Raw genomic sequence first — 253,415 nt, forward strand, 5'->3', positions numbered from 1 at the left:
GCAGCACACCAGGCTTCCCTGTCTATCACCAACTCCTGGAGCTTACTCAGACTCATGTCCATGGAGTCGGTGATGCCATCCAACTATCTCCTCCTCTGTCATGCCCTTCCCCTCCTGCTTTCAATCTTTTCCAGCATCAGGGTCTTTTCCAATGAGTCAGTTCTTCGCATCAGGTGGCCAAAGTATTGGAGTTTCAACTTCAGCATCAGTCCTTCCAATGAATATTCAAGACTGATTCCTTTAGGATGGACTGGTTGGATCTCCTTGCAGTCCCAGGGACTCTCAAGAGTCTTCTCCAACACCACGGTTCAAAAGCATCAGTTCCTCAGCACTCAGCTTTCTTTATAGTCCAACTCTCACATCCATACATGACCACTGGAAAAACCATAGCTTTGACTAGACAGACCTTTGTTGGCAAAGTAATGTCTCTGCTTTTTAATATGCTATCTAGGTTGGTCATAGCTTTTCTTTCAAGGAGCAAGCGTCTTTTAATTTCATGGCTGCAGTCACCACCTGCGGTGATTTTGGAGCCCAGAAAAATAGTCTCTCAGTGTTTCCATTGTTTCCCCACCTATTTGCCATGAAGTGATGGGAGTGGATGCCATGATCTTAGTTTTCTGAATGTTGAGCTTCAAGCCAGCTTTTTCATTCTCCTCTTTCACTTTCATCAAGAGGCTCATTAGTTCCTCTTCACTTTCTGCCATAAGGGTGGTATCATCTGCATATCTGAGGTTATTGATATTTCTCCCAGCAATCTTGATTCCAGCTTGTGCTCCATCCAGCCCGGCATTTTGCATGATGTACTCTGTATATAATTTAAATAAGCAGAGTGACAATAAACATTCCTGATGTACTCCTTTCCTGATTTGGAACCAGTCTGTTGTTCCATGTCCTGTTCTAACTGTTGCTTCCTGACCTGCATAAGATTTCCCTGGAGGCAGGTAAGGTGGTCTGGTATTCCCATCTCTTTAAGAATTTTCCACAGTTTGTTGTGATCCACACAGGCAGATATCTTCCATTAGTTGGGAGTTTTAGTTCTGCAAAAGAGTTCAAATATATTGTTATTGCTCCTCTCTTCCCTTTGCATCTCCTCCCTTCCCTGATTAGCAACTGTTTGAAGCTGCCCTTTGGAACTCAGGGAAGGTCCTGGAGACTGGAGGCTAATCCCTATGAACAAGAAATGGGGGGAGGGGAGCACAGTAAGGTTACCATGCCCAGAAGTCCCACAGGATCCTGTTTGGTTTAAAAACCTTTTCATTTTCAAATAAATGGAGGCCAGGGGAGCGGGAGTAATTTTCCTAACATCAGGCAGGCAGCTGAGAACAGAGTGGAGCTCAGAACTCAAGTTTCACAACTGTGCTTTCTAATGAATTGAGTCCACCCTGTTCAATTGTTGAATTTTATCTCAGGAAGCAGTACACCCTGTCAAGACGATATCCTTCAGTTTGCCGAAAGTCCTTGGCATTTTGCCCCAGGGAAACCAGCCCCGTGGAGACTGAAAGAGAAAATCTCAAGTACTGAATTTCTGGAGGACTTGACTTCCTTGCATTTCTGATTAGATGAACTGTGCTGCAGGCAAGATGGTTGTGCCACTGGCCAAAATCTTGGCCTTCTCTGCCCACTGAAGCCAAATACCAAAAATTACGGAGACAGAGTTTGGAGGAAATAGAAAGGTGGCTTTAATTCTCAGCCGGCAGAGAGAGGAACACAGTAGACTCATGCCTCAAGAACAGTGCCCCCTCTCCATGAGGAGTCTAGGAGCTTATATAACATGAGGGCTCCCAGTCAGGGGTCGGTGATGAGGGACAAAGGTGATAGGATCTTGATTTTTTCCTCTTGCATTGTTTCAAAGACAGTCATAAACTGGCGTCAGTAACCCAGTAATTGAGTCTGGCAGTTCCGTGGCTCTGCAGCCTTCTTTCTGATATGTAACTACAAGGGGAAGGGTGTTGTAATGGTAAACACCAGATACAGCATGTATTTAGCATAGAGTCAAAGGAAAATAGGTTCCAAGTGTAGCTTCGCAGTTAGGAGGCAGAAAAGCAACTTAGTTACAGACATGCAGAGTTAGGAGCAGTTAAAGTGAAAAAAAAATCTAGGAATGTTCAGGCCAGCTCACTGTTCTCTTTATCTTCTTTGTTCTCAGGGAAGGGAAAGAAAAAAACATATTCTCCTTTTTTTCCTTTTCACTGAAACAAAATTGAACTGAGTGGTGATAACTATTCATGGCAATAAAATGCCTCCATTATTTAAAAAAAGTTTTTGCGTTTTAAAAAGAAGATATGATCTTTAAAGCTGGACAGTTTGAACAGCAGGAAGAAAACAAACTAGTTATAGTCTTAACACTTAGAGTGTGCCACTATTAACATTTTTTGGAAACTTACTTCTGACTGTTTTGTATCTGTATTTTCTATAATACAGAATTATAATCATCAGAGTCTATGTAGGTTGTTTTTTCTCAACATCACATTGTAAATAGTCTTTATAAATATAGTTTTTATAAGTGCATATATTCCATTGTTTTAGTGGGCCAGCTTGGCATCCCCTTGTTATTGAACATGTGTTTATTTCTACTCTTTTCATTGCGTGAGAGAGAGACAGGGAGAGGAAAATGTCCTCTAAAGCAGGTATATGCTGGAAATACTGGAAACGGTATTGATGCCAGAAGCTTGACCTCCGGCAACAGTGCTAAATTAGATCTTATAGACAGAGTTTTGGGTGAAGTAGAAAAGAATAGCTTTGTTGCTTCACCAGGCAGAAAGGGGACACCGGGCTCATGCCCTGAAAAGCTGTATGTCCCCATCCAGGAGGATTTGGTGAGAAGTTTCATAGCAACGGTTCAAGGGCTGGAGTTGTTGATAAAGATCAAAATGTGTGCAAGGCATGCACTTCTCTAACCTGGTTTCAGGTGATTCCCTGATGAACTTTGAAATTATCAAGTTGTGATCTTCTCTCTGGAATATCTTCCATTTAGTTCAGTTCAGTTCAGTTGCTCAGTCATGTCCGACTCTTTGCGACCCCATGAATCACAGCACGCCAGGCCTCCCTGTCCATCACCAACTCCCGGAGTTCACTCAAACTCATGTCCATCGAGTCGGTGATGCCATCCAGCCATCTCATTCTCTGTCGTCCCCGTCTCCTCCCGCCCCCAATCCCTCCCAGCATCAGAGTCTTTTCCAGTGAGTCAACTCTTCGCATGAGGTGGCCAAAGTATTGAAGTTTCAGTTTTGGCATCAGTCCTTCCAATGAACACCCAGGATTGATCTCCTCTAGAATGGACTGGTTGGGTCTCCTTCCATTTAGTGGGAGTTTTAATTCTGCAGAAGAGCTCAAAGATACTATTACGTGTATCCTTTGAGGTGGAACCAGGACTCTGTCCTAAGGCTGCACTATTGTTTCTTGGTTATTGTTTATTGGTTTGTTGTTCAGTCGCTAAGTCATGTTTGACTCTTTTCAGCCCCATGGACTGCAGCACGCCGGGCCACCTTGTCCTTTACCATCTCCCTGAGTTTGCTCACACTCATGTCCATTGAATCAGCTATCCAACTGTCTCATCCTTTGTTGTCCCCTTTTCCTCTTGCCCTCAAGAGGGCATCAGGGTCTTTTCCAATGAGTTGGCTCTTCGAATCAGATGGCCAAAGTATTGGAGCTTCAGCTTCAGCATCAGTCCTTCCAATGAATATTCAGGACAGATTTCCTTTAGGATCTCCTTGCTGTCCAAGGGATGCTCAAGAGTCTTCTCTAGCACCACAGTTCGAAAGTGTCAATTTGGCTCATCAATAAGCAAGCATTATATGGCTCTCATCCTTCTTTTTGGTCCAACTCTCACATGCATACGTAACTATTGGAAAAACTATAACGTTGACTACATGGACCTATGTCAGCAAGTGTTGCCTCTGCTTTTTAATATGTTGTCTGGGTTTGTCATAGCTTTTCTTCCAAGGAGTAAGCATCTTTCAATTTCATGACTGCAGTCACTGTCCACAGTAATTTTGGAGCCCAGGAAAATGAAGATTGCCACTGTTTCCATTTTTTTCCCCATCTATTTGCATGAAGTGATGGGACCAGATGACATGACCTTAGTTTTTTGAATGTTGAGTTTTAAGCCAGCTTTTTCACACTTCTCTCTCACCTTCATCAAGAGGCTCTTTAATTCTTTTTTTGCTTTTTGCCATTAGGGTGGTGTCATCTGCATATCTGAAGTTATTGATATTTCTGCCAGCAATCTTGATTCCAATTTGAGCTTCATCCAACCTGGCATTTCTCATGATGGGCTCTGCATATAAGTTAAATAAGTTTCTTGGTTGCTCCTCCCTAGTCTCTGCATCCCCTCCCTCCCTTGCTCAGCATCTGTTTGAAAGGCTTTCTTGCCTAGGAACCCCACAGGGTCCTGTTTGGTTTCAGTTGTTGTAAGCATTTAGGTCAAAAGTTTGGTTTCAGTATTTCAAGGTTAATGCATACTGGTGTAGCCCTAGGCTGCTCTTCAGTTCAGTAGGTCACACTAGTGGTGAAGAACCTGCCTACCAGTACAGGAAACATCAGAGATGTGGTTTTGATCCCTGGGTCAGGAAAATTCCCTGGAGGAGGGTATGGCAACCCATTCTAGTATTCTTGCCTGGATAATCCCATGGACAGAGGAGCCTGGCGGGCTATAGTCCATGGTGTCGTGCAGAGTCGGACATGACTGAAGTGACTTGGCACGCACGCACACACAACTAGAAATAAGATTATCAGTATAGTTCCAACCTGACTACACTTAAAAAAATATTGAGAACCTAAAGGAGAAATTCTTAACATATCTATTTATACTTAATCTAAAGACTTTTAAAGTTGTTATTCTTTCTGCACATTCAGTTTGCCAGTTCCCTTCAGTTCAGTTCAGTTCAGTCGCTCAGTCGTGTACAACTCTCTGCAACCCCATGAATCACAGCACGCCAGGCCTCCCTGTCCATCACCAACTCCCGGAGTTCACTCAAACTCATGTCCACAGAGTCGGTGATGCCATCCAGCCATCTCATTCTCTGTCGTTCCCTTCTCCTCCTGACCCCAATCCCTCCCAGCATCAGAATCTTTTCCAGTGAGTCAACTCTTCGCATGAGGTGGCCAAAGTATTGGAATTTCAGCTTTAGCATCAGTCCTTCCAATGAACACCCAGGATTGATCTCCTTTAGAAATGGACTGGTTGGATCTCCTTGCAGTCCAAGGGACTCTCAAGAGTCTTCTCCAACACCATAGTTCAAAAGCATCAATTCTTCGGCGATCAGTTTTCTTCACAGTCCAACTCTCACGCCAGTTCCCTTAGAAGCTGATAAAAGCCTTCTGGTTCCATTCTGTCATACTGTGCTATGTAGCGGAGCTGCCTAGGAAACATGTTACAATTCAGATTCCTGGGCCCACCTGCAGAAAGTATGTTTCCAGGTTGGAGCAGGACCTGGGAATATGCATTCTTACCCAGCATCCCCAGTGCTTCTGATGCAGGTTGCACATCAACCTGCTCTGAAAAACACTGTGATCCCTGTTAATGGAGTAGCTTCCATCAGGTGGGTGGGGGTAGGCCCCATAGTCCAGTGCCTTTCGTCACAGAATGTTTCTCTGACATCTCAGCAATTAGCAATGAATCAATCAGGTTTTTTCCTCATATAATCACAGTTAAGTTGCAAACGAGGCAAAAATTACTGACTACTTCCTCTGGGGCAGGTATGAATTTCAAATTCTTTTCTTTAATTGTAGTTTATTAACAGGGGAGGATTAGATGCTTTATTTCGTGAAATTAACCATAATCTTCCTTCCATCAAACTCTCTTTAAGCAGTGATCATGCTTTGACCAGATCTCTCTTACAGTCGTGCGTAAAGTGAATGTCAGGTCACTCAGAGTCCCCAGATGATGTAACAAGGACAGAATTGTAGTTGAGAGCAGCAGAGCAGTGCAGGGCAGCGCATAGTTCAGAATAAATTTGTCCATCTTACTGGAGTCTTGGCAGTGAGGGGTGTGAAATTTAACCTCTCGGCCTTTCTTACTAACGTGCATGACAACTTTGGCTGAAAACAAGGACCAGTCAGAAAAATGGACTCACAATAAAGAGACAATCTCACTTAATAATAGGAAGAGTACTTGAGTAAATATTTTTCAAAAAAGATATGCAAATTGCCAATAGAACATAGAAAGATGCTCACCATCATTAGTCATCAGGGTAAAGGAGATCAAAGCCACAGGACGACACTATTTTATACCCACTTAAAAGGCTTCCATGGTCATCACCATCATCACCCATCACCAAGGAAATTGACAGGTATCGGTGAGGATGTGGAGAAATTGGAACCCGTTGCTGGTGGGGATTTTAGCTGGTATAACCATGATGAAAAATAGTTTGGCAGATCCTCAAAAGACTCAGTATAGAATTACCACATAATCTAGTAATTCTAATGTAAGTATATACCTCCAAAGAATTGAAAACAGAAACTGAAGCAGTTATTTGTTCATCAATGTTCATAGCAGCTTTACGATAGTCGAAAGAAGGAATAATCCAAGTGTCCACAACAGATGAATGGGTAAACAAAACATGATCTATACATCTAAATTAATGTTTTTCAGTTCTAAAAAGGACCGAAGTACTGAGACATGCTGCAGCGTGGATGCACCTCCAAAATATAATGCTAAGTGAGGGAAGCCAGTGATGAAAGCCCACATATTATACTATTTCATTTATATGAAATGTCCAGAATAATCAGATCTATAGAGACAGAAAGCAGGTTAGTATTGCTTAGGACTGATGGGTTTGTGGGCCTTGGAGGGGGATAGTTAAGGGTACAAGGTTTCTGTTTGTGGAGATGAAACATTTCAGAATCGACTGTGGTGATGTTTGCATGATTCTGTGAATCTACTAAAAACCATTGACTTGACTACTTGAAATGAGTGAATTGTATGGTGTGTGAATTGTATCTCAACGCAGCTGTTCAACTTATATTCCAGATTCAAAAGGACAAAAAAAAATTCACGATAATTATTGATGTGGAACTCTGTTTATAATTTTAGAAGAAGTAACAACAGAATACTTTAAGAAAACATAAAAAGCTATGTGTTAGTGCACAGCTTGTTATCTGAGAAACATACCAGCTGGTGTTACATTGTAATTTGCTTGTTAATATGATGACAATGACAAAAATTGAAAATATTTTATTTTGCATTTTGGTTAAAGATACATACTCAGGAGAAGTTTTTCTGATCTTTTCAATATACCTATGTGCCCATGAGTGCATACTTTATTGTGTGTATAATTTATGTATAACCCAACATGCACAAACATACATGCAAATTAGTTTGACTTGTATGTTTCAGTTGTCTGAAGCCATACATCTGTACAGATTGCTGGTCAGATCCTTTTTATTCCTTAATGGCCGCACTTGTTCTCTTCACTTGCATTGTGTAAATAACACCCTTGGCTATGTGAATTATCCTTCACAGACCATGTCGAATGCTCTGACCTCTGGTCCCAGGGATCCATGAAGACATGATTAACCAATGGGCCTTGCACAGAGTCTTCTAATGCATAGCATCTAATTCTCCCTGGTTCCAGCTTCTGTTTCCCTAATGTCTTCCACAATCTAGCCAATCCACTTGTTAATTCAACCAAGGAAATGGTGATAAAAATTTACATCCTGAAACTAAGAATGGAGTCTATTAGAATGGGGAAGAAAAAGCAAGGGGAAAATATGAGGAGGAAATCAATTTAAAAAAGACATCGCTGTACCACACCATGATGGCTTGGTTTAAAAAGTTCAGATGGTTTGTTAAAATGTTGTTGTTGTTGCTTAGTCATTAAGTCATACCTGACACTTTTGTAACCCCATGGGCTGTAACCCACCAGGCTCCTCTGTCCTTGGGATTTTTCAGGCAAGAATACTGGAGTGGATTGCCATTTCCTTCTCCAGGGGATCTTCCCAACCCAGGGATCAAACTTGTGTCTCCTGTTTGGCAGGCAGATTCTTTACCACTGGGAAGTCCATTTGTTAAAATAGTGTATCACATTGACTGACTTGCAAATATTGAAGAATCCTTACATCCCTGGGATGAATTCCACTTGATCATGCTGTCTGATCCTTTTAAAGTGCTATTGGATTCTGTTTGCTAGTATTCTGTTGAGGATTTTGTGTTCATGTTCATCAGTGATATTGGCCTGTAATTTTCTTTTTTTGTGATACCTTTGTCTGGTTTCAGTATCCGGGTGACAGTGGCCTCAAGGAATAAGCTTGGGAGTATTCCTTCCTCTGAAATTTTTTGGGAGAGTTTGAGAAGGATGTTAGTTCTTCTCTAAATATTGGATAGGATTTGCCTGTGAAGCCACCTGGTCCTGGACTTTTGTTTGTTGGGTGATTTTTAATTACAGCTTGAAATATCATATATCAATGCAGATACGTGGAATCTAGAAAAATGGTACAAAGGAACCTATTTGCAGGGCAGGAATGGAGACCCAGATGTAGAGCACGGACACGTGGACGGGGTGTGGGGGGTGAAGGGGATGAATCGGGAGATTGGCCTTGACACCTGTACACTGCCATGTGTGAAATAGCCAGCTGGTGGGAAGCTACTGTATGGTGCAGGGAGCTCAGCTTGGTGCTCTGTGATGACCTGGAGGGGTGGGCTGGGGGACCCAAGAACGAGGGGACATATGTATACATGTAGCTGATTCACTTTGTTGTACAGCAGAAACCAGCATAACTTTGTAAAGCAACTATAACCCAAAATTTTTAAAAAAGAGCACAATGCCCGTATCCCAACAGATCCAAGAGAGAATATGTACTGAGATTGAGACTATGTGTTGAGAACCTGTGCCTTCTGGCCTGAGGGGGTTGTGTGGTCATTCATGGGGTTGTTTATAGTAAGGATATTTATTGTTTTTAACAGTGTGACCTTGAGTATTAACGTATTCTTAAAACCTCTCCTCTTACAGTTTTTAACTTTTATCTGTGTTTTGGCTGTGCTGGGTCTTCACTGCTGCGCATGGGCTTTCCCTAGTTGCACTGTGCGGGCTGCTCACCAGAGGCTTCTCCTGTTGCGGGGCACAGGCTCCAGGGTGTGTGAGCCTCAGTAGCTGTGGCACAGCGGCATAGTTGCTGCAGCATATGGAATTCTTCTGGACTAGGGATCAAACCTATGTTCCCTGCATGGGCGAGTGGACTCTCATCTACTCTACCACCAGGGAAGCCCTCCTCTTATGATTTTTAAATAGACTTAAGATTTAAGAGCAGTTTTAGATTCGTAATAAAACTGAGCAGAAAGGACAGAGAGCCCCCATATGCCCTCTACCCCACATACAGCCTCCCCCACTACCAACATCCCTTCCCAGAGTGGCCCATTTGTTACAGTTGATGCATCTTATGGTGAACATCATCATCACCCAGGTCTGTAGTTTACATTAATGTTCATTCTTTTTGTTGTCCATTCTAAGAGTTTGGACAAATGTATAAGGACATGTATCCACCTTTACGGTATTATACAGAACAGTTTCCCTGCCCTAAAAATCCCCCCTGCTCCACCTGTTCAACCATCTTCCCTGCTAATTCCTCGCCAACAGGGATCGTTTTATTGTCTATGACTCCCCCACCCCCACCGCCTCCAGAATGTCCTGTATTTGGTATCCTTCAGTATGTAACGTCTTCAGTTCGCCTTCTCTCCCTTAGGAATATACATTTAAGTTCCCGCCACATCTTTTCATTACTTTGCAGTGCTGAGTAATATTCTATTCTCTGAATAAGCCAGAGTTTATCTATTCAGCAATTGCAGGGCATCTTGATTTGCTTCCAAGTCTTGGCAATTACGAATAAAACTGCTCTAAACATTCATGTCTAGGTTTTTGGGTGGACGTAAGTTTTCAGCTTCTTTGGGTAGATACCAAAGGAGCATGATTACTGGCTTGTATGTTAAGAGAACTCTTAGTTTGGTAAGCTTTGTAACTGTCTCCTCAAGTGGCTGTTCCAGTTTGCATTCCCACCAGCAGTGAGTGGGGCTTCCTGTTGCTCTACACCCTCGCCAGCCTTTGGTGTCATCAGTGTTCCAGGTCTTGGTCATTCTCGTAGATGTATAGTGGCATCTCATTGTTATATTAATTTCAGTTCCCCAATGATGTGTGATATTGAGTGTCTTCTTATGTCCTTACTTGCCATTTGTATATCTTATTTGAAGTGTATGTTTATTTCTTTTGTACTACTCCAAAAAAAAATTTTTTTTAATTGTTTAGTCTTAGGAGTTCTTGGTATATTTTGGAGAACAGACCTTCATCAGATGTGTCTGTTGCAAATATTTTCTCCCAGTATGTGGCTCATTTTCTCATTCTTCTGTTAGAGTCTTCCCCAGAGCACAAGTTTTTAATTTTAATGAATTCTAGCTTATCACTTCTTCCCGTACACATCATGCTTTGATGTCATATCTAAAAAGTCAATACCTATGCAAAGTCTTTAGGATTTCTTCTGTGTTATCTTCTGCTGCTGCTGCTAAGTCGCTTCAGTCGTGTTCGACTCTGTGCGACCCCAGAGACGGCAGCCCAGTAGGCTCCCCTGCCTGGGATTCTCCAGGCAAGAACACTGGAGTGGGTTGCCATTTCCTTCTCTGTGTTATCTTCTAGGAGTTGGTAATTCTGCATTCCACATTTAGGTCTCTGATCCATTTTAAGATAATTTTGGGGGAAAAGTGTAAGGCCTGTGTCTAGATTTCTTGCGTGTGAATTACTGGGCATTTATAAAAATTCACATGTTTTAAAGGAGTATTTCATTTCCCTTCCATGTGGGCCTTTTCAAAGTGACATCATTTAAAATATTTCTCAAACAGTTTTTAAACACAGAGAAATGATTTTCAGTCTTAGTCAGGGGCATGAATGTCTTGCTTATCATTTAGAAGCAGCGTGGGACTCAGCCAAGTACAGGTCTGTTCTCTTGTTGATCTGATTTGCTTTCCTTTTTCAACTTGGTTAGTAGCCAGGCCAGGCAGGGCATTTATCAGTGACAGCCAGTTTTGGGTAAACAATGAGTTGGGGAGAGGGTTACTGCTGATTTCAATTCAGTTGGCGGCAGTGGCAGCCATTGTTAGGGGCTAAGAGCATAGAAACAGGTCTCTGAAAGGGAAAACACGAAGCAGAAGCTACGGAGCAGGGCAGGAGGGGGCAGTGGTGATTCATGGCTTTATGGCTCCTTCTGAGTCATCCCAGAAGCAATTTCTCAAAGGGATGGTGATTGTTTGGGGGCATGGCACTGGGAAAGCTAAGCAGAGCCAAGTTCTGCAAAATAAACCGCAGTGAAGGTGGACCAGGCCGGGGTCCATTAGCTGAGGTGGTCAGGCTGGGGTGAGTGAGACCCCGACAGAAAGGAATACGGGGCTTGTGCCTCGGTGCGCGCTAGCGCTGGATGGATGAGGTGGTGAGCACAGGAAGCAATGCAGTTCAACCCTGTACTCTTCTCCGTGTCTGGGTTTCTCTCCTGGGTCATTTCTCGGGCTTGCCCCTCTCTTAAACCCCGCCTCCCACTCCGTCTCTCTCTCGGAGCCCTTCGCTGCTTGGACTGTGGGTTTCACTGGTGCCTCCACCCTCCACCAAACAAGATGACTGAGCGTCTGCTCTGAGTCCAGACACTGGGCCAGCACTGGGCCTTGGGGAAGATGGGAGCAGAGGTGCAGAAACAAGACAGTACAAGACAGTTGCTTTACAGAGAGTTGGGAAGGGAAGTGCATGGTCGTGTCAGTGCTGCCCTTTTGACATCAGGATAATTTCTTAGATTATGGTAAAAAACACACAACATTTGATTTACCGTCTTCATCAAGTTTAATTACAGCTCAGTGTGTTAAGTATATTCACATTGTGTGCAACAGATCTCTGAAACCTGCAACACTGCAGTACTACACTGATTAGATACTAATGGCCCCAACGTCAGAATGTTTTTTATATTTTTGTTCATTTTTATTGGAGTGTAGTTGATTCACGATGTTGTGTTACTTTCTGCTGTACAGCAAAGTGAATCACTTACACACATACATATAGTCATTCTTTTTTTAGATTTCTTTCTCCCGTGTAAGTCATCATGGAATATGGAGGAGAGTTCCCTGTGCTCTCCAGTAGGTCCTTGTTGCTCATCTATTTTATATACAGCAGTGTGTTGTTGTTTCAGTCCCTCAGTTATGTCTGACTCTTTGTGACCCCATGGACTGTAGCCCGCCAGGCTCCTCTGTCCATGGGGTTTCCCAGGCAAGAGTGGGTTGCCATTTTCTTCTCCAGGGCATCTTCCCAACTCAGGGATTGAGCCCACTTCTCCTGCTTGGCAGGTGGATTCTTTACCACTAAGCAACCTGGAAATCACAGTAGTCTATATAGAATACTGCTTAATATCTATGTTGGTGTCAGAAGACAAATTATTAAACTTTAATCTTTAAAAATGTGAAGCACATATATTTTTATGTTTGAGCATGTCCTGACTATCTCTGAAAAGCTGAGTAGTTGCCTTTGGGAGAGGATGGGGTGACTGGGGACAGGTAGTAAGGGAGACTTATTTTTCATGATATATCCTTCATACTTTTGGAATTTTGTGCTGTATGTGTATATCCTAGTAGAAAAAGTAGCTAAGAAAGCAAAAAAAAAAAAAAAAAAAAGTCATGTCATGTGTACCACCGACCCCCGACTCCATCCCTGAGCAAAAGCCAGGATCAAAGAGGGATGGAGAGACAGGGAAAGGGTGAGGGTTAAGGATGTCTACTAATATCTCTTGGTTATTGAAAATGAAATTGTTGTTGTTGTTTTAGTCTCTAAGTTGTATCCAACTCTTCTGTGACCCCATGTCCTATAGCCCATCAGACTCCTCTGCCCATGGGATCCTCCAAGCAAGAATACTGGAGTGGGTTGCCATTCCCTTCTCCAGGGGATCTTACTGATCCAGGGATGGAACCCATGTCTCTTGTGTCTCCTGAATTGATAGGTGGATTCTTTTACTGCTGAATCACCAGGGAAGGCCCCCAAAATGAAATATAATAAGGTTAAAAAAAAAAGAAGTGAAAACACCAGTGTGTTTATATTGCATTGACCAAATAGATCGTTCAGGTTTTCTGTAAGATGGTATGAAAACCTGAACGAACTTTTTGGCCAACCCAGGATTGCTATATGACTGTTTGGATCCTGCCACCTCAAAATGTCTTCCAAGCCGGAATGGCCTCATCACACAGGAGGCCAGAACATTGTACTTAGCACATACACTCCAAAAGGGAAGGTACTGTTGGCACTGCTTTGCAGTGGCATCAACAAGAGCAGCAGAGCCAAGAGACAGCTACGATGCCTCTCAGCTATGATGGCCTCAAAGGTGGGACAGAAGGAGGGCTCGGCCATTGTGTCTGGAAGGACGGGTCAGGAGGGCAGAGAGGATGGAGGTGGACCTAGGCAGACAGGAGAGGAGAAGTACCAGAGGTATTTGGCCAAGGGAAAGGCAGAAGTCTCGCTGACATGAGTATGGCAAAGAGTGATCTGGGAGCCGCTCTGGAGTGGGTATTTTTTGGTCAACACTCTGTAGACAGTGTGGCAGGGACAGGCCCATATGTCATCTTAATGCTCCACACACGTAGCTGTGTGTTCCTGGGCTGGCTGCTTAACCTCTCTGTGCCTCAAGTTTTCTCATCTGTAAAGTTAGAATAACAAAATGATTGCTGTGAGGATTAAATGAACAGATAGATGCCAAGAGATCTTAGAACAGAATCTGCCACATAGTAAGTGCTTAGTATGTGTTGGCTTTTGTTATTTTTAGGGCTATTCAGTTCAGTTCAATTCAGTCGCTCAGTCGTGTCCGACTCTTTGCGACCCCATGAATCACAGCACGCCAGGCCTCCCTGTCCATCACCAACTCCTATTATAGGAAGGTTAATCTGATCAGTCAGACTAAAGGAGAGAGAAAATGAAGGCAAGTAGATAGGTTAGGAGCAGAGGTAGTGTGACCTAAAAAATGATCAAGGTGGTGACAATTCAGATGCATGCTAGAGAAAAGCTGAAGAAAGAACTTAACAGTTGGCTCCATCTGCTCTGGGGGGTGGAGCAAAGTCCAAAATGACCTTGAACTTAGAATTTGGAGTTGGGAGGCTATTGGAACCATTAGCAGAAGTAGAAGTCAGGCAGGGCAGCTGTTTGGTGGGAATGGAGGGACTTAGGCTTAATTTTCGATGACTTAAGGTGTCAGCAGGCCATTACAGTGGAAATGTCAAGTATGCAATTGGAAACGGGTTACTGGAGCCCACAAAGAGGGGACTTGATGGTCACTAATGGATTCACAACGTGCCTTAGCTCAGAGCAGAGGCTATTGTTCTTCTAGAGAGGTGACAGGAGGGTGGTGGGGATGCTCACTTGTCTAACATAAAACGTTGTCTGAGTCCAAGGAAGGCTGGAAGAATCATTGTGATCCTGGAGAGAGAGAAAAAATACTGGGAAAAAGTTCCCCAGATTTATTAAGTAGGAGATTCTGTGTTGACATTTTATAGCATAGGAAACTTTTTTGTTAAAACATTTAAAGTAAAAGCTTCCTGACTTACAATATTAAATAGAACTTCCCTGGTGCCTCAGATGGTAAAGAATATACCTGCAATGCAGGAGCCTTGGGTTCGATCCCTGGGTTGGGAAGATCCCCTGGAGAAGGGAATGGCTACCCACTCAAGTGTTCTGGCCTGGAGAATCCCCATGGACAGAGGAGCCTGGTGGGCTACAGTCCATGGATAAATGCAAACTATAAAATAAGAAACAGCTTCAGTTATTTTTGTGTCTGGTGAGACAGATGCAGAAAGATTAAGAGAGAAACAACACATTGATGACAACACCCTGAGCTGAGACGGCTCAGTTTCTTTCTAATAATATCAGACAATTCCACAGCAGGAGAGTGACTGCCTGTCTGGCCTTTTCTCCAGCAAACATTTCCTGAGGCTACCCATGTGCAGGGCTCTGGGGACATGGAGGTGAAGGGAGTGTGCTGGGACTGGAGCCCCTTACAGCCTGGAGGGGCAAGGGTGAGCCCCCAGGTTCTGCTCACTTGCCTTCTGTACTCAGACGCGGTTGTAAAGACCTCAGGTCACTGCATCTGAGTAGATGGGGGAGTCAAGGACTCGTCACTGCATTTGCGCTCCGTGGGCCCGCCGCCCCCTCCTTTGTCCATTTGCTGCTGCACCCGGAGTTCTCAGATGTCTTCTTTCACCTTGTTCAACCCACTTCCAACTCTGGTCTTTCCACTGTGGAGGAAGATTGCCACCTGCCTCATCAGTCCACAAAGAATGCTGCAGCCACAAGCCGGCACTCTGGGGGGATTCAGGATGTAGAAAACAGGATACTTGCCCTGGATAAAGTGCACATCATAGGAATGATTGCAGTGAGCCCAGACTCGTGCATCTTCCTATACATAGAAAAGCGTTAAGTTCATTAACTTGAGATGTCTGCCTTTTCTTTAGTTAGCGGTAATCTTTCTATGTTCGACAGTGTGTTTTGTTGTTGTTGTTTGTTTGTTGTGAAAAAGCTCCTTTTTTCCTGGCTCTTCTCCTGCCTCTTTCACTTCCCTGGTGGGCCAGTGGTTAAGACTGCGCTTGCAATGCACAGCAGGTGGGCTTGATCCCTGGCTGTGGAACTGAGATCCCACATGTCATGTGGCATGGCCAGATTTTTAAAAGTACAAATAAAAAAGATAAAAGTAAGCCAAATAAAAAAGAAAAACATAAGCCAAAGAAAAAAGAAAAAAAAGGACAGAACAGTCCCTCTGAGCTATCTGAGAGGCTGTTTTCCTGGCTTAAGTCCTCAGCAAGTCTGCTGAATAAAGCAAAGTTCTCAATTTTTAGGTTGTGCATTTTTTTTCAGTTGATGCCATGTAGTGATAAAACATCCTAGGCTGCACTCCCCTTCCACCCTGTCCAGCCTCTAGAGTGCACTCTGCTCTATGACTTCTGTCCAGGCTCATGAGATTCCCTTGGCCTAGAGTTCTTTCTGTGTTCCTGCGCCCCAGCCACTTTTGCTCACCCTCATGGCCCTCCCTGCAGAAGGTTTTCCTTTCCTTGAATGCCTTCTCCCAGGCTTCTGTAGATTTTCTTAAGTATTTGTCAACTGAAAAAGAGATGTCCCACCTAAAAATTGAGAATCATGCATTACTGAGGACTTCCCAGGTGGCGCTAGTGGTAAAGACTCTGCCTGCCAATGCGGTAGCCACAGGAGACATGGGTTTGATCCTTGGGTTGAGAAGATCCCCTGGAGGAGGAAGTGGCAACACACTACAGTATTCTTTGCGACCCCATCAACTGTAGCCCACCAGGCTTCTCTGTCCCTGCGATTCTCCAGGCAAGAATACTGGAGTGGGTTGCCATTCCCTTCTCCAGGGGATCTTCCCGACCCAGGGGTTGAACCTGAGTCTCCTAGCATTGCAGATGGTCTCCTGCGTTGCAAGGAGATTCTTTGCCATCTGAGCAACCAGGGAAGGTCCAATACTTTGGCCACCTGATGTGAAGAGCCAACTCACTGGAAAAGACCCTGATGCTGGAAAAGACTGAGGACAGGAGAAGGGGACAACAGAGGGTGAGATGGTTGCATGACATCATCAACTCAATGGACATGAGTTTGAGCAAATTCTAGGAGATCGTGAAGGACAGGGAAGCCTGGAATGCTGCAGTCCATGGGGTCGCAAACAGTCAGACATGACTGAGTAAGTGAACCACAGAATCCTTGCCTGGGAAATCCCATAGACAGAGAAGCCTGGCAGGCTATAGTCCATGGAGTCACAAAGAGTCAGACATGACTGAGCAACTGAGCATGCATGAATTACTGAGGACCATAGCCCAGGAAGGCATACTCTCACATAGCTCTGAGGGACTGCTTTGAAGAGATAAGGGAGGAGTCAGGATATAGAGTAGTTCTGATTAAAAAGAAAAAATGGAGTGGGACATCAAACGATTACTGCTAATCACAAAAACCAGGTGTCTCAAGTTAATGATTTTTTATATTTGGGAAGATGCAAGTGTCTGGGCTGGTTGAAATCATTTCTTTGATATGCACTTTAACTATCTTGGGCTCCCCTGGTGACTCAGACAGTAAAGAATCTGCCTACAATGCAGGAGACCTGGGTTCAATCCCTGGATTCTTTCCTGGAGAATTCCACGAACAGAGGAACCTGGTGGGCTACAATTCATGGGGTTACAAAGAGTCGGACATGACTGAGTGACTAATGTTTTCACTTTCATACTTTAGCTCTCTAGGGCCAGTATCCTGTTTTTCTCCATTCTTAATTCCCCTCAGGGCACACTGTCGAGGTGGCTGCACTGGCTGCTGGCTTGATGGCTGGCATAATTTATTGTTTACCAGCAAGGCAGGCAACACTTTTTGCCTGGCATTCTTGAGTTATAGAGCACTGTCAAATTCCACACTTGGTGCTGAAATCTTGCTACTGAAGAAAAAAATGTCTCTTTTCTAGTTCAGTTCAGTTCAGTCGCTCAGTCGTGTCCGACTCTTTGCGACCCCATGAATCACAGCACGCCAGGCCTCCCTGTCCATCACCAATTCCCGGAATTCACTCAAACTCATGTCCATCAAGTCGGTGATGCCATGAGTGATCGGTGATGCACCCAGCCATCTCATTCTCTGTCATCCCCTTCTCCTCCCACCCCCAATCCTTCCCAGCATCAGAGTCTTTTCCAGTGAGACAACTCGTCGCATGAGGTGGCCAAAGTATTGCATTTTCAGCTTTAGCATCAGTCCTTCCAATGAACACCCAGGATTGATCTCCTTTAGAATGGACTGGTTGGATCTCCTTGCAGTCCAAGGGACTCTCAAGAGTCTTCTCCAACACCACAGTTCAAAAGCATCAATTCTTCGGCGATCAGCTTTCTTCACAGTCCAACTCTCACATCCATACATGACCACTTGAAAAACCATAGCCTTGACTAGATGGACCTTGGTTGGCAAAGTAATGTCTCTGCTTTTTAATATACTATCTAGGTTGGTCATAACTTTCCTTCCAAGGAGTAAGCGTCTTTTAATTTCATGGCTGCAATCAGCATCTTTTCTAAGGGGGAAACAAATGATTAAAACAAAAATGGTAGTTAAATATTCATTACTCAGTTTTTTCAATTTAAAATAGAGGTTGAGTGTTGCTCATGCTAATTGAATGCCCTGAGCGATGGAGCAGGGTAAGAAGAATGTTATTGCTATATATCCATATCTATAATATATATTTTTATTGTGAATTCTTTAAACAATTTTTTGGTTGGAATATAGTTGATTTACCATATTGAATAGTGTTCCTGTGATACAGTAGTTCCTTATTAGTTATTTATTTTATATATAGTAGTGTGTATATGTCAATTTCAGTCTTCCGATTTATCTGTCCTCCATGTATCCCCTGGTAACCACGTTTCTTTTCTACATCTGACTCTATTCTATTTTGTAAAGAAGTTCATTTGTACCATTATTTTTGGATTTCACATAGAAGCGATGTCACATGATATTTGTCTTTCTCTGTCTGACTTCACTTGTAACAGTCTGTAGATTCTCACTACTATCTTGAACGAGCCCAGTTGATGGGAGGTTCTTAGGGACTTTTATGATCTCTCTTAGGTTATGAGATGCCCTTCCTTTTCTTTGAGTCCTGAACACAGTCTCATTTCAACCATGAGAATGTCCTGTCCTGTATAGAAGCCTCACTTCAAGGGTGTGAGCTCTGCTGTCTCCCCGGCGTGGGAGGAAGCCGTGCTGCTCCAGTGGGGTGTTGGGCCTCCTCCCTACCCCATGCAGGATGAAGGGCTGGGACTGGAGACAAGTCCAGGTGGGGAGGCCTGTCCTAATCTGGCTTTGTGCTCTCTGGGCCGGCAGAGAGCGTGTCTTTTCTGGTGGGCCGCTTGATCCTTCTGCAGCCCTAGGGAGATGGGGGTGCTTTCAGCTTCTCCCGGCAGAGACCTAGTTGCCCCTCTAGGAAGCCCTTCTGGATCACAGCCATGGAACCTCATGCTGGCTTCCTCTCCACATGGCTCACCTCTGGCCCCTGGGAACACTTGTGCATCTGCGTACAGACAAATTCTGGGAGCATGTCCCTCCTCCCTCCCCCTCCCCCCATACCCCCTGATCCTCTCACTTTCCCTGGAGGGGCTGTCAGAAGCTTCTAGATTTCCCTGGAGGGTCAAACCATGCACATGCAGGCAGAGCACAGAGCAAGCTCACGGAGAGGACTGCTGAAATCAAATTCAGGTGCCTCCCTCTTTGAGGAAAGAGGAGAGGGGTGGGTGGGGGGGTGTCGCTCTACACAACCCTTTTCCAGAATCTTCTCCTCATCTCCCATCTGACTCACACTCCTGATCTGGGGAAGAGATTTCAGATCTGTGTCTAGCGCTCTGAGTTCTGGCACCTCACTTGGATCACTGCCTTCTCAGGAGCCCTGCCTGCTGGAGCTTCCATGTTTGCCTTTCATTATAGGGACCAGCTCAGCGGGCACTGTCAAGGAGCAGTTTCATTATTATTATTTTTGCCACCAGCACCTTCATATGATACCATCAGTCTCCCTCTCAGCCCCCCACGCCCCATGACATCTCAGACAGACCCGTGGTATTTCTGTTTTAGCTGTGAGAACACTCTCCTTTGCAGACATTTAAAAGTTAGTCTAGAACTTTCTTGGTGGCCAAGTAGTTAAGAATCTGCCTTGCAATGCAGGAGATGCTGGTTCCATCCCTGGCTGGGGAACTAAGATCCCTCATGCTCTGAAGAAACTAAGCCCGTGCGCTGCAAAAAACAAAAAGTTAGACTAAGTCAGCACTGCTGAGTTCCCGATGGGTCCCCTCCCCCAGGTGTGAGGAAAGGGCATGGAGTGTCTGGCATGGCTCCATTTTGCTCTGTCACACTGTCTTTGTCCTGCTATGGGCTCCTCAAAGAAGGGCAAAGGGCACAGAGGAAAAGCGTAAAAGCCTTATGTGACAGGAGGTGCCGTGATGAGGGCCCTGGGCGCCTCTTGACTCTAAATGCATGAAGTGTGTTTCTGGGTTCTGGAAAGACCTTTGCAAGTACCTCTGTGCCTACCCTGATTCCCGTCTGTCAAGATGGTCCCAGTGAGTCCCTACAGCTGGAGGGAGACCTCAGGGGCCCCTTCCCGAAGGGCCGCCATCCTGCTCATCACTTTTCCTGGAGACTTCTCAGCTGGGTCATGGAGGCCCCTGCCTCCCTCTTATCCTGCGAATTCCCTTCCAGTAATTCTCCTTTCCCCTTTCAGTCTTCTCTTTCTAGGCTGGGGGTGTCCAGCTAGATTGGTTCTGCTCTAGTTTACTGGGTTATTTGTTTACTGGCTACAGTTTACTGGTTCTTGCATATTAAAGCCTTACAGTCTGTTAAATCCCAGCTCTCTGTCCAAATAGTGGTCTTTGCCATTAGCATCCTCAGGTTGGGGACTTCAGCTCAGGCTCTGCAGGCAGGAAGAATATCATCATGTTATGTGTGAAGGATGTACTTACACGTAAGTCACTATACTTCTGTTTCTTGGTCCTTTTTTAAAAACTTTTTGGTTGCACTGGGTCTTTGTTGTGGTCTGCAGGCTTCTCTAGTTGAGGCACATGGGCTTAGTAGTCACGCAGCACATGGGATCTTAGTTCCCTGGCCAGGGATTGAACCCACGTCCCCTATATTGGAAGGTGGACTCTTAACTACTGGACCACCAGGGAAGTCTCTGTTGATCTTTTTCTTAAAGCTACTTCATTCATTTATATTAATCCCCTATAAGCTTTGAGATCAAAACCCCAGCTTTTTTTTTTTAACTTATTTTTTAAAAGGTTGATCTTGGGACTTGGGGTAACTAAGCTTGCACAGCCAGGAGCGACCCCACGTGGCACAACTAAGGCCCAACACAGCAAATAAATAAATTTTAATGTTTTAATTGGAGTATAGTTGCTGTACAATATTATGTAAGTTACAGGTGTACAATATAGTGATTCACAATTTTAAAGATTATACTCCATTTATAGCTATCATAAAAGAGAAAAAAGATTGTTCTTACTCTGAGATAAGTGACTTAGTCTCCCATTGCTTTGTGTTTTGTCAATTTTTCTGCATGTTTGGTGTTTTGTAGGAAAAGTTATCTGAAACTTGGAGATAGGAAGAGATTACTAGGTATTCTTTGGGCATCACAGGTGGCACAAGTGGTAAAGAACCCCCTAACAATGAAGGAGATGTTTGATCCCTGGGTCAGGTCAGGAAGATCCCCTGGAGGAGGGCATGGCATCAAAGGGATGCTAGGCCTGATTCTGTTGACTAGATATTTTACAAGGCCTTCAGGCAGAGGTTAAGTTAACTTGCAGATGGCTGTCAGGTAGAGATGGAAATTATTTCTGTCCAGAAGAATAGATAACCTCAAAAGTTAATGGCTCTGTTGGACATTTACCAGTTTTGTATTTAACCCATAATTAAATTAACTATATGTACATATCTGGCTTCTCAGTTGGTCTCTGATAGGTTTTAACATCTTCCTGTTTACCTCATTAATTAGTTAAAATTTTTGACATGTATTCTTTTTTTAACATATTCCATTTATAGTTATTATAAAATATTGGCTATATTCCCTGTGTTGTACATCTTTTCAGCTTCCTTATTTTATAAATGGTATAGTAGCTTGTACTTCTTAATCCCCTACCCATATTTGCCTCTCCCTGGTGGTAACCGCTAGCTTGTTCTCTGTATCTGTGAGTCTGTTTCTCTTTTGCTGCCTTCACTAGTTCCCTTTTTCATTCCATATGTAAGTGACACCATACAGTCTTTGACTTACTTCACTTAACGTAATGCCTTCCAAATCCGTTCATATTGTTGTTGTTGTTCAGTCACTCGGTTGTGTCTGACTCTTTGCGACCCCATGGACCGCAGCACGCCAGGCTTCCCTGTTCTTCACTATCTTCCGAAGTTTGCTCAAACTTATGTCCATTGAGTTGGTGATGCCATCCAACCATCTCATCCTCTGTTGCCCCCTTCTCCTCCTGCCCTCAAGCTTTCCCAGTATCAGAGTCTTTTCCAATGAGTTGGCTCATTGCATCAGGTGACCAAAGTATTGGAGCTCCGGCATCAGTCCTTCCAGTGAATATTCAGGACTGATTTCCTTTAGGATTGACTGGTTGGATTTCCTTGCAGTCCAAGGGACTCTCAAGAATCTTCTCCAACACCCAGTTCGAAAGCATCCATTCTTCAGCACTCAGCTTTCTTTATGGTCCAACACTCACATCCATACATGACTACTGGGAAACTGCAGCTTTGACTAGACAGACCTTTGTCGGCAGGTAATGTCTCTGCTTTTGCAAACACTGTCTAGGTTTGTTATAGCTTTTCTTCCAAGGAGTAAGTGTCTTTTAATTCCATGGCTGCAGTCACTGTCTGCAGTGATTTTGGATCCCAAGAAAATAAAGTCTTTCACTGTTCCCATTGTTACCCATCTATTTGCCATGAAGTGATGGGACCAGATGCCATAATCTTTGTTTTTTGAATGTTGAGTTTTAAGCCAACTTCTTCACTCTCCTCTTTCATCTTCATCAAGAGGCTCTTTAGTTCCTCTTCAGTTTCTGCCATTAGGGTGGTGTCATCTGCATATCTGAGGTTATTGATATTTCTCCCTGAAATCTTGACTCCAGCTTGAGTTTAATCCATCCTGGCATTTTGCATAATGTACTCTGCATATAAGTTAAATAACCAGGGTGACAATATACAGCCTCGATGTACTCCTTTCCAGTTTTGAACCAGTCCATTGTTCCATGTCTGGTTCTATCTGCTGCTTCTTGACCTGCACACAGGTTTCTCAGGAGGCAGGTAATGTGAGCCGATATTCCCATCACTTTCAGAATTTTCCACAGTTTGTTTTGATCCACACAGTCAAAGACTTTAGCATACTTAATGAAGCAGAAGTAGATGGTTTTCTGAAATTCCCTTGCTTTTTCTATGACCCTATGGATGTTGGCCATTTTATCTCTGGCTCCTCTGCTGTTTCTAAATCTAGCTTGTACATCTGGAAGTTCTTGGTTCATATACTGTTGAAGTCTAGTTTGAAGGATTTTGAGCATTCCTTTGCTAGTGTGTGAAATGAGTGCAACTGTGCGGTAGTTTGAAACATTTTTGGCATTGCCTTTCTTTGAAATTGGAACTTTTCTAGTCCTGTGGCCACTGCTGAGTTTTCCAAAGTTGCTGGCATATTGAGTGCAGCCCTTTCACAGCATCATATTTTAGGATTTGAAATAGCTCAGCTGGAATTCCATTACCTCTACTATCTTTGTTCGAAGTGATGCTTCCTAAGGCCCACTTGATTTCGCACTCCAGGATGTCTGGCTCTAGGTGAGTGATTATCTGGGTCATTATAGTTATCTGGGTCATTAAGATCTTTTTTGTACAGTTCTTCTTTGTATTCTTGACAATGCTTCTTAATATCTTCTGCTTCTGTTAGGTCCATACCATTTCTGTCCTTTATTGTGCCCATCTCTGCACGAAATGTTCCCTTGGTATCTCTAATTTTCTTGAAGAGATCTCTGTGTACCAAGTTACTTCAGTTGTGTCCAACTCCTCGTGACCCCATGGACTGTAGCCCACCAGGCTCCCCTGTCCATGGGATTCTCTAGGCAAGAATACTGGAGTGGGTTGCCATTTCCTTTTCCAGGGGATCTTCCCCACCCAGGAATGGGGACTGTGTCTCTTAAAATTTCCTGCATTGGCAGGTGGGTTCTTTACCACTAGCGCCACCTGGTTCCCATTCTATTGTTTTAGATAGATATTCTATCCCATATCTATTCTTTGCATTATTCACTTAAGAAGGCTTTCTCTCTCCTTGTTATTCTTTGGAACTCTGCATTCAGATGGATATATCTTATCTTTTCTCCTTTGCCTTTAGCATCTCTTCTTTCCTCAGCTATTTGTAAGACCTCCTCAGACAAACATTTTGCCTTTTTGCATTTCTTTTTCTTGGGGATGGTTTGATTACCGCCTCCTACACAGTGTCATGAACCTCTGTCCATAGTTCTTCAGGCACTCTGTCTATCAGATCTAATCCCTTGAATCTCTTTGTCACTTCCACTGTATAATCATAAGGGATTTGATTTAGGTCATACTTGAATGACCTAGTGGTTTTCCCTACTTTCTTCAATTCAAGTCTGAATTTTGCAACAAGGAGTTAATGATTTGAGCCACAACCAGTTTCCAGTCTTGTTTTTGGTGACTGTACAGAGCTTCTCCATCTTCGCCTGCAAAGAGTGTTACCAACCTGATTTCACTTTTGACCATCTGGTGACATCCATGTGTAGAGTCGTCTCTTGTTGGAAGAGGGCGTTTGCCATGACCAGTGCGTTCTCTTAGCAAAACTCTGTTAGCCTTTCGCCTGCTTCATTTTTTACTCCAAAGCCAAACTTGCCTGTTACTTCAGGTATCTCTTGACTTCCTACTTCTGCATTCCCGTCCACACATATTGTTCTAAGTGGCAAAATTTCATTCTTTCCATGACTGTGCAGTATTCCATTGTATATATGTATCACATCTTCTTTATCCATTCATCTGCTGATGGACACTTGGGTTGTTTCCATGTCTTAGTTTTGTAAATAGTTCTGCTATGAACATTGGGGTGCATGTATCTTTTCAAATTAGTGTTTTCCAGTATTTCTCAATATGTACCCAGAAGTGGAGTTGCTGGACCATATGGTAGAGTTTAGCTTTTTGAGGAAACTCCATACTGTTCTCCATAGTGGCTGCACCGACTTGCATTCCCACCAATGGTGCACGAGGCTTCCCTTCTCTCCACATATTTACCAGCCTTTGTTACCGCTAATCTTTTCATGATTGCTGCTCTAACAGGTGTGAGGTGATCATTGTTTTTTTGTTCTTGAGTATGTTTTAATGTACATGTTGGCCGTTGATATTCTTTAGAAAAGTGTCTAGGTCCTTTACCTATTTTCCAATTGGATTATTTGCCTTTTTTGTTTTGTTTTGATTTTGAGTTGTATGAATTCTTTATATATTTTGGATATTCCATCTTATCAGACACATTGTTTGCCAAGATTTTTCCCTTTCTATCCATTGTCTTTTCACTTTGATAATCATCTCTTTTGTTGTGCAGAGGCTTTTGTTTTGAATGGTCCACTTGTTCATTTTTATTTTGATGCTGGTTCTTTTGATGAGATTTCCAGAAAATTTACCAGGACTCCTGTCAAAGAGAGTTTACCTGTATTTTCTTCTAGGTGTTCCATGGCTTCTGGTCTTCATTTAGGTCTTTAATCTGGCTCGAGTTGATTTGGTGAGGTGTAAGTTTAGGGTCTAGTTTCATTCTTATGTTGCTGTTTGGTCACCCGGTCACGTCCGACTCTGCGACCCCATGGACTGCAGCACACCAGGATACTCTTATGTGAGTACCCAATTTTCCTAACAGCATTCATGGAAAAGACTGTCTTTTCTCCATTGAGTACTCTTGGCACCTTTGACAAATGTCAGATGATTGAATAAGTATGAGTGTATCTCTGGATTCTTGATTCTGTTCCATTTGTCCATGTGTCTGTTTTTTGTGTTCAGTCTGCTTTTGCTTTGATTATTGTAGCTTTACAATATAGCCTGAAATCAGGAAATGTGATGTCTTCCACTTTGTTCTTTCTCAGGATTGCTTTGGTTATTTGAGTTTGTGTGTGTGTGTGGTTTCACATAAATTTTAGGATTTTTTTCTACTTGTGTAAAAACTGCCATTGGAAAATTCATGAGTTGCATTGAATCTGTAGATGGTTTTGGGTAGTATGGATATTTTAGCAATAATTCTTCTGATCCATGAACACAGGATATCTTTCCATTTATTTATATCTGATTTCCTTCATCAATGCCTCACAGTTTTCATTACAGAGATCTATCACTTCCTTGGTTAAATTTATTCCTATTTTATTGTTTTGATGCTATTATAAATGAGATGGGTATGTCTTTTTCAGATAATTCACTGTTAGTGTATAGAAATGTTACTGATTTTTGTATATGAACTTTGTATCCTGCAACTTTACTGAATTCATTGGTTAGATCTAAGTTTTTTAAAATCTTTCAGTTCAGTTCAGTCGCTCAATCGTGTCCGACTCTTTGCAACTCCATGAATCACAGTATGCCAGGCCTCCCTGTCCATCACCAACTCCCGGAGTTCACTCAAACTCATGTCCATCGAGTCGGTGATGCCATCCAGCCATCTCATTCTGTCGTCCCCTTCTCCTCCTGCCCCCAATCCTTCCCAGCATCAGAGTCTTTTCCAGTGAGTCAACTTGTTGCATGAGGTGGCCAAAGTATTGGAGTTTCATCTTTAGCATCAGTCCTTCCAATGAATACCCAGGATTGATCTCCTTTAGAATGGACTGGTTGGATCTCTTTGCAGTCCAAGGGACTCTCAAGAGTCTTCTCCAGCACCACAGTACAAAAGCATCAATTCTTCGGCGATCAGCTTTCTTCACAGTCCAACTCTCACATCCATACATGACCACGGGAAAAACCATAGCCTTGACTAGAAGGACCTTTGTTGGCAAAGTAATGTCTCTGCTTTAGGATTTTCTGTATATGTAATCATGTCATCTGAAAATAGAGACAATTTTACTTCTTTCCTTCAAATTCCGATACTTTTTCTTTTTCTCGCCTAATTGCTCTGGTGGGGACTTCCAGTGCTATGTTGAATAGAAGTGGTAAGAATGGCATCCTTTTCTTGTGCCTGATCTCAGACAGAAAGCTTTCAACCTTTCACCACTGAATATAATGTTAGCTGTGGGCTTGTTATATATGACCTTTATTATGTTATGTTCCTTCTATACCTAATTTATTAAGAATTTTTTTATCATGAATGTATGATGGATTTTGTCAAATGCTTTTTCTGCACTTATAGAGATGATCATATGATTTTGTTTCCTTCATTCTATTAATATGATGTATCACATTGACTGATTTACATGTCTTAAACCATTCTTGAATTCCAGGGATAAATGCTACTTGATCATGGTAAATGTTCCTTTTAATGTGAGTTCAGTTTGCTAGTATCTTATTGAGACTTTTTAACATCTATATTCATCAGGGATATTGATCTGTAGTTTTCCAATAGTGTCCTTTTCTGGCTTTGGTATCAGGGCAATGCTGGACTTGTAAAATGAGTTTGAGAATGTCCTCTCCTCTGATTTTTGGAAGACTTTGAGAAAGACTGGAATTAATTTTTTAATGTTTGGTAAAATTTAGCAGTGAGGCTATTTGGTCTTGGACTTTTCATCTTTGAGTGGTTTTTGGTTACTGACTTAAGCTCCTTACTAGCAATTGGTCTGTTCAAATTTTCAGTTTCTTCCTGATTCAATCTTGGAAGTTTATAAGATTTTTTTTTTTTAGGTTGTCCAGCTTGTTGACATGTAGTTGTTCATAGTTGCATCTTTCATAAGCTATCAGTTGTAATATCTCCTTTATCAGGTTTGTTAATTTTATCTTTTCAAAGAACCAGGTCTTAGTTTTATTAATCTTTTCTTTTGTTTTCCTGCTATTTTATTTATGTTCTGATTTTTATTTTCCTTCCTTATGCTGACTTTGGGTTTTGGTTATTCTTTTTTTTTCCTCTAGGTCTTTGAGACATAGAGTTAGGTTGCTAATTTGAGATCTTGCTTATTTCTTAATGTAGGTGTTTATTGCTATGGCCTTCTTAGAACTGCTTTTGCTGCATCCTGTAAGTTTTGGTATGTCATGTCTCATTTTTGCTTGTCTTGAGACACTTTGAAATTTCCACTCTAATTTCTTCTTTAATTAATAGGTTTGGAAGAGTGTTTCAGTTCCAATATTCCTGAAATATTTCCCAGTTTTCCTCCTGTTATTAGTGTCTAGTTTCATACCATTGTTGCCAAAGAAGCCACTTGGGTATGACTTCAGTCTTCTTGAACTTGCTAAGACTTATTTTGTGAACTAACATTGGTTTATTTTAAAAAATGTTCCATGTGCACTGGGTATGAATATATATTCTGCTGTTGTCAGATAAAGTGTTCTGTATATGTTATGTCCTTTGGGTATGTCTACAGTGTTAGCAGCTTTTGTTGGATTCCCTGGTGGCTCAGATGGTAAAGAATCTACCTGCCAATGAGGGAGACCTGGGTTCTATCCCTGGGTTGGGAAGATCCCTTGTAGATGGCATGGCAACCCACTCCAGTATTCTTGCCTGGAAAACCCCAAGGACAGAGGAGCCTGGTGGGCTCGGACACAACTGAAGTGATTTACTTATTGGGTCTATCAGATCAGTTCAGTTTAGTCATTCAGTCGTGTTCGACTCTTTGTGACCCCATGGACCACAGCATGCCAGGCCTCCCTGTCCATCACCAACTCCTGGAGTCTACTCAAACTTATCTCCATTGAGTCAGTGATGCCATCTAAACATCTCATTCTCTGTCATCCCCTTCTCCTCCTGCCTTCAATCTTTCCCAGGATCAGGGTCTTTTCAAATGAGTCAGCTCTTCTCATCAGGTGGCCAAAGTACTGGAGTTTCAGCTTCAACATCAGTCCTTCCAATGGACACTCAGGACTGACTTCCTTTAGGATGGACTGGTTGGATCTCCTTGCAGTCCAAGGGACTCTCAAGAGTCTTCTCCAGCACCACATTTCAAAAGCATCAATTCTTTGGTGCTAAGGTTTCTTTATAGTCCAACTATCACATCCATACATGACCACTGGAAAAACCATAGCCTTGATGAGATGGACCTTTGTTGGTAAAGTAATGTCTCTGCTTTTTAATATACTGTCTAGGTTGGTCATAAGTTTCCTTCCAAGGAGCAAGCGTCTTTTAATTTCATGGCTGCAGTCACCATGTGCAGTGATTTTGGAGCCCCCAAAAGTAAAGTCAGCCACTGTTTCCTCATCTATGTGCCATGAAGTGATGGGAGCGGATGCCATGATCTTAGTTTTTTAAATGTTGAGCCTTAAGCTAGCTTTTTCACTCTCCTCTTTCACTTTCATCAAGAGGCTTTTTAGTTCTTCTTCACTTTCTGCCATAAGGGTGGTGTCATCTGCATATCTGAGGTTATTGATATTTCTCCTGGCAATCTTGATTCCAGCTTGTGCTTCTTCCAGCCCAGTGTTCCTCATGATGTACTCTGCATATAAGTTAAATAAGCAGGGTGACAATATACAACCTTGACGTACTCCTTTTCCTATTTGGAACCAGTCTGTTGTTCTATGTCCAGTTCTAACTGTTGCTTCCTGACCTGCATACAGGTTTCTCAAGAGGCAGGTCAGGTGGTCTGGTATTCCCATCTCTTTCAGAATGTTCCACAGTTTATTGTGACCCACACAATCAAAGGCTTTGGCATAGTCAATGAAGCAGAAATAGATGTTTTTCTGGAACTCTCTTGCTTTTTCGATGATCTAGCGGATGTTGGCAATTTGATCTCTGGTTCCTCTGCCTTTTCTAAAACCAACTTGAACATCTGGAATTTCATGCTTCACATATTGCTGAAGCCTGGCTTGGAGAATTTTGAGCATGACTTTACTAGCGTGTGAGATGAGTGCAATTGTGCGGTAGTTTGAGCATTCTTTGACATTGCCTTTCTTTGGGATTGGAATGAAAACTGACCTTTTCCAGTCCTGTGGCCATTGCTGATTTTTCCAAAGTTGCTGACATATTGAGTGCAGCCACTTTCACAGCATCATCTTTCAGGATTTGAAATAGCTCAACTGGAATTCCATCACCTCCGCTATCCTTGTTCATAGTGATTCTTCCTGAGGCCCATTTGACTTTGAATTCCTGGATATCTGGCTCTAGGTGAGTGATCACACCATCATGATTATCTGGGTCATGAAAGTCTTTTCTGTACAGTTCTTTTGTGTATTCTTGCCACCTCTTCTTTTTATTCTCTGCTTCTGTTAGGTCCATACCATTTCTGTCCTTTATCGAGCCCATCTTTGCATGAAATGTTCCCTTGGTATCTCTGATTTTCTTGAAGAGATCTCTAGTCTTTCCCATTCTGTTGTTTTCCTCTATTTCTTTGCATTGATAGCTTAGGAAGGCTTTCTTATCTCTCCTTGCTATTCTTTGGAACTCTGCATTCAGATGGGTATATCTTTCCTTTTCTCCTTTGCTTTTCATAGCTATTTGTAAGGCCTCTTCAGACAGCCATTTTGCTTTTATGCATTTCTTTTTCTTGGGGATGGTCTTGATCCCTGTCTCCTATACAATGTCACAAACCTCCATCCATAGTTCATCAGGCACTCTGTCTATCAGATCTAATCCCTTGAATCTATTTCTCACTTCCACTGTATAATTACTGTATAATTCCTAGGGAATTGATTTAGGTCATACCTGAATGGTCTAGTGGTTTTCCCTACTTTCTTCAATTTCAGTCTGAATTTGGCAATAAGGAGTTCATGATCTGAGCCACAGTCAGCTCCTGGTCTTGTTTTTGCTGACTGTATAGAGCTTCTCCATCTTTAGCTCTAAAGAATATAATCAATCTGATTTCGATATTGGCAAAGGGTGATGTCCATGTGTAGAATCTTCTCTTGTACTGTTGGAAGAGGGTGTTTGCTATGACCAGTGCATTCTCTTGTAAAAACTCTATTAGCCTTTGCCCTGCTTCATTCTGTACTCCAAGGCCAAATTTGCCTGTTACTCCATGTGTTTCATGACTCCCTACTTTTGCATTCCAGTCCCCTATAATGAAAAGGACATCTTTTTTGGGTGTTAGTTCTAAAAGGTCTTGTAAGTCATCATAGAACTGTTCAACTTCAGCTTCTTCAGCATTACTGGTTGGGGCATAGACTTGGATTTCCATGATATTGAATGGTTTGCCTTGGAAACGAACAGAGATCATTCTGTCGTTTTTGAGATTGCATCCAAGTACTGCATTTTGGACTCTTTTGTTGACTATGATGGCTACTCCATTTCTTCTAAGGATTTCTTGCCCATAGTAGTAGATATAATGGTCATCTGAGTTAAATTCACCCATTCCAGCCCACTTTAGTTCTATTGGGTTCATTTTAATGCTATTGGATCTATGGCATTATTCAAATCTGCTGTTTCCTTATTGACTCTGGATGAACTATCCAATGTTGAGAGTGGGTTATTATATTGCTGTTTATTTCTCCTTTTTACCTCTGTTAGGTTTTGCTTTATATATTTAGGTACTCCAGTGTTGGTTGCATAAATTTTTACAGTTGTTATCTTTGTCTCCTTTTGCCACTTTAGTTTAAAGTCTATTTTGTCTGATATATGTGTAGAGTCTTCTCTTGTATTGACTCTTCTCTTGATAGTTTTGTCTATCTCTGCTTTTTTTGGTTAGCATTTGCTTGAAATATCTTTTACATTGACTCTCAGTTTTGAAGGCTAAAGTGAATCTCTTGTAGGTAGAATATTGCTGGACCTTTTTTTTTTTTAATTCCATTCAATCATTCTGTCTTTTGATTGGAGAATTTAATTCCTTTATGTTTAAAATAATTATTAATAGTAAAGACTTACAATTTCCATTTTGTTAACTGTTTTCTGGCTGTTTGTAGATCCACTGTTCCTTCTTATCCTTTTGTCTTTCTGTTTTGAGGTCTTTTGGTATCAGTATGTTTTGACTTCTTTATCAAGTTCTTTTGCCTAATTACTACAGATTTTCCCCTTGTGATTACCATAGGGCTTACATAAAATAACTTAAAATTATAACACCATATTCTAAGCTGAAAAAAACTTCTGTAGCATTCCTAATGTTACACTCACTTCTCTTCCCTCTCACAATTTAGATTACTGATGTTACAGTTTATATATTTTTAAATATTGTGTAAACAATAACAGATTACTGCAGTTACTTTTTTTTAAAACTACATTTGTTTCTTTAACTTTTAAACAAGACTTGAAGTGAATTATGCACCACCACTATCATATTAGAAAATCTAACTTTGTGTATTTATCATTCCTAGCAAGTTTTATTATATCTTCTTGTATTTTTAGTATGTTAAATAGCATTCTTTTACTTTCATTTGGAGAACTCCTGTTAACATTTCTTGTCAGGGAGGTCAATGTCAGGTACGTCAATTTCAGTTGATGAACTCCCTCAGTTTTTGTTAGGAAAGACTTTGTATCTCCTCCTTTCCTTTTTTTTTTTTTTTATTTTTTTTCTAAAAAAGAATTTTATTAAAAAAGCACAAATGCAAAGAAATGAACAGAGGAAAATTTATGCGTTTTGCCAGGCATAGAATAGTTTGTTGACAGTTTTTTTCCCTTTCAATGATTTGAATATGTCATCCCATTCTCTCCTGGCCTGAAAAGCCTTATGGGGTTTTCTTTATATAAAACTTCTCTTTTCTCCTTTCACAATTTTTGTCTTTGACTTTCGACAATTACGTCTTGGCGTAGCCTTATTCATGTTCAGTGCATATGGGGTCTTCTAGGTATCATGCATTTGGATGTCCTCTTCTCTCCCCAGGTTAGGAAAGTTTTTAGTCATTATTGTTTTAAATATACTCTTTGTCCCTTTCTCGCTTTTTTTTCCCCCTCTGGAGTTTTCATAATGCATAGGGTTTCTTCACCATTTTTCATTCTTTTTTTTCTTTTAGTCCTCTGACTGGATAAATTAAAACGTCCTGTCTTCTAGGTCATAGATTCTTTCTTCTGCACAGTGAAGTCTTCTTTTGAAGTTCTCCATTGAGTTTTTCAATCCTGTTTTCTTCAGTCATTGTATATTTCAGTTCTAGGGTTTCTGTTCATTTTCTTTTGATGGTTTCTAGTTCTCTGTTGAACTTTCCATTTTGTTCATGCATTGTTCTCCTAATTTCATTTAGTTATCAGTGTGATCTGATAGCTCACTAAACTTCTTTGAGGATTATTCTGAATTCTTTGTCTGACAGTTCATTGAGCTCCATTTCTCTAGGGTCAGTTATTGTACCTGTATTGGTTTCCTTTGGTGGTGTCATGCTTGCTTGATTTTTTTGTAATCCTTGTTTCCTTATGTTGGTATTTGTCCATCTGAGTAAGTGGGCTCCTCTTCCAGACCTTACAAGTTCCCTTTGGCAGAGACAGTTCTTCACCAGTCAACTCAGTTTGGGTTTCTAGATATGTGTGCTGGTAATGTTCTCGGGTGGGTGAGACCTGCTAACAGGGTCTGTTTCTGAGTGAGACCACTGCCTGAGCTCTGAGATGGCAGAATGGAGTTGTGCCATTGTCTGAGAATTGGATGGAATTGCTGGCTTGGTTCCTTGCCCAGGGAAGTTTGATTTTCTGCTTAAGCAAGGTTGGAGGATGAGCTCTGTGATTGCTTCAGTTCTCTGCTCAAGTTTACTAGATGGTCAGGATTGGGTACACTACTCTGCTCTACTCAGCAGCAGATGGGGCTATGAATTAGCATCCCTGCTCAGGTGGGGCAGCGGGATGGGCCCTGAGACCTGAATGGCTTATTCTTTGGCAGACTTGAATCAGGTAAGACTGCTCTAAATTCCCTGGCCAGAAGGGACCTGGTTTTGCTCTGTAGATAGGAAAAACCGCTGGTGTGTTTTCTGCTCAAGTGCTTCTATAAGTCAGGTTGTTAGGTGAGCTATGCAGCTTCCCACGTGCTCTGGCTGGGTTCCCTGGTAGGGTGGGCTGAGGGCTTCCCAGGTGGCGCTAGTGGTAAAGAACCCAACTGCCAATGCAAGAGATGTAAAAGACGTGGGTTTGATCCCTCGGTCAGGAAGTTCCCCTGGAGGAGGGCATGGAAACCCACTCCAGTATTCTTGCCTGGAGAACCCATGAACAGGGGAGCCTGGCAGTCTACAGTACAAAGCGGATCACAAAGAGTCAGACATGACTGAAGCGACTTAGCATGCATGCATACAGGGAGGGCTGAGGTCTATATCTAACCGTGGGTGGGGCTACAAATTAGCTTCCTTTCCCAGGCAGAGTGGGAGACCCAGTTCCAAGGCCAACAAGGCTCTGCTCTGCAGACCATCAGCTCTGCCAGCCCAGTGTATTTTCTGCTTGAGGGCTGCTGGATCACACAGCTGCTGGGTGTTAACCTTCAGGCTTTCTGGTCAGAAGGGCCAGGAACTACACTCAGCATTGAGTAGGGCTATGGATTAGTTCTTCTGCTTGGGCAAAGAGAGGAATCCTCTAAGCCCAGCAAGCCATTCTGGTCATGGTCTTGCTCAAGCTGACCCACTCCCGGAGTTCCCTGGTCACTTGGTGCCACTGGCTTTGCTCTGCAGGTGATCAGCTCTGCCAGCCAGACCCTCCACTCTGCTTAAGTGTTGCTGGACTCTCTGGCTGCCTAGGTGTCTCTGATCAGGCTTTCTGAGGGGCTGGGAGCTCCACTCAGCAGTAGCCTGGGCCATGATTCAGCTCCCCTGCCTGGGCCAGAGCAGACCAGCCTCCAGGGCTGGCCAAGCTCTTTGTTTGAGAACCCAAATCAGGAAAGCCTGTGTCCTGCTGAGTTCCCTAATCAGACTGTGCCCACCTAGGCTCTGCAGATGAACAAAGCAGCTGCAGTGGTTGGAACTACTCCTTGGACACTGCAGGGAGGACTCACTCTGCCGGCCCCTCCCCACTTCTCATCACAATCAGATGCCCAGGGCTCAAGTCCTGCCGGTTCCCCTGCAGTCCCTGTGGGGCACAACCAGAGTGGGGGCTCCCAGAAGGGACCCACAGTGGGAGCTGGCTATGCACCCTAGGCTCTCTTTGCTGCTGGGGAGCTGAAGGCTCAGGGGCAACCTCTCCGCCTGACGCTGTACCAGCCTGGGGAGGGGGTGGTGTCGTCAGCGTGCAGCAGCTCCCCTTGGCACTTCTGATGTGGCCTGTCTGGGGTCTGGTACAGGGATTGCTTTGGTCTCACTCCTGTGTTCCAGGGTTCTCTCAGTGCTGACCTGCACATGAATACCTGTTAGTTGTTCTTCTTGAGGGAGGGCGGAGGCCTATAGGAATGGCCTGTGTCACCAGCTTGGTGGCGCCACCCTCCTCTGTTGTCTCTTCTCATAAGGACACACACACAGATACATGGGCTTCCCTGGTGACTCAGATGGTAAAGAACCCACCTGCAATGCAGGGTAACTGAGTTCAATCCCTGGGTTAGGAAGAGCCCTGGAGAACGGCATGGCAACCCACTCCAGTACTCTTGCCTGGAGAATCTCCGTGGACAGAGGAACCTGGCGGGCTGTGGGCCGTGGGGTCACAAAGAGTCAGACACGACTGAGCGATACTTTCACTTTCTTCACTTTTGCACACACACCTATATAATATATATTTAATATTTTAAAATAGTAATTATATAATGTATTAAACACATCTATCTCAATGAACATTTTCCAGTTCTGAGGATTTTTAAACATTTAATTCTTAAAATGTTTTGGCCATGTGGCACAGCATGTAGGATCTTAGTTCTCTGACCAGGAATTGAACCTGTGCCGTGTGCATTGGAAGCATGCAGTCTTAACCATTGGACCATCGAGGAAGTCCCTAAGGACACTAATATTGTTGAATCAAGGTTCCACCTTATGACCTCACTCATCTTTTATTACCACCCCCCCACCCCACCACAAAGGCCTGATCTCCAAATTCAGCCACATTGGAGGTTGGGACTTTAATATATAAATTTGGGGGGAACACGAACATTTAGCCCATTGGAGCAGGGCTTACTGACTTTGTGTGGCGTAGCCATCTGGGTTCCTTCTTGAGGAACGCTCTATGATTGTATTTTTAAGTCCTTCCTCTCAGGCTGGTTATTCTCTAGAAGGGCCTTTCTTTCTTTTGTAAAAAAATATTTATTTGTCTGCGCCGGGCTCAGTTGTGGCACACAGGATCTTTAGTTGCAGCATGCAAACTCTTAGTTGCAGCATATGATATCCAGTTTCCTGATCAGGGATCGAACCTGGATCCCCTGCATTGGGAGCATGGGATCTTAGCCACTGGACCACCAGTGATATTCCTGAAATTGCCTTTCAGCTTCTGGCCTGTCGGGGAGAGGTCTTGCCAACATTCTGAAACCAAGCTGGGGAAGATGGGGGCAGTCTCAGTGCTGTTTAGCATGCATCGGCTCGTTTCATCAGTCAGTTCACTCACTCAGTCATGTCCGATTCTGCGACCCCGTGGACTGCAGCTTGTCAGGCTTCCCTGGCCATCACCAATTCCTGGAGCCTACTCAAACTCATGTCCATCACATCGGTGATGCCATCCAACCAACTCATCCTCTGTCGTCCCCTTTTCCTCCTGCCTTCAATCTTTCCTAGCATCAGGGTCTTTCCCAATGGGTCGGTTCTTTGCATCAGGTGGCCAAAGTATTGTAGTTTCAGCTTCAGCATCAGTCCTTTCAATGAACATTCAGGACAGATTTCCTTTAGGATGGACTGGTTGGATTTGCTTGCAGTCCAAGGGACTTTCAAGAGTCTTCTCCAACACGACAGTTCAAGAGCATCAATTCTTTGGTGCTCAGTTTTCTTTATAGTCCAACTCTCACATCCATACATGACTACTGGAAAAACCATAGCTTTGACTAGATGGACTTTTGTTGGCAAAGTAATGTCTCTGCTTTTCTTTTTCTAGTCATCAGGTAGATGTAAATAATCCTGGCTGCTGTCCCAGCACCCCAAGCACACAGTGGTCTAAGACCCTAGATTCTTTACCACTGCACCAAACTTGGCATTCTTCATGATGGGACTTGTTCCCAACCACGTGTGCTGCCTCTGCTGGAGCAAGGTCAGGCACCAGGCAGGTTGCTCCTTCCCTGACTCCTGAAAGTTGGGCTACAGATGAAGGATGGAAAGGCTTGGGGGTGAAGGACCACAGGGAAGGACCCAGAAGACTGCAGTGGATGATCAATGCTTATAAAAAAAAAAAAGAGAGCATATCTTAGTACTGAGTCAAGGTATGTGTGCAGCCTCTACTCTTCATCAATGACTCTAGCTATTGTGACAGTGAGAATAGAAAAGAATATGAAAGACCCGATGAAATAAACTATGGTGTCCGCAGACAACAGGAATTTAGGTAGTCATTAAAAAGAATGAGATAGAGACTTCCCTGATGGTCCAGTGGTTAGGACTTCACCGAGATCCATGTGTACTGACACGGGAAGATGGTGGTGGGAGTTACATTTTGTGGAGTAGAGACAGTTACAAGGTGACACGCACTGTGCGACCATTTCATGTAAAGTTGACTGGTTGTGTGCGTTCATGTGCGATTGCGTGAAACAGCATTCATCACAGGGCTGACCGCTCTTGGTGAGATGTCAGGTTATCATGTGCCTTTCTGTTTCATTTCAACCTGTTACAGTGAGCATATACAATTCTGGGGACCAAAAAGCAGCGATTTTCATTTAAATGGAAAGGGCAGACTTCCTCTGGTCTGTGTTCTCGCTTGATGACATCATGACTTTCCACTTCCTGCACTTGGGAAAACCCAGTTGGTGAAAGAAACCGGTTACAGGTTGTCTGTAGTGAGGCTGAGATGATATGAAAGCAGGCTGGTTGCTCGATACTTGTTAGTGGTCTCTTTAAACATAGGCTGACTGGAAACATTTTCCCCCTAAAAAGGGAAACATGGGGTGGAGTGAGAAAGGCCGAGCCGGGGACTCAGGTTTGGATCCTAACTCTACTTAGTAACTGAACTCCGGGCTGTGGCACTGGGCTGCTCCGTGGGCGCCGTGCGTGTGGCCGTATACGCGATCTGTGGACATTCAGGGCTGGTGCTGATGGCACCGGGCAAGGTGGTGGCTCTGGGACTTCAGGCCCAGTGAGGCAGACACCAGCCTGTGTCCTCATTTATTAAAGGAGGGAGATGAGCACTGACCTTGAAGGCAGCATGAGCGTGACCTAGATAGCAAAGCGGCACATGGCGGGGCTCAGATGGTAGTGACTCCACTTGGAGTTTTCCAGGTGGACAGAAGGGTATTCTAGGCTTGTCGAGAAACAGGGAGGAGATAAAGCTGTACATTTGGACATAAAAAGTAGTTTTTTTCCCCTTGTTATAGGCTTATTGTTAGTCACTAAGTAAATAAGTGTTAGTCGCTCAGTTGTGCCCGACTCTTTGCGACCCCATGGACTGCAGCCCACCAGGCTCCTCTGTCCATGAGATTTTCCAGGCAAGGATACTGGAGTAGGTTGCCGTTTCCTTCTCCAGGGGAGCTTCCCGACCCTGTATTGGCAGATGGATTCTTTACCACTGAGCCACAAGGGGAAGCTCCCTGTTATACATATTAGGTTATTTGTCTATGTTAAAATCAGTTACTTTCAAAGGTCCATAAGCTTAGTTTTGGGGACAGCCATCACAGGATAAGACACAGAGGTACAGCTGGTACACATGACTGACGCACACAGGTGGAAGTGCTCCTCCTCCCTGGCCCCAAAGATGGCCAGACTCCTTCAGGGGCTCCCTAAGTGGACATGGCTACCTGAGCACACACAGGAGAGACCACAGTCCATGCTGATGCTGGACAGCTTTCCAGGAAGCCCCCAGAATTACAGTGATATGTGAAAATGCTTTTTGCTATTGCAGAGTCTCAGCTAGCTTCTTGTTCCTCAAAGCATGGAGCTGACAATTTGTAACCCTGGACTTATATGAATGAGAGAGAAGGACCAGTCAGAACATCCTCCAAGCCCAGTAATGCTATTCTTCTGACACTGGCCTATAGCAAAATTGAGAGATTCTAGCAAAAAAAAAAAAAAAAATCAAATCAGATTCTACTGCTAGCAGGTAAGAAACTCTCATGTTAGAACAGGCCAGATAGACTTCCCTGATGGTTTAGAACAGGCCAGATAGACTTCCCTGGTGGTTTAGAACTGGCCAGATAGACTTCCCTGGTGGTCCAGTGGCTAAGATTCTGTGCACCCAATACAGGGGATCCGAGTTTGACTGATCAGGGAACTACATTCCACATGTTGCAACTAAGAGTTCGCACACCACAACTAAAGATTTGGCATGCTGCAAATAAGATCTCAGACTTTATATTTTGGGGCTTCAAAATCACTGTGGATGCTGATTGCAGCCATGAAATTAAAAGACGCTTAACTCCTTGGAAGGAAAGTTATGACCAACCTAGATAGTATATTAAAAAGCAGAGACGTTACTTTGCCAACCAAGGTCCGTCTAGTCAAGGCTATGGTTTTTCCCGTGGTCAGGTATGGATGAGAGTTGGACTGTGAAGAAAGCTGATCACTGAAGAATGGATGCTTTTGAACTGTGGTGCTGGAAAAGACTCTTGAGAGTCCCTTGGAATGCAAGGAGATCCAACCAGTCCATCCTAAAGGAGATCAATCCTGGGTGTTCATTGGAAGGACTGATGCTAAAGCTGAAACTGCAATACTTTGGCCACCTCATGCGAAGAGTTGATTCACTGGAAAAGACTCTGATGCTGGGAGGGATTGGGGGCGGGAGGAGAAGGGGACGACAGAGAATGAGATGGCTGGATGGCATCACCGACTCTGTGGACATCAGTTTGAGTGAACTCCGGGAGCTGGTGATGGACAGGGAGGCCTGGCGTGCTGTGATTCATGGGGTCGCAGAGAGTCGGACACGACTGAGCGACTGAACTGAACTAAGACCTGGTACAGCCAAATGAGTAAGTAAATACAAAAACAAGGGGGCGGGCGCGGTGCAGGATGCTGCACTTGTTAGATCTTGGCCATAACAGCCGGTACTTGTAGTGTGTTTTATGTCCCACAGGCCTTGATTGAAGAAACAAACATGTGTGAGCTCATTTAATCTTGAGAGCTACTGCACAAGGGAGAAACTGTTCTCAGGTCCATTTTACAGACAGGAAACTTGCTGAGGGGCAGAGTTTTCTTGCTCAAGGTCACACACCCATTGAGAAGCCACTTCACTGGAGTGAGGACGGTTTATATAGAGAATGTCGTGGTTTATGCTGCTGCTGCTGCTGCTAAGTCGCTTCAGTCGTGTCTGACTCTGTGCGACCCCATAGACGGCAGCCCACCAGGCTCTGCCATCCCTGGGATTCTCCAGGCAAGAACACTGGAGTGCGTTGCCATTTCCTTCTCCAATGTGTGAAAGTGAAAAGTGAAAGTGAAGTCGCTCAGTCTTGTCCGACTAGTAGCGACCCCATGGACTGTAGCCCACCAGGCTCCTCTGTCCATGGGATTTTCTAGGCAAGAGTACTGGAGTGGCTTGCCATTGCCTTCTCCGTCGTGGTTTATGCAGCATCTATCAAATGTGACCATATCAGAACATTGCGTTCATTTTGATGGGTGGGCAGTTCTCGCATTACAAATGAGGGGAGGGCAGTTAAAAAATGGGAGGGGACTTGCTCACAGCTTCAGAGTTAATAGAGGAGCCCAGCTTTTCAGAACTTACATCTTGAGCTGTTTTATTAGTTAGGGGTCTAAGTTCTTTATGAACAAAACAGCTTTTTTTAATTTTTTTTGGGTTGAGCCTTGCAGGTTGCAGAATTTTAGTTCCCCAACCAGGGACTGAACCCAGGCCCATGGCAAGTGAAAGTGCTGACTCCTGAACACTGGGCCAACAGGGAATTCCCCAAATTTTGTTTTTAATTAGATGATAACCTTAAAAAATACCATAAAAACCTCTGGAAATGAAAAGTTGCAATTTGAAAGATGTCTTCATTGAACAGGTTTTGGTTTTTAAGTTGTACTTCTCACGATTCTTCTGGGTCAGTAGGAATTTATTCCTTTAAAAGGACTCCACATTCATTCCCAAGTCTGAGAAACAGCGAGTTCTACTAGGCTCTTTTACTTTGCAATAATGAATTTTTAAAATTTCATCTTTAATGCACATAGATTTCTGTTTTTGATAAGAGCTTGATTTAAAAAAATAAAAAACTCCCCAAGTGATTTAACAAAAACTCAAATCAAAAGCAGAGCTAGCTGACTGGGCTTGAGGTGGTTGCTAAGGAGTTGCTCAATACAGATCAGACACACAAACTGCAGTTTTATAGGCTTCATGCTGAGGCTGAAGGGATCACGCCTAGCTGATCTTCTTATGAGGCAGTCCGTTCGACCAAGACCACACATCTCTAGAATGGCCAGGCACCAGAGATGCCAAGAACCGTCTTTTGGAAGTCAGGGGAAGTCATTCTGCTTAAACGTGAGTTAACTTGAATTTCATGCTAACTTCAGCAGCTTATTTGTGACCTATCTGACATCTATTGTTGGTCTGCTTTAATTAGTAAAGCAAAGGACACACTGATTGGAAGTAAACAGTGTCCACATTGAAAATACTGATTAAGTGCCCCCCTTCCCATGATGCCCACGCCGGTCCTCCTTCAATGGTAAGACTCCTTTCCCAGGTGTCCAGGCCATACTGACTGGCTGTGCATGTGCTGATCTGTTAGTTCTAAAGACTGCACTGAAAACCATCCTTCTCTGAGTAGTTTCTCAGTTATCTGAGAGGCTTTCTCTTAGGCTAGTGTCCTCAGTTTGGCTCAAAACTGAGAAGTAGCTGAATTCCCTAAACAGCACTCGTGAAAAGCCTCTGCAGTTCCGCAGCGAGTCGACAAGGGAGCCGATGCCATTTGCCTGGTGGCATTTTAACAAGATGGCAAACAGCACCCAGGAGGAAATGGACAGTGCTGGAGACAAGAAACCTGAACCTGTAAACTCATGGCAAATGTCACTGTGTTTACAGGGAGAGGAGAGAAATAGCCTTATATGATTCTTCCTTGTGTGTTGAAGATTTTATTTTTCAAACCTTTAGAGGAATCAACTCCCTTTACTAAACCTTTTTGTAAAATGCCACCGAATCCCAGGGATGCAGGTTAAGCCATACTCTTAAGAACAGACCCTCTCCAGGCTGAGTCTCCTTAATAGCTTACCTGGAAGTCACAGAGAGGCAGTCCTAGAAGAGGACGCTTTGAAAAAGCCAAGCTTTCTCCTATTTTTAGATTTGGGCCTGTTTCCAGTTTTTTTTTTTAACTTTCATATGAGTTTAACTCTGACCTTTCTCCATTTAAAACTGAAAGAATTAAAATGCAGGGAAGAATGGCTGTGGATGTGTGTCTTGACTTAGGGACACACAAGCTCAGACATGTGTGCGGCAGACTGCTTGCTCAGGACAGACCAACGGGGACGCCAAACGCTTCTCTGGGCGAAAGTGCCACTCACGGTGTTTTGCAGTTGTCAAGTGTGTGGGAGGTACAGGCAATAAAAATCCTGAAATAAATGGATTCTGTAATGGTGCTTTGTAGATGGCAGCCTGTGAACCGAGAAAGGCTGGTTTCAAGCTTGAACCCTCACCTGTTCTCTCCCCATCAGTTATTTCAAACAGCAGCGCAGGAACCACAGTGACTGCCATTAAAATGAAAGCTCATTTTTTAAACTAGTGCTGGAATGCGTACGTATTATAGTAACAGGACAGAGATCAACGTCTGACAGTTTTCACATGATCCCAACATGACTCTTTGTCTATACTCTATATAAATAACCTACCCCTAAGTTTACTCCTTTAGTGACATAGCCAGTTTTAGTTCATGAATCGTGGTGTCCAAATGAGTTGATTAACTTGCTTTTTGTTTCTCTGTGTGAGTCATGGTTAGGTCACTTACAAGTCTCATGCAAAACTGAGAAACTAGATACAGGAGTTAAGCCTCAAAAACAGGTGACGTCTTGAGAACATGCAGGAGCGGGTGGTGTGTGTGTGGGGGTCTGAGTGTCCAGGCTCCATGGGCTTGGCCAGCAGAAGCCCAACCTAGCCCTAAGCAAGGTTTTCAGGCTCCAGGTCGAGGGGGAGCCTCCTGCCAGGGGCTCAGGGAGGTCCATTTGCTTTGCTCAGCTTCTGTGCTGAGTTTTCAAGACATCCTGGATCCGTTTCCTGCCAGGGAGGAGATGCCTCAAGGTGGACTGGTGTGGTGTTATTCTAGCGTCTTTACCATGTATGGACCTTGCAATCTGTAGCCAATCTTTCTGTAATAATTTCTGGTGCCGACCCCTGTGAAGAAGCAGAAAAAACAGAAGTCAGAGTCTCTATTAAGCTTAACTTTGCGTGTGTGCTAAGTCACTTCAGTCATGTCTGACTCTCTGTAACCCCATGGACCGTAGTCCACCAGGCTCCTCTGTCCACGGGATTCTCTGGGCAAGAATACTGGTATGGATTGCCATTTCCTTCTCCAATGATCTCTATGAGTGGTTAAGAGTATGGGCTTCTGATCAGTTAGTCATGGGTTTAAGGCCTAGACCTGTCGTTTTATGGGCTGTGGCTTTGGCCAATTATTTAATTTCCCTGAACCTACATTTTATCATCTGTAATAATGTACCTATGTCTTAAGAGTGGTGAATAGTAAATGAGATGGTCCTTGAGATGGGCTTAAGTCCAAGAGTCTGGAAAAAGTCGATTCTTCTGAAACACTGGCTGCTGTTATTATTTTAAAACTTCCAACGATCTGATATCTGATGGTTTTTCTAGCTTCATCTCTTGCTACTATTCTCCCTGGAAACATTATGCTTCAGCCTTGGTGAAGTTTTAAGTTCCCTGTATGTCTGGCTCTTTACCTAGCTTCCAGGCTTGGCCCATGCTGTGCCCTCTAGCAAACGAATTAAACCCTGGGAAGGAGTGTGGGATCCTCTGATCTGGAACTGGTTGGTCAGAGGCAGGCTGACAAACTAGACTTGTGATTCGCATCCAAAGTGTGGGCAGTCCTGGGGACTGAACATGTAACCTGAACATGTAACCTGTGGGGTCTGATGCCATCTCCAGGGAGCTAGTGTGAGAACTGAGTTAACTGTCATCCACCCAGCTGGTGCCCCAGAATCACACGACGTGCAGAAAACACTGCTTCTGGGGTCAGGAGCGCTGTGGTCTTACTCTGTGTGTGACATAAAGGAAGACACTGGCATTCTTCTTTTCAGTGCTTTGCCCACAGCTCTCACCACGGGGCACTGTGCTGCTGCCTGACCGCCCCCTGTGGTGGAAGCTCTACGTATCTTGTTCCTCACTTTGCATTCCTAGCGATCAACATTGTGTGTGAAATCAGGCCATTGCTAGCCCTCTCCAGTCTAACCTCATTCTTTAGCCCAAACATTTGCTATTTAGGAATAGCCTTCGCATTGTGTTTTGTTTCCCATCCTTTTTCCAAATCTTTCAAGTATTGTGAAAGCGGAACTGACGCTGATGTGATGGAGGTAACAGGATTGTCATGTAGTAAGAGGTCACTGAGAATTTCCCTTCTAATCCCAGGACTGCGGATATTTTGTCCTGTACAATTTCACCTCGTCTTTGTGTTCTAATCATTTCTGTTCAACACCGTGGTCTGGGGTAGAACCGGGGGAAGACAGAAACACGAACAATGGGTCAGGCTGCTCAGACCCACTGGGTCCAGGAAGACATCTCGTACCTCTCAGAGGGCAGGCGCGTGCGTGTGTGCTAAGTCACTTCAGTCATGTCCAACTCTTTGCGATCCCATGGATTCTGGTCCGCCAGACTCCCCTGTCCATGGGATTCTCCAGGCGAGAATACTGGAGTGGGTTGCCATGCTCTCCTCCAGGGGATCTTCCTGACCCAGGGATCGAACTCAAGTCTCTTATGTCTCCTACATTGGCAGTTGGGTTCTTTACCACTAGCGCCACCTGGGAAGTCCCCCTCAGAGGGTACAACCACTTTAGTGTTTGCATTATCTCCTAAGTTCTGTATCTGTAAGCAGGTCCTATGTCCCAGCAATCACATTCCCAGAGTGAAAAGAGAAACAAATGCTTACAGTCAACAAAAGACAGGATACTCATAACATCCCAAACAGGAAACAATCCAAATGTCGATCAAATATCGATCAGTAGTACAATGGATAAAGTACAGGATGTTCACACAATGGAATACTAAAACGGCAACAGGAAAGCAGAAACTAGAGCTACCTCCAACACCATGGATGAATCTCACAGACTTAATTTTGCAGAAAATAAACTAGATATATGAGTCCATCAGTGAAAAGTTCAGAAACAGGCAAAACTAATTTTATGGTGATAAAGGTCAGAATACTGGTTATATCTGGAAAACAATAAGGATTGACAGATGGAACAAGGGAGTGTTCTGGAATGCTGAAAACGGTGTATCTTGATCTGGTGAGAAGTTATTTAATACATGGGAACTTACACATAAATGACACAGTATACTGAAGACACTGTACTTGATTCATGCACATTATAGTTTGATTAAAAAAAATCCCATGAGGGTGTACATCCATTTAATAGATGTTCCATGAGTTTTGACAGCTCTATTTATATAAAGAATTCAACAAAGGAAAAAGGATGAGAGGCAGGTGGCTAAGAAACCATTTCCAGAGGGATCGGTATATCACAGATGTCTCTGAAGTCACTCAATGCAGAGCTTTCTGTTTCCAGAACCCTAGAAACACACAAACATGCTAGAAATGACTTTTGTCATCCTTTCTTCCACTTTAAAGTTTGCATTCAAACTGAACTTTGCTCTGTGACATGACAGTGTTTGGCAGAGGTGCCCTAAGATTAAAACAAGCTTTTCCTCACGTCAGCTGCAATGCACAGACTGTAGCATAAATTAAGGATTCTGATCAGAAAAGTGACATGACTGACTTACCTTTGAAAGAGATGGCTCTGAATGCTATTGCTATTTTGAGAACAGAAGGAAAGTTCAGGAGGGCAGGGTTTTTACCTGCAGAATTGCTAGTACCCGGAGCAATGCCTGCACGTATTTGTTCAGTAAGTAAGTAACCAAGGGCAGGGGGCTTCCCTGGTGGCTCAGATAGTAAAAGAATCTCCTGCAATGCAGGAGACCAGGGTTCAATCCTTGGGTTGGAAGGATCCCCTGGAGGAGGAAATGACAACACACTCCAGTATTCTTCCCTGGGAAATCCCATGGACAGAGGAGCGTGGGGGGCTACAGCCCATGGGGTCGCAGAGTTGGACACGACTGAGCGACTAAGCATAGCACACATACAACCAAGGGCAGAAACAGGGAGACCCGTTAAGAAGCTACTGCAACAATCCAGGTAAGAGATGGAGGCAGCTCAGAGCAGAATCACAGTGGTGAAGAGTGGCTGGATTCTTGAAATACTCAAAAGGGAGAGTTAGAAGACTCTGCTGATGGATGTGAAGAGAGAGGCCTAAGATGACTCTAAGGTTTTTGGCTGAATAAGGACAGATTTGGAGAAGGAATGAATTGCCAGTTCGTGAGACTGAAAGACGCTGGGAGAAGGCTTGGGGAGGACACCGGGAGCTTGGCTTCAGCCGTGCTGCAGGTGAAATGGCATTCAAGTGGGGAGGCTGAGTGGTATGTGATGATTCTGGAAGCCTTTCTTGCTCTTAGATGGTCTCTTTTCATGTATGTTCTTTTGGAAAGAAATTCATTTTCCTTTTTCCTTAACTGAAGTATAGTTGATTCATAATACTACTTGCACACGCGCAACAGTGACTCAAAATTCTTAAACCGCACCCCATTTAAAGTCACGATGAAACGCTGGCTATGCGCCCTGTGCTGTACAGTATGTCCTTGGGGCTCATTTACTTCACACATGGCACTTTGTGCCTCCGAGTCCCCTACCCCTATCTTGCCTCTCCCAGTGGTGACCACTAGTGAGTTCTCTGTATCTGTGGGTCTGTTGGAAAGAAACTTCTGGCTGGGGCAGGTGGCTCACGAGGGAGTTGGCTAAGGACGAAGCAGGTGGGTGGAGGCTGGCAGGGTGGGCAGCTGAAGACAGCTTAGGTTCTTTCTGACACTGCCGAATCATGAAGTAGACAGTCTTAAAGCTGCTCACCTAGGAAGCTGTTGTGAAAAATGTTTTCTGTTTGGGGTAAGCCCTTTTGTTTGCTGCTTTTGGGCACTATAATAATACATAAGATAAACTTATCATTTTAACCATTTTTAACTGTACAGTTTACTGGCATTAAGGAGCTTCACACTGTTGTTCAACCCACACCACCAGCCAGTCTACAGCAGTAAAACTGAAAGTCTATATCTATTAAACAATAGCTCCCTGATTTATACAATTATTGCTAGCTAATAAAAACATCCCCTAAAATTTTCGGAAATATAACTGGGTTTTTTTAGAAAACTGAAGTACAGTTAATTTGCAGTATTGTGTTAGTCTCAAGTATCCAGTGAAGTGACTCAGTTATATACACACAAACACGATGTTGAGCGCAGTTCCCTGTGTGGCACAGTAGGTCCTTGCTTGATATCTCTTTTATATACAGTCGTGTGTATCTGTTAATCCCATATTCCTACTTTATCCCTTCCCCGCTTAGTAACCACACATTTGTTTTCTCTGTGAGTCTATTTCTGTTTTGTAAATAAGTTCATCTGTATAATTTTTTAAAAATTTCACATATAAGCGGTATCTGTCTTTCTGATTTCACTTAGTATGATCATATATATAGGTCCATCCATGTTGCTGCAAATGGCAATATTTCATTCATGGCTAATATTCTATTGTATGTATGTGAGTGAATGTGTATTTGTACACACACACACACTCCCCATTCATTCATCTGTTAACAGACATTTAGGCTGCTTCTATGTCTTGGCTATTGTAAACAGTGCTACAGTGAATATTGGGCTACATGTATCTTTTCAAATTAGTTTTCTCTAGATATACACCCAAGAGCGGGACTGAAGGCTCATATGGTAACTCTATTTTTAGTTTTTTAAGAAACCCCCATACTGTTCTCCAAAGTGGCTGCACCAACTTACATTCCCTTTTCTGCACATCCTCTCCAGCATTCATTATTTGTAGAGTTTTTAATGACAGCTGTTCTGACTGGTGTGAGGTTGGCTTTTTATACTTCTAAATTTACAAAACAGATGTCATTTCCCATGGGCTTAAAACAATCTATTATGGAGAATTTCAAACAACAAAAGAAGAGGCAATAGTAGACTGAACCTCCAAATACCCAGCACCCAGCTTCAACAATGATCAACTCATCCATCAGACTTCTGTTGCTTCTAGCTTCCTACCTACATGAAGTCACAGTTCAGTTCAGTTCAGTCCAGTCGCTCAGTCGTGTCCGACTCTTTGCAACCCCATGAATCACAGCACGCCAGGCCTCCCTGTCCATCACCAACTCCCGGAGTTCACTCAAACTCATGTCCATCAAGTCAGTGATGCCATCCAGCCATCTCATTCTCTGTCGTCCCCTTCTCCTCCTGCCCCCAATCTTTCCCAGAATCAGAGTCTTTTCCAGTGAGTCAACTCTTCGCATGAGGTGGCCAAAGTATTGGAGTTTCAGCTTTAGCATCAGTCCCTCCAATGAACACCCAGGATTGATCTCCTTTAGAATGAACTGGTTGGATCTCCTTGCAGTCCAAGGGACTCTCAAGAGTTTTCTCCAACGCCACAGTTCAAAGCATCAATTCTTCAGCGATCAGCTTTCTTCACAGTCCAACTCTCACATCCATACATGACCACTGGAAAAACCATAGCCTTGACTAGACAGACCTTGGTTGGCAAAGTAATGTCTCTGCTTTTTAATATGCTATTTAGATTGGTCATAACTTTCCTTCCAAGGAGTAAGTGTCTTTTAATTTCATGGCTGTAATCAGCATCCGCAGTGATTTTAGAGCCCCCAAAAATAAAGTCTGACACTGTTTCCCCACCTATTTCCCATGAAGTGATGAGACCAGATGCCATAATCTTTGTTTTCTGAATGTTGAACTTGAAGCCAACTTTTTCAGTCTCCTCTTTCACTTTCATCAAGAGGCTTTTTAGTTCCTCTTCACTCTCTGCCATAAGGGTGGTGTCATCTGCATATCTGAGGTTATTGATATTTCTCCCGGCAATCTTGATTCCAGCTTGTGCCTCTTCCAGCCCAGCGTTCCTCATGATGTACTCTGCATATAAGTTAAACAAGCAGGGTGACAATGTACAGCCTTGATGTACTCCTTTTCCTATTTGGAAACAGTCTGTTGTTCCATGTCCAGTTCTAACTGTTGCTTCCTGACCTGCATACAGGTTTCTCAAGAGGCAGGTCAGGTGGTCTGGGATTCCCATCTCTTTCAGAATGTTCCACAGTTTATTGTGATCCACACAGTCAAAGGCTTTGGCATAGTCAATGAAGCAGAAATAGATGTTTTTCTGGAACTCTCTTGCTTTCTCCATGATCCAGCGGATGTTGGCAAGTTGATCTCTGGTGCCTCTGCCTTTTCTTAAACCTGCTTGTACATCTGGAAGCTCACGGTTCACATATTGCTGAAGCCTGGTTTGGAGAATTTTGAGCATGACTTTACCAGTGTGTGAGATGAGTGCAATTGTGCGGTAGTTTGAGCATTGTTTGGCATTGCCTTTCTTTGGGATTGGAATGAAGACTGACCTTTTCCAGTCCTGTGGCCACTGCTGAGTTTTCCAAATTTGCTGGCATATTGAGTGCAGCACTTTCACAGCATCATCTTTCAGGATTTGAAATAGCTCAATTGGAATTCCATCACCTCCACTAGCTTTGTTCGTAGTGATGCTTTCTAAGGCCCACTTGACTTCACATTCCAAGATGTCTGGCTCTAGGTCAATGATCACGCCATCATGATTATCTTGGTCGTGAAGATCTTTTTTATACAGTTCTTCTGTGTTTGTATTCTTGCCACCTCTTCTTAATATCTTTTGCTTCTGTTAGGTCCATACCATTTCTGTCCTTTATCGAGCCCATCTTTGCATGAAATGTTCCCTTGGAATCTCTAATTTTCTTGAAGAGTTCTCTTGTTTTTACTGTTCTGCTGTTTCCCTCTATTTCTTTGCATTGATCGCTGAGGAAGGCTTTCTTATCTCTCCTTGCTATTCTTTGGAACTCTGCATTCAAATGGGTATATCTTTCCTCCTTTGCTTTTCGTGTCTCTTCTTTTCACAGCTATTTGTAAGGCTTCCTCAGACAGCCATTTTGCTTTTTTGCATTTCTCTTCCATGGGGATGGTCTTGGTCCCTGTCTCTTGTACAATGTCACGAACCTCCGTCTATAGTTCATCAGGCACTCTATCAGATCTAGTCTCTTAAATCTATTTCTCACTTCCACTGTATAATCATAAGGGATTTGTTTTAGGTCATACCTGAATGGTCTAGTGATTTTCCCTACTTTCTTCAATTTAAGTCTGAAATTGGCAATAAGGAGTTCATAATCTGAGCCACAGTCAGCTCCTGGTCTTGTTTTTGCTAACCGTATAGAGCATCTCCATCTTTGGCTGCAAAGAATATAATCAATCTGATTTTGGTGTTGACCATCTGGTGATGTCCATGTGTAGAGTCTTCTCTTGTGTTGTTGGAAAAGGGTGTTTGCTATGACCAGCACATTCTCTTGGCAAAACTCTATTAGCCTTTGCCCTGCTTCATTCCGTGCTCCAAGGCCAAATTTGCTGTTACTCCAGGTGTTTCTTGACTTCCTACTTTTGCATTCCAGTCCCCTATAATGAAAAGGACATCTTTTTCATTGGGTGTTAGTTCTAAAAGGTCTTGTAGGTCTTCATAGAACTGTTCAACTCAGCTTCTTCAGCGTTACTGGTTGGGGCATAGGCTTGGATTACTGTAATATTGAATGGTTTTCCTTGGAAACGAACAAAAATCATTCTGTCGTTTTTAAGATTACATCCAAGTACTGCATTTTGGACTCTTTTGTTAACCATGATGGCTACTCCATTTCTTCTAAGGGATTCCTGCCCACAGTAGTAGATATAATGGTCATCTGAGTTAAATTCACCCATTCCAGTCCATTTTAGTTCATGAAGTCACAAGAGAGAGTTAATGTTTCCTTTTGATTCTGCTCAGCTCAGTCACTGGAAACAAGTTTAAATCTCCTCTTTAAAAGAAAGATGATGGTAATCTTTACCATCTTCTTTACCAGTTATAACCAGATTGAGGCTTCCCAGGTGGCACTAGTGGTAAAGAATGTGCCTTCCAATGCAGGAGATGTAAGAGACGCAGGTTCGATCCCTGAGTCGGGAAGATCGCCTGGAGGAGAGCAAGGCAATCCACTCCTGTATCCAGAATCCCATGGACAGAGGAGCCTGGCAGGCTATAGTCCACCAGACTGAAGATGTGCAGCTGGTCAGACAGCTTTACTTCCCCACGCTTGCCCAAGCCTACATCTGTCCACCATACATAGCTGTAGAGGTGAAAGAGAAGCTGCTCCTTACATGTGGCACAGGATTCAACAACCCCTGGACAACCACAAAGTTCCATGATCTGGCGCACTCCAAGTGTGCTGGTTAATGAACAGCTTTACTGAGGTACAACTCAGCACTCCTCAGTTGAGAGTCCCACTGAGGGACTCCCCTGGGGTCCAGTGGTTGAGAATCCATCTTCCAATGCAGGGGATGTGGGTTGGAGCCCTGCTCAGGGAACTAAGATCCCACATGCCATGGTGCAACTAAGCCTGCGTGCCATAACTAGAGAGAAGCCCTTGCTGTAACTGAGACCCAGTGCAACCAAAAAAAAGGTCCCACTGAGCATACAGACTCCCCAGTTCCCAACTTCTGCCCTAATACAGAAGATGGGGCCTGGAAACCATTACCAGCTCGAGGGAGGAGAGACGTTCAGGCTTTGCTTGCTATGTACCTTTTTGAAGGAAAGGCACATTTTCACAGAGAAGGCAATGGCAACCCACTCCAGTGTTCTTGCCTGGAAAATCCCACGGACAGAGGAGCCTGGTGGGCTGCTGTCTATGGGGTCGCACAGAGTCGGACACGACTGAAGCGGCTCAGCAGCAGCAGCAGCAGATTTTCAAGCCCCGACCCTTGTTTTCAGTAACAGCAGGAGCACTGAGATAGGAAGTCTACTTCCGGCCCACCAGGGGGGCGGCCGGTATTTTGGGGAGAGAGGTTTGACCTTTAGCCAGCCTGGATGCTCACCTCTTACTTAAACAAAAATATCCCCCATTTGTATCTCTCTGTGCCTCCTGTTTCTTGAAAGAAAGGTTTTCCTCTATTTCTACCCTCTGCAGAACAGGCTGGCAAAAGTATTAGCATTCTCAGCCAGCTTAGAAGGGAAAACGCACCATCACCAGGGTGGGTGGAGGCCACGCTCTGCCCCTTCTGCTCTCCTTGGCTAGCAAGGCTCCTCGTCACAGTAACTTTCCTCTTGCGAGACAGCCAAGAAAAAGCAATTACATCTCACAGCTGACGTCAGCCGAGCTCCTGGACTGACGTGGGCAGCTGTCTCACAGGCTTCTGCCCTTGAGGACAGACAGACAGGGCTGTCTCCAAAGAAAGCGAGCTCTCTACCCGATGGCCTGCGTGCGGCTCTGCCAGTCCCTGGGCTGGGGGGTGAGCAGGGCTGACCTCTGTGCAGCTGTCCTCAGGGTGCCTGGTTGACAGAGCCCACAGCTGGCGGCAGAGCCTCGAGGACAGCGGGGAGGGGGCAATCCACAAACTGGAGGCAATTCCTCCAGGTTTACTGGGAGCTGGGTGCTCTTGGGACTCGGCCTTGGAGCAATAAGCTCAGAGGCCACAATGCAGAAACAGCTTTCCCACCAAGTACTGACCTGACCACCCTCTGCTCCTCTCATCCCACCCACAGTCAGCAGTGTCCTTTACTTTGATTAAACCCTCAACCTGGGGCTGCATGGGCTTCCCAGGTTGGTGCAGTGGCAAATAATCCACTTGCAAATGCAGGAGACATAGGCTTGATCCCTGGGTTGGGAGGATCCCCTGGAGAAGGAAATGACACCAGATGCCTCCATCCTCCAGCCCCTCAAGGTGGACAAAAACGCCTCTGCTTTCTTATCACCTCTCCCTTTTTTTGAAAGATGTGTACCATCTTAGCTTAACACAGTTTTCTAAGTGTTGATGAAAGAGAGGAAATTACCCAAAATGTACAGGCCAACTGCCTCAGCCACTGGCCACAGAGCAGCTTAACTCTGAGCTGGTCAGTGCTGTTTAATAAAGGGGGAGGGAGGGAATCACACAACCTTAAAAAGATGAAATCAAAGACGAAAATGGAACAAACCTCACTGTTTACTCAAATTCTGTGCCATGTGTGCTTAGTCGTGTCTGACTCTCTATGGCCCCAGAGACTGTAGCCCACCAGGCTCCTCAGTCCATGGGATTCTCTAGGCAAGAATACTGGAGTAGGTTGCCATTCCCTTCTCCAGGGGATCTTCCCAACCCAGGGACTGAACCTGAGTCTCCTGCATTGGCAGGCAGATTCTTTACCACTAGCACTACCAGGTAAGCCCTTAAATTCTACTGATATGTATTAGAAAAAAAATGCATTCTGTTTTTACATAAATAGAGGAAGCAGGCAAAAGGAATCAACTAGTCAAGGTGATACCTGATTAGGTTGCGATACTCTGCTTCTCCACGTTACTACAGCCCTTTCTTTCTAAGGGGTAAACCCAATACCAGAGTGAAGCTTAGAAGATGAAAATAACATTTCCCTTTAAAAAGAGAAAATAAGTCAGAAGCAGGAAATGAGCCTCAACCCCGCCTGTCAGAATCACAATTAGTTACACAATCACAATTCTGACTAACTCCATCTCAAAATAAAAGCAGCAGCAACTTCAGAGCAGTGACTGGAGAGTCTAAAGCGAGAGGAGGGCCACTCTGTAGCCCTTACAGCCACACCAGGCACGCACGCTAGATGCCTGACACACACCAACGAGACTGAGATTACTATCCTGGGAGGCACGAGGGCTTCAGAAAGCGTCTTAACTCAAGGTCACACAACTGGGAAGTACAAGAACCATAATTCAGAGCCAGCTTGACTCCAGGGCGTGCAGTGTGTTCCAAAGGAGCCCTGGCGCCTGTGTTGTGGGTGATGCCGACCCTGCTTCCCTTGCTCTTGGCTGTGAATAACTCATCAGCCCTGAGAACAGCACATCCATTTTTATTCCAGCATAGAAAGCTGACTTGTCTCAATCACCTTACCCTCTCTGTGTCCGTTTATCGCTGTCCTCTGTTTGATAAGGTCACCATGTTTGTTTTATATAGTGGTTTATTTCCATTTCACTAAGAAGGGCTCAGTAAAAGAATAATCACATATAAAGGTTCTGGCAACATAGTTTTGTACTGCCTGCCTGTGTTAACAGATGTGGCTCTTACACATGTGAGAACTACTGGGAAGGGGTGTATTGTTTAAATAATTTGATAAATGTGGTCACCATTTTTTAAATGAAGAGAAATGTGATACAGAGGTTTGGGGGAAAAAAAGCAACAAAGATGGAACATTGATGGAAACTAGACCCTACAGGATGAGGAGACCAGGCAGGAGTGTGTGCTGAGTCGTTTCAGTCGTGTCCAACTCTTTGAGACCCCCATGGACTGTAGCCCACCAGGCTCCTCTGTCCACAGGATTCTCCAGGCAAGAATACTGGAGTGGGTTGCCATTCCCTTCTCCAGGGGATCTTCCCGACCTAGGGAATGAACCCTCATCTCTAACATTTTCTTGCATTGGCAGGTTGGGTTTTTTACCATGACCACCACCTGGGAATCCCTAGGAGTATTTAAACTTATAGAAAAGGTGACTTCAGGCTTATGGCAGACCAGATGGGTAGGACCAACTTTTTAGCTGCAGACAAAAAATGTACATAAAACTAAAAATGCTTCCACTAGAAAAATACCCAACAGCTACTGATGATCAGGCAGGAAGCAGGGGGAATATGTGAGCTCTGAGAAGGGAGGAGAGCCTCTTCTGCCTCAGTGGTGATGCCAACCCAGAAAGGGCAGCCGGATCCACAAGGGCCGGCTGGATGCAAGCAGAACGGGAGGAGGCACATGGCTGCCAGAGGACCAGCCGCAGCACCCGGTGTCTCTCTTCCCTCTGCGGAGGGCTGTCTCTGCGGAACAAGGAAGGTGAGCAGTGACCATCAGCGAGGTATTGAAGTATTCCTGAAGCAAATTCTCTCATAAAATGCTCAGCAAGTAATAAAACAGTGAGGTAGGTGCACATCAAGACAACACAACAAAAGAAAAGAGACTGCAGAGACTCTCCATCTGAAATGATCTGACACAGATTGTAGAAAAGTGCTTACTACATACGTGGAGACAGATGCTGGAGTTAAGAATGTTTAAAAACTACAAGAAACTATAAAACATGATGTAACAGAGTTGAAAAAGATACCAGAAATCAGAGAATTAAGAACTAAGGATGAGTTTAATGGCAGGTTAGACTTAATTAGTAAAGTGGAAGATCCCCTGGAGAATGAAATGGCAACCCACTCCAGTATTCTTGCCTAGAACATCCCATGGACAGAGGAGCCTGGTGGGCTACAGTCCATGAGGCTGCAAGAGTCTGACAAGACTTAACTCTGTACTGTTGTTGCTTAGTCACTAAGTCAGAAGAAACTTCAACAACAAAGCATGGAGAAATAGAGAAATGGGTGGGGGTACAGGACATGAGACACAGTGGATACAATGAGTAGGTCTAACATGTTTAGCTGGAGTCCCAGGATGTGGGGGGTGGGGGGACAATGGGATAGAATCAGAGAATGAAAATGACTTGGAACTTAAAAAGTCAACCACCAATGAAAGAAACTCAATGATACCTGAGCCATCCCAAGAAGATGAAATGCATATCTAGAATCATAGTAAAACTAGAGAAAATAAAGACAATCTAAAAATAAAGATACTTAAAAAAAAATCAGAAAAGCAGCCAGAGAAGATCCTCAAAGACAGACTTCTGACTGCAGAAGACAGTGGAAAGACAACTTCAAGGAACTGAAAGAAAATGCAAGCCCTGTGCTATACTCACTGAAACCTACTTCAAGAATAACCAGAATACAATATTTCATACAATTAAAATTAGAATAATTTGCTACCAGCAGAATTTTACTAAAACAAATTCTTCAGGTACAAAGAAAACAATATTGGCAAATTACCCAAATAAATACTCATCAGTAGTAAAACAAGTAAATTGTGATACATCTACATAATGGAATCCTATATATCAATGAAGGTGAATAAACTACCCTTAGATAGATGCAGCAAGGACTGAAGAACAAAGAAAGTGGTAAATACACTGCTGCTGCTGCTAAGTCACTTCAGTCGTGTCCGACTCTGTGTGACCCATAGACGGAAGCCCACCAGGCTAAATGAATATTGACTGTACCTAACAGTAATTATAACAGTAGTAATAACATCTTGTAGATTTTTTAAAAAATATATCTCATACACAGACACTTCAGAAAAAAGAACATCTGAATAGCACATAAGCTTATGAAAAGGTAGTCAACTTCATTAGTCATCAAGAATGTAAATTAAAACTATGAAGAAACACCATTATAAACACATCATATTGAACAACTGACACTCTAATATGAGTGAAAAATGTTAGCACTTTGGAAAACTACTTTGCAGACTCTTATAGTTGAACATATTTATTCCCTGAAATCCAACAATGCCATTCCTAGGTATATATTCCATACAGATGTGTGTTTATGGGTTACCCTAACTGGAAACTAACCAAATATCCAGCAAAAGTAAGACAGGTAAGTTGTGAGATATTTGTATAACGGAATCCTGCCTATCAATGAAAATGAATGAATATAGCCACATATCATGTGCACCAAAATAACCAGAACAAAAATGCACCAAAATGATCTTACTTATCTAAAATTAAAAACAAAACTATATATATAAATGATTCATAATTAGGGAGTAGAATATAAAGAAACATCAAAGAAAATAGGAAAAAAGAGGCTCCTGGGGGAAGAAGGAAAGCAAGGGGAGAGAGAGGGATTAAGATTGGGTGGGGTTAACAAGGGTATTGGATGTTGGTTCTGTTCTTGACCTAAATGAGGATTGGTTAAACAATTCATTTTTTAGCACTTAATGAACTTTGCTGTCTATTTATTACAGCTTACTGTCAACTTTTAAAAATGAAAAAGAGAGGTAAGATTAAGTTATTTGACCTACATGAATGCTTATTTAAATGGGGAAATAAATCAATCCTTCATGCATATGGAAATGGGGAAACTTGGGTTAGTAATTCCAACTGGACATAGAAAGAATATGAAATTTGTAATGTGACTTAATAAATGTCTGATCAATTACACAATTTCTTCCTCTATTGAGTACATACTGGGTTTTATCTCTTAGACTTCTTCAAGGCAAGAAAAACTCTGGCCTAATAATAACAGTAGGTGCCCAATATGCTACTGGAAAACAGTGGAAAAATAACTCCAGAAAGAATGAAGGGATGGAGCCAAAGCAAAAACAACACCCAGTTGTGGATGTGACTGGTGATGGAAGTACAGTCCAATGCCATAAAGAAAATATTGAATAGGAACCTGGAATGTTAGGTCCATGAATCAAGGTAAATTGGAAGTGGTCAAACAGGAGATGGCAAGAGTGAACATTGACATTTTTGGAACCAGTGAACTAAAATGGACTGGAATGGGTGTATTTAACTCAGATGACCATTATATCTACTACTGGGGCAAGAATCCCTCAGAAGAAATGGAGTAGACCTTAGAGCAAAATGAGTCCGAAATGAAGTACTTGGATGCAATCTCAAAAATGACAGAATGATCTCTGTTTGTTTCCAAGGCAATGATCTCTGTTTCCATTCAATACCACAGTAATCCAAGTCTATGCCCCAACCAAAAATGCTGAAGAAGCTGAAGTTGAACAGCTTATGAAGACCTACAAGACTTTCTAGAACTAACACCCAAAAAGATGTCCTTTTCATTATAGGGGACTGGAATGCAAAAGTAGGAAGTCAAGAGACACCTGGAATAACAGGCAAATTAGGCCTTGTAGTACAAAATGAAGTACACAAAGGCTAACAGAGTTTTGCCAAGAGAACGCACTGGTCATAGCAAACACCCTCTTCCAACAACACAAGAGAAGACTCTACAAATGGACATCACCAGATGGTCAATACCGAAATCAGACTGATTATATTCTTTGCAGCCAAAGATGGAGAAGCTCTATACAGTCAGCCAAAACAAGACCTTGAGCTGACTGTGGCTCAGATCATGAACTCCTTAGTGCCAAATTCAGACTTAAATTTAACAAAGTAAGGAAAACCACTATACCATTCAAGTATGACCTAAATCAAATCCCTTACGATTATACAGTGGAAGTGACAAATAGATTCAAAGAATTAGCTCTGGTAGACAGAGTGCCTGAAGAACTATGGACAGAGGTTCATGACAAGACCATCCCCAAGAAAAAGAAATGCAAAAAGGCAAAATGGTCGTCTGAGGAGGCCTTACAAATGGCTGAGAAAAGAAGAGAAGCAAAAGGCAAAGGAGAAAAGGAAAGATATACCCATTTGAATGCAGAGTTCCAAAAAATAGCAAGGAGAGATAAGACAGCCTTCCTCAGTGATCAATGCAAAGAAACAGAGGAAAACAATAGAATGGGAAAGACTAGAGATCTCTTCAAGAAAATCAGAGATACCAAGGGAACATTTCATGCAAAGATTGGCTCAATAAAGGACAGAAATGGTACGGACCTAACAGAAGCAGAAGATATTAAGAAGAGGTGGCAAGAATATATAGAACTGTACAAAAAATATCTTTATGACCCAGATAACCATAATAGTGTGATCACTCATCTAGAGCCAGACATCCTAGAATGTGAAGTCAAGTGGGCCTTAGGAAGCATCACTATGAACTAAGCTAGTGGAGGTGATGGAATTCCAGCTGAGCGATGCTGTGAAAGTGCTGCACTCAATATGCCAGCAACTTTGGAAAACTCAGCAGTGGCCACAGGACTGGAAAAGGTCAGTCTTCATTCCAATCCCAAAGAAAAGCAATGTCAAAGAATACTCAAACTACTGCACAATTGCACTCATCTCACATGTTAGCAAAGTAATGCTCAAAATTCTCCAAGCCAGGCTTCAATAGTACATGAACCGAGAACTTCCAGACGTTCAAGCTGGATTTAGAAAAGGCAGAGGAACCAGAGATGAAATTGCCAACATCCACTGGATCGCTGAAAAAACAAGAGAGCTCCAGAAAAACATCTGCTTTATTGACTATGCCAAAGCCTTTGACTGTGTGGATCACAACAAACTGGAAAATTCTGAAAGAGATGGGAATACCAGACCACCTGATCTGCCTCTTGAGAAATCTGTATGCAGATCAAGAAGCAATAGTTAGAACTGGACATGGAACAACAGACTGATTCCAAATCGGGAAAGGAGTATGTAAAGGCTGTATATTGTCACTCTGCTTATTTAATTCATATGCAGAGTACATCATGCGAAATGCTCAGCTGGATGAAGTTCAAGCTGGAATCAAGACTGCCAGGAGAAATATCAATAACCTCAGATATGCAGATGACACCACTCTTATGGCAGAACGCAAAATAAGACTAAAGAGCCTCTTGATGAAAGTGAAAGAGGAGAGTGAAAAAGTTGGGTTAAAGCTCAAGATTCAGAAAACGAAGATCTGGTCCCATCACTTCATGGCAAATAGATGGGGAAACAATGGAAACAGTGACAGACTTTATTTTGGGGGGCTCCAAAATCGCTGCAGATGGTGACTGCAGCCATGAAATTAAAAGACACTTGCTCCTTGGAAGAAAGACTATGACCAACCTGGATAGTATATTAAAGAGCAGAGACATTACTTTGCCAACAAAGGTCCATCTAGTCAAAGCTATGGTTTTTCCAGTAGTCATGTATGGATGTGAGAGTTGGACCATAAAGAAAGCTGAGTGCTGAAGAATTGATGTTTTTGAACTGTGGTGTTGGAGAAGACTCTTGAGAGTCCCTTGGACTAAACTGCAAGGAGATCAAACCAGTCCATCCTAAAGGAAATCAGCCCTGAATATTCATTGAAAGGACTGATGCTAAAGCCGAAACTCCAATATTTTGGCCACCTGATGCGAAGACCTGACTCATTGGAAAAGATCCTGATGCTGGGAAAGACTGAAGGCAGGAGAAGGGAACAACAATGAGATGGTTGGATGACATCACCGACTCGATGGATATGAGTTTGAGTAAGCTCCGGGAGTTGGTGATGGACAGGAAGGCCTGGCATGCTGCAGTCCATGGGGTCACAAAGAGTTGGAAATGACTGAGTGACTGAACTGAATAATGTAGACATTTTCATGTTTGAAGAAAGAAAATTAATTAGAAACCTGAAAGTTCTTTCCTGCTCTTTGACACTACTTTTGTCGTTTTACTACCTTGTCTTTTTACTACATGGGGCTGTGTTTCACAGCTAGTTTTGTGTTTTACTGAATTAAAATTGAGCCCAGATCATATTCCTAGAGCCATAGTTGAAAAAAGCGAGAAAATATGCTAAATCTATCCTTTGAAACTTAAATTTCTGAGTTTCTTAATTATATACAAAAGATTGAGATAATGATTCATGATCACTTAATTTGAAAAAAAAATCATTGAAATAAAAACAAATTAAAAAAACTTTTAATTGCTTTTGGGTTCAATTAATCAACCATTTATCGAGTGCTTGATACATGACTAGCGCCATTAATGCAAGAAAATGTATTTTTAGTTTCATTTATTTTCTACTGAAATGAGATTTTATTACATCTCATTGATCTCTTAGTAGGATGGTGGTATTTCACTCTTCAAGAATACACACTGATATCATAGTTGGGGAAAGGTTTTTCTTTTGAACCTTTTCTTTTTTGCTTGAAAACGTTTTTCTTTTGGCTGAAAAGGAGCCAATTAACTCAATGACCCTTCATCTTTCAAAGATAATTTTTTTTTCTGTTCTGTTAAAAAGAAACTCTTAGTAGGTTACCCACATATAATCTTAGCTCTTCGAAGTAGTTGGTTATTACAAGTCATTAACACAGCACATTTATTCTCCATCAGCGAGTATCTTGGAAGATATACATAGAGTATCCTAGGAGAGGAGATTCAATCGGTTACCGAGCAACCTAAACGTTCCCCTGTCTGTTTTGAAATGACTATACCAAGACAACAAAGTAAAAATGAACAAAGAATAAAACCAGGGAACTTATAAAGCAGGTGTAGAGACTGAATAGAAGCTACTGCGGTAACTTAAAATAGGGTGATGCTGGAGGGTTATCCCATAGATCTTGGGTTTACTCTTCACAGGGAGTCTGATGACTTCTCAGGAGGGCCTACAATCATCCAATTCAAAAGTCAGTGGCTCTGTTCCCACCAGCACAGAAAGTCTCCTAGGTCACAGATCCTTCCCACTACTTTGTTCATGCCCCAGATCATCAATGTGTTTCTGCAGAAGTTAAAGACTGCCATGTTAAAGACCAGGTAAGAAGTTAAAGACCAGGTAGGAAAAGGGTCCTTTCTATTTATAGTCTTTTTTAAAAAAGGTAGATTTTAAGAAGGAAAATGGTAGAGTAGAAAATTCTATAATTTAGTCCCTCTACTGAAATAACCAGTAGCTGGAAAAACACTTAAAGCCAACTATTTGGGGACACCAGAACCTGATAAGGTACTTACAGCAACCAGGGGAGTGCCTGGCGAAGGAAGCTGCTGAATTTGGTAGGAGGGCAGCAGAGAGAACCACCTACCACCCTCCAGTGGCCAGCTAGAGCCAGAGTGGACAATAACCATATCTATTTAAGATTTGAAGATCTTACAGTAGGTACTGGTACAAATCCACTACCCGTCTTTTTAAGGTCCAGACATTTTAAGGAAATCCCTATCAGGTGACAGGCCCACTGAAGAGATAATGAATCAGAAATTTCAGTGACCAGTGCAACAAAGAATACCAAATTTGCAAAAACAGTTTGGAAAAAAATACAAATGGATGACACAGCCCTCAAGGGCAATCCCTGAAGAAGGAGAGAATCTGACTTTTATTATTCTTGAGTTTGTGTGATTCTAAACAGAAAATTGCAAAGCATATCAAAGACTTCCCTTGTGGCTTAGCTGGTAAAGAATCTGCCTGCAATGCGGGAGACCTGGGTTCGATCCCTGGGTTGGAAAGATCCCCTGGAGAAGGGAAAGGCTACCCACTCCAGTATTGTGGCCTGGAGAAGTCCATGGGGTCCCAAAGAGTTGGACACGACTGAGCAACTTTCACTTTTTTCACTACCAAAGACAGGAAAGGAAGGCTCATTCACAAGAAAAAGAGAAGCTGACAGAAAGTATGTGTGAGGTATCTTAGACACTGAAATTACTAGGCAAAGTCGACTATTAATTACCTTCAAGGAGATAAGGGAACCACGGGCAAAGAACTAAAGGTGCACAGACAACTAAAGCAAAAGCCAACATGTGGAACTGCATCAAACTAAAAAGCCTCTGTGCTGCAGAAGAAATAACTGACAAAATGAAAAGGCAACATACAGAATGGAAGTATCTGCAAACCATACGTTGGACAAGGGGTTCTTATCCAAAATATATCAGAACTCATACAAGCCGAAAGCAGAAAACAACCTGATTTTAAAAATGGGCAGAAGAACTAAAGAAACATCCTTTTTTCCAAGGATGACGTCCAAAAGGTCAACAAGTAAATGAAAAGGTGTTCAACACCACCAAGCATCGTGGAAATGCGAGTCAAAGCCACATGACCACCATCAAGACGACGAAAGATAACATGTGCCGGTGAGGATACCAAGAAAAGAGGAGTGTTGTGTATACCACTATTGAAGAGGGAGTCGGTACAGCCATGACAGAAAACCACAAGGAGGCTCCTCCCACAGTTAGAATTACCAGATTATCCAGCAAACTCCACACTCGGGTATATACCCCAAAGAAATAAAAACAGGCTGCTGAAGAGATACAGGCACACCCATATTTATTGGTAGCATTATTCAAATAGCCAAGATATGGAAATGACCTAAGTGTCCGTCAATGGGTAAGGAGTTAAAAAAAAGAAAATCACACTCTGAAATATATTTCAGTCCTAGGAAAGGAGGAAAGCTACCTCTACACCATTTGCAACCACACAGATGAACCTTGAGGACATTATGCTAAGTGACGTAAGTCATGCTAAGTTGCTTAAGTCATGTCTGACTCTTTGCAACCCCATAGACTATGGTCTGCCAAGCTATAGTCACAAATTGATAAAAAAAAAAAAGCTCAGTTCATCAAGGTTTACAAATTATATATACACCTAACAACAGAGTCCCAAAGTATCTGAAGCACAAATGGACAGACCTGAAAGGAGACTCAGTTCTGCCATAAGAGTTGGAGTCTTTAGCACACACTTTCAATAATGGAAGACTTGAACAACACTTTAAACCAATGAGACCTAACAGAACACATCACCCAGCAACAGCAGAACAGACATTTTCCACAGTGGATATGGAACATTTTCCAAGTTAGATCATGTTATCAGACCATAAAACAAGTATTAATAAATTTTAAAAGACTGAAATCATACAAAGTATGGGGAAGAAAGTACAAAGGAAAAAAAAAGACTCAAATTGCTAAAATTAGAAGTGAAAGAGGAAACATTACTACTGACTTTATGGCACAAAAAAGAATTATGAGAGTATGAATAACAATATGTATGTACACCAACACACTGGATAACCTAGTGTGTTAACACCCAATATTAACACCAGTCCTTCCCAAACAAATCCGAAAAAAATGAAGGGGGACAATTCCTAACTCATTCTGTGAGGCTAACAAAACCATGATATCAAAGCTAGGCAAACCCTACAAAGAAAACTACAGACTACTATCTTTATGAATATCTATGGGAGAAAATATTTGTAAATCACAGATCATTTAAGAGTCTAGTAGCCAGCAAATATTAAAAATTCGTACAGCTCATCAACAAAAAGACAATGATCCTAATACAAAATGAGCAAAGGACTTGAATAGACTCTTTTTAAAAAAAGATACACACAAAGAAGCACACAAAAAGATGTTCAACATCAGTTTAGTCATTAAGGAAATGTAAGCCAAAGCCACAGGACAACGTCACTTCACGCTCATTAGGATGGTTATAAAAATAAAAGGAAGATAAGTACAGACAAGGATGTGGAGAAAATACAGCCCTTGTGCAACTGTTGATAGGAAAATCAAATGATATGCAGCAGCAGCAGGAAACAGCTGGGCGATTCTTCAGAAAGTTAAACAGAAGGACCAGTAGTCCAGCAACCTCACTTTTGGATACAGATGCAAAGGAACTGAAAGCAGAGACTCAAATAGATATTCATACATCAATGTGATAGCAACATCACTGACAACAGCCCAAAGATGGAGACAGCCCAAAAGTGCAAGTGTGTGTGTAGCATGGCTGAACCTTGAAGACATTATGCTAACTGTGTGTGTGTAGCATGGCTGAACCTTGAAGACATTATGCTGTGTGTGTGTGTGTGTGTGTGTGTGTGTGTGTAGCATGGCTGAACCTTGAAGACATTATGCTAAGTGAAATAAGCCAGACACGAAAGGACATATGTTGTGTGATTCCATTTCATAGAGACAGAAAGTAGATTAGAACTTACCAGGGGCTTGGGAGATGGGGGAATTGGAAATTGCTGCTTAATAAGTACAGTATTTCTGCCTGGAGTGATGAAAATGTTTTGAAAATAGGGGTGATGGTTGCCCAACACCATGAATGTAACTAATGCCACTAAACCCTATACTTTAAGATGGTTATAATGGTAAATCTTATGTTAGTATATACAATTTACAACTTTTCCAAATGCGGGGGGAGAGGAGACTTTAAGGTGCATTAACTATCTTCAGTTTTTTATGGGGAGGAAGGAATGTGGCTTAGGATCTGATCTCAAAGCAGGCACCCTTGGTCGGTCTTTTATATTCCATTACCTAGGAGGAAGACATAAAAGCTCAACATCATAGATCTTTAGACAGGCCAGTAGGGGGAAACAGAGGAATATTCTCAAGGAGAGATGGCAGACAAAGGTCAGGTGCAGGTGTGACCTGTGTGGCTGCCTGCCAGATTCTGCTTAGGACCGAGTTAGGTATAACTGTGATGCCTTGATGGCTGTATGAAAATCTTGAGATCAGGATTAGGACTAGAACCTTTGAATCCAGGTATGCCCAAAGAGTCCATTCTGGGGGAAGGCTAAATGAAGTTTCCTGTGGAAAGGGACTGGATGCCTATTAGTCACAAGTTAATAAAAATGTATTTGATCACTTAGTATCCAAAGATAGCCACTACCAGATCCTGTCTTTTTGAGAAGTGGAATATTTTTTCTTTTCCCTTTAAATCTAGGCTGGCCCAATGACTTCCTTAACCAACAGAATGGGGCAGAAGCCACATTGTGGCAGGTAAAGTGACCCTCAGGATTTCCCTGGTGGCTCAGTGGTAAAAATCTGCCTGCCAGTGGAGGAGACACAGGTTTGATCCCTGATCCGGGAAGATCCCACATGCTGCAACTACTGAAGCCTGCACGCTGAGAGCCCGTGCTCCACAGTAAGAGGAGCAACCACGATGAGAGGCCCGAACATGACGACCACAGAGTAGCCCCCAACTCACCGCCAGCAGAGAAAAGCCAGTGCAGCAACGAAGACCCAAAACAGCCAATAAATAAGTAAGTAAGTAGTAAAAAAATAAAATGACCCTCTTCTCTTTGAAGGTGGGGTGGACTCACTGGCTCTCTTCTGAGACCAGGGTATTAAGACTAGGGCTTTCATCTCAAAGGGGCTCTGTCTCGGTGATCACTCTGCTGGGGGATGCAGGTGGCCACGTGATGAGCAGCCTTAAAGAGATGGTCGCCCTAGGGAGGAACACTGGCCCTGGGACCAGCAGCCGGTGAGGAACTGAAGCCTGCCAAAGACCACACAGGGAACTTGGAAGTGGACCCTTCAACCTCAGTTGAATCTTTGAAATCACAGCCCTGGCTGACACCCTAACTTTATGAGATGCTCTGGGCCAGAGGCACCCAGCTAGATTCCTTCTAGATTCCTGACCTATGAAGACTGTGAAATAACTGTTGCTTTCAATTACTAACATCTGTGGTTTTTTAAAAAATTACACAGCCATAAATAATGCACATAAGATGTTCTACAACTTATAAGCCTCTTAGAGGCCAGCCTTCATGCCAGAAGCTCAAGCATGTGGAGAAGAACCAAGGTGCTCACGATGACAGTCTCAGTTGAGCACACTCGCTGCCTCCTAGAAGAGACTCCAGATGCGCCACCCCAGCAGCTGCCAACCATTTAAGGCACTGCGGCTGAGGCCCTTGACATCATGGAACAGAGACAAGCCATCTTCTCTCTGCCCTGCTGAATTTCTGACCCACAGGATCACTGAACAAATAAAATGGTTGTTTTAAGCCACTAAACTTTGGGGTGATGTGTTCCTCTGTAATAAATGACAACTACTAATTATTAGGATTTGCAGTAAGAGCTAACAGACCACATGGGGTGTAAATCTGGGGCTTCTGACTGGTGTACCAAACACCAGTGATTCCTTTCCCAAATGGACAAACTGAGAAAGCGGATGCTTCGGGAGGTAGTGAGGTGCATAAGCAAACATTATCCTGTGGCCACAAGCTAAAATCTAAATCCATCACCTAAAATCTAAGTCCATGGCCACCTCATGCGACAAGTTGACTCACTGGAAAAGAGTCTGATGCTGGAAGGGATTGGGGGTGGGAGGAGAAGGGGACGACAGAGAATGAGATGGCTGGATGGCATCACCGACTCGATGGACATGAGTTTGAGTGAACTCTGGGAGTTGGTGATGGACAGGGAGGCCTGGCGTGCTGTGATTCATGGGGTGGCAAAGAGTTGGACATGACTGAGCGACTGAACTGAACTGAATTGAATGACTTGGAAATGTGAGCCACTGGTTAGAGACAACAGTTTAAGCCAGGCTCGTGTGCCTTGACTTCGGGCTGTGCATTGACTGACACCCGACGGCCAGTGAAGGTTTACATGCTCAACGAAGACCAGCAGTGGGACAACCAGGGCACCAGGCATATCCTCCAGCTACGTGGAGTGGCCAAGGGGCATGTCCCTGCACGTCTGTCCTGACAAAACGTGGTCCACTGGAGAAGGGAATGGCAAACCACTTCAACATTCTTGCCTTGAGAACCCCATGAACAGTATGAAAAGGCAAAAAGATATGACACTGAAAGATCAGTGCCCCCTAGGTTGGTAGGTGTCCAATATGTTACTGGGGAAGAGCAGAGAGATAGCCTGAGAAAGAATGAAGAGGCTGAGGTAAAGTGGAAATGATGCCCAGTTCTGGATGTGTCTGCTGATGGAAGTAAACTCCGACGCTATAAAGAACAATATTGTGTAGGAATCTGGAATGACAGGTCTATGAATCAAGGTAAATTAGAATTTACATTGACATTTTAGGAATCAGTGAACTAAAATGGACGGGAATGGGAGAATTTAATTCAGATGACCATTATACCTACTTCCCTTAGAAGAAACGGAGTAGCCCTAATAAGCAATAAAACAATCCAAAATGGTTTGTTTCCAAGGCAAATCATTCAGTATCACAATAATCCAAGTCTACGCCCCAACCACTAATGCTGAAGAAGATGAATGATTCTATGAAGACCTACAAGACCTTCTAGAACTAATACTAAAGAAAGATGTCCTTTTCATCATAAGGGACTGGATGCAAAAGTAAGAAGTCAAGAGATACCTGGAATAATAGGCAAGTTTGGCCTGAGATACAAAATGAAGCAGGGCAAAGGCTAACTGAGTTTTGCCAAGAGAACGCACTGGTCATAGCAAACACCCTCTTCTAAGGACACAAGAGACAACTCTACACATGGACATCACCAGATGGTCAATACTGAAATCAGATGGGTTAGATTCTTTACAGTCGAAGATGGAGAAGCTCTATACAGTCAGCAAAAACAAGAGCTGACTGTGGCTCAGATAATCAGGACCTTATTGCAAAATTCAGGCTCAAATTGCAGAATGGAGGGAAAACCATGAGGCCATTCAGGTATGACCTAAATCCCTTATGATTTTACAATGGAGGTGACAAATAGATTCAAAGGATTAGCTCTGATAGACGAAGTGTCTGAAGAACTATAGACAGAGGTTCATAACATTGTATAGGAGGCGGTAACTGAAACCATTCCCGAGAAAGAAACACAAGAAGGCAAAGTGGTCATCTGAGGAGGCTTTACAAATAGCTGAGAAAAGAAGAGAAATGAAAGGCAAAGGAGAAAGGGAAAGATCTACTGAGTTGAATGCAGAGTTCCAGAGAATAGCAAGGAGGGATAAGAGAGCTTTCTAAAGTGAACAATGCAAAGAAACAGAGGAAAACAATAGAATGGGAAAGACTGGAGATCTTTTCAAGAAAATTGGAGAAACCAAGGGAACACTGCATGCAAAGATGGGCACAATAAAGGACAGAAATGGTATGAACCTAACAAAAGCAGAAGATATTAAGAAGAGATGGCAAGAATACACAGAAGAACTGTACAAAACAGGTCTTAATGACCCAGATAACCATGATGAAGTGGTCACTCACCTAGAGCCAGACAACCTGGAGTGTGGAGTCAAGTGGGCCTTAGAAAGCATTCCTACCAACAAAGCTAGTGGAGATGATGGAATTCCAGTTGAGCTAGTTCAAATCCTAAAATATGATGCTGTGAAAGTGCTGCACTTACTATGCCAGCAAATTTGGAAAACTCAGCAGTGGCCACAGGACTGGAAAAGGTCAGTTTTCATTCCAATCCCAAAGAAAGGCAATGCTGAAGAATGTTCAAATTACCATACAATTGCAATCATTTCATATGCTAGCAAGATTATGCTCAAAATCCTTCAAGCCAGGCTTCATCAGTACGTGATCTGAGAACTTCCAGATGTTCAACCTGGATTTAGAAAAGGCAGAGGAAACAGAGATCAAATTGCCAATATCGGCTGGATCATAGAAAAAAGCAAGGGAATTCCAAAACAAATCTACTTCGGCTTCATTGACTATGCTAAAGTCTTTGTGAATCGCAACAAACTGAGGAATATTCTTAAAGAGATGGGAATACCAGACCACCTGACCCACCTCCTGAGAAACCTGTACACAGGACAAGAAGCAGCAGAAAGTGAAAAGGAACTAAAGAGCCTCTCAATGAAGGTAAAAGAGGAGGGTGAAAAAGCTGGCTGAAAACTCAACATTCAAAAAATGAAGATCATGGCATCCAGTCCCATCACTTCATGGTAAACAGATGGGGGAAAAGTGGAAACAGTGCCAGATTTCATTTTTTTGGGCTCCAAAATCACTGTGGACGGTGACTGTAAGCACGAAATTAGAAGACGCTTCCTCCTTTGAAGAAAAGCTATGACAAACCTAGATAGTTTATTAAAAAGCAGAGACATCACTTTGCTAACAAAGGTCTGTATAATCAAAGCTATGGTTTTTCCAGTGGTCATGTATGGATGTCAGTGTTGGACCATAAAGAAGTCTGAGTGCCGAAGAATTGATGCTTTCGAACTGTGGCGCTGAAGAAGACTCTTAAGAGTCCACTGGACTGCAAAGAGATCAAACCAGTCAATCCCAAAGGAAATCAATGCTGAATATTCATTGGAAGGTCTGGTTCTAAAGCTGACGCTCCAATACTTTGGCCACCTGATGTGAAGAGCCAACTCATTGGAAAAGACCCTGATGCTGGGAAAGACTGAGGGCAGGATGAGAAGGGGACGACAGAGGGCAAGATGGCTGGATGGCATCCCTGACTCAATGGACATGAGTTTGAGCACGTCTCCTGGAGGACAGAGGAGCCCGGTGTGCTGCAGCCTGAGGGCGCGTGGAGCTGGACATGACTTACTGACTGGAAAACAACAGCAATGTCCTGTTGGAATCAGAAACGTCCTGGCTAAAAGGCTCCATAATATCACTATCTTGGCTGCCACTAAAAAAGGCAGCATCAGTATTTTCCAGCGTTATTTAGTTATCTGCTCACCCAACCGGCAAGAATTTGCCAAATCCCTGCCTCTAATTGATCTCAAAGAGAAAAGCTTTATCAAACTGAATGGGTTAGAGCAATGTCAAACACTCGGAGAAAAGAACAGTACTAATCACACAAATGTTAGAGTGATAAGGAGTTAACACTGTAACGAACTATAAGAGCCTTTGTGACAGACAGCAGATGGTGACCACTGCAGGTGAGACTTCCGAGGAAGGTGTCCTTCCTCAGATAAAAGCCTGTGTAGCAGGTAACAAAAAAGCAAAGCTTTAAAGCAAAGCTCCTAGACTGCTCAGGAATGTTCTTAGGAACCATACACTCTAACTCTGTCCCAAAGCAGAGTATACAACTATCATTCCCAATATCCATAAACAAAGAGGAATAAGAATGGGGAGGAAAAGTCTACAAACGTGCGTGTGTCAACTAAATTAGCAAGGTTATCTTGCCAGACTTTCAGGCACACGTTTTGGCGACACAAGATTCAACAGCATGGATCTGGGAGGCACAATAGCACCTGCTACAGCCTACTGCTCCCACGTTGGCATCTCTACTGGCATCACTGGATTCTGCCTAGGAGCTTGTTATCCCATTACACATGGATCAGAGTGCTCGCGTGCTAAGCTGCCTTAGTTGTGTCCGAATCTGTGAAACCCCATGGACTGCCAGGCTCCTCTGTCCATGGGATTCTCTAGGCTAGAATACTGGAGTGGGTTGCCATTCCCTTCTCCAGGGGATCTTCGTAACCCAGGGCTTGGACCAGGTCTCTTATATCTCCTTCATTGGGAGGCAGGTTCTTTACCTCCAGCACCACCTGGGAAGCGCCCCTGCCTATGAAACTTCATCCAAAATTCAGTTGGCTGCAAGATCCAAACAGTGGAAACTGACTACTGGCCTATTTGGGAATATTTGAAAAAACACTGATTAATATAGTCATGTGATGTCATGAGGGACGGGTCCAATGCACTGGATGTACAATATACTGTATAACTGGTACCTGATTCATCTATAGATGAATAAATGAATAAACATCAAGTCAAGGAATAGAGAGTCCTGAAGTGAGCTAGGCAGCAATGCCTCCACAGCCCAGCTGCGATACAGACACCACTGAGCAAGCATTTAGCTAATGTGGTATCAAGCAAGGGAGCATTCTGTGTCATCAATGCTAGTCTGGTTAATAATGATGCTGAAATTAATCAAGTTCTTGTAGTAAAGCAGTGTTTTATGTTGTACCTGTTGTTTCTGAAAAGAAAGGTATTGACCACCACAGCACAATCCCACTGGAATACGCACCAAAAAAGGATTATGTATTATCACTGTTAATGTTGCAAAATCAGTGAGAAAGAGGAATATATAGAACCCGAATGGTGTGCATTTCATTAAGGGAGTATTAGGAAATAATCTGGACTTCCCTGGTGGCTCAGGTGATAAAGAATCTGCCTGCAATGCAGAAGACCTGGTTTGATCCCTGGTTTGGAAAGATCCCCTGGAGAAGGAAATGGCTATCCATTCCAATAGTCTTGCCTGGAGAATTCCATGGGCAGAGAAGCCTGGTGGACCACAGTCCACGGGGTTGCAAAAAGTTGGACATGACTGATCAACTTACAGGGAATAATTTATGAAAAAACTGTAAAGGGATAAATTATTATGAAGTTAGAAAAGATGAAACAATCTTTTCCCTTCCTTCCTGAGAAGTCCTATATTAACACACGTGGCCCAAACTGGTTTGCATTTGGCAGGCTTCCTGTGTCCATTAGCAAATAGGTGAGCCAAAATGAGGAAAAGCTTTTCCAGGCATTTTACTAATGATTATGAATCCATTACCAGACAGATCTAGTTACAAATGTACCCTTTTTTTCAACTAGATGATAATGCAAAGCACAAAATTACCTATACCTCCAACTGAGGGAGATATGTGCAGCCTGGAACACTGGCCAATGAAACAAAATAAATGTTACTTTTTGCCCAAATATTATTTTGTTAGTGTTTCTGGGGCACAAGACCATTCATTTCAGTTCCAGGAAGCCATATCAGACACTGTAAGTCTCAGACACAGTGATGTTTTTCACTCGCTGGGATTGTAGACATGGCTTTAGAGTCATGTGACTCTGAGCTCCATGATCTAGAATAATCGTATCCCCACAGTAACTCAGTTTGCTCATCCTATATTTAAACTCGCCTCCCCTGCCCTCTTCTTTGCCTTTTAATAGGCTGAGACAAAATGGCTATTGATCTCTGACTTCAGTGATTTCTGTCATCAAACAAGCTGATATTTTCCTCATTTCTCATCATCATTGTTTGATCCGTCAGCCTGGTGCAATTCTTGGCCAATGGCCATGTTAATTTTCTACTTGAAAGAACACAAATAGGATACTGCTTATGACGAAGGTAGTTGGGGGGAGCTTGGGGAATAGCTGTCCGTCTTGATGCATAGCAATTAGCCTGGCAATATGATACAGGAACACGATTGGATCTGAAACCTAGCCAAAACTGCCTAAAGGAAAAAAAGGTCATTTTGTTGGGGGTATTACGTGGCTTTTTAAATAGTGGCTATTGACAATTATATTTGCCCTTTCAAAAAATGGTACGGGCAGTGTGACATCAGAGATCTCCAGTTTCCATGGTGATTACTGGTGATGGCATTTCAAATGTTATGGTTAGGTTCTACAGTATAAATCTCTGCACTTGACACTATAAGATAGGGAAGAGAAAAAAACTGCTCCATCATAACATTTTTAAAGGAGATAAAGCTGATCATCCAAGTAGATAAACATCATGGCTTTCAAGTAGATACGATTTGTTCATCTTAAACAAATGGGATGTTGATGGAAGCAACATGAGTAAGTTGATGAAAGATACTATAGCACTTGGACTTAATAGGGACTAATTAATTGCTTGGGTATTTAGCAGCAATTAACTATTATTTCCTGCCTGCATATTATTTCATAAGCTGATTGTTCTCATACTAGTGATTTACCCATTTTTATATGTAGAAAAAGATTACTTTTTCATGCTGAAGCAGCTAATCCTGAGTTGAGAAATAGTCTAAGTAGGGAAAAACCTGTCTTCCTCGGCATTTACGGACAAGCTGCAGGGTGAAGACTGAGTGAGCTGCTCTGGTCCACGTGAACATCCCTCAAAGGCAGGGCATCATCTCCTCCTTCCTCTATCTGCTCTCTCAGCCCTGAGCCCCTGCACACAGGAGACACTCCAGAAATGTAGCGATTCTGGTGTTAAGAAATTCATTATTGCTTTAACGTTTAGAGTTGATGGTTAATTTGAAAACATAGTTTACCAAGACAATTTTATATACTTAGAATGAATAAACTTAAAAGTCACTCTGATGTACTTCCCTGGTGGTCCAGGGGCTAAAACTCCACATTTCCAATGTAGGGGGCCCACGTTTGATACTTGGTCAGGGAACTAGATCTCACATTCCACGGTTACATACCCCAACTTAGAAAAAAAAAAAAAGATCCGACATGCCACAAGGAAGAACAAAGATCCTGTGTGCCACAACTGAGACTCAGCACAGCCAAATATTAAAAAAAAAAGATACTCTGAGACAGTGTTTCATTTGACGTTGATAAAAGGGTTTTCAATTTTCTCATGTAGCTATCAAGGTAATGTTTCATAAATCAGCTGTGAAATACACAACATGGACCTTTTATAAACAAAATATATTGAGACAACAAATAAGAAACAATTTGTGTTTTAATATGGAAAAATAGAATATATGGAGTCTTTCTGACTAGTGATTCAAATCAGATCTACTGTGCAGTTAGTCATATTGTCCAGAGGGAGAATTGAAGATTATAAATCCAAGTAACAGAAACAATCTGCTGGCAAGATAAAGGGAAATCATAATGAATCAGAATTTAATTAAAAGAATTCTACATAAATACATGCCTCTTACAGTCAGTGTAACCAGAATGATAAATGATCTGTCTCTCCCTTCTTCAAGCAGGCCAGAATATCTAGGCTACCGCTGTGAATGAGTTACACAAAAGCCTAGAGACCAGAAGAAGGACAGATTTACAAATCAAGGACAAGGTCAGGAAAAGGAAAACAAACAAGTCAGGAAACAGATCACAAAGTATCACCAGGTGGGACTGAAGTGGACAGGCATCCACTTCATTTCATAGATAGGCTTAACTGCCTACGGGAAACTTCATCATCATTTCTATTATCAAATGCCCAAACTGAATGAGACTAATTACTAATGAAAGAATCTACTTAATATGATATCAGTAAAAACACAATTGATCTTGTTGAGAACTAAAAGAGATGAAGCTACTTAAGGGGCAGAATTCTAGATTGTTAGAATGGCAAATGATAACCTAACACACTTATTTTTAGTAAAGAAATAAAGGTCCGTGGAGATTCGAGCAACATTATTCAAGATCATCACAAGGAGAGCTGCTGTCAATGAAGGAACAGAATCTTAACGCCCCTGCCCAAGTGTCTCTTCTTACACATCATGTCTAATGAAGCACTGTGAATAAACACAGCACAGAAGCACCAGCGCTATCGTAAGATTTTCATTCTCAGGATCGACTTATGGAGAATAACTGACTCTTTGCAAAAACTAATTAAAACACACACATGGCACTGTACTTAAATCAGGAAGACCAAAGTCAACTGAACAAATAAGGGAAGACAAACAAGCAACCAAGAAACACATTATGATTAAAAACCAACAAGAACACTTTAAATCTGCCCTCCTCGAAGTTCTGAATAATAGACACCTCAGGTGTCCGATTCAGAAACTCAAATAGAACACCAGTATGTTACTTAATTAGAGAAATACAATGCATCACACACAGAGTCCATGTTCTTAGTGTTTTCATCTGAAGGGGGATCAGATCTTGGGTCAAGCAGAAAGTCAAGGCCCTAGCTGGATTCTTCAGTACAGGGCACTGGTCAGGGCTCATAGATCAGAGACAGGAAGTACCACTTGCTCCCACAGCACTCACCTGAGTACCAAGAACACATTTCCAGGGCTGCTCCTGTAAAAACCTGCTGGCCAAGAGAAACCCCTGTACAGAAATCCAGTAGTCTACCTGTGACAGCTAATAATGGGAAAGGTTCTTCCCTGTTATTTTTTAGCAAGTCTCTTCTTGTTATTTTAAAAGTTCAACAAGTAGATGATCTGAAATTGAGCTATTATTTAGATTAGAATAATCACCTAGAAAGAGCACAGATGCTGATTTCCACTTAGTAAAACACTGTTCAAGAAACAGAAACTGAGGTAATTGAATGTGTTCCCTTCAGTTCTTACAGGTAAGTGAATGAGTCTCTGGGCAAATCAGACGCTCCCCTCTGCATATAACATTTCAAAAAAGAGATAGATAGCATGAAGACAAATTAACTAATGCAGAGACATGATAGAATACAGATGCCCTTCAGTTTTAAAATTCAACAGGTTCCTACAGATACCAGAAAGTCACACAACTGCATATCAGACTGTGGGAATGCAGGCGCTGCCAGGGTCACAGGGAATACCTTTACCTTAGTGATCTGAAACAGAATACTGCATTTGGAAGAGAACACTAAAACCTTGCTACTCAAAGTGTGATCTGAAGACAATCAGAATGGTCTTACCAGGAGCAGGTTAGACACCTAGTCCTTCAGGCTCCAACCCAGACCCAGTGAGTCAGAATCTGCACTTTAACAAGATCTCCAGATGATTCCCAAACACATTAAGGCTTGGAAAGCACCGCACTACTGAACACACTGACAGCTCGCTGGCAAAAGAGGCCAGCTGAAATTTCAGGTGATTCACAGATGCACATGAATAAAGTGCTCTGAGTCAGTCTGGCCCTTTCCTGGCACCAGGGAAGGTGGACTTCTTGTCAACCACAAGCTGAACAATTGAGAAGTAAACCTTTTTCAATTACAAATACTGGCACCAATCAGTGAGCTTCATTTAATTCCCACCTCTTTAGAGGGTTTAAGGTAACAGAAAAAAACACAAAGAACAGACTTGTGGTTGCCAAGGCAGGAGGTAGAGGGATGGACTGGGAGTGTGGGGCTGGTGGATGTAAACTGTTAACGTTTAGGATAGATAAACAACAGGGTCCTACTGCACAGCACAGGGAACTATATTCAATAACCTGGGATAAACCATAATGGAAAAGAATATAAAAAAGAATGTCTGCATGTATATAACTGAGTCACTTTGCTGCACAGCAGAAATTAGCACAACACTGTAAATCACCTATACTTCAATGAAAAATATTCAAGATAACATGGAAAAATATAGAGACCTAGCAGTGTTAAAAAATGCTTTATTAATCTGTCTGGAAAATGCCAAAAAACACAGCCAGATTAAATAATCGATTAAGTGAGCCTGGGGCATTACATTTTCATAACTGTAATCATTAAAATCTGGGCAAAGGTATTGATTTATTGATTGGCGACAACTTACTGATTTTTTTTTTAAGTTTCATTTAATAATGCTGGAGGGAAAAGTAACCTGAATCTTGATCAGGGCTTTCACCATGTTATCTGCTTACTGAGAACAGCAAATTTTGTAAGGGTATGACACCGAAAAGTATGAGTGAATGGGTGTAGTCATGTTATTTTTTATTCCACTCACACCAGACTTATCTTTTCACTCCCACTTCTCCCAATCCCCTGATGTCCTAGGTGAGGTTAAGGGGAACACTTCCAAACAGGGGAAGAAATCTGTTCCCCAGGAACAAAGTCATTGAAAACAATGTTTAAGGAGTAAGGAACTCTGCCTTGAAACATCTTGAACTAGCAACGAGGTTCTATTTTAATTTTCTGAACAATACTGACAATTACCACATTAACTTATGATTTTCTTAGATTCATTCATCTAATTTCATTTTCCCAGACAGGGTAACTGGGCAACGAAGCACAAGAGACCATGAGGAGACAGGGTACAGGAGGGTACCATGAAGATAGGGGATATGAGGAGATAGGAGAGACCATGAGGAAGACAGGGGACAGATTACTCATCTTGCCACCAAAGAGTGTCTGCAAGCTCTATTCCGCCAGACTGCTTACAGGAATTTCCTTTGTGCCAGAGCACCACCAGTCTTTCCCTATTCGACTCTGCCCAATTTTGAACACAACAATCAGAAACAGAGGCAAGAGAGGCCTTGTTATGGGAACCACTGACTAAAGCCGCCCACCCTGGCCAGGCCTGAATAGTAACCACTTGCATGAGTTCTCTTAAATAGGAGGTCCTGATAAGGAACACGGAAATAACAAAATACCATGAACTGGAAGAACTTGGGAGAGGTCAAGAGGAGAGTGGAGATGCCAGTTCATGTGTCCTGCCAAACTCCCAGAATTCTCCCGCTGGAACCCATCTACACCGAGCGATGCGTGCGCCACCAGGAAGGACCCTGAGTCAGGACAACTGGCCAGAGACAGCCCGGAAACTAATCCCATCACCATGAAAGCCGAGACTGCGAGCCACGCGGCAGAGCCGTCCTCCCAGGTTCCTGACCCTGCTGCTCGCCACCCGGGTGCCCGTTCCCAGTCAAGTCTCCTGCTTGGTCAGCACGTGTGTCTCCTTGGACAATTGATTTCTGAGTGTCAGACAAAAGCCCACTCTTGGGCCCTGGAAGGGGTCCCCCTCCCTGCACCAGCCTGAGATACTTTTAATAGTGGTACCAAGTTAACAATATGAACAAATCATGAACTTTGCCCTCCCCCATGCCTACCCCCAGTTACCTGATATAACAGCTATTTTCCCAGATCCATGTTCTTCTCTGGCTATTCGTTCTGCCTCCTCCATCAGCAGCATGCCGAAGCCCTACAAAGAAGCAATAAAGGGGGTTAGGGAACTGTGAAGGAGAGAAGTCATTAAGAGGGGTCCATAAAACAAGAAGGCTGATATTTAGTAGCTGTTAAACTCTTTAAAAGAGTGACAAAAACTCACTTATAGGCATAAGGAAAGAAATGATTCAATTATACCAAAAGTACTCAGTGGCAGACTAGGAATAACTGCAACAAAAGCCATCCAAAGGTATTTTGTGGATGATGTAATCTAGTCACAGCAAGGGAGGAATTGCCTGTCAATTTCTGTTGCTTTTTAAACAAGTTCTAGGCAGTCTCCAGGTGATGAAAGTCTGGAGCATCTAATCTTGTATTATTAGTCACCCTTTCAGTTTCTAAGAGGCTTTTGGAAACCAGGCAATATTCTTAAGTCATCTATTTTGGAGTTTAATGCTAGATCCACCATTAGCAGTTTTAACTTGCTCTCCTGAAAGTGAAAAAAAGTGCTTATTTATTTAGGTTGTTTGGGGGAGTAGAATAGTGTGCCACTATCTCTTAGCTTGCATTGACAAAGTGCTTTAAACTTTCATAAGTGCTTTCTTTCACATTATCATCTCCTTCAATTCCAAAATAGTTGAATCACACAAAATTGCCGGTATTAGATCATTTCTGACTTTCAAAAATAGCAATTTCCTGTGGTTCAGTCTATTATTATATTCCACTTGACTGAGTCTCAATTCGTCTCTCCCTCCCCCTCCCTCATGCCCAAAGGGGTACAATTTAAAGAGAAAACCTCTCTGAACAATAGTAATGTTGGTTCCTCTATTTCTACACTTTCCTTTCTCCTCTCCTCTTCTTTTCTTCCCTCCCTCTCCCCCCTGCAATCCCTTTTCGCTTTTCCTCTTTTGAGTGACTTCTTAACCACAGTCAAACAGAAATATGGTCCAGGATACCTGGTGCTGAAATTTAGTGGGATCCCGACTGCTTACGGGGACCACACTTCCGTACACGTGCAGCTCTCGGACTATGGACACACCCCCAACCAATTCGAAACGGAATGTCTCCTCTGAACACTTCCGTAATCTCAGGAGGCCAATCAAGATGTCCTGATCTGGGTCTTCGTACGATAAGAAGGTTTCCCAGCCTCCATTTGCAACATAATCTCTTCTCACCAATTCAACCTGTTTTAATAAAAAACCACACAAAACTTTTTTTAAAAAAGAATTAGAGAACAAAGTACATTTCTATAATTATATACATTTATTTAAAATAACATCTATAATTAGGGATAGAGAATAAATAACCACAAATTACTTTTCTTTTTACTTCTCTCCTCTCAACAGCACTGACTATAAATGAGAATTTGTGCCTTGTCTATAGATGATGTAAGAGGAAAACTGTTTTACCATTTTATAAATATTTGAACCTTGTTAACCTTAAGATTCTTACAGGGTTTGGATCAGTTAATACTTCCATGGATTTAAATCTCTCAGCCTCTATGAAAAGTCTCTAAGGTAAAATTATATGTTATGTCACATGTGTAGTTCTTGGGAGCACCCCCGGGCCCCAGAACTGTGAGGTGATCAATGGTTTTTAGTTCTCACCTCTTCCACTAAAACCTGCTTTTTCGGGGGAAAATGTATTGGTCTCATTCCTTGATGGGATTTTAAGAAAAAGTATCCCACAGGACCTTTAAAATATTGAGTTGACTGAAAAGTACATTTGGGTTTTTTCATAAGATGTTATGCAGAAACCCAAAAAACTTCTTGGCCAACCCAACAGTATGCCTAATTGTGAGCTTAACAGGTTAAAGAAAATACAGTCACCAGACAGGGGTTTTAGGGGAAGCTTTAGTGTTGGCACTGTACGTGGTGTTTTGACTTTTGCGTCCCACTCAAGTGGCCTTGTACTCTGCACAAATATTAAGCAATTGACACGCAGAGAAAGCTACGTATGTGGGCATGGTCACACTCAGATGCACTCCAAAAATGGGCAGACTGCACTCACAGTGGGGTGAACAATCAGATTGACACTGACATTCCTCCTCAGCTTCTTGTTTGCTGAGTAACTGGACTGCACAAGGATTTGGCAGAAGAACTAACTGTGCCAGGGTCTACTTTTTCCTTAAAAGGTCCGAGATGTGAAAACTGTCGATTCATTTTGAGAAGAGAAATATCAGCTGCAGATCTCATCTCTTCTGCTGCTGCTGCTGCTGCTAAGTCGCTTCAGTCATGTCCGACTCTGTGCGACCCCATAGATGGCAGTCGACCAGGCTCCGCCGTCCCTGGGATTCTCCAGGCAAGAACACTGGAGTGGGTTGCCATTTCCTTCTCCAATGTGTGAAAGTGAAAAGTGAAAGTGAAGTCTCTCAGTCGTGTCCAACTAGTAGCGACCCCATGGACTGCAGCCTACCAGGCTCCTCTGTCCATGTGATTTTCTAGGCAAGAGTACTGTAGTGGGGTGCCATTGCCTTCTCCGTCTCACCTCTTCTAGCCTTTTCCAAATAGGCTCTCACAGAAGAGAGAACCCCCACAGAAAAATCTGGCAAATAGCTAACACGATGACATTACAGGAGAGAAGTTAGTTCATTAAAAATATGTTTTATGGAAACCCTGTTGATGAGGGTGATCTCTTCACCTGATTACCACCAACGGGCAATAACTGAACAGCTGCACACAGAGATAAGCACATGACACTCAGCTTTACCCGAAGGTAGCCACTAGTCACACTGGGTATTTATATTTGAATTCTTTGACACTGTGACATTAAATAAAATTAAAAAGTAAGTTTTTCTTTGCACTAGCCACCTTTCAAGTGCTTAACTGTCACATGTGACTGGTTCAGTTCAGTTCAGTTCAGTCGCTCAGTTGTGTCCGACTCTCTGTGACCCCATGAATCACAGCACGCCAGGCCTCCTTGTCCATCACCAACTCCCAGAGTTCACTCAAACTCATGTCCATCGAGTCGGTGATGCCATCCAGCCATCTCATTCTCTGTCGTCCCTGTCTCCTTCCACCCCCAATCCCTCCCAGCATCAGAGGCTTTTCCAGTGAGTCAACTTGTTGCATGAGGTGGCCAAAGTATTGGAGTTTCAGCTTTAGCATCAGTCCTTCCAATGAACACCCAGGATTGATCTCCTTTAGAATGGACTGGTTGGATCTCCTGGCAGTCCAAGGGACTCTCAAGAGTCTTCTCCAACACCACAGTTCAAAAGCATCAATTCTTTGGCGCTCAGCTTTCTTCACAGTCCAACTCTCACATCCATACATGACCACGGGAAAAACCATAGCCTTGACTAGACGGACCTTGGTTGGCAAAGTAATGTCTCTGCTTTTTAATATGCTATCTAGGTTGGTCATAACTTTCCTTCCAAGGAGTAAGCGTCTTTTAATTTCATGGCTACAATCAGCATCTGCAGTGATTTTGGAGCCCCCCAAAAATAACGTCTGACACTGTTTCCACTAGTTTCCCCATCTATTTCCCATGAAGTGATGGGACCAGATGCCATGATCTTCGTTTTCTGAATGTTGAGCTTCAAGCCAACCTTTTCACTCTCCTCTTTCATGTTCATAAAGAGGCTCTTGGGTTCCTCTTCACTTTCTGCCATAAGGGTGGTGTCATCTGCATATCTGAGGTTATTAATATTTCTCCCGGCAATCTTGATTTCAGCTTGTGCTTCTTCCAGCCCAGCGTTCCTCATGATGTACTCTGCATATAAGTTAAATAAGCAGGGTGACAATATACAACCTTGACGTACTCCTTTTCCTATTTGGAACCAGTCTGTTGTTCCATGTATAGTTCTGACTGTTGCTTCCTGACCTGCATACAGGTTTCTCAAGAGGCAGGTCAGGTGGTCTGGGATTCCCATTTCTTTCAGAATGTTCCACAGTTTATTGTGATCCACACAGTCAAAGGCTTTGGCATAGTCAATGAAGCAGAAATAGATGTTTTTCTGGAACTCTCTTGCTTTCTCCATGATCCAGCAGATGTTGGCAATTTGATCTCTGGTGCCTCTGCCTTTTCTAAAACCTGCTTGAACATCTGGAAGTTCACGGTTCACATACTGCTGAAGCCTGGCTTGGAGAATTTTGAGCGTGACTTTACTAGCGTGTGAGATGAGTGCAATTGTGTGGTAGTTTGAGCATTGTTTGGCATTGCCTTTCTTTGGGATTGGAATGAAGACTGACCTTTTCCAGTCCTGTGGCCATTGCTGAGTTTTCCAAATTTGCTGGCATATTGAGTGCAGCACTTTCACAGCATCATCTTTCAGGATTTGAAATAGCTCAGTTGGAATTCCATCACCTCCACTAGCTTTGTTCGCAGTGATGCTCTCTAAGGCCCACTTGACTTCACATTCCAAGATGTCTGGTTCCAGGTGAGTGATCACGCCATCGTGATTATCTTCGTTGTGAAGATCTTTTCTGTACAGTTCTTCTGTGTATTCTTGCCACCTCTTCTTAATATCTTCTGCTTCTGTTAGGTCCATACCATTTCTGTCCTTTATCGAGCCCATCTTTGCACGAAATGTTCCCTTGATATCTCTAATATTCTTGAAAAGATCTCTTGTTTTTCCTATTCTGTTGTTTTCCTCTATTTCTTTGCATTGATCACTGAGGAAGGCTTTCTTATCTCTCCTTGCTATTCTTTGGAACTCTGCATTCAGATGCTTATATTTTTCCTTTTCTCCTTTGCTTTTCACTTCTCTTCTTTTCACAGCTATTTGTAAGGCCTCCCCAGACAGCCATTTTGCTTTTTTGCATTTCTCTTCCATGGGGATGGTCTTGGTCCCTGTCTCCTGTACAATGTCATGAACCTCTGTCCAGAGTTCATCAGGCACTCTATCTATCAGATCTAGTCCCTTAAATCTATTTCTCACTTCCACTGTATAATCATAAGGGATTTGATTTAGGTCATATCTGAACGGTCTAGTGGTTTTCCCTACTTTCTTCAATTTAAATCTGAATTTGGCAATAAGGAGTTCATGATCTGAGCCACAGTCAGCTCCTGGTCTTGCTGGTAGCTGACTCCATATTAGGTGGCACAGATGACAGGATATTTCCGACACTGCAGAAAGTTCTGCTGAATAGTATTGATCTAAAATGAAGTTCCAACCTGATCTTCCTAACCTGGCCCTTCCAGTGTTCAGTGGCCTTCATATCTGGCTTTGCTGACTTGACCTGATTCTCAGTGACTCTTTTCTCTTAGTTTATTCATTAACTTTGAGAGTTTGGTTTTGGTTCTAACTATAGGGCTTCCCTAGTAGCTCAGCTGGTAAAGAATCTGCCTGCAATGCAGGAGACCCCAGATCGATTCCTGGGTCGGGAAGTTCTCCTGGAGAAGGGAGAGGCAACCCACTCCAGTTTTCTTGGGCTTCTCTGGTGGCTCAGACGGTAAAGAATCCGTCTGCAATGTGGAAGACCTGCATTTGATTGTTGAGTTGGGAACAACCCCTGGAGGAGGGCATGGCAACCCACTCTAGTATTCTTGACTGGCGAATCCCCATGGACAGAGGGGCCTGGCAGGCTACAGTCCATGAGGTCGCAAAGAGTCGGGCATGACAGAGCAACTAAACACAGCACATTACATAAGCAGGTGTAGGCCCAGGCTTGACAAAGAGTAGTGAACAGGACCTAATCTCTCTATAAAATGAAGACACTAACCTGGTATGGCCGGACTTTGTGATGAATTTCTTGGATTCCAACCTCTCTGGTTCTCACATCACGACACTGTGAAAAAAATCAAAGCAAAAGAAATGAAGAAAGGGGAGGAAGCAGGGATGTAGGAATGGGGGAAAAATAAAAGGAAAGAAAGAGGGAAGGGAGGGGAGGCAAAGATAAAACTGGTCACTAATACAATTTTTACTGAAACCTCTCCACCAAATTCTGGGCTCAAAATTACATCTGGACGTAATTTACACTGAGATAAAAAACCTGAATTTAAAAATGAAGCCATTTTTAATAAATCTGAAGATAGGGAAAAACAAAATGGAAATATATGAAGTTAGCAGTGTATTGTTTTTAAAATGAGTTTAGAATCTAAAGGAGATCGATACACAACATTGAAAGTAAAGAACATACCTCCTAAAAATTTGAACATAGTTTTACCCAGAGGCTGTAACTGTATCTGAAAGTGCAATCCCAAACTATGTCAACAGAAGAGTAACAGCTGAATTCCTAATGCTGGAAAACCTTCACCATTTTATAGCAGTTAATGTTTCTAGCATCACCATATTTGTATCAAATTTTAGAAATGTCAGAAAGAGGGAAACTGAGAAGGCTATCTTTTGCAGAGAAGGGCTCTGGGGAATAACGGAGGGGACGGAGGGAGGAATGCAAGGAAGGGGACGAAAGAGCGTTTACTATCACACAGTCTCAATCACGGTGTCATGGTGGCAGACGGGCTCTCTGAATGTCCCAGGAGAGCACAAAGCTGCCTGTGGATGTGTGCACGGCCAAGCTTCGTGATGTAACTCTCACTTCTGTTCCACGACCCAGTGTGCAGGCTGTGAAGCCTGACACTTAGAATTACAAAATCCTCACAGTGACTTTTATCTGTCCTATGGTACACTTTCCCCTACAGAACAAACTGTGGAACTTACTTCCAAGATTCTAACGCTTTCCATCGGTGAGAAAAGATCACCCTAGGAAAGCTGATGATGTCCTGCAGCCATACTACTAACAGTGTATTGGCTGTATATATGGAGAGAATTTCATGAGAAAAATAAGAGCTCATTATTCAGTTCTAGAAAAACTAAGCTATTTCCATGCCCCGGGAACCCACACCACATGCTCCTAAAGAACACTTGCCTGCTTTTGTCCTTTCTTGGAGGGGAGGGGAATGCTTTCTATGAAAGAGATTGGGGTGTCCTTCTTTTCTAGTAAAGACACTGCCGAGGTAAACTAGATAACTTTTGGCTACGACTGAATTCCAGTCTTGAGACTCAATCCTAGATTACTTTATGAGAGGCCTATCAAGGTTTAAGAGGGGTACAGGGTTAAAGATGATGGCTGGATGATGAGGTTATCAGGCTAACGAGGCCAGGAGGAGGAGGAGGAGCTGAAGAACTGGGACAGCAGGGGACCAGGGAGCAGAGCAGTCACATACTTGCTGGGGCTATTCATTACTGTACATGGGGCTTCCTTGGTGGTTCAGTGGTAAAGAAACTGCCTGCCAATGCAGGAGACTTGGGTTCAATCCCTGGGTCAGGAAGATCCCCTGGAGAAAGAAATGGCAACCCACTCCAGTATTCTTGCCCGGGAAATCCCATGGAGAGAGGAGCCTGGCGGGCTATGGTCCATGGGGTCACAAAGAGTTGGACATGACCAAGCGATAGCTGCTGCTAAGTCGCTTCAGTTGTGTCCAACTCGTGCGACCCCATAGACGGCAGCCCACCAGGCTCCCCCGTCCCTGGGATTCTCCAGGCAAGAACACTGGAGTGGGTTGCCATTTCCTTCTCCAATGCATAAAAGTGAAAAGCGAAACGGAAGTCACTCAGTCATGTCTGACTCTTCGCGACCCCATGGACTGCAGCCTACCAGGCTCCTCTGTCCATGGGATTTTCCAGGCAAGAGTACTGGAGTAGGGTGCCATTGCCTTCTCCAGACTGAGCGACTAAATAACAACAATAACTGTACATACAGTTGCTGTTTTTCTAGAACTTAAATTATTATTATTATTTTGGTAGAATAAGCCAATAATGTTCACAAACTCTAGACAGTTTTCTGAAGAGAAAAAAAGAAAAGAAAAATTTCTTTATAACAAATCAACTAAGAGAACAAAATGTTTTGGGTATCTCCACAAACATGATATGTAGTCCTTAAAACAATGTCTTTCAAAGAGTGGTCCATGTCTGCACTGTGTGTGCGAACCTCCCTCAGCTCCGTACCAGACCAAGTGAATCAGAAGCTCAAAGCAGAGGCCAGGATGCAGGCTCAGGCCTATTCACCCCCTGGCCTTTCCTTGTAGCAGCTCTGAGAAATAGCTCCAAGGGCACTGAATTTTAAACCATATCATGATTTCAAAATCATCCACAGAACCTGTTAAACTGAAGATTCCTGGGCTCTTTGTACTTCCAGGGAAAGCCGAAAGGAGGTGCTTAGTAAATATTTCTGAAATGAAAAAGCAAATGAAAAGACACAGGGGCAAGGTGGGGCCAGGGAGAGTGGTATATCTGGACAATAACATCAGTAATTATTTCAGCTGGTCATCCTTATTTCTTCAAAGGTCGTATTTGTCTATAATCACTGGTCAAGAATCAAACACTCAGTATTTCAAAAGAAAAGTGGTTTTCTAAAAAAGGAGCTGAACACATAGTCGGCAATTTCAGTAGGCAAGAGAAAACAACCATTAAATTGACAAACCCACACTCTGTTAGGAGAAAACAGAGGGGTGCAGGGATGGGATGCAGATTGTGGAACCACTATTTCAGCTTCAACATGCTGTACAGAAAGAAGGGCTTCAATGCATGAAAGCTCTTTGACCAAACCTGTAAGTTTATCAGGTGATAGCATCACAGGTTTTCATGTCTGAGATTCCTTTGATCTCTGCAGTTACGGTCAGACTCCTACCTGTATTCCAAGGTCTTTCATTCTTGCAAATGCCAGCTCTCTCAAGTTACCGTGCTCCACTCCTGAGCTGACTAAGGGCATTGGAATATCTCTGCAGGAGAAAAACATCAGATATTGCAAAATAAAAGTCACTCTCTAAAACAGAAAGGCAGGGATATTTTTTCAAAAAGGAGAACCACCCTTCCCCTCTCAAAAAAACCCTACAAAACAGACCAAGAAAACAGAGGCTGAATATTCTAACTGGAAAGCAGATTCACAGCTTTTCTACCTCCCAGCTTTTCCATCTATGAAATTATGATTTTCACCAATCACGCAAGGTTTTCTTAAGAAATACCTGATGAAATCACTTTATAAGATTACTAAATACAAAACAAATATCCAATAACCATTATAATGATTTTTGGCTGAAGAGACACCTATACTAAACAGGAAATAAAATTCTTGTTTGTTGTTTTTATAAAATCCAATTTGTTTAAAAGAGAAGAAATAAAAATTATTAATGCACTGATTTATAGCTTATAAACACTTTCCTGTAGAGTTGCTGAATGACAAGTAACCAGGAAGCTTAAAAGCCTGGCCGAGATGACAACTGGTCTCAAAGAATATATTCCCTCCACCATTTTCTAAAAATCTAAATTAGAAGTGACTCTTCCCTGGTGGTGCTAGTGGTAAAGAACCCGCCTGCCAATGCAAGAAACTCGGGAGACTTGAGTTCAATCCCTGGGTCAGGAAGATCCCCTTGAGGAGGAAATGGCAACCCACTCCAGTATTCTTGCCTGGAAAATTCCATGGACATAGGAGCCTGAGTGGCTACGGTCCATGGGGTTGCAGAGTTGGACACGACTGCATGACTGAGCACAACAACTTCATTAGAAGGGAATAAGAACTTGCTTAAAGATGAAGTAGATAAAATTTATTTCCTGGCATACATATAGTGTTAAGTGCCAGGCACCAAGGAAACTTTGATCAAAAGTTGAAATTATGAGCTTCATTTTCATTTTAGTAGCCCTCAACATCCCTTCTAGATAAAAATCAGTACCTTAACACAAAATAGCTAAAAAAAAAAAAAAAAAATCTGAAGTAAGAATATGCTTAGAACATCTATTTAAAGACAAGTCCCCAATTTGTTTTGTCTAATATTTGGTGGATTAGAAGACTTGAAGGATACACCAATTATCTTGTTTTCTCATTTTTGCTTTTGAATCAACTTGAGTCTTTTCCTTCTCTTTTCACTTATCCCTTCAAACGTTAAGTAAATACAATTACCTAATTCACCATTTGATTCTAATAAGATATTCCCCATTCATTCAAAAGCTAATCAATTAGCATTAAAAACTACACATAATAAATAGACTCTGGAAGCAACTATAAGAGAATGACATACCAGGGAGTTCAAAGCAGCATAAAAAAATATATTTTAGAGTGATTAGTTAATATCTATGGTTTACTTATACTTTTTAGTAAAACTTTCTTTGGAACTGTAATTCCTTCCAACCAGTCCATCCTAAAGGAAATCAGTCCTGAATATTCATTGGAAGGACTGAAGCTGAAGCTGAAGCTCCCAATACTTTGGCCAGCTGATGCAAAGAGCTGACTCACTGGAAAAGACCCTGATGTTGGGAAAGACTGAAGGCAGGAGGAGAAGGGGACGACAGAGGATGAGATGGTTGGATGACATCACCGATGTGATGGATATGAGTTTGAGTAAACTCCAGGAGTTGGTGATGGGTAGGGAGGCCTGGAGTGCTGCAGTCCATGGGGTCGCAAAGAGTCAGATATGACTGAGCGACTGAACTGAAAGCCAGATATATCTTAAACATTTATTTTTGTTTACATATTTATTTGGCTGCACTGGGTCTTAATTGCAGCACGAGGGATCTTGAGCTGTGGCATGTGGGATCTAATTCTCTGACCTGGGACATAACCCGGGACCCCTGCTTTGGAAGTGTAGAGTCCTAGCCACTGGACCACCTCAGAAATCCCTCAGTTCAGTTCAGTCGCTCAGTCGTGTCCGACTCTCCGCGACCCCGTGAATCACAGAACGCCAGGCCTCCCTGTCCATCACCAACTCCCGGAGTACACTCAAACTCATGTCCACAGAGTCGGTGATGCCATCCAGCCATCTCATTCTCCGTCGTCCCCTTCTCCTCCCGCCCCTAACCTTTCCCAGCATCAGAGTCTTTTCCAGTGAGTCAACTCGTCGCATGAGGTGGCCAAAGTATTGGAGTTTCAGCTTTAGCATCAGTCCCTCCAATGAACATCCAGGATTGATCTCCCTTAGAATGGACTGGTTGGATCTCCTTGCAGTATAAGGGACTCTCAAGAGTCTTCTCCAACACCACAGTTCAAAAGCATTGATTCTTCGGCGATCAGCTTTCTTCACAGTCCAACTCTCACATCCATACATGACCATGGGAAAAACCATTGCCTTGACTAGACGGACCTTTGTTGGCAAAGTAATGTCTCTGCTTTTTAATATACTATCAAGGTTGGTCATAACTTTCCTTCCAAGGAGCAAGCGTCTTTTAATTTCATGGCTGCAATCAGCATCCGCAGTGATTTTGGAGCCCCAAAATATAAAGTCTGACACTGTTTCCACTGTTTTTCCATCTATTTCCCATGAAGTGATGGGACCAGATGCCATGATCTTTGTTTTCTGAATGTTGAGCTTCAAGCCAACCTTTTCACTCTCCTCTTTCACTTTCATCAAGAGGCCCCTGAGTTCCTCTTCACTTTCTGCCATAAGGGTAGTGTCATCTGCATATCTGAGGTTATTGATATTTCAAGGAGAGATAAGAAAGACTTCCTCAGTGATCAATGCAAAGAAATAGAGGAAAACAACAGAATAGGAAAAACAAGAGACCTCTTCAAGAAAATTAGAGATTCCAAGGGAACATTTCATGCAAAGATGGGCTCGATAAAGGACAGAAATGGTATGGACCTAACAGAAGCAGAAGATATTAAGAAGAGGTGGCAGGAATACACAGAAGAACTGTACAAAAAAGATCTTCATGACCAAGATAGTCACGATAATGTGATCATTGACCTAGAGCCAGACATCTTGGAATGTGAAGTCAAGTGGGCCTTAGAAAGCATCACTACTAACAAAGCTAGTGGAGGTGATGGAATTCCAGTTGTGCTATTTCAAGTCTTGAAAGATGATGCTGTGAAAGTGCTGCACTCAATATGCCAGCAGATATGGAAAACTCAGCAGTGGCCACAGGACTGGAAGAGGTCAGTCTTCATTCCAGTCCCAAAGAAAGGCAATGCCAAAGAATGCTCAAACTACCACACAATTGCACTCATCTCACACGCTAGTAAAGTCATGCTCAAAATTCTCCAAGCCAGGCTTCAGCAGTATGTAAACCGTGAACTCCCAGATGTTCAAGCAGGTTTTAGAAAAGGCAGAGGCACCAGAGATCAAATTGCCAACATCCGCTGGATCATGGAGAAAGCAAGAGAGTTCCAGAAAAACATCTATTTCTGCTTCATTGACTATGCCAAAGCCTTTGACTGTGTGGATCACAATAAACTGTGGAACATTCTGAAAGAGATGGGAATCCCAGACCACCTGACCTGCCTCTTGAGAAACCTGTATGCAGGTCAGGAAGCAACAGTCAGAACTGGACATGCAACAACAGACTGGTTCCAAATAGGAAAAGGTGTACGTCAAGGTTGTATATTGTCACCTTGCTTATTTAACTTATATGCAGAGTACATCATGAGGAACGCTGGGCTGGAAGAAGCACAAGCTGGAATCAAGATTGCTGGGAGAAATATCAATAACCTCAGATATGCAGATGACACTACCCTCATGGCAGAAATCCCTAGGTACATCTTAAATTAGTAATCAGATGAAACTGAAAGAAGGCTAGTGAAGGAAAAAGCAGTTTTTTCTTTTTTTGTGGTCATACCCCAATAAGCATAATAGAATTTATGATTCTATTCGGTTACACAGATAATTAGGGTATTCTTTTAGGCGACGGAGGAAAAAGCAGTTTATTTTAGGAAGAAATGTATAAAAAAACTATTGTAAGTTTTTTACTATTTCATATTATGTAAACCAAAGTTAAAATCTCCCAAATGCCTCTTTTAACCCTGGACCAGTCAATCCTAAAGTAAATCAGTCCTGAATATTCATTGGAAGGACTGAGGCTGAAGCTGAAACTCCAGTACTCTGGCCACCTGATGTGAAGAACCAACTCACTGGAAAAGACCCTGATTCTGGGAAAGACTGAAGGCAAGAAGAGAAGAGTGAGGCAGAGGATGAGATGCTTGGGTAGCATCACCGAATCATTGGACATGAGTTTGAGCCAACTCCGGGAGATAGTGAAGGACAGGGAAACATGGCGTGCTGCAGTCCATGAGGTGGCAGAGAGTTGGACATAACTTAGCGACTGAACAACATTCTATTAAATTACTCACAGATATATGTAGTTTCACAACAAAGTAAAACACTGTTAAATGTGATATGAAATTAATCTGATAATACGACGGCGACCAGCTAGTACCCACTGCGTGGGATTCATTTGACTCTTGTCACTCATTGCAGTGAAGTCTGATAATGTGCCGTGAACACTGAGCAAATATGGAAGCACTGCTCCTATGAAAAACAGAGTGTTAGGTTCCTATCAGCTTTCAGTTCATTTTCTTCCACTGATCAACACATCACTTTGTTCTGTGTTTCTGTTCAAAGACACTTTATTTAACACAGAATTCATTCATTAACTCTGTATATGGCCAACAGCACTATGACTCATGCTGCAGTGAAGCTTATCTAACACATTTATTTTCTTTGTAAGACACATCACAATCTTCTTGTGCTTAGGAACACTATGCGCGAAAGAAAGAAAGTGAAGTCGCTCAGTCGTGTCCGATTCTTTGCTACCCCATGGACTATAGCCCACCAGGCTCCTTGTCCATGGGATTTTCCAAGCAAGAGTACTGGAGTGGGTTGCCATTTCCTTCTCCGGGGGATCTTCCCAACCCAGGGATTGAACCTGGGTCTCCAGCATTGCAAGCAGACGCTTTACCGTCTGAGCCACCAGGGAAGTCTGGGACATTTTAAACAGTAAAATCAACAAAAAGCACAAAAGTGTGAAAAACGTGTTATTAAGTGGATTGTTAAAGAGTACCTGATACAGTATGAGAGCTGACACAAGTACAAATACCATGCCAATATCCTATTCCTCACCGACCCTCTGACCACCAGTTTAGCATCTGCTGATGATTCCTTCTACACCACCTGCCCTGCAACAGTCATCGCTGGTGATTATTTCTACCATCTCTTCTGCATTAGTTGAGCTTATATTTTAAGGAAGAATGTCCCTTCTCTAATTTACACTCATAGATTCTTATTTTATTCAACCAGTTGTAGTAGTCTGATATCAACATTATTTTGTTGCTTAAATTAGATGTGGCCAGTAGGCATGCATTAAGGCTGGCTTCTGGGTCCTTCTGACATATCTGCAACATTCTTTGAGTATTTCCTTACTTTCTGGAACAAGATGTTCCAGGTTTATCTTACATGTTTGCTGCCCCAACCCTAGAACTGGCCATTTACCCAAGCAGTCCTGCTTCCTTTCAGTGAAGCACGGTATTTAAAACCAAGATCTAGGCACTCACTGTGCTCATTATTACTGAGGTATCATTGTCTTTAGAGATGACTTTACACATGGACATCACCAGATGGTCAATACCGAAATTAGACTGAGAATATTCTTTGCAGATGAAGATGGAGAAACTCTATACAGTCAACAAAAACAAGACCTGGAGCTGACTTTGGCTCAGATCATGAGCTCCTTATTGCAAAATTCAGGTTTAAACTGAACAAAGTAGGGAAAACCACTAAGTCATTCAGGTCAGATCTAAATCAAATCATAAAATACTTATGATTTTACAGTGAAGGTGACAAATATATTCAAGCAATTAGATCTGATAGGCAGAGTGCCTGAAGAACTATGGACAGAGGTGTGTAACACTGTACAGAGGCAGTGACCAAAACCACCCCAAAGAAAAAGAAATGCAAGAAGGCAAAGTGGTTGTCTGAGGAGGCCTTACAAATAGCTGAGAAGTGAAAGGCAAGCAAGAAACAGAAAGATACATATCCACCTGAATGCAGAGTTCCAGAGAATAGCTAGCAGACATACGAAAGCCTTCCTAGGGGAACAATATAAAGAAAGAGAGTAAAACAACAGAATGGGAAAGGCTAGAGAAAGACTTCAAGAAAATTGGAGCTATCAAGGGAACATTTCATGCAAAGATGGGCACAATAAAGGACAGAAACGGTATGGACCTAACAGAAGCAGAAGATATTAAGCAGAGGTGAAAAGAATACACAGGAGAACTATACAAAAAAAATCTTCTTGATCCAGATAGCCACGATGGTGTGATCACTCACCTAGAACCAGACATCCTGGAGTGTGAAGTCAACTGGGTCTTAGGAAGCATTACTTCGAACAAAGATAGTGAAGGTGATGGAATTCCAGCTGAGCTATTTCAAATCCTAAAAGGTGATGCTGTGAAAGTGATGAACTCAATATGCCAGCAACTTTGGAAAACTCAGCAGTGGCCACAGGACCAGAAAAGGTCAGTTTTCATTCCAATCCCAAAGAAACGCAATGCTAAAGAGTGTTCAAACTACTGCACAATTGCACTCATCTCACATGCTAGCAAAGTAATGCTCAAAATTTTCCAAGCCAGGCTTCAACAGTACATGAACTGAGAACTTTCAGATGTACAAGCTGGGTTTAGAAAAGGCAGAAGAAGCACAGATCAAATTGCCAACATCTGTTGGATCATGGAAAAAGCAAGAGAGTTCCAGGAAAACATCTACTTCTGCTTTAGTGACTATGCCAAAGCCTTTGACTATGTGGATGACAACAAACTGTGGAAAATTCTTAAAGTGATGGGAATACCAGACCACCTTACCTGCCTCCTGAAAAACCTATATGTAGGTCAAGAAGCAACAGTCTGGTTCCAAACTGGGAAAGGAGTATGTGAAGGCTGTACACTGTCACCCTGCTTATTTAACTTCTAGGCAGAGTACAACATGCAAAATGCCAGGCTGGATGAATCACAAGCTGGAATCAAGACTGCCAGGAGAAATATCAATAACCTCAAATATGCAGATGACAAGAAATGGCAGAAGGCAAACAGGAACTAACAAGCCTCTTGATGAAGGTGAAAGAGGCTTAAAGCTCTTAAAAAAAACTGGCTTAAAGCTCTTAAAAGAAACTGGCTTAAAGCTCAACATCGAGAAAACTAAGATCATGGCATCCAGTCCTATCACTTCACGGCAAATAGAAGGGGAAAAAGAGACAGTGACAGATTTTCTTTTCTTGGGCTCCAAAATCACTGCGGATACTGACTGCAGCCATAAAATTAAAAGACACTTGCTCCTTGGAAGGAAAGGTATGACAAACCTAGACAGCACATTAAAAAACAGAGACATCATTTTGCCGACAAAGGTCTATATAGTCAAAGCTGTGGTTTTTCCAGTGGTCATGTATGGATGTGAGAGTTGGACCATAAAGAAGGCTGAGTGCCAAAGAATTGATGCTTTCAAACTGTGCTGCTGGAGAAGACTCTTGAGAGTCCCTTGGACTGCAAGGGGATCAAACAGTCAATGCTAAAGGAAATCAACTCTGAATTAAGTTGATTGGAATTCAATGGAATTGAGTTCACTGGAAGGAGTGATGCTGAAGCTCCAGTGCTTTGGCCACCTGATGTGAACAGCTGACTCACTGGAAAAGACCCTGATTCTGGGAAAGACTGAGGGCAGGAGAAGGGGGCAGCAGGGGATGAGATGGTTGGATGGCATCACCAACTCAATGGACATGAGTTTGAGCAAGCTCTGGGAGACAGTGAAGGACAGGGCAGCCTGGTGCACTGAGGTTCATGACGTCACAAGGAGTCGGACACAACTTAGCCACTAAAAACAACAATACATATATCTATCTCTCTATATCAATTTAAAAAGCTGTGAGATCGTGCTGATAATTACAATTCGAATCCAGTGCTCAGTGTTCTTTTCAGCTTTCTACTTTTCAATGCATGTCAATCCCTTCCGTAAGAAGCCTGGCTCTCTTATTTTTATTATACTTATGTGTTCGCTAAATCAAACGACAACCATTTGCTCAAGGTAACCAACCTGCCAACTACTCTATCTGCCACCTCTGCGCTCACCACTCTTACTCCCCGATTCCTCCGACGTCAGGCACACTGCTGGAACACCTCTGCGGTATTGCCTCCGCTGGTGACGACGGGAAGGGGAGGCGAAGGCAAAGCAGAGGGGCGCCACAAAGTATTTTTAATAATGCACCAGTACTTTTAAAAGACATACTAAAATGTTCAATACAGGCAAATTCTCCGAGGATTAGGTTTTATCTCATAGTGCTATTAAGCAGTACTGTATGACAGAAGGAAACACAGAATTACCAGCAGGGCTGGCTAATCATTTAAGGGGCCTAGTGCAAAATGAGAACAGAGGGTCTCGTCTTAAAAAATCATTAATGATTTCACGATAATGAGAACAGAGCCTTAAGCCAAGTTAAAGACCCATGAGACTACAAGGTTGCACATCCCTTGAAGCTGGGACTAGCTACCCGAAAGCACAAATCAGTGCTAACCTGGTAACTCAGGGCTTTACAAGGATTCTGACAGTTCATAAATGTCCTTACAATCACGTCTGTCACTACAAAATGCAACATGGCTTTAATGGTCTTTGGCAGTGAAATGCCTGGAGTGGACCAGACGGGAGTTTTTCCTCATTATGGAATAGAAATGTGGCCATCTCCACTTTCAGAGATAAAAATTTATTTTCACTGAAGATGGAGAGATAGAGTTCTATATACATTGAGCATCTTCTATGTGCAACACAGTATATAAAGCAACCTGGAATATATAAACAGACACTAGTCCGGACTCCCAGGAGTTCAAAGCCCAGGTAAGATTACAGACCCTCTGACTTTGCTACATTCATCTAGGTGGGAGTTTCAATTATTTTTAGGTTTTTCCGATTTCAGTCTACTTTCACTTTCTTGGCTTTGAAGTGATACTCCATTCAGGAATATTCACTTTTCTATTTCAATAGGTAACCTGTCAAGCTTAGAGGTACTAATATTTGCAATTTGCTCATCAAAAGTCTTTCAAAGTGATGTCTAGAGCTTTTTTTGGTCTGAAGTTCCTCACACTTCAGAAACATCTTTCGGTTGCAAATTGGTATTCTATTCTAATGCTTCACAGTGATTTAAAAGTCACATCAAGGCAGACAGCTGTCAAATAGCCTGTGGGCAGCAGCAGTTTAATGTGGCTCCATCATGTGTCTGGAGAGAATTTTACATTTAATCATTGCCTCCACTCTTCCGTGCTGCAATACAGAATGATTCATTGGGGTGCTACTTCATAAAAACACCCAGTTAGATGTTACTGACTCAACTGTCATAAAATTTAAAGTGTAAAATAGTTAAGAAAGAAAAAGGAGGGGTAGGTGGCATGAGGAAATTGTAATTTTTTTTTTAAAGACAAGTGTAAAACATTGTTTTTACTTGAAATATCTTCCTTCCCACTTTCCTTCCTTTGTTCATTTCTTCTGATACCTGTCCAGAAAATCATTCCTAGATACTTCTTCTCCATGTATGAGTTTAGATTCACGAGTCAACATAAAGCAAATTGTCTATAATTAGCAGAAGCTGACACTGGGTGAACCTACATAGAAATAAGCCAGATTTTCTAAAGGCACAGAACACAAAGACACACAATTTTCCTTTGCTATGATTTAAAACAAAAATAAACTATAATTATTAAAATCCCCTGGATTAAACACCCTGGGAGGAGGCTTTTTCCTTTGCCAATGGTTTCTTTACAGCAAAATATAACCAACAGCTTCCAAACGAACAGAGTGAGTGTGCTCAGTTGTACTTCTGGACCATATCAGTTTTCTACATTTTCAGAACTATTCTAAGAGTTTAAAACAAAAGCTAGAAGAAACACTGCAGAGTGAAAACCCTGTGATTCTTTTCCCAAATCAGAAGGTTTCTCAGCCACTTAACACCATCTAAACACTCAGCCTTCTCTTGTACACATTTGCAAGTAATGCTTGAGTTACCCATTAACACTTCCCTTAGCACTTCTCTTTTAAAATTTTACCATTGAGCCCTTCATACAAATTTCTTTCTAGAAGTCTAGATATATCGTATTCTAGCTATATCTGAACATAACTTTAAAAATAGCAGTAAATGGAGTACAGCATTTTCATGCAGAGATATGAAGCTGTTTTACCAAAACACAGCAACCAAATTGTTAAGTGTTAATATCAATAAACTCAGATATGAAGATGACACCACCCTTATGGCAGAAAGTGAAGAAGAACTAAAGAGCCTATTGATGAAAGTGAAAGAGGACAGTGAAAAAGTTGGCTTAAAAGTCAACATTCAGAAAACTAAGATCATGGCATCCAGTCCCATCCCTTCACGGCAAATAGATGGGGAAACAGTGCAAACAGTGGCTGACTTTATTTTTTTGGGCTCCAAAATCACTGCAGATGGTGATTGCAGCCATGAAATTAAAAGATGCTTACTCCTTTGAAGGAAAGTTATGACCAACCTAGACAGCATATTAAAAAGCAGAGATGTTACTTTGTCAACAGAGGTCCGTCTAGTCAAGGCTATGGTTTTTCCAGTAGTCATGTAGGGATGTGAGAGTTGGACTATAAAGAAAGCTGAGCACTGAAGAATTGATGCCTTTGAACTGTGATGTTGGAGAAGACTCCTGAGAGTCCCTCGGACTGCAAGAAGATCCAGCCAGTCCATCCTAAAGGAAATCAGTCCTGGGTGTTCATTGGAAGGACTGATGTTGAAGCTGAAACTCCAATACTTTGGCTACCTGATGTGAAGAGCTGATTCTGATGCTGGGAAAGATTGAGGGCAGGAGGAGAAGGGGACGACAGAGGATGAGATGGTTGGATGACATTACCGACTCAATGGACATGAGTTTGGGTAGATTCCCGCAGTTGGTGATGGACAGGGAGGCCTGGCATGCTGCGGTTCAGGGGGTCACAAAGAGTCGGAGACACGACTAAGCGACTGAACTGAACTGAAGTGTACTATGTGAACACGAACACAGTTTGTTGGTTTCCTAGTCTTCATATCTGCCCAGGAAAGAGAAGATCATTCCAAGACCTTTGAAAGGTAAAATTTATCAAGTTTTCTTTTTGAGCTATCTCAATAAAAAGCACCATCTATCTTCTTTATGATCCAAATTCCATGACTGGCAAATTATATATAAACAGACAACTGATGTAATAAGACACAAATAATAATCAGTTTCATGGGAGAAATGTTAATCCTTACTAATAATTAGGGAAATGCAAATTAAAACTCCTAGGTAAATAAAATAAAAAATATAAGCATTTAATTCTGTAGAGGTTGTGATAAAACCAGAAACAGCATATTAACTCTAATTCCTTTGGAAAACCATATCAAAATACATAGCAAAAAAGGTAACACTCATTTATATGCTCCTTGTTCCAGAAAGCATGTTAACAGGAATAGAAACAACAATGCTTAGATCCTTTGTTACGAGTAATCCTTCTCCTGGGTTCTACTACTCTAACAGGTTACTTCCACAGAAGTAAAAAGTTCTATGCACATGAATTTTAGATGGAGTGGAGGCCAAGATAATAATAATAAAAAAAGAGAGATGAAGAAACCAGGAAGCAAGCTAAATGTCTAACATTAGGGAACAATTTGCTGAATGAGACAAATTAAAATGCTAGATTACCAGGCTGCCATTAAAATGATAACTATGAAGATTATTTTTTAAGTCATTGACAAGAAATAGAATTCAAAAAGCATTATTTGCCAGTGTATAAAATGTACCGCACAGACCTGCTGTCTGTTAAATTGAGAGAACTCATTGTACTATCACACAGGACGCTGTGAGGTGATGAGGATGATAGTATACAGTGAAGCATAAAATACTAGAAGTGGTAACAATAATATGAAACCCACCACCTGCTATTAAGAGTTACTCTGGTGGTAACCTCAGATATGCAGATGACACCACTCTAATGGCAGAAAGTGAAGAGAAACTAAAGAGCCTCTTGATGAGAGTGAAAAGAAGAATGAAAAAGCTGGCTTAAAACTCAACATTCAAAAGACTGAGATCATGGCATCTGGTTCCATCACTTTGTGGCAAATAGATGGGGAAAAAGCAGAAGCAATGACAGATTTTCTTTTCTTGGGCTCCAAAATCACTGTGGACGGTGACTGCAGGCATGAAATTAAAGGACTTGCTCCTTGGAAGGAAAGGGATGACAAACCTAGACAGAGTATTAAAAAGCAGAGACAACACTTTGCTGACAAAAGTCTGTATAGTCAAAACTATGGATTTTCCAGAAGTCATGTATGGATGTTAGAGATGGATTATAAAGAAGGCTGAGTGCCAAAGAATTGATACCTTTAAATTGGAGTGCTGGAGGAGACTCTTGAAAGTCCCTTGGACAGCAAGGAGATCAAACTAGTCAATCCTAAAGGAAATCAACCCCAACATTCATTGGAAGGACTGATGCTGAAGCTGCAATACTTTGGCCACCTGATGCGAAGGGTGGCATATTTGGAAAAGACCCTGATGCTAGGAAAGACTGACGGCAAAAGAAGAGGGTGGCAGAGGATGAGATGGTTAGATGCATCACAGGCTCAATGGACATGAGTCTGCGCAAACTCTGGGAGATAGTGAAGGACTGGAAAGCCTGGCGCATTGCATTCCATGGGGTCGCAAAGAGTTGGATATGACTTGGCAACTGAACAACAAACAAACTATACTGCATCCCAATTATACAAAGAAAGTTTTAGAAAAATAATGTAAGCCTGTTAATACCACATATATTGAAAGTGATTTTACAGTACTTTATAAATGAAATATCATTCTGTTGATGTAAATATAGTTATATTGCAAGAAAAATTAAATACATGGCTGAAAATTGAGAAGAAAATATAAGTTCTGATAATTAGTACTATTTGCAAACTTTGTTGGGAAGAAGCATAAAAATCACATGATCAAAAAGAAATGTACTGGGATCAATGAACAGTGGTGCCACATTACACCCTACACCCCAGTACCACAAAAGCCAGGTCAAGAATTTCAGTGATTACTGATAACAAAAAGCAAGTCAATATAAAATAAACTTGAATCATATTTTGCAGTATATACAAAGAAATTAAAAAACAAGTAGAAAGATATAGTAAACGTGAATGAATTCCACAGTATATGTGTGTTAGTCGCTTAGTCGCGTCTGACTCTTTGCAATCCCATGGACTGTAGCCCACCATGGGATTCTCCAGGCAAGAATACTGGGGACAACTGCTGTTCCCTTCTCCAGAGGATCTTCCAGACCCAGGGACTGAACCGTGGTCTCCTGCATTGCAGGCAGATTCTTTACCATTTGAGCTACAGGGAAGTTCACAGTTAACTACACAAAAAATCAGAATTCCAATGGAAATGTGAAAAACAACATCATAGCTATATTAAAAACACAAAAATGTAAAAATAAAATGACACATAAAGATTTTATTTTTATATTAAAAATCCTAGAAAATAATCAACTTCAGAGTTAAGAGGGAAGTTGCTATATAAGACAGGGGGCCCAGCCTGGCTCTCTGAGGGGGAGGGAAGCAAGGGAGAGAGGGGTTACATGTATAGCTATGGCTGACTTGCGTTGTTGTACGCCAGAAACCGACACAACAGTGTAAAGCAACCTTCCTCCAAATCAGAAATAAATTAAAAAGTAAATTATCTGTCCCAAAGCATGAAAATCTGACCACACAGCTAAACTCGAGATGACTCTCTACCAAAGGTCTTCACTGTTGGCAACTGAATCATCACTGTCTTCAAACAGAAACTGTCCAGAGATTCACTGAGGACATTACCAAGTCCGCATTTTTAAAGAGATTTTACCTCTTGTTTCACAGTAGTCTATCAGGTTTTAATTCACCCACACATTGGCAAAGTAATAAGAGTGTCACTTCGAAAGCTTAATCCTACACCCCCGTGTATCATGTGTTCCACATAAACCCTGTGAGCGATGTACTAACAGAGAAACACCTCTGACAGTCTGGCCTCTAGGATTAGAGCTGGGGGAGGGAAGAGGGTGGGGACCTCTTCTACTGTTGGATTCTCCAGAGAGCTGTAATGGGGTCAACACAGGAGAACTGGGAACATGGATGTTTCTTTAATCAGCTTCAGGTTGCTGCTGCTGCTGCTGCTAAGTCACTTCAGTCGTGTCCGACTCTGTGCGACCCCACAGACAGCAGCCCACCAGGCTTTCCCATCCCTGGGATTCTCCAGGCAAGAACACTGGAGTGGGTCACCATTTCCTTCTCCAAGCTTCATGTCAGTCATGCATAATTATCAAGAATTTCTCCTCCTATGCCCTTTTGATGTCTAAAATACATACTCTTAATTCTTTCTTTCATGACCCCCTTATAGTTTTACTGGAGAGATTATATTTGCTGCTCCTATTTTCTCAAAGCCCTTATTTTTTCAGTTGATGGTAAGCCAGGATAATGTCCCTCAGTGATATTTCATAAAACCTACAAAATTGAGCTTTTAATGTTATAGCAATGTCTTCATTGCTTGAGACTCGCTGGTTACATCACTAAGTAATTTAAAGCTAAAAACAATGGGGAGGATGCAGATTCTTCATCTGATTTCCCATGCGATGCCTTGTTCAGTTCAGTTCAGTCGCTCAGTCGTTTCCGACTCTCTGCGACCCCATGAATCACAGCACGCCAGGCCTCCCTATCCATCACCAACTCCCGGAGTTCACTCAAACTCATGTCCACAGAGTGGGTGATGCCATCCAGCCATCTCATTCTCCGTCGTCCCCTTCTCCTCCCGCCCCCAACCTTTCCCAGCATCAGAGTCTTTTCCAGTGAGTCAACTCGTCGCATGAGGTGGCCAAAGTATTGGAGTTTCAGCTTTAGCATCAGTCCTTCCAATGAACACCCAGGATTGATCTCCTTTAGAATGGACTCTTGGCTAAAAAAAAAGCAAACTGGGACCATGGCTGGGAAATGTCTATTCTGTGACACTTGTTGCCTCACTTGACTGTTGAGAAGTAGTGTATTCATTTTTCTCTGGTGGCCCCAGTCAGTTAAATGCAAAGGAAACTTTTCTTTTGCTGCTGTTAACACTACTTACTGCATCTTTGTTTTCTATCATATTTATTTTTTTCTGAAACAATCTCAAAGTCACAGAAAAATTCCCAAGTGCGGTACCAATAACTATATTCCTCAAGTATTTGAAAGTAAATTGGGAACAAGATGTCCCAATGGCCCCCCAGAATACTCTTAAGTATCTCCTACAACAAGAATATTCTTTTACGTAACCATAATACAACCACCAAAATCCAGAGACTGACAGTGGCACTTTACTATTGTCTAATCCTAGACTCCATCCTAGCTTCCTGTGAGCCTCTGGTCCCAGCATTTCCATCAGCTGATCAAACATGACTTTTTCAAAATCTGTGTTTCTATTTATGGTCTTGCACTCTTTCTCTCAATAGATAGAGAAATGCTTCATTAACATTGAACTCATGCCTCAAATGGCTCATGTCTGAATGAAGCTAATCTGACATAGGTATATCTCTCCATAAGGCATAGTATAGCCTTCTTGCACTCAGGAACACTATACAACACTTTAATACTATGTTTAGAGGCCATTTCAAATAGCCACCTCATCAACAAGCAGCCCAGAATTGCAAAAACCATGGCTGTTAAATACACTGTGAAAAGGACATGTCCACACACACATATTGTATTTGTTATCATTTGTTACAATTATTTCTAATATCTACCACACAGGTTGAAAACCACAAGTTCACACCAGTATCCCCTATTCCAGAACACCATGTGGTACATTCTAATTTTTTCCTTTTTCATATCTGTAGTTCCATTTCCAGGCTTCCCTGATGGCTCAATGGTAAAGAACCTGCCTGCCAAAGCAGGCTTGATCCCTGGGTTGGGAAGATCCCCTGCAGAAGGGAATGGCAGTATGCTTGCCTGGAGAATCCCATGGACAGAGCAGCCTGGAGGGCTACAGTCCATGGGGTCACAAAGAACTGGACATTACTTAGCAACTGCACAACAATGACAAATTCCCTTTTCAGATAACAAAAACCCAGCTCCATTACCCCTAATATTGTCCACCTACTAGATCCACCTCCTGCATGTTACCGACCCTTTCTTTCTGTCCTCATCTCTGGATCCCCTGGACACACTCTCCTCACCGTGCTGACAAATGGTGCCAAGGCAGGCCTCAGCGAGAATGTCCCCCTCTCATCTGGGCTGCCCCAGCCTGAACCCCGCAACTGACTCCTCCACAAGAACACCCTCCTCCCTGTGCTCTGGGTCCCATAGCTCCCTAGATCTCCATGCAGACGCCTGCATGGCTCAGTACCTCCTAATGTCTCTTAGACTGAATTGTTCCAGAAAGGCGAAAGAGGAGGAGGAGAATGCAAATAATTGTGATAGCTGAATTTTCTCATCACCATCTCCTTAGTAATTTTTTAAGGTAATTTTTTTTTTAAAGAAATTGGTGTCTATTTATTTATTTATGCTTACATCATACAGCATGCAGGATCCTAGTTCCCTGACCAGGAATCGAACTTAGGATCATGGAGCATGGAGACTGGCATTGGGAGCACAGTCTTAAACCACTGGACCACCAAGGAAGTCCTTCTCCTTTGTATTTTTAACTGTACTTAAAAAAAGAGAGATCATTAAGCAATTTAGGTCCTTATGGTGGGCCAACAATTATAAAAATTTAAGAAATCAATATGTGGTGTCAGAAATGTGTAAACATCCTTTGATGTTGTTCTTGTTCAGTAGCTCAGTCGTGTCTGACTCTTTGCAACCCCATGGACTAGGGCCCATCAGGCTCCTCTGTCCATGGGATTCTCCAGGCAAGGATACTGGAGTAGGCTGCCATTTCCTACTTCAGAGGATCTTCCCGAACCAGGGATCAAACTGGTGTCTCCTGCACTGGCAGGTGGATTCTTTACCATCGAGTCACCTAGGAAGCCCAAACACCCTTTGACCTTTAAGCAAATCCATTATTTTACATCCCTGATGATTTTCCCGTAGTTGACGGTTCTGCTGTATGTTATGAGTAGCACAGTCTTTGTGCTCAGCAGAGTACTAGTCACAGGTTAGCTGACGGGACATCCGTTTGTTAATCCCATTTGGCCTTTTACTGGTACTATTAGAATCTGGGTGGTTTGGAACAGGGTGGTGGAAATGTGCCTTAACAACCAGGAGATGCAGGAATGGCTTTTTCAGGATTGAAGTAAATAGGTAACTTTATGGCTTTATAATTTTATCTTCAGTGTTATGTTTCTAGTTAGAAAAAAAAGGTGGGGTGAAACTTCCCTGACAGTCCAGTGGTTGGGGCTCTACTCTTCCACTACAGTATATCTACAAGAAGGCAAAGTCGAGGGATGTGTGCTCATCTTCTCCTGCGGAAACTCCAAAACTACAACTCGCTGCTGAACAGCCATTGACAGGACAATGTTGGATCCCACCAAAAAGAGATAATACCCCACGTCCAAGGGCAAAGGAGAAGTCCCAACAAGACGGCAGGAGGGGTGAAATTGCATTTAGAAACGAACCCCATACCCATCAGGGATGCTCCAAGGGCTCAAACAAAACCTTGTGTGCACCAGGAGGCCCCACAGAGACTGAGTCAGACCTGCCTTTGAGTGTTTGAGTGTCTCCTGGGGAAGTACGGGTCAGCAGTGGACTGTCGCAGGGGCAGGGACTCTGGGTGCAGCAGACCTGGCTGTGGCATAAGCCCTCTTGGAGGAGGTTGCCATTAACCCCACCATAGAGCCGCCAGAACCTACACAGGACTGGGGAAACAGACTCTTGGAGGGCACAAACAAACCTTGTGCACGTCAGGATCCAGGAGAAAGGAGCAGTGACCACAAGAGTTTGACCCAGACTTGCCCGTTAGTGTCCAGGAGTCTCTGGCAGAGGTGTGGGTAGGCGATGGCCTGCTGCAGGGTCTGGGGCACTGAGTGTGGCAGTGCCTGCAAGGGCCTTTTGAAGGAGGTCAGCATTATCTTCATTACCTCCACCACAGTTTGGCCTCAGGTCAAAAAACAGGGCGGGAACACAGCCTCGCCCATCAATAGAAAACTGGATTAAAGATTTACTGAGCATGGCCCCACCCATCAGAACAAGATCCAGTTTCCCCCTCAGTCAGTCTCTCTCATCAGGAAGCTTCCATAAGCCTCTTATCCTTCTCCATCAGAGGGCAGACAGAATACAAACCATAATCACAGAAAACTAACCAAACTAATCACATGGACCACAGCCTTGTCTGACTCAATGACACTAGGGCCACCCAAGATGGGCGGGTCATGGTGGAGAGTTCTGACAAAATGTGGTCCACTGGAGAAGGGAATGGCAAACCACTTCAGTATTCTTGCCTTAAGAACCCCATGAACAGTATGAAAAGGCAAAAAGATAGGACACTGAAAGATAAACTCCCCAAGTCAGTAGGTGCCCAATATGCTACTGGAAAAGAAAGGAGAAATAACTCCAGAAAGAAGAGATGGAGCCAAAGTAAAAACAACACCCAGTTGTGGATGTGACTGGTGATGGAAGTAAAATCCGACGCTGTAAAGAACAATACTGCATAGGAATCTGGAATGTTAGGTCCATGAATCAAGGCAAATTGGAAGTGGTCAAACAGGAGATGGCATGAGTGAACATCAACATTTTAAGAATCAGTGAAATAAAATGGACTGGAAAGGATAAATTTAGCTCAGATGACCACTATATCTACTATTGTGGGCAAGAATCCCTCAGAAGAAATGGAGTAGCCCTCATAGTCAACAAGAGAGTCTGAAATGCAGTACTTGGATGCAATCTCAAAAACAACAGAAAGATCTCTGTTCATTTCCAAGGCAAACTATTCACTATCACAGTAATCCAAGTCTATGCCCCAATCAGTAATGCTGAAGAAGCTAAAGTTGGATGGTTCTATGAGGACCTACAAAACCTTCTAGAACTAACACCAAAGAAAGATGTCCTTTTCATTATAGGGAACTGGAATGCAAAAGTAGGAAGTCAAGAGATACCTGGAGTAACAGGCAAGTTTGGCCTTGGAGTACAAAATGAAGCAGGGCAAAGACTAACAGAATTTTGCCAAGAGAACGCACTGGTCACAGCAAACACCCTCCTCCAACAACACAAGAGAAGACTCTACACATGGACATCACCAGATGGTCAACACCAAATCAGATTGATTATATTCTCTGCAGCCAAAGGTGGAGAAGCTCTATACAGTTAGCAAAAACAAGACTGGGAGCTGACTGTGTCTTAGATCATGAACTCCTTATTGCCAAATTCAGACTTAAATTGAAGAACAGAGAGAAAACCACTGAACCATTCAAGTATGACCTAAATCAAATCCCTTATGATTATACAGTGGAAGTAACAGATTTAAGGGATTAGATCTGATAGACAGAGTGCCCTAAGAACTATGGACAGAGGTTTATGACACTGTACTGGAGGCAGTGATCAAGACTATTCCCAAGAAAAAGAAATGCAAAAAGGCAAACTGGTTGTCTGAGGAGGCCTTACACATAGCTGAGTAAAGAAGAGAAGTGGAAGGCAAAGGAGAAAAGGAAAGATGTACCCATCTGAATGCAGAGTTCCAAAGAAGAGCAAAGAGAGATAAGAAAGTCTTCCTCAGTGATCAATGCAAAGAAATAGAGGAAAACAATAGAATGGGAAAGACTAGAGATCTCTTCAAGAAAATGAGAGATACCAAGGGAACATTTCATGCAAAGATGGGCTCAATAAAGGACAGAAATGGTATGGACCTAACAGAAGCAGAAGATATAAAGAAGAGGTGGCAAGAATACACAAAAGAACTGTACAAAAAAGATCTTCACAACCCAGATAAGCACAATAGTGTGATCGGTCACCTAGAGCCAGACATCCTGGAATGTGAAGTGGGCCTTAGGAAGCATCACTACGAACAAAGCTAGCGGAGGTGATGGAATTCCAGTGGAGCTATTTCAAATCCTAAAAGATGATGCTGTGAAAGTGCTGCGCTTAATATGCCAGCAACTTTGGAAAACTCAGCAGTGGCCACAGGACCAGAAAAGGTCAGTTTTCATTCCAATACCAAAGAAAGGCAATGCCAAAGAATGTTCAAATTATTGCACAATTGTACTCATCTCACACGCTAGTAAAGTAATGCTCAAAATTCTCCAAGCCAGGCTTCAACAGTACGTGAACTGTGAACTTCCAGATGTTCAAGCTGGATTTAGAAAAGGCAGAGGAACCAGAGATCAAATTGCCAACATCTGCTGGAGCATCAAAAAAGCAAGAGAGTTTCAGAAAAATATCTACTCCTCCTTCATTGACTATGTTAAAGATTTGACTGTGTGGATCACAACAAACTGTGGAAAATTCTTAAAAGAGATGGGAATACCAGACCACCTTACCTGCCTCTTGAGAAATCTGTATGTAGGAAAAGAAGCAACAGTTAGAACTGGACATGGAACAATGGACTGTTTCCAAATCAGGAAAGGAGTGTGTGAAGGCTGTATATTGTCACCCTGCTTATTTAACCCATATGCAGAGTACATCAAGAGAAACGCTGGGCTGGATGAAGCACAAGCTAGAATCAAGATTGCTGGGAGAAATATCAACAACCTCAGATAGGCAGATGACACCACCCTTATGGCAGAAAGCAAAGAACTAAAGAGCCTCTTGATGAAAGTGAAAGAGGAGAGTGAAAAAGTTGGCTTAAAACTCAACATTCAGAAAACTAAGATCATGGCATCTGGTCCCATCACTTCATAGCAAATAGATGGGGAAACAACAGAAAGAGTGACAGACTTTATTTTTTGGGCTCCAAAATCACTCCAGATGGTGACTGCAGCCATGAAATTGAAAGATGCTTGCTCCTTGGAAGAAAAGCTATGACCCACCTAGACAGCATATTAAAAAGCAGAGACATTACTTGGCTAACAAAGATCCATCAAATCAAAGCTATGGTTTTTCCAGTAGTCATGTATGGATGTGAGAGTTGGACTATAAAGAAAACTGAGTGTCGAAGAATTGATGCTTTTGAACTGTGGTGCTGGAGAAGACTCTTGAGAGTCCCTTGGACTGCAAGGAGATCCAACCAGTCCATCTTAAAGGAAATCAGTCCTGAATATTCATTGGAAAGACTGATGTTGAAGCTGAAGCTCTAATACTTGGGCCACCTGATGCAAAGTACTGACTCATAGGAAAAGACCCTGATGCTGGGAAGGATTGAAGGCAGGAGGAGAAGGGGACAACAGAAGATGAGATGGTTGGATGGCATCACCAACTCAATGGACATGAGTTTGAACAAGCTATGGAAGTTAGTGATGGGTAGGGAGGCCTGGCGTGCTGCAGTCCATGGGGTCACAAAGACTCGGACAAGACTGAGCGAATGAAGTGAACTAAACTTCCACTGCAGGGGGCATGGTTCTGATCCCTGATCAGGGAACTAAGATCCCGCATGCCTCACAGCATAGACAAGAAAAAAAAAACAACAAAAAAACCATGATTGTAAACGAGATCTCAGATTCTCTCTCCTAGAAAAAACAGTTCAGATGATTTCCTTCATGCCAACAGAAATAGATCACTCTTTCTCCATACTTACATTAATATCAGTGAAGAATGCCTGTTGCTACTCTTTCAGAGGCTCTAGAACCGGGATAACACACACATGGCCATGGTGTGTCCTCTCACACTCACTATAGGATCTGGGTTGGAGCAGATCCGGAAGAGGAAACACTGATTGAGATCACAGGCTCCTGCAACGCCACACTGCTGACCATCACCCTCCATCCATCTCCGGGCTCATGAATGAATGGAGGGATGAACACATGGATACACATGACACCAGCAAAGCAGCTTGGACACCTGTCTTATCCCCAACCCCTCTGTCTACAGAGAGCATTCCTGATGTCCCATCTGTTCCCAGACCCTCTGTCTACAGAGAGCATTTCTGATGTCCCATCTGTTCCCAGACCCTCCGTCTACAGAGAGCATTCCTGGTGTCCCATTTGTAACGAAAAAAAATTCAAACCCATCAATTTTCAATGACACAGTTCTCATTAGAAACTGTGGATAGACAGACTTGTCACTGGTGACTGCTGGCATGAGAGGTAACACACTACCTCTGCACGCGGTACACTCGAGTCCAGGGGGGTACAAGGGCCAGGATCCGGGCCACCAATTCAATCAGGTCACTGGGGGAATAACTCTTGTATCTTCCTGACTTCCACAGCTCATAGAGCCCTGTCCCACGAATCACCAGGGTGGGGTAGAGTTTCAAACCATCGGGACGGAAAGCTGGGTTCTCGAAAAACTCCTGTGGAGAGAGAAGATGAGCTCCATTAGTTATATGGAGATTACCCATGGTGAAGCTTCCATCCTAGGCCGACTTCTCTCATACACCCGCCTGGTTCCTAGACTACTTTCCATCAAGTGAGGGGAAACAGAACAGAAACTCACTGTTTTTACAGTCTCACGGGAGCAAGACACTTGGGCGCTGGATGCCGGAGCCCCGGCTGACCCAGCTCCTGGCCACCGCTGCGGTGTCATCACCTGCCAGCCTCCCCACCTTGCCTTCTGGCCGTGGCAAAGGCCATTCCCTCTGCCTGGAAATCCTATCAGGTTTTCTTCATCTAGCTCACCTTCAGGTCTCAGTCTGAATGCCAATTCTTCTGACCTTCAAATACAAGTTGCTTCACTTAAATTTTTTTTTGGGGGGGTGAATTCTGTATTATTGCTTTCTTAACATTGTCACTGATGATTCATCTGATGCCTGCCTTCGCCTCCAGACCGTATCCTCCCTTAATAATGGAATATATGTAAAAGTGACACAGATCATTATCTGGGCTGCAAACCCTACAATGCTTCCCGTGTGGCCCTCTGCAGAGAAAGTAAGCTGACCCCTGGGTATGACTGTGCTGCTCTCAGGCCAACGGGCGCCGTTCCTAACCCAGAAGACACACACAGCCCATCTGTCACCTGGATGCTGAGCGATATGGCTAATTCATCTCCTTTGACACAGTCATTTCCTGCACTGTATCACCCCAGCTGGCTTATTTCTTTACTTGGGATGAAGCAAGGAGACATCAAGCCTTCTCCTTTCTATGTTTCTGCACCGCAAATTTGCTCTTATCGAGATTCCACTTGACATGTGATGGAGGAATTAAAGTGGATTCATATAGTTCCCTCTCACCCCGACCCGGCATTAGTATCTAAATGGCCAGAGTACTGTATCTTGTGAATGGAGTAAATGCTTTCTATCTTGTGCTGTTATTACTCCAGAGCTTTCCATTGTGTAACTTGCTTTCCAAAGAGATAGAACTACTGAGTGTTCGATCTCTATCATTGATTCCTATTATCATCTTAAATGCTGTAATCTTTGTGAACCACTGGCTCTGAGGCACAGTCTGCTGTAACTGCGTGTAACTTTCCCTGTAACATTTATATTTTAAAGAGTCATCCAGTCTTTAATAAATATTCTTTTGCCATCCACAAAGAGTATGTATGCAAGTCACTCTCCCCTAGTCTGCATCCATACGGGGAACATAGGATTTCAGCAAAGTACTTCTGGCTACTTGCATAATAAATTTAGGAGATATAAGGGCTGATATTATCCTTTCATAAGAATGATGATAGGTGGAATTGGTGCAGGATTTCTGGTTAAACACAGAGAACTGAAATATGTGTTTCTTTCCTTTCCTTCCAAAATCACACTAAAATAACAGGAAATAATTTTTTTAAAAGCATAAACCCAGAGGAACAAAGGGAAGATCAGATGAGAGAGGAGGAGGAATAAGTGATGGCAGTAAATTTCTGGGAGACAGAAAATGGAAGATTGGTAAAAGACCAGAAATGAAGAAAACTGCAAACGATCTGCAAAGGAGGACACAGGTGAAAGGGCAGCTCAGTCACACAGGAGTCCCAGGAAGGCCCGCAAATCAGAAACAGCAGGCCTCAGGCAGGAGGGAAGACAGCACTGGATCAAAGTCCTTTCACAGATTGATCTCTAATTCCCCTAATTCCTGAGTCCTTCTAAAGGCAGTCCCCTGCCCGTTTGTTCCCTGGAGAAACTAGAAAGCTGCTGGACTCTGAGATGCCAGGTGCAAAAGACGTGAGTGAGGATCAGAGCTTGAAAACAAGGAGGTTAAGTGAAAGCCAGCATGGGAAATGGTGGACCCCACCTTGCTCCCTGGACACTAGTCACCAGTTTGCTGTGACCTACACACACACCCCCCACAGCCCCAAGAGCAAGCTGGAGAGTTTGTCTCTGGATTAAATAAATGGTCCTAAATAAGAGTTCAGGGTACTAACATTTGGGAATCCCCTAAAGAAAGGAAGGCTGATTACGGTGAGGGATACCATCAACAAGCCACCAAGAGTTTGTGATCTGGTTTTTCAGCTCCTCACCTTTAAAGCATGACCATTTGGCTAATGATTACCAGATACTTGGGGGGAAGTCTGAAACAGGAAAGGTAGACCAAACAAAAAGAAACAGAGGAACTTGGAGGAAACAGAGGCATCACATGATGGAAAAATAAACCTTAAAAAAAACAAAGTATAATTCCTTTAGAGAGAGAAGATCTAGTACATCCATAAAGGGCTTCCCAGGTGGCAAAGAACTTGCCAATGTAGGAGACGCAAGAGACGTGGGTTTGTTTGATCCCTGGGTCAGAAAGATCCCCTAGAGAAGGAAATGACAACCCATACCAGTATTTTTGCCTGGAAAATTCCATGAATAGAGGAGCCTGCAGTGCTACAGTCCAGGGGGCCAAAAAGAGTTGGACATGATTGAGCGCGCATGCGCACACACACACAGACACACACACACACACACAAAACAAAGAGGATGCTAGAGAACTAAACAATAAGAATATAAGAAAGAACTCTTAGAAATTAAAACTATAACAAAAACATTTAATAGAAAAGTTGAAAGATAAAGTGAGGAAATAATAAGGAAGCAGAAAAAAAAAGACAAAAACAGAAAAGATATGAATATCAGATAATCAACCTGGGAGATCCAACATTTCTAATATGAGTTTTAGAAACAGAACACAGAAAATGAAACAGGAAAAAGTATCCCATGGTACAAAGAAATTTCTCAGATGATAAGAGTGGATCAAAATATAGCATGATTAATTAAAAAAAAAAAAAAACCTCTTAAGATACACCACTGTGATACATCACTTTCTCCAGAGTGAAAAAAAAAACCCAGGTTATATATACTGTAGTTTTTAAGGAATAAGGAATACAGTATTAGGAATAAGAATGACAATATGCTTCTTAGCAGCACTAGAAGAGCTACAAGACAATGGCGTAATGTGTTTTAAAAAAGAAAAAAAGGAGGGAAAATGGCTTTATAGAATTCTGTTAAGTGTGAAGGTAGAAGACAGAATAGAGACATTCTTGAACATGTAAAAGGCTTACTTTCCATGATGAACCCTTTCTTAGGAAGCTGCTGGAGAATGTGTTTTAGTAAAGGAAGTGTTGAAGTGTGAAGTGTTAGTTGTTCAGTCGTGTCTGCCTCTTTGCAACCCCATGAACTGTAGCCCTCCAGGCTCCTCTGTCCATGGGGATTCTCCAGGCAAGAGTACTGGAGAGGGTTGCCACTGTCTCCTCCAGGGGATCTTACCAACCCAGGGATCAAACCCGGGTCCCTGGCATTGCAGGCAGATTCTTTATCATCTGAGTCGTCAGGGAAGCCCAAGTAAAGGAATAAACCAATAAAAAGGATTAATTTGGCTTCCGATTCTGACTGTAGAGAGTGAGAAGAGGAGCCCTAAGGAAGACACCTGTGAGCTAGACAGAGAATTGCCAGTCCAGTTTGGAGCTGGAAGATTAAACGTCCAAGAGTTGTATCTTCAGCCTAAAAATGGAACTTAGAGTATCTGACAGGGTAGGCCAGTGACAGAGAAGCTTTAACACTGAACAGGCACATTTGAAGGTTACATGAACTTGGAGAACTAATAAGCAAGATAAAAGAAAAAAAAAAAAGATGATTTTATAGTTAACTGGAAGAAAAACAAAAAGTTACTTAAGAAAAGAAAGTAAATATGATATATTGGCTTCCCCAATGGCTCAGTGAGTAAAGAATCTATCTGCAATGCAGGAGACACAGGAGATGTGAGTTTGATCCCTGGCGGGGAAGATCCCCTGGAGAAGGAAATGGCAACCCACTCCAGTATTCTTGACTGGGAAATTCCATTGACAGGGGAGCCTGGCAGGCTACACTCCATGGGGTCACAGAGTCGGACAAGACTGAGAGACTAAGCACATGGCATATTACCTGGATCCATCTGAATAATAATAATTTATGTAAAAACTGTAATGCAACCATTGACTACTAAGGTAACTAAAATAGTGAGCTACAATATTGAGAGAACAGGAGGAGAGTTAAAATCATGAACCCTTTAACTCTCGTAACAGAAACACTTGGAACAATGGACTGATTCAAAATTGGGAAAGGGAACTTTTCATGCAAAGATGGGCACGATAAAGGACGGAAATGGTAAGGATCAAACAGAAGCAGAAGAGATTAAGTAAGAAGAGGTGCCAAGAATACACAGAACTATACAAAAAGGTCTTTATGACCTGGATAACCATAATGTGTGGTCACCCACTTAGGGCCAGACATCCTGGAATGTGAAGTCAAGTGGGCCTTAGGAAGCATTACTAGGAACAAAGCTAGTGGAGGTGATGGAATTCTAGCTGAGCCATTTCAAATCCTAAAAGAGGATGCTGTTAAAGTGCTGCACTCAACACACCAGTAAATTTGGAACACTCAGCAGTGGTTACAGGACTGGAAAAGGTCAGTTTTCATTCCAATCCCAAAGAAGGGCAATGCCAAAGAATGCTCAAACTACTGCACAGTTGCACTCACTTCACACTCTGGGAAGGTAATGCTCAAAGTCCTTCAAGCTAGGCTTTAACAGTACGTGAACCGAGAACTTCCGGATGTACAAATTGGGTTTAGAAAAGGCAGAGGAACTAGACATAAAATTGCCGGCATCCGTTGGATCATAGAAAAATGACAGAATTCCAGAAAAACATCTACCTCTGCTTTACTGACTACACTAAACCCTTTGACTGTGTGGATCACAACAAACTGTGGAAAATTCTTAAACAGATGGGAATACCAGACCACCTTACCTGCCTCCTGAGAAAGCTGCAGGCAGGTCAAGAAGCAACAGCTACAACTAGACATGAAACAATGGACTGGTTCCAAATTAGGAAAGGAGTATGTCAATGCTGTATATTATCACCTTGCTTATTTAACTCCTATGAGAGTACATCACGCAAAATGCCAGGATGGATGAATCACAAGCTAGAATCAAGATTGCTGGGAGAAATATCAATAACCTTCTGATATGCAGATGACACCACCCTAATGGCAGAAAGTGAAGAGGAACTAAAGAGCCTCTTGATGAAAGTGAAAGAGGAGAGTGAAAAAGTTGGCTTAAAACTCAACATTCAGAAAACTAAGATCATGGCATCCGGTCCCATCACTTCATGGCAAATAGATGGGGAAAAAATGGAAATGGTGACAGACTTTATTTTCTCCAAAATCACTGCAGATGTTGACTGTAGGCATAAAATTAAAAGATACTTGCTTCTTGGAAGAAAAGCTATGGCCAACCTAGACAGCATATTAGAAAGCAGAGACATTACTGGCAAAGGTCCATATAGTCAAAACTAAGGTTTTTCCAGTAGTCACGTATGGATGTGAGAGTTGGACCAAAAAGAAGGCTGAGCACCGAAGAATTGATTCTTTCAAACTGTGGTGCTGGAGAAGACACTTGAGAGTCCCTTGGACAGCAAGGGGATCAAACCGGTCAATCCTAAAAGAAATCAACGCTGAATATTCACTGGAAGGACTGATGATAAAGCTGAAGCTTCAATACTTTGGCCACCTGATGTGAAGTTCCAATTCATTGGAAAAGACCCTGATGCTGGGAAAGACTGAAGGTAGGAGGAGAAGGCGATGACAGAGGATGAGATGGTCGGATGGCATCACCGACTCCATGGACAGGAGTTTGAGCAAACTCCAGGAGTTGGTGATGGACAGAGAAGCCTGGTGTGCTACAGTCCACGGGGTTGCAAAGAGTCAGACACAACCGAGCGACCGAACAACAATAGTAGGACAAGAGATTCTCTCTGCTGACGCTCAGGGAAAGCGATCCAAACACGGAAGAAGGAAACACAGTGGTTAATATCAGGACCCCTGCCCCCACCACTAGGCTGCAACAGCTGAAAGTGGCAGAGGACTACTGCATTTCGATATGACCCCCTTAGGAGGTACTGGATTCTCAAATACTATTTAATAAGTTTACTAATTCCACTTATTTTATAAACTTAAAAATTAATAAACATCATTCTGCTGGCAATGTGAATGATACATTAGACAGGAACATAGCTGGTGGCCCTGTGACTTAGGTAAGAAGCTGTCTGCCTTTGCAGGGAGCTGACGAAAGCATGAAGCTACGGCAGTGGGGCTGAAGAAGGGGAAACAGCTTTAAAAGATGTTCAGAGGGAGTAACAGACAGGCCCTCCTGTTGGATTAGACCCAGAGCACAGGGAACAGTAACAGGAGCAGCAGCAGCAAAGATGTACTGAGCACTCACTCTGTGCCAGGCATTTTTCTAACTATGCCTTATCTCTGCCCATCTTCACAGCCACCCCATTTTAAAGAGGAGGAAACTAAGGAGCAAAGCGGTTCAAACAGTTTGCTACTAAGTGGTGGGGCCAGGATTCAAGCTCGCCCCAGTCTGGCTCTGGAGTCCAAATATTTTCTACTTCCTCCTGAATGATTCCTAAATGTCTAGCTTGGGAGAGTATGTGGATGGCGGGGCCACAAATAGTACAGGAAACAGAAGAGGAGGAAACCACTGGGGAATGGAGAAGTATGTCCATATTGGATACATTAAGTCTGAGTACGTGTAAGGCCTCTGGTGCCTGCTGAAGAGTATTCAGCGATTGGACTTAAGAGCTGAGGCTTAAGACTGCAGAGAAAATGAGATTCATTGAAGTGGAAGTGGTAAAATCGGGACAACAGAAGAAAGACACACATATATAAAAGACAGCAAAAGACAGAAGCCACATTTATGCAGTGAGGAGAAAAAGAAGATCTATGGGGTTGCACAGAGTCAGACACGACTGAAGCGACTTAGCAGCAGCAGCAGTAGCAGAAAAGAAATAGTCCTAGAGGTAAAAAAGGAGCCAGGAGGCAGCAGAGTCACAAAAGCCAGGGAGGTGAGAATTTAAGACTGGAGATAGTCCTGTGGGATCTACCTTCCCCGACCAGGGATCTAACTTGCATTCCTTGCACTGGAAGGTGGATTCTTAACCACTGGACCACCAGGAAAATCCCTGGAGATAGTCTCTAACAATAAGAAATGCTAAGGTTGGATAAAATGTCAGCAGAGAAGTAGCCTTTGGATTTGGAGATTAGCAAGTATATTACAATGTTTGAGGGAAGACTGTGTATGTCTCTGTTGGCAGGGGAGGGCCTGCCAAACTATAACTTGATCACTTTGTTTTTTGGAAACAACTCAGTGGGAGTGTGGGCAACTTCTGAGAGTCAAAAAGGTGGGCAAACATGGATGGACTTTGAAAGACTTCCCATGACTGAGAGAAGTTTCTGGAGATAAACTTTTCCTCAAGAGAAACCGACACTTTCTTAGTGACACTTAGCTGAAATGCTAAGCATTTTCAGCACCCTGAACTTGCATATCCAAAAGCAGTCTAATTTTAAAAGAATAAAAGACCGAAACAACTAAAAGTTATTATGAGTAATAAATGATACAACATTTTTTAGTCCTATCTGAGGACAGGTGGAAAGGGTGAAGTTAATGCTCGGAGGATAAAGTCCTGTTAAACATCCTCCATCACAACCAGGATTTTCAGCTTTATAAGGACAAAGAAAACTTCATTCCAAAAGGAAATTTGAGTTACTGGACAATATAAGTAAATGCTATTTATCACACACAGCTTTGACCAGCTCTGCACCCATCACCAGATGAGAGTGTGAATCTACAGTGAACAGATGCAAATGACCACTTCTGCTCTCAGTGACTCAGAATTAACCTAAGCAACAAGGTGTGAGAGCAAGGCCCATTTGTAACTAAGGTGCACAGCACGCAGCCCTAGAGATACTGTGGCTGCAATACCTCAGTGGCTGCAGATGCTCTATGGATGCACCAGGCAAGGCTGCCTTGTCCTCCAGAGTGGTAACATTTTATAGACTTCTACAATGATTACAAGTAGACCCCTTAGCAACGCTTCCAATGGATAAAACACATTAAGGGAACTACCTGTGGGCTGCTGACGTGACAATAAAAGTAGAGGAGGAAGAAGGTCTTCAAGTGTAAAATACGCTGCCTACTAGTTCAGAAAATCTCTAGAAAACAAGATTTCCTAGACAAAACCCAGTTTTTTTCAATTAATAAACCTTTTATTGAAATATATCTTAGTATGGAAAAGTACACAAATCACAAGTGTACACCTTGATAGATTTTTAAACATTTAATTGAAGGATAACTGTTTTACAATACTGTGTTGGTTTCTGCCGTATGTCAACACGAATCAGCCATAGGTATACATATGTCCCTTCCCTCTTGAAGACAGATTTTTCCAAATCATGTAACCAGCACCCACATGCTCAAGTTAAGAAAAGGCACATTATCAAAACCTCAGAAGCCTACCACATGTCCATTTCCAGTTACAGTTCCACCCAAAGCTTCTGAACCTCACATTAATAGAATTATATGTTAGGATGTCTTTTGGATCTGGTTTCCTTTGCTCAATATTATGTTGAATAGAATCAGCCACGTTGTTGCATGAAGCCATAATTAATTTAGTCTTATTGCTTTATGTATTTCATTGTTTGACTATACCACAACTTATTTATGTATTCGACTTTAATGGACACCTGGGGTGTTTTCAATCTGATGATAACTACCCTCAGAAATCTGTGACTGTGTTTTGGTAAATACATGTGCACATTTCTGTTGGGTAAACGTGAGGAAGTAGAATTGCTGGGTCATGGAGTAAGTGTATGTTTGCTTTTAGTAGATACTATCAAACAGCTTTCTAATCTGATGTACCAATCTATATTCCCATGAAGAGTGAATGAGAGTTCTAGTTGCTTCACACTCTTATCAATACTTGACATTGTCTTTTTTCATTTTCACTACTCTGATGAGTATACAGTAGCCATGCATTGTAGTTTTAAATTTCATTTCTTTGAAGATAAATGACTTAGAGAACTTTTGAACAGTTATTGAGCAGCTGAACATCTTATTTGTGAAGTGCTTGTTCAAGGTTTTTTTTTCCCCCATTCTATTAGGGTGTCTATCTTTTTTAAAAAATTGATTTGTAAAAATATTTATGATAATCTATAGATTGATTTTTCAGATGATTTTTTTCTAGAGAGAAATCTGATTTCTCATTTTAGCTCTATTGTGTTATTCATCTGCTGGGATGCAGTTAGAAAAGGCATACAGTCTACTCATATTCCCTGTGGGTTTCTTTGAAAAGATTGTAAACAAGAAGATAAATCTGTTTACAGGGAGGGCTGTCTTTGCAATGTTATTTCTGAACTATTCTTTCTTTTAAAGACACTAAGAAAATAAATTGTGAGACTCAGTTATTTGCTATTACTTTACATTTTTTTTTCCCCAAGGGCACTTAAAGTTATGACCTCTGGCTATATCACTAGCCCGCCCAGAAGCTGTGCTAAAGAAATGTATGTTTCAGGTGCCTTTTAGGCTAATAGTCTGAGTACCCAGCTAATACTACTGAGGGGAAGATATGACTCAAAATCTATTACATAGTCAATATGAGGGAATTCGTAACATCTATGAACATCTGTGAATTAATGCTGTCTTATAAAACAGACCTTTAGTTGTATTTCATTTGCTTGGAAATAATAAAAACAAACTTTCTGAAAGTAAAGAGAGAACGTCATGATGAATTCTACCGTTCTAATAACAGAGCATAAAAGTCTTTTTTGCTGATGAAATAACTTGATTAACATTTTCATCCTCTTCTCTAAAAGGATATCCCTAAGCTACTTTCCTATTTGAGAATCTGAAGGAAGAAAGTTTTGACCAATCTCAAGCTAACATGGATCAAGCTAACATGTGATAGAGTAAAAACAAAGGATTTCCCTGGGGGTACAGTGGATAAGAATCCACCTGCCAATGCAGGGGACATGGGTTTGATCCCTGGTCAGAGAAGACTTCACATACTGCAGGCAACTGGAGACTGGGCACCTCAACTACTAAGCCCAAGCTCTGGAGCTTGTGAGATGCAACTACTGAAGCCTATAGAGCCCGAGCTCCACAGTATGAGAAGCCATCACAATGAGAGCCCGTGCATCACAACGAAGAGGAGCCCCCCCGTCCCAGCAACCAGAGAAAGCCCGAGTGCAGCGGTGAACACCCAGCGTGACCAAAAATAAAGTAATAAATTATTTTTTTAAAAGCAAACAAACCCCAGAATTAGGTATTAAAATTCAAAGAACAAAAAGGCTAGAAGAAAACAGAATAGTTTCTTTCACTGTTTAGGGAAATCCTGAAAAAGAAAGGCAGTTCTAAGCTTAGAAGCATCTTAAGAAATCACTAAATAAATAAGTAAACAGGAAAGCTTTGACAACAGAAACAAAAGTAAAAGACCAAGAATAGTGTTGGGAAAATATTTTTAACAAATTGCCTAGAAAGTTCATATAATTAACATTAAAAAAATTCATATTCAGTGGAGGAATCAGTCAAAGAACAAAAACACACAATTCCCAAAAGATGGAAGAATTACTGGATACGTGTATACATATGGCTGAGTCCCTATGCTATCCACCTGAAACTATCTCAACATTGTTAATCGGCTACACTCCAACACAAAGTAAAATGTTAAAAAAAGAAAAAAAGCAGAGAGGGTAGAAGCAGCACGCAGAGGCATTCTCAAGCAGCTTGGTTTGGGTTAACACTTACTGTAAACTGTTCAATGTCTCTCTCCAGTCCCACGTTCGGCAGATCAGGCATCATATGAGCCACCACTTTGAAGCCAGAATCTTTGGCCAGGTGGAAGGACTCGCACACTGCCTTCACCGTATGGCCCCTGAAGAAAGAAAACTCACTACCTGTTACACAAATAAGCAGGCAAGAAGGTGAGCAGCAGCAACAGAGGGAAACAAAGTCTGACACAGGTAACAGTAGCTCTGGAATGAAGAATATGGTTGGGGAAAAGGAAATCTTAGAAAGTCATCTTCACATCTCTGCTTCTAAGAAGGCCTGGAGAAAGATAATTTTACTTCTAAGATAGTTCTCAGAAATTCCCTTAGGTACCTCCTCAAAGTTCTGACAGCAAGTGACTGAGGTCATAAGAATTAATATGGTGGTGGTTGAGTCGCTTTGTTGTGTCCTACTCTTGTGACCCGAAGGACTATAGCCCACTAGGCTCCTCTATCCGAGGGGATTCTCCAGGTGAGAACACTGGAGTGGGTTGCCATTTCCTTCTCCAGGGGATCTTCTCAATCCAGGGATCGAACCTGGGTCTTCTGCATTGCAGGCAGATTCTTTACTGACTGAGCCAGTAGGGAAGAAGAATTAACATCCACTAAAATTACCTGGTTTAGCATTATGGGCCAAAATAAGTCTGCTGATATAAATACCTAGGTTAGAAACAGCAATAGTGAGATCAGAGCCTTACAGGAACAGGATCTCATTAAGCCCTTTCTTTAAAAAATACTTATTACAAATAATTTCTTTGAGAGAAAGAAAGGGATGAAGGGAAAGGCGGGCAGAGAGAGACAGATTCATCAATATGCAGAGTACATTTCATTCTGGTGGGCTGGCAGGTCCTTATTGGAGCCAGCTGGATAAGTCAGCTTAACATTCTAGCGCAACATTCAAGTAAGACACAAGCCCTATTAATAGTTTGGGGCTATTAGAAACTGAAGCCCACAGGGCTCTCACCAGAAAGACCTTCCCATTCACCACCAAAAACTCCTAGAAACTGTGGACCCCAGCCCACTCTCTGAAGGTTCCTATTTATTTCCATGGCTTCACTCTCTGATCTCTTTTTGCTAACAACTTCTCAATTTCCATGGCTGGGTCAGGCCTCTCCTCTGACACCACGCCCAAATACCCAATACTCTACTGTTGCACTGTACAATACTGTAGTCTTGAGGCACACATGGTTTTTCAAGTTCATCTTGAAACTGATCCAAATCAGTAATTCAGTTCCTTGGCTGTGCTGTCACAGTGGACAACGTGGGTTCCAAACATTTCAGTCACTGTGGAATGTTCTGCTGGACAGCCTGGCTCTAAAGCAAACCTTCAACTGGTTGTTCCACCAGTGTGGAAGGGTCTAAAGCCTAGTGTTTCACAATGAAACTCGGCTTGCCTACCAGCCTCTCTCCTTCCCATTCTCTCTCACCCTCATTCCCATTCGGTCACCATACACTGCTTTCAGGACATCACCTCCTGCTTGAATTACTGCAACAGCCTCTGAACTGGCCTTCCTTCCATCTTCTGAGTCCACCCTCACACTGTAATCCCTGAAAAGCGATGTTTCTAAAATGCGGATATGGGGACTTCCCTGGGGTCCAGTGGTTTAAGACTTCCAGTTTCCTCTGCAGGGGGCAGGGGTTCGATCCCTGGTAGGGAAATTTAAGATCCCACATGCCATGTGGTGTGGCCAAAAATAAATAAATAAATAAAATGCAGATATGCCTTGATCACAAATTAGCTGGCCTTGGGTTAAAGTCTAAGCCCACTGGGCCAACTTCTAAGGCTCTGGTCCCTCTGCTGACCCTTTCAGCCTCACCTCTGACCATGCTCCCACCTCATGCTCCACACTCCACCAAACAAAATCATTCCAAAATCCCAAAACGTGCCATTATGTGCTTCTGCTCTCAGGAGCTTGCTTGTACTTTTCTTTCAACCTGAAACAGTCTTCCTCTTCCCCACCTGACTAACTCAGACTCTTCCTGTGAGTCTCAGCTTCCACGTCATTTTCTTCAGGAAGCTTCTCTGATCTCCGAGAAACTCCATTCCCAAGGTACCCCTCCAGCACAGCCTTGGTTATTACTGCAGGAGCCCTACCAGTGTTTCTGGCTCAGGCCTTCCCCAACAAGACTGCATCCTATTCACTTATTCATGTTGCTTTCTCTCAAGCCTGATATCCATCAGACTCTTCCTGTGCACAAAAATATTTTGGAGATCTCTATTACCTTTAAGGGGCTTCCCTGGTGGCTCAGTGGTAAAGAATCTAGTTGCCAATGCAGGAGACGTGGGTTCAATTCCTGGGTTGGGAAGATTCCTTGGACGGTGAAAAGGCAACCCACTCTAGTATTCTTGCCTGAGAAATTTCATGGATAGAGAAGCCTGGAGGGGCTACAGTCTATGGGGTCGCAAAGAGTCGGACACAACATATCGACTAAATTACAACAACAAATTACCTTAAGGGGAGCATCCGCCTTCCTTAGCCTGGAACTCTTCTTGGTTGCTTCTAAGATGCTGACCCATGTGTTTCCCTGATTTCCCTTTGCTTCCTTCTCCAATCACAACCCTCCATCATGTCTATCTAGCTCCTACTAAAGTGAAGTAGCCTTTAAGGTCCAACTCAACACACACCTACTCCTGAAACTTGTTTTTATTTCTGGACAGAAAAGAACTTCATATTGGCTCTGTCAGTTCTTACTCCTTCCTTCCTTAGACTCTCACATTTCTCAGAGTTTATACCCATCATCTCACCAGCCTGTCTTTCAGTACCCTGCCAGTTGGCACTTGCTTCATAAAAACTAACCTGTTAGATCTCACCTGGGCTTATTTGTTTATGAACTGATCGACTGTGTTGGGTCTCAGTGGTGGCACACGGAATCTTTGCTGCAGTGCGCAGGCTCCAGGGCACGTGGGCTCTATAGTTTGTGGTGTACTGGCTCTCCAGTTGAGGCACATGTGGGTGCCTCCAGCCAGCCACGTGTGGGTGTGTGGGTTGAGGTGCATCTCCAATCCATGCAGTTGAGGTGCATGGGCTCAGTAATTGTGGCACACAGGCTTGGTTACCCTGCAGCATGTGGGGTCTTAGTTAACGATGACCATCACCCAGCAATCAAACCTGTGTCCCCCACATTGACAGGAGAATTCTCAACCACTGGACCACTATGGAAGTCCCCCTGGCTTCCTTCTTGTTCAAACCCTTTTCTCTGTTCCTAGTCTCCTTGGCCTTCTCTCCTGCTTTATTTAAACTATTGACTTTGAGCCCTGCCTTTGCTTTCTGTACAGGAAAGGCTATTTATGGATAGGAAGAGAGATGAAGATGATGTTTATAGGCTACTGGAAAAGAGTCAGCACAGAAAGGCTGAAAGTCAAGGAAGGAGGAGATGGGGTTCGGAGCATGGACAGAAAAATGAACAGGAGGAATACCTAGACCCCTCGCTCTCAGATGGGTAGGAACATCGATCTGATAGGGGAAGAGGAAGGCTTGTGCAAGACCACCTGTGCCATCGTACCGGTTGGTGTCTCTGGCCACATCCTCATAGACACTCTGCACCCCAATCTCCAGCCTCGTGCAGCCGTAGGTCAGCATGTCACTGAGGTGCCGCTTCATGCAGTAATCTGGCCTGGTCTCAATAGTAATTCCGATGCACTTCGTGAGGCTTCTCTCAGAATACCTATAGAGCAAACAGAAAAGTAATAGCCTGCCAAAACTTCAGGACGTTGGCTCTCATTTCATGGATGTCTTCCCCTTGTCCTCCCGGATCCAACCCAGTGGTTGAGAGCACCGGCTCTCGGGTCAGGCTGAGTTCAAATCCTGGTTCTGCTACTTTTTAACTATGCAACCAGGAACATGATTAACCTCCTTGTGCTTCAGTTTCAGCATCGGCAAAATGAGGATAATAGCAGCTACGCCTCATGGGACAGATGTGCCTGAGCTGGCACACAGTGTACAGTTATCATCATCACCATCACCATTATGTTCCTTCAGTGTGCAGCAGCCATAATCTCCTTGAAAAGCAGGGGTTTCAACTGTGAAAACCCTAATTTTCAGTTCTTAGCAACGATTTTTCATGTAAGCGAAGACCATCTGCATCATTTATTTCCTACTCCATGTTTTAGAGTCATGTTAAATGAAGGAAAACAAAAGAAGGGGGAGGAAAGGGTATGCATAATGATCATAATGATCACAGGAATAATTCAGGTGAAATGTCTTCCACACACACACACACGTCTTTTTGTCAAGCCTATGAATCTCAGTGATGACTTATAAAATTAGGAGTCATTTTTCTCTTTCACTAAAACCAGGTATCAGAGTGGTGAGTACCACTTGAGATTCAAGCTGTTTTGAGTTAATAGCCTTAATGCTGGCCAGAAACCCAGAAAAATGAAAATGACTCGCTAAGGGGAATGCTGGTGTTAGGGAATAGGAAAGTCTTACCTACAAAAGCCATTGTGGCCAAGCGCTGCACTGAACATGCCACATGCAGTGAAGGCTCTCATCAGCTCTGTGGAGTGCGTTTTATTATCCCTATTTTGCAGGTTAAGAAACTGAAGTTCCTAACGTGATCAAATGGGAGAAGGGAATGGCACCCCACTCCAGTACTCTTGCCTGGAAAATCCCATGCTCGGAGGAGCCTGGTAGGCTACAGTTCATGGGGTCACGAAGAGTCCAACACGACTGAGCGACTTCACTTTCACTTTTCACTTTCATGCATCGGAGAAGGAAATGGCAACCCTCGCCAATGTTCTTGCCTGGAGAATCCCAGGGATGGGGGAGACTCGCGGGTTATAGTCCATTGGGTCACACAGGGCTGAAGATGACTGAGCGACTAACACCTCATTTCACACTTTGTCCAAGAATACAGAGCTCATAAAAACTAAGTCAAGACTTGAAGGTAGGATTTTGACAAGGTCAAAAATCCTTGTTCTGTTTCACTCTATCACACAGATTTGGACAATTCAGCATGGGATATCAGATCTGTCTCTTCAATTTCTGGGCTTCCCTTGTGGCTCAGCTGGTAAAGAATCTGCCTGCAATGCAGAAGACCTGGGTTTAATTCCTGGGTTGGGAAGATCCCCTGGACAAGGGAAAGGCTACCCACTCCAGTATTCTGGCCTGGAGAAATTCCATGGACTGTATAGTCCATGGAGTCGCATAGAGTTGGATACAAGTGAAAATGAGTGACTTTCACTTCACATTTCAACTTCTAGAATGAAATAATTCTTCCAAATGCCTTTCTACAACTGTCTTAATTCTTCGGGGACGGTTGCTGCTGCTACTGCTAAGTCACTTCAGTCGTGTCCGACTCTGTGTGACCCCATAGACGGCAGCCCACCAGGCTCCCCTGTCCCTGGGATTCTCTAGGCAAGAACACTGGAGTGGATTGCCATTTCCTTCTCCAATGTGTGACAGTGAAAAGTGAAAGTGAAGTCACTTAGTCACGTCTGACTCGTAGCGACCCCATGGACTGCAGCCTACCAGGCTCCTCCATCCATGGGATTTTCTAGGCAAGAGTACTGGAGTGGCTTGCCATTGCCTTCTCCAAATAATAATTATTAAAGTAGTTAAGAATCAGTGAACTGAAGAACTGACTCAAGTCTTTCACCCTATGATGTATTCCTGAAGTTTTATATAGGATTACCAGAGACAGCAAGAACTAGTCCACAGTTACCAAACAATGAATTGTAAGACAAAAAAGGGCACAGATCTTATCAAATCTTGCTTCTGACAGGATACTACATCAACTGGCTTCTCAGAGACAATCGGCCCAGAAAGTCACAGGTCTTTCTAATAAGTGAGTCCTAAGGCATGCAGGAACAGAAGTATACACTGCCACAGGATACACGTAACTCACACTCAAACATCAATTATCGTGTCTGGAGAAAACCATTATTTTAAAAAACTGAAACACTAATGTATTATGGAGAAAGCATACTGCATGAAGGTTGACTGAAAAAACCCATGAAGCAGAAAACTCTAAATGAATATATTTCACAAAGTAAGTGAGGACACCTTACAGTCAGACATTCCAAAATTGTACGCCTCTAGTTACTGACATTTTTTACAAAACCCACAATATTTCCGAGAAGGATGCCATTAAGTTAGCAAGCTTGGCAGCACAATAGTACCTTGTGTTCCCGGGACAATGAGAGGACAGGCAACTGTGCAGATGGAATATGTCTGCAGGAAAGAGAACTAAACCCACAGAACCTCTCTGCCATGTCGATCCTCAAAGGCCCAAGCGAGACTGATAGAGAAGGCTGCTGCGAGGATGATAAGGTCTCTTCAGAAGTAATCAGAATATAGCCTAGGACACACAGGCAAACCTTATCCTCAAACAATAACTTGCCGCCAAGTCTTTCCTCTAGGGGAAAATTTCCAATACCTTTAGCAGCAGCAGAAATGAAGGGGTAAGAAATAACTTGCTTTTAAAAGCCAATATTTTTTGTCAGTTCCTGCCATACAACAACATGAGTCAGCCATATGTATACATATCTCTCTCCCTCTTGAGCCTCCCTCCCCCCATCCAGCTCACCCTCTAGGTCCTTCTGGAGCACTGAGCTGAGCTCCCTGTGCTGTCCAGCAGCTTCCCACTAGCTATCTGTATTACACGGCAGTGCCCATCCTTCAGTCCCAGTGTCTCAATTCATCCCACTCCCTTACCCATGCCCACAAGTCCGTTGCCTATGTCCACATCTCTATGCCTGCCCTGCAAATAGGTTCATCTATACCATTTTTCTAGAGTCCACATACATGTGTTAGTACACAAAAAAAGGCAGTCAACTAATCTAAGCAAAATACCTGAGCTGGGATTGTACGGCTGATATAACACCCTACGTCATTTAAACAGCCATCCAACAGTACAGCTCTTCTTTACTACCAAGTTCAACTGCCATACCTTTAGGGAGCAGGGACAGGCAGTGGACTTCCTAAGTTCTTGGGCAATTAGGAGATACCGAATTTTCCAACCCTGACCATGAGCTTCTAAGAGACAATATCAGAACCTGAACTCTGGCTTTCTGATTCCAACTCCGCTTCTCTTTCTGTGACGATATAGGGTCATCTAAATAAGCCTAAACTCCACCATCATGGGGCTATGCTGATCTGGCTTCCCAGGTAGTGCCAGTGGTAAAGAACCCACCTGCCAATGTATGAGACACAGCTTTGATCCCCAGGTTGAAAAAGCCCCTGGAGGTGGGCATGGCAACCCACTCCAGTATTCTTTCCTAGAGAATCCCACAGACAGAGGAGCCTGGCGGGCTAGTCCATAGGGTCACAAAGAGTCTGACACAACTGAAGCAATTTAGCATGCATGCACACTTCTTTGCATGCTGTAGGAGTGACATCAACTAGAAAAGATGCTAATGTTCTCTGTGAAGCTAACTTAAGCCAACAACTTATGCTGATGGCATTTTTTTAAAACTGGGAGGTGGTGGTGGGAGGGGAATGGGACAGTAACCTGGGAACATCAAAGCACATAAAAACCAGATGCTACCAGCCTTCAAAACAAAGCTCAAATACATTTCTCCTGTCATGACCTCTTCCCATTGCTGCTTGGTAACTCTGTGCTCCCACTGCGAAATACCTTGCCCACACTCTGTATGGAGTTTGTCTCCTTATTTGTGGATATGCCTGTTTGTCCATCTAGACAGGAAGCTCCTGGAAGGCAGTAGGCTCATAAATGTTTAGAGGTAAGGCCTTCAGCTCTGAAAACTCTCCTTCAATATAAAAAAGAAAAAATACACGTATGGAGAATGAGGAAATGAATGAGGCAAAGCTAAAGACACACGCTGAAGGAGGCCTCTCGTGACTCCGATGGCCTCCAGCTAATTCGACTGGTTACCGGTCCCCTCTGGGAACAGGTTAATGTTCCCAAACAGTTAACACTAAAAATTGCTACAGCCTAGACCAGGTAACGGAGAAGGCAATGGCAAGCCACTCCAGTACTCTTGCCTAGAAAATCCCATGGATGGAGGAGCCTGGTAGGCTGCAGTCTGTGGGGTCGCTAAGGGTCGGTCACGACTGAGCGACTTCACTTTCACTCTTCACTTTCACACATTGGAGGAGGAAATGGCAACCCACTCCAGTGTTCTTGCCTGGAGAATCCCAGGGACGGGGAAGCCTGGTGGGCTGCCGTCTATGGGGTCGCACAGAGTCAGACACGACTGAAGTGACTTAGCAGCAGCATCAGCAGCAGCAGACCAGGTAATCTACAGAAAGTAAAGACACAGTAGTCCTTTGTCCCAGGGATGCTCAACAGTCTAGCTGTAGGGCTAAGACACACAGCTAAAACCAAGAACCACTTAGGATCAAAGAGCCAGAAGTGGCAGATGTTGTAACTGGATAGAAATGATTTCTTGGAAAGCACACTTCTATTTCTGGAAGAAAATGACCTATACAAGTGGCATCTATTATTACTACTTACTGTCCCCTCACAATAAGGCCCCAACCAGCGGGACGCTGAAGGAAGATGATATGAAAGGTTCTTAATTATCTTTCGTAAACTGTTTCTGCTTCACTCCAAGAAGACTGTGGCATCAAAAACCATTTCTGATTGCTATTAATTTCCTGCCATCCTCTCTGAAACCTCTGTCATTAATGAAGTTGGAAGGCCCTTACTTTCGATTTCCTTGTAAAACCTCCCTAGAGGTTGAGGTCCAAATTCCTGAGAGGTTTAGGACCCTTTCCTATGTGGACATCCCTCTACCCCAAACCCAACCTGCTCAAACCAAACCACAAAGTAGATATTTATGGTGTGTAGATGAAATATGAACTTTCACTAGTCACAAGGTACAAACTCTCTTCCGCATCTGCAGTCCCAAAGTGAGTAAGCAGAATTTATAAACTTCTTTGGACAGCCAAAGGTTTGTTTGACTTGCCAAATAACATCTGGGGTTATTGGTGTAATTCCTCAGTGCATGTGCTTGGTTGCTCAGTCGTATCTGACTCTTTGCGACTCTATGGACTGTAGCCTGCCAGGCTCCCCTGTCCATGGGATTCTCCAGGCAAGAATACTGGAGTGGGTTGCCATTTACTCTTCCAGGAGACCTTCTCAACCCAGCGATAGTCTCCTGCATTGCAGGCAGATTCTTTACTGGGGAAGTCCCCCAATTCCTCAGAAGTACCACCGAAAACATTCTTTTTTGGGGAGTGAATATAATCATATCTGGAAAATATTGCAACAGAATTTTACATCCTGTATAATGCTGAGCTAATTATAGACTAGACTGGAGAATGGCTCAGTTGGATGTTTAAGGATTTATAAAATAACTTTTTCCTTCTGAGATGGTCAAGTTTGCTTTCTGGATATTGGCAGTTATGTTGGGAGGGTCTAATACATAACAAAACGTTCCGCTCAACACAAACCGAGGTATCAGAGAGAAGCAGAATTTCGATTTTTAAATGAGTACAACCTATGAGAAACTAACTTGGTAACACAGCTTAGAGAATAATCAGGGGCCTCTGCTCCCTCACCATGCTGGCTGACAAGGGTTAGGACACATGAAAAACAACCCGTAACATTTTGGGTTTTGACTCTTCCAACACCCAACAAGAGTGCTACTATTTTGTACAACTAGTCAGAATGCTGAAGAACCAACAGCAATAATACTATTAACAGAAAATTAAAAAACAATCAGGGTTATCACACATTCTTTCAACACTGTATTCACACTCAGATTTAAGGACTAGAATGTTATGTACATAGCCCTTAAATTTGAATGTGAATACAATATTGAAAGAATGTGTGGTAACCATGATTGCTTTTTTATTTACTATTAATAGCACATTATATACATAACATTATGCTTCCCTGGTAGCTCAGTGGTAAAGAATCTGCTTGCTATGCAGAAGACCCGGGTTTGATCCCTGGGTTGGGAGGATCCCCTGGAGGGAATGGCAACCCACTCCAGGATTCTTGCCTGGAGAATTCCATGGACAGAGGAGTCTGGTGGGCTACAGTCCATGCGTGGGGTTGCAAAGAGTTGGATACGACTGAGTGACTAATACACACACGTATACAAAACATTGTAGAAAAGCTGCCATTGTCAGAAAGTGACGGTTAGATGAAAGATAACCTCTCAATACATCTTTTAGATAAAAACCGTCATTCCAATAGAAATCCTTAAAGCACAGAATGTCACAGAAATCAGTAACTTTAGAGATAATCCAGTCTCACCTTCTCATTAATAACGTAGGATAACAATAGAAAATAAACCTGGAACCTATTATTACTGCACAGTTCTTCCCACTGCACTCACTGAACAATGTTTTCTAAGTATAGGGTTGGCCAAAAAGGTCTTTAGGTTTCTGAATGAACTTTTTGGCCAACCCAATATCTTCTCTTCTCAAGGCACTGTGTTTGATGTAAGAGATCCTTTCTTGTAAGAAGACATTCCGTATTAAAAGATACAGAAAAAAAATGCATTATATGAAACTAGACAATAATGGTACTCAGTATGACCACAACTCTTGGCTACTAAAAACCAAAGTGAGGAAGTAACTAAATTAGTAGCTGCAAATTCAATTGCAGCAAATGTGAACTGATTAAATACTCCAATTAAAGGCAGGCAATGTCAAAATGGATTAAAGAAACAAGACCCAACAACTGCAGACTGTTATCTATAAGAAACACATTTTCAACACAGGGATACATACAGGTGGAAAGTAAATGGATAGAAAAGTATGTATGTAACAGCCGTAATGGGAAACAACAGAAAAAGAGGAAACTTCAAGACCAGGAAGGACTTCTCATAATGATAAAAAAGTAAGTTCATAATCAAAGTTTAATCAAAGTTCACACACCAGGAAAACATACCAATCACACATGTGCATACACCTAGCAGATCTTCAAAATAAATGAAGTAGAAACCAATACAACTAAGGAGGCAAACAGATAATTCTTCAATCATAGCTGGAGATGTTACTCTTTGTCTCTCAGTAATTGACAGAACTACATAGGAAAAAAAAAATCCCCAAAGACCATAATACCACTATCTACCACCTCGACTTAATTGATATAATTTATAGAACATTACATCCAAAAACAGCAGAATATATCTTCTTTCAAATACAAAAAGTATGTTCACCAAGAGAGATCATATATGCTGAGCCACAAATAAGTCTCAATAAAAAACACTTTTAAGAAACTGAAATGGTACAAAATAAACCCTCTCTGACCAAAAGGGAATTAAATCAGAAATCAAGAAAAACTCCATGTTTTTGGAAACTTAGAAATTAAACAATCCATTTGTATATAATCCACAGGTAAAAATACAATTCCAGGAAACACTGTAAATTGAATAATAATTAAAATAGAACATATTAAAATTTGTGGGATTCAGCCAAAGCAGTGCTGATGGGAAAAACTTAAAGCTTTAAATGCATTAGAAAAGAAAAAAGGTCTATAGGACAGCTAGGTTTCTATACCTTATTTAAGCAAAGAAAAAGAAGAGTAAAGTAAACCTAAAGAAAGTAGGAGACGATATAAGACTAAAAGCAGAAATATATAAAGTAGAGAGAATAAACAAAATCAAAAGTTAATTCTTTGCAAAGAATAACAAAATTGATAAACCATAACTAGACTGATAGAGAAAAAAAGAAAGAACACAGATTATCTATATTAGGATTGAAGGAGGAGTGATCAATAACATCCTACAGATATTAAAAACAAAGTAAGGGAATGTTATGAACAACTTTATAGCAAAAAGCTTGACAACTTGGATAAAACAGTCAAATTCCTTGAAAAATACAACTTATGAAAATGGACACAGATGAAACATAATATCTGAATATTTGTCTATTAAAGGAATGGAGTTAATCATCTAAAGTGTTAGTCATTCAGTTGTGCCCAACTCTTTGGGACCCTGTGGACTGCAGCCCACCAGGTTCCTCTGTGGGATTTTCCAGGCAAGCATGCTGGAATGATTTCCCATTTCCTTCTCCAGGGGATCTTCCTGATCCAGGGATCAAACCTGGGTCTCCTGCACTGTAGGCAGATTCTTTACCAACTGAGCTACCAGGGAAGCCCAGTATCTAATCATCTAAAACCCTTCTATAAAGAAAACTCTAGTCTTGGACAGTTTTACTCATGAATTTCAGCAAACACACAGAAAAAATAATATTCATCTTACATGAAGTCTTTCAGAAAATAAGGAGAAAACGCTTCATAACTTGTTTTATCACGCTGACATAACACTGAAGCCAGAATGTGGCAAAGAAGAGAACACATGAAATCACAGAGCACCATCCTCCATGAATAAAATCCTTTACAAAGTATCAGAAAGTGACTCCAGTGACATGTAGAAAGGAAAATACATCACAACCAAACAGGGCCTCTCTTAGGAATGCAAGGTAGTTCAACATTAAAAAAACCAAAGTAATATACATTATCAGAATGAAAGAGGAAAAGCATGTTATCATTTAAATAGTCACAGAGAAATCATTAGACACATGAGTTAACAATAAAACTCTGCATAATTTTTCAATCTAATAAAGATATCTTAAAAAAAAACTCTCAAGTAACACTGCACTTCATACTGCAGTATAAAATGTTTTCCCCATCTTATTGGGAGTAAGACACACTCATCCTCATCACTTTCAGTTAGCACTGGACGAAATGTCCAAGCTATTGCAATAAGGAAGAAAAGCATCCACAACCAGAAGGAAAGATTAAAACTCACTGTATTTGCAGATTACATGAGTATTTTTGAAGAAAATTCTAGCATATCTATAAAAACAACTTACAGAACTAAGTGGTGAATTTAGTAAGTTCATACGCTATAAGGTTAATACACAAAAATCAACTATGTACCTAGATACTAACTGCAAACAATTTGAAAATACAATTTAAAAAATTTTCACTTAATATAACATCAACAAGCAAAATACTGGGTTGACTAAAAAGTCTGTCCTGTTTAACCCACATGAACTTTTGGCCAACCCCAAATTTTGAAATAAATTTAACCAAAAGCTTACAAAATCTCCAAACTAAAGACTGCTAAGAGAAATTAAAAACTAGAAGACAGACTATGTTCATAAATTGGAAGGCTCAATATTGTTAAATTGTCAATTTTCTCAAAATTTTTCTATACTTTAAATACAATACCAATCCTATCACGCTTTTCCCTAGAAATTGACAAGCATAAACTTTATACAGAAGGGCAAAGGACCTAAAATATCCAAAGCAATCTTAAAAAACTAGGACTGAGTCAGAAGACTTACACTACTTCAGGATATACCCTAAACCTACAGTAATCAAGACTGTGGTCCTGGCATAAAGACTGAAAACAGATCAATGGACCAGAAAAGAGTTCAGTCCAAAATTTATGTCGCCAACGGATTTTTGACAAAACTGCCAATACAATCTATATGGGAAAGGGAAGTTTTGAAAGAAGTAATGTTGAACAATTAGCTATGTATATAGAAAAGCTGAAACTCCAATACTTTGGCCACCTCATGCGACGAGTTGATTCACTGAAAAGACTCTGATGCTGGGAGCGATTGGGGGTAGGAGGAGACGGGGAAGACAGAAAATGAGATGGATGGATGGCATCACCGACTCAATGGAGATGAGTTTGAGTGAACTCCGGGAGTTGGTGATGGACAGGGAGGCCTGGCGTGCTGTGATTCATAGGGTCGCTAAGAGTCGGACACGACTGAGTGACTGAACTGAACTGAATAGAAAAAAAGAAATCTCAACACCTATCATGCACTACACATAAAACATTAAATCAAGATGGATCATAAACCTACATATGAAACTAAACATAAATGTCAGATCTATAACTAGAAAAAAAACAAAGGAAAATATCTTCTTGCCTTGTGAGTAGGCAAAGGTTTTTTAAGAGATAATACAAAAAAAGCAGTAATTATGAAAGAAAAAAAATCACTAGATTAAACACTCTGCTCAAAGATTTTAACGTAATGAACAGTCAAGTCACAGGCTGGGTTTTCATGTTTGCAAAACAGAGATTGAACAAAGGACTAGAATCCAGGGCGCATAAAAAATAGAACGTGGACAAAAGACTTTAACACACACTTCACAAAGGAAATATACCCAGAAAGCATAAGTACATAATAAAGTGCTCAGCATCATTAGTCATCAGGAAAACGCAAATTAGAAGCACAGTGAGATGCCACTACACACCCACTAGAATGGCTCAACTTCCAAAGACTGACACTGCCTTACTCTGGAGAGGATGCAGAGCAAATGAACACTCATATGTTACTGGTGGGAGTACAAATGATGCAACCACTTTGGGAAAATGTCTGGCAGTTTTGAAACTAAACGTATGATGGTTACTACACCCAAGAGAAATAAATACATACATTCACAAAAAGACCGCATAAGTACGCTCACTGAAGCTTCATCATGACAGCTACAAACTGGAAATAGCCCAGCTATCCATCAACAGAATGGATAAACAAACTATGGTCTACGCCGACAAAGGAATTCTACCCAGAACTAAAAAGATAACGGCTGTTATAAAACTCAACATGGATGAAGCTCAAGATGTAACTCTCCATGAAAAGATGCCTCACACAAAAGAATATGTATTATTTGGTTCCATTTATTTGGTTGGACAAAATGCCCGTTTGGGTTTTCCAGACCATCTTACTGACTTACTAACCCCAAACTAACTTTTTGGACAGCCAATACATGAAGTTTAATAGGCAAAACTAATCTATGAAAGGGGAAAACATAAGAACAATGGGCGCCTCTGGGAGTCCAGGCGGGGATTTACAGGGAGGAGACCGGAGGAAACTTTCTGGGTGGCGATGATGCTCTCTGTCTTAGAAGGGTTGTTACACAGGTACATGCATTTATTAGAACTCATCAAGCAGTACCCATAGCGTCTGTGCATTTCAATCTATGTAAATTTACTTGAAAAGACTACAGTGGACTAGCTAATGATGTGCATTATGATGTATTTGGGGAAAGAGTACCGAAGCCTGCACCCTGCTTTAAAATGTGTTAAAAATAAATAAATAAAAAAGAGGGATTGATGAATGCATAGAAATGGCTAGTTAGCTAAGTATGTGATGAAGCACATATCACAGAACATAGGTGCTAAATATATGATGTTCACTGGAAAATTCTTTCCATTTTTGTTTCAAAGAAAATGTTGTGAGAAAAATTAATATCTCTTTATGATGACTAAGATTGTACCCTAGGTTGTGCTGCCAGTGTTGAGGATCCTGGTTACTGTCTGTGAAAACCTGATTTACCAAGAGAGATAGTAAAAGTGATCAACATATAAAGTGAGGGGTGGGTGGGAGGTGGGATACTGGAGCCAAAGCCCAGAAAGGCAGGAGATGATCACTTTCAGGGCTTCTCAGGTTGCTCTGCTTTCTCTGTTACTCTGCAAATCTATGAAATTCTCTTCTGGGCCTGGTACCCAGCATTACCTAGCACTCGAGTTTATCCAGGATTCAGGAGGACGCAGTTGGGGGCTTTAAACTCATTGATGGACATAGAAAAAAAAAAAGGAAGGAATGGAAATGAATTAAAAATTCCACAGGGAGAAGGTGACTCACCCACTTCTTGATGGGTAACTCCCCTTTTAAATGGCATCTTGTGAGAACAGCCAAGGAGCAACAAAGATTGAGTGTAAAACTGCTTCTGGGCAAGACTGATTAAAAAGGAATACAACTGTTAAAAGGTTGCTTTGAGTTATTTGGTGACATGTGCATTCTGGCAAATGGGTGACTCAGACCCCACTGCCGGTCCTTTTCATCTCCAGGGTGGTGATTATTGAAGGACGAGAGTCACGAGTAACTGATGATCTCTAGAGACTACTGCGGTCTTAGTCTAGGTGATAGGAGAGATTATCACTTTGCTTGATTTAATGAGTCTTCACAGAAACCATACCTGCTTCGTCCTTGACTCTTTACTCAGCTTTCCAATGTTCCCGGATGCAGGGAGCTAGCATACTGCTTGCTACGACCTTGCCATAAATGTTAACCAAGTTCACCTTGTTAGGGTTTTCCCTGACTCTAACTCTTCATCTTCTGAGAAAAAGGCAAAGCGTGAATTAGATGTGGCACATGACAGTGAAGCAGGGACACGGTCGGGTTAACAGGAGAACTTGACGTGAATTCGAACTACGGCTATTAACTTTATTGAGGCTGACTCATTTGTCACAATGTGAAATAATAACTCTAAGAAAATTTATTTTTTAAAATTTGGCTGTGCTGGGTCTTAGTTGCAGCACAGGGGATCCAGTTCCCTGACTAGGGATCAAACCTGGGCCACCTGCATGGGGAGTGTGGAGTCTTAGCCACAAGACCACCAGGGAAGTCCCAGTATGTAACTCAGTACTATATCTGTGCAGCCATATTAGCGTCGACTACTAGGAAAATAAGGATTCCCTGGTGGCACAGTGGTAAAGAATCCAGCTGTCAGTGTAGGAGACACGGATTCAATCCCTGAGTGGGGAAGATCCCCTGGAGTAAGAAAAGGAAACCCACTCCAGTATTCTTGCCTGGAGAAGTCCATGGACAGAGGAGCCTGGTGGGTTACAGTCCACAGGGTCAAAAAGAGTTGAACATGACTGAGCACGCATGCTCGCAGACTAGGAGAATAACAGGAAAATAAACATGAATTCACTATCTTACATCTGAGAGAGGTGAGCCACACTAGGTAAACCAAATATTTTCCTTAAATACCATCTATGCAAGAGAACTCAGAGAACAGTAAGGTAAATGTCAACCCAAAAATTTTGCAGGAAATGCTATGTCCAAAACACAGCATCTCCGGGCTGCTTTACTTTTGCAAGGATGTCAACATTTGAAAAGTTTTCTGCGTCTCTAGTTCTGTAGTACCAACCAGACAACTGTTTCTTCAAATTACACAAAGCTTCCCTAAAATACAAATATCAACTTTATTATAGGGAGCTGGCAGTAAAAATTTACCTCCACAAACACAAGACTGCAAATTGGCTTTTTCTAGATTATTTCATAAAAGCATAGAGGCCAGGAGAAAAGAAAAGCAAAAGGTGTCAAGTGTGGGTTGGCAGGACTCAGTGTAGCAATTATGGCTGGTTTTATGGCTCCCAGACTGTACTTTTACTACTTCCCGAGAGCCATTCATATTTGCTGCAATGAAAACTCAAATCACATATAAATTTTTATCTGAAAGTAAAGTGTTTATTGCCCCCTTGAGGTAACTTAAAGAACAGAAACAAAACAATACCAGCTCTGGTCTGTCCTTTAGAGAAAGAGGCTTTCTTCTTCAAAAGGCTTTTTCTACACACATACTGTGATCTGAAGTTATAGAATAAAAGTTCATTTCAACCCCAAAAAGGACAATTTATACACACCACTAAGCATCAGACCATTTCTGTAAAGATAGAGCTAAAACTTCACTATCAGTTCACTCATTCAGTCGTGTCCGACTCTTTGCCACCCCATGGACCCGAGCACGCCAGGCTTCCCTGTCCATCACCAACTCCCGAAGCTTGCTCAAATTCATGTCCATTGAGTTGGTGATGCCATCCAACCATCTCATCCTCTATCGTCTTCTTCTTGCCTTCAACCTTTCCCAGCATCAGGGTCTATTTCTAAGGAGTCAGTTCTTCATATCAGGTGGCCAAAGTATTGGAGTTTCAGCTTCAGCATCAGTCCTTCCAATGAATATTCAGGACTGATTTCCTTTAGGATTGACTGATTTTATTTTCCTGCAGTCCAAGAGACTCTCAAGAGTCTTCTCCAACACCACTTCAAAAGCATCAGTTCTTTGGTGCCCATTCTTCTTCATGGTCCAACTCTCACAGCCATATACAACTACTGGAAAAACCATAGCTTTGACTAGACGGATCTTTGTTGGCAAACTAATGTCTCTGCTTTTTAATATGCTGTCTAGGTTGGTCATAGCTTTTCTTCCAAGGAGCAAGTGTCTTTTAATTTCATGACAGCAGTCACCATCTGCAGTGATTTTGGAGCCCAGAAAAAAAAGTCTGTCACTGTTTCCATTGTTTCCCCATCTACTTGCCATGATGGGACCAGATGCCGTGATCTTCATTTCTTGAATGTTGAATTTTAAGCCAGCTTTTTTCACTCTCCTCTTTCACTTTCATCAGGAGGATCTTTAGTTCCTCTTCGCCTTCTGCCATTAGGGTGGTGTCATCTGCATATCTGAGGTTATTGATATTTCTCCCGGCAATCTTGATTCCAAGTTGAGCTTCATCCAGCCTGGCATCTTGCATGATGTACTCTGCATATAAGTTAAAAAAGCAAGATGACAATATACAGCCTTGATGTACTCCTTTCCCATTTGGTACCAGTCCACTGTTCAACATTTAGTTCTAAATGTCGCTTCTTGACCTGCATACAGATTTTTCAGGAGGCAGGTCACGTGGTCTGGTAGTCCCATCTCTTTAAGAATTTTCCACAGTTTGTTGTGATCCACACAGACAAACGCTTTGGCGCAGTCAATAAAGCAGATGTTTCTCTGGAACGCACTTGCTTTTTCTATGATCCAACAGATGTTGGCAACTTGATCTCTGGTTCCTCAGCTTGTATATCTAGAAGTTCTTGGTTCATGTACTGTTGAAGCCTGGCTTGGAGAATTTTGAGCATTACTTTGCTAGCGTGTGAGATGACTGCAATTGTGTGGCAGTCTGAACATTCTTTGGCATTGCCTTTCTTTGGGATTGGAATGAAAACTGACCTTTTTCAGTCCTGTGGCCACTGCTGTTTTCCAAATTTCCTGGCAAATTGAATGCAGCACTTTCACAGCATCATCTTTAAGGATTTTAAATATAGCTCAACTGGAATTCCATCACCTCCACTAGCTTTGTCCATAAGGATGCATTCCAGGATGTCTGGTTTTAGGTGACTGAACACACCATCGTGGTTATCTGGGTCATTAAGAACTTTTTTGTATAGTTCTTCTGTGTATTCTTGCACCTCTTCTTAGTATCTTCTGCTTCTGGTAGGTCTATACTGTTTCTGTCCTTTATTGTGCCCATCTTTGCATGAAATGTTCCCTTGGTATCGCTAATTTTCCTGAAAAGATCTCTAGTGTTTTCCATTCCATTGTTTCCCTCTATCTCTTTGCATTGCAAAATTTTAAAGTTTCAGTTGATAAAATGTCAAATTAACTGTATCCTATAAATACATTATACACATCTTCAGCTGGCCTACCTAGCTCACATGACCTAGGGGACCCAAAAAACAGACTAAAAATCTCTGCAGCAAATTTTCATGGAGGGGGGTTAAGGGGGTGGAACAAGTCTAAGATATTTATGATTCAAACTCACTTAATGCACAAGGTCTGCAACAAGAGAACAGCTGCACTGAGAAAAGAATACGTAACACATAAGCATGGGGAGAAAAAAATGTGATGGTCTGAACAGATGATCTGGTCCTAAGAGGGAATTCTCAGAGGTCAATGGATTTTTAGGCACTAATCCTCTGAAATACTGTTGTCATCCTAACGTCACGGGGCTTTGAACTAATTAAGGCTGTTTTTCCTCTAATTGCGTTTTATTCTAAGCTGTCATCTGTTTGTCAGTATTATTAGGAAGAAGGCGTTGGATTACATCATGACTCCCTCAAAAGTTTGAAAGACTTCAGCGTTTTACTCAGTGTGACTCATATTCATGAATGATCAAGGTTCCGAATGAGCAGTAAAAATAAGGTCCCATTTCATCCTGCTACTCAAGGCCCTGCAGGATGGAGATCAGACTGGCCTGCTGTTGCTCAAAGTCGATTCATGGACACAGAATTAACCCATCGCCTCCTCTGGTGGCCATCACACAAAGAAGGCTGCTCACACCCACTCTCCCAGACGCTGAGCACTCCCATCCGGGCATCTCAAACTGTTGCTGAATCTGAGGTTCTAGCTTCATCACAAAAGAATTCTGAAATGAAGTGATAGGTAAGAAGTGAATCTGGTCCCATCACTTCACGCAAACAGATGGGGAAACAATGGAAACAAGTGACAGACTTTATATTTTGGGGCTCCAAAATCACTGCAGATGGTGACTGCAGCCATGAAATTAAAAGACGCTTGCTCCTTGGAAGAAAAGCCATGACAAACCTAGACAGTGTATTAAAAGGCAGAGACATCACTTTGCTGATCAAGGTCCATCTAGTCAAAGCTGTGGTTTTTCCAGTAGTCATGTATGGATGAGAGAGCTGGACCATAAAGAAGGCTGAGTGTCAAAGAATTGATGCTTTTGAACTGCAGTGCTGGAGAAGACTCTCGAGAGTCCCTTGGACTGCAAAGAGATCAAACCAGTCAATTCTAAAGGAAGTCAGTCCTGAATATTGATAGGAAGGACTGATGCTGAAGCTGAAACGCCAATAGTTTGGTCACCTGATGCAAAGAGCCAACTCATTGGAAAAGACCCTGATGCTGCAAAAGATTGAGGGCAGGAGGAGAAGGGGACGACAGAGGATGAGATGGTTGGATGGCATCACCGACTGAGTGGATATGAGTTTTAGCAAATTCTGGGAGATAGGGAAGGGCAGGGAATCCTGGTGTGTTGCAGTCCATGAGGTAGCAGAGTCGGACATGACTGTCTGAACAATAACTAAGACAAGTGGGAGAATTATTCCAATTACTCTGGGGAAGGGGCAGAGGTTTCCAGGAATCACCATCCACTTTTCGACCTCTTTGGTTCGCCCTAGTTATGGCGCTGGTGGGTATGCTATTTAGCATGCCAGTGTATTACAATGAGTGTATGATAAGGCTCAATGTCTACTAGAGGCCAACTGTTCCACCACCTTGGTTCCAACCAGTCTGTCATGTCCCATGGCCATGTCATGAGTTTCCCAGGTGGCTCAATGGTAAAGAATTTGCCTGCCAATGTAGAAGATACAGGAGACCTAGGTTTGATCCTTGGGTCAGGAAGATCCCCTAGAGAAGGAAATGGCAAGTCTTCTTGCCTGGGAAATTCGACGGGCAGAGGAGTCGGGTGGGCTACAGTTCATGGGTTCACGAGGAGCTGGATACGACAGGGCTCACTTGCACACACATGCCCATTTCATTCTTTTAAAAGTTGTGTCCTGCCCACTTCCCTCATATTTCAAAACTACCCTGGAGATTTATTTAAACTTATGAAAAAGTCTCTCCACTCTTTTCATTTTTACCAACCCAAAGGAGAGCAGACATTAAGGGGATTGAAGTAGGGTGAGCACAGCACCCTGTCCCCCATTCCAAGAGGCACCACTACGTGGGTCATTAGTTGTCAATATCCAACCAACAGACTATCATTCAAAATTCATTCACCAGTTTACTTGTGGCTGCTACATGTCAAGAACCATTTTAATTACAGGATAATGAAAGCATCTTTGGGTTCATTCAAGTCCTACTTCAGTTCAGTTCAGTTCAGTCGCTCAGTTGTGTCCGACTCTTTGTGACCCCACGAATCACAGCATACCAGGCCTCCCTGTCTATCACCAACTCCCGGAGTTCACTCAAACTCATGTCCATCGAGTTGGTGATGCCATCCAGCCATCTCATTCTCTGTCGTCCCCTTCTCCTCCTGCCCCCAATCCCTCCCAGCATCAGAGTCTTTTCCAGTGAGTCTCAGAGTCTTTTCCAGTGAGTCAACTTATCACCCTGCAAAAAACTAAGAGGGGCACTGTTTGAACAACCTTATAGTTAACTGTCTTCCTGCACCCAACGCACATCCACTGTAACAAAAAAAAAAAAAAAAAAAGCCAGAAAAAAAAGCCTGAAGCCAGTGGGAGAGGGAGTGCAAGGAAAAAAAAAAAAACGAAACATATTTCTTCCAGTATTTTGAAGCTCTGGTGATGTATATAAACGTGTGCTCAGACACACACAGCCAGGCACTCTTGTTCGTTTTACGCCTGGCACGAGGTCCTGCATTATAATTCTAGCCAAGTTTAGGTTCTGAAAACCAAGCTGCCTTGGTTTCACAGGCCCCACTTCACCTCCTGTGGACCTGGGCCTCAGTTTCCTCACTTGTAAAACAGGGATGATTGAAATATGCACCTCAAAGATGTCCTGCGAGAATTAAGTTAGTAAATACTTACTGCAGCGCCCAGCACACTGCAGACAGTGTAAATGTGACTGTCCCCCTTCACTCCCTTTTCCCACGTCCCTTCCGCCACGGTTCTAATGGATGCCAGTGATAACCATGATTCTATCACCTCTTCCATGTATTTATACTTACAAAAGCATGGCCACACAAAAGACGGGATCACACAGTAAGAGCTGCTCTAAAACTTGCTTTTTCATGTAGTGAACCATGGAGATTCATGAGACTCTCCCGTAAGGTAAGCTCATCCATTTGCGTGATGACAAACACCTGTAACAATCTGATAATCCTCAGTTTTATAGGGCTGGCCAAAAGTTCGTTCAGGTTTTTCCACGAAACGTTACAGAACATTTTTTTTTCCGGAACATTTATTGCCAGCCCAGACATCTCTTGTACGTCCTACAAATGTCCCCACTTGAGGCATTTCAAACTGAATGAAGCCAAAGTAAAAGTCTTGACTTTCCTCCCACAAACCTGTTCTTTACCCTGTTCTTCCATCTTGGTAGGCAGCACTATCCTCCATCGCTTTCTACAACCCCAAACTGGGTGTCATCTCGATTCCTTCCTCTTTCTTATTTCCAACCTGATTCAAAGTCCATCAGCAATAAAATAAAGCTCTACCCCATCTACCCTTTTCTGTCACTGCTGCCACCACCCTCATTCGAGCAGGGGTGGGTACAACAGTCTCCCACCTGGTTTACCACTCCTGCTCTGGCACCCCTCAAATCCACTTGCCACGCAAGAGCCAGGATGACTTCAGACCTACAAACCTGAACACGTCACTCTCTGGCTTCAAACCATTCACCTACTTCCTACCGCTGATTCAAACGTTTTTAAGTCCTCAACATCCAGCATAACCTGACTCTTCAAGTTCCCCTCATGACGTCTGCTCCTTGGGTCACCGGAATCTGGCCACATCGGCCTCCTCAAGTTTCTGCCCTGCTTCAGTGCCTCTGTCTTGTTTTCTGTGCCCGGCCTGACCGACTCTTCCATATACTTCCGACTTCAGCTAAAACATCACCACTTCATGTTCAGAATCAGCCTATTTTTTCTCCAGCACAGCAGTCTGTCTCCATCACTGCATCTACCGTTTGGTATCTGTTGAACCAGTAGAACGTAAGCACCGCCAAGCAAGGACAACATCCGTCTTGTTCACCGTGTTGTTCCCAGTACCCAAGGCAGAGCACGGTCCCTAGTGGGCCTTCAATTAACATTCGGTAAATAAAGGCAGAGTACACGGTAGCTTAGCCAGGTGTCCCTGAAATTTCTGAAAATAAAAACTATTTTAAGACTTTCACTTCTAAAATTACTAAACTTAGGAAACTTTAGTTTTCTTCTCACTAAAAATGGAGAAAACAGGAGGTATCAAAAGAAAGCATAGCTGTCTTCTGTTTTATCAACTAGAATTTGAAACGAATAAATGATCCCATTCACAATGGGAGAAATGAACTCAACAGTCATCAGATAGTCATAAAACTATTAAATAACAGTCATTTGTTCTGTGAATTTTAAAGCAGCTCACTGTCTCAGATTAAAAGTACTGCCCGTGCTCTGTCTGGGTGAGCTCACCAACTGCAATCAAGGCCACTCCTGCAGCTTAGACCAGCCTAAGGCCGAAAAGATCTGCACAGTGATTTTGTATGTTGTTTTTCTTTTTCCTCTCTTTTTATTCTTTTGCACAGTGACTTTGTGAGAAAACTAATGCTAACAGACCACACTCACTTTAAAAAACACAATCCGTCTCCCCACAATGTAGTAGTGACAACAAGAACTAGGACTGCCTGAGATGATCTTTGCTAACTGAACTTTCTGTGGCCCTCACTTCACGACATAAGTGAAGCCATCATGCTGCACACCGGCAGACAGGACTGTATGTCAACTACCTCTTGGTAAAATTGGAAAAAATGTATTTAACCTTACAACCCATGACAACCATGCAAGTAAAAAGAATGAATACCTCTCCCCTTGACCCAAAGAACTAGGAGGATAGACATAGAGCAGAAGGAATTCTCACAGATTGCTGCTAGGAGGATAAACCAACAACCACTTAGGTGAATAAGATAAAATAAGGATGTCTTACTTGACGGCCTCATAAATATTGTTGGAGGTATGTCCTGATAAGGCATCATGTAAATTTCGAATAAAATAATCTCTGTATTCTTCTGGAAGGGCCATAAATGTTCCACCCATCACGATAAATTCCACTTTATCCACACTGTGACCAAGCTGTTTTAACTGAAAGACATAAATTCGTCAGCATTAGGAAGGTATAGTCAACTACTCTTAAGTGGCTTACTGAAAATTTCTAATTTTACTTGGCAGTGTTTTCATCACTACAGTTTAAAAATGAAAAGCAAACATGTTGACCAAATTCTACGGACTCAAGAAAATAGGCTCCAGAGTCTGAAAGAAAAATAATTATGGCTCAAATAAGGAGGAAGAATAAGAATTTAAAATAATCAAAAGTTTGATTTCAACTTACAGAGTTAACATTCAAAAATACAGAGAATATAAATCAGACAGCAGCAAATATAACCATACAAGATATAATTGTATACACTGTAATAGAATAAACAAATATCTCTTGATTATGTATTTTTAAGAAGACTTCACTGAATTTGTTATCAGACTGTTTCTGTTTTATGTTTTGTTTTTTCACCCAGGAGGCACACAGAATCTGAGCTCCCTGACTAGGGACTGAACCTGTTCCTCTGCACTGGAAGGCAAAGTCTTAACCACTAGACCATCAGGGAAGCCCCCTCAATATATATTTTATGCCAGACCTTGAGGCCAGCATTGAGGACAAAGAAGACTATATGCAATATAACCAGGACTTGATGCAAACAAAAGAAAGTGAACACCAGATTAGAAAGAAGCATTAAGAAAGCAGTTTCAAATGAAACCCTTGCAGTTTTGAATTGTGAAGATTCTGGATACAGGTGGCACCTTTTTGGCCTGGTTTCAGGGGTGGGGGGAAAAAATCAGTCTGAAATATAATATCTCCTCTACGTGGGGATACAATGGTACAGATCTTTCCATTTTTCAACAACAATAAGTCAAGATTCTAACTTTTAAAAACAGGTATTTCGATTTCTTGCCAGGTGTTAGGCTTGAGAAAAACTCAGTCAAGTGGACTGCAAATTATGAACTCCAATGTACTAAGAGGATATCCGCACTTAATATGAGCAAAAAGATATCTTTTTGAATACTTATTTCTGAAAGTGGAAAACAGCTACTTATAAATACATACACCCTTATAGTTCAGTTCAGTTCAGTTCAGTTGCTCAGTCGTGTCCGACTCTCTGCGACCCCATGAATCACAGCACGCCAGGCCTCCCTGTCCATCACCAACTCCCGGAGTTCACTCAAACTCATGTCCACAGAGTCGGTGATGCCATCCAGCCATCTCATTCTCGGTCGTCCCCTTCTCCTCCCACCCCAACCTTTCCCAGCATCAGAGTCTTTTCCAGTGAGTCAACTCGTCACATGAGGTGGCCAAAGTATTGGAGTTTCAGCTTTAGCATCAGTCCTTCCAATGAACATCCAAGTAGGTTGGCCAAAAACTTCATTCCGGCTTTTCCATAACATCTTATGGAAAAACCCAAGTGAACTTTTTGGCCAACCCAACATATGTGTAAATCCTGACACATACATGAGAGCATGTGCATGCACGTGCAATGCATGCAGATACATAAGTATGTGCATACAGCTACCGACACTAAAAGAGCACTCCATCCATGGCCGTCCACCAGGGACACACAACTAAATCTTCCTGGCAGCTGTTTCAAAATATCTTGCCTGGACCCAAAATCAGACAGCACCATATAACTCCAGTGGTGAAACCTGGCACGTGTTTTGAAAAACTCATTCAGGTGATTCTGTACATTTACAGTTGGGAAAAGAATCACTGCTCTCTGGTATTTTCTGCATCTTCCAGAACCCATACTCCTTTTTGGTAAACAGAAACATTTCAAGCTCTACCGACACATTTTATACAAATTAAATACCATGGCTAAAAACGAAATGAACACAGAAGTGATTTTCTGTTACATGTTACTTTCCATTTCAGACTGTCTAGTTGCCTGACTAGATGTTACTATAAAAACTATGGACAGCGCTTGTGTTGTTTCAAATTAGACAAGTTTAAAATGAAATTAATGTTCAGACTTCTTGAACACAGCAAGGCCACTGACACAGTACTTGTTTTTAATCAGTTATATTAAGATATAATTTATACACTGGGTTGGCCAAAAAGTTCGTTTGGATTTTCCCGTAAGATGTTGCAACTTTTGTGGCCAACCCCATACAATAAAATCCATTAAGTGTACAATTAAATGAGCTTAGAGTTGTGTAACCACCACAGGCACCATAATACACAACAATTCCATGGCTCCCACGAGTCCCTCATTCCCTTGTAGTCAATTCCCTATTCTCACCCCAGCAAACCAGCCACTATACCTCTCACTTGGCTTATGGAAGCTAAAATTCAATCCACCCACCTACTGTCTAAGACCTTCGACACTGCCACACACTGTCAGTTTCATAACATGCATGACTTTCTACAAACTCAAAGAACTTTAGAGACTATAAAACCCTTGCAAAAAATAATATGGTCTTTAAAGCAAGTGGTGGTTTTGACCCTGCTAGGAATTGCAAAATTGTCCTCTCCCTCGGATGGGATATTAAAAACATGAAAGAGAGAAATATTCTTTCAGTTCTTATTTCTGATTTGACTCAAATCAAGCAACGGTACCTCCTAAGTATAAAGATCTAATGTAAAAATGCTTTTTAAAACCTTACCTGTTCTATCCGGTGTCTTGTCTGCAGGTAAGGGTCATACCTGGCACGGATAGCTCGCATGGAGGTTGGCTAAAAAAAGAAAAATATCCTGTCATGCCCACATTGAATTAAAAATAAGATGTAGTTTCAAAAAGGTTGTATAAAAAACTAAAATTCTCCTGGGTTTCTTTCTTTCCTCCTCAGTTTGGCCAGTTTGCAATAATGACCTGAAGATTATCTGGCGGGTCTCCATTCAACAGCAGGCAGCTTCCTGGGTCATGGTCACAGCTTTGTGTAAATGCTGATGGAATCCCCAGGGTCACCAAATTGTTTTGCTGCTCTGGACAGAGGTGTGCATGCATATTCAAAGGGAGTTCCTTAAGAAAATGACCTTTGAACCAGATCATTAAATTACAACATAGTTTGTGACTGCTTAACATGAAGTCTTCATGCTATCATACAAAGGTCAACGGCCACCAAACGATGTCCTGGTAGAAAATGTTCCCAGCTACTGAGCCCTCGCGCTGCAACTACTGAAGCTGCGTGCCGAGAACCTGTGCTCCACGAGAGAAGCTGCAGTGAAGAGGGGCCCTGTGTGCCGCAGCCAGAGAAAGACTGTGTGCAGCAACAGAGACCCCACACAGCCAAAAATAATAAATAGAATAAAATGTTCCCTGAAGACACATTGTTAAAGGAGAAAGGCAAGGTCTGGACAGACCACCTGCTGTGTCCAAAGTTAGGGTTAGGATAAAGAAGGTGAACTGCCTTTATATCTATATGTTGTTAACATCTATGCTGGATGAACAGGAAAGGGACGATACTGACTGACTGACTGTTCAGTGGGTTAGAGCCGAATGGGGTGGCCAGGGAAAGCGATGAGAGGGAGCCTTTTCACTGAGAGATTTCTTTTGTATTTTTACAATTTGATCTATTAAAAAAAAAAAGGAAACAAACGAAAAACCACACATAAGATAAAAAAACGTCACTTAGGTTGCTGGCTGCCAGCCTCTTCTGAAGGGGTTGACTGCTTGGAAAGCCTGCTTGGTGGCCTCCTACTCTCGCTCTTGCCCCTGCAAGAGCCATCAAAGGCCTCTTAAAACCTACCTGGATTATACCATTCCTCTGCTTTAAACCTGGATGGCTGCACATGACACCTATTGGGTTGGCCAAAAAGTTCACTTGGGTTTTCCCTTGACCGTTTATGGAAAAACCTGGAAAAACGCCGAAGAACTGATGCTTTTGAACTGTGGTGTTGGAGAAGACTCTTGAGAGTCCCTTGGACTGCAAGGAGATCCAACCAGTCCATTCTAAAGGAGATCAGTCCTGGATGTTCATTGGAAGGACTGATGCTGAAGCTGAAGCTCCAATACTTTGGCCACCTCATGCGACGAGTTGACTCACTGGAAAAGACTCTGATGCTGGGAAGGATTGGTGGCGGGAGGAGAAGGGGATGACAGAGAATGAGATGGCTGGATGGCATCACCGACTCGATGGACATGAGTTTGAGTGAACTCCGGGAGTCGGTGATGGGACAGGGAGGCCTGGCGTGCTGTGATTCATGGGGTCACGGAGAGTCAGACACGACTGAGTGACTGAACTGAATATAACAAACTTCTTGCCTTACAACCCTCTGTGTCACTGTCTCCCAAATCTCATTCTCCCCTCATCCGCTCTGCTCCAGAGCCCCGCCGTTATTCTCACTCTGGCTCCGCCTTTTATCTATTCTCTCTGCTAGGGATGCTCTTTTTCTTGAAAGCCTTCTTCTTGTCATTCAGGGCTCAGTTACCACGTGACCCCTCCCAGCCACCGAAGCTAAAGTCACTCTCTCCTATTATCTTACTTGACTTTACTTCCCTGCTTTCCATTTCAACTGGTACCTGATATTTTTTCGTTTGTTTCAATACTGTCTTGTCCAGTCGCTAGGTCACGTCCAACTTTTTGTGACCCCCATGGGCTGCAGCATGCCAGACTTCCCTGTCCTTCACTGTCCCCTGGAATTTGCTCAAACTCATGACCATTGAGTTGGTGACGCTATCTAACCATCTCATCCTCTGCCGCCCTCTTCTTCTTTTGCCTTCAGGCTTTCCCAGCATCATTACTATCTACCCTCCACTGAACAGAATGCAGATTCCACAAGACCTGACCTGTTTTTTTCAGGGCTGCAGAGGCAGGAAAACGTCCTGGTGAGGTGCACAGAATTCAAGGCCTGGCCCAGTTACATTCAGGATGTGTCTTCCAGGCCAGCTGTGTAAGCCTTCTAGGCTCCAGTTTCCTTATCCATAAAACTATGATAATAATAGTGTCTACCTTCAAAATGCTGTTGGAAGATTTAAAGTTGTAAAGCATTTAGAACAGTGTTGACATATGTTATGTTAATAAATGAGTGCTTAGGTAAGTATTTCTGCAGTGACTAGAACAATATATAGAGGCACTTGGCAAATGTTTCATGAATGAGTAACTCATGCAATCAGGAAAAAAATAAGAAGTAAACATTTTAAGAAAGCCAGTACGTGTAAAAGCATATGCTAAGTAAAGTATGACATAATACTCCTCCGGACAGCCTCACATTACTTTACCTCGTATCCCGTGTAAGACTGGGTGGAATATTCGAAATCTGAATCAGGTCCACCAGGGCAGTACCTGCCAATCCAATAAAAGGATGAGGTTGTCAGATTCAGAACTCAGCTCAACTGTCCAGTTCAGGTACCTGCAGTCTCCCTAAAATCCTGCTTGAACCAGCTTCATCTTCAAATCCTAACAGAAGACTGTACCTTTGTGCTACCTGCAAATACTTACATTTTCTACTAACAAGTAAAAAGGTAAACATATAAAGGAACAATCAGTTGCGATCATTTTGTTTTTTACTGGAGTATAATCGCTGTTCAAGGCTTTGTTAGTTTCTGCTGTTTGATGAAGTGAATCAGCTGTATGTACACATACAGCCCCTCCCTCTTGAGCCTCCCTCCCCATCCCACCCATCCCTCTAGGCCCCCAAAGAGCACTGGGCTGAGCCCCCTGTGCTACACGGCAGCTTCCCTCTGGCTGTCTATTACACACGGTAGTGTACGTATGTCAGCGCCACTCTCAGTCCATCCCACCCTCTCCTTCCTGCCCGTGTCCACAGGTCCATTCTCCACATCTGCATCTCTATTCCTGCCCTGGAAATGGGCTCATCTGCATCATTTTTCTAGATTCCTTATCTGTGCGTTAGAAACCACCTAAACATCCAATGACAGATGAATGGATAAGGATGATGTGGTACATCTATATTGGAATATTACTACTAATATCACTACTGGAATACTACTCTGCCATAAACAGGAGCAGAATTGGGTCGTTTGCAGAGATGTGGATGGACCGAGAATCTGTCACACAGAGAGAAGCAAGTCAGAAAGAGAAAAACACATATTGTATATCAACGCACGATCATTTCAAAAGAAGCTTCTGGGGCAAATAACACCACCTAAATGTTCCTAGTTTGGATTGATACTCACAGTGCTCTCTTGGTAACTACACTTAAGAAAATTTTTCTCCCAATTGATCTTACTATCTAGAATAATGCATATTCTTCTAATTTTTCTAATTATCTAAACTTAAGAATTTTAAAGATTATTTATAAGGGTAACTTTCTCGGGATACTTTGCTGATCCAAATTCATTTCAAATTTCTGACATTGGAATTCAGGCGTCTCATACTTCCATGTTTCATTTATCAAGTTAACAGACTATCTACTGTTTTGAGTTCTGTAACCTAAGTATTATATATTGAAACAAATTAAAATCTTTATATGTTTCATTTTTAAAGCACTGAAATATCCTATTAATGGCTGCTTATTTCAAAGAACTAACTTATGAATCTTTAATAGTTAAAGTTTTAAATATTACCAGCGTGCACTGATCATGGCTCTAGGACTTGCTATATCAATTAAAATGCAAGCACATACATGACTTATTGAAATCATCATACTCACACACATATATTTCCTGTAAAACTGATGTGTGGACATCTGTGGGGTTTGCACATGACAGCCACAACAGCAATCTGTAAAAGAAAGATTAATAAAAAAGCAATTGTGAAATAATTCATAGGAAATTCTGCAGAGTGGTTATCTCAGAAAATGGGAGAGGACCGCAACACGAGGGGCTTCAAAAGTGCTTGTGATGTCGCGTTTCTTAAATTAAGCCGTGGGTACAAGGGTGATCTCTTTTCAGTGTTATTAACCTTCAGATCAGATGGCACAGAATGAATCTTGGAGGGGGGTCCCTGCTGGGGCTCCAAGGGAACCACGTGCAGACACGCACAACCTTCAGTTTCCTGACCTCTGGAGCTCACCGTCGGCAGTAAACAGACACTGAATGGACCATGATGGATCCAGGCTTGGGAGAGAAGTGGACCAGAGCCCTGTGTACATCAGGGTCTACGCAGGTTGACTGCAGCCCGACTTCAGTTTGGTTCAGTTCTGTAACAGGAATTTCGGCTGTGGAGTTAGCATGCAAGGCCTCTTGACAAAGATGTACGCTTACCAGGAAAGCATGAAGGTTTGGGTTTCTGTGTAACCTGGGTGTACAGAGCTCAAAAGTCTGTGGCTGTTTTGAAGAATGAAGTATTATATAAAATTTTCGTTATTAAGGATTTAACTTTGAAGCCTTCCTATATGGAGAAATAAAATCCTTTAAATGAAAAAAAAAAAAAAAAGTGCTGCACTCAATATGTCAGCAAATTTGAAAAACTGAGCAGTGGCCACAGGACTGGAAAAGGTTAGTTTTCATGCCAATCCCCAAGAAGGGCAATGACAAAGAATGTTCAAACTACTGCACAGTTGCACTCATTTCACATGCTAGCAAGGTTGTACTCAAAATCCTTCAAGTTAGGCTTCAACAGTACATGAACCAAGAACTTCCAGATGTACAAGCAGGATTTAGAAAAGGCAGAGGAACCAGAGATCAAATTGCCAACATCCATTGGATCAGAGAAAAAGCAAAGGAATTCCAGAAAAACTTCTGCTTTATTAACTATGCCAAAGCCTTTGACTGTGTAGATCACAACAAACTGTGGAAAATTCTTCAAGAGATGGGAATACCAGAGCACCTGACCTGCCTCCTGAGAAATCTGTATGCAGGTCAAGAAGCTACAGTTAGTACCAGACTGGAACAACGGACTGATTCAAAACTGGAAAAGGAGTACGTCAAGGCTGTATATTGTCACCCTGCTTATTTATCTTGTATTCATAGTACATCATGCAAAATGCCAGACTGGATGAAGCTGAAGCTGGAATCAAGACTGCTGGGAGAAATATCAATAACTTCAGATACGCAGCTGACACCACCCTAATGGCAGAAGGCGAAGAGGAACTAAAGAGCCTCTTGATGAGGGTGAAAAGAGGAGAGTGAAAGCGCTGTCTTAAAACTCAACCTTCAAAAAACTAAGATCATGGAATCCAGTCCCATCACTTCATGACAAATAGATGGGTCAACAATGGAAACAGTGACAGACGTTATTTTCCTGGGCTCCAAAATCCCTGCAAATGGTGACGGTAACCATGAAACTAAAAGAGGCTTGCTCCTTGGGAAAAAACTTATGAGAAATCTAGACAGCGCATTAAAAAGCAGAGATAGCACTTGGCCGATAAAGGTCCGATAATCGAGGCTATGGTTTTTCCTGTAGTTGTGTATGGATATGAGAGTTGGACCATAGGAAGGCTGAGTGCTGAAGAACTGATGCTTTCAAACTGTGGGGCTGGAGAAGACTCTTGAGAGTCCCTTGGACAGCAAGGAGATCAAACCAGTCAGTCCTTAAGGAAATCAACTCTGAAAGTTCTTTGGAAGGACTGATGCTGAAGCTGAAGCCCCAAAACTTTGGCCACTTGATATAAAAAGCTGACTACTGGAAAAGACTCTGATGCTGGGAAAGATCAAAGGCAGAAGGAGAAGGTGATGACCGAGGATGAGATGGTTGGATAGCATCACTGGCTCAATGGACATGAGTTTGGGCAAACTCCGGGAGATGATGAAGGATAGGGAAGCCTGGTGTCCTGCAGTCCATGGGGTCAAAAAGAGTCGGATACAACCAAGTGACTGAACAACAGATATACACACTCATGTACATACATACACACACACAATGAATATAGACACAAACGTGTCATGTATATGTCTGCGCATGAACATACATACATCTACATGTTTATTTCCTCTGTTCACTGAGAGCATCTGGTAGCAGCAACACCCTAACAGCACTGAGCACATCCAGCATTCAGATCTTTGTTTCTAAATGCCCGTCTCTATAGCCAACAAGGACCTATTGTATAGACAGGGAACTCCACTCAATGTCATGTGGCAGCCTGGATGGGAGGGGAGTATATGGATGCCAGGTCACTTTGCTGTCCATCTGAAACTATCACAATATTGCTAATCGGTTAAACTCCAGTATAAAATTCAAAAGTTTAAAAAATAATAAGAAATGAAAACTCTTCTCTAGTCAAAGAAACAGGGCTCCTTGGAGACAAGGCCAATTCCATGGCTAGGGTAAACAAAGTACAAGATGAGCCTGGAACATTTTATTATGACAGAAAGCTAGGAACGGTTCAAAGAATGATGAGGCCATTCGAAAAGGAAACAGAAACCATCTTGAAAGGGCTCCTACTGGACAAAAATGGGAAAATTTGTACATCAAAATAATGAATGAGCAAACTGGAAGTCTGATGAGGAACCGGACATGTACACAGTTTCCAAGTACTTCACCACACAAGACTTGTTAATTTCAGAGTGGAAAAGAGTAATTTCGCAAAGGGGATGCCTGGTAGACACCCCCCTCACCACAGTGGACAACGCGAGTGACAGGACAATGAGCTGCGCGCCACCCGACAGGCTGTAAGAACACAGTGTCACTTCCGCGATGCTCCTGCCAGAGATGCCACCCCGAGCCTAACTGTGAGGACACATCTGATTAAACCACGAGATGCGATGAAACAACTTGCCTGATATCTTCAAAAGCATTAAGGCAATGAAGTCCAGGAAAGACAGAAGTGTCTAGACCGAAGAGCCATGACAACTGAACACAGCACATGATTCTGAGCCGGGTCCTGCAGCTTATTACTGAGACAGCTGTTGAAACTTGAATGAGACGTGAGGACGAGAGACTGATAACGTATCCGTGTTAAATTCCTGATTTTGATGCCTTTATTGTGGTGACGTAAGAAGGTGTCCCTGTCTGCAGGAAGCACATGTTGAAACATTCAAAGGCATCGGTTTTGCAACCTACTCTCAAATGGCTCAGGGAGAAAGTGTTCTTGCCAGTGGATTTTCAACTTTTCTGTCAGCCTGTGATTATTTTTTAACAGTAAAAATGATTAAAATTTAACTTCGATCATTAAACAGTGAGTGAGAGAAACTCCCCCCCCAAAAAATTGCAAATCTGAATTAAAAACTTAGATTTTCACACAAATGTTTTTATTTATAAGGAGCTACAAGTGGAATATGTACACCACCGATGAAGACAATCTAATTTCTCAATCTTCTATTGAGAACCTATGATATAGGCCAAGTTCTGAGCCACACACGGCAGGTGGGCCCTAAGACTACAGAAATACTAACGTGCTGCTTCTGTGCCCTGAAATCACACAAGCGAGCAGGCGAGGAGGATTTAGAGAAATAAGCTATTTCCAAAAAAATATGGTAAAAAGCACAGAGAAAATACTAGCGATGCTCAAAGGAGGGAATGAGTGAGCCCTGACCAGGGGAGTCAGAGAAGCTGACTTCCTGAGGGGCTGTCAGCTACCCTTGGCTAGCAAGTGGAGCAACAGGAATGACCACTCCCTGTTGGTGGGAATGCAAACTGGTACAGCCACTTTGGAAGACAGTCTGGCAGTTTCTCACAGAGCTAAACATAGTCTTACCATATAATCCAGCCATCACGCTCCTAGGTATTTAGGTACTCAAATGAGTTGAAAACTTTTGCATATACAAAAACCTTCACGCAAATGTTTATTTCAGCTATGTTCATCACAACTGCCAAAAATTGGAAACAGTTGGGGTGGCCTTCAATAGGTGCATGGACAGACAAACTGCAGTACACTCAGACAACGGAGTATTATTCAGTGCTATAAAGAATGAGCCAGCAAGCCACTAAAAAGACACAGCATAAAACCTTAAATGTGCACTGCTAAGTAACAGAAGCCAACACGAAACAACCACAAAACACACTGCTTCCTGCCATATGGCACTCTGGAAAGGCAAAACTAGAGAGACAGTAAACCGATCAGTGGTGGCCAGGGGCATGAGGCAGAGGAAAGCATGCTGCTAAGTCACTTCAGTCGTGTCCGACTCTGTGTGACCTCATAGACGGAAGCCCACCAGGCTCCCCCATCCCTGGGATTCTCCAGGCAAGAACACTGGAGTGGGTTGCCATTTCCTTCTCCAATGTGTGAAAGTGAAAAGTGAAAGTGAAGTCGCTCAGTCGTGTCCGACCCTTAGCGACCCCACAGACTTCAGCCTACCAGGCTCCTCCATCCATGGGATTTTCTAGGCAATAGTACTGGAGTGGCTTGCCATTGCCTTCTCTGGAAAGCATGACTAGCGGAGTTTTAGGGCAGTGAAACTATTCCATATGATACTATATGGTGGATACATGACATTGTGCATTTGGTAAAACCCATAGAATGTACAACTGTGAGAGACTCTATGGTGAACTATAGGCTTCAGTTACTAGTAATATAGCAAGACTGGTACTGTACTTGGGTGCAATCTCAAAAACGACGGAATGATTTCTGTTCGTTTCCAAGGCAAACCATTCAATATAACAGTACTGAAACCTATGCCCCAACCACTAACACAGAAGAAGCCAAAGTAGAACGGTTCTGTGAAGACCTACAAGACCTTCTAGAATGAACACACCAAAAAAAAAAAAAAAAAAGATGTCCTTTTCATCATAGGGGACTGGAATGCAAAAGTAGGAAGTCAAGAGATACTTGGAGTAACAGGCAAGATTGGCCTTGGAGTGAAAAATGAAGCAGGGCAAAGGCTAACAGAGTTTTGCCAAGAGAACGCACTGGTCATAGCAAACACCCTCTTCCAACAACACAAGAGAAGACTCTACACATGGACATCACCAGATGGTCAACACCAAAATCAGATTGATTATATTCTTTGCAGCTGAACATGGAGAAGCTCTATAGTCAGTAAAAACAAGACTGGGAGCTGACTGTGGCTCAGATCATGAACTCCTTATTGTAAAATTCAGACTTAAATTGAAGAAAGTAGGGAAAACCACCAGGCCATTCAGGTATGACCTAAATCAAATCCCTTACAATTATATAGTAAAAGTGAGAAATAGATTCAAGAGCTTAGATATGATAGAGTGCCTGAAAAACTATAGACAGAGGTTCATAAAACTGTACAGGAGGCAGTGATCAAAACCATCCTCAAGAAAAAGAAATGCAAAAAGGCAAAATGGTTGTCAGAGGAGCCCTTACAAATAGCTGAGAAAAGAGAAGAAAAAGGCAAAGGAGAAAAGGAAAGATATACCCACCTGAATGCAGAGTTCCAAAGAATAGCAAGGAGAGATTAGAAAGCCTTCTTAAGCGAACAATGCAAAGAAATAGAGGAAAACAATAGAATGGGAAAGACAAGAGATCGCCTCAAGAAAATTAGAGATACCAAGGGAACATTTCATGCAAAGATGAGCTCAATAAAGGACAGAAATGGTATGGACCTAACAGACCCAGAAGATATAAAGAAGAGGTGGCAAACAATACACAGAAGAACTGTACAAAAAAGATCTTCAAGACCCAGATAATCACAATGGTGTAATCATTACTCACCTAGAGCCAGACATCCTGGAGGGTGAAATCAAGTCGGCCTTAGGAAGTTCTACCAACAAAGCTAGTGGAGGTGATAGAATTCCAGCTGAGCTATTCCAAATCCTAAAAGATGATGCTGTGAAAGTGCTGCTCAATATGCCAGCAAATTTGGAAAACTCAGCAGTGGCCACAGAACTGGAAAAGGTCAGTTTTCATGCCAATCCCAAAGAAAGGCAATGCCAAAGAGTGTTCAAACTACTGCACTGCTGCTGCTGCTGCTCAGTCATGTCCGACTCTGTGCGACCCCATAGATGGCAGCCCACCAGGCTCCCCCGTCCCTGGGATTCTCTAGGCAAGAACACTGGAGTGGACTGCCATTTCCTTCTCCAATGCATGAAAGTGAAAAGTGAAAGTGAAGTAGCTCAGTCGTGTCCGACTCCTAGCGACCCCACGGACTGCAGCCTACCAGGCTCCTCCATCCATGGGATTTTCCAGGCAAGAGTACTGGAGTGGGTTCCCTCTGCCTTCTCCAAAACTACTGCACAATTGCACTTATTTCACAGGCTAGCAAAGTAATGCTCAAAATCCTTCAAGTTAGGCTTTAACAATACATGAACTGAGACCTTCCAGATGTAGAAAAGGCTGGATTTACAAAAGGCAGAAGAACCAGAGATCAAACTGCCAATATCCATTGGATCACAGAAAGAGCAAAGGAATTCCAGAAAATCATCTGCTTTATTGACTATACTAAAGCCTTTGACTGTGTAGATCACAACAAACTTGGAAAATTCTTAAAGTGATGGGAATACCAGACCACCTTACTTGCCTCCTGAGAAACCTATATGCAGGTCAAGAAGTGACAGTTAGAACTGGACACAGAACAATGGACTGGTTCCAAATTGGGAAAGGGTGTACATCAAGGCTGTATATTGTCACCCTGCTTATTTAACCTCTATGTAGAGTACATCATGCGAAATGCCAGGCTGGATGAAGCTCAAGCTAGAATCAAGATTGCTGGGAGAAATATCAATAACTTCGGATACGCAGATGACACCACCCTAATGGCAGGAGGCAAAGAGGAACTAAAGAGCCTCTTGATGAGGGTGAAAGAGAAGAGTGAAAAAACTGTCTTAAAACTCAACCTTTAAAAAACAAAGATCATGGCATCTGGTCCCATCACTTCATGGCAAATAGATGGGAAACAATGGAACAGTGACAGACTTTATTTTCTTGGGCTCCATAATCACCGTGAATGGTGACTGCAGCCCTGATACCAAAAGATGCTTGCTCCTTGGAAGAAAGCTTTGATAACCATAGATAGCATACTAAAAAAAAAAGACAGCATTATAGTCAAAGCTACAGTTTTTCCAGTAGTCGTGTATGGATGTGAGAGATGGACCATAGAGAAGACTGAGCGCTGAAGAATTGATGCTTTTGAACTGTGGTGCTGGAGAAGACTCTTGAGAGACCCTTGGACTGCAAAGAGATCCAACCAATCAGTCCTAAAGGAAATTAGTCCTGAATGTTCATTGGAAGGACTGATGCTAAAGCTGAAGCTCTAATAGTCTGGCTACCTGATGTGAAGAGCTGACTCACTTGAAAAGACCCTGAGGCTGGGAAAGATTGAGAGCAGGAGAAGGGGATGACAGAGGATGAGATGGTTGGATGGCATCACCGACTCCATGGACATGAGTTTGAGTGAACTCCAGGAGATAGTGAAGAACAGTGATGCCTGGCATGCTGCAGTTCACAGGGTCACAAAGAGTTGGATACTACTGAGCGACTGAACAACAATTGATGCATCAATTAATTATAGGGCAACCTGGGGGAGGGGGAGAGGAAGTACAAGGGAACTCTGTCCTCTCTGCTCCACTGTTCCGTAAGCCTGCTGCTGCTGCTGCCGCTGCTGCCAAGTCGCTTCAGTCGTGTCCAACTCTGTGCGACCCCATAGATGGCAGCCCACCAGGCTTCCCTGTCCCTGGGATTCTCCAGGCAAGAACACTGGAGTGGGTTGCCATTTCCTTCTCCGTAACCCTAAAGCTCTATACAAAAATGAAAACAAAGCACAGCAGCAACAGCAGGGATAAAAGCATGGAGTTTAGGATGCACAACAGATAGGGGATGACAATTAGCCGTGTGCTCCTTTTAGTAGGTTACTCTGGTGACACTGCAGGAGGTGGATTTGCTGCAGCTAAGACAAAGCAGGCCTGTTATGAAATGACTCCAATAACCTCCAAAATAAGAAATAATAAAGGTCAGAACATTCCTACCTATGGTGGAAGGAACGGACAACGCATTTCACATCGTTTTGAAACCGAATAAATGGGGGCACCATGAACTAAGGTGGTCAAGAAGGATGAAAGAGCAAGTCTGAGCAAGCAAGCAAGTCTGGTTTTGCTATACTGGACGGTCTACAGATAGTCAAAGGAGAGACATCGAACAGGCAATTTGATGTGGACGTGAAGTTTGGGGAAAGGCTGGAGCTGGGAGTCAGCGTGTGGCAGTATTTAAAAACATCAGTGGGGACCTCCCTGGTGATCCAGTGATTAAGACCCCGCCTTCCAATGCAGGGGGTGTGGGTTCAATCCCTGGTGGGGCAGCTAAGATCCCACATGCCTCGAGGCCAAAAAACCAAAACATAAAACAGAAGTGATGTTATAACAAATTCAATAAAGACTTTAAAAATGATCCACAATAAAAAAAAAAACAAAAGACATCAATGGATGAGATCACCAAAGAAAGCGTGTATGGCACTAAACAGTGGGCCTGGGACTGCAGAAAATATCCATTTCTAAAGGTAAGCAGAACAAGAGTAGCTCCCAGAGAAAGAAAAGGAGTGATCTGAGCCAGGACAGAGAACGGAGTCATGGAAAGCAGGTGCATCTGTCAGGTCCAGAGGTTGACAAACCTTTGCTTCCACAATGCAAGCCCATACATAACGCCGAAAACTGACAATTCAAGATTTATCCTGAAAGCACGTTATTAGGGATATGGAAGTAAATGCCAAGAAATTAGCTAAGACTTAAAAGCCATTGCCCTGGGTAGGGCAGGAGGCATGAGGAATGTAAACTGGAGGTTTGGAACTATTCGTTTTTCTGAAAGCCCTCTACACCTTGGTACAAACCAACCAACGAACCCCAAACACTTAAGTATAGGGAAGAGACTGGGATCAACGGTACCCTCTGTGCGAAAGTTCCGGGGTTTAATCAGTCACAAGTGTGATGTAGTCCAGGAGAGATGGCTACCCGGCAGGTCACTGCAAGCTGTGAGAAGTACAACAGCCCCACCCAAGTAACAGACGGAACTTAGCTCACATGGGGAATGAAGGATTCAACTCTGGGCACCAAGTTTGTGGAGGGTCCAAATCCTACCCTGCTTCTTTCATGCTCATCCTCGTTATCCTGGAGGCCTGGCCGCGACTGAGGCTGTTCATGCCTAGCTCAAACTGAGAGCATTCCAACTGGTCCTTCTGTCTCCAAGCGACTGACCCTCCATCTTTATAAAACATTTTACTTATTTTTAACTTTGGCTGCACTGGGTCTTCGTTGCTGCACGCAGGCTTTCTCCAGTTGCGGTGCCTGCGGGCTTCTCTTTGCGGCGGCTCCTCTCGTGGTGGAGCACAGGCTCTAGGCACACGGCGTCAGCAGTTGTGGCTCCCAGGCTCTAGGGCTCTGCATTTGTGACGCCCAGGGTTAGCTGCCCTGCGGTATGTGGGATCTTCCCGGACCAGGGACTGAACTCGTGTCCCCTGTACCGGCAGGTGGATTCCTAACTGCTGGGCTACCAGGGAAGACCTCCCCTACATCTTGTATCCAAATTAATTTTCTGAAAAATCTGTCTGGTTCCCATCACTCCAGCCTTCTCAAAAATCTTTGACAGCTTCCTCATAGCTGGCTTCTTTGTGGGACATCTGGGCTACCCTGGTGGCTCAGCTGGTAAACAATCCGCCTGCAATGCAGGAGATCTGGGTTCGATCCCTGGGTTGGGAAAATCCCCTGGAGAAGGGAACAGCCACCCACTCCAGTATTCTGACCTGGAGAATTTCATGGACTGTATAGCCCATGGAATCCCAAAGAGTCGGACACGACTGAGCGACTTTCACTTCACTTCGCTTGCGGGACATTTAAGATCTTTAACAAACAGATGCCACACTAACACTTACCCCGAAGTCCTGCTGCTTTCCAAGTGAAGCCCAGCCCTGGTGAGCCTGGCACACTTGTGGTTTCCCCACACACACACCTCTTACATCATCTGTGCCCTGATTCCTGCCCCTTGCTCCCACGACTCTCTGCGCTTGCTCTTCTCCACTTACATGGGCACCCCTTCTGGGTCAGTCAGGCGCCGCGCTTCCCCGCTTCCGAGCTCCTTGTACTGGAGGGACATCTCTCTCTTCTGGACACCCTCCTGAATGGTGTCAACTGGTTCACAGTTACCATACGTATTAACATAATGACTTTGTACTATCAGTTAACTTCTCAAAATACCCTTTATAAGTATGTCATATGCCACGAGCTTAAGGCAGCCAACAATATTTATCATCTTCAGGTAGTCACCAAGGTTCAGTCTATACTTTTAAAGACCTCATCCCCCTCACGACCCTATGCCCCGTGAGTGTGCTCAGTCGCGTCCGACTCTTTTAGGACCCCACGGACTGTAGCCCGCCAGGCTCCTCTGTCCATGGGATTCTCCAGGCAAGAATACTGGAGTGGGTTGCATGCCCTCCTCCAGGGTATCTTCCCTACCCAGGGATCGAACCCATGTCTCCTGCATTGGCAGGCGGATTCTTTACCACTAAGCCACCTGGGAAGCCCCACTTTTAAAGACACCAAAAATCAAAACACCATCTTTCCCTCTCAGTGACTCTCTTCCCTGGCGCTCTCCGAGCATCCCGCGTGCGTCTCCACTGCAGCACACACCACGACAGGTGGATTTTATGAATTCTGATTGCCCACCTCCACCTCACTTCGTGGAGGCTGGGATCTGTGGCCCAACAGATACACAATCAATACGTGATGACTCACTCACCCCACTGGCAGTTCTGATGGGTTTTGCCTTCAGCTTGGGGACCAAGACCTTCCGATACTGGGGTGGGACCGCAGCGATGATGTCCACCAGCCGGGGCTGCGCCGAGAGCCCATATTTAGCCGCTGTCCTGGTCTTCACCCTGAAAGCAGAGCATCCAGCACGATCAAGGTCACAATACTCCAAGGACCAGCCACCGGAAGAATAACCTATGAACCACGCCACCAATTCTCTCGGCTCCCGTGCCCCCTCGCCAGATGACAACAGTGGCTCTGGTGCTGGTAACTGTCAGGGAAACAAGAGGGCAAAACTCATGACCTCTTGCTCTCTGGAGAGCCAGAGAGACCGCCAGGTGCTTACGGGGCAGGGACCCAGGACAGTGGCTCAGCTGAGGTCTCGTTCAAGGTAGTGTCCCAGCGCCAAAGGACTCGACCCCTCCCTCAGCTTCCGCACCACTGCCTCTGGGATGAGGCTAACCCTCTCATGGGGGCCTGCTCAGGACACTGTGGGATGATCAGACACGGACTTGGCCTCTACTGGCACCTCTCCCTGTTGTAACAACCAAAACTGTCTCCAGACGTTGCAAACGTCTTGGGGGTGGGTGGAGGGGTGGAAGTAGTCACGACTGGTCGCAAACCAGGGTCTCAGGCCAAAAAGCAAAACAACTGAACTCAAAGCTATGTAGAACCAAACAGGAAATAAAGTATTGGGTTAGCCAAAAAGTTCATTTGGGTTTTTCTGTAAGATGTTATGGAAAAACCCAAACGAACTTATTGGCCATTCCAACATATATTTTTAAAAGCATTTAAAATATTTTTCTAATATAAAAGAACAGAACAATAAAACATACTTTAACAATTATAAAACAATCACTTATAACCACATTGCAAAAGAACATGATCGCCATTTCAGAAGGTCCCTGTGTGGCTTCCTAACTGTAACCCTATCCGCAGCCCCCAAAATAACCTTTATCCCAACTAGTTTTCCTCTATAATTGTAGAAGAAAAATTGTTTCTCATTTTCTTCTATAATTGTACCAACTTTTATTTTCTTTGTGGCTGCTAGCCAAATCCCATGGTCACTTTAATCCATCTAGAAATACTATGAGGTGTTCAAATCACTTAAACAAATGTTTACCAAGTTCCTAAGAGGTACAAGAGACTACCTAAGTACCTGGGACGTCAGGAAGTGTAAGGCAGAGCTGTTTCGTGCTCTATGTTTGCAGACAGGCACACACAAAAATAAGTCTGTGAATAATAAAGACATATGTAATAGAACACACACCCAACCATGCACAGTGCTCAAGATGAACTCAGTGTGTGCTGGGGAGACATTCATGGAAAACGGGTACAGAAAAGCGTAGGCTTCACAGATGGGAAGGGAGTTTGGGGGAGAATGGATACATGTGTACGTATGGCTGAGAACCTTTGCTGTTCACCTGAAACCATCACAACATTGTTAACTGGCTTTACTCCAACGCAAAATAAGTTTAAAAGTATATACATTACAACAAAAAAGTTGTTAAGAGAGTAAATCCTAGAAGTTCTCATCACAAGGGAAGAATAATTTCTTTTTCTATTTCTTTAATTTTGTATCAATACGAGAGGATGGATGTTCGCTAAACTTACTGTAATCATCTCATAATGTGCAGGCTGAATCAGTACACTGTGTATCTTCAACCGAAAACAGGGCTACATGTCAACTGTATCAATAAAACTGGAAGAAGAAAGAAACAAACGAAAAGGAATGGAAGAGGAAGTCGGTAGTGAACGGACGGGAGTTATCATGAAGGCAGAGGAGGCAAAATTTTGACCGAACTGGACCCAAGGGAGATTCAAAGGCGACACCAGAGTTTCAAGCCTGGGCGAAGGTTAAAACAATTTGGCAAAGAGGCCATCTGAGTACAGGCTGGTTTTAAGGAAGATGCTAACTTTGACTTTAGATGTGCAAAATTAAAGATGAATGACAAAAATATATAAGACATAGAAATGTTCACGAGAAACAAAAGATTTGTATAATTATGGGGACAGCCAACAAAAAAACAGGGGGAAAAAATCAGTTAAACACATGGTAGAAAAATCAATGAAATACAATGTCTCCATAGCAAAAAAGTGACTCCACAGTAAAAAGAGTATTGATTTCTTTAGCCAATGTTTATTAAGCACAATGTTCCAAAGAAAGAGTAAAACAGTTTTTCTAGACAGGGTCTAGAGAAACGTCATGCACACGGTGACGAGACCACTGATGACCGGGGGTGGGGGAGCAGATCACTAGAGCAGCTCTATTTACCGAACACACAGTCAATAAACAGGTGCAGAGAGGAGAGCCCACTCTTATGTGACGACGCAGCCAAGTCCAAGCTGAACTGCACTGTGGAGAGGAAGTGGGTGGACGTGTCTGGGAGGCTCTGAAGCAGGGAAGGGCTGGATGACATCAAAAGGTCAAAGAGAGGGTCTTCCTGGGAGCCAGCTCCCACCTCCTGTCTCAGAGGAGGGACCGGAACGGGAAGCATGTGAAGTGAAACGGACAGAAGGACAGACCACGGGCTCTGGAGACAGATGGTCTGACTGCAAATCTCAGCTCTGCCAATTACCAGTTATTCACTCTTGGAAAAATCATGTAACCGTCTCTGTCTCGGGAGACCCATCTGTCCAGTGAGGTAAGTACTGACCTCAGAACTAGGATCAGCTGGGCTAATACGTACAGTGTACTACCAACAGTGTCCTGACTAGAGTAAGTGCCCAAGAAATGTTAGAAGTTACTAGCAATACTAGGCTCTGAGGCAACTTTGCCATAAATAATCAACAGGGCAGGGCAGAAAACTAAATTCTCAACTAAAACATGAAACATGAGACAGAACCAGTAGTATCTGATAACTGCATGCACAAAAGAGGTCTATTAATATTACCCAAGAACAAGATTACCTTCTTTTTTTTATAGATCCACTTACCTATTTTTTAGATTTTTTGGGGAACGTGGACTATTTTTAAAGTCTTTATTGAATTTGTTACAACACTGCTTTTATTTCATGTTTTTGGTTTTTTTGGCCCTGAGGCATGTGAGAGTCCAGCTCCTCGACAGGGATCAAACCCACACCCCCTGCCTTGGAAGGCCAAGTCCTAACCACTGGACCACCAGGGAAGACCCTCCACTTACTTATTCAGATCGATGTCTTTTCCCTGTTCATGAGCTTCAATTAGTTGTTTAATAACATCTCCTATGGTCAGCATCATTAGCTGAGCAGGGCTGAGATCTCCTGGAAAGATAATATTTGACAATGTAAAAAGTCACATTATCTAATAAACGTCTTTGTATTTACTAGCAGTTTTCCTTCCAAAATCATTCCAATCATGCTGAAGTAATAGCTTAAGTTTACCAGTCAGTGAACTTTTATTGTTTACAATTTGGCCATATATCTTATACCTTTAATTTAAAAAGAAACCTGAGTTCACCTACATACGGGAAGAGTTCACTCTCGAAGCACACACACGACAAGCTTGACAGACACAGGGAAGAGCAGAGGCAAACAGGAAGGAAAGGAGCCTAATTACACAGGAAAGAACCAAAGTAGGCAAAACAGCTTCCCTCCATCTCCAGATTTTTAATTACATTTAGTTGATTTCATCTGATTCTCAGAAGAAAGTGAGGTGGATGGAACAAGAATATCTGCCTGTCCCATAAAAATGTTACCAAGGGGTGCAGCTGAAACTCAAGCCCAGGTGTCCCCAGAAGCAGAATTACACAGCAGTGTAATACTATCCTGAAATACAAAGGCAGGGGTCTATCCTTGCCTAGGGACTTTAATGCATCTCTAAGATTCAGTCTAAACAGCACTGCAACCTTCTCCTGGCAAATGAGGCCATCCTTCCCATGCAAGAGGCAACAGCAGAACCTGACATGGCATGACCCACCCCTTGCCCGCAAATATACTTGCCTGGTTCAAGGATGGGCATCTAGTCAGACGGGGGCCAATCTGAGCTTTCACTCAAGGCAAAAAAAAACACCAGTCCCTTTCCAGTGGTAAAGCTGTGAGATTTCAGCTCGGGAGCTGCTAGCAAGCACACTTCCTGCCTGCAAACAAAGCTGGTGCCTAAAGATAATGACGACATCAGAGGAGCAAGACGAGAAAGCCCTGGCCCTCCCATTTACCTGATTTCATTTGAGACCTCACAACAACATTGAAAGGTGGGCACTGCTTTCCCATTTCACAGATGTGAATAATTAAGGCAAGTTAAGACATCATTGTGTGCTGGAGAAGACTCTTGGGAGTCCCTTGGACTGCAAGGAGATCCAACCAGTCCATTCTAAAGGAGATCAATCCTGGGTGTTCATTGGAAGGACTGATGCTAAAGATGAAACTCCAATACTTTGGCCACCTCATGCAATGAGTTGACTCACTGGAAAAGATTCTGATGCTGGGAAGGACTGGGGGCAGGAGGAGAAGGGGACGACAGAGAATGAGATGGCTGGATGGCATCACCGACTCTATGGACATGAGTTTGAGTGAACTCCAGGAGTTGGTGATGGACAGGGAGGCCTGGCGTGCTGTGATTCATGGGGTCGCAAAGAGTCGGACATGACTGAGAGACTGAACTGAACTGAAGACGTCATTGTAAATGACATGGTTAAGACTCAAATTCAGGCCTTTCCCTCACAACTTACATGCTTTTTCCCACTGTGCCAAACCACCTCTAATTTCCTAAGACACAGCTACCATAAACAATTTGAGAGAAGTCCATCTATAATCGGAGGCTAACGCTTTCTAAACCGTGGAACTCAACCCTTCAGAATTCTACCCTTCAGTATTCTACAGAGGTGCCCAAGGGGCCATGTAACAGACAGGGCTGGTGGTGAGGAAGGTAAAGTGGGGACAGGGGCAGAAGGAAGGTATCTTTCTCCATTTCAACCCAAGCAGCTTCACTTCCATCTGTTTACATATTGAGGTTCTGCATAAGAATTTATTTGGAGGGGAAAAGGGGCTTCAGGTGATAAAAAATACGGGCAGACTTCATGCAGTTTGGTTCCATACGACCACACGAAAGGGCACACTGCAATAAAGTATGTCGCACGGATATTTTGGCTTCCTGGTGCACACACAAGTCATGTTTGCAGTGTGCATAGTCTGCTAAGTGTGCAATAGCAATATGCCTTAAATAAGTGAGAGACACAAGTTTGGGGTGGCTTCTTCTGGCACGGGTGTGCTGTGCTAAGACACTTCAATCCTGTCCGACTCTTTGCGACCCCATGGACTTGTAGCCCACCAAGCTATTCTGTCCATGGGATTTCCCAGGCAAGAAAAATGGAGTGGGTTGCCATGCCCTCCTCCAGGGGATCTTCCTGACCCAGGGATCGAACCCTTGTCTCTTATGTCTCCTAGCACTGGCAGGCAGGTTCTTTACCACTAGCGCCACGGGGCACTCTAATTTACAAGGAGAGAACAGGAATTTCCCCAAGCTTCCCCAGTGGCTGGGCGATAAATAATCCCCCTGAAATGCAGAAGCTGCAGGAGACCCAGGTTCGATCCCTGGGTGGGAAATATCCTCTGGAGGAGGAAATAGCAACCCACTCCAGTATACTTGCCCGGAGAACCCCATGGACAGAGAAATCTGGCGGGCTACCTTCTGTGGGGTCACAGAGACTCAGACACTGCTGAAGTGACTTAGCATGCACACTGCTTATCTTAGTAACAAGAATGAGGCATGAAGAAGTGCTGCCGCCTTGTGGACATGTCCCGCAATAGCAACCTTCAACCTACAGGCAGATTCTTCACCACTGAGTCACCTGGGAAACCCCAAAACCTATTGCTTATGGGCATTCAGTGGTCACAAGGTCTACGTGTGTGCTCAGCTACTCAGCTGTATCTGACTTTTTGCGACCCCACAGACTATACCCCACCAGGCTCCTCTGTCCACGAGATTTCCCAGGCAAGAGTACAGAAGTGGGTTGCCATTCCCTCCTCCAGAGGACCTTCCAGACCCAGGGATGGAACCCAGGTCTCCCTCATTGCAGGTGGATTCTTAACCAGATGAGCTACCATCTGGGCCTTCAGCAAATATACTCTCTTCACTGGTGTTGAGTTTTGCCTCGATGTTGAAGGCTGCCAACTGCTCAGGGTGGTGATGCTGAAGGCTGGGGTGGCTGTGGCAATCTCTTAAAACAGGACAACACTGAAAGTTTGCTGCATCCCCTGACTCTTCCTGTCACGAACACTTTCTCTGTGCATGCAATGCTGTTTGGTGGCATTTTACCCACGGTAGAAGTTCTTTCAAAACTGGAGTTGATCACCTCAAACCCTGCTGCTGCTTTATCAAGTAAGTTTAATATTCTAAAGCTTCTATTGTAATTTCAACAACCTTCACAGCATCTTCACCAGGAGCAGATACTGTCTAAACCAACCAGTTTCTCTGCTCACCCATAAGAGGTAACTCCTCATCCATTAAAGTTTTATCATGACACTGAAGCAATTCAGTCACATCTTCAGGCTCCACTTCCAGTTCTCCTGCTGTTCCCACCACATCTGCAGGGGCTTCCTCCACTGATGTCTTGAACCCCTCAAAGTCATCATGAGGGTTGGAAGCAACTTCTTCCAAACTCCTATTAACGTAGATTTTTTTTTTTTTACCTCTTCCCATGAATCACAAATGTTTTTAATGGCACCAAGAATGGTGAATCCTTTCCAGAAGGTTTTCAGTTGACTTTGCCCACGTCCATCAGAGGAATCACAAGCTATGGCAGTTAGAGCCTAAATGGATTTCTTAAATAATAAGACTTGAAAGTTGAAATGACTCCTGGATGAGACTGTGCAATGGATGCTGTGTGAGCAGGGATGAAAACATTAATCTCATACATCTCCACCAGAGCGCGTGGATGACTAGGTACGTCAACAACGAGCAGTGATATTTTAAAGGGCATAAAACACCAGTAACCCCTGTTGTAAACAGCCGTGCTGTCTATCCACACTCTGCTCCACTCACAGAGCAGAGGCAGAGCAGATTCAGCGTAATTCCGAACGATAAATGAGCATTTTGTTGTTCAGCCACCAACTTGTATCCTACTTTTTTGAAACCCCATGGACTGTAGCCCACCAAGCCCGTCTGTCCGTGGGATTTCCCAGGCAAGAATAGTGGAGTGGGTTGTCACTGCCTTCTCCAGGGGATCCTCCTGACTCAGGGGTCAAACCCACATCTCCTGCATTGGCAAGCGGGTTCTTTATCACTGAGCCACCACACCATCTGCACTGTGATTGTGAAAGTCGCTCAGTCGTGTCCGATTCTTTGTGACCCCACGGACTATACAGTTCAAGGAATTCTCTAGGCCAGAATACTGGAGTAGGTAGTCTTTCCCTTCTTCAGGGGATCTTTCCAACACAGGGATCGAACCCAGGTGTTCCGCATTGCAGGTGGATTCTTTATCAGCTGAGCCACAAGAGAGTCATCCTGCCCTCTGAAGCTCTCAAGCCAGGCACTGACCTCTCCTCTCTAGCTACGAAAGTCCTGGTGGCATCTTCTTCCAATAGAAGACTGTTCTGTCTACACTGAAAATCTGTTGTTTAGTACAGCCACCTTCATGAATTATCTTAGCTAGATCTTCCAGATAACTTGCTGCTCCGCCATGCACTTTGATGCTGTACAGATGACTTCTTTCCTTAAACTTCACGAAATTGAGCCCTGCTAGCTTCAAACCTCCGGAGAAGGCAATGGCAAGCCACTCCAGTACTCTTGCCTAGAAAATCCCATGGATGGAGCAGCCTAGTAGGCTGCAGTCCGTGGGGTCGCTAAGGGTCGGACACGACTGAGCGACTTCACTTTCACTTTTCTCTTTCACACATTGGAGAAGGAAATGGCAACCCACTCCAGTGTTCTTGCCTGGAGAGTCCCAGGGACAGGGGAGCCTGGTGGGCTTCCGTCTATGGGGTCACACAGAGTCGGACACGACTGAAGTGACTTAGCAGCAGCAGCTTCAAACCTCGGAGAAGGCAATGGCAAGCCACTCCAGTACTCTTGCCTAGAAAATCCCATGGATGGAGGAGCCTGGTGGGCTGCAGTCCGTGGGGTCGCTAAGGGTCGGACACGACTGAGCGACTTCACTTTCACTTTTCACTTTCACACATTGGAGAAGGAAATGGCAACCCACTCGTGTTCTTGCCTGGAGAATCCCAGGGAAGGGGGAGCCTGGTGGGCTTCCATCTATGGGGTCACACAGAGTCGGACACGACTGGAGTGACTTAGCAGCAGCAGCAGCTTCAAACCTTTCTTCTGCAATTTCCTTACCGCTCTCAGCCCTCACAGAATGTAAGTTAGGGCCTTGTCTTAGGTTAGGCTTGGGCTTAAGGGAATGCCGTGGCTGGTTGATCCATGCAGATCCCAAAACCTTCTCCATTATCAGCAATAAGGCTGGTTTGTTTCCTTATCATTCATGAGTTCACTAGAATATTATTTTCAAATTCCTTCAAGAACTTTCCCTTTGCATTCACAACTTGGCTGTTTAGTTAGCACTCAGTCTATCTCAGTTTTCAACAGGCCTTCCTCACTAAGCTTAATCATTTTTGGCTATTAATTTAAAGTGAAAGATGTACGTCCCTGCCTTTTATTAATACCTGAACCTTGAAGGCTGTTGCAGGGGTACTAACTGGCCTAACTCAGTAGCATTTATCAGTCCTCATTGTCCAAAGGAACAGGGAGGCCCGAGGAGAGGGATGAAGATGGGGAATGGCCAGCAGGTGGCGCAGTCAGAATGCACCATTGATTGATTAAGTTCGTCATTTTAGGAGGCAGTTTGTGGGACCCCAAAACAATTACAATAATAGTATCAACGACCACTGGTCACAGAGCACCAGAACACACACAGAAATAAGCCTGAAATACCGTGGGAATTATCAAAACAGGGCCGAGACATGAACTGAGCAAACGCTGCTGTCAATAGGGCACTGACAAACTTGCTCAACAGAGTTGCTGCTTGCTACAAACCTTCAATTTGTAAAAATAATTAAATATAACACAGTATCTGTGAAGGACACTAAAGCTAAGTGCAGTAAAACGAGGCATACATAGAAATAAAGATTTAAAAACATTTGGGCAGCTCTTCGGGGTATTGAAAATTATCTGGAGAAGTAAATTAGTAAGAAACGTCTTCATGGAGGACATCAGAGAGATCTTTAGAGAAAGGGCAGGGTTTGGACAAGCAAAGCAGAGGGCAATCCAGAAGGAACAATGTTAGGTATAGGAATTACCAATCACGTTTATATGAAAGAGTGTTGCCAAACTGGAATAGAGCCTTTCTGACAGGGTTGGGTAAAATCAGATTACAGAGTACACTGGCTACTCGACAAAAGATGCAATACACAGTGGAGAATTATATGCTCTCGAGTTTGGGAGTAAAAAGATCAAAGTAGTGTTTAAAAAAAATAAGTACAGATTGATCCTTGAACACTGGCTTGAACTGTGTGTGTCCACTTATATGCGTTATTTTTTTTCCTCTAATGAATACAGTACCTGTATTTTTCAGATCCTTATATTAACTAAGTATGGGGAAAAGTTTTTGTTTGATTAGCGACCACAATATGTGGAAACAAAAGAACTAGGATTTGAGTCCTAATCCTATCCAAACTGTGTGAGTTTACTGCCCCTGGGTGAGTCATTTGTCAATATTTTTGCTTTTGAGACAGAGATAGCAGTATTTGGATTTTCAACTGCATGGTGGTGGGGGCACTGCCTCCAACCCCAGAGTCATTCAAGGGTCAACTATATACAAAATACCCTACAGAAAATGAGCATACAAAAAACGATCCAGAAGACGAAAGAATACACATAATCTGCATACTAAGTGAAAGGCTCTTGAAAGGCAACTTTGTTTAAACAAAAAAAAAACAAAAAAACACAGAACATTTAAAGCAGAACACTTGGATGACAGACTCGGTCCCTAGCTCCCAAATCCTACTGGCTGTGTCATAATGGGAAGATCAATGCCTTCTGAGCTCTCTTTTCCTTGTTGGCAAAATTGGGATAATACATACACATTTCACAAGACCAGTGCAAGAACCAAGTGAAATAATGTACATGTGAAAGTCTATTATTCGAATATTAGTTCTTCAGTGAGGTGGGTTAGAGGAATGGTGGCTAGAATGAGGAATAAACTATTGCAAGAGGCAATTTATGTAAGAACTAGCAGGGCTTGGTGATAGATGAAATTAAAAGTAAAGCTGTCTGGCCTAACAGATAGAGGAGCAAGTTAGAGGGAGATGACGACTAACTAATTAAGGCAAGCAGTCTTTGAGCCCACAAAGCAACTGAAGGTAATTTGGACACTTGGAATACCTGGTGCCAAGAGGCATAGTAATCAAGGGCCGTTTTTGTTTGTTTGTTTGTTTGTTTGGGGGATTCGTAGAAACAGCCTGACCAACCAATTGGGTTCTACTTCCTAAATATAATTTTGGACTAGGAAAGTTACTTAATTTCTTTTAATCTCAGCTTCTTCATTTGTAATTTGCAGATGATACCCATTTAAGAATTATTAGCAAAGACTCAATAAACGGTAGCTACGGTTATCATAGCCATCATTACTATTAGACCGACTTCTCAAATGAGTTTACAGAGATAACACTACAACCTGCAAGAAAACACTTGAAATTTTACTCTATCCGGTTGAAAAACTAAAGATGAAATCGCTCCACGCTAACTCAGGAGGTAATACAAACGGGAATAATTGCCTGATTACCCCCACAGATTCCAAGAAAAACTCGGCGTTTCTCTTTCCTGTTTAAAAAACATTTAGAACTAAAAAAAAAAAAAAAAAATCTCAAATCAAAAAGGACGTGAAATGTGTAGTAAAATCTAGCAAATTAAGAGTTCGAGACCGTGTTAAATCCATCGATCACATTAATGTCTTGGAATAGAGCTTTTATCCTTTATGCAAAAGACGGCCAAAAAGGAAGAATAAGGACAGGCTGGTTTAAAAAGCACAGTAGCAGGGAGAGACGAGTTCACACACTGACCACAGGTGGTGGGGAGACTGGCAGGCAGCAGGTTTCTGCGGGAAAAGCCGACTTCAAAACCTGATGGCCCGGGTTCGCCCCTTCCCTTCCGCCACCCGATCCCCCTCCCGGTCGCACCTTTGCGCTTCTGCCTCATCTCTCCGCTGTCGTAGCAGCCGCCACCCCGAGAAAATGTAGACTCTACTCGGACCACGGGGGAAATTGACAGCCACCAAGCAGCCCCGTCCTGTCGTAAAACGACGGAAACATACCGTAAAGCTGACCCGAGAAGACCGCGAGTGCCAGGCCCGCCCCGCCCTCCTGCGGCGCCTGCCGGAGCCCCCCGGAAGACGGGCAGAGCTGCTGAGGCCGCTCAGCCGGGGTCCGAGGACGCCACCGCAGCTCTGGCATTAGAAACCTTGACCTGAGCAGTCCAGCGACCGGAAAGAGCTTATGGACAGAGGCTGCGCCCGGGAGCCGAAACAAGAGGGTGGATGTGGATGGTGCCTCAATAAGGTGGAGCAGCCTAGGATGCCTTAGGTCCGCGGGAATGTGAGCTGGGATAGAGCGACGACAAGCCCGCCGGTGTGGAAGAGACTAGATTCAGAGCCTGGAAGAGACCACGCAGCAGTCAAGTAACGCTGTGAGGTCCAGACTTTGACGCCAGTTGATCACTCTGGTCTCAGGCAAATGGGACTTATCAATAACCATCATGAAAGCTCCGGAAGTTTCTCCAGAAAGACGCACACACAGACAGCTTTGTAGTTTGGAGGCAGGATTTGGGATCATGGTTTTCTGAAACCCATCCATGATCTCCTTTATTCATAGACCAGAAATTAAGAACCCCTCTTATTGGGACAAGACTTCCTCGGGTGGAACATTGGTAAAAAAAATCTGCCTACCAATGCAGGAGATGTAGGAGACCCGGGTTGGATTCCTAGGACAGGAGGATTCCCTGGAGAAAGAAATAGCTCCAGTATTCTTGCCTGGAAAATCCCACGGGCTGAGGAGCCTAGCGGCCCAGTCCACAGGGAAAGGGGGGTTGCAAAGAATCAGAGGCAACTTGAGCATGCAGGCATGCACTTATTGGGACTTACCCGGTGGTCCAGTGGCTAAGACTCCATACTTCCAATGCAGGGGGCTGAGGTTCCATGCCTAGTCTGGGAACTATATCCCACATAATGCAACTAAGAGTTCACCCATTCCAGTTAAAGATTTCTCAGGTAGCGACTAAAAGGCCCCACATGCTGTAACTAAGACCTGGCACAGCCAAATAAATATGTAAATTTAAAAAAGGAAGAACCCTCTTATTAACACATGAAGACATGAATATGTGCTCTTTCCAGTTCCTTACTTTGCACTAGAATCGAGATAACTCCACGTCTGTGGCCTCACCATGACACTGAAACTCTCCTGGTCAGTTTTTGTGACTGTCCATCAGGACAAATTCAGTAACATGTATCTGTCCTTATTGTCATCTTAGTACCAAGTGACAAAAGTTAGCTAACTAGAAAGTCTTCTAGGACCCTCCAAGAAACACTCTTAGTTTTTCTTCTAATTTTTCTCAATCTTCCTGTATATCTTCTCAAAATATAGGTATTCCATGAGGCTCGCTTCTTAAAATTGTCTCCCCCGAAGTGATCCCCAGAGTACCAAAGCTTTATATACCATCTGTTTGTTCCCATATTTGTAGTCCAGTCCCAGCTTCTCCCCTACTTGACACTGTGTTAGATCTCTGTGTGTATAATGTGTATCAGAAACTTAGCATGTCTCCAAAGGAACTACACTTTTTCTCCAACTCTGCCCTTTCCCCAATCTTCCTTATCTGAAGACACCATCCTCTACCTCATCACTTTTTAACCTCACACAAGGGAAAGAGAGAAGCTGGAGATTTTAAATTATAATTGAGAACGTGATATTTGAGCTAATATTTGATATGCGGATATCTGGGGGGAAGAGTCTTTCAAATAGAGGGAACACTTAGTGTAAAGGTCCAAGGGTGAGAAGATCCTTGATGTGTTCATAGAAAGCAAGGAGGTAGCTGGCATTTGAGCAGTGAGTGAGGTGAAGTGTAATAGAGGTCAGAGAGGTGATGGGGTGAAGTGGGGTGGGGGCCACTGCAGCTCATGTAAGACCTTGTAGGCCAGTGTATAGCCTTTGCCTTTGCATGTAAGACCATGGAAGCCAGTGTGTAGCCTTTGCCTTTTACTCTCAATCATGTGGAGTGCCACTGGAGAGCGTTTTAGCAGAGATACAATGTAATTTATAATTGAAATTACCTTTGGACTTCCCTGGTGGTTGAGTGGTTAAGAATCCTGACCATGCAGGGGACACAGGTTCGATCTCTGGTCCAGGGAGATTCCACATGCCATGGGGCAACTAAGTCCATCCGCCACAACTACTGAGCCAGCGTGCTCTAGAGTCCATGCTTCGCAACAAGAGAAGCCACCGCAATGAGAAGCCCACACACCGCAACTAGTAACCCTGCTCATCACAACTGGAGAAAACCTGTGCGCAGCAGCAAACACCCAGTGCAGCAAAAAATGGATGAATGAAAAAAATTTTAAGTCTATTTGTTGTGTTGAGAATGGATTGTAGGGAGGAAGCGTAGAAGTGGGGAGATCAGTTAGGTGGCTATTATCACATCTATGCCAGGGATTCCCAAACTTTGATGCTCATGAGAATCACCTAGAGAGGGGTGAAAAATCTCAGTGCCCAGGTCATACCCTGCGCCAATTAAATCAACAGATCAAGGGGGTGGCAGCCAGGCATTAGTATTTTTTAAGATTCTTGGGTAATCCCAAAGTGCCGCAGAATTTGGGAACCACTGAAGGAGACCGGGGATGATTATGACTTGAGGAGGGGAGGAAGCAGTGGAGGGGGTGAGACATGCTCAGATTCTGAATATGCTTTAATGGCTTCAGCAAGACTTCCTGACAGCAAGATGTGGAGTGTGGAAGACAGCCAGGCATCAACATCAAGGGTGACATGGAAGGATTTATAGGAGGGGCTGGATGTAGCTGTCATGAGCCGAACTGGGGAACACTGTAGGTGGAGTGGGGTTTCGGGGGAACGGGGGGTTAATTTGGACGTGTTGCGTTTGGGATACCTTGTGAGCTGTAAGACATGAAAGAGATTGGGGCTGGAGGTACCAAATGAGAGCGATGGGCATATGGGTGATACAGATGTGAGACTAAAAGAAAGAAAAGAGACCACAGATTAAGCTTTGGGGTATTCTGTTATCACCAGGAAACAGGAGTAAGTAGGAAAGGAGGCTGAGGAGGTGCAACCAGGGAGGTGGGAAGGAAATTAGGCGAGTGTGGTTCCTGGAAGCCAAGTGGGAAAAAGTGTGTTGCGGAGGGAGTGATCCCCTGGATCAAATGCCGTTGGTGGGTCAACAAAGAGGATGGCTGAAAATTAATTAGGGTCACCGGAGACTCTGACACAAACAGTTTCACAGAGTGGTAGAAGTGAAGGCTTAACTGGAGTGGGTTGATGATTAAAAGGAGAGATTTGAGACAGCAGCTTTAAAAACAACTCCCATACAGAGAAATGGGACAGCAGCTGGCAGGGAAGCTGGGGTAAGAGGGAGCGTTTGTTAAAATGGAATAAGGAATAGCAGGTTTGTATGCTGATGGGAATAATCCAGGGGACACTGAAAATCTGATGAATGAAGAGGGGGGAGTAGTCTACCTGGTCCTGCGGTTGGACAGAAGGAAGGGGATCTGGTGCCCGAGAGAAAGGATTAGCTTTTGGTGGGTGTAGGCACTGTTCAGTCACTCAGTCATATCTGACTCTGCGACCCCATGGACTGCAGCAGGCCAGGCTTCCCTGTCCTTCACCATCTCCCAGAGTTTGCTCAGACTCACGTCCATTGAGTCAGAGATACCATTCAAGCACCTCATCCCCTGTCGCCCCCTGCTCCTCCTGCCCTCAGTCTTTCCCAGCACTCTTTCCCATAGAAGGGGCATATTCGCAGTTCATCTATTTCCAGGTTGGAAGGCCGAGACAGTGATACATGTCCCATGTCCTGGGGGGTGGGGGGTTGGGTGTGATGGTGGGACTCTGTGGAAGTTCTCTTTCAGTTGCTTCAATGTTTCTAGTGAGTTCAGTGAAAATTCAGCTTGGTAGTTTGCTCAAACTTCTAATGGAGCTAGCATTCAGGTGTCCAATAGTATCAAAGGCCACCTTAATGAACCCAGTTTTAAAAATGACCAAAATTAATTTTAGTCATTAGGGGCTTCCCTGGTGGCTCAGTGGTAAAGAACCTACCTGCCAATTCAGGAGGCACAGGCGAGGTGAGCTCAATCTCTGGCAAGGGAAGATGCCCTGGAGAAGAAAATGACAACCCACTCCAGTATTCTTGCCTGGAGAATCATATGGACAAAGGAACCTGGTCGGGCTAGAGTCCACGGGGGTGGCAAAGAGTCAGATGTGGCTGAAGCAACTTGGCATGCACACACTTTGGTAGTACCTCTGGTTAAGAATACAGGTAACTGTTGAAGCAGAAAAACAGCCAGTAGAGGGAGAGCTAAGCACACACGACATTAGTATATGATACGATTTCAGCCCAAAGAAATCCAGCACTAGTGTAGGTCGTGCATGTTGATTCTCTTTGTTTTGAACTCTATTTTGGTATTTCTATGGTTTTCTAGTGGATGAGGCACACCATCTCGCTAAAAAAAATTGCAAGCAATTTTTAAGACCACATTCTTTCTGACCTTCTGTTGCTTTCCCACTTTGGACTAAAAACATACCTGCAGTTACTGAGGGGTAACCTAGTAATGATTGACTCTGTCTTTGAAGGTCAAACACTACCTGAAGCTGAAGGTTAAAAAACAGATTTAAAAAAACAGATTTTATCCCTGTACTTGATATGACTGTTTGGGATACGGCAAGGAGCAATAGGTTCTGCATTTTTCTCCTGGACGGCATTTCAAAAATACTTGTTTTTATGTTCTGTTTTTAAAAACATGGACATAAAATTTAATTTCCAGAAAGAGTTATTTAAAACTGTATGACATTCATTTCTACAGTCACATGATCCAATGTCATTTGGTTTGAGTGAATTTCAGGATTGTGTGTCAAGAATCAGCCTATCTTTATCATCTCATATTACCCATCTCTCCCAGTTGTCTCCTATTTGGGGTGGGGGGGACCCATACTTCGTCTCTCTTGGGCCTGGGGCATTTTCCCTTGCTGCTTGTGTTAAATCAGATCCATCAGAATAACTCTCATCCTCAAGTAAAGGATACTTCAGGGTGGAGGTTGCAATCCATTTGGAAAGGAAAAATGACTAATGTGTAGGCACAGGGAAGAGAAAAATATGAGCGCCCCAGTTCACATACAATTTAAGTTTAAATGAAAGGCGCAAATAGTACGTATCTATTTATGAGGGCGGAGACTTCATAAATAGCTCTCTGATGGCAAATTAGTTTCACTTCTGCTTGTGTAAACGTGGCTTTATGACGGTGGCCACAAAGGACTCTCTACCCCAGCTGGTTCCATGTACCTTGACCAAGGCAAAGAGGTTGCCACTGTCTTTGTGGAATCTTGGAGCTGTAGCATTCAAAGGGACATCTGGTAAGTTGTTTTTCTTATGCAATTTATGCTGTAACTTACGATTGATTAAAAAATAGCTTTAGAGAAAAATGGAGATGATGGTAGTTTCCGTAGAATTCACAGTCAGCTTTCTCTCTCATCTTACGTTAGTAAAGGTACATTTTTTATAATCAATGAACCAACATTTGTAGTAGTATTATTAACTAAAAGAAGAAGAGTGGAAAAAAAAGAAAGTGAAAGTGTTAGTCACTTGGTTGTGTCTGACTCTTTGTGACCCCGTGGACTGTAACCCACCAGGCTCCTCTGTCCATGGAATTCTCCAGGTAAGAATACTGGAGTAGGCAGCCATTCCCTTCTCCAGGGATCGAACTGGAGTCTCCTGCATTGGCAGGCAGGTTCTTTACTGTCTGAGCTACCAGGGAACCCTACAGGTTATCCTTTATTCGGATTTTCTTAGCTGTGATCTAATGTCTTTCTTCTGTTTTAGAATCCTATCCAGGGGAGGGGGATTTGGGAGAGAATAGATACATGTGTATGTATGGCTGAGTCCCTTTGCTGTTCTCCTGAAACCACTGCAACATTGTTAGTTGGCTATACCCCAATACAAAATGATTTGGCGTTAAAAAAAAAAAGAATCCTATCAGTTGTCATGTCTCTTCTTGGCTGTGATCTTGCGTTTGATGCCTTTGACAGTTTTGAGGAGTCCTGGTCAGCTCTTCTGTAGGATTCACAATGAGACTGGAGTTACAGGTTTAGGGTGGAAGATCACAGAGTTAAAAGTCATTCTCATCCTGTCATATCAAAGTACATATCATCAAGATGATTATATGACAGTTGTTGTTGACCTTGGTCATCTGGCTGAGGGAGTATTTGCAAAGTCTTTGTACTGTAAAGCTACTCTTTTTCCCCTTCTTTTCATCCTGTCCCCCTTGGAAGGAAGTTACTCTGTGAGGCCCATACCCAAGGAGTGGGGGATTAAGTTCCCTTTCCTTCAGGGTGACACATCTTCAGAAATTGTTTGGAATTTTTCTGTGTGGAAGACTCTTTTCTTCTCCTTCTCGTGATTTTCCTAAAGTCAGTTATTTCTTGAGGGGAAGTGATTTTTACTTTACTTAAGTGAATTTTAAGGCTACGTAAAAGCCAATGAACTAGAAATCTGGAGAACTGGGGCTTAGTTTGAATTTTATAACAGTGTGATCTTAGGCAAGTCATCAATCCTTCCTCCCCAAAGAAAACTTGTATTCCAGGCACCATTAATATTAAATACATTAATATGAAACTAATACTGAGTTTAGTATTAACGTCATCTTATGCCTCATTAACTTTGGCAAGCTTGGGCGGGCAATATGAAAGGATTCAAGTTCATTTCTGTAAAATCTGATAAAGTATGTAATGAAAATATCTGCTTATTTTACTTATCTAGTCACCTGGGGGAGAAGGAGTGAAAAAAGTCACGCCTCCTCTACTGCATCTGCTTCTGGCAGCTGCGCTCCTAATGCTGCACACAGTAGCTGAGGCATTAATGCTGAAAACATAACTCTTTTCCTCTGGGGGTTTGACGGCCCTTGTTTCACTTTTGCTTCTAAGCTAATGTGTTTAAATTGTCCCTTCGGAGTGTACCCAGTTTGGAAGAGCCGTGCAATGTCCTATAAAGTGGTTAGGAAATTCTGCCAACACCGAAAGCATTTAAGTGTTAAAAAAAAGAGAGGAGATAAATCCACAACATTCCATTTTTAAGAATCTGCTCCTTGCTCTTATTTCATTCTTCAATTACCTCCCTGAGGGAGGGGACAAGACGCTACCAAGGGCATAGAACCCTGAAGATGCTTCGTCAATGGGAACAAGAATGGGGGTCAGTTTATCGGTTATGGTGGCATCTGTTCCCCCCGCCCAAATAAGTTGACTTTGCCCAGGTAAATATTAGTACTGATTTCTTGTTAAACGATCTTCACCAAATATTCTGAAAGTCAATAACATTTGTACAGGTGCATAAGTGTCTGTGCGGCTTCCCAGGTGGCTCAGTAGTAAAGAATCTGCCTGCCAATGCAGGAGACACAGGTGACGCAGCTTCAATCCCTGGGTCGGAAAGATTGCCCTGGAGAAGTAAATGGCAACACACTCCAGTACTCTTGCCTGGGAAATCACACAGATAGAGGAGCCTGGCGGGCTACAGTCCGTGGGACTGAGAGAGAGTCAGACACGACTGAGGGCAGCTAAGTGTCTGCAGACCAGCTTTGCATCAGTGTCACATACAGTCCTCACAGTGAACTCCAGACGTTAAGTGTTTTTCTAATCTCATCTTCTAGTGGATAAACTGAGACTCAGAGAGGTTAATGCTTTGTTTAGTGTCACACTGCAGTACCAGAGCAGGGTCCCCAAATCCAGGCATTCTGACTCCAAATCCTGAGTGCTTTCCCACGGCATCCCTCACAGTCTGGAACATAAACCTGGGTGTGCAGACACCTTGCCCATTTTCTCATGTGTCCCCAGGACCTAGAACAGTGTCTGGCACACAGTAAACACTAAACACATGTTTGCTGAACGAATGAATATAATTCCTGCCGTTATTAATTTTACCATCCGAGAATACGTTTAAAAGACACACGTCATTCAACACATATTTGCTCGTGCTCACTATGTACTGAGCACTTCCCACATTTATTGAAAGCAGGAAAGAAACCAAGGCTAATGATCAAAATGCCCCTTCAAGGAACTTTGCTAGTTTAAGTATTTTAATTTTTCCCTCTTACTGCTGCCTTGGTGGGGGGTGGGGGGCTGGGGTCAGGGACTGGAAATAAAAGGAAAACAAGAATCATGTCGGGAGAGGTTAATGATGTGAAGCAAGGGAGGGTGGGACAAGATTCAGACGAAAGGAGAAGAGACTTAGACGTTTGTAATTCTTAATAAACACATTAAATTCTGCACTGGACATGGACTGAAGGCAGATAAATGAACTACTCAACCCCCTCCACACAGACAATCACGCATGCTCACGTGTAACCCCCAACCGCCGACACTCTGGCTTGTTTTATTCTGAAGGCAGTAGCTTCAGTTGGTGTCCTTAAGCCCAATTTCATCAAGCTACCACTCTCCCTCCTACTCAATAGCCTTCACTCCCCAAATGCCTCCCCGTGCATTACAGGGAGCCCCTCATTTGTGGGCACTGTTCTCTCCATCTCCTACTCTGAAGCTCCAGAGATGGTTTAAATAGTACCAGTTAGAGGTTTCTTGGTGGAATGATGAGAACCCTGAACTTGGACTCACTGTGTGACCTTGAACAGGTCCGTTCCCCTCTCCAGGCCTCAGTGTCCACATCTGTAGAAGGGGCTCAAGAACATTATTTCATTCCACTCTAGGAAGCTCTTCTAGGACAGGAGTGACCACTGCCTTGGTGTCACCTCTGTTATGTTCTCTTAAGAAAAAAAGAGAGTAAGCAAATGCAAAAAGAAGAAAGGGAGAGTGGGAGAAGCAAGAGAAACTGTCAAAAGTCACAATCATTTGACAGGAAACTGGTTCTGTGCAGCCTTCCCACATCTAGCTAAATATGCAGAGTCCCTTTTAAAAGATGCTATTCTTAGGCTCTCTGCACATGAATGTAAATAAGTACTCAAATCAAAACTTAAATGCTAACCGCACAGTTGAAATACAAGCGAAATAAACCACACATCAAAACCTTGCCCCTGTGAGCCATATGTGTGGACGTTTTCAACGGCTTCTCTGCAGAAACAGTTTTCACAAAACACACCACGGTTGCTGCCTTTTTTGGGGAGAAAGTGGAGCACAGCATAATTTGAGGAAGGACTATGGGTCTTTTGCTCTTTAAAGCAAAATGAACCTGAAATTACAGTATTATCGATTGTGTTACTTTTGACTATTTTTATTGTTTGTTTAGTTGCTCAGTCGTGTCTGACTCTTTTGCGACCCCATGGACTGAAGCCTGCCAGGCTCCTCTGTTCATGGGATTTCCCAGCCAAGAACACTGGAGTGGGTTGCCATTTCCTTCTCCAGGGAATCTTCCTGACCTAGGGATCGAACCCGTGTCCCCTGCATTGGCAGGCGGGGAAGCCTGATCCATCTTCTGTATTTGTTCCTGGCACTGGCTAGCACAACCAGTCGAAGGTCTACAGTGGATCTGTATCCCGGGAGGACCATATATTTGTTGTCTCCAGAGCCCACCGTGATATGACGTGCAGTATTTTGTGTGTGTGACTATGGCTCATGGAGCTGCCATCTTCAGAAAACAATAGATATCTTTCCAGGGGGCAATTCCAGGTTTCACATCTAAAGTTATTGTTAGGCAGTATCATATTTTTTCTCCTAACTTGCCTAGCTTTTGCCGAGGCTTAGCATTTCCAACCAGGAAACTCTCATGAATTTTAGTAACCTCATAGAGCCCTCCCACCATCAGCTTTACTGATGAACATTTCCAGCAAGAACACAGTGTCTTGGGATTTGAAGAAGCCCTAAAGCCCGTCTAGTTCAATGCTGTTGAAGAGTGACGATTTAGACACTTCTAGGAGCAGAAAATTCATTACTTACTAAGGGAGCTCATTCCATTTTGGCCAACTCCGAATACAAGAGAAATGTTCAACAAAAATGTACTTTCTTATACTTTCCACTGAGTGGATCTAGCTGTCCCCTCTTGGCACCACTGGAAACAGGCATTATCTCACTATTATGTTCAACTCTAAGGTCAAGTGTTTGAAGACCGCACAAACTCCTCTCCACACCTTCTGCTTCAGCCCCTGTCTTCCTTCCCTCAAGCTAAACATTCCCAGTTCCTGTGGAGCAGTCCTATCAAAAACGAATTTGAGTGGCTTCCCTGGTGGTCCAGTGGCTAAGAATTCGCCTTGCAGTGCACGGGACATGAGTTTGATATCTGGTTGGGGAACCAAGATCCCATGTGCCATGGAGCAACTAAGCCTGAGCACCACAATTAGAGAATTCATGCACGGCAACAAAAACTCCCCCACAACGCAATGAAGATCCTGCAGCTTCAACAAAGACCCCATGCAGCCAATACATAAATATTTGAAAACAGATTCAGTGTTTAAACACCTGTTGCGGCGGAATCTCATCAAAAGCTTCCCATCTACTATAATTAATTAATTCTGCATTATGATTGATCATTGCCATTCATGATAGAAATACAACATTGAAACAAATGCAGCCATGACCTCGAATAGCTCAGACATGAAGAAAGAATCACAAGCGTACAATTCAGGTGTGCTCGGACCAGTGGTGACGCAAGAGGGGGATGCTTGGGAACCAGGACGCAGCCGCACAGAGGAAATGTGCAAACGAGATGCTGAAGAAAGAGCAGGAATTCACCAGAAGAAGACAGGAGCACGTTTCCTCTTGACTCCCCTGCCTCGGAGGACTGTAAGGAGTTCGGGGTGGTCTGAGCCCAGGTGAGGAATGGAGAGATGAGGAACTCTAGCTCAGGAACGTGTACATAGCAGAGTTCACACCACATTCACCAACACCCACCAGGAAGAGAAACCATTTGTTCTGTTGATACCCAGGAGCCGAACTAAGTGTAAGTAGCTCTTTTGACTGAGGAGCTGCGATTTTCTTTCGTTTGGGAGTGATATGTAAATGAGGCACAGTCTCCCTAACTAACGGCCATGTGTCTACTGGGGGTTGACAGGTCAGTTGAGCTTTTGCATATTTCAGAAAGGCTGGTGACTCTCTGCTTTTGAATTATGCAGCTGAGTAGTCCAATCAGCAACATCAGAAATGGAGAGGAAGCACTTGGGGTGCCCCCGCCTTGTGTCCCTGCGACCCTCCCTCATATGTGGAGGCAGAAACACTCCTGGACATAAGCATCCGCTCTTCTGAGGCTTTGTGGATCCAGTTCTCCCTCTGTGTTCAGTCCCTGTCTCCTGGAGACAGGTTGGATCCGATACTTCTTTTTTGGAGGTACCTCTCCCCACCCCCCCGACAGATGCCCCATGAGGCAGAGCTGACATAATCCCCAATAGGGGTGTCTCCCTGATTGCAGTGCCGGGTGGGGTGGTGAGGAAGACCCAGAGAACCTAACAGTTCTCTTCTTCCCCACTCAGCGTCCTCCAGAGCAACTCCAGGGGACCCCAGGAATATCAAATGTTCCATCCATCTCCCTGATTCTTGCTGAGACCCTCCGGGACTCAGTGTCACTCAGTGGCCCAGGGGTTCCGGGCTTACCTGATGGGGGTGCTGATCTCCCAAAACAGCAAAGCTGTATAACTTCACCTTCAAGGCTCTGGTCGTTAGAGGTTTATTGTCTTTTCAGACTGAGTTGCCTTCAAGATCTCAGGTCATTTCAGTTTAAAGGTCAATGGATAAAAAATGGTGGGGATATATGTATGTGTATGGTTGATTCATTTTGCTGTGCAGCAGAACTAACAACATTGTAAAGCAACTATACTCCAATAATAATTAACAACAACAAAAATAAATTCCAAGAATTTCTTTTAAGCTGCTATATTCATTCATGTGTAGTTTTCTGTGTGGACACAGCTGTCAACTCTTTGATATAAATACTGTGTTCATGACTGCCAGATCAATGCAGAGTATGTTCAGTATTGTAACAAGTTGACACACTGTCTTCCAACAGTGGTATTATTTGGCACCATCAGCAATAAATAGTCATTTCTTTTGCTCCAACAAAAAAAAAAAAGTCTATGGATTCAACTATTGCTGAAAATCAATAGTCAAACATGGACTTTTGTCATATTTAAGCCAACACATAGTGGACAAGCTGTTATAAAGGATTCAAAGATAAGGTAGAATAACCATTGCCCTTTAGAAACTTGGTATCTAATTGGGGAGACAAAGCGTAAGCAAAATTACATGTTCTTTTTAGTTTTTGTTTTGGATGTATAATTTCTGCCATCTACTCCTCCCCACCCCCACCCTGTACTTTGTATTTTTCAGGCTGATGCTTTAAGTGGACAAAGGCAGGCGGTTACATAACAGGAAATGGCAGAAACTGAAGATTTTCTGGTTCGGGAGCTACATCCAGGTAACATCCCTTCACTATCCCCTGATGAAGCAAGCAAGAACTATTTACCATTTTATATATATATATATAAAAACATATATATATGTTGGAGAAGGAAATGGCACCCCACTCCAGTGTTCTTGCCTGGAGAATCCCAGGGACAGGGGAACCTGGTGGGCTGCCGTCTATGGGGTCGCACAGAGTCGGACACAACTGAAGCGGCTTAGCAGCAGCAGCAACAGCGTGTGTGTGTGTGTGTGTGTGTGTGTGTGTGTGTGTGTGTGTGTGTGCGCGCGCGTGCGTGCGCGGGCGCTAAGTCACTTCAATTGTGTCCAACTCTTTGTGATCCCATGGACTGTAACCCATGGCTCCTCTGTCCATGGGATTTCCCAGGCAGGAATACTGGAATGGGTTGTTATTTCCACTTCCAGAGGATCTTCCTGAGCCAGGGAGCCAAATCCCATCTCCTGCACTGCAGGCAGATTCTTTACCACTGCGCCATTGGGGAAGCCCTGAGCAGTAACTATTTGCCATTATAACCAAGGGCAAAGGGGTTGGGACCGTATTAAACTATCGTCATTTTTCGCCGCTCTTTATTGAGAAGCTGCTTTCTCACAACATATTTTAACAGTGGATGAATATCAATTATTTCAATAACAACTAAAAGAGTCTATGAATAATCTAGTGGGTTATCTGACCAGAAATTCAACTTGTGTCCCCCACCCTCCTTTGAAAGTTCAAATAAATAAAATTCAAAACTAACTAAATAAAAGGTTCCAGGAAACCATCTTGGATTTTCTGAGCAGCTTGGAAACCTGCTCTCAGAATGGAGAAGATAAGCCTCTGGAATCATTGTGTGTGCTTTCTGAAGGAGAACTGTAGGGTGAACCACACTGGGGTCTCTGAGGGTGGCCTCCCTTCCTAGAAGGCTGGGTGTAGGACCCCCAGAGACAAGGAGGGAACTTCCCCTGGGAAGATGCAGGGAAGTAACCCCTGGGGTGTATCACACCCTTTGTGTTTTGAGAATTGAAGAGGGAAATTTTTCTTACCCTGGGGATGAATTCCCTTAGGGGCAAGGGTCAGTGGGGGTAATTCTGGTGTCTGAGACATGGCTGGGCAAGCAAACTGAAGGACTTGCAACTTTAGGGCCCCCTTGGGTGAGGTTAGTCCTGAAGGTGTGGGGCGTCCTGCTGGGAAAATCTGTGGCAGGTTCCCTCAAAGATCTATCTGATCAAAGCGCCTATATTAAGACGGTGGTCAAAAGCGACACCTTGTGGCAGAAAGGAGTGATAGCAGCAGATTCTACGGTAGACTTCTTGGGACTGCCCCACCTACCCCTCTGCTCTTTCCTCCCATAAGTTCTGTCAGACTATTTTCTGACCCCATGGACTGTAGCCTGCTAGGCTCCTCTATCCATGGGATTTCCCAGGCAAGAATATTGGAGTGGGTTGCCAATAAATCAATGTAATATAGTGGAAAAGGGAAGGGAGTGCTTGAACAATTACAGGGAAGAATAAGAGAAATGGCCAGTTCACACCCATTTGTTCTGGTTACAATTTAGTGTGAAACCAGTCGGGAAGATCCCCTGGAGGAGGGCATGGCAACCCACTCCAGTATTCTTGCCTGGAGAATCCATGGACAGAGGAGCCCGGTGGGCTACAGTCTGTAGGTCACAGAGAGTTGGACACCACTGAAGCAACTTACCATGCATGCACTATGATTAAGTGTTTTAAATCCCAGATGAACTACTTTCTCCTTTCCACCTGGTTTTTCATTTTAGATATTAAAGGCAAAGTGTACAACCTTGCTGTTTTACCTGACTTCTCAGTGTTTGCTTTAGTTGAGAAATAAGTTTCCAAACTTTGATCAGACTAATTGCCACTCCTTACAAAGTTGAAAAAAAGGCCAGGATACATGGGCTGTATTGAGACTCTTTTATGCTTGTGGCTAAGATCCTCTGCAAACGTTGTTTGAACAAGAGTCCCTGAGTTACAGAGTCAAGATCAAGGTCCTGCATCCTTTGCTCTTTCCACAGGCAGGTGTGAAAACACTCTGGAATTCCAAGACACTGTTTATAATGTGTTCTAAAGTGTTCTTCAGCAAGCCACTGCCCGAGCAGCCGGAGTAGTATTTTTTTAGCAGTTAAAAATTATCTGCTTTATTTTGGTAAAACTTTTTGGTATATTTTCTAGGATTTCACTTGATAGCTTTAATCATAACATATTTAAAAACTCTGTTTTTCTTTTTTAAGCTCTGGGGTGAATAAAATAGAAGAATAATTTATTAACATCTTCCAGAATATTAAACCATAATAGATAATAATTTAAAGTAATAAGACTGTAATTATGCATCAAAAAACATTGGACTTATGGTGTCCATTCTTGGCTTCTAGTTATTGCTCTGTCATTTGCTAGCTCTGTACCCATATGACAGGTCTCTTGATTTCTCTACATCTCAAGCCATACATATTTTACATTGCTTTCCAGCCCATAAATCCTGTGATTCTGTCACCCCCTTGTTATCAATATCAAGGTTCAAAAGTTTAACCCACAGTGGATTTCCTTACTTAAGCTAAATTACTGAAGTTAGATATTGATATTTGCTTATTATAATCAAATACTTTGGGGACTTCAGAAAACCTTAACTGCTTCCATTTTTAAAAAGCTTTTAATTTTATATGGAGTATAGTTGATTAAAAACATTGTGATAGTTTCAGGTATACAACGAAGTGATTCAGTTGTGCCTATACACATGTCCTTTTTCAAATCTTTTTCCCATTTAGGTTGTTACAGAGTATTGATCAGAGTTCCCTGCGCTATACAGTAGGTTCTTATTAGTTATCCATTTTATTTTTTTTAAATTTTTATTGGCATATATTGCTTTACAATATGTGTTAGTTTCTACTGTGATGGCAAAGAGAATCAGCCATACATGTACATATGTCCCCTCTTTTAGGATTTCCTTCCCTTTAAGGTCATCACAGAGCATTGGGCAGAGTTCTCTGTGCTATCCTTGTTTGTTTTCCATTTTAAATACAACAGTGTGTACATGTCCATCTCAAACTCCCTAGCTAGTGGCGTATTTTTTTCTTCTTCTCTGCCCCTTTCCCTCTAGCTCTAGCCACTGAGCCAGCAACCACTTGGTGTTTAGTTCTAAGGCAGTCCTTAAACTGAGCCAGGATAAATTCTTTGAGTGGAGCTCACTTGTAAGGTTAGAATGTCTGAGATAGAAGGGTCTACGGACAAGCTCTTTCAACCCCCTGTCACTGAGTGAGCAGGACGGGCCAAGATTCAGGCCTTGGCAGAGGGCTCACCCTGCACTGCAACACTCTGGGGTGTGAGCTGGCTCCAGAACACTGTGGAATTTGTGCTGGAAGATGCCAGACTGAGGCTGCCCGAGCTGTCTGGGAGACTCGGGCCTGGAGTGATGCTCCCTTTCTGTGGTTCTTGAGGGAAAATGACCTCCCAGTGTCATGCTCAGTTTGGGGGCCTCATGCCCTTATATGAGCTTAGAGAGTTATGACTCTTAGGGTCAACTGCTTTTCCAGGTCACCTCATGGCCATTTGCTAAGGTTTATGCCACCCCCCGGAGCGCTGGATTAGGCCATTTCTAACAGTCTTGACCTCAAAGACCCCCCTACTGTCCCTTTCTCACCAGGTGAATCCTGCCAGGGGGCTGTTTTCTAAAACCCATCCAGGGACTTCTCTGGTCGTCCAGTGATTAAGAATCCACCTTCCAAAGCACGGGACGTGGATTTGACTCCTGCTTGGGGGACTAAGTTCCTACATGCCATGGGGCAATCAAGACTCTGTGCCGCAACTACTGAGCCCGAGCACCACAATGAAAGGTCCCGTATGCCACAACAGGGACCCAATGCAGCCAAACGAATTCTTTCTATAAAAAAAGTTCAAATACTACATATGATTTTAATGTATATTTAACTGTGTTGCAATGGTGCTCAGTATTTCCTTATATTTCATATTTAATTATTATAGCTTAAAGAATAAACATGTAACCAAGACCCAGCACAATCAAAAAAAAAACCAAACCATCTAAACACACTGTTTTAGTTTTCAGTTAAACCCTTTCCTGAGGATTATGGAGCCTCCCAGTCCTTCACTTTGTAACCAACAGAAACCACTGAAGTGAATAAACCTCTGCAGGACTACAAAGATTCGTTTCTTGGCAACTTTTTTCCTTGCCTATGTAAGGAAGCAGCTACTAACATCTTTAAGGGAGGAAGGAGGAAAAAGCCCCATCCCCAGTTTAATCTCTGAGGGACACCCGCTTGGAGGGCACCCTCCACCTCTCTTGGATTCCTTCTATTTTTGTCAGCTGACTCACTGTACAGATGAGTAAACTGAGGCTCGGGGAGAAGAAGCGATCTGCCTTGGTCACAGGGCCCGTTCTGTCCTCTCATTCTGCTCCTGATCAATTTCCCGGGTTGCAAAGATCTCCCTGAGGCCTTTCTCCACCCCACACTGAGCCATCTCAGGCTTCCCTCTACATTTTCAGCACCTGGTGAAGAATATCCAGCCATCTTGGCCTCCCAGGATTCAAAAACAGGAACTTTTCACATCATCTTGACTTATCTTCTGGGGAGATAGGTTGGGCTGCATTTTGGAACTAGATGCAAAGTCCTGGGACTCTGGGAATTGGGAATAAGACTGGAATGACCCAACAGGGCTGCTTCTGAAATGAGCTCACAAACAACCAGGGCTGGCAGGAATCCTTCTAGCCTCTTGGGGTTTGTGTATCGATAGAGGTCAGGCAAAAACAGTGACCCATGAACAACACAGGGATGAGAGTGATGACCCCCCTTCACAGTCAAAAATCTGCATATAAGTGGACTGTGTTTTTGGTCTACAGTACACCATGCCCCCAAGACCTATAATTTTATATGTAATTTTATGTAACTTCTGTTTATCTCTAGTGGATGATGATATATTTAAAGAACCAATGAGAAAAAGAAGACGATCCGATCGAGACCAGAGGTTTCGAGCATTTCCCTCTGTGGAACAAAGCGCCCTCAAGGAATGTGAGTGTCCTGAAAACGCTCTGTCGCTTGTTTAATGCATCTCTGTTCTTTCCCAGATGAGTTAATATCCTCAAAAGAAGAGAAGGGTACTTGGAGAAGCAGAAGCAGGATGGAACATTTTTTAATGATCTTGATCCCATTAAAGGAGGCCTCGCGACTTCCCTGGTGGTCCAGTGGTTAAGATTCTGAGCTCCCAGTGCAGAAGGCCCAGGTTTGATCCTTAGTCAGGGAACTAGATCCCACATACTGCAACCAAGAGTTTGCATGCCGCAACTGGGACCCAATACAGCCAAATAAATAAATATTAAAAAAAATATAGGAGGCCTCCTAGTTTCTGCAGAGATACTGTGATCTGACAGTTTATCTCTCAAGATCTGGATAGAAGGTTTGTTACAAAAATTACCTCTTCCTGATTAACACTGTGAAAATGATTGGTTTGGTGCTTTTGTGGTTATTTATAGGATGTCCTTGCAGTTTGCTTCTATTTATGACCACAGGAGAGAAGACTGTAGAGGTGCTGTAGCCCATGGTGAAGTGGACGCTGACTTGTGTTACCTTGTGCTTCAGAGCCGCCTGGCTTGTTGGGGGGCTCTCATCATCAATGATTGCTCTCTCCCACGATCTGCAACCTCTCCCATCAGATAACTTGCTCTTTTGTTTAACTGGCTTTTCATTTCATCCCCCACCCCCGCCCCGCCTTTTCTGCCGTATTAAGCAGACTCCCCCTGTGCAGACCAAGTGCTTGATCCCTGTCAGGAATTAATGTGCTTGGTCACTCAGTCGTGTCTGACTCTTTGCGGCCCCATGGACTGTAGCGCACCAGGCTCCTCTGTCCATGGGGATTCTCCCAGCAAGAAGAGTGGGTTGCCATGCCCTCCTCCAGGGGATCTTCCCAACCCAGGGGTTGAACCCAGCTCTCCCACATTGGAGGTGGATTCTTTATTGTGTGAGTGACCAGGGAAGCCTGCCAGGTATTAATACATCCCTGCTAATACATCTCTATTGATTCCAGATGAAAGACTGGAGTCTCGGACCAGAAGAGTTTTGAGCAACACTTACCAGAAACTTATTCAGTCTGTGTTCCTGGATGACAGCATCCCTAACAGCGTCAAGTATCTCATGTGAGTCTGGTATCGGCTACCATCAGATCTTCTTTGGATGTCTTTCCTTAGGTGGTGGTAGATGCTTTTCTGCAATAATAGGAGAGAATTTCTGGTTAGGAACTAAGCAAAGAAACCCAGAAAGTTCTGTTGCTATGGGCCATTTCTGTTAACACTGGTAGTTGCCACTCACTGCGCTGTCACCGTTGCTAGGTAACCTGCTAAAGATTTTTGAAAACGGAAGGTGAACGTGCTTTACATTTATACATCAAATTCCATTTAATTGTCCCAGCACTCTTAATAAAGTGGAAGCCATGATTATCACCCCTCTATTTTCCTAAAACTGAGGCTCAAAGAGCCCAGGACATTGACCAAAGTCACACTGCTGATGAGTTAAAAGGGTGGAACCTAGCCCAGGCTGTGGGACTCTGAGCCTGTGCCGTCAAAGGTCCTGTCCAGCTGCCTTGAAAGATTTAAGTGGGGTTGAGGCTACATCTCCTGCCCAGTAAGACCCTCAGGGTTGCTCCTAATAACACTTCTCACCACTGTATAAAGTTCATGTCTAAGATCAAGACTGTGTAATTTTCATGGAACATAAACAAGGAGATGTCACATTTATGTAGATGTTGTAGAGTGTGTGTAGAATTATCATATCTTCTTGTGTGCTCAGTCGTGTCCTTCTCTTTGCGACCCCATGGGCTGTAGCCCGCCAGGCTCCTCTGTCCATGGGATATCCCAGGCAAGAATCCTGGAGTGGGTTGCCATTTTCAACTCCAGGGGATCTTCCCGACCCAGGGATTGAACCCATGTCTCTTGCCTCTCTTGCACTGGCAGGCAGACGTTTTACTACTGTGATACCTGGAAGAATTGCCAGGTATTTTTGCATATTCTTTTTTAAATATAAGACTTTTTTGTGTGCTGAGTCTTGGTTGCAGCACATGGCCACTGCTTGTGGCATGCAGGCTTCTCCAGTTGCAGCACCTAAGTTTCTCTGGTTGTGGCACATGGGCTCAGTTGCCCCGGAACATGTGGGGACTTGGTTCCCCGACCAGCCCAGGGATCCAGCCCACACCCCCTGTATTGGAAGGTGGATTCTTAACCACCCAGTTAGGGAAATCCCCTTTTTGCATAATCTCATTTGATCCTCCTGACAACTCTGTATAGTTAAACAGCGCTGAATATTCTCCTTTGACCAAAGAGACTGCAGAGAGGACTCAGAAAGATGGGGTGACTTGACCAGGATTAGAGCTCAGTTGCTGTATGTTCTGACATTCTCCCAACCTTGCTTTGATGACCTTAACAATGAGTGTTTTAAAACTGATCTAGAAACAGGCTTCTTGCCTTGATTGAAAAACCGTCATTGGACCCCATCTACATTGGATTATTCGGAAGCACTGGGGCCGGGAAGAGCTCCCTGATCAATGCCATCATCCAGCAAGCCATGTTCCTGCCTGTGTCTGGAGAAAGTATATGTACGTCATGTATCGTTCAAGTGAGCTCGGGCTGCTGTGAGCAGTATGAGGCCAAAATCCACCTTCTCTCCGACCAGGTAAGAGCTGCCTCCCTCCCTCCCTCCTTCCCTCCTTCTCCCCTTCTCCTCTCCCTCCCTGTTATCTTCTCTCTCTTCCTCCTTCCTTCCCATTCTCCCTATTTTCCTCTCTCTCCATCTTTTCTTCTTCCTTCCTTCTCTGTCTTTCCCCTTCCTTTTCTTTCTTTCCTTCTCTCTCTTACAGATTCACATTATGTTCCTTGTCAACATAGCTCACATCTTTGTTAAACGAAAAGAACATACCCCACACACGATGAGAAAGTCCAAAAGAACGAGATGGGGGCTCCAGCCTGGGTGCTGCCTCAGCTGGTTATGGGACGTTTTCCTCTGTGGGTTCCTGTCTCCTCACTGACCAAACAAGCAGGTTGGGTTCGATGATACCTGCCTGGATTAGATGATCTTAGACCTCCTGGAGCCCCCTGCCCCCACAGGCTCACTGGACTTTGTCAATGTCTGCTGAATCTGTGTCATGGGGCGGGGCTTGGCCCCACTCTGTCTTGGCAGGAGTGGAAGGAGGAGCTGAAGAACCTGACAACGCTCCTGCACAGGACGGAGGCGCTGGACGGGGGAGAGGAGGATGCGGGGGACAGGGGCGACGCGGTGGAGGACGCTGTTTGGAAGCTGCAGATGTTTTATGGAAACGGAGCGGAAGGCAAGAGCTACGAGGAGTTACTAAGGGCCAAGCCCAGAGGAAAGATTCCCCCCTCCAGAGTCATCTCCCTCAAGGCAGAAGAGGTAGCTTCAAGATGTTTCTCTTGATGTTATCATGAGCCTCAAGGGTAACAGTTGAACCCATTTAGGGGATTTGTGCAAGGCACAAGGTTCTCTCTCTCTCTTTTCATTTTTATTTATTGACTTGTTTTTGGCTGTGCTGGGTCTTTGCTGCCGCGCGGGCTTTTCTCCAGTTGTGGCAGCTGGGGGCCGCTCTCTAGTTGCGGAGCTCAGGCTTCTCATTGTGGCTCTAGAACACAGACTCGACAGTTGTGGCACTCAGGCTTAGTCACCCTGAGGCCTGTGGCTTCTTCCCGGATCAGGGACTGAACCCATAGGTCCTGCACTGGCAGGTGGACTCTCTATCACTGAGCCACCAAGGACACCCCCCACCTCCGCTTTTTAAAAATATTTTTATTTACCTATTTATTTGGCTGCGCCGGGTTTTAGCTGCAGCACACAGGATCTTTAATCTTCAACGCTGCAGGGGGGATCTTTAGTTGCAGCATGTGGGACCTAGTTCCCTGACCAGGGATTAAACTCAGGCCCCCTGCATTGGGAGTGCAGGGTCTTAGCCACTGGACTAGCTGGGAAGTCCCAAGGCACAATGCTTCATTGGAAATAAGTTGGTACCATAATCAGAAGTAGCCAGGATTTTTAATTTGCAGTCAAATGGCAATTTTTCATGCCTGAGGGGGGAGCTTTTGTGCACAGGAAAGACTGTTAATAGTTACTTGAGGATTAATCAAGGATGTGTTTTGCAGCAAATAATTAAAAAAAAAACCCATCCAAGTTTATAGCAGCTTAAACAAATTGGGATTTATCCGTTTTCTCACATATGAAGTCTGGGGGCAGTTGGGTTTGTGGGTTGGTGCAGGGGCTCAGTGACATCAGGATCAACATGCCTCTGGTCCCCCGGCCTCCTGCATCCTGTTGCCTCATTGTCACAGAATGGCTACTGACGCACTGAACTTCGCAGCTAGCTCCATGGAAGGGCCAAATGGCTAAATGGGGTACCAGCCACGTCTCCTCTTACCGGGAAGTAAAAGCTTTCCTAGAAACACCCAGCAAATTTCCATGTAGATTTTCTTGGTCCGTACTGAGTCATGTGGGTTTTCTGAGCTGAAAGGGAGTCTCAGGAAACGAGAAGCCGACTTGTCACGGTTGGCTGAGACCAGTCTCAATCCACTGCCTTCCCAAATATACAGTCAGGATGCCACTGGCATGGCTGAAGGGCAGGGTGGATATTAGATAAGCAAGTAGTAGAACCAGGCTGTCCTCACTTTTATGATCAATATTTAAAAAAATAAATAAATAAAATTCAATTTTAAATTAAACCAAAATACATGTGGAACTAATATGCAATTTACTTATTTTGCATACTAAAAAACCTAGTTTTTCTTGCATCTTAAACTTCACCTTTCCCAGCCGCAACTGAGCGACTGAACTGGAACTGGAAACTTCACCTTTAAATATTGTTATTCTCTTTGTAAATCTGGTGCTTTTTATATAAAGTAAGAACAATTACTTACACCAGTTCTAAAACTTAATGTCTAATTATCTCCTAAGTTTAATACAGAAAAGCCTCCTTTAAAAGTTAATACTAAAAAAAAAAAATAAAATTAATACTACTTACACAGTTAATCAACATTCCTTAGACTTAGAGTTCAAATTTAGCATATTTGTTTCTCTCAAAAAATTTGAACTACTTCACCAGGCATATTTAGAAGTCAAATGAATTAAAACTTTCAAGGCACTTAGCTCTTATATATCTAGAAAATCAAACAAATGTAGTAGCCCCCTTTCTTACGTTTAAATGGATAGTCACTCGGTCATGTCCAACTCTTTGCAGCCCCATGGACAATAGCGTGCCAGGCTCCACTGTCCATGGGATTCTCCAGCCAAGAATACTGGAGTAGGTTGCCATTCCCTTCTCCAGGGGATCTTCCCAACCCAGGGAGGGATCAAACCCAGGTCTTCCGCATTGTAGGCCATTGTTTACCATCTAAGCCACCAGGGAAGCCCATAATTAAAACTAATTAATGGGTAAACAACAAGGTCCTCCTGTATAGCACAGGAAACTATATTCAATATCCTGTGCTAAGCCACAGTGGAAAAGATTTCGGTAAAGAGTATATATATGTATGACTGGGTCACTAGTAGAAACCAAACACAACATTGTAAACCAACTATACTTCAATAAAATAAAAAAAGGACAACCCCCCCCCAAACGTTAATTATCTTCCTAATATCCAAAATACAGACAGACCATATCCAAAGAAACACAGTGATGACAAAACTGGTCACTTTATCTGAATACCTACAACTTACACCAAGGTGTCAAGGTAATATTCATTTCCTCACTACTCTGCACTTAGAAATATTCCTTCCCAGCGTGACGAATTCACCCATTTGAAACAAGATGAACGGAATCACCATCTCCAGGAGTGAGGGCACAAATTCAGACTTTGGGGCATGGATTCTAGACAGGGGAGAGGGAATCTGAGTTTACTTCCTAGGATGGGTTTGTCTCCACTAGTTGTTTGAGTGGTTATGTGCAGGCTAAGTCACTTCAGTCGTGTCTGACTCTGTGCGACCCCATGGACTGTAGCCTGCCAGGCTCCCCTGTCCATGGGGACTCTCCAGGCAAGAATACTGGAGTGGGTTGCCATCCCCTCCTCCAGGGGATCTTCCCGACCCCTGGACTGAACCCAGGCCTCTTATGTCTCTTGGGTTGGTAGGCAGGTTCTTTACCGCCGTCGCCACCTGGGAAGCCCAGTTTATTGACTGGAGCCCTCTTCTTACAGAAAGCCCACGCTTTTTTAAGCCCAGTGCATTTTCTTTTCTGTTGCCCTTACCATAGCTTATTTTTTTAATCAAAATATCTTAAAGAACTTTTATTATCTCTTTCACAATTTCATATTATTTGATTAGAATTGCTATCTTTTAAACAAATTTTTGTGGATGTGGGCCATTTTTCAAGTCTTTATTGCATATATTACAATATATTTTCTGTTTTTTGGATTTTTGACTGTGAGGCATGTGGGATCATAGCTCCCTGACCAGAAATTGAATCCATGCCCCCTGCATTGGAAGACGAAGTCTTAACCACTGGAGTACCAGGGAAGTCCCTTGATGATATCTCTTATTTCCTACCTAGATAGCAACACATTCTCTGATTTGATCTCAACTCTCTTAAGAATTTATCTTTCTTTCAGGGCCATTCTATAGATATTTATTAACAGTGACTGCACTACATCCCAAATCTTCTGTCCCCAGAAGAGATTCGCTGCCCCGCATAGTTGCTGGCATGAATATGTTTAGAGAAAAACAATAGGCTGAGAATAATTCTTCATCTCACTCACCATCATTAAAATATCATGGACACGCCAGTCTGTCCATATATTCTTCTGAACTTGGAAGATAAATTTTTTAAAACCTTTTGAAGATAGACTTCAGACCAATTTTCAACTTAGAAAATATGGTCACCATTTCATGATCAATTTTCCACAGTCAGGGCTTTCTGGTCATGACAATGTTCACATTAGTTCAAAAATCCTCTCTCTCACACACACAAATTTAGAATATTGCAGGTGACTTCCCCTTGAGTTTAGAACTGGAATGGAGTTTAGAAGCTAAACTCGTCACCCAGTGAAGCTGTAACTCTCCTAAAGCCCTGCGCTCACTGCTTTCGTCTTCTCCACATGTCAGTTAGTGCTCGTCGCTCAGATGTGCCCCGCTCTTTGCGACCCCCTGGACTGCAGCCTGAATCCCCTCTGTCCATGTGATTCTCCAGGCAAGAATTGGGTTGTCATTTCCTTCTCCAGGGGATCTTCCCAACCCAGGGATAGAACCTGGATTTTCTGCATTGTAGGCGGATTCTTTACCATCTGAGCCAGCAGGGAAGCCCATAGGAGCTTGAATTTCCTCATCTCCCAGTGTTCTTTGTAGTTCTGAGTCTAGACCCTTCCAGGTAGGACCTCAGGCCTCCTGGAGCCCGTTGCCCAGTACTGCGTCTCACACGACTCAGTGGACTTCTGCTGAACCTGAGTCAGAGCCCATCTAGGGCAGAGGTGCTGGAGACTGTCTCGTGTACGTGACCTTGACCTTCTTCCTCAGGCAGGGGAGCTGTCTGTCAAGCTGGACCCCTATATCCGGACCCAGAGGAGAGACTGGGATGGAGGATCCGCTGAGACACACATCTGGCCCTTGATAAAACTGGTGGAAGTGACCCTTCCCAAATCAGAGCTGATTCCAGAAGGGGTTGTGCTGGTGGACATTCCAGGCACAGGCGACTTCAACAGCAAGAGGGATGAGATGTGGAGAAAGGTGATCCTCTCCCACAGGGCTTCATTCCCTCCCTCTCCATCGCCGGCGTTCTCTGTAAAGCAGCAAAGAATGTCCACTTTCCGCTTAAGGGATTTTATGAGCTCGATAGAGTTAAATTCTCCCATGTTCTAAGCCTCAGGGCAATGGTAGGATATCGGTGGCGAGAGACGTCGGGGAGGGAGGAACCACGAGATAGGCCTGGGAGCTGGAACTAGAACTGTGGTACATGAGAAGGGCCAGCAGCAGAGTGGCCCGAGAGTGAGCAGAGGAGACAAGGTCAGAGTGAGACAGGGAGGGCCACATTTGGGAACAGAGCAGAGAGGCCAATAGCCACGCACGAAGGGACCAGAAAGCTGCTCCTGTGTTTGTTTGTAAGGAGTTGTTGGTAAGTTGCTAAGTCATGTTGGACTCTTCGTGACCTTGTGGACTGTTGCCCACCAGGCTCCTCTGTTATGGGATTTCCCAGGCAAGAATACTGGAGCCGGTTGCCATTTCCTCCTCCAGGGGATCTTCCCAACCCAGGGATTGAACGCACATCTCCTGCATTGGCAGGAGGATTCTTTACCACTGAGCCACCTGGGAAGCCCTTGAGGAAGGTGGGGTGGGCTTTAGTACCATGCTTCCCGGGGAAGCTCCAAGCAGGTGAGTGACAGAGAAAGAAAGGCAGAAGGAGCTCAGGCGTGCAGGATTGTGGGGTGGGGAGGGGGGACATGGGGCACAGGACAGAGCTGGAAGGGACTGGAAGGGTCAGGAGAGGTCCATGAGTCATCATCAGCCCAGAGGCTGCGAAAAATCTCTCTGCTGGACTGCTGCTTCCCTGCTGTATGTAGACTTTACATTCTGAAGATTTGTGCTAAATGAATGACTGTGGGCCAGAGGAGCTTTGCAACTATGGTTTTCCATAAAGATCGGGATGGCAGCTTACAGATAAGCAGCCTGTGCCCTGATTTTACAGCTAAGGAAATGAAGGCTCAGAGATGGGAAGTCCTTTGCCCAAAACCACACAGCTACTGAGCAGCAGAATTTAAACCTGAGAGTAGATTCCTGCCTTCTCATCTGAGGCTCTGTCTCTAAGCCTCCAGAAAGTCCCCTAACAATTTTTTTTTTTTTTAATTAATTTACTTTTGACTGCGCTGGGTCTTTGCTGTTGTGTGCAGGCTTTCTCCAGTACTGGTGAGCAGAGGCTAGTTGCTAGTTGCAGTGTGTGGGCTTCTCACTGCACTGGCTTCTCTCATTGCAGAGCACGAGCTTCTGGTAGCTGCCCAGGTTTCAGTAGGGCTTCATGCACGGGCTTTAGTAGCTGCAACACACAGCCTCATTAGTTGTGGACCCTAGAGGGGTAGGCTTCAGTAGTGGTGGTGCATGGGCTTAGTTGCTCCGTGGTGTGTGGGATCTTCCTGGATCCGGGATGGAACCCATGTCTCCTGCACTGGCAGACAGATTCTTTAGCACTGAGCCACCTTGGAAGCTTCCCTAACAGTTCTTTAAGGAGGAGGCAGACTCCCAGTGTCCTTCATCTTTGGTGGCCTGCTCAGGCCTGGCCGGGAGAGCTTTCGTTTCTGCAGGGTTTCAGGTCTTGGGGTGGAATCTGCCACCTCCTTGAGTTCCAGGCCAGCATGGGGAGTGACAGCCTCGGGGGGTGGCCGGCCTCTGGCACAGGATGGGGCCATGGCTGCTGCCAGTTCAGACACAACTGGGCAGCTTATCAAAGGCCACTCAGAACAGAGGAGCCAGCAGACCTGGCTCAGAACCTGGGCTCTGAGGAGGTTGGGCTGAAGGGAAGCGATGGTTCCCAGCCTGCTCTGCTTGGCAACAGCTCCCCCACATTCTTGTGGTTTTGTGATATCCTCTCAGGAGAAGTTACTAGACTTGCCTCCATCCAGGGAGAACAGAATACAACCCCCTCCCCCACCCCTCCAGCTGCCAGCAGTGCCCTCCCTAAACTAAAACCATTAACTCAAATTCCACCTAAGTGTCACCTGACCTCTCAGAGGCCCATTCTCATTGCAAAGAGGGAGGTGGGTGGGGGCGGCAGGGGCCATTCCACCCACTCCCAGTTCCAGAGGCTCTTGTCTTCTAGATGGGCCTTTTCTGGCAGGGCCTTTTCTGCCTTTTCTGAAATTTAACCACTTCAACTTTTATGATCGAGGTCCTCTTTTGTTTGGCTTCCCTGGTGGCTCAGATGGTAAAGAATCTGCCTGCAATGCAGGAGACCTGGGTTAGATCCCTGGGTTGGGAAGATCCCCTGGAGAAGGAAATGGCAATCCACTTCAGTATTCTTGCCTGGGAAATCCCATGTACAGAGGAGCCTGGAGAGTTATACAGTCCATGGGGTTGCGGAGAATTGGACACAACTGAGAGACTAAACAACAACAATCACAGCAATTTACCAGGTGATACGGATTCCAAGCTGAAAGATGTGGCCCCTTCCCATCCGGCACCTCACAGTCTGGGTGGGGAGGGGAGGAGCGGTGCAGAGTGCCAACCCTGTACAGTATAGTAGCTGTAGCTCTGCCTGAGAAGTACCAGGGCAGGTAAGTACAGGTGCTATGGGATGCAGAGATGGGGTGACCAAGCCTCAGGTGGCCCTTGGTGATCTCAGAGGGCAAACGAAGGTCAAGCAGAGGTTGTGGCAAGGGCAAAGACCCCAAAATAGATGTGCAACTTACACCCAGGAATGTGTAAGAAGCTCACGTGGCTGCTGCATAGAGAGTGTACTGGCGGGGGTTGGTGAGAGACGGGGCTGGACAGAGAGCTGGGGCAGAGCTCGGAGGACGGACATGACACATTAAGGAAACATGTCCAGTATTCTTTTCTGGAGACTCCCATGGACAGAGAAGCCTGGCAGGCTACAGTCCACGGGGTCACAAAGAGTTGGACAACTGAGAGACTAACATGCTACAACCGAGGCACCATGTGTGCTCTTAAACACGCTGTGGTCATGTTTCATAGACCATCGACAAGTGCTCCGTGATCTGGGTGATCAGTGACATTGAAAGGATTTCTGGAGGGAGAGCCCATGAGGACCTTCTGAACGAGAGCATGAAAGCCTGCCAAAGAGGGTTCTGCAGGGACCTGGCCCTGGTGGTCACCAAGACCGACAAGCTCTTCCTGCCGGAATATCTGAGGTACCGCTCTGGGCGCGCAGGGATGCGGGCTTCCCTCTGTGGGTCCCCGGTGCCGTCACTGCCGTAACAACAGAGCTTTGACTCACGGGCATTGTGGACTCAGGCAAGTGGCCACTGGTGATGAAAGAGATGCCTGGGTGACTTCTGGGCCATTGTCTTGAGAATCTTCCAGAGCAGCTGCTTAACGCCCAAGAGGCTGAATTCTGCATAGCTCCAGGGGCACCACTCATGAGGCTGAGATGCAAACAGCAGCTCCTGGTGTTTCAGTGTGAGGGACCTGCCTGCCCCCACGGATATGGGAAGCGTAGACGCCCCACAGCTAGGAGACACTTCCTGTAACACTGTCTGGGTGGTACAGCTTTGAAGTGTTAGATTCTGTTTCAGATTTATTTAGGCCACCACAGCATTGAGTAGAGTTTCCTGTGCTAGAGAATAGGTTCTCACGAGTTATGTATTTTATGCACAGTGTGTGTATATATATATGTAAATTGCAATCTCCCTGTTCATCCCACTTCCCCATTCCCTGCTTAGAGTCCAGGCGTTTGTTCTCTGAGTCTGTGTCTATTTCTGCTTTGCAAATAGGTTCATCAGTACCATTTTTCTATTTGTTTTTCTCTTTCTGACTTGCTTCACACTCTGTATGATACTCCCTAAAATGTCCATCAACAGAGGTCTGCATCTTGACAGAGATAGGGGTGAGGGCACGGAAAATTCCACCAACACTGAAGTAACAAGAAATTAAGATACTGTTATCAAATGGACCCTGGAGGTGGGTCAGAGCCTTTAGGCTGAAGAAAGAGCTTAGGGAGAGGAACAAAGGCATGGCTTCTACGGTGCTTTCAGGGGAAGTCAAGACTGCCGTAACACATCACGAGATAAGTAATTGTTCCATTTTTCATTTCAGGGAAAGAAAAGTGGGAAATGTAAGTATGGACTAGTTGTTTTCTTTTTTAAAGCTCAGCTGAGATGTAATTGATAGACCAGAGTTCGGACTAGTCATTTTTAAATAATAATTTTTATGACTTGGAGAAGGAAATGGCAACCCTCTCCAGCATTCTTGCCTCGAAAATCCCGCAGACTGAGGAGCCTACTAGGCTACAGTCCATGGGGTCGCAAAGGGTTGGACACGACTGAGTGACTTCACTTTTTATGACTAGTGTTACATGATTTGAACACCTGCACACTTGTCTGGGTTAAATGAAGAGCAGCCCCCTAAATGTTCATGTTATCCCTTTATTACTCTTGATAACCCTGCATTCTTTGCCATGCTGTTATTTCTTCTTCTAATCCAGCAAGCTATTCAAAGTCAGCGAGAAGCTGTTTTGGAAAGAAATGAAATGATAAAGCTACAGAGGAATAAAATTCTCAAGGATAAACTAAAGGTGAGTGAATAGATTCTGTTATGCGTTTTTCTGCTTTTCAACCACTCAGACTTTGAGGCACAAGTGCCTGATTGGGCAAAAGCTTTAAAGTAGTCGATATGTCCTGTTGATTGATTACTTTGTAACCTTGGGCAAATTACTGTACCTGTCTGAGCCTCCATTTTCTCATCTGTGAAGCTGGGAAATAATAATACCTAATGCCTGTGATTGTTGGAAGAATTGTATGGTTTACTGAGAACCATGAGCAGATAAAATCAGGGATTACCGTGCAAGTTGAAGCGTGCTTGGCTAGAGGGATGCAGAGGGGCTGTGGGAACTCAGAGGAAGGATCCTCAGTCATGATGGCAGTTGGGGTAGGTGGTGTTGAGAAGTTCAGGGAAAGCTCCTCAGCCTCTTGAGCAGAATTTTAAAGAACCAGTAGTCTTGGGTGAGGAGAAGTAATAGGAGAAAGGGCATTCGAGACAGAAGGAAGAACGTGATTGAAAAAAATCTGCTATGCTGGGTGGACTACAGGCAGATAGGTTTGAACAGCTAAACAAAGGGCATATGCTGTGTTGGGATATAAGGTCTGAGCTCTGTTTTTCAAGTTTGAGTAATTGGTCTGTGGGAATCTTGGTGTTCCTCAAGTTATTTTTATTATTCTGTTACTAAAATGGTTACAAACATAAAACTCCTTCCTGTAATAGTCTTATGCAACTGTAAACCTGAAGCCAACTTGAAGATAAATATAAAGAAAACAGCCTAAATGTTAGATATGACAGGTGAGATGGTTTTGCTGAACAAAATCTTCGGGGCTGGGTTTAATAGTAAAAGCATATGGCCTTGCGGCCAGTTCTATAGTTAACTGCTTTCTGTATTTTGACTTCAATTATTTTGATGCAGAAAATGTCTGGTGTACAATGTGGAACTGAAAATTGCAAAGCTTTTGTTTCTAATTCAGAATAATCAGACCTCATACATAAGCCAAGGTCTTCTACCAAGCAATTCTTGAATGCTGATTTTAATGAGGCAGTAACTCAGAAGAGCTGTTCTTGTTCTCATTAATTGTGGAGGACATACTTATATTGTTTCTGAAAGTAGAAACATTAAATATTGGGTTGGCCAAAAATTTTGTTTGGGTTTTCATACCATCTTATGGAAAAACTTGAACAAACTTTTGGGCCAACCCAATACCTCAGTTTACAATTCATGATTATATTTACTGCTAATAAATGTGGCAAACTGGTGTGTATGAGATAGGGTCCTGTGCAAAATGTCAGCTTGCAGGATGCTGATGGTTCTGACTCTTAACGGCCCAAGTTTGTTTAGATCTGCACACCTCCCCCTCTGATGGCTACATCACACCTTCACTCTCCAGCCACCTTTTTTTCAGTTTGAATCATTGTGAAACCTTTACTTGTCCTGCAGGCCTTCATTTGGAGCATATTTAATTTAGCCATGGAAAAAATGAGGCAGAATTTGATTATATAGCCATTCATAGAAATGTCTATGCTTACTTTTTTAATTATAAAAATGATAATTAGGAAAAAAATATTTACGGAAAATGACAGACTCCTGGGACTACACTTACTGATCTCAATTTGGAAATATTTTAGAAAGGTGATTTTCTCAGTAGCATGGAGAACATGTGTGTGTTAAGTCGCTCAGTCGTGTCCAACTCTTTGCGACCCTATGGACCATAGCCCACCAGGCTCCTCTGTCCATGGGATTCTCCAGCCAAGAATACTGGCGTGGGTATCCATCCCCTTCTTCAGGAGATCTTCCCAACCTAGGGATTGAACCCACGCCTCTTACGTTTCCTGCATTGGCAGGCGGGTTCTTTACCACTACTGCCCCGTGGGAAGCCCAGTATGGAGAATGGATCGTGGGAATAGGACTGGCGAAGACTGGAGGTAGACAGATCAGCTGGGGAGGCTTTTTCTGTAATCTCAGTAGTGTTACAAAAATAAAAAAAGGAGTGATAAGAACCCGAGTCAGGCGATAACCACAGAAACAGAGTAGAGGAGCTGCGTTCAGGAGCCGAGAGGGAGCTCCATTCCATAGCTCAGGACGGCTAACTGTATGTGGCAGGTCAGGGAGAGCTGGGTTTTGATGTTCAGGAATGTCGTCTGAGCTGATTATTATATGGTATTTTGCCTTTGCTTTAGCAAACCTGTAAAGAAAACCTGCAGCACTGTTCCTGTGTGTTTCTCTTTTACTTGCACACGATCGCCATGCTCACACTTCTGACCCCAGATGTGTGGCGTTTTCCCCACACTGAACAATTCTCCCTGGTCTCAGATGGGTGCCTTACAGTTTAACTCAGTCTGACATTGTCTACTTGGAGAGAGGGCTTCCCTGGTGGCTCAGTGGTACAGAATCCGCCTGTCGATGCAGGAGACATGGGTTTGATCCCTAGGTCAGAAAAATCTCCTGGAAGAGGAAAGGGCAACCCACTCCAGTATTCTTGTCTGGGGAATCCCATGGACAGAGGAGCCTGGCAGGCTACAGTCCACGGGGTTGCAAAGAGTTGGACGCGACTAAACAACAGCAACTGGGAGATAGCATCAGACCCCACAGGTTAAGGGTTTAGTCCCACAAGACTGCCCCCACTTCAGATACAAATCGCAAGAAGTAGGTCCCCAGGTTATGCACGACTTCTGACTTCATTACAAATCGGTTTCTATGACTTCCTCTCCCTTGGATTCAGTTATTTGTAAGAATAGCTCACAGAAATCAGTGGATCAATGACTCACATTTACCAGTTTATTATATAATAAAGCATTTGATATAAATGAACAGCCAGATCAAGATATACATAGGGCACGCTCTGGGAGGCTTCCCGGGGCCGGAGCTTCTGCCCCGTGAAATTGGGGAGCATTGACTGAAGTGGCTCAGCAGCAGCAGCAGCTCTCCAAGTATGTGGATGTCCTCACCAACCTGGAAGTTCTCTGAACCCGACGTTATTGGGAATTTACGGAGCTTCGTCATGTAGACATGATCAACTATGAGCTACATTTCCAGCTCCTCTCTCCTCTCTAGAGAAAGGGGGTGTGCTTAGAAATCCCAAGGGATTCGGGAGTTCTGTGCTGGGAACTGGGGTCAGAGACTAAAGTTTAGAATGAAAGAGGCTCCCAACACCTCTTTGTATAAGGGTCTCAGGAGCCCTGTGTCAGGAATTCAGGGCAGAAGCCAATAGACAGACAGAGAGACAGATATTATTTCACAATACCTTATTGTTTTACTCAGTTTAAAGATCATATGAACTCATTGCTTTTCACAGAATTATTGTGTTCTGTTTGATGTTCAAGTTCCCATGTTGGCCAATGCTGCTGAGTCACTTCAGTTGTGTCCGACTCTGTGTGACCCCATAGACGGCAGCCCACCAGGCTCCCCCGTCCCTGGGATTCTCCAGGCAAGAACACTGGAGTGGGTTGCCATTTCCTTCTCCAATGTGTGACAGTGAAAAGTGAAAGTGAAGTCGCTCAGTCATGTCTGACTCGTAGCGACCCCATGGACTGCAGCCTACCAGGCTCCTCCATCCATGGGATTTTCTAGGCAAGAGTACTGGAGTGGCTTGCCATTGCCTTCTCCATGTTGGCCAATGGAAGCCCTTAATTTAAGCTGAATCCTTTTAGCATCAGACATTAAAAATCAATATCCTCATATCAATAACCTCAGATATGCAGATGACACCACCCTAATGGCAGAAAGCGAGGAGGAACTAAAGAACCTTTTGAAGAAGGTGAAAGAAGACAGTGAGTAAAAACTGGCTTAAAACCCAGCATTCAAAAAACTAAGATCATGGCATGCAGCTTCATGGCAAATAGATGGGGAATCAATGGAAACAGTGACAGACTTTATTTTCTGGGCTCCAAAATCACTGAAGATGCTGACTGCAGCCATGAAATTAAAAGATGCTTGCTCCTTGGAATAAAAGCTGTGAGAAGCCTAGCCAGCATATTCAAAAGCAGAGACATTACTTTGCTGACAAAGGTCCATCTAGTCAAGGCTATGGTTTTTAAAGTAGTCATGTATGGATGTGAGAGTTGGACTATAAAGAAAGCTAAGCAGTGAAGAATTGATGCTTTTGAACTGTGGTGTTGGAGAAGACTCTTGAGAGTTCCTTGGACAGCAAGGAGATCAAACCAGTCAATCTGAAAGGAAATCAGTCCTGAAAGTTCACTGGAAGGACTGATGTTGAAGCTGAAGCTTCAAAACTTTGGTCACCTGATGTGAAGAGCCAACTCATTTGAAAAGACCCTGATGCTGGGAAAGAGCTGCTGGGCAGAGAAGGGGGTGACAGAGGATGAGATGGTTGGATGGCATCACTGACTGAATGGACGTGAGTTTGAGCAAACTCCGGGAGATAGTGAAGGACAAGGAAGCCTGGTGTGCTGCAGTCCATGTGGTCTCAAAGAGTTGGATGCTACCTAGCAACTGAAAACAACAAGACGTTATAAAACTATCTTTGCTCCCTGGCAGCGAGTTTATATTCAGACCATTTTTTCTCTGCCCCAAGACCTATTACTATAAAAGAAACTTGGGTTTCTGTTAGTGAATGAGTGAGTGAAAATCGCTGTCATGTCTGACTCTTTGCTACTCCATGGACTATACAGTCCATGGATCCATGGAATTCTCCAGGCCAGAATACTGGAGTGGGTAGCCGTTCCCTTCTCCGGGGGATCGTCTCAACCCAGTGATCAAGCCCAGGCTTCCTGCATTGCAGGCAGATTCTTTACCAGCTGAGCCACCAGGGAAGCCCAAGAGTAGAGAATACTATTAAAAATAAAGGTTAGGGTACAAGGAGTACATATCAAAATGTTCATACAAGTAAAAGAAGTAGACAGGGTGCTATCACTGCCGAATGATTTAAGTGACAAAGCTAGATTTTTAAAAAATGGGGTTACAGCTAATTCAAAAAAATGAATGCACCCCAATGTTCACTGCAGCATTATTGACAGCTGCCAAGACATGGAAACAGTCTAAGTGGCCATCAACAGATGAATGGCTGGGTAATATTCTGCTGTGTGTATATATACATACATGCATATACACATGCAAATATATATACATATACAGACACCTTCTCCATCCATTAATAGTGCTTCTATGAACACTGCGGTGCATGTATCTTTTGGAATTAGAGTCTTCTCCAGATACATGCCTAGGAGTGGGATTGCTGGATCCCATGGTAACCCTTGTTTTTTTAAAGGTTAAATACACTTCTGAACTATTTTCTGTATACATTTCCATATACAAAAATAGAATTGCTAATTTTTAACTCCGCAGAGAATCTCTGCAACAATGTCCTTACAACCTCTGACCTTGGGAGGGGGACAGATGGGAACATCTGACCTTGAGAATGTTGCTCATTCCTTACGGGGCTCGTGCAGAACTGCAAGTGGATGAGCTAAAGTTTGCTGAAGGCTCTGGTGACGCGGGTGCATGACTGCCTTCGTGGTGGCTGAGTTATTCTGTTCCCTGTGTGCCTCTCTCACTTCAGAGGAAACTGCCAGCAGACTCCAGGGTTCTGGAAGCCTCTGAGTTGGTGTACACGGTCAGCGCCCAGGAGTACTGGCAACAGGCACTCCTCACCGAGGAGGAAACTGGTAACTTATATGCATATAAATTTGTGTATTTTTATTTCACTCACTAAAATTCTCAAGAATAAGCTTGCCACTCTGAGTTTCCCATCCTAGAACGTTCTGTGCCACACTTCTAGTTTGCCACAGTTCCCATACCTATGAGCAAATACGTTTGTGTTTCTGCGTTGTTGTGGTTCCTGATGCTTCACTGCTGACCTACCATCTGTAGTCGCTGATCCTAGCCTGGGGAAAACAGAAAGGTTGGTTTCATGAGCATCCCACCCACAGAGGACCTCAACTGAAATTGATTCGGACTGCCGTCCTGATCTGTTAATTTCCATGAATGCTATTTCCTATGAACTCTGGCCTTTTCAAACTGTTTGTGTTGCCTGTGAATTCCAGAAATCCCCAAGCTAAGAGAATATATCAGGAGAAGGCTCTTGGATAAGAAAAAGAGGATGGTGACCAAGTACGTCACGGAAGCTTTTGGCCTGTTGCTCCTCACAGACAGTTTCAGCTGCACGGACCATGTTCAGGTATGCTGGGGAGGCCCCTGGGCTATGTGTCCTTTGCCTCCCAGCCTGGGCAGAACCCTCCCTCTTACCAAGTTAGAGAATTAACTTGGAATGACTTTTCTTTTCTGACCAGAGGAACACCCTAAACTCAGAGAGTCTAAAGAGAATAAAGATAATCTGAGGGTTAACATTGTAACCTTTGAGTAAGCAAAGAATGTTTGATCTTTTTCTTTTAACCTGTGACAGATAGGCTGAGAGGAAAAGGTAAAAACAGTCACTTTGGCCTCTCCTGAGACTTGAATCAGTTAGAGTGTGTTTAATGGTAGGAGAGGTGTGTCTTCTTCTGCTGGAATAAGCTGAGCTTCCCTGGTGGCTCAATGGTAAAGAATCCGCCTGCCAATGTAGGTTTGATCCCTGAGTCGGAAAGATCTCCTGGAGAAAGAAATGGCAACCCACTCCAGTATTCTTGCCTGGAGAATCCCATGGGCAAAGGAGCCTGGTGGGCTACTGTCCATGGGGTTACAAAGGGTTGGACATGACTAAGCGACTTAGCTCACAAGCATGTAAAAAGGATATGCTGCTAAATTATAAGCTTGGAAGAAAAATTTGCTGCCAGAATAAATCACCCAAAGCATTGCTTCCTCATGAGGGATTGAATATACAGACAAGCATATGTAAAAACAGAACTTTGACCCACAGTCTGCAACCACCAGACTAGGAAGCCAACCCCAGATCTACAATAAACAGCTCGAGAAGTCAGCCTGCTCTATCTTAGACATGTGGGAAGTTATACTGCTATCTCTGATGACAATCTAAGAAGCAAAGCAATAACTTCTGTAACAATCAGCCCCAAATGGCCAGACCTTGGTTAATGACTAAGGGCTTCCCTGTGTGCTATGCTTAGTCACTCAGTCATGTCCGACTCTTTGTGACCCCGTGGACTATAGCCCACCAGGCTCAAGGGCTTCCCTAACCTTTTTAAAATTTTTTACCCTTCATCCATATTTCATTGCAAAGAGATTACCATGATGCTTAGGTATTTTAAAATATGAGCAGTGGTTGCTTATAAAACAGAAAAAGAATTTGTAACAACCTGAAACACACAAAAACAACCCATCTAATTCAGATGACTAGAAGTACGGCTGGAGAGTTACAGCTCCCATCCAAATTAAACCCTTTAGCAATGATGGCGTTGCCTTTAATTCTGCAAATGACACTGTCCCAGCAGACCGCACTGTTCTGTTGACATTCATATTTTTGCTATAACTGGCTAGTCATTAAACTCTCATCACAGACAACCCTGTTAGCTCATGGGCTTCCCTAATCTTTATCCCTGCTTCAACAAGGACCAATCAAGGAAAGATGAATATATTCATCATTTTAGAAATTCTACACAAAAGTGCCAAATAGAGCAAGATTTGTCATCTTTTCACTCACCCTCATGAATCACATGGGATCCCTGCTGCTAGGTCCCCACTCATGGCTGCCCCATGCCAGGGGTCTCTGTTCACGGTGCCCAAAGCCTTCCCACCCCTCTGCCTGCCTTTGTGTGTGTGTGCCTGCTCAGTCATGTCTGAGTCTTTGCCACCCCATGGACTAACCTGCCAGGTTCCTCTGTCTATGGGATTCTCCAGGCAAGAATACTGGAATGGAGTGGGTAGCCGTTCCCTTCTCCAGGGGATCTTCCTGACCCAGGGGTTGAATCTGCCCATATTGCAGGCAGATTCTTCACTGTTGAGCCACCAGGGAAGCCCCTGGCCTGCCTTTGAGTATCTGCCAGATGCAGATGATGCCCACCGACTCCCTTACTACAGCAAGCTCTGAATTGACAGCCTTTGGACGTTCTCCTTTGGTGTTTCTTTATTTCCATACTTGCTGTCATCTATCATCTTTGCTCAGCCAAGCTGTCTGACCTGTTATTACATAGAAAAGGGAAGGGTAGAGAAATGTACGATCGCGTTGGTCCCCATAACATGGGACAGTGAGCCTGGGAGGGCCCAGTGGAGGGACTAGCTGGGGCAGCTGGTCTGGACGTGACTTCAGTGTGAAAAGTGAGCAATGTTGACTCTTAAACAACATTCTATTTGGCTGCACCGGGTCTTAGTTACAGCATGTGGAATCTAGTTCTCCAGCCAGGAATCGAACCTGGGCCCCCTGCTTTGGGAGCTCAGTCCAGGGAGCCACTGGGAAGACACACAATATCAACTTTTAATAGTCCATGCAGTGTTGGTCAAATGTTTTTGTTGTTGTTGTTTAGTCACTTAGTCGTGTCTGACTCTTTGAGACTCCACACCAGGCTTCCCTGTCCTTCACCATCTCCTGGAGCTTGCTCAAACCCATGTCCACTGAGTCGGTGATGCCATCCAACCATCTCGTCCTCTGTCATCCCCTTCTCCTTGTGCCTTCAATCTTTCCCAGCATCAGGGTCTTTTCCGTTTTAAAAATTCTACATAAAAAGTGCCAAATAGAGCAAGATTCACCATCTTTTCCCTCATATTTCTTACTCTGTGTTTTGTTCTAGTTCTGTGAAAAAATAAAACAAAAAAACCTTTCTGGAATTTGAGATTTTCTACTTTGACTTTTGCCCTCTGAAATACTAGTGAAGGTTTTGACATTCCAACTTCCCCAAAAAATTCTTCGGGGTGAAAGTTGCCTTGCTGCCCAGCCAAAGATTGCTTTTGGAAGTGCTGATGGAAAATGAATCAGATGCGGTGCTGTGTGTGGTTGGTTGGCTTGATAAACACCGGGACAAAGCCTATTGCAGTCCAAGCTGGAGTGTGATATGGAAGTGCAGCCTCAGTTCTCTCCTTGTATCCAGACTCTAGGTGACAGAAGACGCAGAGGAGGGGGCTGGCAGGAGTTCTATCCTAGCCTTTTAGAGGGGGTTGCCAGCAGCCTTCCTCAAAATTCTTTGGCCTCACATATCAGTCTCAGCCTTACTTCTTTGATAGAAAGTTGGAAGGCAAGAGTTTTGTATTCTTTTGTATTCTTGGAAAAAAGGCAAGAGTTTTGTATTCCTTTGTATTCTGGGGAAAAAAAGCCCTAAAATTGTATGTGATGGACCATTTTTTTTTTAAAGATTGTGACTCAAACTCAAATATTAGAGGATAATGATTTTATTTTGCATTTATTTATATTTTTAAAATTAATTAATTTCACTTTTGGTCGTGCTGGCTCTTCATAGCTGTGCACTGGCTTTTGTCTAGTTGTGGCAAGCGAGGGGTACTCTCTTAGTTGCAGTGTGAAGGCTTTTCATTGAGGTGGCTTCTCTTGTGGTGGTTCCCAGGCCCCAGAGCACGGGCTGTAGTAATTGTGGTGCATGGGCTGAGTTGCTCTCTGGCCTGTGGAATCTTCTCAGCCCGGGGATTAAACCCATGTCCCCTGCATTGGCAGGTGGATTCTCAACCACCGGATCCCCAGAGAAGTCCAGTTAGTGGTTTTACATGAACAGGGATCTCACCTTTATCTTTATGAATTAATAGGAAGTTGATTATGACAATCTCAATGCTGAATGAGCCCTGCATTTATTCATAGTAGATGCCAGCCTTTTCCCCTTTCTTCATTCCCAGCCCTTCTGCTTCTTATCATTCTTTTCCTTCTTCAATAAGGATTCGTTGAGAGTGAGCCATTGTGAGAATCTTGCCTGTGGCGTTCCTTTTCATGACTTCTTTCTTCTTTCATTTTGGTCATCAGTGACACCACAAATTTCAAAGAACCCAGCAAGCACTCTGAGAAAAAAGTCCTGCTTATAGAATTCCGGGGCTTCCCTGGTGGCTCAGGTGGTAAAGAATCTGTCTGTAACACAGGAGACCGGAGTTCGAGCCCTAGGTCAGGAAGATCACCTGGAGAAGGGAATCGCAACCCACTCCAGTATTCTTGCCTGGAGAACTTCGTGGACAGAGGAGCCTGGTGAACTACAGTATAGAATTCTAACTAGCGAAAACTCTGAAACTTCCCAGGGCATGCCTGATGTGGGATAGTTTCCATAAACTTCTGAAACTCATCTATTCCGAGACTCAGAATGTAGGAGTTTGAGGCTATTTTCAGGATCATTCAACTTACTTCACAGACAATGCCCTTGAGGATTCAGGGATGATAAGTCATCTATGGAAGGTCACACCTTAATGCAAGAGCTATTTCTGTCATCCAATTTGGAATAGAATTTAAAATCCTATGTTATCCAGCCATTTCTCCATGCCACTCACTCCACAAACGTTTATGGACTGCACTCCCCGTGCCATGCCTGGAATAAACAAGCATGAATAACAGTCTGTCTCTTCAGCAAGGTCCTGGCCCAGAATAGGGAGACACGTGGCCCAAGGGAAATACAGCATAGCAAGAGTTACCAAATGCAACGGGAGCCCAGGAAAGAGCACCCAAACTCTGCTCACCCCAACTCTGCTGGGGGAGTCAGGGACAGCATGACACGAGAAGTGCCTTTTGAACTTTTTTCTGGGAAGATGAGAACGTGGGCAGAGCCTGTGCACAGCCAAAAGGATGGCACATTTGGAGAATGGCAGCAAGTTCATGGGCAGCTACAGGGGAGGACCTTCTGGGCAGAGAGCTGGTGATGCTGGAGAAATTGGTTGAATTCTGGCCAAGAAGGACCTTAAGTGCTGAGCTAAGGAGTGTGGCTTCTTTCCACTGCAGGTGGACACTGCATGGTCTCCAGGGTTCTCATACAGGGGCAGGCGCTACAAAGTTCCCAGTTTGGAACCTAGAGGTCAAGACAGCCTCTGGTGGTCACTCCCTTGAATATTTGAATTGACATTTCTTCCCTGATTAGACTGTTCTCCTTTGAAGCAGGAACCAAGTCTTTAGTTTGGTGGTCCTATAGCTCTGCTATTTATTCCAAAAGGTCACTGTTAACCTGGGACTTGCTAGAAGCATAGAATTCCAGGTGCTCAGGTTTGAACCAACTTGCCCAGTGAGTTCTATGCACATTTTTCTCACACAATTTGAGAAATCCTATCCTCTCAAACTGCACCAAGTTCATTAAATATTTGTCAAATCAGATGTCATTGGAAAATCTCTTTTAATAATGGCTGGATTTTTTAAAATATTTACTCTTTCCAATAGCCTAATGGATTATGCCACTAAAATAAGTTGTAGGAGGCATATATTTGTTCTATTTTCCAATCCCACAAGTGGCTTTCCCGGTGGCTCAGATGGTAAAGAATCTGCTGCCAGTGTAGGAGAGTCAGGTTTGATCACTGGGTTAGGAAGAGCTCTGAGAGAAGGAAATGGCAACTCACTCCAGTATTCTTGCCTTGGAAATCCCATGGACAGAAGAGCCTGGCAGGAGACAGTTCATGGGGTTGCAAAGCATCGGAAATGACTTAGAAACTAAGCACACACGTGTGCCAACCCACAAAGCTTAAGTAGACCTGGGACTGGAGGATGCTGTACTGGGTGAGAAGGTGAAGTCCACTCTGGGGGTTAGCTCAAGCTCAACCTGGACAGGCTTAGAGGAAGCAGACCTGCAAAAGCCGATGCCTGTAGGGAGGGCATAGCCTCATGCTCCTGATGCTCCTTGTCCCTAGAATGAATACTTGCACATGAGTGGCCTGCGGAGATTTGTGGAAGAGAAGATACAGTTGCTGGAGAAGGCCATTGACCAGTGTTTTGCCCACATAGCACAGCCCCTGCAAGAAGGGATCTGGAACGCCAGGAGTTCCTACCGACGCATCCTTGGGGCGTGCCTGGTGGTGAGTGACCCTCGACAGGGAAAACCATGATATTTGGTGAGGTCTGTCTGATCCCTCACCTACTTTTCTACTATCCCATTGCTTTCCAGAGAAATACAGAGTTGGAAGAGATTGGGAGAGAGTGAAAATTGCACACAGGAAAGCATATTGAGTAACTGTTTGACTGTGCGTTGCAAGGACTCAGGGAAAGGTACATGGTTAGGGAGAGTTGGAATTTAGGATCTGAGGGTCTTGTTTTAAGTGCCAGCCCCACCAAACACCCTCTCTGTAGGTCTGGGTGAGGCCCGAAACCCACTTAAGCCTGTTGGATTTTTCTTCTATAAAATGGGGATGATAAATACTTGTCTAGTCTATTTCACAGGGGTGATGTAAGTATCAATTAGATACACATAAGAAAGCATCCTGTAATCTCTCACTTGGCATATAAATTGTTGTTTTATCTTTTAATTAGTTATGTGACGTTTCTAAGGGATGGCAAAGGGGAGGAGATGGTTAGATAGCATCACCGACTCAACAGGCATGAGTCAGAGTGAACCCTGGGAGATAGTGGAGGATAGAGGAGCCTGGAGCTGCAGAATCAGACATGACTCAGCAACTGAACCACAAGGGACGGGAGATAAGAAATGTGTATTGTTGTTTAAGCCATGAAGTTTAGGGTAATTTGTTTCATAGTAATAGGTAACTAAGTGACCCTAGGAAGAACTGTTTCCACACGATGGGAGAAGACCCAGATCAAAAAAGTGAATGAGTAAGTGGGTGCTGAGCAAGTGAAGGCAGGAGGTGGGGACCAGTCCCCTGAGATGACCTACTTGGGGAGGAAGGAGCAGCATCAGGCATCTTCAGGCCGTCACTAGGGCTCTATCCTAGGAACTATCCCCTGTCTCCTTAGCCCTTCAATGGCTTCTTTCTCTGTGACTACAGACACACCTGGGGAATTCCTATTGGATAAGCAGCTTGCCTTGTGATCAGACATTTCGGCAAATATGTATATACTGACATCATAACATTATATGATATAGTAAAATAACCTAAATGTCTAGTGATGAAAGAATGGTAAAGTGAATTATGATGCATCCATATGATATTATGTGGTGGTTAAAATATTTTTGGAAGTATTTGCAATGAATTCAGGAAATGCTTATGTTATAATATTAAGTGAAGTGGCAGACTATTAAAATACAGATAGCTAGACAGATCTGATAGAGAGATGTGGATAGATACAGTATGCTGCCGGTTGTACCATGCTGCTGCTGCTAAGTCACGTCAGTCGTGTCCGACTCTGTGTGACCCCATAGACGGAAGCCCACTAGGCTCCCCCTTCCCTGGGATTCTCCAGGCAAGAACACTGGAGTGGGTTGCCATTTCCTTCTCCAGTGTGTGAAAGTGAAAAGTGAAAGTGAAGTCACTCAGTCGTGTCCGACCCTTAGCGACCCCACGGACTGCAGCCCACCAGGCTCCTCCATCCATGGGATTTTCTAGGCAAGAGTACTGGAGTGGCTTGCCATTGCCTTCTCCGGGTTGTACCATGCTACACAGCCATTAACTTAAAATATATTCCCCTAAAACATAGATCACTGATTAATGATCACAAGTGCTTCCCTGGTGGCTCAGATGGTAAAAGAATCCGCCTGCAGTGCAGGAGACCCGGGTTTGATCCCTGGGTCAGGAAGATCCCCTGGAGGAGGAAATGGCAACCCACTCCAGTATTCTTGCCTGGGAAATCCCCATGGACAGAGGAGCCTGGAGGGCTACAGTCCATGGGGTTGCAAAGAGTCAGACACAACTGAGCAACTAAACAAAACAACAATAGTCACAAGGCCCTCTACTGAAATTCTGGTCAGTGCTAATGTATTTTATATTCTCTTATTCTTCCCTTGAGACTCAATCACCATGCGGCTAAAATCGGTTGTCTCTAACAGCTCTAGCTTCATAATTTTTTTCTTCTCATTTGTGAATTTATGTTTCTGGGAAAAAATATGACAAAGATATACACATCAAGTCACAGTTTATCAAATATTTAATAAAAAATATAAAACTCTGGGCTGTTCTTGGAAAATCTGAAACATACTTGTAGTGGAGTCAGAGCACATTTGTATTTAAGAACTGCTCATTTAACACATGTTTATCAAGCATGACACATGCCAGGACCAGACGGTGAGGACGTCATGATGGATGAGACACTGGGCTTAATCTCAACCAGCTGATGATCCATTGCATCACCTTGATGAGTAAAGAGACAAATGTGAAGCTGCTGTATGTGAGCAGAGACAGTAGAGGATGTTTTGGGAGCTCAAAGTGGAAGCTCCTGCTGACTAGAGGTGTGACTGCTAGCCTCTTGTGTAGCTTAATAATGAGTAGCTTAATTGGAAGATCATGTCTCTACTTTTCCCAGTAATTCTTGCTAATAGTGTTTGGGATCTAGACTAAAACATCCCAGATAGATCCTAAACTAGTACACAAGTATTACTGATAATTTCGTTTTACTAAAAATTAGACTAATTGAATGAGCTTCCCAGGTGCCTCAGTAGTAAAGAATCCAATTGCGATGCAGGAATATGCATGTGATCCCCCTGTTGTGAAGATCCCTTGGAGGACAAAATGGCTACCCACTCCAGTATTCATGTCTAGAGAACCCCCTGGACAGAGGAGCCTGGTGGGCTACAGTCCATGGGGGTCACAAAGAGTCGGACATGTCTGACTGACTGAGCATACACAAGGGCGCGCGCGCGCACACACACACACACACACACACTCAAGGCAATGTAGGTCTGATTCCATGAATTCTAGGTATCTACTAACTCTGTTATCTTATTGTTTATCCAGAGGAGTAGAGGAAACCAGGGCTTTCACCAGACTCTGAAAGCGGTTTGCCTGAAAAATGGCATCTATGCCTCCAGGACTCTTGCGAGAATTGATCTGAATGAAGCCATCACACAGCCCATCTATGAACAGATTGATCCTGTTTTTGGGCGCATTTTTAGGTAAAGAAATCCATTTGGCTCCTCTGTGAACAAACATCCTAAGAACGTCTGGGCCAGAGTCTCATCTTCAAGAATTTGTTCTTGGGATCTGGAAGGGTGCAGAGCTTGCAACTTGAGGAGGAAAACTCAGTCTTTGGCAAAACACAAAAGCCTTCTTGGTTGGGTTTACTTAAAATTTTCCCGTGGTGACCCGGAGTGCAGCTGGAGATGCTACTTTGAGACTAATGTTATAATTCCTGTTATTTTTCAAATATCTCCTACAGGCAGCAGGGGATCCATTTTCTTATGGACCTGGGCCAAGGATAGGGTATTTTGGTTGGAAAGTGTGGACTTAAGGAAACACACAGCCTTTGCAAATTTCCCTGAGCATGAAAAGGAAAAATGGCTCAGGATGACTCTGCTTGTCCTTTAACACATGGCTTGGGGTTTAGGGGCCTGAGCCTTCACAGCGCCTGCTCCTTCCCTTCTTCCTTGGCCTCCAAAACCTCCAAGGAAGTTTTGGACCTCCTTCCACAGAAACAGAGTCTTCTATTCCTCACTTGTCTTCAGCCTCCATCCTTCACCCCTGGTATTTCACCTGGCCCGCCACCTGTTTGAACCATTCAACTTCTGCTCAATACTCCCTGCTCCCCAACCTTCCTTTAAATTTGTTTTTCATCATGCCATTCCACCTATGCCCACTCTCCCTGTTTACACGTCTGTAGGGTAAACTCCAAATTCCTTGGAATAGAGTGCAAGACATTCCACCTGCCTCCAACTGGCCTTTCCCATCCTTCCCTGCCCTCCCGGCTTTTACCAATTTGAGGGCAGCAGAAAGTTACTGAGACGTACTAGGAACTGTGCTAAGCACTTTGCATGCATCATGTTATCATATCCTTCCAAGAACCCTCTGAAGTAACTCTGGTCTTTTTGCAAGTGAACACACTGCCATTGGGAGGAATCACACAGCTTTCCCAGGGTCACTTGACGCACAGGTGGAGATCTAGGACTTCAAGGCTCTGCCCTCTCTTCTGCTCATCTCATACCCCTGGGATGTCCTGAAACTTAGTTCACTATGTCGTCACTGGGGAGAATGCTGCCTCCTCCTTTTCACATCCCTAAGCCTCACACAGGCTTCCCTGTGGCTCAGCGGTAGAGAATCTGCAGGATCGCCTGCAATGCAGGAGACATTGGGCTCAGTCCTTGGGTCGGGAAGATCCCATGGAAGCAATGGCAACCCACTCCACTATTTTTGCCTGGAGAATTCCATGGACAGAGGAGCCTGGCAGGCTTCAGTCCCTGGGGTGACTATGAGTCAGACATGACTCAGTGACTAAACAACAACAACAACAAACCTTGCCCATCTTTCAAGGTGTAGTCCATCCCACCCTTTCAAGTGGGAACATTTGAGTAGCAGAAAGACTATGAGTTTTGAGGTCAAACAGATCAGTGTCTAAGGCCTGACCCTGCTGCTCACTAGCCATGTGACTCTGAACACATTTTAGCAGCCATTTCCAAACTTCAATTTCCTCATCCGTAAAATGGGTGTCATTGCACTGACCCCATAGGTTTTTATATCAAAGGCCTAGCACGGCACAGTGCTTGGAACATTGAAAAAATTTTATAACTATTAGAGCTCATCACCCTTCTCTTAAAAATGAGTAAAAGAATACCAGCTAGTTAATTCTTTGTTTTAATCCCACAATAGCTGCTGCTGTCCCTTAACATTTTACTTTGCTTTCCTCAGTAGGTCTGGGAAGCCCAGTGATGGTTCAGCTCTGATCCCCCACATAGATGCTTTTAAGCTCTCTCTGCAGGAGAAGATGACTGAAATTGGGATAAGAAATGGCTGGAAGTATGACAGCTATAAAAAGAGTTTCCTGATCCAGGAGGTAAGATCCTTATAGAGTGAAGAGGGCAATGAGCCTGGGTAGTGGTTTTCTTCCCAGCAGGATTTTGGAGGTTGCCTGTCTTTCCCTACTTGTTCTCTTGGAGTGTCTAGGCTCTGGGTAGACCTGATAACAGATGCTATGAGATACAGAATATAGCAGGATGGAGGAGAGAGAAGAGATCCTGGAGGTAGCAAGCTCTGTTCCCCTGAGAAGCAGCCAATAATAAGTGCTGAGATTGTCAAACAGACTCAGTTCCCAGGAAGTATCTTCAAAGAGTCTTTAGCTATATAAACATTCGAATCTACTGATAACAGTCTCACTGACTTCATTTTTGCCAGTATCATGAAATACCATCCATAGCAGTGAAGTTTCAAGAAGTGTCATCTTTTTGCAGATTACTTTTTAGTTTTGAGTCCTCAAGACTCTTATCTGGGACTCATTTTCTTAGTCTGGGCTGTCTTAGTCTGTTTAGGCTGCTATAACAAAATACCATAGACTGGGAAGCTTACAAACAACAGACATTTCTCAGTATTCTGGAGGCTGGAAGTACAGGATCAAGGTGCAGGCAGATTTGGTGTCTGCTTGGGCCCACTTCCTGGTTTAGGGGTGGCTATCTTTTTGCTGTGTGCTTACATGGCAGAAGGGCACAGAAGCCCTCTAGGGTCTCTTCTATAAAGGGCATCATCCCAACTGAGAGGGCTCCACCTTGAGTTCTAATCACCTCCCAAAGGCCCTACCTCCTAATGCCATCACACTGCATTTGTGCTTAGTTGCTCAGTTGTGTCTGACTCTTTGCAACCCATGGACTCTAGACCACTAGGCTCCTCTGTCCCTGGGATTCCCCAGGCAAGAATATTGGAGTGGGTTGCCATTTCCTTCTCCAGGGTATCTTTCTTACCCAGGGATTGAACCCAGGTCTCTTAAATTGCAGGCAGATTCTTTACCATCTGAGCCATCACATTGGGGTTTAAGATTTCAGTGTAAGAATTTTGGAAGACATGACTATGTACAGGCCCACAGCACAGGCCCAGCCCAAATTACATGAGAATCACCTGTGCCCCCTTACCCTTCCCAGAGATGCCCTGTCCCATAACCATGCATACACCTGAGTTCAACTCTGTAAATACTTATTGAGTTGTCTGAGGCACCGGGCACTACAGGAAGCATTTTGGGATGTAAAGATGCTTAAGACAAAGTTTTGGAACTTTCCTGGTGGTCCAGTGGTTAAGACTCCGTGCTCCCAATGCAGGTGGTCTGGGTTCCATCCCTGGTTGGGGAACTAAGATCTCATATGCTACAAAGCATGCGCCCCCCCCAAAAAAAAGACAAGACAAGGTTCCTGCCTGTAAGGGAGGAGCTCACAGCCTGGTAGTGGAGGAGGTGGGAGCAGCCGACAGTAACCCGGGCAGAGGAAATGGCACAGCCCATGGAAACCCCTGCCTTGCTTCTGTCAAGGGACTGTCACAAAAGGCCTTTTATTGATGTGGATTCTCAGATAAGTGCCATCCTGGGAGGCCTGGAGGGACACATCCTCAGAAAGAAGAGGAAGATTTATGAATCTCTCACCACCTCTGTTCAGAACGACCTGAAGCCCTGTTATGAAGGTGGGGGCCCCAAGGGCAATGTTTCTGCTTCCTCCGGGGTCTGTCAGCTCCTTTAGCATCCTTGTCTGCTGTCCCCCCCTTAAAGCATTTGTCCTTCTATGTCCTAAGCACCCATAACACTCTCGGTCTACAAATTAAAACCCAACAATTGCAGAGGGGTGGGGAGAGGTCAGTCATGAACCGCTTTTATCTGTTTCCAGTTCTTTCATCCACCCTTCATCTAGACATTTTGCTTCTCTCTGCGTTGCATTGCAGCTAATTAAACTATAAAAGCATTTGTTGAATTCTCATTCTTATTTTAAGCACCTGTAAACTCACTTGCCAGCTTTTTCTTGGTTTGTTGGTCCCATTGATTTTTTTCTGGGGTGGTGGTGGAGTTTGGAATTTTGTAAACTTCTGCTTAGTTCACTCATTAGGTTTTCTACATGAAATGATCAAATATTGATTTTTTTGTATTACGTTGCTCTATTTCCATGGTGTAGAAAATGATGCTACATGTATGACTATAACATGCAAATACGTATGGTTATGTAGGTGTGTATATGTGTGCTCAGTTGTGTCTGAGTCTTTGTGACCCTATGGACTATAGCCCACCAGGCTCTTCTGTCCATGGAGTTTCTCAGGCAAGAAGACTGGAGTGGGCTGCTGTTTCCTACTCCTGGGGATCTTCCTCACCCAGGGGCTGAATCCACGGCTCTTGACTCTCCTGCACTGCAGGCAGATTTTTAACCACTGCGCCACCTGGGAAGGCCCAGGCACGTCTATATGTATATGCACATGTGTACGACATGACTGAGCGACTTCACTTTCACTTTTCACTTTCACACATTGGAGAAGGAAATGGCAACCCACTCCAGTGTTCTTGCCTGGAGAATCCCAGGGACAGGGGAGCCTGGTGGGCTTCCATCTATGGGGTCACACAGAGTCAGACACGACTGAAGTGACTTAGCAGCAGCAGCAGCAGCATGTGTGTATAGTTGGTTTGCTTGTCTTTCTTTCTGATGCTAAGGATATCTAAGCAAGTCCTGTTTGAGGTGTTACTGTGGCTATCATTTTTGCCAGAGGCTGCACAGATCACGGGCAAAAAAGCATGTGAAAGAATGAAAGACGTCCTCAGAAGAGGGGTGGACCGGCAGGTGGCCGAGGGCATGTTCGAACGGGCTCAAGAAAGGATGCAACACCAGTTTCAGCAGCTGAAGGTATTAAACTTACATGGTTTGCGTTCTGGTCCCAGAGGGCTCCTTGGGGGGCCTGGGAAGGAGGGGTAGAGATGGAGGAAGTAGTAGTTGTTTGAGCCCCGACAGAGCCGGATGCCTTCTGCAAAGTGGGCTCGACTGACGCCCGTGATGCGGGGAAGAGGCCAGCCTCCCCTTGGCTTCTGCCTCTACCGCCGTCACGTGCTGGCTCGGGCTTGCCTCAGCCTGTGACTTCAGAAACTCAGTGCCTCCAGCTCTCTCCTGCATCCTTTCTCTTTCCTGTGTCATCACTAAGATCACTGTGATCGCTAGAGGGGACCCAAAGTGCTTCACAAACGTGAGCTTATTGAATCCCCAGCAAGTCTGTGAGATAAGGTGCTATGATTGTTCCCACTTTACAGATGAGAAAACTGAGGCAGACAGAGATGTATCAACAGGTCACAGAGCCAGCAAGTTACAAGAGTGGGAATTTGGGACCAGGTAACCCAGCTCTAGCAATAGTATTTTCTCAAGACATACTTAAAAAAAAATATTTATTTGACTGCACCCAGTCTTCGTTGCAGCATGTAAGATTTAGTTTCCTGATCAGGTCTTGAACCCAGGCCCCCTGCCTGGGGAGCATGGAGTCTTAGCCACTGGACCACCAGGGAAGTCCCCAGATCTTTTTCTAATGAGGGAAAATGTCTTGTCTACATAAAATACCTATAGATAAATGCCAACCAACTATTATAGATCTGTTCCTTACAGTACCTGGCATAGATTTTGGTGAGATTCTGTCCATCTCAGAAGACAGTTCCTGACAGTTTCCTGGAAACTAAGTGCTCTGTCAAATGCACTTGGGCCATCCAGTCCAGTCCTGGGTCTCTTAGTTTGTCGGCCTCCTCTGCAAGTAATATAAATTCTTTGCTTTAGTCCAAGCTACTGCTAGCCCGTCCCTGGCCAATAGCATTTCCAAATTCATCAGCCTCAGTCCAGGCTTAGCTGACCTCTCCCAACCTCCCAAGGCCCCGGCTCCTTGCTATTTCCATCCACCTCTGGACTAACCTGCTTCCTGAAACATCTCCAACCTCTTGTGCACACGCTCCTCTCCTCCCATCACCGCAGTTTTGGAAAATCCCTTTCTCCACGACACAAACCGTTAGTTATTTCTCTTGGATCGGGCTAAGAGGTATCTCATTTACCAGCAGCAGTTTAGTTTCCATCATCTCACATATTACCACTGCCTACAAATACCTGCAGAAAATTTGCCAGATTCTACAGCTGCCAATCCCCACTGAGTACATAAAAACTGGCCCTTAAGGTGCCCAAGAAAACAACTGCTCTGAAAAATGATTAGCAGGTTGATCATGTACAAATGTATCTTAAATGACAGACATGCAAGAAGGTGCAACTGGGCAAGACCACAGAGGGTTCCCATTCTCCGATCTCACAGACAATGAAGCTAAGGCTAAGGGCCAAACGTACTAGCACAAGGTTCGCAGATGCAGCTGAGACTAGAACTTTGGTCCAATGCACTGGTGAAAAGATCGTGTCTTGGAGTCAGGAGATGAATGTTCAGAACTAGGCTCTGTCAGCATAGTGGAAAGTCGAGTGTTTTTCAAAGGGTGGCAAGAGATGGTTAAAAGAGGGAAATGGTTTTAGCTGATAAAAGGACTGAGAGTAGCAAGGAGGCATATCTCAGGCAGTTGGAAAGTTATCTATATATTAATGGTGTGTTATGAAAATCAGGAGGTCGACAAACATTTAGGCAGTGACTAAACTCACGGTGGGCCAAGAGGATGATGACCAGTGCTTCGCCGCTTTCTCTGCTTGTGTGGTATCTGTTCTCCCCCGACACCTGCCTCCCTGCACCCGCATTACTCCCGATTCGGTCCTTCAGCAGCAAAGTACAATCACCGAGTCTAGGAAAGGAGCTATGAAGGCAGGCGGGACCCCTCAGATATGTTGTCCTGATGACTCTAGTCACCCAGGGTATCCTCAAGGGGTCCACCCTTGGACTTGACTTTGGTTTTGGCAACCCTGGTCCCTACACTCTCTGGTTGGGGAATGGGGTGGGGTCCCTTTCATTAAGATTCCTTCCCCTTTAGACTGCACCATCCTAACAGAATGACTGTCCTTTGTCGTGTAGAATGGAATCACGGAGAAGGTGAAGGGCAGCATCGCTACCATGCTGACCCTGGCTTCGTCCCCAGGGGATGGGCTCTACAAGGAGCTTGCAGGTAAACAGATACAAGCTTTGGGTACTCGGGAGCAAGACAAACAGTCTCAGGGTTCTGACTCCCTTCTTGGCCACAGTCTTGGCTCCCATCACTGGCCAGCTCAGGGTGGGTGAGTCTGAGTCATGCTATGGGGCATAGAGGTGCAAAGGGAATTGGAGAAGCTTTCGGATCAATGCCAGAGCCAACCCCAAGGTCACCCTGAACTGTCCCTTCACAGGGACTGTGTGTGTCGAGGTTCTCCAGAGAAACAGGACAACAGGATGTGTATGTCTCCCATACACACAAACATACGTGAGGAGATTCATTTTAAGGAACTGGCTCGTGCAACTATGAAAGGTTCATGAGTCCAAAATGTGATAAGGGAGGCCAGCAGGCTGGAGACTCAGGAAAGACTTGCAGTTCAAGTCCAACAGCAATCTTCCAGAGAACCAGGAAGAGCCATTGTTGCAGATGAAGTCTAAAATCAGTCTTCTGGAGAATTCCCTCTTGCTCAGGAAAGACCAGCCTTTTGTTCTAGTCAGACCTTTAGCTGATTAGATGAGGCCCACCTACATTGCATGGGGCAATGTGCTTTACTCAGATTCCACTGATTTAAATGTAAATCTCATCCAAAAATACACTCACAAAAACATCCAGAATAGTGTTTGATCAACTATCTGGGCACCATAACTCGGACAGGTGGAGACATAAAATTAACCATCACAGGGATATCATCTAATCACAGACCATAGGCTAAAAACCCAAGATGCCAAAACAGAATTTAGAATGGGGACAGCTGGGAGGAGAGGGAATGGAGTAGGAGAGAGATGCCTGGAAAAGACTGGCGGAGGTTTGGCATGGGGAGTGCTTCGTGTCTCCCTCCACTGAGCACTTGTGAAGCCTTGGTAAAGACCCAGTGATTTCCCAGACTTCTTCTATGGGTAGGTTTGTGTTTATTTTGAAGGTGCCCACTATGATCAGATAAGCCTTAAGGTAAGAGCAACAATGCCTGCTTTGATCAAGTTGTTTATAAAACACATTGATTGGACCATCTAATCTCTAAGTTCCATTCCTGAGCTCATATTCTGGGACAGTTGACCCAAGTCAGAACAGGATTCTCAGGGGATCTGTTTCCTGGGGACATTTCTGGAAAGGACACTAACTCCTGATGCTCTTCTGTAGATGTCAAAACTGAATATAAGGAGATGGAGAAGCTGCACAGAAGCCTGAGAGAGGTTGCTGAGAATGCAGTGCTGCGGAGGGGCATGCAAGACTTCCTTCTGAGAATGTCCCCCAGCAAAGCTGGCCCCCCAAAAACATAGGATTTAATTCTTGGGGCTTAGCCACAAGGGGATGGAATACAAGCCTAGAGACAATCAGATTTACTTGTGTTGTTTAAAAGCTAATAAAGAACATCTCCCAACTTTGGGAACTTTATAGGCAATAGAAAATCCATATATGGTTACTTTTGGCATAAGTCGAGTACAGAACACATCATTTCATTTTTATTCTATTGCCAACGAAACCCTCAGAAAGTCCTAAAGTTTTAGGGATGAGAAACTTGTGCCTCACTGAAGAAAAATACCTAAAGAGTGAAAACCTTATATGTGGAATCTAAAATATGACACAGATGCACTTATTTACAAAACAGAAAGAGACTCACACACATCAAAAACAAGATGTGTTCTTACGGTTACCAAAGAGGAAATGGGGTAAAGAGGGAGAAATTAGGAGTTTGAGATTAGCAGATACAAAATACTATATGTAAAATAGATAAACAACAAGGTCCTACTGTGTGGCACAGGGAACTATATTCAGTATCCTGTAGTAAACCATAATGGAAAAGAATATGAAAAAGAATATATACATAAATACACATGTATCTGTGCAACCAATCCATTCTAAAGGAGATCAATCCTGGGTGTTCATTGGAAGGACCGATGCTAAAGCTGAAACTCCAATACTTTGGCCACCTCATGCGACGAGTTGACTCACTGGAAAAGACTCTGATGCTGGGAAAGGTTGGGGGCGGGAGGAGAAGGGGACGACAGAGAATGAGATGGCTGGATGGCATCACCGACTCTGTGGACATGAGTTTGAGTGAACTCCGGGAGTTGGTGATGGACAGGGAGGCCTGGCGTGCTGTGATTCATGGGGTCGCAGAGAGTCGGACACGACTGAGCGACTGAACTGAACTGAATACATATATATTTATACAGTGTATGTAGGTGTGTATACATGTGTATCTGATTCACTTTGCTGTACAACAGAAACTATCACAACACTGTGAATCAACTAGACTTCAATAATAATAATTTTTCAAAAAGAGTCTTTAGTTTGGTCCTTGGTCTGACCCATAGGCTCCATCACAAGTTCTAAGTCACAGCCGATCCGTCTGCCCAGGAAATGGGACACTGGCTAGAATTAAGCAGAATGCTACCATCAGAAACATCACAACTGGGGTCCAGGGTGGCCCTTGATTCTGGAGGAGACAAGGGGAAAAGGTATGTTGCTCAGAAGCCTGGGAGGTGGGCAGGGAAAAGAATAGTTTTTGAAAACACAGCTTTAAATGCTGCACAGTATTCTGATGTATAGATGTATTTTATTGTTGTGTAGTCACTAAGTCATGTCCAACTCTTTGTGACCCTGTGGACTGTAGCCCACCAGGGTCCTCTGTCCATGGGGTTTCCCAGGCAAGAATGCTGGAGTGGGTTGCCATTTACTTCTCCAGGGGATCTTGCCAACTCAGGGATTAAACTCAAGTATACTGTGTCTCCTGCATTGGCAGGCAGATTCTTTACCTGGGAAGCCCATACTATCATTCATCTTACCATTATTCTATTGCTGGACATTTAGATGGTGCTGTTTTTCTCCACTGTAAATAATATTGTAGGGAATATTCTTATACAGATATCTCTGTCTCTATCTCTGATTTTTTAAAGAGATAGACAACCTCATAGGTGATTTCAAATACAATTTTAAAAGTTAGAATTACAGTATTCTAAAAATGAGAATGAAAGGAAAGTATTCCAACTTATTTATGAAACAAATTTTAACTGTGATACTTAGAACAGTGATTATAAGAAAGAAAAACTAGTAATCATTCTAAATTATGTCTCAGTTCAGTTACTTAGTCACATCGAACTCTTTGCAACCCCATGGACTGCGGCATGGCAGGCTTCCCTGTCCTTCACTAACTCCTGGAGCTTGCTCAGACTCATGTCCATCGAGTCGGTGATGCCATACAACCATCTCATCCTCTGTTGTCCCCTTCTCCTGCCCTCAGTCTTTCCCAGCATCAGTGTCTTTTCCTATGAGTCAGTTCTTCGCGTTGTGTAGCCAAAATATTACAGCTTCAGCTTCAGCATCAGTCCTTCCAATTGAATATTCAGGACTGACTTCCTTTATGATTGACAGGTTTGATCTCCTTGCAGTCCAAGGGACTCAAGAGTCTTCTCCAACACCACAGTTCAAAAGCATCAATTCTTCGGTGCTCAGCTTTCTTTATAGTTCAACTCTCACATCCATATTATGTCTAGGTATCCAATTAAGTCTAGATATCCAAAATTTAAGCAACCCCCCAAAATATATATATGTGTTTTTCTACTGTGTAACTGATAAGTTATATAATTGAGGAGTCCCAATTCCAAAATTCCTCTCTGGTTTTTATCTTCAGGATAAATTTTTTAAGAATTCCATTATAGGATCTGAGTAAAAGAGCACTTTAAAGTCTCCACTGTTCCAGAAAACCTGTCTGCTCACTAGCAGGAATGAGATTTCCTGTGTCACCATTTTTTAATACCATTTTAAAAAAATAAAAAATGGATATTATTGTTTTGTTCAGTAGGTTCATGGGATCAGATTTTCAATATTACCATCTTGTACTGTATGGGTTGTTACTGATACTGAAACCCTTTTTTGTGTTTATTGAAGTTTCTCCCACTTGAATTGTCCTTTCATAATCTTTTCTTTTGGCGTGGCTATCACTTTCTTTCTCATTTTTCTTTTTACTTTGAAAGAACTTCAAACTCTGAAAAGTTGCAACAGTACAAAGAACTCCCATGAACCCTATATCAACATGCCAACATTTTACCACATTGGCTTTATCATTCTCAGTGGGTATGTGTGTGAGCTTGCGCATACCTTTCTCAGCTATTCCAAAGGAGCTGTATATGTCTCTGCCCCTTCACCCCAAGATATTTTAGTGTATTCCATAAAAACAAGTACGTTCTCTTACATAACCCCAGTATAATGATCAAATTCAGGAAATTCAATATTAGTATAATATTATTGCCTTATCCACAGTCTACGTCCAAATTTCATTTCAGCTGGGCAAAGCAATACTTTTTCATCCAGCATCCAACCCAGGATCAAGTACTTCACTTGCTTCCTTTAATCTCAGACATTTTCGAGGAATACAGGCCAGATGTTTTATAAAATGTTGGCTTGTCTGATGTCTCTTCGTGATTAGAATTGGATATCCTTGGCTAAAACAACCACTTAATTGCCTCTTCCTTTTTAATGAACAGAGTCAGAACTCACTGCTGACCTCGAATGATGAGGGAGGAGTCTAGAAACTAAACACAGACACAAGTCCAACCCGGGTATCGAAGCGGGTCCCTCACTTTCTATTCCGCAGGGTGGTCCTTGCTAGTCTTGGCGAGGTGGGCGGGGAGGTTGAGGAGGATTTGGAATAACCCTCTTAGTCTCTTAGGCCTGGAATACTGCCTGCCCATGGCTGCTGGTGACGAGGAGGCATTGCCAAGATGCTTTCAGAATGTGGAGCAGAATGGGGAAGAAGGCAGGGGGCACTCAGCTCCATTTCAGCCTGTGGCATCAGGAGGCAATAGCTTTGTTTGTCGAGTTCCTGGACTCTCCAGACTGGCTGACCTCCTGCAGGCCTGGGTGGGTCTCAGAGCACAGCAGCAGGAGGACAGGAGGCATGACCTTTGCCACGAAGCAGAGGACCCTGCGAAGCTTCGCTAATAGCTCAGAGGGTAAAGAATCTGCCTGCAATGCAGGAGACATGGGTTCAATCTCTCGGTTGAAAAGATTCCCTGGAGAAGGAGTTTGCAACCCACTCCAGTATTCTTGCCTGGGAAATCCCATGGACAGAGGAGCCTGGTGGGCTACAGTCCATGGGGTCACAAAGTATCAGACAAGACTGAGCAGCTAAGCGTGCACAGAGGACCGTGCCAGGCTGAGACTGCCAGCAGCCCCCTGTCTCCTGACCTCCCGTGGTCCCTCCTCTTCACATTCTTTCTTCAGCAGCTCCGTTCAGGCCGCACACACTCTCCTTGGGGAATGCCACCCTTTGTCTACCTTCCAGTGAAAGTTTCAGAGCTCAGGTTTGGCCAGAGGGTAATGGTGACACTCCTCTGCTCAATGTGTTAGTTCAAAAGTAGGGAGGAATGGGTCTTAAAGATTTAACTCTAGCATCTCCACCAGCAGGAACTATGGTCTCAACTGTGAGCAAGCACACTTCTCCAAAGCAACTATTACTTTTTAAAAGTAATTTAGTTTGGGGGCTGCACGGTCTTTCTCTAGTTGCAGTGAGTGGGGGCTCCTCTTTGCTGAGTTGTGTGGGCTTCTCTCACTGTGGTGGCTTCTCCTGTTATGAACCACGGGCTTCAGTAGTTGTGGCACACAGGCCTAGTTGCCCGGTGGCATGTGGAATCTTCCAGGACCAGCGATCAAACCCATGTTCCCTGCACTGGCAGGCAGATTCTTAATCACTGGGCCACCAGGGAAGTCCCAAAGCGACTATTAGTATTATTCTTTAGAAACCAATACTATCTTGTCTCATATGAGGAGAGCTTGCTCTTGGCCTCTGTTTCTTGGCAAGACTGTGCTAAGGTGCCTCTAATCCACCCTGTTCTGGGCTGATGTCACTAAAGCCACTGTTTGAACTGAAATGGGCTCTGCTATTCCCATTTCAACCTGACAGGGCTGAGTTCATGGCACTTCTTTCTCATCCCCAGCTCTCTTCCTTAGGAGATGCCATGTGGATCCTGCCACAGTTACATCATAATAATAAGAAATGGTGACTCTGACTCACCTAAAATGTTAAATTATGCCAAGAAGCTCTGCTTACAAAAGCAGAGAAATGATCATTTGAGAATGCACAGCACCAAAATTGTAAAAATTAAAAATGTTTCTACAAGGACCTACTTTACAGCACAGGGAACTGTATATAATACCTTTAATACCTTGGGGCTTCCCAGGAGGCTTAGATGGTAAAGAATCCACCTCCCATGCAAGAGATGCAGCTTCGATTCCTGGGTCAGGAAGATGCCCTGGAGGAGGAAATGGCAACCCACTCTAGTATTCTTGCCTGGGAAATCCCCCGGACAGAGAAGTCTGGTGGTCTTACAGTTCATGGGGTGGCAAAAGAGTCAGACATGATTTAGCGACTAAACGACAATAACCTGTAATGAAAGAGAACTGAAAAAGTATGTATATATAACTGAATCACTTTGCTATATACTGAAACTAACACAACACTGCAAATCAACTACACTTCAAAATTATTTTTTGCTTAAAAAATTTAAAGACAAAAATGTTTCAGTGCTAAATAACATAATGGAACGTGTAATTTGTGGAGCACTTCATTATCTGACAATATGGGATAAATGAAGTGCTTTTTTTAAGATGTTTTTTTTTTATGAGGACCATTTAAAGTCTTCATTGAATTTGTTACAATACTGCTTTTGTTTTATGTTTTTGTTTGCTGGCCATGAGAAATGTGGGACCTTAGCTTCCCAACCAGGGATCAAACCTGGAACCCCTGCACTGGAAGGCAGATTCTTAACCACTGGACTACCAGGGAAGTCCCTAAAAGAGTTGTTATTATTAAAATACAACAGCATCAGGATTCCATGTCAAGGAGAGAACTGAGAAGTGACCTGTCTTTTTCTTGAAAGCATCTTACCATGCATAGTCTGTGTTACTAGCCGACCTTCAGTTCCTTTGTTTCTTTTGCATTTCTCTCCATTCCAATTGAATTACCCAGAAAAATATGAATGTGTGGTGGTTTATTTTCTTCTGTCTAAATACCACGTCACAACTCAGTATATCTTCCCTTCTCCCAGACACATGGTTTAATCTGATTTAGGAATGAAGAGAAAATTGATAATGAGCCATGAAATCTGGGTGATGCTGTGTTCTAGACACCCTCTGTAATAAAAATCACTTCAATTCTCTATCTTAACATCTTGATGTCTAGTCTTTATACAGGACTTTTCATTGATTTTTTGCTCCTGGCAGAAACATGTAGGTTCTTGCTTCTGGAAAGAAGACGAGTCATGCGACTGTGGCCTTTGTCTTTTGGCATCACATGGAGAAAAAGGCAGATTTGGCTTTGAGTTAGGAAATGAGCAAAAGCTCTACACAGAGGTAGAAAGAAAGCCGAGGCCTGTTGATTGGCTCTTTCTCTCTCTGAAATCAAAACATGTTGTAGAAATTTTTAAAAACGTGGTAGAACAGTTGAAACTCTGGATCTACCGGTGAAACAGTTCAGCATGATTGAAACATTTCTACTCAAGCACGGATCGGGTGGAGCTAACATTAGGTAGCAGTAACTGATGACAATTAAGGATTATATTTATGCATGTATTTCTTTACATCTCACCGAGACTGTTCAATTTTCATTATTTTGATAATGGTATTTATTTATGCTATTTGAATAAGCATCATAAAGGTGCCCAGAGAACTTACGAGAAGCATGGAAGAACAAAGTAACAAGTTAGAAGTTTTTAATAAAGAATAAGAAAACAAAGAAGAACTAAACAGAGATGAAGAATCCAACAACTGAAGTAAAAAAATACCGTAGACGGAATCAACAGTGGATTAGGTGATACAGAAGAATCGATCAACACACTGTAAATCAGAGTAGTGGCAATCATTGAAGCTGAACGGAAGAAAGAAAAAAGTCAAAAGAAATGATGAACTTCTCTGGTGGTCCAGTGGTTAAGAATCCGTCTGCCAATGCAGGGAACACGGGTTTGATCCCTGATACAAGAAGATCCCACGTGCCCTCAGAGCAGCTAAACTCACGTGCCACAACTACTGAGCTCCTGCACTCTAGAGCCTGTGGACCGCGACAAGCAGGAGCCCCACCCTCCACACTAGAGAAAGCCCATGTGCAGCACCAAAGACCCAGTGCGCCCCAAAATAAGTTTTTAAAAGTGAGGCCAGTTTAAGAGACTTCTGAGACAGTATCAATCATACTAACGTTTGTATTATAAGGGTCCCAGAAGGAGAACGGAGAAAAGGGCAGGAAACATATTTTATGTTCAAACTTCTACAACTAGATTTATCTTGATGATCATTTTGAAGTGCACAGAAATATCAAATCACTATTGTGTACAACAGGAATGAACGTAATGTTACAGATCAATTATATTTCAAAAACAAATTCATAGAAAAAGAGATAAGATTTGTGGTTACCAGAGGTGGGAAGTAGAGAGGGAGAATTGATGAAAGTAGTCAAAAGGAACAAAGTTTCAGTTATAAGATAAGTAAATACTAGGGAGGTAATCAATAACATGATAAATATCATTAATACCGCTGTATGGTATATATGAAAGTTAGAGTAAATCCTAAGAGTTCTCATCACAAGGAAAACCTTTTTTTCTATATCTTTAATTTTATGTTGATATGAAATGATGGATGTTCACTAAACATTGGATAATCATTTCATGATGGATATAAGTCAAATCATTATGCATATATATACACATTAAATGTGTACAGAGCTATGTGTCAATTACAGTAAATCACAGTAAAACTGGAATTAGAAGAGATTGTGAGACTTCCTGGGCAGTCCAATGGGTAAAATGCCAATGCAAGGGGCACAGGTTCGACCCCTGATTGAGGAACTAAGATCTTACATGTTGTGTTGTCCAGACAAATAAAAAAAAAAAGAAAGAAGGATTGAATGCAATCTATAACTACCTTTAAAAAGTATTTAAAGTGCTGTTCTCTTGGGGTATAGAGTTTTAGAAATAATGGTGGTAGACTAATAAGCAAATCAGACCCTATCCCGTGGTTTTTCTCCAGCTTTTATGGAAATCTCATTAGGCCTGGAAAAGGGAACATATACACTCCTTGCTGTAAAAGATGCTAATAAAGACCTCAGCCACAAGACAATCAGATACACTGCACATTCTTTTCCAGTGGGGAGAAATATTTACATTTTCTCCATAATCTTCTGTTTCCTTCTATCATTGGTTTATAACAAAGAGAACTTTTTTCCAATTTGAGCCTAGAAATTGCTCCAATTTCTGCATAGAAATGAAAATAGTGTCTGCTTGGTCAATCAGAACCTGGTTCACTATGCCTATTAATGGGTGTCTTAGTCTGCTGGGGCTGCTGTAACAAAATACCACAGACTTTGTGGCTGCACAACAGCAATTTGCTTTCTTCAGTTCCGGAGGCTAGAAGTTCAAGGTGTCAGCAAGGTTGCTTGGAGACCCCTCTTTGTTCCATAGAAGACTGCCTTGTCACTGCAGCCTCACACCATTTTTCCTTTGTCTGCGCTCTCCTAGTAGCTTCCCATGTGTTTGAGTTTCCTCTTCTTCTTCTTTTTTTTATTTTATATAACTAATTGATTTCTTCAGAAATGAAATATAAATGGCAGCCACAAAAGCCATGAATAGCGCAGTCACTTGAACTTTTAATAAACTTTGGGTGAATTCCTCTTCATTAAAATGAAGAATGTGGACTCCCTTAAATTAAAAGGGAAATGACTCCATTCCCATTCCTCTGTTCAGTCGTTCTCCCTGTATCTGGCATAATCCGAGCATTCACCTTCAGAAGCTAATACTCTACACTGGCTGTCTTAAGGTGGTTATTCATAGGATATATATATATATATATATATATATATATATATATATTTATAGAACAAAATACAATTATTGGAGAATAATTGCTCTACAATACTGACATGTGGCAGAGGCCAACATGATATTGTTGAGTTTCCTCTTTTTACATGGACACCGGTCACACTGGATTAGAGACTACCCATCAGCCTCATTTTAACCCAACTATCTCTTTAAAGACACAGTCACATTCTGAGATAGTGGTAGCGGGAGGTTAGAGTTTTAACATGTGAACTTGAAGGGGACACAGTTCAGCCCACGACAATGGACCAGTCTTCTCAGAACCTAGGGAGGACTGGTGCATCCTTGACAAGATCTGAGACTGGCTGCCTCCATGCTTTGAACATGTGCTCTTCACCAGCTCTTCTCCACTATTGCACAGTACCACTGAGTCCTGCCCTAAGGCCACAGAGGCAGAGCCCAGAACAAAGGTCACCTCCAAAGCTGACTTAGCCCCTTTGTAACCATCACTTCATGGGAAATAGATGGAAAAACAGTGGAAACAGTGTCAGACTTTACTTTTTGGGGCTCCAAAATCACTGCAGATGCTGATTGCAGCCATGAAATTAAAAGACGCTTACTCCTTGGAAGGAAAGTTATGACCAAACTTGATAGTATATTAAAAAGCAGAGACATTACTTTGCCAACCAAGGTCCGTCTAGTCAAGGCTATGGTTTTTCCCGTGGTCATGTATGGGTGTGAGAGTTGGACTGTGAAGAAAGCTGATCGCCGAAGAATCGATGCTTTTGAACTGTGGTGCTGGAGAAGACTCTTGAGAGTCCCTTGGACTGCAAGGAGATCCAACCAGTCCATTCTAAAGGAGATCAATCCTGGGTGTTCATTGTAAGGACTGATGCTAAAGCTGAAACTGCAATACTTTGGCCACCTCATGCGACGAGTTGACTCACTGGAAAAGTCTCTGATGCTGGGAAAGTTTGGGGGCGGAAGGAGACGGGGACGACAGAGAATGAGATGTGTGTGGATGGCATCACCGACTCTGTGGACATGAGTTTGGGTGAACTCCAGGAGTTGGTGATGGACAGGGAGGCCTGGCGTGCTGTGATTCATGGGGTCGCGGAAAGTCGGACATGACTGAGTGACTGAACTGAACTGAACTGAACCATTGCCAATAAGAGCCCCTCTGATCATCACTAGCCAGGTTCTTGAACCCAAATTAGGCAAAAATTCCCCCTCTTGGTAATCAGCCTATAGCAACCCAACCAATCACCTAATGCCAACCTTCAAGCAGGATTTTTCTTCATCTTGAGGCTATAAAAATTGGCTACTAATCCATGAAAACTGTCGAATCTCCCTGGTATGTCAGGAGGTTGGAGTGCCCACATTATCTCTGTTCTTTGTTTTTGATAAAGTCACTCCCTTCTGAAATGCTTTGTGTCTGGAACTTCTTTTCCAACACGTGCTTGGACTGCATCAACAAACACTGCCTACCTACTAAGTCGGAAGGGTTCCAATGCTTAAGAGTCGATCCCTCCTCAAGGAAGCTTGTAATCATGTGAAGATGCGGAGGTGACCTCTATAAACAAAACCAAACCTAAAGAGAGGTCCAGAGAGCTATGGGACTTCAGTGGGGACAGAAGCTTGTGCTTGCTGTCCTCGTCCATTTGGACCACAGGCTGGGTTACTTATAAACGACAGAAATTTACTTTTCATAGCTCTAGAGACTGTGGAGTCCAAATCAAGGTGCTGGCAGATTCAGTGTCTGGTGAGAACCCACTTCCTGGTTCATAGCCAGGGCCTTCTCCCTGTGCCCTCACATGAGAGAAGGGAAAAAAAGGGAGCTCTCTGAGACCTCTTTTATGAAGACACTAATCCTAGTCACAAGGGATCCACCCTCAAATGTAAACTGGTGCAGTCACTATGGAAAACAGTAATGAAGCATCCTTAAAAAAACTGAAAACAGAGTTGCCATATGATCCAGCAATCCCATTCGTGGGCATATACCTGGACAAAACTATAATTCAAAAAGATACATGCACCCCTATGTTCATAGCCACACTATTCACAATAGCCAAGACACGGAAGCTACTGAAATGTCCATCAGAGGATGAATGGATGAAGAAGATGTGGTACATGTACACAAAGGAATACTACTCAGTCATTAAAAAGAATGAAATAATACTATTTGCAGCAACACAGATGAACGCAGAAATGATCGTACTAAGTAAAGTAAGATACTGGGAAAGAATGAGGGCAAGAAGAGAAGGGGGTGACAAGGATGAGATGGCTGGATGACATCATTGACTCAATGAACATGAGTTTGAGAAAACATAGGGAGACAGTGAAGGACGAGGAAGCCTGGCATGCTGCAGTTCATGGGGTCACAAAGAGTCAGACACAACTTAGCAACTGAATAACGACAACAAAAGTCGGGAAGAGAAAGACAATACCATATGATGTCACTTATATGTGGAATCTAAAATATCATAGAAATGAATTTATCTACAAAACAAAACAGACTCACAGATACAGAGAACAGACTTGTGGTTGCCAATGGGGAGGGAGAGGGATGGACTGGGAGCTCGGGATTAGCAGATGCAAACTATCATATATGGGATGGATAAACTACAAAGCCCTATTGTATAGTGCAGGGAATTATATTCAATATCCTGTGATAAACCATAATGGAAAAGAATATGAAAATATATATATAACTGAGTCACACTGCTATATAGCAGAAATTAGTATGAACACAACAGTGTAAATCAACTATATTCAGTAGTTAATAAAAAGAACATGGGCTCCGCTCTTACCACCAAGTCCCCTCTCAAAGGCCCCATTTCCTGATACCATCACATTGTGGGTCACTGGAAAAGACCCTGATGCTGGAAAGACTAGGGCAGGAGAAGGGGACAACAGAGGATGAGATGGTTGGATGGCATCACCGACTCAATGGACATGAGTTTGAGCGAGCTCTGGGAGATGATGAAGGACAAGAAAGCCTGGCGTGCCATAGTCCACGGGTCACAAAAAGTTGGACACGACTGAGCGACTGAACAACAACACGAATTTCAATGCCCAGCGAGCTTCACTGACTCTCTTCCTCTCCCCAGTAGAGAACTGTAGGCTGGTCACTGGGAAGTTTCGAGACTGAGAAACATCAAGCCTGGATATATCATACTCATATCATACTGAAAACACATCAAGGGCACAGCAGGAGGCTGGTGCCCAGTTGCCAGCCCTCTTTTCCCTTCAGCTCCCAGAAAATTGATTGCCAGTCTTAGACTCTCAAAGGAGAAGGCTGATGATCAAACAACATGAAAAAAAATCTTAAAGACAAATATTGGGGGTTCACTTGTAAAATAGTTCATACAGATCACCCTACAGTGAAACCCTGAGTTGACCCATTCTTTTAAATAGCTTTTTCAGTCCTCCACTCCTAAATATGAGAGACAATCAAGACTTTAGAGAACAGAACAATCTCTCACATAAGAGAATAAGAATAAAACAAACAGAATATAAGCAGCTCAGAGGCAATAGAGACAGTAATAGGAAGAAGAAAATATTTCTTAGAAGCCATCATTAATATCTTTAGGGAGACATGTAAAGATATTGCATAGATGAGAAAAGAAAGTTCTATGATAAAAATGTATCACAGAGTAAGAAACTCCTGGAAAATAAAAGATTTGCTAGCAGAAATTTTTTAAAGTTAAAAAGGACATTTGCTTAGAAAGATGGTAACGATAACCCTGTATGCGAGACAGCAAAAGAGACACAGGTGTATAGAACAGTCTTTGGGACTCTGTGGGAGAGGGCGAGGGTGGGGTGATTTGGGAGAATGGTATTGAAACATGTATATTATCATATGTGAAACGAATCACCAGTCCAGGTTCGATGCATGATACAGGATGCTCGGGGCTGGTGCATGGGGATGATCCAGAGGGATGATATGGGGAGGGAAGTGGAAGGGGGGTTCGAGATGGGGAACACATGTACACCCGGGGCAGATTCACGTCAATGTATGGCAAAACCAATACAATATTGTAAAGTAATTAGCCTCTAATTAAAATTTAAAAAAGAAAAAAAAAAAGGACATTTGCAAGATAAATTCAAAGAAATATCCCCAAAAGTAGGACCAAAAAATGAGAAGATCGAACCTGGGAATTAAAAGCTAGGAAAATTAGAGAACTTGTCCAGAAAGTGCAGCAACTGAATAAGAAGAGTTTTGAAAAAGAAAAGGCGGGGGTGGGGGGGGTGCGGGGAGGGAAGGAAATCGTGAAGGCAATAATTCAAGAAACTTTCTGAAAAACGTAGAACCTGAGATTTTAGACTGATAGGTCTCATTTTGTACCTGGAACAATGGATAAAATCAACATTCATAGTTGTAAAATTTCAAAGTACTGGGGACAGAGAAAGTTTCAAACACTTCTAAAGAGGAAAGAAAGAAGGTCATAGGTAAGGATCAGGGATAAGAATGGCTTTGAATGTTATAATATTGGAGGCTAACAATGGCAGAATGTCTTAAACATTTGGAGGAGAAAATATCTCAACTTGGGTATAAAAGGGGAATTTTATGCCCAAACTATTAGTCAAGGGTGAAGGTAGAAGTAAAGATATTTTCAGCCATGCAAAGTCGCCATAGAAGTATTCTGCCCTAAGTGTGTGCCACCAGATGAGGAAGAGGACAGTAAGAAAGCAGAAGTTCAACCTAAGAACGAGTCAAGTTGAAGCTCCAGGATTACGGTGAAGGAAAGCCTCTGGATAATGTCCATGAACTGCCTGTAGAGATGCTTCCCAGGTGGCTCAGTGGGAAAGAATCCACCTGCCAATGCAGGAGATGCGGGTCTGATCCCTGGGTCTGGAGGAGCCCTGGAGAAAGAAGTGGAAACCCCCTCCAGTATTCTTCCCTGGGAAATCCAATGCACAGAGGAACCTGGCGAGCCACAGTCCATGGTGTCAGACATGACTTGGTGACTAAACAGCAGCAGCAAGTGTTGAGAGCAACTGGTCCACATGAAGCCAATCAGAAAGTCTGGGGGGATATCTACAGGAATATGAATTGGTAGAATATCTTACGTATTTGACTATACCTAGAAGAGATGGATGCAAGTGATGTGGGTGAGGCTGGAGATTAGAGAAGAATTCATGATAGATACATGGAAAACTACAGAATCAGAAAAATAAGATAATTGTTCACTCTGGGAAAAATCAAATGTTGTAGAAGAAAATGAAGAAATAATATATATTGCATGACTTGGCTGTAAACAGAACTAATTTACATAGTCAAATTAAACTGAAAATGATATTTAAAAAAGCATGAGATGGCTCTACTAGGAGGGCAGGGGAAGAAATATTATTTGATGTGGGAGGTTCGGTTCAGTTCAGTTCAGTTCAGTTCAGTCGCTCAGTCGTGTCCGACTCTCCGCGACCCCATGAATCACAGCACGCCAGGCCTCCCTGTCCATCACCAACTCTCGGAGTTCACTCAAACTCATGTCCACAGAGTCGGTGATGCCATCCAGCCATCTCATTCTCCGTCGTCCCCTTCTCCTCCCACCCCCAACCTTTCCCAGCATCAGAGTCTTTTCCAGTGAGTCAACTCGTCGCATGAGGTGGCCAAAGTATTGCAGCTTCAGCTTTAGCATCAGTCCCTCCAATGAACATCCAGGATTGATCTCCTTTAGAATGGACTGGTTGGATCTCCTTGCAGTATAAGGGACTCTCAAGAGTCTTCTCCAACAAGCTAATTCTTCTCTCCATAGTGGGAATGGATAATGCATAAAACAAACAAAAATCAAGAAATAGCAGTATAACTGTGTTATTCAGAAAGGTGGAAAGAAGTATAACAAATAACTGAAAATTTACTTTTTTCAGTAAAAGCTGAAATGGGTGCCTGTGGGAATTAGGATTTGGGTTTGAGCATTTAGGGATCTGCTGATTTCATAAAAAAGCTATAGAACTATTTGATTATTTTAAAAAACTATATAAAATTCTTGCATAAAAAATAAAATGCATGCATACCTTTGATAAATGTAAAATCTAAATTAAAGAAAACCTCCATTTTGCATGAGCTATAATATGTATTCAGTGCTTCAGGAAGGGGGACAGAAAAGAAATATATTCTGTCACTTGATGTTCTGTCTGATTCCTTCACTCTTTCCCTTCCTCTCCCTTTTCTCTCCCTTCCCTTCCTTTTTTTCCATTTATGTGACTCATTTTCCTCTCTTTTACCTCCCTCATTCTTTCTCAATTTCTCAACTTTCCCCCTTTTTTTCTCCTTTTCTCTCTGGCATAATACGCAGCCAAAATATCTTTATTATTATTACTTATTATATTTATTGAAGATAATGTTTCCTGTTCTTAGTTCTTAATATGAAAAGCATGCATGGAATGTTCTTTCCTTCCCCCAGCCAAAGCAGTCTAGGCAGAAAAATCAGTGTAAGTTACTTTTTAACAAGGCAGAGAAATTTTTCATGTAAAGGTGCTCATCGACTTGGGAGAGATGTCAGAGGTCACTGGCTCCAACCAGTTGCCAGGTGTAGGAGACCCCTGTGTGGTACTTCCATTAAGCACAGGTTTCCCAGGCTCTGATTAAACAACGTGAAGTTTCCATCACAAGCCATAACACCGAGATCCGAACAGCTGTTACGAATAAGAGCTTCTATAAAAACCTAAACTCACGCGGTACTGTGGGGCATGTGTGTTAAGTCACTCAGTTGTGTCAGACTTTTTGTGACCCTATGGACAGGCTCCTCTGTCCATGGGATTCTTCTGGCAAGAATACTGGAGTGGGTTGCCATTTCCTTCTCCAGTGGATCCTCCCGATCCAGGGATTGAACCTGTGTCTCTTTCATCTCCTGCATTGGCAGGGGGGTTCTTTGTCACCAGTGCCACCTGGAAAACCCAGAGCTTCTATATGTTGAATAGAAATCCGCCCCCCCCCCTTGGATTATTTAAACAAAACAAAACAAACACTGCTCTCCATGACAGCTCTTCATGTATCTGCCAGCAGAAAACACATCCCCTTGAGTGATTTCCACTCTGGGCTTAATACTTCTCTTTCCTGTTGGTTTCGACGCTTCTCCATCCTAGTCACCCCCGTGGGCAGCCTCTAAGCTGCAGCATACTCTTTCAATAAGAGGCACCTTAGAACTGAGCGTACTTCTCCAGGTGTGAGCTCACTGATGTAGACTGCAGGTGTTGTCACCTCCCTTTTTCTGCTCACCATACTTCTGTTGATGCAACCTAAGTTTTGAAATAGCCGAATATCTGTTTCTTTCAACCCCTGCTGACTTACATCAACCTCGAAGTCATTTAAAATCTTATGTTTTTTTCTTATGTGTTCCTGAGAGGCGTGCTATCCCATATCCTGTATGTAAACAGATGAGTTTCCCCAGCACTGCTTTCTGTTTTACATTTATCCCACTAAGTCTCTTCTTCTGAATTTTGGCCCCAATTTTCACCCTCTTTTGAGAATTTCCTTATGATTCACTTGAATGAACATGTTTGGCTCCCAATTACAAATTGCTCACATTAAAATTACTTCATCACTCAATTCCCAAACAAAATTTACATCATCTCAGCTCCAAAACAGATCCTCTTCAAGTCCCTCACGATGTGACCCATGCTGGGTTCCCTGGGCTATTGACAAGGAGGTCTGGGCAAGCCCTACTCTTGAGTCTCTGGCCTATGCACACGATGGGGAGAGGCACCCATGGCCTTCAGTGCCTAAAACCCTGGACCAGTGTCAGAAAACTTGAGCTGTCTCCTATAATCCATCAACCCCACACCTTCTGGGAAATGAATGAAAATGAGCTGAACACAAGGGGATGAAGCAGATGGTTGGGAAGATTCCATACGGGATGCTGAGCAGGGAACTCCATGAGGCGGAGGCCCTTGCCCCCACTGTCTCGGGACTCCGCGCCAGCTGTCAGCAGCTGGACACCAGAGAGAGAACCACATCATGATGAATACTCCATCTGTCAGGAGCTATCAACCCTGAAAAATGACAACAATGGCTAACATTTGCGAACTGCTTTGAGTTTTCAACATTCTTCTCCCTTGTAGTAACCCTTGCAGACAGGAAGGCCAGGAAGTAATAACCCAGTCTGACAGATGAGGAAACTAAGATTTGAAGAGGCTGGGAGGTTTGTCCACACCCACAACGCTTAGGAGGTGGAGGCAAGGTCCAGTGTCCTGCCTTGGGGTCCAGTGTTTTTGGCATCTTTAAGCTGACTGTCAGGTCATCAATTAGTAAGTGCTGATCAGCCCCTGCCCTGGGGCTGATGCTGGCTTAGATGCTGGAGGGGTGGCACACAGGAGATTAACACATGAACTCTGACCTCCGTGAGCTCAAAAAACCCTACAGTACTTTGTTCAGGGACCTGAGGGGTTGGGGCAACCCCAAGCACAAGAGCCAATGAGAGACGAGGATGGCAGAGGATGCTTCTGGTGATGGGCAGGGCTTGGGCTTGTCCTGCTGTGAGCTGCGTTGGAAAGTCTGGGGCACAGGCGCAGGGGAGATGGGTGTGGGTGGGGAAGGGTGAGAAGGGACTGGCCCCAGTGAGGATCAAGGTGAAGAAAACAGGATGGAGAGAGTGGCAGTCACTGGCCTTGATCAAGTGAAGGAGAAAACAGAACAGGTTCCATCTTGAAAGCAGGACTCCCTCTTGGGCTGGACTGTGGAGTTTGAGCTATATGCCCAGTATCTATGGAAACGACACACCAACTGGAAAACCAGCTCCCCACCCCCACCACCCGGAAGGAAGAGCTCCAGGGTTCTCCATCGCCTAAAAGAATACCCTAATTATCTGTGTCACCGAATAGAATCATACATTCTATTATGCTTATTGGGGTATGACCACAGGCCTATTGATAATTGTACACTGTTAACTACCTAGGCTTAAGGCATATGGATCACGGGTTAACTTTGATTGTCAGGGAATTTGGGGAGGTGGGTTTGTGCATGTACACTTAGGGTATGTAAGGTTTTCACAAAACCAGGTCAGGGTGCTTGTCTAAGAGGAGGCTCTGCCTTGGGCTCACGAATGTGATAAACTGCACCACTATCGGGTGGCTACACACAAGGAGGTGAAGCCCATGCTTCAGGCGTCCAGCTCTCGAATATTCATCAGGTTCTGCTGCAGGCTGTGTGGCAATGGCAGGTGGGGCAGGTGGGACAGGGTCTCACCCCAGGAAGGGGACAGACAGGACTGAATGTCTCCTCCCCACACCCCAGGAACATGAGCCATCTTCTATTCTTTGACACTCAGAGGAATAAGCCTTACAGTTTTCTGACATTTGTTTTTATTTAAATTGTAAACAAAGTCTTTTCACTACCTTAGCTCAGCATTTCCCTCAGCATCAGCTGTGGAGCACTAGCCCTGTTCTCTGTGTGTTTACCCCCCACCCACTTGGGAAGGCACCACGCTCAATATCACCTTAAAGGCTCTGATAAGTCCTGCAGTAAGAGAACACTTTTGATTTGACCAGAGAACCCTATTTCAAGGGATTCCGAGGAATATCTCATGAAACTAGTGGGCTCACAGCCACTGTCCCATCCATCTGGCCCTCACAACTGCCCTGTGAAAAGGGGTTATTATCTTTATGTCAGGTGAGAATACTGGGACCAAGAGCTTAGTGCTTTGCCAAAGGACACACACATAGGAATTCTCTGATTAAGGTCTAGACTCAATAATATGAATCTACAACTTTGTCTGAGTTCAGCCTTACAGTGTCGGAATCATCTTTTAAAGATGATTATTGGATTTTTCTGATTAACAAAGTATACGTACTTTTTGGGGGGCGGATACAGAAAATTGTGCAGGAAGAAATAAGTCACTACATGATAGCAGTCTAATGGCAGAAAGTGAAGAGGAACTCAAGAGCTTCTTGATGAGAGTGAAAGAGGAGAGTGAAAAATCTGGTTTAAAACTCAGCATTTAAAAAACTAAGATCATGGCATCTGGTCCTATTACTGTATGGCAAATAGGGAAAAAGTAGGAACAGTGACAGATCTTATTTTCTTGAGTGCCAAAAATCACTGCGGATGGTGACTGCAGCCATGAAATTAAAAGGTGCTTGTTCCTTGGAAGGAAAGCTACATCAAACTTAGCATATTAAAAAGCAGAGAGATCACTTTGCCGACAAAGGTCTGTCTAGTCAAAGCTATCGGAGAAGGCAATAGCAAGCCACTCCAGTACTCTTGCCTAGAAAATCCGATGGATGGAGGAGCCTGGTAGGCTGCAGTCCGTGGGGTCGCTAAGGGTCGGACACGACTGAGCGGCTTCACTTTCACTTTTCACTTTCACACATTGGAGAAGGAAATGGCAACCCACTCCAGTGTTCTTGCCTGGAGAATCCCAGGGATGGGGGAGCCTGGTGGGCTTCCGTCTATGGGGTCACACAGAGTCGGACACAACTGAAGTGACTTAGCAGCAGCAGTCAAAGCTATGGTGTTCCTAATGGTCATGTACAGATGTGAGAGGTAGACCAAAAAGAAGACTGAGCACTGAAGAACTGATACTTCAAACTGCGGTGCTGGAGAAGAGGCTTGAGAGTCCCCTGGACAGCAAGGAGATCAAACCAGTCAACCCTAAAGGAAATCAACCCTGAATACTCATTGGAAGGACTGATGCTGAAGCTCCAATACTTTGGCCACCTCTGTGATGCAAAGAGCCAACTCACTGGAAAAGACCCTGATGTTGGAAAGATTGAGGGCAGGAGAAGGGGGCAATAGAGGATGAGTTGGTTGGATGGCATCACCAACTCAATAGACATGAGTCTGCCCTAACTCCGGGAGAGAGTAAAGGACAGGGAGGCCTGGCGCGCTGCAGTTCGTGGGGTCACAAAGAGTCGGACATGACTGAGCGACTGAACGACAGCTAAGGAGTGACGTAAAGCTGGTCACACAGGCTCTCCCAGAGGCCTGGGCTGATTCAGAAGCCCCCCTCCTTGGCTGTATCCTTCCTCCCCCAACATTTAGCTCCTATTGGCAGGGGCAGTGAGGCCTGTGGCTGGAGGTGGTTGCTGGATTTCAGTTAAGATCAGATGGGTGCTTTGAGATAAACAATATGACAAGCCAGAAAGCATTTATGTTACTGATCAAACAAACTTGTAGAAAACCACACAAGCCAAATTCCTACATCATTTCCTGGGTGTACAGTAAACTGCTTTTCACAAAAACTCTGCTGAACAAGAACTAAATTAATTCACTTCACTGTATAAACATGTTTTCTTTTTAAAAGGGTAAATGTAAATTCTGGGTTTTGAGAGATTATGTACTTTTTGTCAGGACATTCCTACAAAGCCTACAATGACAGAGAAAGATAAACACTGGTTTGTGAACCATGGGCAGGTTGTTTTTTTTTTGTATTTATATTTCACCTGAACCAGGTTAAAAGCTTTTATATTTCACCTGAACCAGGTTAAAAAGAAATGAAGACTAAAGGTAAAAATTATAAAGCGTATATTTTTGTAGAGCAAGCCACAAATGAAGAAATAATAAGATATCTAGATTGTCACATTCATGGAGACAGAAAGTATAAATAGATGCTGGCTCCCAGGGACAGGGGAAGGGAGTAAAGGGTTATTTTTGATGGGAGTTTCAGTTTTGCAAAATAAAACAGTCCTGTAGATGGGTCACACAATACTGTGGACTTACCTAACTACTGTGTATGGCGGTGGTGGTGGTTTAGTCGCTAAGTCATGTCCAATTCTTGTGACCCCATGGACTATAGCCTTCCAGGTTCCTCTGTCCATGGGACTCTCCAGGCAAGAATACTGGAGTGGGTTGCCATTTCCTTCTCTAGGGAATCTTCCCAACCCAGGAATCGAGCCTGGGTCTCCTGCACTGCAGGCAGATTATTTACTGACTGTGCTATAAGGGAATATATAACTACTATGTACACTAATACTTAAAAAGTAAAGATGGTGTATTTTATATTATGTGTGAAAGTTTTAGTTGCTCAGTCATGTCCGACTCTTTGTGACCCCCTGGACTGGGGCCTGCCAGGCTCCCCTGTCCATGGAATTCTCCAGGAAAGAATACTGGAGTGGGTTGCCATTTCTTTCTCCAGGGGATCTTCCTGACGCAGTGACTGAACCTAGATCTCCTGCATTTCAGGCAAATTCTTTACCATCTGAGCCACCAGGGAAGCTCCGTGTTATGTGTATGCTGTGCAAAGTCACTCAGTCATGTCTGACTCTGCGACCCATGGATTGTAGCTTGCCAGGCTCCTCTGTCCATGGGGATTCTCCAGTGAAGAATACTGGAGTGGGATGCCATGCCCTCCTCCGGGGTACTGTAGCACAATCAATTGAATTTTAAAAATAAATTAGGTGTTTGGGATTAACAGATACACACTACTATATATAAAATAGATAACCAACAAGGACCTACTGTATAGCATAGGGAACTATATTCAATGTCTTGTAATAACCTATAATGGAAAAGAGTCTGAAAAAGAATATACGCACACACAAACATATATATCCATATGTTGCAGCCACGCGTTCTGGGAAACAAACTCACTCAGAAGGACGATGCAGATAGCGAAGTGAAGTTTATCACACTGGCGGGCCCAAGGCAGAGTCTCCTCTTAGCCAAGGACCTCGACCAGTTTTTGTGAAAACCTCACATACCTTAAGGGTACGTGCACAAACCCACCTCCCCAAATTCCCTGAAACTAGTCTGAACAAAGGAAGAGAAAGATACAGTCAAAGTTAACCCGTGATTCATATGCCTTAAGCCTGGGTAGTTAACAGTGGACAGTTATCAATAGGCCTGTGGTCATACCCCGATGAGCATAATAGAATGTATGATTCTATTCGGTTACACAGATAATTAGGGTATTCTTTTAGGCGATGGAGAGCCCTGGGGCTCTTCCTTCCGGGGGGCCTGGTTTTCCAGTTGGTGTGTCGTTTCCAGAGATACTGGGCATAAAGCTCAAAGTCCACAGTCTGGCCCAAGCTGGAGTCCGGCTTTCAAGAAGGAGCCTGTTCGGTTTCCTCCTTCAGATATATAAATAACTAGATCACTGTGCTGTACACTGAAGCTAGCGCAACACTGTAAATCAACTATACTTCAATTTAAAAAATAAATGGTAAATTACAGTGAAGATATATGTAAAAAACAAAAACAAAAACACCCTAAATACATGATATAGGACCTGTAAGCTCCCTGAAGAAAGAGGATGATATGAGAAGAGCAGTGGCCTGGGTTTAACCGCTGTGCTCAGACTCACCCAAGTCGTTCCTCCTGCACTCTCTGTGCTCAGCCACACAGGCCTCGTCTGCCCCTCCAGCGTGTCCACTTCGTCTCCATACTGGGGTCTGTGAATCTACTTGTCTCTTGTGCCTACAACACACTTTCAACCCCAGATCTTTACACAATTACCAAGTCCAAGCTCACTCTGCTCACTGAATGATAGCATCCATGACCGAGGTAAGGCTACTGTCCGAGAAGACGGCAGGCTAATATCTCAAAATAATCTTCTTACCAGGGTCTGGATGTCAGTTTCTTTTACGGATCCAAGATGGAGGGGGGGCAGCGAGGAAACAAAGTGAAAAGGCCATCCATCTTGCCAACATCTCCTAGAATGGCACGCCTCGGGCAGGAGGATGTGTTAATTTCTTCCTTCCTGCCATCCACAGGTGAATACGGTTCAGTCAGGCAGAGGGGCAGTATTCTCTGAGGGAGGCTATTATGTATGATTATAATAAGAAAAGCAATGGAAAGCAAGTCAAACAGTTCCAAGAGGAGTCAGAATTGACTTCTCCCTGCAACAACAGTGCCCGTCTGTGCAGGCCGCGCTGTCTGTCAGGCACTGGTGTAGGCATTTGGGTTGTATGAGTGAGCTGCCTCACAGAGCTGGGTGTTCCACAGAACATCAGCAATACAGTAATAATCATCAGCAAGCATAAATTAAGTCTATGGGGTAATGAAAGAAAAAAAAGGCCAAGGGTATGGAGAATCTCCAGGAAGGTCCTGGAGAATGATTTTAAACAGGAACCTTAGGGTCAGCTCTGCTGAGAGCGTGACATTTGAGAAAAGACTGGAAGGAGGCAAGAGTTCATCATGGAAACACGTGAGTGAACCACTCCACACAGATGCATCAACACAAATCCATCAAGCAGAGACCTGCTGGTGTAAATGGAGATACCCAGCAGCTGGGAATTCAGGCCTAGAGTCCAGGTTAAAAAAAAAAAAAAATCAGACTAAATAAGTATAGTTATAGGAGCTCAGCTTCACTGGTCATCAGGGAAATGCAAATTAAAACCACAGTATGGGACTTCACTCATGGTTCAGGGGCTAAGACTCCAAGCTCCCAATGCAGGGGGCCTGGGTTTGATCCCTGGTCTTATTTTAGATCCTGCATGCAACTAAAAAGTCTGCATGCCACAATGAAGATCCTGCAAGTTGAAACTCAGACCTACCACAGCCTAAATAAATAATTAAAAAACAAAACACAGTATGTTTGCATAGGTGCCTGCTCAGTTGTGTCTGACTCTCTGCAACCCCATGGACTATAACCCACCAGGCTCCTCTGTCCACAGGGATTCTCCAAGCAAGAATACCAAGGTGGGTTGCCATTTCCTTCTCCAAGGGAGACTGAACCACATGTCCTGCATTGGCAGGCAGATTCTTTACCAACTGAGCCACCAGGGAATCCCAAAACACAGTATGATGCCTCCACAAAAGACCGATGTCACTAACACAGGCAGCAATGTGAACCATCTAAAACCCTCATGCGTTGCTGGGATGGTAAACTGGTACAAGCACTTTGCAAAGTTCTTGGGCAGCATCTACTGAAGCTGAACACGGGCCACCCGATGACCCAGCCATTCCTTTCCAAGGTGTATACCCGAGAGAAACGCACCCATTTGTTCACCAGGAGACATACATGTGAATGGTCACGCTGGCACTCTTCAGAATAGCCAAAACCCGGATGGCCATCCACAGCAGAAAGGGTATTCACACAGTGGCGGGCCTGCAGTGGTTGAGAATGAATGAACCACTGCTAAACACCAGGAAAGGGAACAATCTGAAACACACTACTGAACTAGACATACAGCGAATGAGTCCGTGTATATGAAGTTCAAGAACCGGCAGACTCGTCTACAGCGATGGAATCTGGGGCGGTGCTGACCAGTGCTGGGGGGACTAGGCACCAGGAGAGTGAGAGGAACTTCTGAGGGAGTGCCTGTTCTGCTCTTGACTCAGGTGTTGGCTCCTATTCAGTTTGTGAAGAATGCACAAATCGGATTATGTTTTGTCCATTTTTCCTTAGGTATGTTAAACTTTGAAGAGCTTTCTGGTTGGGGGAAAAAAAGAATCTCTTGGGCAGAGGTGGGGTGGGGGGAAACAAAGTCAGGCCTGAGGGTGAAGGTTTGAGATTCATCCAGCCTGAAGCCTTGAGGAACACCTTGAGGGTTACCAGGCTGTGATTCTCGGCTCTCAGACCTTCTCTGCCCCTGGACTGAGATCCTGAAGGAAGGGGCTATGTCTAACTCATGTTTGTGAAAACATTCAGGATATGCTCCAAGGTTACACAACAGATGTTTGTGGAACGAATAGCTGAATGGATGGAAGGGATTTCTGCAGATGAAGAGGCTCCAGAGTAGAGGATCGCTGTGGATGTTGCATCTGAGAGCCCAGCGTTGTGACCTTCAGTTTCAGCATTGTTGGGTTTCTCCACAGGAAAACTGAGGATGATAACGCCCCACCTCCACCCTAGAGAGTTGCTGGGACAATCAAATGAAGTCATTCAAAGAAAGTGGGATGCACTTGAGCACATTGATGGACCTCACTGGCTTCCACATCCGCAGATGCAGCTGCTTCAGAAGTTGATCCCACTGTCCTTCAGGGCAATCAGATTCATAATACTGTCTGGGTGGGGAGATCCCTATTATAAATGCCTCTGTGGGGCTTCCCTTGTGGTCCAGTGGCTAAAACTATGAGCTCCCCATGCAGGGGGCCTGGGGGTTCGATCCCTGGTCAGGGAAGTAGATCCCGAATGCAGCACATAAGAGATCCCACAGGCCGCAAAGAAGATCTTGCATGCTGCAACTAAGACTGGGTGCAGCCAAAAAAAAAAAAAAAGAGCAACAGGAACTCTCATATTCTGCTAAAAAAAGTAAATGCCTTCTGTGATTGAATGGAAGCAAGCCATGTTGTGGACCACGCTGATTTCAGGTGACAAGAAGTTATCATCTGAGCTAAGAGCTGCCTATGAAGGACTCGCACCCACTAGAAATCTTGCCTCACAGGTCATTCTTACACTTCACGATCAAAAGCTCTTTGCTGTTTGGGTGGCTTTATTCATAACAGACAAAGATTAGAAACAACCCAAAAGCCCATCAAAAGGAGAATGGATAAACAAATCATGCTCTTTCATAAAGTGGAATGTTGCTCAGCCAAAAAGAAGAAATAAAGAATGAACTACTGCTCCAGGCAACAATACAGACTACTCTTATCAGGAAGAAGTGAAATAAATCAGAGATGAACAAAGAAAAGGCACCTCTTCTTGCCTGAAGGTGAGTTTAAAAGGTTAAGCTTCATTCTTCCTGCAATTTTATAGCTTAATGGTTCTATATCCATTCACGGGTCTCACTTGCAGAGAACTCCATGTCTGTGTCATCAATTGCCAGTGGTAAAGGAAAGCTCAGCCAAGAGCCTGGGCTGCACTGGGGTCCCCATTCTTCCCTTTCCCTATGGCCAGGGCACAGCAGTGTAAGAGTGTTAAGAAAAAGGCTTTGTATCTTCCTTCACTGTTGGTAGGATTGAAAACTGGTGCAACCACTATGGAGAACAGTAAGGAGATTCCTTAAAAAAACCTAAAAGTAGAGTTACCATATCATCCAGCAGTCCCACTCCTGGGCATATGTCCAGTAAAAAATAAAAACTCTAATTCAGAAAGAAACATTCTCCCCATAGCAGCAGTATTTATAATAGCCAAGACATGGAAGCAACTGAAATGTCCATCAACAGATGAATGGATAAAGACAACATAGTGGTGTGTGTGTGTGTGTGTGTGTGTATGTGTGTATGTGTGTGTACACACACGTGAGTGCGACGGAATACTACTCAGCCATTAAAAAAGAATGAAATAATGCTATTTGCAGCAACATAGATGAACCTACAGATTATTAAACTACGTGAAGTCAGAAAGAGAAAGAAAAATACCGTATGATGTCACTTAAACGTGGAATATGACACAAATGAACTTATTTTTGAAGTAGATATAGATTCACAGGCATAGAAAACAAATTTATGGTGACCAAAGGAGAAAGGGAGTGGGGAAGGGATAAGTCAGGAATTTGGGACTAGCAGATACATACTATATATATAAAATAGATAACAAGGATCTACAATACCACACAGGGAACTATACTCAATATCTTATAATAATGCCAGCAGACTTGGAAAATTCAGCAGTGGCCACAGGACTGGAGAAGGTCAATTTTCATTCCAATCCCAAAGAAGGGCAATGCCAAAGAATGCTCAAACTACTGCACAATTACACTCATCTCACACGCTAGTAAAGTCATGCTCAAAATTCTCCAAGCCAGGCTTCAGCAATATGTGAACCATGAACTTCCAGATGTTCAAGTTGGTTTTAGAAAAGGCAGAGGAACCAAGATCAAATTGCCAACATCCGCTGGATCATCAAAAAAGCAAGAGAGTTCCAGAAAAACATCTATTTCTGCTTTATTGACTATGCCAAAGCCTTTGACTGTGTGGATCACAACAAACTGGAAAAGTCTGAAACAGATGGGAATACCAGACCACCTGATCTACCAGACCTCTTGAGAAATCTGTATGCACGTCAGGAAACAACAGTTAGAACTGGACATGGAACAACAGACTGGTTCCAAATAGGAAAAGGAGTACATCAAGGCTGTGTATTGTCACCCTGCTTATTTAACTTATATGCAGAGTACATCATGAGAAACGCTGGGCTGGAGGAAGCACAAGCTAGAATCAAGATTGTTGGGAAAAATATCAATAACCTCAGATATGCAGATGACACCACCCTTATGGCAGAAAGCAAAGAAGAACTAAAGAGCCTCTTGATGAAAGTGAAAGAGGAGAGTGAAAAAGTTGGTTTAAAGCTCAACATTCAGAAAACTAAGATCATGGCATCTGGTCCCATCACTTTATGGCAAATATATGGGGAAACAGTGGCTGACTTTATTTTTATGGGCTCCAAAATCACTGAGGATGGTGACTGCAGCCATGAAATTAAAAGATGCTTACTCCTTGGAAGGAAAGTTATGACCAACCTAAACAGCATATTAAAAAGCAGAGATATTACTTTGCCAACAAAGGTCTGTCTAGTCAAGGCTATGGTTTTTCCAGTGGTCATGTATGGATGTGAAAGTTGGGCTATAAAGAAAACTGAGCTCAGAAGAATTGATGCTTTTGAACTGTGGTGTTGGAGAAGACTCTTGAGAGTCCCTTGGACTGCAAGGAGATCCAATCAGTCTATCCTAAAGGAGATCAGTCCTGGGTGTTCATTGGAAGGATTGATGTTGAAGCTCAAACTCCAATATTTTGATCATCTGATGTGAAGAACTGACTCATTTGAAAAGACCCTGATGCTGGATTGAGGGCAGGAGGAGAAGGGAATGACAGAGGATGAGATGGTTGGATGGCATTACTGACTTGATGGACATGGGTTTGGGTAAACTGCGGGAGTTGGTGATGGACAGGGAGGCCTGGCGTGCTGTAGTCTATGGGGTCGCAAAGAATCTGACAGAACTGAGTGACTGAACTGAACTGAATGGAGATGATTCTGAAAAGAATACGTATAAATGAATCACTTTGCTGTACACCTGAAACACTGCAAATAAACTATAGTTCAGTAAAAATAAAAAATGCTTTATTTCACATAAAGTAGGACATCGCCAGGGTCTCACCAATCACTGCATTTATTGCTAATAAATACATTCTCTGCGATGAGATGCTCGGAGGTAACTCTTTAAGCACATTTCCTGGTATTTGTAAGATGACATTCCTAGGAACACTGGTGACTTGATGGGTGACTGGAACACACTCTTTTTCATCAGAGGCAGTTAGGGGAGTGCAGGGGCACAGACTCTACAGTCACACTGCCTAGAGTAGAATCAAGCTCTGGCACTTGCAGGCAGCTTGACCTTGGACAAATCACCTATTTCCTCTGTCTCTATAAAATGGGAATAATAGCAATGCCTTCCCTGGTGGCTTACTGGTAAAGAATCTGCCTGCAATGCAAGTGATGCTAGTTTGATCTCTGCAGGAGGGAAAGATACCCTGGAGAAGGAAATGGCAACCCATTGGAAGTGGCAATCCAGTATTCTTGCCTGGAGAATTCCATGGACAGAAGAGCCTGGTGGGCTACAGTCCATGGGATTGCAAGCATCGGACATGACTTAGTGGCTAAACCACCACCAATAGCAGTGCCTACCTGACAGGGTTGTCATCAAGGTTAAATGAGTTAATATATGGAAAGCACTTGGAATTGCCTGGCACAGGGAACACATGATGAGATGTTTTTCTCTCACTTCTTCCCCTTTCGCCTCCTCCTCCTCTTTCTCCCCTTCCTCTCCCCTCCTTCCACTTCCTTATCCTCCAATTATCATCATCATCATCATTACGATATAATTACTGCTTTTTCCAGTAAAGCGGAGCCTCGGAGCCCCACACCATAGCTCCCTCCCAGGGATGGGCAGGAGGCAGTCACTGACAGTGACGGAGACTTCTGTGACTCAGCTGTGGTTTGGTGGCTGCATGGGGTGGGGTAGAGCTGAGCCCTGGCAGACTGTTCTCAGGTACGAGGTCTGACCCTCCAGTGCTAAGGCTGAATTTGTAACCAATAAACGGGCATCTATCCATGAACGTTACCTTCAGAGCTCTGTCTCTGGGGTGGGAGGCGAGGGAAGGGGCGTACATACAAACTGACCATGTACCATGGTTCAGACTGTTTTCAGAATTTCTCTGAGGCTTCTCCCATCACATCTCAACCTGAATGAAGGTAATCACCCCCTTAACATTTTGGTGAGAGCTCCTGTTTTTACACATGAAACATAGCTATGCTGAGGTTGACAGGTGTGTGGTCAGATGCTGAGCTGTGTCCCACTCTGACCCCATGGATTGCAGCCTGCCAGGCTCCTCTATCCACGGGATTCTCCAGGCAAGAATATTAGAGTGAATTGTCATTTCCTCCTCCAGGGGATCTTCCCAACCCAGGGATCAAACCTATGTCTCTTATGTCTGCTAGTTTCTTTACCACTAGTGCCACAGTTATTTGCGTCCAAGCCTGCCTCTCAGCCTGGGTTTTGACACCCTAAGGACAGCAGCCTCCTCTCACTCACCCCTGCAGCCTAATCCTTGTACAACGTCAGTGCCTCAGAAATCCTGGCTTCCTTGATAAATTGCATTGAACTTGACTTTGAGAATTTCCTTCCGCACCGTCAGAGTCCTCTTCTGAACCTCCCTGGTGTGGGCAATCTGTGTCCTTGACGGGTAGATACGGCTCCAAGAAAACACAGAAAGTAGCCCAAGTTTGGTGAATGAACTGAGCAATGCCAATCCTGTCCTATAAATAAATTTACAAGGCTGGGTTCCTTGCG

General features: G+C 43.4%; 2 protein-coding genes across 6 annotated transcripts; one reads left to right on the forward strand and one right to left on the reverse strand.

Moving 5' to 3' along the window:
* Positions 1–34,735: 34,735 nt before the first annotated feature.
* ELP3 (elongator acetyltransferase complex subunit 3) lies at positions 34,736–171,775 on the reverse strand. Its single transcript, XM_055428088.2, has 15 exons — positions 171,675–171,775; positions 163,724–163,823; positions 160,571–160,709; positions 149,720–149,790; positions 148,326–148,389; positions 145,771–145,839; positions 143,051–143,205; positions 122,469–122,630; positions 118,945–119,071; positions 108,085–108,278; positions 85,851–85,941; positions 82,944–83,009; positions 78,237–78,464; positions 77,239–77,320; positions 34,736–42,819 (listed from the first exon to the last, which is right to left on the reverse strand). The coding sequence occupies exons 1-15, from the start codon at positions 171,691–171,693 to the stop codon at positions 42,743–42,745; spliced, it is 1,644 nt and encodes a 547-aa protein (XP_055284063.1). The 5' UTR covers positions 171,694–171,775; the 3' UTR covers positions 34,736–42,742.
* Positions 171,776–176,988: 5,213 nt separating this feature from the next.
* On the forward strand, positions 176,989–224,987 carry NUGGC (nuclear GTPase, germinal center associated). Of its 5 annotated transcripts, none has more exons than XM_055428087.2 (19): positions 176,989–177,119; positions 184,017–184,104; positions 189,017–189,121; positions 190,134–190,242; positions 191,548–191,770; positions 192,275–192,505; positions 196,601–196,810; positions 199,763–199,938; positions 200,843–200,861; positions 201,231–201,320; positions 206,806–206,911; positions 207,290–207,423; positions 212,946–213,110; positions 215,934–216,091; positions 217,818–217,962; positions 219,458–219,566; positions 220,629–220,765; positions 222,891–222,981; positions 224,143–224,987. In XM_055428087.2, the coding sequence occupies exons 2-19, from the start codon at positions 184,062–184,064 to the stop codon at positions 224,280–224,282; spliced, it is 2,391 nt and encodes a 796-aa protein (XP_055284062.1). In that variant the 5' UTR covers positions 176,989–177,119; positions 184,017–184,061; the 3' UTR covers positions 224,283–224,987. The 5 variants fall into 5 exon arrangements, with proteins under 5 accessions (XP_055284062.1, XP_088693953.1, XP_088693954.1 ...); XM_088837827.1 differs by having other exon boundaries at positions 217,821–217,962; XM_088837828.1 differs by lacking the exon at positions 212,946–213,110.
* The last annotated feature ends 28,428 nt before the right edge of the window (positions 224,988–253,415 follow it).

The sequence above is a fragment of the Moschus berezovskii genome, chromosome 7 (assembly GCF_049115385.1).
Source record: "Moschus berezovskii isolate FMDL1 chromosome 7, NW_MosBer_1.0, whole genome shotgun sequence".
NCBI classification, from domain to species: Eukaryota; Metazoa; Chordata; class Mammalia; order Artiodactyla; family Moschidae; genus Moschus; species Moschus berezovskii.

Coding starts and splice junctions, on each gene's coding strand:
- ELP3 (XM_055428088.2), bottom strand. Junction 149,791..160,570: donor CCATCAGAACTGCCAGTGGG/GTGAGTGAGTCA, acceptor TTTCTTTTACAG/ATTGCTGTTGTGGCTGTCAT. Junction 148,390..149,719: donor TTTACAGGAAATATATGTGT/GTGAGTATGATG, acceptor TTGGATTGGCAG/GTACTGCCCTGGTGGACCTG.
- NUGGC (XM_055428087.2), top strand. CDS start 184,062: ATGGCAGAAACTGAAGATTTTCTGGTTCGGGAGCTACATCCAG. Junction 189,122..190,133: donor ACAAAGCGCCCTCAAGGAAT/GTGAGTGTCCTG, acceptor TATTGATTCCAG/ATGAAAGACTGGAGTCTCGG. Junction 196,811..199,762: donor GGGATGAGATGTGGAGAAAG/GTGATCCTCTCC, acceptor CATGTTTCATAG/ACCATCGACAAGTGCTCCGT.